Source organism: Urocitellus parryii, chromosome 14, assembly GCF_045843805.1.
Source record: "Urocitellus parryii isolate mUroPar1 chromosome 14, mUroPar1.hap1, whole genome shotgun sequence".
Classification (NCBI taxonomy): Eukaryota; Metazoa; Chordata; class Mammalia; order Rodentia; family Sciuridae; genus Urocitellus; species Urocitellus parryii.
In genome coordinates this window covers 17,854,552-18,142,909 of record NC_135544.1, presented here as the reverse complement: position 1 = coordinate 18,142,909, position 288,358 = coordinate 17,854,552, and the positions used below count along the sequence as shown (strand labels likewise).

Sequence of the window (288,358 nt, the reverse complement as noted above, 5' to 3'; positions counted from 1 at the left end):
AAGAGGGTGAAAAGGGTATAAGTTTGAGGAAATCAGGTTGGAGGAATGACACAGAGCTTCAAACCCATAAGGACTCAGGAAAGCTGAGCAAAAAGCAGAACGATAATCAAAATGAACACATGAGCCTGTGAATTGCAAACTTGATTTTAAAGAATTAAAGTCACCTTCTTATCTACCTCTTGGAGAAACTTAAATGAGTAAATCCATTAAAAGTGCCTAGAGTCATGCGTGGCACGCAGTAAAGCTTCACAAATGTTAGCTGTCACTTGTATTACATAACAAGCACCTTAAGAGTTCTTGAAAATCAAGTTCATGAGAAAAGAGGCAACAAAATACCCCCCAACAGCACACACAAAAACTAATGACGGGAGCAGGTAGTCTCCAGAGTTTGTGATCTTCATCATTGCAACATAAGCTATTCTTCTTCTGTTAAAATGCAGGTTCCCAGGCCTAACCTAATTTAATAAGTTTGGAGTGAGATTTGGGGATATGCATTTTTAACAACAACAACCTAAATGATTGTGATGCAGCATTCAGCAATATCTAAGGGATCAGAGGAAGTCTTTGTTCTGACAGGCATATGCAGGGGATCCTGGACATTAAGCTCATAGCAAGTTCTAATCCTGTACCCCACTGACTGATCTGCACACCCTGGCAAAGGACTCTTCTATTCCCAACAGTGACAATAAGTGGGGCAGGACTGAGGGTGAATGATCTTAAATAGGATTGGCAGAGGTATGGGCTAGCAACACCTCCTCCCTTTGGTAGACCCGTGAATTTGCTTAAGAAGAAAATGAAAGATGGGAGCACAGAGGTGCATGGCCAAACATGAATCCCTAAACTTCTGAAGTGACCCAGGACTGTGACTGGTAACCCCTGGAGATGAAGTAGTTCTCTGAACTGAAAAGCTGTGATAGCATGTGTGAGCGTCTGGAGCTCAGTAAGAAAAAGTTGGCACGTCTATCATTGATTTTCAGTTGAAGAGAAGCAGCCCCAAAGCCACCTGGTTAGGCCAGACGTGGTCTGAGCAGTCCAATATGGAGGGGAAAAAAATAAAAAGGAAAACATGTGTTTCTTTCTATCTTCCTGGGAAGATAGGAGGTTCAGAAAAACAGATTCTCTGCCTGTGTCTAACCAAGGCAGTCTCATTCCCTGGTTCTTTCCCAACTTTAGCAATTCAAGATGGCTGTGCTTTCAACAGCTGATGGTAGTCCCCAGGGAGTACGTGGTGATGAAGTGCATTTGTGTGTGAGAGAAAGAAAGAGAGAAGGAGGGAGGGAGGGAGGGAGGAAGACACAGGAAGAGAGGCACACAATAACTTGTTCAAGGCCTCCTCCACTCTGGGTGTTGATGTAAGTACAGTTCGGCCTGTTTTCTTTCCCAGAAGTAATTACAGTATGTGTTTCAGCGTCTCTTTAAAGTGCCTCCTTGTTCTGGAAGCTGAAAGACTCCAGCTAAAGTGAGCAGAGCCTATTATCTTTCCTCAATCTACTGGTGAGCTACCTCCTTGGAGAATTGATAGGCTTTTGTTTCTTTCTCCTGCCCTTGCTGGTGGAGATTTTTTAGATGATACCACCATACCAGACAAGCTGCTATTCCTGATCAAAAATCCCCAGATTCTGAGCAGGAGCATTCACTGTCTGTTTGCAGAGGGTAAGATAATAAAGTGAAATTAACATTCTGACCACCCTCTTTCTTCTCAGAACTGGCTCCGTACCTAACTCTCCCTACTGGGCTCCCCAACACCACCATCCTTTTTTCTTTGTGATTTGTGAAAGGGGGGGGGGAGGAAAAGAAGAACAATTAGAAACATCATTTTAAGGTGTGTACATCTGGTGAAAACCTTTTAAGTGATATTCAGAAGGGTTGGATCCACACAATTCCTTATGCCCCAGGCTGGTCTGGCCCAGATTTCTCCTTTCAAAGACATCCATTCTTCAGTTTGGCCATTGTGTTCTGGTCTCTTCTCAAATGGCAATACCTAGGGAATAAAACATTTCTTTTTTTTTTCTGTATTTTTTGAGAGCATTTCCCCTAGTCCTTTTATTAAACTGCAGAAAAGAAATTTGTTCTCATCAATGGCTCTACTTGACTAAAACTAACCACAGGCAATTGTATGAACAGATCTTACAGCTGATGGCCTGGGAATATTTCATCCATTATAGGGAAGCCTCTGTCACAAATCCTCACTGCACAGAAACCAAAACTTTCAAACAGATTACAATAAACTTATAGGAATCCCTTTTAGTAAAGAATTCAAGGAAATCAAGATTGATTCCTTCAGGTAGTTGCTTATAAATCATTCATTAAAACTGAAAAATAGGTGGCAAATCTATTGGAAAATAAAAATTAATTTGGATAGAAATCATAAAGTCAACCTGTGAGAAAAGACAAAAATTTATATCTCTCAGAAATGTGAATAAGCTTTTTGACTATAGTGAAAGCCGATACTTAAGTAGCATATCATGTACAGAAATTTAAACCATTCCTGTTGTTTTTAAAGGTGTAAGCTGATAAGTTTGATTGACTGTATGATGACATCAGAGGCACATCTGTAAGAATAAGAAAAAAATTAACATGACCATCTTATCATTATATTCTAATGAAGACACAAATGAGAATTAGCTCATCATTACATGGAAGGGGAAAGAATATTCTTTTTGTTTGGAAAAAAGGCAGCCATAGAAAGAACCAGGCAAATATTCCATAATTTTTTCTCTTTCTCTTCAGTTTTGGTAACACAATAGATAAAGAATAACATGTCATTGTTCTAGTTTGTATTTTTTAACTTTCAAGAAAAGCATATGATAATGTGTTTTCATCGTTCAGCTTTTCTCCCCTGTAAAGGGCACCAAGTTATCATTGTGGTTGCTTTGATTTGTTTGCTTATAGAAGCAAATCTATATAATAGATATCCATTTGATACGTTTATATGATAGATATAGCTATCTAATGCAGTACTACTGTAAGCCACATATGATTATTGAGAACTTGAACTGTGGTTAGTTAAAATTGATATGCTATAAATGTAGAATGGACACTGGGTTTCAGAAATAATTACAAAATGAGGAATGGTAAATATTAATAACTTTACATTAAATATATGTAGAAACGGTAATATTAAGGATATATTGAGTTAAATAAAATGTTATTAAAATTAACACCCCTTGATTCTTTTCTGCATGTATTTGATTGCTAGAAAATATTTTAAAGCTACCTTTTTTGTTCTTTTATAAAAATATTTTTAAAAATACATATATGGTGAGAAAAAAAGTTTCGAACCTTTCTTTCTCTCACAGAAACACCAGTTCAACAATATACAGATACAATACACAATATACCAATTTCCTTTGTGAGAAATCCAGAAAACTCTTAAGAAGTTCCTTTCCCCCAGACAATCACAAAGCCAGTAGCCAGTGTGGTATCCATTCAACATGGTCCCTTTCCCCAGCTCAGCACGGTGTGACAGAGAAAACTCACAACTGTGGTCTTCTCCCAAGGGAGGAAAAGAGACTGAAAAATATACCAAAGGTGCAGATTTGGGGGCGGTTACCCAAAGGACTTGTTTCTGCTTCTTAAACAGAAACATACAGGAGAGGGATCCAGGAAGTCACTGAGAATAAAGGTGAAGTTTTAACTAGCACACACTCAATTGACGTAGTGCTTCCCCCACATCAGCACAGAAAAAAACAGAAGAAAACCCAATTCCCAGTTTGTCTCTGGGAAGGAAAAAAAGTTGGAGTGTAAACCTGATGTACCTGCTTTTTGAAGGACTAACTTCTGTTTCCTCTGACTTGAAGCTCTAATAGGAGCTGGCATACTCTAAAAGGTTGGGGGCTGCTGAAAAAAAAAAAAGAGAGCTGGTCATCATGTGGAAGACCCAGAGAAATTGCAATACTACAACTACCTATGAGTAGGAACAAGAAACTCGGAACTCCTGATTTTAAAAAATCAGAAAATCCCCCTAATTGAGAATTGACGTGCACAGAGCCAGAGAACACAAATTCACTGAAAAAGTTTGAGAAATCCCTAGAATCTCTAGCTGGGCTGATTGATGAAGATCTTTCCCTGTAAGAAGTAGTCCATATAGACTAGGAGAGGTGGTTGCTTTACAAAGCACATAAAGAAACAAGAAAACATTGCCAATCAAAGGAACAAAAGAACTGTGCAGAAACTAACCCTTAACAAATGAAGGTATAAATTACCTGACAAATAATTCAAAATAACCTCATAAAAGTGATTATTGAGCACAACAAAATAATGTATAAACAAAATAAGAATATCAACAGAGATAAAAATATTTATTAAAAAAGAATCGGGGTTGTAGCTCAATGGGTAGAGCACTTACCTCGCACACATGAGACACTGGATTAGATCCTCAGCATCACATAAAAATATATAAATAAAGATATTGGGTCTATCTGCAACTAAAAATTTTTTAAAAAAATTAAAAAAAACAATGAAACAATTAAAGTTGAAAATTTTACTGGAAAGTTTCAATAGAAGACTTTATAAAGCAGAAGAAAGATTCAAGGAACAAGTCATTGGAAATTACAAAGTCAAAGAAGCAAAATAAATAAGAAATGGGGGAAAAAAAGGAAACAAAGACTAAGAAACTGATGGAAATTCATCAGAAGGGTCCATATGTACATAAGATGAAAAGAGGAAGAGGCAGAAAGCTTATATGATGCAATAATTAATGGAAATTCCCAAATTAGGGAAAGCAAATGGACATACAGATTCCAGAATCCCAAGGGACTCCAACCAGAATGACACCCAATAAAGTCCACATTAAAGACACATTATAGTCAAACATTAAAGATAAATAGAAAATTTTGTGAATAACAAGAGTGACTGACTCATCATGTAAAAGAACACCTATAGAAGACACTGACAAATTTTTTTAAACAGAAATTCTGTAGACAAGAAGAGAGTGGAATGATATATTCAAAATGATAATGGAAAATAACTGCCAATCAAGAATACTAGTCTTTAATGATTAAAAAAAAATACACTACTCTTGTATTACTAAGAAGCATGGCAAAGGCATCCTTCAGAATTAAAGTAGAGAGAAAGATTTCCCCAGAAAAACAAAAGCTGAAAGAATCCATTACCATTACATTTGTCTTATGAGAAATGCTAAAAGGAATCATTTAAGTTGAGATGAAGGAAACCTAGACAGCAATATGAAAGTATAAAGATCCCTGGCAGATCTTTATCCATATAGACAAATACAGAATACTCTAAATATCAGTAACAGTAATACAAAATGCTGTTATTGCCTTAAAATAGATTGTAAGGACTACAAACTAATTTTATGCAAGTCCTATGGTAACCAAAATGAAAATATCTATAGAAGATTCACAAAGAAAATGAGGAAAGATCAAATTGTATTACTACAAAAAAAATCAATAAAAAACAGTAAGAATGAAAAAAGAGAGAGAAAAGACCTACAAAGCAGACCAAAAATAATTGACAAAATGGCAATAGTAAGTTTTTCCCTAAAAGTAATCAAATTAAATATAAATGGATTAAACTGTCCAGTCAAAAGACATAGAATGGACGAATGAATTGAAAAATAAAAGACAAGATACAACTGTATGCCATTTACAAAATATTCACCCAAGAGTTAAGAAATCCTACAGGCTAAAAGTGAATGAATTGAAAAAGATATCCCATGCAAATGGCAAGCAAAGATAGCAGGGATGGCTGAACTTCTACTGGACAGAATAAATCAAAAGCTGTCACAAGAATAAAGAAAGATGATAAAAGGTTCAATTCACTAGGAAGATATAAATATATATGTACCCAATATCAGAGCACCCAAATATATGAAATAAACATTGACAACTGAAGGGAGAAATATATGGCAGCACAATAATGGTAGATTTCAATGGTCTACTTTCAATAACTTCCAGACAGAAGGCGAATAAGGAAACAGAGCAGGTAAACAATATTATAGACCAAGTGAACCTAACAGGCGTACACAGAACATTCTACCCAAAAGCAGCAAAATGCACACCCAGTAAATTATCTAGGATAGACCACATGCTGGGCCACACAACAAGTTTTAACAAGGTCAAGAAAATTGATATAATACCAAACTTATTTTCTGACCTGAGAGGATCAACACTAGACACTAATAATATAGGGAAAATCAGAAATTTTGTAAGTATGTTGAAATTCAGCCATACACCCTTGGGTAACCAATGTATTAAAGAAGAAATCAAAAGGAAAATTAGAAACTATCTTGAGACAAATGAAAACAAAAACACAACATACCAAAACTGGTGAGATGCAGAAAAATCTGTACTAAGAAGGAATTTTTATGGAGATAAATATCTTCATTAAAAATGAATAAATATCTCGAATAAGTATCTCAAATAAACAACTTCATTTTATGCCTCAAAGAACTAGAAAGCTAAGAATGAACTAAGACTAAGTTAGCAGAAGAAAGGAAATAATTAGATCCAAAGAGAAATAAATGAAATAGCAAGAAAAAAAATTCAAGGAAACAATAAGGTTTTTTTTTTTTTTGGAGGGGTGGGGAACTATAAAATTACTTTACCCTTTGGCTAAAGTAACCATGAAAGAAGAGAAATTACTCAAATAAATAAAATCAGAAATGAAAAAGGAAGCATTAAAATCATGCTACAAAAATGAGAAGAAATATTTTTTAAAAATACTGTTTGATTATACACCAACAAATTGGATAACCTGGAAGAAATAATAAATTCCTAGAAACTTACAATCTACCAAGACTGAATCATGAAGAAATAGAAAATTGAAACAGGCCTTCTAACTAATAAGAAGATTGAATCAGTAACCAAAAACCTTTCAATAAAGAAAATCCCAGCACCAGATGGCTTCACTGAAGAACCCCACCAAGCATTCAAAGAAGAATTAATGCCAATACTCCTTAAACTCTTCCAACAAAACTGAAGAGTAGGGAACACTTCCAAACTCATTTTTATGAAGCCAGCATTACCCTGACGCCAAAACCACACTGAAGGAAGAGAGAGAGAACAGGCCAATATCCCCTGATGAATATAGATGTAAAAATCTTCAACAAAATATCAGCAAACCAAATTCAACCAGACATTAAAAGGATAGCACATTATGTCTAGGTGGGATTTATCTCAAAGATGCAAGGATGACTCAACATATAAAAATCAATATACACCACATTAAAGGGTAAACAGATATCCTATGATCATTTCAGCACTGGCAGAAGAAGCATTTGCCCTTACTTGACACCCCTGCATGATGAGAACACTCAACAAGCTAAGACTATAGGAAATCACCTCAACATTATAAATACCACATATGAACACTCACATTAACATAATTCTCTACAGTGAAAAACTGAAAACTTTTCCTCTAAAACCAGGAACAAGGTAAGGATGCCTACTCTTGTCGTGTCTGTTCAATACAGTACTAGAAATCCCACCTATGGAAATTAGGCAAGAAAAAGAAATAAAAGGTATCCCTATCAGAAAGGAAGAAGTGAAATTAACTGAAGATATCACGATCTTACATATAAGATCTCACACACACACACACACACACACACACACACACACACACAGACACACCTATTAGAACTAATGAGTAAATTCAGCAAAGTTGGAGTGCACAAAAGCAACATCCCAAAATCTGCTGCATTGTTCTACACAAGCAATGAACAATCTGAAAATGAAATTAAGAAAACAATCCCATTTACCACCACAGCATCAAAAAGAACAAAATACTTAGAAATAAACTTAACCAAGGAAGCAAAAGCTTTGTATACTAAAAACTATAAAACATTGCTGAAAGAAATCCAAGAAAACACAAATAAATGAAAAGACGCTGTGTTCATGGATTGGAAGACTTTATATTGTAAAACGTCTATATTGAATCTACAAATTCAATAAAGTCTGGAGCATAATCCTAATGGTATTTATTTTTGCAGGAATAGGAAAAAAATCCTAAATTTCATATGGAATCTCAAAGGATTTGAATTACCAAAATATTCTTCAGAAAGAAGAACAAAGCTGAAGGAACACATATCAAATCATATCATGAAGCTATAGCAATCAAAACAGTGTAGTGCCACTGTAAAGACAGAAAACAGGACAGTGTAAGGAGCCCAGAAATAAATCTAAGAATTCATAGTTAAATGATCTTCCACAATGGTGCCAAGATAGTCTAGGAAAAAAACTGAACATACACATCCAAAAGAAGAAACTTGGATTCCTATCTTACCATATACAAATATTTACTCCAAACAGATTGAAGATTTAAATGTATAGCTTGAAATTATTAATCTCCTAGAAGAAAACATCGAGGAAAATCTTTGGGGGTAGGGGCACTTACTGGGGATTGAACCCAGAACCCAGAGGCATTTTACCACTGAGTCACATCAATAGTCCTTTTTATATTTTATTTTGACACAGGCTCTCATTAAGTTGCTTGGGGTCTGGCTAAATTGATGAGGCTGGCTTTGAACTTGGGATCATCATGCCTTAGCCTGTACATTTCTTGGCATCTTTTGATTTTAAGGTGAATTGTCTCCTGTAAGCAGCTAGGCTTCGCTACCTTTCCACGGTTTCCAGCTAGCTGCCTCCTCCTCCCTGTGGTCAGTTCAGATGTCATCTGATACAACTACCTGTTGACTACCTTCCTAAGGACATATAAATATAACCTACAAACTCATCCCACTGCCACACCACCCCACATACGCTGTGTAGATATGCTACAATGACCACCCCTCTGTCACAGCAAGGCCCCTCAGAACTTATGTCCTCTTTCTCTCACCCCACCTATTAAACACCTCATGAGAAAGCTGCTTGAACCCCAGCAAAGGCTCTGGCTCACAGAGCCTCTTTTTCCCCACCTGGTTGGGCACAGGTCCACATGGCACCCTTCCTGGCTCGTGGATCGGTACCATGTTGCTTCTGCCATCTCCTGTGATTTATTGCAGTGCTTTCCCTGGGTCTTCCTTGACCAACACATTCAAACCCATCTTCTTTCCCAGTCAAGTTCTCCTAGAGAATGAGCACCTCAAGAGGAATAAATGAGACTCAGGTGAGACAAGATCCACAAGGGCATCTGCCAGTATAAACAAGTTTCCTGTGAGAGGACACCTGGTCACAAGCCAAACACCAAGATAAGGGGCCAAACACCAAGATAGCAGGATAAAGAAGTATCCTGTGAGAGGCAGATTGTAAAAAACCACAACCAGATCCTTAGTGTTCCCATCAGGGTGGGGCTAAAGTTTATAGCCACTCTCCAAGGAGAGACCTCAAAACTGAACTAAGAGGGGAAAAAAATCATAATAATCTATATTTGGTCTCTGCCCCTGGTTCCTGACTTAGAGCTCCTTTTAAAAACACTTGTAGGGGTTGGGGTGGTAGCTCAGTGTCGGTGTGCTTGCCTGGTGTGTACAAGGCCCTGTGTTCAATCCCCAGCGAAGAAGAAGAAGGAGAAGGAGAGAAAGAAAGAAAGAAAAAGAAAAAAGAAAAGAAAAGAAAAGCACTTATACATAGGGGCACTAGAAGAATCTTTGTTCCAATATTTGGCCTCTGACCTTAGTTCCTAAAACGCAGCTCCTAAGACCTCTGTAATTTCCTGAGGGATAGGATTATCTAACACAGAGTTCCTAAACCCCTTGGAATTTCCTAGGTGGTAAGGCCACTCTTGGTGGTCTCCTCTATACCGGTAGGACATGAGCTGATTGCCAGGAGGATCAAAGGACTTTCAGCTCTACCTCCTCACCTCCTGGGAGGGGTTGAAGGTTAAATCGATCAACAGTAGCCAATGATGTAGTCAATCCTAACTGCATAATGAAGCCTCCACAAATATCTAAAAGGACAGAGTTTGAAGACTTTCCAGGAGCAGAGTTCACCCTGAGAGGGTATAAAAATTTCCACAGCCCTTTCCCACATCTCTCCTCTACTCCTGTCTTCCATCTGACTGTTCATTTTATCCTTCATTATATATATTTTTTTAATAACAAACTGTTAAACATAAGTAAAGTGAGCTCTGTGACACTCTAAACAATGAATTAAACCTGAGAAGGGGATTGTGGGAACTCATGACTTAAGGCTGATTGGTCGAACAGCAGTATGGGTTACAACTTAGTAGTTATAATGATTTACCTCTGAAGTGGGTGCTTTTGTGTGAGCCTGTGGCTTATTGGACACTCAGTTGGTATCTACTGGGTGAACCCCTCATAGTGTTGTGTTGAATGGTATGAGTAGAGAGAAAAGAAGTTAGCTTTTTTCTCCACAATGCTGCATATTTAAAAATGTATTAGAAGGGGCACTCACAATATATGTACTTTTATCACAATAAAAAAACTGGTGAGATTTGCATTAAGTTTCTACTGGACAGTGCCCCTCTATACAGTAATATTCTGACTATCTGCAAATATTTTCTCCCACTTTAAGTCTTGCCTTTTCCCTTTTTTAATAGTATCTCTGATGAAAAAACATAGTCCTTTCAACATCATCCTTGAAACTCTAGCCAGAGCAATTAGACAGACAAAAGATGAAAGAAATTAAAGGCATATGAATAGGAAAAGAAGAACTCAAACTATCACTATTTGCCAAGAACATGATTCTATACTTAGAGGATCTGAAAAATTCTACCAGAAAACTTCTAGAATTAATAAATGAATTCAGCAAAGTAGCAAGATATAAAATCAATACCCATAAATCAAGTGCATTTCTATGCATCAGTGATGAACCCTCTGAAAGAGAAATTAGGAAAACTACCTCATTCACAATAGCCTCAAAAAAAAAAAAAAACACTTGGGAATTAATCTAACAAAAGAGGTGAAAGAACTATATACAATGAAAACTACAGAACACTTAAGAAAGAAATTTTTTAAAAAACGGTTTTAAATATTGATATAGCCAAACTTAGAAATAGTTTTTCTTTAGGCCTTATGCTCTGAAGATAGTCTTTCCTATATTCATTACTGTACAAATATTTACATATTGTTTTTTTCGATTGTTAATTTTTTTCTCATGTTTAAAATTTCATTCCATTTGGAATTTTATGCATATAAGCTATGAGTTTGGATAGGTGCTTTTTTTCAATATCGAAAGTCAATTGTATCTGTACTATTTATTAAGCAATGCCTCCTTTCCCCCACTAATTTATAAAAGTGTAATTTATCATAAACCAAGTTTCGATGGTGGATAGGAATGTATATTTGAGTACTTTATTCTCTGTCATTGAGCTATTTGTTTTTCCTAGCCCGTTGCCACAATAAATAGCTATAGATTTGTAATCACATGTTGTCTCCGGGAAGCGGCTCTCCACTTGCCTTTTTTGTTCATTTTTGTTTTAAGAACTTTTCACTTTCAGGATTGGTTCTCCAGCAGCCCTACAGAGGAATGGTGTATGTCCAAGTTCTAGACCTAAAGTGCCATGGATATGGTCCCCAGCTTGAGAGAGAATCTACATCTTCTCCTGGCCCCTGGCAACTGGTCCATTTCAAGCTATAATCCCAGGCTATTTTCTACCTTTGTTCTCTAGCATGAAGCACATCCTCACTTTCCGACTTCTCAATATGTACTTAGGAATGGCTTCCCTTGACAAATGGTACAGGTTTGCAACTGACTCCTAGACCACAAAGTCTCAGCCTCCCCTTACCAAACTAAACAAATGATTGCTCCATTTAAAAAAAAAATAGATATGCACATATGCATGTGTAGGCTAGAGTCAGATTTTTTCAGGCTGATTGGAACAGAGGTAGGTTTAGATTACATCTGATGACATACAAGAAGTACAGAAGGAGGACAAAGAGGAAACAGTTTGAATGGGTGCCTTCAGTCCTTACGGAACCACAGCCATCTCATCACTGTTCAGAACACAGCTGTGGCTCTGTGCTCCAAGCTGGCAAACAGGGAACAGATGGTCATGTGATGACTTGTCTTGTCAGGGCCTCAGAGAGCTCTGCTTTACCCTTTCTTTTCGCAGGACCCAGTTCTTTTGGGTCTTTCCCTTACTTTTGCTGCTGCCAGCTACTCTCAGTATCTCCTCTCCGACTCAGTTTCAGCTTACTCACCACTGGTACAGCCTCCGGGCTTCTGTTCACTGCTTTCCATCTGCATTTCTCTATTCTTCACATCTATCTGCTTTTCTCCTATTCTGGCTCAAAAAAATAAAAAATTTAAAAAAAAGAATCTGAAACCCTTGGTTTTTATACTATTTGGTATATGGCACCCTCTCTGGTCAAAGTTCTCTCACCCAAACATCGGAGAGATCTTTGATTTCCTGGTGCCTGGTCTGTATATGTATCTTTGCCTTTTGGGGTAATCACAGATGCATGGTTCCTGGAGCTATGGCCAGGATTGCAGAAATGTCATCTAAAGCTTGACAATTCTTGTTGTCTGCAACTACATGACTCTGGGAGAACTAGCAGGCATTGTAAGTACTTGAAGGACAAGAACATACATTAATCCACTTTGTCCCAAGAATCCCAGACATGGAACACATACAAAAATTTTAATTGGTATATAGTATGATTATATAATATGTAATTACATGCTACTAATAATAAGAATATAATTATAGCATAATAGTAATATATAAGCAATAGATTATGATTTTCAACCTATTTTAATGCACCTATGTCTGTTTCATTCACATATTCAGAGTTAAAAATAGGAACTTAATGGGTTAAGGCAATAGAAGTGGTAAGTGTGGGTGGGTAGGATTTTAACTTTTTCCTTTTTATCTTCTTTTTCTTGCTTATCTTCTTTTTCTATAATAAGCATAAAGAGAATATTTTCTCACATAAAATTTTAATGCTTTGCCTAGATAAATATATGTTGTTTATATTTTTAAACCTTATCTTAAATTGTGCATTCTATTTATGTGGTGTTCTCTGACATAACAACTTGATTAATGGACTTAAAATTAGAGATATTAGGGACTGTTTTTATTTGATAGACTAGAGTGCAAAAATACACCAATGCTCGTCTCCATTAACTATTTGTATGGAAAGTCAGGGTATTTAAACCCCAAAACATCATGGTAGATTATCCACCTGGAAGGGACTACTTAAATGGAAATAAACTGGAGGTTTATCTTCAAATTCAAATTGATAAAAATGACAATAATGATCACATCTACCTTATAAAACTTGAAATAATGTGGTTATAATAATGTTGACACTATCTTATATTTGCATATAACAAAAAGTAGAATTTTATATACTTCCTCTAACTTGCTTTCTACAGCAATCTTGTAAAGCAGGCAAATAAATGGTTATTATACACATTTTAGAGTTGCAAAACTGAGATAGAGACTAAGGAAAATTGTGAGGAAGAAATAAGACACAGAAATGTTGGATCTTGATTCAATACTTTTTTCAGGAATTAAACCCAGGAATAAAATATAAACTATTTTGCATTTGGAAGCACCATTATAACCCTCTTCAGTTACTTCATTTATGTGACATACATGTCACTTGACATATAATTGCATGCCCACATATTAATTAAATTAAGTTAAATCCAGAAAACATTTATCTTCTTCCCTTATACCAGTTGTACCATAAAAAGGAAATGACACCTTGGAGGTCATCTGTCCTGACAATTTTACATTCTTATCATGACACTTGGTTTTGCTTCTTGATGCACATCTGGGACAATAGCAGCACCTACCTAAACCAAACATGCTTGACATACTCAAATTTCTACCAGCTACAGAGAGAAGCAACGTGTCACATGAAAGAACTTTAAAGTATTGAAGTTAAGATCACTATATGCCTCATGTCAAAATTTCCAAGATCCTCAAGATTATATCTTTAATGAGCATAAAACATGGTAATCAATACCGTTTGTATTTATAAATAACAGAAAAATTTACTACAATGACTTAGTCAAATAGAGTTTAATTTTTTCTTTTCTCACATTTCAGGAAGTCCTGAGTTAGGCAGGCAGGCTTAGAAAGTTTCCAGAAAATACCATTGAAGAAACAGGTGATTTTTTTTCCAGTGATTTGTATCATTCTGGTCTACCTACTGGTCACAAAATGGCTGCTGCATTTTCAGGCATCATGTCCACATTCAAGGAGAAAGGAAAACCCTCATCTGTCCCCTTCCTTGTTTCTTTTCAGATAAAGAGAAGCTTTCTTAGGAATTCTTTCAAAAGATTTCTCCTTAGGGCTCAAAATCTTGTTGGCTAGAAACGGTCACTATGGCAACTTTCCTCCATGTGAGGGGCTGGGAAGGGGGTGACCAAGTGAACAAGCATGTTATAACTAAAAGGTGGATAGGTCATAATCCATCCCCGAAGCTAGACATGTGGCTGCTACAAAGTCTCATTTTGGTTATGGTAATGAAGTGGGCTACACATGGGTCAAGCATTATGTGGTGATGCCAATGGATACTGAAATCCAAAGAAAATGAGGAAATGGGGCCAGGTATTTTTAAAAAGTGGGGAAGAAGAAACTTCCATCTGTGCTTCTAGCCCTACTCCCAATTATGGGATGAGCAGATTGCCTTGCCTATGTTTGAACTCAGTGGAATAGGAGAAAGATTTCTATTGGATCAATAACAACCAAATCTATTCGATCAATAACAACCAAATGTGTATGTTCATGTTTTAAAAATAAATTTCATGAGGCTGGGGATGTGGCTCAGGCGGTACCACACTCGCCTGGCATGCTCGGGGTGCTGGGTTCGATCCTCACCACCACATAAAAATAAAATAAAGATGTTGTGTCCACCGAAAACTAAAAATAAATAAATATTAAAAAAATTCTCTCTTTAAAAAATAAAAATAAAATAAAATAAATAAATAAATAAATAAATTTCATTGCCTGAGAAAAGCTTGAGAACCCTGTAGTCTCACAAGGCACAGAGGGTTGGAAATGGACCTGTTTCAGAGGGGTGCAAATGATACTTCCAGCCAACATCATGCTACCAAGAGCCTTGGGATGATTCAAATTACCACAATCTCTAGGAGCCAGTTTCTTTATCCTTATTGACAATTAGCTTTAATGGCAAAATAAAATAATTAGGCAATAGTAAGTCTGGAGCATAGAGCTCTTCTGTAATAAAAGAAATTCCATGGTACGCAGGCAAGTCTACCAAGTCTGGAGTCTTTTCGTATGCACTGAAGTGGTATGGAGATAAGTTTAGGTTGAGAAGCCAGGGAAATTGCAGTCTCTGGATTCATTAGCGGAATTAACGTTCCATGTGGCCTTCAAGCTATTGCTTTACAGATTATCTGAGATAATAGAAAATGTGCTACAATAATGAATGGTATTTTAGTAACTCCTTTGCCATCAGGCACTGCAAAGACCACTAGTATTTAATACACCCCCACTCTGCGTGTGTGCGTGCGCCATGTGTACACGGGTCAACTCCTTGAAAGGCATTTTGCCAGTGGCCTGCCTATATTTAACATCATCCCTGTTCATTTTTGTCAAAATTAACAGAACCATCATTTGCTTCTCAATCACTGTGTTGACTGCAGGGAACACTAAACTGAGGATTATTTCAGTGTTTCTTAATGGAGATGTTTTTACAATCTTGTTCAGAATACATTCTTGTGGTGAGGAACTGACCCCACATTGTCTGGCATATATCATCCCTGTTTCCTGCCTCTAATTACTCATAACAACCCTCAATCATTTGAATGACCCAATACTCTCTGATACATTCCCAAATTTCTCCTAAGACACAGTCAAGGCAAGACCCAATGAATATCTTAAATTTATAGATGTCCAGAGTAAGAAGCTCAGTGTCCTGGATCATGCAATCCTCAATGGTGGAGGCAGAGAACTACAACCCAACTAGTCCCTCCAGAGTCAAGGGAGCTTCACAGGACAACAGGTTTTTCTCTGCCATCTAACAGAGAGTTAATAATGTCCTCCCTTGTGCATAATAGCTACTTAATCAATATTTGCTGAACAACTGGGAATCCAATTCAATTAAAGTCAAAGTTATGTATTAGAAGGCAGTCATCTATGACAAATGTCACCTTTAATAAACAAATAAGGAAAAGTATTTTGCATGTAGGCTCCAGCCTAAGATAATTATCGGAAGGCCCTTTATTGAATTCAGATAAGACAAAGGGCAGGGGTGTAGTGGATAAGGATGTTTGGGGTCGGGACAAAGTCGGGGCCATTTAATAAACAAGGTATCCGAGGTCCCAAAAAGCATTTTGTACAACATTATGCTTATAGATCCCGAAGAACAGACTCACAAATATTTTTGGTAATACTTTCATATTTCCTTTTCCCACATAAGCCTTTATTTGGTAGCATTTCACTCTTATGGTATAATCTTCTATCTTTATCAACAGAACAAGGGTCCTGCACTAAATAGAAAGGAAAGCAAAAAAAGGAAAGCCTCTTCACCGAAAAGACTATTTCCTTGACAAGGTCAAAAGCAGGAGACTTAGAAGGTATCAAATATCCTTCTTTTTCCCCTCTTTACTAGTCTCCAATGTACACATTCTATTCATCACTTAGGCATTCCACAAAATTGCTGAGTGCCCACAGTGTGACAGACTTGGAATACAGACTTGTTCAGACATGAAATACACCGTGAAAGATATAGATACCATGCAGAAATGTGTAGAATGATATGTGGCTTTGGAAAAACAAGTTCAAATCATAAGCCAGCCACTTATAACTCTGTAACTTGATGACATTCTATCTCTGAGTCTAGTTTTCTTGCTTCTAAAATTGACAGAAATACCTACTAGGGTTAAGATGGGAATTGAGTACATATTATGAAAATTCCAAGCACAACGCATGACACATAAATGGAAGTGTCCTATTTACTTTTGCATCTTGAAAGCCTGAGCTATGACTCTGACAAGGCCATTGTCACCTCAGCCTTTTCTCATCTGTAAAGTGAGGGTTTTGTCTGCCTGATCAACAGGTATCATGGGTATTCACAGGGGTATTATGAAATCTGAGTGACTGGACAGAAAAACAATAAAGAGATTCACATGGATCTCAGTCCAGTGGTATATAATTAATTTAAATTTTAAGTACACATACACATTAAATATGCTTAACTTGTTTTTGTTTCATAGCATTGTGTTCAGAATAGAAGCAATAATCTCAGTTCTGATAATGACATATGCTTTGCATTATTTTCTAAAAAAGAATGCTGACCAGGTTTTTGCTAAAGTGATCATTAATGACATTTATATCTCTGTAATCTTTGATCATACATAGAAGGGTTCCTTCCTTGTTCTGTTACAATAAGCCCTGACCTGAAACAAACATACATATATGATATCTCAATCCATTTTTAAGATCCTGTGATGCCCCAGGCATGGAGGCAAATGCCTATAATCCCAGCAGCTTGGGAGGAGGCTGAGGCAGGAGGATCACAAGTTTAAAGCCAGCTTAAGCAATTTAGCAAGGCTGTAAGCAACCTAGTGAGACACTGTCTCACCATAAAAAATAAAAAGGGCTGGGGGTGTGGCTCAGTGGTTAAATGCCCCTGGGTTCAATCCCCAGAATCAATCAATCAATCAATCAATCAAATTAAAAGATCCTGTGATGCCACTGTAATAAGAATGACCGTCCTGCAGTGAATGTAAATATGACTGGGGACTATGTCAAATTAGGAAGCCTCAAAACTTCAGTCTGTCCTGCATTCCAATCCCAATATGTACATTGGTCAGCTGTGGAAACTTAGAATCATTTCTCAGATATCTGTCTTAAAAGGTTAGCATGAAGATTACATCAGATACTGTCTCAAGGGAGTATTAAGTGCTTAGAAAAGTCTGTTCCCATTTTCAATAGCAGGTTTGATTGTTAGAATAAAAAGATCTTTTCTTCCTTCTTATTCTGGCTCACTTCTACTCTTTTCCCTGAAATTAGCTCTGGAATCCCTTCTCTGGGAAGCCCTTGACCACCAGTCACCCACCCGCTGACTCCACTTGGGCTGCATGTATCTTCTTGTACTCTTCTGTAGCTGCCATGATTTTTCTCTATACCTCTGCCACTAGACTAGAAGAGGGTAGAAACCAGTCCAGGGAATGGCTCTCACCCTTACACTCCAGCTCCTAATGGGTGGTATGTGCTAAGCATATACTTAGTATCTGAAAGCCAAATGACATAAAGACACCTATAAAGTTCTAGAAAGCCATGCCTCAAAAGTGTCAAAACAAATTTTCTTCCCTACCCTCTCTCCAGCCACAGAGCACAGTCATCTAGTCACTGAAGCAGAAAACTTTGAAGTTCTTTGGTAATGATGTGAGTGGTGCCAAAAAGCAAATCAAAAGAACCTCTAAGAGGTTGTTTCCCTCTTTAAAAAAAAAAAAAAAAAACTGGGGATTGAACCCAGGGGCGCTTTACCACAGAGCCACATCCCCAGTCCTTTTTATTTTTTTCTTTCAAGACAGGGTCTTGCTAAGTTGCTTGGGGTCTCACTAAGTTGCGGAGACTGCCCTTGGACTCGTAGTCCTGCTGTCTCAGCCTCCAGAGTCACTAGGATTAGGATTACCGGCATGTGCCATGGTTCCCTCTCTTAATGTTGAAAACCAGTGTCTAAACTCAGATACTGTTGCCAGATATGATCATTCCTTCAGGACAAACAAGAGATAATTTTTTGTTACTTACCCCCACTTTTTAGCACTTTATGAAGCTATTCCTCCCCAAAATGAATATGGGGGTTAAAAGCAATGATACAGTATATTTAGGATCATTATTCATTTCAGATCCTCATGGAAGTGGCACTTGAACTAGGACCAACTCTGCCTAAATCTGTTGTCCTTTGTCTATCTATTTCTTCCACTGCTGCTTGGTTTCCTCCCTCATCAGGGCAGCCAGATAGGCCAGTTGGTTGTCCCATGAAATGGGTAATGAGGGCAAAGGGAAGAGAAGGGATCTGTTACTAACTTATCCTGCCAGCCTTTATGTATTTTATATAAATTATTTCATTTAATCCTCTCAAAAACCGGTGAGGAGATTAAGCAGCTCGTTATCCTAGTTTTTACAGATGTAGGCCCAGAGATTCAGAGGTAGTGGATAACTTGCCACAGACTATCAGAACTTCTCGATGCCATTTGGGCTTCTCAGAGAAGGAAGTTTCTTCAGTAGAAGTCACCCAGTCACAGGGAGCACATGGATGGGTTCTTTCACTCCTTCATAGCCTTTGAAGTCAACAAAGGGATTGAGTCCTAGCCACTGAAAATACTGAGCGAATATGTAATCTGTGTGCAAGTGAGTTACCCCATCTTTTTAAGGCTCAGTTTTCTTATTCGAAAATGAAGTCATCAAAATGACTTCCTCAAAGGATTAGACTGAAGATAAGTGAGATAATGCACATAAAACGTTCAACACAGAGTTACTATGCTGGATATGGTTAGAACTACAAAGAAACAGTCCCAATTCAGCAGCAGAGCTAGTATCCACCTCAATCCCCTAGGAAACAATGGGCTGTATCAATAGTGACATCAACTAAGTGCTATGGGAGTATTAATGAGGATCAGTGGATTCTGCCTGAGAGAGCAGAGGAGGCTTCCTAGAGGCGGTGACTTGTGATCTGTACCTTACAGGATCTACCACATATTCCTGGTTTGGGGTCAGAGAGGGGGGAAGAGGACAAAGGAATGCATAGGGTTGAATTGTAGGAATGGGGAATTCAGTAAACAAAGCTTGAGATATAACAGTAATAGTCAGACAGGAATAAACTAGAGGCACATAAATGGGGAGGGCAGGAGATCCAGCTGGGCTATAGGTGATCTATCTAGAATAACAGGCTCCAGGGTTTGGGCTTCATCTACAGGCAGTGGGGAGTCATGAGAACATCCTAAGCAGGGGAGCCAAATGTCCTCATTTGCATATTGGAAAGAGAATGGAGAAGGCCATCTGGACCATGGATTAGAAGGGAGAGAGCTGGAGGCAGGAAGATTATAATGACACTCCAGAACGTGAAGGATGAATGAATGTGGAAAGGCAGTGCAGAGTACAGCTACCATCCAACAAGATGGATTTCAAGTGTCAACGACGCAGACCTGTTCCTCATTTCTCCAGGACATTGCTGTTCAGCTTTCCATCCTGGTTCAGAATCAAACGTCAAATAAGTTTAAGGCTGTACTTAAGAACTTGAGAGGTGGAAGAACTCGAAATATAAGAGATGAACCAAAAATAAAAGTAGCTTTTGCTTTTGGCAGTAATGTAGTGTCACCTGCCTGGATGGCCTCCCTGCTTACTCCAAAAATACCTCTTACAAGATTTTGAAATATAAACAGGTATTAGAGTTGCCACTCTGTAAATGATGGGTGAATATCATAGTCCCGTTTCCCCATGGTTTTACATTCTACCATTCTCCTGTGGAAGGTAAGTTGATCAAAATCCAGGCATTAGAAAAGAAAATACTGGATGAAAGGTTTTCCTTCAAAAGTTAGCTGACCAACTTTGCCCACAAAAATGCCCCAGTACTAGGAACAGTCAAGATCTCCAAGACACGTCACGTTGAAGTATAAGTCTACATCTTCAAGGTAAACGACAATTTTATTTCAGATTTCTATTAGAAACTGAGAGGCAGAAGGCTAAATGCACAGAAACATTTTAAAAAGCTGTGAAATGAAATTTTTAGTGCAAGACTGGTTAAGAGCTGAGAGGAAAAGATATGAATACCTAGTAAATAAACATTCAAAGGGCATCTTGGGGTATTTTAAGACATAGTTATAAGACATTAAGCTGACCATGTAGAAAAAAAAAACCAAAAATCCAGATTCCTACATATTCATTAATCTGAAATAGACTGCAGATGGAAAATAAAAATAGCAAAACAGAACAAAATTTAATGTTCTTATTTTTTTGAAAAAAAATAGTTATGATTTTGAAATAGGGAAGGTATTCCTTAACATAAAATATACCCAAAGCCATAAAGAAAAAAGATTGGTAAATTTGATAATATAAAAACTTAAAATTCCTATAAACATATATTTATATATGTCACATAAATATGAATAAAGTTAAAACACAAACAGTAGTCTGGGAAAAAGCATTTGCAACACACATGACCTCCTCTCACCTGGCTTTCACTTCTACCAGCAGGAGTTAAAAATCTATCCTAAATCCTGTTCTTGCCAAAGCTCCCTCTTCTACCATGCACCTTCCCCCTGTGCCCTTTACCCGACGCCTTGCCCTCATTGTGTCTTGAGACCATCAGTACTGATTCCTATCTTGACTTTTATTCCTGTGCATATCAATCACCAAAAGAAGACCAGGATTCCCCCCTCATTACTGGACATGTACTCCCATTTGGTCCATACCTCTCGTTTTGGGCCCCACCTCTCACCCATCCCAAATTCCTAAAACCATCCCACTGTGTTGTCAATCAAAAACAGGTCTCCTATGCCCTTAACTTCTCTGAATGTTCCTGCCACTTGTTTTTGTGTGTATCTAAATTTTACTATGGCAGGTGGGGTAGCACATGCCCATAATCCCAGCTACTCAGGAGTCTGAGACAGGAGGATCACGAGTTGTGAGCCAATCTGAGCAACTTAATGAGACCCTGTCTCAAAATAAAACTAAAAAGGGCTGGGGATGTAGCTCAGAGGCAGAATGCTCCCAGTATCATAAATAAACACATAAATATATTAGTAAATAAACAGTTGTTTTTATTAAATTTATTTTAACGGGTACATAAAAACACTAAATTATACATATATAAGGGGTAACTTGTGGTATTTCAACATAAACATATTGTGAAATGTTTAAATCAAGTTAAACATATCTATTTCTTCAAACATTTATCATTTCTTTATAGTAAGGACTTTCAAACTTTTTTCTTATACCTTTTGAAATGTACACTTACTTCATTCCTATCTATAATCTCCCTGCTGAACTTTAACTTAGCACCCACCCATCCATTCTCCCCATCCCTCCCGCAACCCGACTCTCCCCACCCATTGGCAACCACCATTCTACTTTCACCTTCCTATGAGATCAATGCTTTTAATTTCCACACGTAAGTGAGATCCTGTGGGGCTCGTTTTACCTGTGCCCGGTTTATTTCACTTAATCAATATCCCCATTTCCATCCATGTTATCAAAAATGACGGGATTCTAAGACAGTAGAATAAATTGGACATTAACTTTTCTATGGCCATATATGAATACACAACCAGTGTAAGCCCACATCATGTACAATCACAAGTATAGGAAGTTATTAGACTCCATGTATGTATAACATGTCAAGATACATTGAACTGTCATGTATAACTAAAAAGAACAAATAAAATTCTCTTTTTAAAAAAGGACTGAATCCCATTCCTATTATGGCTAAATAGTATTCTATTGTGTCCATGTTACCATGTTTTCTTCAGCTGTTCATTGTGATGGACACTTCCATTTTTCCAATTTCTTGGCTACTGTGAAAAGCACGACTGTGGACGTGATTCCCCCTCACCATGCTGTTCCAACTGCACCCCACACTGCCAGAGGACACTGCTTTTCCACAACGCTGTTCAGGGACATCTGCTTTTTCTCCTTCCCTCCCTACTCTCTAGACCCATAAATCAGATGGTGTCCTCCTCTTTCTCATTATCTCCAGCATCCACAGTCATGTCCTAAGAATAGCATTCTGTTACAGTTTCCCATTGTCCCAGACCATTGCCCTTCGTTTCTTGAAGATTTGGAGACCATGGTTCACTTCCCTTCTCTTCAACACTCCTTCTGCCTTAATTCTTCATGATGTCAGTGTATGCAGAAGTGATCTTTATAACACTCTGGCATCTGTCTTCTTTGACTTCCTTTCCTCTGGTGTTCTTATCCCTCACCTCAGGTAAGGCCTGTCCCAAAGTCAAACATTTCATGACCAATAACTATAATCCCTCCACAATTCTACATCAGGCATCTGCTCTCTGGCTCCTACTCCAAATTTCCAGTTGCTTGTCTCTATTGTACCATCTTCAACAATTCTTTGACCCTTAACACTGAGATAAGGGAGACCATTAAGCCTACTTTCTCTCACTAATCTTGAGTCTTTAATCTCCTTTCTACTTACTTTAATTCCCTCCCATGGCCCATAATTATAATCACTCCTTTATATCTATCTTCAACTTATCTACCACTCCTACTCTCCTCAGACTCCTCCAGTGTTATGGATTCAATTGTATCCCCTCCTGTACTAGTCTGTGTTCTGTTGCTATGACAAGACACCTAAAGCTTGGTGCTTAATAAATAAAAGAAGTGTATTTAGCTTTTGGTTCTAGATGTTCAAGAGCATGGCACCAGCTTTTGCTTGGTTTTGGTGAGGGCATTGTGAAAGATAATGTAACAGTGGTGGGAAAGCAGGCAGAAAAGATCACACGGCAAGACACAAAGGCAGAGGAGATCACTGCTTTTATAAATTACTCTCAAAGGGGCTGCTAGGATCCCAATAGTGTTACATTAACCCATTTGAGTGTAGCATCCTCAATGACCCAACCACCTTCCACTAGGACTCAATTTTCAAAGGTTCCACCTCCTCCCAACAGGGCTACAATTGAGATGAAGCTTCTAGCACATAAACATCTGGAAGACAGACTTGAACCATATTCAAACAATAGTGCCTCCAAAATTATTTTGTTGAACTCCTAACTCCCAGCGTGATTGATTTTGTAGATGGCGCCTTCAATGAAGTCACTGAGATTATAATGAAGTCATAAGTGTGGGGTCCTCATCCAATATTCTTGGTGTCCTAATAAGAATAAAAAGAAATACCAGGAATGCATGTGCACAGAGAAGAGGCCATGTCAGAACACAGTAGCTAGGCAGCCATCTGCAAGCTTAGGAAAGAGGTTTCAGGGGAAATCAACCCTGCTCCCACTTATATCTTAAACTTCCAGCCTACAGAACTGTGAGAAATAACTTTCTATTATTTATAAATTACCTGGTCTAAGTTATTTGTGATAGCAGCATAAACTAGGACAGCTACTTTTATATATTACAAGTAGAAAGTATTTTCGTTTGATAGTATTGACCAAAATTTAAAACAAACATATTTTACATAAGCATGTTAAGGCATTTGTGTAACTGGCTAGTCATTTCTAACTTTGATTGTAGCAGTAAATATTACATTTAAACCAATATGAGACTTTAATTAAATTTGATATACCCAGGGATGGGGCTGGGGCTCAGCGGTAGCACACTTGCGGGGCATGTGTGAAGCACTGGGTTCAATTCTCAGCACCACAGATAAATAAATAAAATAAAGGTCTATCAACAACTTTGAAATATTAAAAAACATTGATACAACCATGTAAGCAAATACTTTGCAGCCATTAAAATTAAAGAGGAGGCTAAAGGTATAGCTCAGTGGCAAAGTGCTTGCCTAGCAGATACACAAAGCCCTGGATTCTATATATATATATATATATGAAAGAAATCTGTTTGCTGATATGAAACAATGACTATTATAGTCAACATTCAAGCAAAACACAAAGCCTTCTATAGAATGTGTATGTGTGCGCACATATGTGTATGTTTATTAAACATTCCAAGAAAGCTGTATAAGAAACTGATAATAATTACTGTTTCTGGGAGATAGACCCAGAGTTTTTGAGGACAGTGAGCTTTTTATTTGTCTGTTTTCTTTCTTCCTTTTTTTTTTTTTGGTATATTTTGGTTATGCTGTTCTGTATTCGAGGCACAGAGATTATGCATTCTAAGCAAATGTTCTTACACTGAGCTGCACCCCAGCTCTATTTTATTCTGTTCTATAATGTTCTCTTTTCATGAATATATATGGCTATTTTTTCAACACAGACAGAAATACCTTCAAGGGCAATGGTCAAGCTCTTTTTCCTTCTACAATTTAAATATTTTGTATGTAATTATATGAACACACACACCTGTACATCACATTTCTGTAATTCATAGAGTTAAAGCAATTTCATATGAGTTAATGGATCCAGTTTTTTTGTTGTTGTTGTTGTTTTTTTTCGTTTAAAAGCTCTGTTTTCAGAAGGCAAAAACAACCTGTCAGGAAAGTTGATGAAGTGCTCTCTACCTCCTACATACAAATACATAACTTCAATAATGGAAAAAAAAATCACCCAGCCATTTGTTTGGCATTTTGAAGACAAAGCAACCAATCAATAAACCACTTCTCACGCTTTGTGTATAAGTATGTATGTTGTTGTTCTTCTCCTTCTTCTTTAGACAAGAGCTATGTTTTATGGCTCAGATCGTGAATTCTACTTAAACTGCTATGTACCCCTTGTTATCTAGCACTGGGTGAGGTCTATAAGAAAACAAAACTAAGCCCCTTTCTCAAAAAGCCCAAGTAAAAGAAAATTAGCAGGAAAGATTTAATGCAAAAATTAAGCCTTGAGAAGCCACAGCAGAAATCAAGCCATAAAACCAATGACCAATTTTTTTTCAATTGTTTTTAGTTGTAGATGGACACAATACCTTTTTAAAATTTATTTTTATTTTTATGTGGGGCTGAGGGTCGAACCTAGTGCCTCTCACGTACTAGATAAGTACTCTACCACTGAGCTATGACCCGAGCCATGATCAATTTTTCCTAAGAGTTGGCTATTCTTCTCATAGTCCATGTATTTTAATAAATTATTACAAATCAGAAACACTCCTATTAAAATGGACCCTTGAGACAAGACTTCTTATCAAACCAATTTCAATTCAAATTGATAGCAAAATATACCAAGAGAGGGAAATAGCCAACACCGTTTCCAACACTGCTTTATAAACATAATTAACTTTTATGTATTCAGATATAGAAAGATACTGCATAATGGAAAACGGACTATTTTGGGATGTTGCTAAAGATGCAAGCATTTCAGGAGATTCCCTCGCTTCAACTCACCCTTCCTGAATTATTATGCCCATTACCAACCCCATGTCTAAATCAGAAAATTACTGAAATGCAAATTGAACAGAGCAATTTATCTGTGACTGAAAATATCTCAGAGTTAATAGACCTCCACTGATGAGATCTAAACAGGATCAGGGACTAGTGGTGTCTAATTTACAATGGTGTTATTTAGCAACATAAATTTAACCACAAGCAATGTATGTCCTGGAAGTCATAAATAAACCAGTGGAAAATGGAGAAACAATAAGGAGTTATATAGACAAAGCTTTGTTAAAACAGCAAATGACCACAAGAGCATCACATTAATGCTGAATACACACAGGCAAAACTCAAATGGGTGAAAGTACTTAAGCCAGGGAATTAAAATTCATGCTTCACTTTCTTTCCCCACTCCAAATTTACAAATGAGCAAATCAACTTACTTTGTGATTTAAGGTCTCTTGAAAGATGTCCACAGAAAATAATTTCTCTGTCAATCTGCTGTGGTATCCAAAATTCTCACCATGAAAAATCTACGGATTTAGAAGACTTTTGATACCAAGATCTCCGTATTAAAATGAGTAAATTCCAGAGAAGAATGACTCTCCAACAGGTAAAGTACCATGGAAAATTATGCATCTTAAACTATGGAAATTCATAGACAAAAGAGACTTTAGTAATGCAGCTACCCCTTATCATCCAAACTAACAGATGAGTAAACAGGACCAAAGATGTTTTCTAAGAACTAACAATCATCCAAACTGAAACTAAAACCCAATATTCTGATCTTGAAATCCTACTGCTTTTCCCTATGTAATGCTTAAATTATTTCCAATGCTTTACAATAATGAGATGTGAGATAAATATCCGGGGCAGAAAACAGGAATTGTACAAGTGTATCCCCAGAAGGAAAAAAAGAACCCATAATAAAGCAACTTCACAATATTCTCTAGTTAGGCTCTATTAAGAGTAATTGAACTGGGCAGGGTGGTGCACGCCTATAATCCCAGAGGCTCAGGAGGCTGAGACAGGAGGATCACAAGTTCAAAGCCAGACTCAGCAAAATCGGGGCACTAAGTAACTCAGTGAGACTCTGTCTCTAAATAAAATACAAAATAGGGTTGGGGATGTGGCTCAGTGGTTGAGTGCCCCTGAGTTCAATTACCGGTACCCCCCCCAAGAAAAAGTAATTTAGATTTTTGTTTTGTTTTGCTTTTTCATCAAAGAGCTGGCCAAAGTAGGCTAGAATTGAAGGTAGGCATTGAAAGTGTGATTTAAGACACTGGGTATGATTTTTAAAATATGTTATTTGTTGTAGGCGATTTTAGGCAAAAGTTCCTATGGGGTAAGATGCCAAGATTAGAGATATTTATTGTCCTTCTGGCCAAACTAGTCTTCTCACCACTAGTGAAATCAGGTTGTTGTACAAGGTGAGGTGGGTGCTTTGACCATTCCAGGAACAACCTTGAACCTCACTACATTAGGACATTGCAGAGGATCCTTTCCATTTTGCACTGCTGTGAAAGTCTACTCGGTTTGGAATGTCTGGTGAACTAAGAACTTTTCTTAAAAAGAACATAGAGATGGCAGTGAGATTTGGGAAACACAAGAGACAGGGGCTGGTTCTTCCTAGTGGACCTTCCTTAGCAACAAAGCCTGGAAAGAGGATTTCTACTAAGAACCACCAAACACTATCACTGCAGAGCAGGACAAAGGCCCTCATGCTTACATCGCTTTAGAAGAAACAGAAAGGAAAGGCATTTTTCCTTTCTGCTTCCTCATTCCCTCTTTACTTACCTGTTGGTAGTAGTTTAACTTTGGGTTACCTAGTGCACATATTGGAGAGACTAGTACAGCAGAGCCAGCAAAGAAAATGGGGAAAATCTTGAGAGCTGAAAAATATGGGTAATGTACATTTCAAAGGAGCTAGAAGAGAAGATCTTGAGTGCTTCAACACAAAGGAACAGCAGGTGGGTGGTGCATGCCTGTAATCCCAGTGAATGGGGAAGCTGAGGCAGGAGGAACGCAAGTTGGAGACCAGCCTCAGCAACTTAGTGAGATCCTGTCTCACACTAAAATAAAAATTTAAAGCTAGGGGAGGTAATCTGGGGATGCAGCTCACTGGTAAAGTGCCCTGAGTTCAATCCCCAGTACTAAAAAAAAAAATTAAATCAACTCAAAGAAACAATAAATGAATGTTGGAGGTGATATATTTGGTGATATATATATGCTAATTACTGATTTGGTCTTTATGCAAGCTATATATGTGTATCAAAACATCACATTGCACTCCATGGATTTGTGCCTTGATAACATGTCAATTAAAAATAAAATAAGAACTGGAGATATGGCTCAGTGGTAGAGCACTTGTCTAGCATGGGACAGGTTCTGGGTTCGATCTCCAACTCTGCAAAAAAAAAAATTAAAAATAATCAAAAATAAAATTAAAGATAAAAGTAATTTTATTTGAGAAAACCAGAATGCTGTTAGATAGCTTTACACTTATTTTTACAGCTTAGTAGTATTTTCATTTTAAATTCATATGACCCAGGAGCTCTATAATCTTTTTAGAGCTCAACGTTAATAAAGTTTTTTTTAGCTCAGAACTGTGCAGAATGACATAGTGTCTTTAGGCTTTGCTCCATTTTCTATCCCTCACCCTCAAATGCTGGTTAAAAAAAAAAAAAAAACAGCAATAATTGACAATCGCATGGGCATAGACAGTGTTTAAAAAATGAATCAATGCATGCATATGTATCTGTGAGCCAGAAACAGGAGATCTCAGAATAGTGAAAAAGAGAAGCAACAGAACAGCTGGGATCAGTCGGAGTCAGGAAGCTCGCAGTGGGACTCTTGAAAAGATGCTGTGTATGCTGCCTGGAGCCATGGCTTCCTGGCAACTCAGAGCCCTGGGAGAGGGAGAACAAACCAGTCCTCAACTGGAAACTGAATTAAGTTTTCCTTTGTTTGCTCAGTGAATGAATCTGCGATACCCCCACCATATGACAGTGGTCTCAAAATTACATGATAATAAGATCTAGTTTTTGAGACAGAGAATAGTGAAAACCTTGAGTCCAATCAACCAAAGTCACCTTGGACAAAACTACAGTCCAACAAAGTCAGGCTTATTAGCTCCCCTTGGCTGCTTGCTACAAGGGAGACAGCACCCCAGAGGAACTATGGGCATCTCAGAGAAAACAGGGGGGAAATGCAATTAGTATAAGATTGGGTAAGAGTGCATTTTGAGTGAAAAAAATTTAAATAAAGAGGTCTGGGGGTTTGGGCCATCTTCACCATGTTCAAGTCCAGTAGTGTAAGTACATTCACTTGGTTACACAACTATCCCTGTACCACCACCATCTATTCCCAAAATTCTTTTTTATCTTGCACAACTAAAACTCCACACACATTAAATATTGACTCCCAATTTCACCACCTCCACCTTCATCCTCTGGTCACCACCAGTTGACTTTCTGTCTCTATGAATTTGACTAATTTAAAGACCACATATAGGCAGGCTCATACAGTATCAGTCTTATGGCTGCTTTCTTTTGCTGAGCATAATGTCCTAAAGGTTCATATATGCTCTAGCAAATTTCTGAATTTGCATCCTTTTTTAAGGCTGAACAATATTTGCTTTATTCACTTGTCCATGGTAGATACTCAGTTTGTTCACCTTTTGGCTGAGAACAAATGCAGCTTCATGAATATTGGTGCGCGAAGATCTATTTGAGTTCCTGCATTCAATTATTTTTGCTACATGCTCAGAAGTGTCATTTCAGGATCATAATCCTATATTTAATATTTTCTTCTCCGGGGTGGCTACAACATTTTACATTCCCACCAACAATGTGTAAGTTTCCAATTTCCTCACATCCTTGCAAACACTTATTTTACATGTTTTTGATGATAGCCACCCTACTGGGTGTGAAGTGGGAACCCAATGTGGAACGAAGAGTGTTTTGATAGGCTCAACATGAAATAGGACTGTATAAAAGGGTCAACATTATGTGAGGACTGGAAAGAAGACTCTGTATCTTGTTTCCTAGGAATCTGCAAAGTGAGGTAACGTGAAATGTTGTGCTCAGGAATCCTTACCTGGTTTGGGAATTGAGGCTGCTTCTCTGTTGTTGCAAAATGACTCAGATGTTCCAGGCAAAAGTGGAACTGACATAATTTCAAACTGCAAAAAAATTACAGACAATCTATGATTTTAGAAAACAAATTTCTCAGTAAATAAGTAAAAGAAAAATCCTTTTTGGGATGGGGGTCGTTATGACACTTTACAATGACAGAAGGTCCTCGGGAAGAATATGGGTTGCTGATAACTTTGCAGCTGGCTTTATGCATATCTGTTATTCCAGCATGATGAGTAATGGGTAAATATTTTACTTTCCTTCTCCGAGCTAATTTTTATTTTCTCAGCTTCAAAGATGTAACAGAGAGAAAGTCATAAATAAAAACTTTCCTACTTCAAATGAGCTTGCAAAACAAATTCCAAATGACATAAACATAATGCAAAGATAGCTACCTGGCTGTGGCCACAGCAGCATAAGACTGACAACAAATGTGATATTGCTTTAGCTCTAACTAGCAGGCTGGTTTGGCAGAATCATTAGCCCTTCCTGGGTTTCTAATTTCATATTGGGTGAACAACAGGGCTCACTCCATAAGCTTGTTATTGGACAATTCACAGGCCTCAAACCTCAAGACACTCTTCTGTTATTTATTCATTCTGTGAACAAAGCATCTGGAGATAGAAAAATTGCTAGTCCTGCAAGTAAAGGCATCCATTCTTCTTCCCATGTTAAGTGAGACTCTCAGAACACCTTTCCCATCACCCTCTACCTTGAAATCTGAGCAGAGTCTGGGCAGGACCCACTTCTAGGGTCCTTATTCCTTCTTTCTGCTCTTCTGTTAGGTTATTTCACCCGGTTAGACTTTATTTTCATGGGTAAAGAGATGGCTGGGTTCCCTTAGTATTTCAGCCTTTCTCAGCCTTTCTCCTTTAAGGAGAGGGACTAGCTAGCGAGCCTGTGAGCCTGAAATGCCAACTGTGCAATTTACATCCATCACTACATAATTAGCAATTAGCTGAGCACAACAAAGGGAGATCCTGCTATGAATACCTCTCCATACAATCCAGACGGGAAGATCATGTTTATTTCTTCTCTGCAAAGTGCAAATTGGGAACCATCCAAGTATTTAGCAGGAATACAGTACAACATTTAAATGAACTGTTTAGAAATGTCGATAGGGAGGCTTTGTGCAATATAGTCAGGCCTTCTTTGGGGACCTCCTTTTCATTGAGATCCAGGCTCTTGATCTCCTGGTCTTCCCCCCCAAAGAAGCAGTTAAGATTTTTTTTTTTTTTTTTTTTTTAATGAAGATGAAGCATTATTTCAGGCAATGACTTCAAACCCCAGGCTATAGTTAGTCACTAATGAAGGGACACTCAGGCTAAAAGATAATATCTAAGAGGGGAACTAATTGGCCTTTTCAGTTTGCTGCTTCTATGCTGAAAGCCAAGCAGGGCAGTCCCTTGCTGGCATGAAAGGGAAAGTCGACCAGTATGACCCAGGCCTCCTTCAGGTTTGCCATTAGAGTAATAATCACTCTGCCCCCTAATTTTCTTGCCACTGTAGGAACTATAAATGGCATTCGGTGAGACCACAAATTGCTAGGGAACACTCTGCGCAGGAGGGAAATTCTCTCATTGTGTAAATGGATCAGTTCCCACCCTAAAATTACTGGCCTCTCCCTGACAAAATGATATGGGAGCCTTGTTTTTGCTTGCTGGGGTTGTATAAAATCAGACTCAGTTTACAGGAAAAAGTTTTTTATATCTTATGGTCCCTCAAAATGGGGTGGGGGTGCCAATTTGGGGTCAAACCAATGGGCTGAAGGAGTCATTTTCTTTTTTTTTTTCTTTTTTTTTAAATTTTTCATTTTTTCTTTAAGGTATGATTATCTTCAGAAGCATCATGGTCCAAGAAAATGAAGCAGCTTCCCCCTAGAGTAATCAGCTAAAAGTCCATTTCTGAACTCTTTTCCTCATCATGATTCTAAATCTAAACTCTAAAGTGTCCCCTATTTATTCCTATTACCCCCCATCCCCCAACTATTCACTGTTACTTGTTGCTAAATTCTCACACCCTCTTTAGGCAATCTTTCTTTTAATATCCAGGAGAGGCAAACACATCCTTCTCTGCTTCCACACGGCCTTGTTCCTGCTTCTAAAGAAGCTCAGCTCACACCCCTATAATATTTGTCTCCCAGTACAATTGTAGTGCCCAGAGGCCAGAAACTCTCTTCCATTCAGCTTGGCATCCAGAGAAGAGACCACAATGCCTGGCATATAGTCATTTCTTAATAAATATTTAGAGTTGAATGTATCTTCTAAGTCATAATTTACTTGTCCTATTATAAGAGATAATTAAATCACAGTTTTAAGATATGAGTATTAAGAAAGGAAGGGAGGAAAGACGGAAGGAAGGAAGGAAGGAAGGAAGGAAGGAAGGAAGGAAGGAAGGAAGGAAGGAAGGGAGGGAGGGAGGGAGGAAAGATTTGCCTCATAAGACTTCGTTGTGTGTCTCTGGTCTAGGCAATGGGTACACAGAGGACTGAGATACTGCCTACTTATGTTCAGTAAAGCTTACAGCCAATGGGGAGACAAATCTGAAGACAGATGCTAAAATAGAGAAATAAATCAAGTGTTCTAGGAGCAACCAATTCTGTCAGGGTATCCGGGAAGACTCTACAGGGGAGATAACCTTTAAAAGTGGTCTTGAAATATGAGCACTATTCACCAAGCCTAAGAGGGTGAAAGGCATTCTGGAGGCAAAGGAACAGCTTCTAAAAATAAAAGTGGCAAGACTATCAAGACAGGTTCAGGGTATGCTCCTGCCCTCAGCATTTGGGCCTACACTTCCTTTCTCAGCCCCAGCCATGGTGGGACTTCCAAGGAAATCTCCTCAGGACTACTTCAGGGTCTTAACTTTCCTGTTCTGCACGCAAGAACTGTGGACCCCAGCAGGCAGGCTTAGGAAATCTCCAGAGGGTCAGTGGCTTCAGGCATTCTCAAAAAGGGAAAAGTCTCCCCTCAGCTATCGGCGAAGTCCGAGTGATTGGTTTCTGGTGGCTTTTTTGTAGAACCAGGGATTCTTCTTGGCAGAGAAGGCTCCAGAGGCCACCACATCCGCACCCACAGGACTTTCCTAGTCCAGCCCCCTCATCCTCCCCACTTCCTTGGGAGGTAGCTGACCCTCTGGACTTCTCAAAGACCCCTGAGAAAAAAAGTTCTCATGCAGGAGAGAATCTCATGTGGCCCTGAAAATAGAACCTTAATTCCCACCAGTTGACACCAAGGCAGTATCTTTTGACCTATTTTCCTTACTTACTGCCATTTTATATTCTGTTCTTGTGCCTGAAGACCTCCTACAAGGCCCTGAGGATGGGACTAGGTACCAGAATGATTGTGTGGGAATAACATGTATTTTAAAATTCTAATTAGGTTATTCTTTTAAATCAAGGTCAGCATTAAATAAATGTCTGAATTCTTGCTTTTGACTGCAGTCATCCTGGTTTACGTGGCCTGAGGGATTATATTAAGCTGACTTGCGTCAGTGACTAAGACACGACAGTTAGCTATGCATCAACTTTAAGAGATGTTGGCCCAGGAAAGCCCTAATTCAACTCTGATATTTTGTGTCTGCTTTCCCTGCTAGGGTCCCTTTTGGCAGTCCTGAAGGTTTTCAGCACTTTGCCTGGTCCTGACCTCTTTCCTGTCTAGACCAGTAGTTTCATATGCTGGATATCAGTAAAATCATCTGGGAAGTTTGCTTTTGTTTTTCTTTTTTGTTTGGTTTGTTTTTATGACAATGCCCAAACTCCACCCCAAATGAATCAGAATCTTTAGCAGGGTGCTGGTATTTTTTAGAAGCTCGTTCATTGTCTACTTAAAGTTAAGAATCACAACTCTAGACATTATTATTTAAAAAAAAAAAAAAACTTGTAAAAGCTGTAGAACCCTTTGCTCAAGTGAAATCTTACACAGAAACCCAAAGTGTAAAAGAAGGTAGAGCCTTTTTACTTGGGTTGATGAAGCTTGAGTGTGGAAAGAAGCCATTCTTCTAAGTAATTGTTGTTACTCTTAAATAAATAAATTTATGTTTTGCTCCTGCCCAAGCTTTACCTGTGTAGTCTCACTGGAGTTCTCTGACAACTGCCAAAATTGGTTCTCCTGGGTCATTTTCACAGGACAGTAATTATGTGGGGGAAGTTGGAAAATCTATGCAATGGACTAACTTGGGTTAACACAATCCATCATCTCTTTCTATGAAATGGAGCTGAAAGAGTAGGGAACACTGAAGTCCCTCTAGCCCCCGAGAAGCTCCAGCAGGAGAGTACTGAATTGGAAGAGTGGTAGTCATCTCAACCCCTTTGTCAGATAATTATGATGTCATCCTGGAGTGAAATACGATTGCCAAGGTCTGTCAATGTTGGTTTGGAAGAACTCAGGCTGAGGCAGGAGGATCCCAAGTTCAAAGCTAGCCTCCACAACTTAGCAAAGCCCTCAACAACTTAGTAAGATCCTGTCTCAAAATAAAGAATAAAAAAGGGCTGTGGATGTGGCTCAGTGGTTAATCACCCCTAGGTTCAATCCCTGATACAAAAAAAAAAAAAGAGCTCAGGCTTCTCCTGGCTGAAGGATCATGTCCAGTTCAGCTCAGAGCATAAGCCAAGCAGCAATGATTCTGGAAGCCTGCCTGCAAGTGCTCCTGTTGTAGAAGCCATATAAACTGACTCGTTGGCCACCTGGCGCTGGAGGACTTGCTTTTCCTCTCTACAGTTCTGAGGTGCATTTACTTTGTGCTGCCTGGCTGGCTCAGGCCTGGGTTTCTCTTGGGCCACATTCAGCAGGACTGTCTTCCTCTGCTAGCAGAACAGCACTCTGTTCCTTGTCCTGCTGCTCCTCAAATGCTGGAGCCCATTTATTTAAAAGCATTTTTTGTTTTGCAACCACCTTCTTTGGATTGCTGTCAGTTTCCAATCCACTTGAAACTCAATTTTCTTTTTCACTCAAGAAACGCTTTGATTTTTCTTCACCTATAGACCCTTGCACATCAGAAATGCAAATAGATGTTGGATCTAGTTAAAGATACGAATGCTGAAGTATTTAGGGAGGAATGTATTAGATATTTGTAAATTTACTCTGAAATGCAACAAAAAAGATTGGTGGATTCAATGAAAGATGGGTGGACAGATGATAAAATAAATAGACTAAAATATTAATGATAGAATCTAAGTAATAGATCTAAGAATATTCATTGTAAAATTCTTTCCACTTTGCTGTATATTTAATGTCTTCATTATAAAATGTTGAAAAAAAATAAATATTGGAATATTCAGGAAAAAATTATTTGTACAAATTATGTCAGTGCTTAATTCCAGACTCTTGAACATGGGCCAGCAGGTGAGAACCACCCTGCTTGGAGTACTAATAATGAAGAACATTATTACCACAGAGTCTGATTACATTCAAATATTTTATTCTGTCATCATAGCTCTGAAATCCTGTTTAACTCCAAATACTAAATGAACTGTTCTGGGGCCAGCTTAATTTTTTTTTCTCTTTGAATCTTAGGTAACCCAGAATTATACTCATTATAATAATCCTTAGATACATTCTAATCAATGGCTGGGGCATATCCACGTCTGTTTATTTATTATTTGGTCATTCGTATTAAGTACCTGCAAATCCCCCACCTGAAATATACACCGGGACCTTGACAAACTATATACAGCTGCACCTTCAAGAAGCAGCACCTAGTGTAGACGATTAGACCATGGGTGCACTACCAACAGAGGGATTGGTATCATTCTTGGGTTAATTCTCACAGAATGGGTTGTTATAAAGCAAGCCTGCCCTATGTGATTAGCCCTCTTGCACATAGCTTGTTCTCTTTCCGCTTCTCTGTCATGTTGTGACACAGTAAAGGATCCTTATGAAGGGCACTGATGTTATGCTGTTTGGCTCTTCTCTCCACCAGAATTGTGAGCCAAATAAGCCTCTTTACTTTCTAAAGTAATCCTTCTCAGGTATTTTGTCATAGCAATACAAAATGGAATAAGACTATGTGTGTTGGTTTTTCCCTAACTAACACTATATAACACAGATTTGCCCGTTTTGTTGCAAAATTGCTGTGGTTAATTTAACTACTATTTACTTGCTATGTTCAATTTTTTTAAATGATCATTTATTTATTCTTTCCCATAATGGGTATTTGTTTTCAGGTTTTGGTATTGTGAATGCACTTACACAAACCCCATATTGTTTATATGCAAGAGTCTGTCTTGAGTATATACTAGAAATAAAATTGCTAAATATTGGAGTATATTAAGGTTTGATATTAGAAGACAGCGCTATCTTATTTTCCAAAGTGGTTATACCATTTCTATTCTCTCCAGTAAGTCTCTATTCTTAGGCAATATTCAATCCAGTAAAATGTAAGATAAACAAATGATTTACTATTACACATACAAAAATAAGGTAAATCAAGGAATGAAAACTTCAATACATACCTCTTAGGGAGGGTAGATATGATTACAGCACAATATATGCATGTATGGAAACATCACAGTGAAACCCATTAGTTTGTACAATTAATATGAGTTAATATTTACAATTAAAGTGATATGGCTCTTGGGGATGAGGATCAAGCAGCAGATGAATTGTCTCCTGCCCTCCACTGACTCACTGGAGTTCTATCTAGAGAGATGTTTATGTTTCTCTCCTTTCATTTCTATTTTCTTAGTTCTGACGTTGCTTATGCTATTTGACTCTCTTGGGTTCCTCTTCATCTTGGAGGCTATGAAAATGTTTTAACCCAGACAAAATTAAATTCCCCTCCCCACAACAAATCTTTTCTTCCAGACAAAAGGAGCATCAGTCTTTTGTATGCCTTTTGCAAAAAGTGGTCTTTCTCTATCTGTCATTTTTTTCTTCTGTCCAATGAGTAACCTGGTAGCCAGACATCAGAGGTGCTAAATTAATTCACTTTGTTATTCAGCATCCAAATATGTCCCATAGTCCTCTGGGTCTGCTAAAAATAGTCCCTTCAGGAAGCAAATGTATATGATTCATTTTATTGCTAATTCAAGTACAGTCAGGCTGTTGGCTTTCCATGCGTGTCCAGGCTGTCCAGACTGTCTGGATGGACAATCCAGAAAATGAATGGCTTCAGACAGAACTACCAATAGACCCCTGGCCCCTCCTCACCACCCCACCCCAGGAACTTTTTTGCACATTTATTCTGCATATCAATCCACCCAGACAGGGAAGCAACCTGCTACTTCTGCTTCGGATATGAGGGTCACCTTAGGTCTCTTGACAGCCCAGTATTCAGTATGCTGTGCCTGTCTGCCAGTGAGCCTCCTCAGCAAGGCGGCCTTATCAGATAGTGAGTTTCATTATGTACTCTCCACTGGGGACTCCACTAAAAGCAATAAATTCATTTCACCGTGCTAGTCTCTGGACTATTAAAGCATTTTAGTCCTGTTTCTCCTTTAACCTCCCATGAGCCAAATATTCACTCTGACAAAATGCTATTCATTACAAAGTTAAGATGACTTTGACTCTATTTCTCTCGCACATAATACAATGAAAAACGCTTTGTCCTGGATTCATCTGCAGCCCTGATGGTATTATGGATAAAAACATGCCAAGGCGGGCAGCCTTTTTCTCCAAAATGGATTGAAATTACCCCTAGCTATCTATGTCTTGCTTAGATAAAGAGTGGCTGAAAAAAAATTATATTCTGCTCATTTTTAATATCCTGACCAATATATATTGCTTAAGGGAGAATGATCAGGGAAAAAAAATAATAAGGTAGAAAAATGAAACCTCACTGGAATACAAAAAGGATCAAATCCCTTTTACTCCTCTTTTATTCACAGACATTCCTCCCTGCCCTTTTCCCCATGCTGAGAGTTAGAAAATAGACGGGGGAGCTTGGTGGAGTTATGGAACCTCTTCAAGGCTAGGCACGTGACAGACACTTTGAAAGATCTTCTTCATTGATTTATTTAAACAAAATCCCAGCTGTCTTTGATTTACTGTCTAAGTCAGTTGCAAATCCAAACCCTGTCTCTGACACATATCAACATCGGGTAAGTTTATTAACCTCTTGGGGCCTCTTTCATTTATGAAATGGGGGAAATAATAACTCTTGCATGAAGTAACATATGCAAATCTCCTAGCCCAGCACTTAACATAGGGTGAGAATAAAAAGAATATTTACTTCCTTTTCCTTTTCCTCCTTTGGTATAGAGAAAGCTTAAGAAAGGAACAGGAAATAAGAATGTACAACTAGATTGTTATGAAGCTCAGCTTGTCATTCCTACTTCACTCTAGAGCTCTGATCATTCTTCTGCCTACATTGGAGGAATTATACTGAATGACCACAAAAAAATCAAATCACTGGGTTTGATGTAGATATGTTGCTGCAGGTATTCCAGAAAGAAAAAAAAATGTTTAAGTCAGTTTTTTTTTAATCTCTGTGACCAAATACCTGACCAGAACAACTTAGAGGAGGAAAAGTTGATTGGGGGCTCATGGTTTCAGAGGTCTCAGTCCATAGGATGGCCAATATCATTGCACTGGACCCAAGATGAGTCAGTGACCAATGGGGAAAGGGCATGGCAGAGGAAAGCTGCAGGCAGGAAGCAGACAGACACAGGCCACAGGGAAGATGCATCCTTTTAAGGCATGTCCTCAGAGACCCATTGCCTCTAGCCACACCCTACGTCTCTACAGTTACCACTCCTGTCAGTCCAAACTAGGTCGGACTGATTAGGTTACAGCTCTCACAATCCAACTATTCACCTCTGAACATTTCTGCACTAACACTGGAGTTTTGTGGGGACACTTCATATGCAAACCATAACAAAAACTATGAAAGGAATGTCTTTCTGGTTGAAAAAAAAAATGGAGATTAGTTATGCAACACCTGAGTAGGGGCTTGTTCTGGTCTTCAGTGTGCTAAGTCCTGCTGCCTTCTTTGTGTGCCCTGGACTTTATAGCCGTGTTTTCAGTCCCAACTTTACTCCTAGTTTCATCTTCCTCCTTCCTTTGGTTTCCTTTCTCCTTCGCCCACCACCCTTCTTGATTTTCTTATTTGTTTTCTACATCATTGTATGCTGTGAATCTTTGCTGTCCACCTTGTACCCTAATCTAATTACTTTGCTGATTAATTAACACTCCGGTCTACTGATTTCTCCCCATGGCTCTGCAGGAGGATTGCCTTGGAATGCCTGATGGGTACCCTGGGGCTTGTCAGCTCTTGCCACTGCAGCCCTGCCTCAGAAACAAAGAGAGATCTGTTGCTTTCACAGCCACATCCCAGAATAAGGAGACATTTGGGCTGAACTTTCTAGAACCCTGGAAAATCCCCGTATCTGCTAAGAAAATAGGAGCCAATCATTCGCTTTCTTAATTATCTGTCCAATGAGAAAAAAAATGCTTTTTAAGCAGTTAATTATTTTTCCAGAAATATTATTTTTCTAAATGGTAGGCCCATGAGGACAAATAAATTTTCTTCTTAAAGTTGTGCCTCAATATGTTCAAGTGGCTCATCAATTATTAGCCAACTGGGAAAGTTTCCAAGAACTGCATCAAAATAATACAACACCAAGAGTCATTCATTCAAACAGGTTCTATTTATTGAATCTTATTTACTATCTCTTGGTAGTTTTGTCTTTTGGGGTGATGTTTAGAAATCTTCCTAATGGATACACTGTCAAATGGGGAGAACTCTATTTGGATTTCTTAAATTAAAAGCTGGTAGAAGCCCAAAGGGAAATCTGCAAGCTTCATATTCTTAGATAATTAAAAGATGTTAGCTGGCCATTCTACCTTTGTTGAGTCCCTTCAACTTGCTGAATCAATGCAGATGCTCTTTGGTGGTCTTAAAGATTATACTTGTAAAGCCAGATTACTATATGATGAAAGAGCCTAAAATGTGAATGTGAATGTGAATAGTAGTAGAAAATTAAATTCATAGTAGTTTAGATGTGAATTGGTAGCCCTGAAAATGTCTTTTTATTTTAAAATCCTTTAATTGTTTTGTTATTCTGAAAGGTAGGAGGAGTTGAGAAAGAATGAGAAATATAGATTTTATTCGGCATGTCTGGTAGTTTTTTGCCATATGCAAATAAAAAGATCGGGTTTTTAACAGCATACACGACTGAATAGCCTTTTGAGTGTTCAGCTGTGAATTTTTAAAGTCTATTTACTGATTTCTTCCTGCAGTAGGCATTTTGTTAAAGGTTTACTTTCAAAGGAATAAAGAATGGGACAAGAGAATAAAGAAAAGAGGTTCTTTGTGGGAAAACAGTCATCACCTGAGTTTGCCACAGTCTCTAAGGTAGTCATAACCCTTAGTGTGTGACGGATGACAGAGTAAAGTAGCCTTCCCAATGCATCCTGTGACCTCTGAATGGGATACAGGAGTTTGACAGACACTTGTATCTAAAGGGGGCAGCTACAGTGGCTGTTTCTACCAAGGTAGCTGAGAAGCCTGGATCACCACCCTGTTGCAGGCTACAGGCTTGTGAAGCAGACCAGGGTATGCAGCCAGAAGAGGGGAGGATGAAGGAGCCCTAAGCATCTTCAGCATTCCCGTACCACTAATCCACCTCACAACCGCATAGGAGACCCATGTGGCACTTTGGGGGCACTTTAGGGGCACGATAATAATACTAGATAAGCAGCTGAGTGGCTTTTTCTACATTAATCCCCACTTTCTAGAAGCACAGATGAAAGTCCAGGGAGGTAATATTATTTACTTAAACCTGCCTGAAATGAGGCAGTGACTGGAAATTTACTAAAACCCATCTGATATAGAATCCAGGCCCATGGTTAATCTTTCAACAGGGCTGTGCCTCTCTCAGGATTGCAGGAAGTGTGAACCTTAGAATGTACAATCCCATAATGTAGAAATCAATGAAGCCCAAACAGTTTTTATTCTATATGTAAAGGCATATATAGAAATATTTCCATTTTTAAAGGAGGGGAAATACATATAAACATCTTAAACTCTTTAAGAGAAAGATATTTAACGAATCTAGAATATGATTGTTTTATTACCCATGTTTCCAAGAAATGCCAAAGTCTTTAAACCTCAAGGGACTTTAAAGTAGCCTAGAATCTAGAAGAGTTTGAGGAATTGGAGCTCTCTTCCTTTGTTAAGAACTCAGAAGGAGCTCATCCTGTCTTTGCTATGTTATCTGAAGACTTACATCCCAGAAATAATCATTGTAACATAATTGCATCATACCCTATAATAACTTTCAGATGCACTTGCTTTGTGCTAGCTCTAATAACCAAATGACGAAATGTAGATAAATATTTGTGACATAACCATCCTCCTCTCCGGCCTTAGTGCTCATTCTGTGAAAGCAATGCCATTTTTCTCTGAACAGCAGACCTAACAAAGACTTATATCTTCCTTTTACACTTCCCTTGAGAAGCAAATTTCACCAGAAACAGAGTTACATCAACCAAAAGCAATTTGTGCGCCTAAAGTATTCAGAAATGCTCAGACTGCAGAACCATTATTAGCATTCTCGTGCACATTTTGCTCCTAACAAGCACTCCTTGGCCCTACAAAAGGTAATGATTGCAGTTCTTCTTCACCCACTTCAAATTAATTTGTCCTTGGGGGGTCGCAGGCATGCTGGGTGAGCAGCCCTAGAATCTAACCTTGTAATTGCACTAAACTAGGTTCTAACAAGCCTCCCTTAGCAGTCACATTTGAAAAACAAAACAAAACACCACCAAAAAAAAAAAAAAAAAAAAAAAAAAAAAAAAACACCATTAGGATTCTCTCCAAATCCTGAAGGTTAGAAAATAAGCAATGAGGAACAAAGCTAACCTGGACCTAGAGGTTGACTTCTGAATTGTACAAGCAAGGAGACAGAGCCTCCTGTTCTTTATGGGGGATTTACAGATTAACAGATATTTAGACTCAGATAGCTTTGTTCTGAGTCTTGCAGAATTAAAGAAAACAGATAAAATGCATTTTTCCCCGGAGTTTGCTAATCTTGGTTTCCTGTTCCCCCCCACACACCTAGTTCAGAAATATATTTAATGAATAAACAGCAAGTTTCAGCCTGAAGAAACAAAGCATAAACCTATAGAGATTTGAGAAATCAGCCTGATGCAACAGATTTAAACCAATAGTTCTAAACATTATCAAGGAACAAACATTTTTGCACACCTATCATATACCAGCTTTGAGCTAGGTGCCTTACACTTAAGATCTTTCTACATGTTCACCACAACCTACTGAAATGGAATTTATGTCCCTTAAATAAGAGAGTAGAATTTAATGTTCATCTAGTAAGAGACAGATTTGGATTCCATACCAGTGGCTTAGAGCACTTCCTTTCTAGGCTTCATGCAAATCTAAGTAGCAATCACTGTGTCCTTCCTTCCATGCTAAAATCAGGCTCTGGTGGGAGAGGAAGGATGGGTCCAGCTGAGAAAGCAGATCACAGTTCAGACTATAGGATCTAAATCTGTAGATGCTGCGATCTACATATTTGATTAAGGTCCTAAAACTTTAAACCAATGAGTCAAATCCAAGGTAAAACAGAATAAAGCATTTCCCTCTAAAGGCTCTGGAGAACTAATACAGAAGAAACATTCATGATTACAAGCAAAACCTATTACAGAGTCTAAGAACAATTACAGGTTGTGTTGAGCAGGAAAAATAGTCATTCATTGGGTCAGGCTGTGCTCATAGGATGAAGATAGGAGCTTAGTGAAGATGAGAGGAAACTAAATTAGTCAAAAAATCAGAACAGAGAGACCCAAGCTGGTCTGAGCCACTGGGTGGCTGCTCTGGTAAGTACCCAAAGGGGCAATCATTTTTGAAGTGATAGCTTCAAACCTGGCCTTACTTGACCTTATTTAGGTGCACTTTACCTTAGGAGGCAGAGAAGCTATGTGGATTCTTCCAGGGGTCTGGCCAGCACTTGGATGAATGAATGAAGAAATGAAGCGATATCAAGACTTTATCTCCCATTTCAACCACAGAGAAGAAAAAGAAAATGTTAAAATCAAGAGACATAAGAATCATGTTGTTTCTAAGCTTCTCCTTCTAAGGCTCTGGAGGGCTGCAATATAGAAACATAAAACCCCTCTCATCACTGAGCTTGGTGCTGTTAAGTTCAAAAATTACAAAAAGAATGGATTACAAGATGTATGTTATAACTTAACTGTAATATCTAGGTCAGTTGCAAATGATTACCATTAATAATTATAAGCTTTTATTGAACCCTTTCTATTTTCAGAGTGCTTTACAGTCATTAATTTGTTATACCTTGTAACATCCCTACAAGATAGATCATTATTATTATCACATTACAGATGCACTAAGGATGTCAAGTTGGATTTAATTGACCCAGGAATATAGCTATTCTTAGTAGTTCATTTGCCCCTCTGCTTTCTGGTCTTAAAAAGCTATTGATGCTGCCTAGAGGGTAATACTACTAAAGTGCAATTTAGAAAGAAACATTGCAGACAACTGAGAGAATCATGGGAACAGAGAGGATACTAAATTTCTGGAAGGTAAAAGGTTTCAGAGAGAAGCCTCAATGTATTCTAGAAGTGCATGCATTAGCTTCTGATCATTTTCTGAAAGATGGCTTTTCTCTTAATGTTACTGTCACCTTGGAAATATGGGTTTTGTTTAGTATGCCCACATTTTAAAGCAGTTTATACAATTTGGCCTCACAATACCGAGCCAGATTTCCCATGAGTGATATATCTGAATCTCAGGAGCAAATAATTTTGTACATATAGGAGCTACATGTGATTAGATGTTCACACCAAGAACTAAAAACCAGTATGATCATATGCTCAGAGTAGCATTGCCCAGGAAGACTGGTGAATCTAGGGGATGGTCCTGCAGTTATTGGAACAAAATGTCTCCATATTTAAGGAGGCTTTTTTTTTTTCCTTTACCTCTCCTTGTCTGATTTTCTATTTAGTGTCGTGTTGGAGTCTTCTTAATTGGCATAGATATTGTCCTTCTTGTGTGTTGAATTGTCTCTTTCCCAACGCCCCCCCCAAAAGATATGTTGGAGTCCTAACCCCCAGTAGCTCCGAATATGATATTCAGAAACAGGATCTTTGCAGAAGAAATGAAGTTAAAATGAAATCATAAGTCTGGGCCCTAATCCAATATGACTGGTGTCCTTATAAAGGGAGAAATTTGAACACAAAGGTACACATGCAAAGAACAAAGATGTTATGTGAGGATAGATGGTTAGAATAAGGCATCTACAGGTGAAGAGTAACAGTCAATCACCAGAAACTAAGAAAAGGAAGGAAAGGTCCTTCCCTACAGGTTTCAGAGGGATTGTGACTCTGCTTACACTTTGATTTTAGCCTCCAGAACTGCCAGACAATCAATTTTTGTTGTTCTAAGTTACCCAGATTGTGGTACTTATGGCATGCCTAGGAAATGAATACAGTCCTCTTAATAGATTAATCTCGAACACAGATGAAAATTACATTGCCCAAGGCCATGGCCACTGTGTTCAGTTACCCCTAGTTCTAAGTTCCTTCCTACTATATAATAACATGAAAGGGTGTGTAAAAGATGATCCCCACCAACCTGTTGGGCAACATTTTAAATTGTAACATTATGGATGATAATCATGGCCACAGCTCTACACTAGGAAAGTTGCCCCCCAAAAGTAAAATTGCCATTGTAGTAAGCTATATCCCTAGTTTGTGAGCCCTCCACTTATAGCACTACAAAGAAAGTTTTTTAAATATGTATATCCCAAGCAATTTTTTAAAACATAGCAAATTAAATCCAAATAACACAGAAGAAAATGAGTAATAAAGATGGAAGATTAATGAAATAGGTAATATTTAATAAAGAAAAACAACAAATTAAAAGCTGGTTCTCTGAAAAGACATTCCAAGTAATGGATAACCCATGGATAAAGAAAACCAAGAAAAGATGTAAATTTCAAATATTGGAAATGAAAAAGGGTCATTTTTCTACCACACATTTAAAAAATGTTTAAAGGCTGATACAAAGATATTATGAACATACCATCAACAAACTTGACAATTTAGACAAATTTGTTTTAGAAAAAGATGGTGTAATAAATTGATAGAACTATAAATTTAAAATATTAATTATCTATTATTAAATAAATTTAATATGTGACTTAAAACTCTCTCACAAAGAAGTTGCCAGAGCTGGATGGCTTCACCTATAAATTCATCCACCAGTCTTCACAAACTCTTTCATAGAATATAAAAGCAGAAACACTTTTCATATTGTTTCCTGAGTTCAACATAACCTTTCTACGAAAATCTGACAATAACATTGTAAGAAAAGAAAATTTCAGGACCCTGTCATGAGCGTAGAGGCAGAAATCCTGAACAATATGTTATTCAAGTCCAAGAGAATGATAAAGCATTTTTACAAGTACAAAAGAACTCCTAAATAAATGAAGAAATAAATCATATTTACCAACTGAAAAATTTGACATTATAAAAATGTAAATGTTACCACAAGTAGATACATAGGTTAAATGAACTACCAATCGAGTGGTTACCAATAGGCTTATTCTCATGAAAATTGACAAACTATTCTAAAGCTCATATGCAAAATATGGAATAACCAAGGCAATCCTGAAGAACAAAGCTGGAGGATCTATACTACTAAATACAAAAACTTACTATAAAGCTATAGTAACGAAGACAGTGTGGTGCTAGCACAAGCATAGATAGATGGATTGATGATAGGACATATCATCTCTGAAGAGAGAATCCACAAACAAGCCTGCAACAAATACAGTTATGTGATTTATGACAAAGTTAACACTGCAGTGAGATGGGAAAGGAATGAATTTTTCAATAAATTGGGTCAATTTGATATCCATATGGGAAAACTATATTCTGATTTCTATCTTGCACCATATAAAAAGTCATTTCTCAATGATTTCAGATCTAAATGTAAAAGACAAAACAATAATTCTTCTACACGAGAGAATATTTTCCCAATCCTGGAATGAGCATATTTTTCAAAAGGGCACAAAACGTCCTGACTATAAAAATAGATTTTGAACTTCATTAAAATTAAACAATTGTGCCTGTAGAAAGATAACATGGGGAAAGGAAAGGCAAGATACTGACTGGGAAAAAATATGTATGTGTGTGTAACATTTTCTATATCTAAAATAAATAAATAACTCCTAACATAAATAGAAAATGGACAAAAGAACTTAATAAGCACTTAACATAAGAAAAAAGTTCAAAATGGCAAATAAATATATGAAAAGGTGCTTAACATCAATAGTCAAAAAGGAACACAAATTAAAAGCACAATGAGGTATTACTATACCATCACCAAAATGGCTAATATGAAATAGACCTACATTACCATCTTGGTAAGAATGTGAAGAAAATAAAACGGTCATTGCAGCCGAGAAGAGATAGGGGCACAACCACTTGAAAACTGTTTGGCTAAAGATATACAAATATTATGACCAGCAATTTTATTCCTAATAGTAATGCATACATATGTCTACAAAAACAAATATACAAGCATATTTATAGCAGCATATTCCTAATAGCCAAAAATGGAAACAACCCAATGTCCAACAATATAAGACTCATGAATAAATTGTAATACTATACTGCAATAGGAATAAGCCTACTATTCCTGCACACACTAACATATATACACTTCATAAGTACAATATTGAGCAACAGAAACCAGATGCAAGAGCATACACTCTGATTGATTAAATTTAAATAAATTTCGAAATCAGAAAAATTCATCCCAGATGATAGAAGTGGGGGCAGGGAGAACAGGGATCGATAAGGGGTGAAAAGACCTACAGGGGTGCTAGTGATGGTGCATTTCTTGATTGGCACATGGGCACACAGGTATCCTCATTTAAAAAATTGAGCTATACAGGTATGGTTTGTTTGCTTTTCTGTTTGCATATTTCAGTAAAACCCACTTGAAATTCATATCCTACTAATAGTGGGTCTTACAAACTCACAGAATTTTAAAATTTGACAGATTTTAAAATTGGGGAATCAAAAAGAAATGACTGACTTACCCTGAAGGGGAGGTAGTTAGAAATGTGGCTGGGAGCTGGGCGCCACGGTGCCTGCCTGTAATCCTCAGCCTGAGGCAGGAGAATTTCGAGTTCAAAGCCAGCCTCAGCAACTTGGCAAGGTCCTAAGCAACTCAGCCAAGACCATGTCTCTAAATTAAAATATATAAAAAGGGGCAGGGGATGTGGCTCAGTGGCTAAGTTTTAATCCCTGGTTGCCCTCTGCCTCCCTCCCCTCCCTCCAAAAAAGAAGAAAGAAAAGGAAAGACCCGTGGCTGGGAGAATAAATTCAATGCACACTGTGGAGTTCTCTCAGTGCAATGCTAAGGACTTGAGAATTTATTCATCAGACCATGAAGAGCTGGTAGGGGTTGAGCAAGGCATTATCACTAGATCCACATTTATAGAAAACTTCCTATAGCAATAAGCCAGATATGGAGAAGAGAAGATATAGAGAGACCAGTAAAGATACTATAAAAATTATGAGCAAAAAAGAAAGTCTGATAGGGAGAAAAAAAACCCCTCATTTCCTCTTGTCTATCCACATTTGCCCCTCTTATCTAGGCCTGTTGAGTAAATGAGTATAGATTCTGAAAACACTGGTTATGCATGGAAAGTTCCCATCCTTCCATCCCAGGAGCATCTTCAGTGTTGATGGCTTGTACAAGACCAAGGCCCTGTAGGAACTGCTGTCAAATAATTTTTATTCTGACAAGTACTCGGGTGCCAGTTCTTGTCATGCTTCATATCTCAGGGCACATTCATGCATGGAATCTCCTGTAGAGTTAAAAGGAAAAGTTATGTTATCTGATGAAAAATCACAGGACAGAAATTGCACAAAATTTCACAAAAAAAATTGCACAAAAAAAGGGTGGATCGACATTTTTTGGCATTAACTTCTTTCCTTGGGTAATACAGTCTAATGTTAAGATAGATTGGAAATACTAAGTAGTAAGAAAGGAAAAAATCATTAGCAAGTTCGTAATTTAATGTGAAACAAGAATGCTCCTCCAACCCTCCAGACATTAGAAATCTCCCCTGGCTTATGAACAAGTCATATATGTACACAGATCCAGCAAAGTGAAAAAAATAACCCTCTTCTCCTCCTCCCTACACATATTTTTTTCCTTCTTCTCCTCTTTCCTTGGGTAAGTTTCAGTGGTTTATATAAAGAATATGATATGGGGTATATGGGAAAAAGAGTAAATGCTGCAGATCTGAACCACTGTCCTTAGAAAGGCCGACTTGAAAGGTTAGCTGTTGGGAGCCATTCTCACACGTGATCGGGTGCCTCCCGTTGAGGGTCTGAGGCACTTTGGCACATGTCGAAGTTTTTCCCGTCCCTCTCCTGATGAGAGAGCCCATCCGTGTGGGGGTGTGCCTGACCACTGACCCCGGGGACCCAATCGCTGACCCTGACCTTGGAGTGCAGCCCCCCCTCAACCTTCATTGGATGGAATTCTCCCCTGAATCTCTGGTTCCCTAATAAAAGGCTACTCCCCGGTGTGCTCGCTCTCTCTCTCCTGCTAGCCCTGAGTAATCCTTGCTGCCCTGCTGGGCGGCTAGAGGAGCGAACCAGAGAGGGGAGCCGTCTCGGACCTAGCAATAGAATTAAGGTAATTGAGTCTTGTGTTTTTATTTCGATCTCGTCTAACTAACTTTATGCCTAGAACCTCATTAATGAAACCACTGCGCAGGCCGCGTGGTAGAGTTAGCCTTTGACTGGATTTGATTAAGTAATCAAAGGGTTCACTATGCCTAAAGTGTTTGCACAAATAATATCGTTTGTGTTTGTGTGGGTCGGTGTTCTCCAAAGAAACAGAACCAATAGGATGCGTGTGTGTGTGTGTGTGTGTGTGTGTGCATGTGTGTGTCATGTGTATGTATTTAGAGAGAAAGAGATTTATTTTAAGAAATTGGACCATGTGATTATGCAGACTAAGTCCAAAATCTGCAGGATGGGCCAGCAGAAAGGAGTCCCAGCCACAGTTCATGTGGCAGTTTGAGTTTGAAGACCATCTGCTGACACAACTCCTTTTTACACAGGGGAGGTTTGTCTTTCTATTCTAGCCTTCAACTGACTGGATGTAGCCCACCCACGGTAGGAGGGCAATCTGCTACACTCAAAGTTCATCTAATTAAATGTAGATCTCACCCAGAAACACCCTAAACAGCATCCAAAATAATGTGTGACCAAATAATCCAGGCACAGTAGCCCAGCCAAGTACATAAAGTTAACCAGCATAATGCTGAATATCTGCTCTCCCTTCAGGATGTCTGAATATTTGGTATGTGCCAGGCAGAAGCTGCCTGTGTGATCAGCCCCCCACCCCGCCCCCTGTGAAAACCCTTCACACTGAACCTCTGATTAGAGCTTCCCTGGTGGATATTTTACAAGTGCTGTTGCAACTTTTTGCTGGGGAAATTAAGAACACTCTGTGTGAAAAAGGCCCTGGGCAACCTCGAACCTTTCTCCCATTTGACTTTTCCCTTTGCTGAGTTTTCTTTGTGTCCTTTTGCTGTAATGAATCATGGCTGTGAGTGTGACTAGCGATTGAGTCCTGTGAGTTCCCCTAGTGGATCCTCAAACCTGTAGGGTCTCAGGGACCCCCAATACAGGGTGTGACAAGAGCCCTTCTTATCCCTTTCTTCCACTGAAATACATCAAAAAAAAGCATGACAAAAGTAAGTCTCATGTGATATCAAAAGGACATTATAATAAATAACACAAGAATAGCTCAAAAGGGACAGTGATCATATACTACTTTGGAAATATGAAGTGCTACACAAATGCTAAGCTATAATAATTAGGCAAAATTATACTTCTCCATCAATTCCAAAGGACATCTCCACAGATTTTCACAGAAAACAAACCTAATTATGTATGTCTAGCAGGAACTGTTGTAAACCATCTCAATAGACATAGAATATTTTCAGTGGAAGGATAAGTACAGAGACCCATTAACTGAAGGGAAAAATGTTTGGGAACTATTGAATGAAATTTCAAGCCTAATAGGTTTTGAAATTAGTTGATTTGAAATATAAGGAAATAATTCATGTATAATGCTTTCTAGGTTTTGCTTAATAGGCATAATAATTAACTTCTCAAACTCGATAAAAACGTAGGAAATTTACCTACATTCAGTACTTGACAAATAAATCATAGTAATTACATATTCACATGGCCAATAATAATTCTCTTAACTCAAGCTAATAAGAAAGACTGCTTTAGGGTAATTATTCTTCTCTTATAAATCACATGTATAAAATGACTCCTGCTGGTCGGGCTCTGTGATGATATGGCAGAAGGAGTTTCCTAAATCTTCAACTCAGTATTAACTTCCTTCCATGTCCAGCTTTAGTAAGATGAATATTCCCAGAGCACTCTCATACATCCAGACACAGCCTCTAGGAGTCTGAAGGTGTTGGTGATATGGTACTTGGATTTTTGATTTCAGGGTGACTTGTGTATTGCTGTTGATGTACAGGCAAGATATCAAAATCCCAGAAAAGTCACAGAGGATGAATCATCAAAAGCCTATCACATAGGAAGTGATTAAAACCATACCAAGCAGAGTCCATCCAACTTTTGTGTCACAAACAAGGCTATTCAATCATTTGACGTGGACTCTAATGCAGAGAGTCTCAAAGTATACTCAGAGCCAGTAGATGAGTGTCACCTGGAAACTTGTTAAAAATCCAAATTCTTCAATGACAAACGATAACCCAATTCCAAAATGACCAAAAGACTCGAATAGATATCTTTTTCAAAGAACCTGTGCAAATGATCAATAAGCACATGACACGATATTTAACATGACTAGCCAAATTAGGGAAATGCAAATCAAACCACAGTGAATTATCACTTCAAACCCATTAGGATGGATATTATAAACACACACACACACAAACAGAAAGTAGCCACTGTAGGTGAGGATGTGGAGAATATTGGAACCCTTGTGTATTGCTGGTAGGAATGTGAAATGACCCAGCCATTGTGGGAAAGGAGACAATAGTTGCTCAGAAAGTTAAATGTAGAATTACTGTATGATCTAGCAATTCTACTTCTAGGTATATAGTCAAAAGAACAGAAAGAAGAACTGAAATAGAAACACCAGTGTTCATCAGCATTATTCATGAAGACCAAAAAGTAGTAATGACTCAAATATCCGTCAACAAAAGAACAGATAAACAAAATGTGGTACATATAGATATACTTTCAATCTTAGAATAGAATGACACTCTAATACACACCAGAATTTGGATGAACCTTAAATACAGTATTCTAAATGAAAGGAGTTAGACAAGAAGGAAACACTATTTTATTATTCCACTTATATAAGGTACCAACAATAGTCAAATTCAAAGACATAGATGGTAGGAATGGGAAAAGAATGGTGAGTTATTTTTTCATGGGTCTAGAGTTTCTATTCATGATGGCAAAAACAGGTCTGGGAATCAATAGTGGTGATGGTTGAGTAACATCACGAATGTATCTGTGACACTAAATTGTACACTTACGCCTGGTTATCTCCAATAAGCAAGAGAGCTATCTGGTGGGAAACAAGAGTCTTGGAGATCACTATCCAGAGATGCTATGGGGGTGCTGAGACAGATGGAGAATTACCCTGGCTCTTCTTTCCTCCTGACTGCCAATCATATGAATTTCCCATTAATTGAGTCTACCAGAAGGCAAGGAAACAAAGGAGCCCGAGAAATGTCCCAGGTATTACAATGTAGAAAACAGGTGTGGTAGGGATGGATCTGGGATGTGAAATCATCAGTTTGGGGGTGAATATAGCATGAACAAGGAAGATGCACTTCTTTTATGCACTTCTTATATTCAAAAAAACATTTACATATAAGACCAGCTCTATCATATATGATCTGCAGGAGTTTAAACAAGTAATAGTTCCTCCCTCAGCCTAAGTTTCTTTTTTCCCAATTAGGGGTAGCCATGTGATCAACTTATTCAGGATTTTTGCAATCATCAAATGGAAGAATGTCTGTACACATGTTTGTTAACAATAAACCATCACATGAATATAGTGGCATCGTTATTAAAAATGAAGCCAATGATATACTGAAGAAATTTTCACCCATTATTAGGAAGCTGAATTGAGGTACCAACAACAACTTTCCAAAGAAGAATTGGAATGCCTCCCCCCACCCCCATCCCACCCCACTCCCGGCTCTCTTCTCTTATTCAACATTCAAAATCTGAATTTTGGAAAACCAATCTTGTTTAACAATGGAGCAACTCATCACCTAAAGCTCTTTTTAATTCTATTTTCCCAAAAGAATTGGGTGGGAATGAAGAGTAGAAAGTTTCGTGGTAACAGGAATATGAGGGACCATAGGGTAGAGGAGAATAGGAGGCATTGGGGTTGTGGTGGGAGGAGTCAATGTTGAGCTGCTTCCTTTTGCCACAAGCTTCATTGCATAAATATGAGAGCTTGAGAGTTCAGAGCTAACAGGACAGCTTTGGGTTATCAAAATAACCTGAAGGAAATTCTTATCTCAATCATGCATAAATAAATAATACAGTGATATGCCGGAAGACACCAGAACAAACGCAGAAAGCTCGTTGGTGTGAATTGGATTACTTAATAATATTACTGTGAAAGAGGGATTTAAAAAAAAAAGCTTTGAGACAGTTTCTTAGCTTTTTAATTATTTCTTTCTAGTGCTCTTTATAAAAAATGCAGAAGCTTTCCTTCTTTGATAATGTTAATTGTGATTTTCAGGTGACATGCAAAAAATCTTGCTGAAGATTTTTCTCAAAAATTTGAAAAGCCATTAGACAGGATCATGGTGTAATAGGACATAATATTTTTCCTTTAAAAAAAATAAGTGTAGAGTTAAGATGGCATTGCACATTTATGATTTAATAAAACAGTTCCAAAGGAAAAAAAATAATTGGCAATGTTGAGATGTCTGGACTGGTATCCTAATTTCTAGCCTCAAGACGTGGACCACTACTACATAAAATGATGGATGCTTCCAGTTTTTCAGCTATTTAATAGCAGTTTGGGCAACATAATGTCTAAGATCACTTTCAGTTCTAGCATTTCATGTTCTTCCAGCAAACTTCTAATTTCATTTTATTTAGAAAAGCTCTACCACTACTAAAACAAAGGGACCAAGCATGCAAAATAAAGACCCTTGTGGCAATGTGTCCCTTTGAATATTAAGTATAGAAACATATCAAGGGAAAGGATGGCTGGCAGAGTTTCTGTAAATATCTTTATATATCTTCTCATTTTATTTTCCAAATTGGATAATTACCCTCAGATAGGCTCATCAGCAGATGGTGATGCTCAGGCAGGGACCATCCTGTAGGACTGCCAGAGCTTGGCTGCAGCCTGCTCAGGACTTCAGCAAGACCACACAGCTAGAAACATCCAAGACAAGCAGGGCCTTCACAACATCAAAAGACAGTGGAATCTGATCTTTCATCATATTTCCTGGCAGGCAGCAGCTGGCAAGGAAGAAGACAATCATTGACAGGCATAAACAGCCCCAAGAATCCTAGAACCTATTTGGAAAGCAGAAACCTAAGTCTGGACTTCTCATCATTTAACAAGTGAAAGACAGGAGTCAACGTTTGGGTATAAATACGTGACCATATTTCATTGTCAGAGATGTTTGAAACACCTTTCCGTTTCACAAGGAAATAATCATGAGATGTGTTGTCAGCGCACATTTCAACTATTCTCTTCAACACACTTGTTTCCGGTAGCACTGACTCATAATAAATCACTGTAGGAAAAGAATCTCTGCAGCTGATTCCATAATATCTGAACATCACTGGCAACCTGGAAGCAATACATCCTAAGGAAAATAAAATAAGAAAGAAAATACAAAGAGCACAGACTTTCAGGTCAGACAAACTGAGGCCCTAAAAGGCTATGGGGGTCCCAGGGGGGACCCTGAATCTCCATTTGTTAAGGGTGCTTTCAGAAGCAGTATAAGGTGAACTCAATAAATGGATGCTACTCGTATCATTCTTATTATTGTAATGTACTTCTGAAAGAAGTTTTTTTTTTAGTAAAATCTTACTTTTTGATTATTTATATCTGCTCTGAGTTCATCTGATCAATAAGTACCTGTGTATTCTCAATAGCTACCAAAAGCCATTAGCCTCCCTATCTTAATTCATATCTCTGTCACCATGGAGGTCCCCACGGAAGGTAGCTGCTCTTCTGATTTCCTCCATCTCTCCAAGCCTGAATAATGATGATTATAAAGTTCTCTGATGTTAATCGAGGCTTAAGATATTAAGCCATCCAAATCAATAAAAGCTTGGTATAATTAAAGTTAAGCACCTCTTTTTGTGCTTCAGAAAAGCCATAACGATGCTCTTGCTTTTTAGAAAGGGTTGGCTGAAGTCTATAGATTTTCAATAAGTTAAATTTCCAAAGGGATTTGTTTTTCAGAGGGCCAAAAGAAAAACGATAAAAAAGAATCTGAAAGTACTGTATTGGCAAGGATTTTAAAGATAATTACCCACATTAGTCACTTTTTATCCATTTTATTTCTCTGCACTTTTTTTTTCTTCTAAATAACTAGAAAGGGAATCCAATACAACATTCCATGATAATGAAACAGATCCCTTCATGAACTATAAGTCCACTTGAAATATAAATCCCAATGACACCACTGTAGTTGCCAGCAGATGTTCAAGTATTCAGTTCACGTTAGGTGATGAGGTGATAGTGAAGGTGCCCATCACTGGGACTCATAAGACCTTCTCCTTAGGTGCCCTTAGTTGGCATGGAGCTTCCCACAGGGGTTTGTGGTGGGATTCTGGGCATTCTGCTCATAGACCGCAACAAACTATTCTGCATTCTGTCTGCCTCCAGAAGCAACGACAGAGCAGGCCCTCCAGTGTTTGTAATGCCTATGCATATTGAGATGGGAGTCATCGATGATGGTACTTCAACAATCTACACTGCATTACATGGCTGATCAGCATTATTGGATGTCTCTGACATTTTGGGTGTTATACAAAATAAAAGAACATGTAATCCCATAAAGCCTCAACATAGCAGAGTTGTATATATTTTTCACCCTCTATATGTGAGAACCCATAGCTAGGGATGATATTCAAAATATTTATTATCCTGTATGGCCTGGCATACTAATCATTCAAGATGTCAGCCAACCACTGATATGATCGAATTTCTGCTTTTCAGCTGAACCTCAGTTCTCCTTTTCTTGGATTCTTTAGAACCCTCCCTGCATTAAAGAATTTCCAACATAGATTGATTATAAACCCTAGCAAATGAGAAGATAAAGTCATCTTGAGGCCTTTGAGCCTAAGCATGAAAGGATATCCAGAGGGAGCTGGAGAATAGTATTTGCAGGAAGAGAGAAGAAAAAAAATGTACCATTATGATCCCTTCTTCAACTCTGAATTTTTGAAAGGACAAAATCTCTTGTGGGGAAAAATAAGGAAGTTCCATGGTAACAACGTTCTACAATTCTAATGATAGGTACTTTAACTTAATGTATATTTTGGCAAGAACTTTGAAGGAAGAGATGCAATTCTATTGACAGAGAACCCAGTTCTTCATAACACAGAAGTTTAGGCCAGTGTGTAAAGTTCTGGAATACCAGAGGGCACAGCTGAGCTGGTGTCATATGGGACTGGGAGCACCCTTTTCCTTCTTGAGCACAGAGCCATACCTGGGAGCTCCAAGGAATGGAAGGCACAGCAGGAAGCTGGAAATGGAGCCAACTCCTCCTTCCTGTGCTGTTCTGCAGCCATAGCTTCCCACTCCTCTGTGATGCCCATAAGTATCATTCCTCAAAATCATCAGTTTATATACCGTGATTAGCATGAGCTTTAGCTTCCTCAGAGGAAAACAAGGCATGAGTGAAATCTAAGCCTCATGACAGAATGGATACTGACAGAGAGTGGAACACTCACGTACCATGGCTGACGAGGACAAATTGGAAGAGCCTAGAGTGACCAGTGTGGTGGGGGGTAGCAATACAGAAATCCATGGGCAGGATCTACCTTCTACCTTCTAAGGAATGAAAGAACAGATAAGATTAAGTAGCCCCTTCCGTTTCCCTTCCCAGTTGTAGGGACGCAAATGTCTATCAGGAATAATATTTAAGGTCTTTTTTATTAATTTATTCAAAGATAATAATGTCTTTTTAGATTATAATTAAAATAAAACTTTTCATCTTATAGTATATATGCACAGAATAGTAAAATCATAGAAAATGGAACTTGTTTGAAAGTTACAACTGCCCCCTCACCAGTTTGCCAGAAAGATGTGTTGGTTTTTATTCTCTGCCCTGGCTTCTCTTCTTCCCTGCTTTGTCTGGTGGCCTCGGGAGTTAATTTTATGTGTCAGTTTCCAAGATGACTGGTAAAGCATGATTTTCTGAGTGTGTCTGCAAGGGTATTACTGTCATCCAATCTGTTAAGGGTCTGAATAGAACAAAAAGGCAGAGGAAGAGTGGATTCACTCTTCTCTTTGCTTAATCTGGGACATCCATGTTCTTCTGCCCATAGACTCTGGTGTTACTAATTCTCAGATGTTTGAACTCAGACTAGGACTTTCACTATTGTATTTTCAGGCCTTTAGATTCAGTTTCAATAATATGCCAACTCCTTGGTTCTCCAACCTGCAGATGGCAAATTAAGAGACTTCTTGTAACCATGTAAGTCAATTGCTGTAATAAATCAATCTCTCTCTCTCTTTGTCTCTCTCTCTCTGTGTGTGTGTGTGTGTGTGTGTGTGAGAGAGAGAGAGAGAGAGAGAGAGAGAGAGAGAGAGAGAGAGAGAGAGAGATCTATTTCTCTGGAAAACTCTGACTATACTGGCCTTGGATTCTGATGTCTCTAGGATTAATGAAGGGAGGAAGGAGATATAAAGGACAGAAAACGTATTAGTTTCGGGTTCCCTATGAGCATGCCAAATGTTTAAAACTGACTCACTCTGGTAGGATAGATGACCAAACTGACTTCTTTTATAGGGTGCATTGCAGATTCTTCAGATGTGCTCTTGAGAATATTGGACTCCATTTCCTGTGATTTTTCCTCTGGCTGACTGCTAGCATTTTCTTCCTTAGTCTCTAGCCCCTCTGAGGCATTGCTTTTGAGCAGATTGCAAAACCAGGTCAGCTCCTTTCATCTCTAAAGCCAGCTTCTGCCTCATGAATAATATTTGCATGAACTCCACAGACCACATCCCCTACCCCCAGTGCAGCTCATTGCTTCTCTCTCTGCTCTGCCAGATGAGAGTCAAAGCCTCTCATCTTAAATTCCTCGGGTGCATGCTAGACATTGGTCTACTATTTGTAGCACATTCCATCGTCACTTATCAAGCCCTCTGGATGGTCTCTTTGAAGAGAGATAAGGGGGAAGTCTTCCACCCGTCTCTCATGAGGGCTAGTACTCACAGTCCAGTGATGATACTCCCCAAAGAAATGTCCTTCTCTATTCCACATCTTAAGTTATTTTCTTTAGAGTGGATGGCAGGCTTAGTTCATAGCCACTTCTTTTGCAAACTGTAGATGAGCAATCTAGAAATTCAATTTGTGTGACACACTTGCTATCTAGGGTCTTATGTACTCAGTCAAAATCGAAACTAAAGTCACATTATAACATCCTGTTTTATTTAGCATTTGTCTGGAAGGAAACAAAAGAGCAAAAATGGACTAGATACAGCAAGTTTTAACTCTTTAACTGCAAGTTGAGTGTTCATTTCTAGCACTCCCCATCTGTTATGGCCTGGATCTAGAATATCCCCCACAGGTTCATGTACTTAAAGACTTGGTTCCCAGTGCAGCAATATCCAGAGGTGAGGCTCTTTAGAAATAATTAATCAGGAGGGCTATAACCTGATCAGTGAATTAATACATTTGGTGGATTAATAATTTGAATGGATTATTGGGAAGTAGCCTTAGTTGGAGGTAATGAGTCACTGGTAGCATGCCTAAAATGGTATTACTTGTGCTGAGGCTCTCTCTCTCTCTCTCTCTCTCTCTCTCTCTCTCTCTCTCTCTCTCTCTCTCCTCCTTTCCTCTCTTCTTCTCCCTCTCCCTCCTTCCCAGCTGCCATGTGCTAAGCAGCTCTCCTCTGCCACACCCTTCTGCCATGATGTTCTGACTCATTTTAGACCCAAAGCAGTGGAAGTGGCCAACCATGGTCTGAAACCTATGAAATTATGAGGAAAAAAAAAAACACTTCTCTTAAACTGTTTGTGTCAGGTATTTTGGTTACAAGCTGACAAACAAGCTATCACAGTATCCTCACTTCCTTTCCCATTGGCTAAGTCAGTTTGGGTTACTATAACAAAGATACCATGGATTGGGTAGTTGAAACAACAAACATTGCTTTCTTACATTCTAGAGTCTGGGAAGTCCAAGATCAAAGTGCCAACAGGTCAGGTATCCGGTGAGAATCTTATTATATGCCTACATGGTAGGGACCAGTGGTAATGGAGAAAGAGAGAAAGAGAAAGATTGCATGTCTCATTTATTTATTTATCTATTTATGTATTTGCACTGGGGATTGAACTCTACCACTGAACCACATCCTTAACTCTTCTTATATTTTATTTTGAGACAGGGCCACTGAGTTGCTTAGAGCCTCATTAAGTTGCTAAGGTTGATCTCAAACTTGAAATCCTCCTGCCTCAACTTCCTAAGTCACTGGGATTACAGATGTGCACCACTGTGCCCAGTACACATGTATATCTTTTTAGAAGGACATTAATTCCTGTGTCCAGGCTCCATTCTCTTGACCCAATTTCCACCCAAACCCTATTTCCAAATACCATTACTTTGGAACATTCAGCATGTGAATTTTGGGGAGATATAAACATACAGTACTCTCTCCTTCTAGAAAAAATTAAGTTTAACTTTTTTATTAACATAAAAAACAATGTTTTGAGGTTCATCAAGGAGTAGGTAAAATAAACTACACTTAAGTCACAAAAATATACAGGAAAACAAGGAAATAGTTATGGTTTAAAAGTTGGTATAGTTGATACTGTAGAAAAAGAAGGGAAAGAGGTCGTAGAGAGAATTTGGGGGTGTTAGTAATGTTTTATCCTGTGATTTGAATGATATATAGGTATTTGCTTTATATTTTATGCAAATTCTCTGTGTATATTTCATAATTTAAATATTTTAATTTTTAAATTATTACCAAAAAAGTGGGCTTGGCTGGAGAGGGAAGTAGCAGAGTGGAAGCACAGAGATATAGCTGAAGATTATTATATTAGTCCAAGTAAAGTTATACTGCTGGCTTGAACCAGAGTGGTGGTGGGAAAAATCATATAAAATGCTAAGATTTATACTATATTTTCAGGATTGAGTTTCTAGGAATTGCTGATACCCTAGCTGTGAGTATGTTGGGATAGAGGTTGCCACAGTGCATAAAAGAGAGAAATTAAGGATGATTCTTCGGGTTCGGGACTGACCTAATGGGTGAATGGATGGTACCATTCAATAACATCAAAGAGACCTGAATTAAAACATTCTAAGGAAACAATCAGATGTATAAACATTTCAACAATTTAGTGTATGTATTATTTATTAACACAATTTCATAGTGCTCTTCTTTCAATAATCACTAAATTAGTTCAAATAACCTCTACATTTTACAAAAGAAAGTCAATACGCATTAAAAAGTCCTCATTTGGCTTCTTGTATCTTAGTTGTTATTATGTAATGTCAACTATTACTAGCACACCTTGTGTTAGATGATAAGGTAATAAGAAAAAGAAGAAAACAAATATATGTAAGCATATTTCTAACAAAAAAAGGAATACTCAAGACATTTGTAGACCTAATTTTTGCAACTGACCAAGTAGTTTTAGTTGGTATTTAAAGCTACCTTCTTCCATTACCCATTCTATATTTCCATTTCCTGCAGCAGCAACCTTACTGACCTTTGCCTGGTGGAGTGACCCAAACTTTTATTTTTCCAAGGTCTAGGACATTACTACCCCTGTCTGAATTGAACTATTATAGTTTCTTTCATTGCTTTTAATCACAGGGCATAGTGTTCCCTAAGGCATCTTCTGTATTCCAAACATACTCTTCCTTATCTCCAATCCAATTTCCCCTTGGTAATCAGGATCAATCCTCCTGCCAATACACTAACTCCTCTCTTTGCCTGTTAATTCAGAGGCAAGAGGAGTCCAAAATAGCCAGGCAGCAGTCTTGACTTACAGTTCAATGAATGGAATCATTACTGTGTTTCCTGGTGGAAGCATTTCTTGCTTGAGATTAAGACTTAGACTACCAGAGAATGAGATCACAGAAAGGAGAGAAAGTTTTTGCTAGCTGATCTCTAGGGATAACAGTAAGCATTGCTACTTTTACTTCCGCCCCTTGATTCTTTGACCTGTGAATGCTGACTAGAGGAGAAAGAACACTGTACATTGGATGCTGAATAAGAGCACATACATTCCTTGGAAAATGGTTTTAACCTTGTAAAATATTGCTACCTAACTGGTTCCATAACTAAGTCTCTTCAAAAGGCCACTGTACTGTTCTATCAAGACAACTGTTTCAGTATGACGAGGAATATGATGAGATCACTACATTTTGTGACAATGGGCCCATTGCTGCACTTAATTTACTGTGAAATGAATTAATTAATCAGAAGCAATGCTTATTGTAATCCTTATACTATGATAATGGACAATAAATTTTTCAAGTAAAATTGTGGAAGGTAATTTGAGGCAAAGAATTGCATATAGGCAAGGCAAATATACATCCAGAATAAGTTTCTAGTCTAGTGAGAATATAACATCAACCAGTTCATGATGGAAGCAGGTTCAATGTAACCAAAGTGCCTCCAGGTAGCTGGCTGATCATCTCATAGAATGGTACCATAGTGGGGACTCAGTTTTGGTATTAGTTGCTAACAGATGGGACTTTCAATAGTGATTGTATCCAGATCAGCATTGGTAAATGCAAGTCTATGTTGTTGAACCCATGCATAACTTCCATCTCAGCCATATCCATTCATGAACCCATTGGGTAATAATAGATATGGCTGGGGAAAAGTTGACAGTTATTCAGAGAACACATCATTTGATCATTAACATTATACTTTGCGGAGGTCAACTTTTGGTGAACCAGTCACAAGAAACACAACATGTCTTTTGCTCATTCAGAGAGGCCAATCTATATGTGCCTTCCCTAGACTTCCTTGTCACTAATTTTCCAATCATGTTCTTTCTGGGTCCCTAATTATTCAGCTAAACCATTGGCCACAGTCTATTAACATATATAATTGCACGTCTGGCTGATGCTCCTTCCAAATAAAATGAAAAACTAGGCACACTGGGAGAATTTGCCTTCTGTCCTTCAGGAGTGTCTGAGAAAAGGGCTCTAGTACAGCTGTCCATTTTCAGGTGGTGCCTGAAGAACCATCTTTGAATCAGGCCCAAATTTTCTATTCCTAAGTCAACTGGTCTTAGGTAACTCCCCCATGAGGCCATGAATTCAAACTGGGAGAAAAAGGTAGTGTAGGAGGAGTGGAAGCCCTGGGCAATCAGGCTACTTCTTCATGCCAATTCTTTAGGACCTGCTTGAATCTGATATTGAATATGCTATTTCCATTTGACGATGGAGTGTTTCTCTGTTTGCCCAAACTTATAGCTTAATGGATCAGACAACACCTACTTCATGATGGGTAGCACATGTCATGTGGTAACTTGGTAAACCATGAGTAAATGCTCAGCTTCTACTAAGTCCAGTAGCAAGCAAGTTTCTCAAAAGGAGAGAAGATATCTACAGAGGATGGCAGAACTTTGTTCTAAAATTAAGGGTCTACACCATGATTCACCTATATGAGCCTACTAAAGTCCCTAAACAGCATCCTTATCTGTTGCTGACACTTTCATTGTCATTGCATCTGCTGGGTCACGTGGTCCAGATAGTCAAGCACCTTGCATGGCAGCCTGAACCAGTTTCAGCACTTTCTCTTGTTCTGGACTTAACTCAAATCCTGTAGTTTTTTATGGGTCACTCAGTAAATAGGCTGAAGTCACAAGTCTAACGGGGACTTTTTTGCCTTCAAAATCCAAAGAGACTCACTCACTCAGCATTATGCATCTTAGGGGGGTTGTAGGATGGGCCATAAGCAGCAACTTATTCTTCATATTGGAAGAGACATCCTGACATGCCCCACACACCACTGGCCTCCTAGAAGTTTCACTGAGGTAGACATCGCCTGAATTTTTTTTGGATTTATTTCCCATTCTCTGGTATGCAAATGTCTTACCAATAAGTCTAAATTAGTTGCTACTTCCTGTTCACAATGCTATCAATTTAAGGGACCAGTATGATGTCTTTGGAAGAGAAAGGCAATCTAGATACCTGTGAACTAAGTTATCTCACAAAAAGCCAGGGTGTTTATAATCCTTTATGGTAGGACAGTGTTCATCCTATTACAATTCCCTGAGTAAATGTAGTACAAGATAGTCTGCTTCTTCCTCCATGTGCTCATCTAACCCCGTTTTGCTCCCTAGGATGGACCTCTTTCCTCTTCATATAAGACATGCTTGGGTATTCTCATTGCCCTTAATAAAGGTCACTGAAATGTGCTTGCATCCTAATCCCCAGAACCCATAAATGCTATTTTCTATAGTAATAAGAACTGTGTAGGCATAATTAAGAATTTTGAGGTGGTGAGGTTTCCTTGAATTATCTGGTTGAGTCCAATGAAACCATAATGGTCCCTTTTAAGGATAAAGCAGGAGAGTTAGACAGAACATGATGTGATAAAAGCAGAAGTTGGAGTAATGTGTTTTGAAGATGGAGGAAGGCATCAAAAGTTGAAGAATACAGCCAGTGAGGGCTGAAAAGAGTCAAGAAAACAGATTCTCCCACTCAAAGGACACTAGAATTTATCACAAACTTCTGACTCTAGGGCTTAAGAGAATAAATTTGTGTTGTAGTATTTTAAGCCACTGAGTGTGAGATAATTTGTTACGGCAGCAGTAGGAAACTAGTACACTCCTTGCTTAAGGTTTTGAGGTCTGCCCGTACTATTTGAAGTGTGATTATGGGAAAGTGTGGGAAGAATCCAGTTTTACCTTCTCCCATTAAAAATGAGCTATATTATTTGGAGAATTGATCCCAGAGGAGGGTTATGATTAATTTGAGCCCAACTCTTTCACTGCTTGTTGATAAAGGAATGTAACCCAAGTTCATCAGTGCATGGAATTCACCCAGCAACAGGGATTACTTTAGAAATAAAAATGTGACCCAATTTGGGCCAATGAGATCCAGAGAAAAACAAAGAAAGACAGTTTCTCTTATTCTAGTTTCTATTTCACTGAGAAGTAGAAGCAAGCAAGAATTGTTCTTTACCTCCCATCACCATATATGTAGCCATTTACTTTCTGCTGTGCCTGTACATTCTACCTTCTCCCTAGACAGTAAAGATGAACTTCCAGTGAAGGTCTTCTAGATCTCATCTTTCCTGCCTATCCAAGGATGTATTGCCCCAGAAATTATCCCTTTGTCCTGCACCATGAATTTCCTCTTCTGTATTATATTTTCAGTAGCACAAAAATAAACTTTCATTCTTTCTATCTTAAAATCCCTCTCTTGAATGACTCTTAATGGGCATGAGTTTTCTTTTGAGGATGCTGCAAATGTTCCAATATTGATTGTGCCAATGGTTGCACAACTTTGAGTACCTTAAAAACCATCAAAGTGTACACTTTAAATGGTAAATTGTACTTATGTGAATTATAGATGAACAGATTTATTATAAAATAAGAGGATGCTGGCAAATATAATATTCTAAATGTTTGAAATAAGTCACAATGATTTTGAACTCCTTTAATGGAGGATCTTAAAACATTTGCAACCTTATTCTAAAAAAAAAAAGATACAAATAGTATCTACTCATTAATAAAAGTATAAGCTATAAAAGAAGATTAGAAACTAAAAGTACATCCCCAAAAGTTCTATCTCGACACCACTCCTTTTTCTCTTTGTTACTTTATTCCTTTCCTTCCCTTTGCTCCATTTACTGAAGAATTGGCCCATTAGGGTCTGGACTCAAAATTGGCACTGGCAAGTGGGAAGTCCACCAACATTTTTATTGGCCAAAGAAAATCATGCCATTGAGTCTAAAATCAAGGAGCTGGTTACTGCACTTTATGTGTAGGTGGAGTAATTGTAAAGTCGTACAGTTAGGAGCACAGACCCAGAAAGTGGTGAAGAACTGGGGGTCAATAATTTTTATTCTGCCATATTTCTTGAATCACTTCTTCAGTGGTTTCTAGAACACTTACTCTCTACTAGTTTCAATCTTATTCCACTAGTTCTTCCTTTCTCAGCAGTGGGTCTGGAATGCTCTGAATCCCAATCTTGGGAACTCTTCTCCAGCTACAATCTTTCATTCAGTAATATCTCATCTGTTTTTATGGCTTAAAAAAACTCCTATATGTTGACGACTCCCCAGTTTATATCTTTACCTTCACATCTCTCCCAAACTCCATACTCAAACATGCAACTGCACTTGAATATCTAACAGTAATTTTAAACTTGGCAAGTTCAAACACAAACCCCATTTAATATATTCCCCATCTAATAAATAGGGAACTATTCTCCATCTAATAAGTGGCAACCCTTTCTATCTATTTGCTCAGGTAAACCTCGGATTCATTCCTGATTCTTCTTGTTTTCTTGCCACTGTTATTTATTACATTTTAATAGCCTCTTTCTCCCTAGAGCATTATTTAACACAGCAGCTAGAGTAAGCTTTTTAGAAATATGTCCAGCTGTGCCATTCTTCTGCTCAGAATCATTCAAGAACTCCCAGCTTACTCATGGCAAAGTCCTGCTCTGGCCTTGAGGTCCTTGTAATTTGATGTGTTAGTCTTTGATTCTATCTGACCCCCTTATTCACTCTGCTTCAAATGCATGAGCTTCTTTTGTGTTGTTTGAATATTCTAACTCTCTCTCTCCCCAGAGTATTACTTGTTCCCTTGGCTTGGAACTCTCTTTCCCCAGATGTATTTGTGCTTATTCTTTTACCTCTTCCAGATCTTTGCTCAGATATTCCATTTTCATTGAGACCTTTGCTAAGTACCACTTTTAAAATTATATCCCTATCTTCATTGCCCTGTTTTCCCCAAGTTCTTACCATAGCATTTATCATCATCTGACAGAACACAGATTTTACCTATTTGTTTATTGTCTATTTTCCTTAAGTGTATATATGTGAGTTTCATAAGAGCAGGATTTTCTGTTTTGTTTATTGCATTGCCCCAATTGTGCCTAGCACTTAGTTTGCCCTCAATGAATATTTGATGAATTACTAAATGGATGGATGGATAGATGACATTGAAGGTTTTGGTTACCCTGCATAGTGATGTATGATTGTTTCATTGGTTGTGGCTGAGTGTAGTGATTATAAAAACTGACCAAATGTACCTTAAGTATCTCTGTAAAAAGTGGCTACCCATTGAATGTTGCTAGAGGTATGGGTGTGGATCGAATCAACCAGGAAGTATGTGCACTGCCATTTCTAAGAAGTCATCTCCAATACAAACACTGAGGCTATGGGGAACTATTTCACCCATTGAGAATTAGTTTCTCTTTAACTCAGGGGAAGAGTGAAGCTCCAGAAGAGCACTGGGCCTCACTTTAAGCATAGACACTGATTCGACATCGATTCTACTTTTGACACTCCAGCACAGATATTTGAGTTATTACAGAATGTAGTATAGAAGGGGTATTGTTAGGGTTTGGCTCTGGAACGTACCCCAAAAGCTAATGTGTTAAAGACTTGGTCCCCAGTGCAACAATATCCAGAGGTGGGATTTGGGGAAAGTGATTGGATCATGAAAGTTCTGACCTAAAATGGATTTATCCATTTGATGAATTAATAATTTAAATGGATTAATGGGAGGAGGTAGAAACTGTAAGCAGGTAGGGCATGGTTGGAAGAAGTAGGTCACTGAGGAATGCTCTGGGGTGTCACATATTGTCCCTGCATTCACTCCCTCTGCTTTCTGAGAGCCATGAGTTGAGCAGCTTTCCTCCACCAAACCCTTCCTTTCTGCCTTACCTAGGGCCCAAAGCAATAGAGCCAGATGACTGGACTGAAACCTCAGAAAGTATGGACCAAAATAAATTTTTCTTTCTCTATGCTGTGTCAGATATGTTGGTTACAGTGACAAAAGCTGACTATAGTAGATGTCAAAAACTCAGACACCAGTGCCAACATACCTTAACTTCAACTCTACTCTTCCTAAACATGTGATCTTGGGCATTTAAGTTTTTCTTTCTTTTTTATTTTTTAAAAATCAGGATTGAACTCAGGGGCACTCGACCACTGAGTTACATCCCCAGCCGTATTTTGTATTTTATTTAGAGACAGGGTCTCACTGAATTGCTTAGCATCTCGCTTTTACTGAGGCTGGCTCTGAACTTGAGATCCTGCTGTCTCAGCCTCCTGAGCCACTGGGATTACAGGTGTGGACCGCCATGCCCAGCCCAGCAAGTTACTTAAATTTTCAGTCCCCAAGTTTTATCATCTGTGCAATGTGATAACAATACCTGCCTCACAGAGTTATTCTGAAGTAAAAGTAAATTAGCATAGATAAGGTGCCTGGGATGGTTTGTGATATATCATAAGTACTGTATAAATTATACTTGCTATTTGAAACTGGGGTCTTATGTTAGAGACATGGAGATATCACCTTTTCAAATGCATCACTTTTGAATCCCAGAGGCTGCTACACAGTGCTTTGTATTCTAAGAAAGTACCCTCTGTGTCCTGATCTCATATAGCCTCACTACACTGGTAACATCATCTGTTTTTTATTCTGTCTCCCTCTCTAGATCATAAGCACTCAACAATCTAGGAACACATCTGACTCATTCTGCTAATCTCCACGTCTTGTAAGCTACCTGGCACATAGAAAACACACAAGTGACTTTGGCCACAACCTTAGCTGAGGAAAGTCAGCAAAATGTAAATGCACAAAAGGAATGGTGGAGAATAATTGCCCTCTGGCAATACCCAGTGGTAGCAACTATGCAATTTTAGCTTATTGTCATGTGGAAAATTAGACTGGTTGCATCCTATTATCTGATTTCCCCAAAAAGCTCTATATTAGTTTTATATTGCTGTTGTAACAAATTAGTAGTTTAAAAATCATACAAATTTATTTTACAGTTCTATAGTCATAAATTTGGCATGGGTCTACTGGGCTAAAAATCAAGGTGTTAGTAGAGCTACATTGTTTTCTGTAGGTTTCAGGGAATAATCTATCTATTTCTACTTTCCAACCTCTAGAAACTTCCAGTCCCCTCCTTTCATCTTCACAATCAGCAATAGCTTAGTTAATTTTCTATTACTATAACAGAACACCCACGACTGATAGTGTATAAAGAAAAAGGCTTTATTTTGTCCCATAATTTGGAGGCTGAGAGTTCAAAATTGGGCAGTTTTTATCTGTTAAGGGCTTCGTTGCTGCTTCTAAACATATTGGAACAATCGGTGGGAAAGTGGGTGCCTGTGGAAGAAAGAAAAGGGAGCCAGTTCCTAAGATAGCTAATCCATTTGGCAAGAAAGCATTCATGAGGCTTTGCTCCTGTGACTCCAACACCTCTCACTAGGTTCCACTTCCCAACACTGCCTCATTGAGAAATTAAGTCTCAACATGAGTTTTGGTGGGGAAAAACAATTCCTCACATTGGGTCATTTCAATGTCCTTGGTCTTGTCTTTTTGCATCTGTAAGGACTCTTGTGTTTATATTAAGCCCATTCCCACATTCCAGGAAAATCTTTTTATTTTAAAGTTAGTTGATTAGCAATTCTAAATGCAAACTTAAATCTACTTTGTCGCATAAAGTAGGAAATTCTCAGATTCCAGGTATTAAAGCATGGACATCTTTGAGGTAACATGGTTCTGTTTACCATTAGCCTAATTATGTTCATAAAAGTAGTTTGGGGATGCTCTATTAACTGTAGTCTTTGAGGTGTTGGGTTTGCCGTTTTCCTGTTTTCGTGTCACGTGGTTGCTCCTTCTTACATATTTGGCGATTCATGGTTCTAAATGCACTTTCTATGGGAGTTTTTTTTTTTTTTCTTTCTTTCTTTTTTTCAAACATCCTGGACTAAGGAATTCAGGAACTACGTGTAGTTTCTCTCGAGGTGCTCTTGGTAGCTTTGGTTCTTTCCCACACCACAGCAACAGTGGCTTCTCAGCACTAAGGGGTAGAATTTTTTTTGAAAGAAATTTGCATATCTTCAGGCCCAGGGAGACTCTTGCAGTCTCCACCTCCCCACACCCTGACTATAGCTAGAAGGAGCTATTTGTACTTCCTCAAACACAAGCTTATTAGACTTCCAAGTTTACTAGACTTTCCTTAAAGACATTCTAAAGCAAAAGAAGAAGCAGGTGTGAGAGGGGAAAAACATTATTAGGTTGAAAGGAACCTGCATGTTGTTGGGTCTGCAAAATGAGCCATGCCTCTCTGTTAACCTTTCTATGTCCCATACCAGAGGTCTCCCCAGTTCTTAATAATGACAGCTGAGATTTTTAAAGTATTTACTATATGCTAGAAGCTGTTCTAGGCACTTGGCACATATTACTTTATAACAGCTATTAATATCCCCACCTTGCAGATGCAATTACAAAGAAGTTACATGACTTGCTCAGGATTGTACAGTGGTTTCTTCTGAGCAACTCAATATCAAAACAAAGACCTAGGTTCAGGATGTGACCGAGTAGGCAATCATGAGAGAATCTGCACACAAACACCCTTTGATTCCAAGAGCTTTCACTCACTATTTCCTTCAAGAAGCTAAGTAAAAACAGGAAGCAAAAGGAGATCGTGGGTGGAAGGTATGCTTCATCACCTGTTTGAGGATTGACAAATGCCTCTCGTGGCCTCAGCTGTCACTCATGTCTAGCCAGAAGTTTGGATGGTCTCTGCTGGCAGGTTTTGCCCTATCTTTACCAGGGTAGGAGTCACCTCATGATCAGTGTATGATACTTGCAACCCCTCGTTGGCTACACCTAAGTCATACATCATTATATATGCATTGTTGACTAATTATACCATTTCTTACAAATGCATTCAAGAACTTTTTGGAACTTTTCTAAACATGTTTATGAGTTTGGGGAATAGAGTGTATTTTTTTTTTTTTTTTGGAGTGAGGTGGGCAGATATTAGTCCTTAAAGGGGTATACATGTATGGATTTAATTAATTTTGGGAAAAAATGCTCATAAGGAAAAAAATTTAATGTGAAAACTTGTTTACCATTTTTAAAGCAAATAGGATTTTATTCATCCCGTTAAAATGCTTCATGTGGAGTCCTTAAATCATACACAGAACAACAAAGCTAAGAATTATATCCAAGCAATTGGCATGCAGAATCCACATTCTTTTTCTTTTATTAATATATTTTATTTGTTGATGGACTTTTATGTAGTGCTGAGAATTGAACCCAGTGCCTCACACATGAGGCAAGCAGTCCATCACTGAGCTATAACCCAAGCCCTAGAATCCACATTCTTCTTTTTTTACTTTTGTGGTGCTGGAGATTGAACCCATGGCCTTGTGCATGCAAGGCAAACACTCTACCAACTGAGCGTTATCCCCAGCCCTAGAATCCGCCTTCTTCACCACTATTTTATACTGCCTCTCTGCTGGGAACTAATACTTCACATTGAACTGACTACTCCCAAGTGTAAAGACCATACCTAGCAAGAAAAAAATTAAGTTATAAGAGGGAAGTTTACAGATATCTTAGGAGCTTTGTGTAGAGGTCCCTGGTATGTAGAGATATCTCATAAAGTGATTAAAATCTTCAATGAGAGTTGCTAAGAAACTTACATAGGGGATCTTTGAATTACAATACTTTCCTCTCTGGTGATAAGTTGCTTTTTTCTTTTACCAAAATGTCCTCTGATACAATGTAGTTAGTGTGATTAGTTGTTGACCTTGTTGCCTACCTGTGGCTTTACAAGGAAAGATTCATGTGGGTTTTTTGGATGGAACGTCAGCAAAAAGCAGTTAACACTTTCATATAGAAATCTGGGTCCTTGGCACCACAGGAATTTGTGACATAAGAATAATTTATTATCTTCCTCTGAGACCAAGATGAAGACATGTCATGGTCTTGATGAAAATGTAGTTCTGGCTTGTGCTTGTGGATTTGCAGAGAAGGCATTGCATAAGGCATCAAAGAACAACTGGACCTTACATGTGAAATACTACCAGTGAACTTGGATCTGAGGCAGATCTATGGGATACATACAAATGGAATAACCACACTAAGTCTAACTGCAATATGGAAAATGTGCAAGTTTATGATTGTGTAACTTTCAAGGAGTGTCCTCATGACTCCTTGGAGAAAAACAGCAAACGTCAGAACATAGTCCAGAACGTAAGTGCCCTTTGAGTTGGTGTTTTTTTCTACATCAAAAATATGACCTAGAAGAGTGCTATACGCTCACATTTTAAAATATCTGATAAGATGCTACTTTATTGGATTCTTCAACAATTCTTAGAGATGTCAGAGATTATAAAGAATCCTGAATTATCAAAATGAGGAAACAAGTTAAATCTTTGTTTGCTCAAGATTCATGTGACAAGAGAAATGGTGGATATTTACTCCCAATCCCGATCTTCGGAAATCCCTATCTTTGGAAGAAAAAAATTATCAATAGTCATTGATAATGTATATTAACAGTTTATGTACAGCACTTAAGAGAACAGAAATAACATTCGAGGAGTGCTTACAAAATACCTAGGTCTTTTAATCCTCATGACATCAGTGCTCCAATGAAATCAGGAGTTTAGACTGACAGAGCTGAAGTTTATCTACCAAGATTAGCCAACTAGTAAATGTCAGAGATGTGATTCACGCTCCAATTGTTTGACTCCAGGCTTTGTTCTTTTCACTGTGATACAATGCATCCCTCTTGGAATTGTGTTTGACCACAGATAAGGTAATGATATTTACCCTTTTATGTGTAGAGCTCACCATTAGTCCATATAAACCTAAAAACCTTATAAATAATTAATGTTAAGTACTTTTACTACTCTCCACTGAGGATGAAAAAAGCAATTTCCAATTGATCGAATGCATTTTCAGACATGGTTTACTGGTAGAATAGTTTCAGGCAATTCTGTGTTTTTATTCTACTCAGCAGAGATTTTCTTATTTATTTTGTACTAATGAACAGACACAATAGATGTGTTCTGAATTAGCTTGTACATTACTTCTCTTTCTGATACATGAGCAACTAGCCATCAGGGGACCAGATGAGATATCCCTATGCTTTCCATTCAGGAAGGTCATAAATGAGGGGGCAAAAGATGTGCTATGGATAACTCACATATCATGTTGATTCACCTCCCACTCCTCAATGCAATCTAGTGCTCTGCATTAAGAAGTTAAGATTCAAGAGAATGACACCGATTTGGCATTTTACTCTGAAGTTATCAGGAGCAGTTTCTAGATTCTGATGAAAAAGAAGGAATTATTCCTTTGGTTCTGATCATGATTGTTGCAGTTAGTAGACCCTCATCTTTTGCTGTATACACCTTTTGAAAAACCATTGTAATATTCATTGAAAAAAGAAATCCAGAATCTTGGGAAAATGTGGATCCTATTATATCTCAGGGTTTATAATAATAAACCAACAATGGGAGCCCTGTTGTAGGTCTGAAGGGGGATGAAATGACCGATTTTTGCCTCCTTCTTTCAAGAATGAATCTATGAATCTAAGGGAAACAACTATGAATGAATCTATGAATCTAAGCACAACCTAGATTATGGATACCACTGTGTGGTCATGCTTCTATATGTCTGGGGTTTGTCTGCATTCTGAGGAATTAAAATTAGTGCAGTAATAACCACATATCCTAAAATAAGTTGTGTTTATTTTTATAAATTTGATTTTTACACATTGATTTGTTTATGACACCTAAATGTTTTCCTGGAAAAGTATAAAGACTTATAAATTTGGTTGTCTTATGTATTGAAATATCATTTATGAAGTAAAAAATAAAAAAAAGGATTCAAAACTGGGAGAATTGTGTTGTGGCCTGATTTCAGTTGCACTGTAGAGTTTTCTTATCCAGCCACACTTTTTGTCAAGTATCTAATGTAAACAAATGGCACGAATTTATAAGAAAAAAGGATAATGTTGGAATTATACTGTAACTCCATATTTGATGAAAATTAAATGCCACTTATGTTTCTGATCCTATTGCATTTAGTTGATAGCACTAAATAAACTCAACTTTCTACTGAAATGAGAATATTAACATCACACTAATTACAGTGAATAAATGCCTACTTCACTATTGGACAGAGGTGTGAAATGAGATCTCACTGAGATTATCCCATTCATGGATATATCTTTTTCCTTCCTTCCTTTTTTTTTTTTTTTTTTTTTTTTTTAGATGGAATCATGCTAGTTTGCCCAGGATGGCCTGGAACTTGCTTCTCCTTCCTAAGCCTACTGAGTAAACTGAGACTCCAGGCTTGTGTGTGTGTGTGTGTGTGTGTGTTTGTACTGAGGATTAAATATGAGGTGCTATCTGTGCTACATTCCAGCCTTTTTAAAGTTTTTTTTACTTCAAATTACAGAGGCTGACCTTGAACCTGCCATCTTCCTACTGCAGCCAATCTAGTAGCTGTGACCACAGGCGTGTGCCACTGTGCCTGTATGACACATTTCTTTTGCTGACAAAACAAGTATTTCTAAAGGGAGAGAAAAAAATTAGTTGAAAATAGCATCTGAAAGGTGCGTGATAGCAGTCAGAATTTTATCTGAATTTGGGAGGGGAGAGGGAAGTGGAATGAGAGGAATGATTTACAATCCTGGTAATCGAGACACTTTTGAACTGGAGGATTAAAAAAATATATACATAGAATGAGAAAATTCGTATGAAAGGAACAAGAGATCAAAGGAGATAGCTGGAAAAAAATAGTTTAAATTTTAAAAAATTTCCAATGAGTTAATTATAACTGAGTATTTGGGAACTAATCAGAGCAAGAAAGGAAGGTAGGCTGAAAGTGAGAAACGCAGGAAGTTTCTTTCGCACTTTGGCAGATGTTGATTCCAGCATTCAAATCTGTCCAGCCGGCCCGCCAGGGCGTCACAAAGCCCGCCCCTCAGCCACAGAGCCACGCCCCCTTCGTAGGTTGTTCCCTGAGCTTCCAATACTTCCCTCCTTCTCTTTGACTCCGCCCACAGCGTCTAGTATCATTTCCTGTGTGCCGGATGCTGATTGGCCCAGAAGTCGGAAGTGAGGGCGGGTGGTGGGGCCGTTGCCGCAGTGACAGTGCTGGGGGAGTCCGAAGATGGCGGCGTCGCGTCGCTCTCAGCATCATCACCACCATCATCAACAACAGCTCCAGCCCGCCCCAGGGGCTTCGGCGCCGCCGCCGCCACCTCCCCCACCTCTCAGTCCCGGCCTGGCTCCGGGGACCACCCCAGCCTCCCCCACAGCCGGTGGTCTGGCCCCCTTCGCCTCCCCGCGGCACGGCCTAGCACTGCCGGAGGGGGATGGCAGTCGGGATCCGCCCGACAGGCCCAGATCCCCGGACCCGGTTGAGAGTACCAGCTGTTGCAATACCACCAGCACAATTTGTACCGTCGCCGCAACTACCGCGGTCCCGGCGGCTTCTGCATCATCTGCCGTCGGGGTCGCTCCCAACCCGGCCGGCGGTGGCAGTAACAATTCTCCGTCGTCCTCTTCTTCCCCGACGTCTTCCTCATCTTCCTCTCCATCCTCCCCTGGATCAAGCTTGGCTGAGAGCCCCGACGCGTCCGGAGTTAGTTCCACTGCAGCTTTGGGGCCTGGGGCAGCGGCAGCTGGGACAGGGGTCCCAGCAGTGAGCGGGGCCCTACGGGAACTACTGGAGGCCTGTCGCAATGGGGACGTGTCCCGGGTAAAGAGGCTGGTGGACGCCGCAAACGTAAATGCAAAGGACATGGCCGGCCGGAAGTCTTCTCCCCTGCACTTCGCTGCAGGTCAGACACTTTTGAATTGTTTATTACAGGTTTGGACTTGAGGGGTCGGTGGTCCGATTAGAGAAAGAAAACAGGTTATTAAGTTGAAACAAGATGTGGGCGTGGTTATGGTTCTTTAATACCTTACCGGAAGACTAGAGTTTCCTTTCTTTAGGTTGAGTCTGGGGGACGGGGGCGTGGGAATGGGATGTGTGAATCCATTCTTTAGTGTTTGCATAGTGATGATACTTGTACTTATTCTAAAACTTCCTGTAGCGTAATCTCTGGATATGTATATTCTTAAAACTTTTTCAGTTCTGAGAATGTAGGAATAAAGTTAGATTTGGCTTTAGAGCGTGTGCTAATTTATTGTGTTTTTACAACAGGGTTATGTTCCTCGAGGAGAGTCTATACCAGAAGTTTGATGTAACTCAACAAGTGTTTAAGGATGTATCATAGTCTTAGTAACCTTCAGTGGAGTTTCTGGAACCTTTCAACTCTTAAACCTTTTAAGAAGTTTACAGTTCAGTTAGGAAGACCAAAATATGTCAGTTTGAAACAACTGGGAGAATAATATTTGACTGCATTATGTGAATTTAGAAGAAATACAGGCTTTGAACTTGTGGATACCGCTGTTAGTCGTGTAAAAGACTCAGTTGCCTCAGTTTACTCATGGGCAGAAATGCTATAGTAAGATTGGATAAGTAAAATATGAAAAATCTGCAAACTCCTAACTCTGGACCTCACACTTTTTTTTTTTTTAACCATTGCTTATTTATTCATTTTTAGCAAGTAGTTGAATATTTTCTTTTGGAAACACTTTATTATTTTTGTTAAACAGAGAAATGTAAGACAAAAACAGGATAACAGATAACAGTCTCACTGCTCAGACACTTTCTATTGATATTTTTAAAAATAAAGTTAATAAAGTTATATGCATTAAAAACATTATATTAGAAGTACTTTATATATGTTATAAAATTCAAGTAGGACAGAAAGATACAAAGTAGGCACTCCTACCCACCCACACACTTCAAAGTAACACCAAAGGTACCCTCTAATAAGTTTCTATTTGTAATGTATGTCACATCACTCCTTCATTTGGATGTTAATAGTAAAACTATGTTTGGAATTTGTATTTATTTTAATTGCAGCTCAGTAGATATTATCCTAATTTTACAGATGATACAAGAGAGGCACAGACTGTTTAAATAAAGTCCTGATTCATTCAAGAAGTAGTGAAATTTTCATTCCAGCACTTGATATCACAATTTTAGAGCTTGTGATATCAAGCTTACACTATCATAACCTATTCTTGGGTTAAGGTAACATTTCATTTTGGTGAGTAATTGCAGTGCAGGATTTCTGATTCTTGCAGTGTTTTGAGGGAAAAGTAATTGGGGGTTTATAGACAAGGATAGCTTTCATATATATATTTTTTTATTGTAGCCATACTTAGAAATACATTTTACATACTCCAACAAAATGGAATGAAAATCTTCAGGACACTATACTTTTCCATACACAAGTGTGGTACTTGGATATTTTTGTCATAACTCATCTCATTTTAAGCCAAAGATCCATTTAGGATCTTGACCAGTGAGTGGTATGAGAAACACAGAAAATCATTTTTAGGTCAGTGTATCCATTCTTAATATACAGACATTACTGTTAGGAATACAGTGAATTGAGTCATAAATAGGCTTTCATCTAACTAGATGTTCACTCAAGGGTCTTACATATTTTAGATGAAATAGCATTTCTTTTCTTTAAGCTGATTGAAAGATCTAAGTCTGATTTTATAAATCAGCCAAGATTGTTTACTTTTGCAACTTATTCTAAATCTTTTAAAATAGTGTTTCACAAGTCTTGTCATTTTTTACAATAACTCTTTATAAGTAATCACTAACAAATTATAATTAGTTATATTTATTTATGTATTAATTTACTCATCAAGTGTCTTCCAAATCACACCTCATCTATTTGCCACAAGTTATTTTTAATTCTGCTCTTGAGGTTTATATATTCCTAGGTAATCTAGAATACAAACAATAAAACAGCTTTGTAATTAAGTAATAGTTTAACCTAGAATTGACTTTTTAGAAAAAAAAAGGTTATAGTTCAGTTGTGGATAACAGAAAATAATAACAGTAAAATTCATGATATATTCATGATATAAAAATATAACATCCTTGAGTCAATTTCCTTTACTTTCCTGTTTCTAGGATAACATTAAAGCTTTTTTCAATGTAGTTTCCCTTAGGTATAGGTCAAGTAGTTAAAAGTAATTTTTTGTTAACTATTAGTTGGTTATTATGGTAGTCAATGAAATAAATATTTTAAAGATAGGAAGTTGGTAAAGTCCCTTGGGTAGAAAAGTTGTAGTTCATTTGTTTCATAAATATTTTATTACTTATAGGTCAGGTATTAAATACTGACAATTTTGGAGTAGCAGATAGTCCTTACTCTTACGGAGCTTCCAGTGTACTGGGAAAGTCTAAAGAAAAACAATTAACAAAACTCCACAAAGTGTGCTACCTAGAGTGATAGGAAAAGAACAGAATGCTCTCTTTTGGAGTGTGTGATAGGGCTGTTATTCTGGGTTTGGAACAGTTAAGAAGTCTTTCTAGATAAGGAGTTTTTTTTTTTTCTTTTTTAAAGGAATTCAAAGGTTAAGCCCAAGCTAGCCAAGCAAATGATGGAAGGAATAATAAATAATGCCTTTATTTCTATTTAAAAATGAGTTTACATTTAGGTAGCATGAAATGAAACCATTTAACAACCTCAGGCACAGTATTAAGCCATATATAAATAGTACTTATGATTTCACTTATATTGCTATAAGAATACTAATCATATTCTTATATTCTTTCCAGCAATAGAATTAATATTAGAATTGTCCTGGCCACAATTAGAATGTAATCTTCGTTTTTCCTTGTTGATATCAGTTCTCAAAATACTGTTTCAAATGACTTTCAGAATACTATTTCTAATCTTCCTAATGATTTTTTTTTTTTTAACTGTTGACTAAAGTTAACTTTTCTATAGATAAGGTCTTCGTCGCTGACATTCTGTTGTCAGCAGTACAACACTCAAAGATCTTCATAAATAGGACCAATTTATAACAATACCATCTTAATTCAGTTCCTAATAGTAACATTTTTGTGAAGGGACCAGTATAATTCTGACAAGATCTATTTTTGTAGAAAAGTTGAGGTTTTGTTTTGTTTCTTCTTTAAGGTTTTAACAAAGCATTGGATTCTGAAGACATTTTGAAGTAAGGTTTCTGCTTCAGTCCTGGAGTGGGAATCTTTTTGTACTTTAATTGTACCAGTTGTCCTTGGTTGTACTTCCAAGTAAATGTCTTGCCTCATGGTTTAAGAAGGGTCTACTTTGGTACTGAAAGGAATTAGTTTCATAATCTAAGAAATATCTTCTTAGACTTCAAATTATTGTTTACAAACTAGATTATCTTTTACTTAGTGTTATCTTAAAACCTTAATATTTCCTTAAGATACCTCTTTTTATAGGAGACTAAGGCAGGAGGATCACAAGCTCAAATCCAGCCATGCTCGGTAAATTTCTGAGGCCCTGAGCAATTTAAAGAGATCCTGTCTCAAAATTAAAAATTAAAAAATGGCTTGGGGATGTGACTCTATGCGTTTAGGGCCCCTGGGTTCAATCCCTGGTACAAACAAAAAAAATAAGACAAACAAACAAAAACCACCACAAAACCCCCACCTTTTAAAAAAAAGTTTCCATAGAACTTCTAGTTAGAAAGAAAGAGCAAATGTTTCTTTTGTCTTAATATCACTTTTTAGAAGCAAATTGTTCAAAGAATAATGAACAGACTTTTAAATAATAGAGGAATGCTTTCATAAATTGTAATACTGCATAATTTCTGTTAATATTATCTGCTTCAAAGTTCCTCTAGCATATTTTTTAATGCATGTCAATTATATAGATTATATTATATAATTATATAACTAGATTATATAGCCCATATACACCTAGGCCATATTGTATAGTGTATTGCTCCTCTGCTACAAACCTGTAGAGCATGTTAATGAACTGAATATTGTAAACAGTTATGATACAATGGTAGGTATTTGTGTATTTAAACAGAAGAAGAGTAGTAAAAATACCATATAAAAGATTTTAAACAATTGGTATACCTGGTTAGGCATGTATACGTGAATGGAGGTTGTAGGACTGGAAGTTACTCTGAGTGAGTTGTGAGTGAACAGTGAGTGAATGTGAAGGCCTAGAAATTATTGTATGCTACTGTAGATTGTATAAACATGTACACTTAGGGCTACATTAAATTTACCAAAATATTTTCTAATGGTGGGTTGACCTCAATTTACTGTAACTTTTTTATTTCATAAATTTTAAATTTAAAACTTCTGATTCTTTTGTAATAACACTTAGCTTAAAACATAAACACTTTGTACAAGTGTTCAAAAATATTTTCATTCTTTACATTCTCACTCTATAAGCTTTTTTCTATTTTAAAACTTATGTTTCTGTTATTTTTTTATTTTATTTTATTTTTTTACTTTTGAAACTTTTTTTGTTTAAAAATCAAGACACAAACATACACATTAATTAGCCTAGCCTACACTGGGTCAGAATCATCACTGTCACCCACCTCCATATCTTGACCCACTGGAAGGTCCTCAGGAGTGTAACACACATGGAGCTGTCATCCTCTATGATAACAATGTTTTCTTCTGGAATGCCTCCCGAAGGACCTGCCTGAGGCAGTTTTATGGTTGATTTCTTTTTAATAAGTAGGAGTACACTCTAAAATAATAATAAAAAGCATAATATTGTAAATACATAAACCAATAATAGTCTTTTATTACCATTATCAAGTATTATGTCCTGTACATAATTGTATGTGCTCCAGTTTTATATGATTTTGCCGTAGGTTTGTACCATCACCACACACATTGGAGTAATGTGTTACACTAAACATTACAATGGCTATGAGGTCACTAGATGATAGGAATTTGTTGACTTCATTGTAATTTTATAGGACCGCAGTTATGGTTGTGATCATTGTTGAGCAAAACATCATGTGCAACTTTTGACTTTATACCAAGAGTTGGAGATCACTGGGAGTCATCTTAGAAGCTGCCTTCCACATTGACCTTGTTTCTCATTTCCTAGCTTACTCTAAAAAAACTAACTGAAGATTATTAGTTTTTATACTTTTCTAAGAAAGTAAAGTATAATTTTCTTTTAAATCACTATTTTAAATGAATTCCACAGATTATTTATTTATATATTTTTGGGTACCAGGGATTGAGCCCAGAGGCACTAGATCACTGAGCCACATCCCCAGCCCTATTTTGTATTTTATTTAGAGACAGGGTCTCACTGAGTTGTTTAGTGTCTCACCTTTGCTAAGGCTGGCTTTGAACTCTTGATCCTCCTGTCTCAGCCTCCTGAGCCACTGGGATTACAGGTGTGTGCCACTGTGCGGCAAATTACACAGATTTTAATATGTAGTATTTTCATTATCATTCAGCTTGAAATGTTTTCTTATTCTATTTGTGTTTTCTCCCTGATCCATGAGTTATTTAGCAATAAGCGTCAGTTTTTTGTTTGTTTTGGGTACTAGGGATTGAACCTAGGGGAACTTTTACGGCTGAGATACATCCGCATCCCTTTTTTATTTTTTGTCTTGACAGGGTCTAAGTTGTTGAGGGTCTTCTAAATTACTGAGGCAGGCTTGGAACTTGCAGTCCTTCTGCCTCAAGCCTCTCTAGGATTCTAGGTATGTGCCTAGGTCCTGGCTAGCAATGTGTTGTTTAATTTCTAAATTGTTGGTATTTCCTAGATGTCTTATTATTGATTTCTAATTTAATTTTACTGAAATAAGAAGGGCATATCCTATATGATTTTAGACCATTCAGATTTATTGAGGCTTTTGTTCTTTGGGTCAGCATTTGATCTGTCTTGGTGAATGCTTTTGAAAAGATTATGCATTATGCAGTTGTTGGTTCTAGTGTTATGTAAATATCAATTAAAATGAGGTAGTTGATAGTGTTGTTTTGATCTCATATCTTTACTGATGTTTTTGTCCATTGGTATCATTAGCTAAGTTCTCCAACTCTAATACTTATATTGTCTATTTTTGTCTTTGATTGTATCTATATATATCTATATATATCTATCTGTATCTATATCTATATATTTCTCCCAGTGCTAGGGATTAAATCCATGGCCTTGCACAGGCTAGACCTTCCTCTATCATTAAGCTACACCCCAGGCCCAACTTTGTATTTTTAAGCTCTGTTAGTAGATACATAAACATTTATGACTATATGTTGTTTTAGTCAAATCAGGCTGCTATAAAAGTATAATAGTCTGAATGGCTTATAAACAACAAAAAATTATTTATCATAATTCTGGAGGCAGGAAGTCTGAGATAAGTATGCCAGCAGGGGTGGAATCTAGTGAGGGCTGTCTTCTGTGTTGCAGATTTTGGGCTTCTTATTGTACCCTCATGTGGTTGAGGCAAAGAAAGAGAACATTCTCATGTGTCTTCTTAAAAAGGCACTAGTTCCATTTACGAAGGCTCCATTCTAATGATCTAATTACCTCCCAAAGATCCACCTCCTAATACTTTCACACTGGTGGTTAAAATTTCAACATATGGATTTTGAGAGAACACACACACACATTCAGTCCATTTAATATATAACTTACTGAAGATTTGAACTTCATGTTTTGAATCATCATGAAATGTTACATTTTACCTCCAGTAATATTCTTTTTTTCTTAAGACTACTTTATCATATATGAATATACTTCAGCTTTCTTAGCTTACTATAATAAGCTAAGCATGGTACATTTTTTTCCAGTCATTTACTTTCAATCTGTCTTGGTCTTCATAAAGTGTATCTGTTGTAGATAGTATATATTTGGGTGTTGTGTTTTTAAACATTCTGACAGTTTGTCTTTCTTAATCTACCCTATTAGCTAATATTCACATATTCAATTCAAATTCAGAACTACTGGGTTTTACTTAACGACTTCTCTTTTCCATATGCACCTATGGTTTCCAAGAGCCTAGTTATTATAGAATACTACATAATTATTTATTTGCTTAATTCTATACTATGCACAGTCTCAAAATAATAATAGTCACCAAAATGCTTACTGCAAATAGTTAAAAAGTTGCATATGCTCCTTTACTTTTGCTAAATTTTAAGAGGATGTAACCATTACATACTTTCTCTAACAAATTTAGTCATACTTTTAGTTCAGCAAATATATATGTGTAATAGTCCTCAAATGTGGCTGTTATATATTCTTCCCCTTGGTGTACATATTGACTGTTCCTTATCTGAAATATTTGGGAGCAGAGGGTTTCAGATTTTGGATTTTCTAAGATTTGAAATATTTGCATATATGTAATGAAATCTCTTAGGGATAGGACCCAAACCCCAACATGAAAATTCATTTGTGTTTTATATATACTTTGTATACATAGCCCGAGGGTAATTTTATATGGTATTTTTAATAATTTTGTGCATGAAACAAAGAGTCATGGTGTGGAATTTTTGTAGTATCATGTTTTGGAATTTGAATTTTCCAATTAGGATTCTCAGTTTTGTGTGTATGCTGCACCATTCATCAGGAGGAAGAGCTATTTCCTCTGTATTTGAGTTGGTCTTGTGATTTGCTGGGATGAGCGTAATGTGGCTGAAGTTATGATATGTAACATTTGAACTTTCAGAGATTTGAAATTTTTACTTTTATGTATCGGGAAGACTCAATTTTGAAGCCCGGTCTCCATGTTTTAAGAAAGATGGGGTGGAGAAGGAAGACTGGCCCATCGTCCCCATTGAAGCTCTCAGCCAGTATTCACTTCTAGCTGAGGGAGTGAGCCACCTTGGATACTCCAGCCTCACCTAGCCTTCAGTGACTGAGCTTGGTTATCATTCAGGATGTCATCAGACATATGTGGTTATTGTTATGTTCAGCCACTAAATTTTGCAGTGATTTATTATATAGTCTAAATACCTGAAATCATTATTTTATAGCTACTACTCTATTTCTGTTTTAAATCACTGCTAGTTATTTGATGTAACTAGTTATTTGATGTCGCTAATCATTTTGGTGGTTTGTCACTTATCTTTATCATAGTTTACTCAGGAAAGTGTCCTGGAAGCAGATTCTCTGAAAATAATTTTAAGTCACTAATAGTTAGCTTTTACCTTAATCTTTGGTTTTTGTTTTCTTTCCTGATTATTTTAAATGTTATTTCATTTTCTTTTGGTCAAAGCTATTAATGTTGATGGTATGATAATAAGTTGATTTTCTTTCTCTTGGTTGTTTTTCCCTGGATGTCCAAAGACATTTTTTATTGAAGTCCAGTGATTCTATTGGAGTATGTCTTGGTGTTAGCCCCTTTAGATGAGATTGCTGTTTGCTCAGATTCATGGTGTATCTTTTCTTTCCATAGTTTCAGACCTTTTCTTTCAGAAAAGTTTCTCAAATACTTTTTAATTTTTGTTTTTTTCCCCCTTTTAGGCATATTGAACCTTTGTTTTCTAAATTTGTTACTTGCTTTTTTGTGTGTGTGTGAAAATATACAGAACATAAAACTTATTTTAACCATTTCTAAGTGTATAACCATTTTAAGTGTATAAATTGAGAACATTAAGTACATTCACCATGTTATACAGTCACCACTGTATCCATTTCCAGAATTTTTTTGTCATTCTAAATATGAACTCTGTGCCTATTAAAGAAAATAGCTCATTCTGCCCCATCTCCAGCCCCTGATTGTGATCATTTGCTTTGAATCTTTTTTTAATACTTTTTTTAAGTTAAAAACATGTTTTTTTTTCTCCCTTTTATTTCTCTTTAAGGCAGGAGTTAAGAAACTTCATGCAAATAGTCAGGCGGTAAATATTAGGCTTTGTGGGCAATTTGGCCTTTGTCACTGCAACTCAGCTTTGCCTTTGTACCATAAAAATATCCATAGACAATATATAAATGAATAAATGTGATTGTATTCCAGTAAAACTTTATTTACAGAAACAAATGATGGGCTGGATTTGATGTATGTATTATAGTTAACTGACCCCAGTTATAAGGCATTGTCTACGATATTTTTTTCCCTTTTGTTTTAGCAAAATATGAGAATAAAGCAGGGCAAAGTAACTTCTTTAGTTTTCTCTTCTTGAAATAGCTTTATTTACTTATTTATTTTGCTTTGAAGTATTTCCTGAATTGGTCATCTTTCTGATTCACACATGCTATTTTTTCATATGCTGTAGCATTTTTATATTATCTTTTACTAGTATTGAAATAACTGATAATAATTTTTGTCTGTCCTGTGGACATTTTCTTTTGGTAGATATTAATGGTGTGTAGGGATATTATTTTGCTCACATTCTTCTAAGAGCTTTGCCTTTAATTTTTTCCACTGCTTGTTTTTACAGATATTAACTTCATAATAATTATAAGGATAAAAATAAGGGTTTGAGATGCTGGGAGTAACTCCCCTTATCTTTTTTCTCATGTTGGATACGCACTCTGGCCTAAAATAGATGAGGTCTCACAGTAAGGTTTATAGTAAGATCATCTCTTAAGAGTAATAGCACTTAAAATAAGAAACATCACCTTCCTGTTACATAGAAGTCCTTTTGGTAAATCTAGTCCAAACATGTGCCTGCTTTTCTCTACTATGGCATCCCCTTCTCCCAACAAATTGAACAGGTCACAGACATTATGTTCTTTCCAGATGGGAAAGTAATTTTTTAAGTTAAGAGGCCAAAGAAATACATTTGAAGGATAGAAAGCATATCATGAAGGGCCATGTTGCAAGAATCAATATGTTAAAAAATAGAATCTTAAACTGAGAACCCAGAAAAGCAATCAAGGAATGTAAATTATTCTGAGAAAATATATTTTATTTTAGGATTTGCTTTTGCAATAAAATCATTAGTTTTGTGATAAAGTGAGGGAGAAAATGAATCATGAGTACTTGGTGCATCCTGATCATATACCGAAGACAGTTTTGTAATAAATGATTTTTAAGTAATACTAGCACAAGTTTTTTTTTTTTTTTTTTTTGAACCTCCACACAATGGTCACATCCCACTTATTTTTGCCACAATTTTGGCTTAAAATCTGCCAAAATTTTGTGGTGAATACACATTTATGTATTTAATAGTCTCCTTTTGTTTTGTAGACAAAGCAGTCTTTTGGATAGTTGGTTATAAAATATGCAGTAATTTCAGAGATGGGTGCCGCTTTATTTTCTCCTTATGTCAGGGTACTTGTATTCTTCTGACAGATGAGCTCAGGAAGTTAGGATATAGCCAGAGAAGGGAGGAAAGGGGAGGGAGCCCAAGTTTGAGCCTGGGAGCCAGGAACTAGTTTGAATGTCCTCTCCAAAACTTAAGTTTAATTGCCATTATAACAGTATTAGGAGTACTTTCACACTCCTGTTGTGGGAGTGTGTTCCTAATAAAAATGATGAGTTCCTCCAGTTTCTGCTCTGCCTTGTGTGCATGCCTATTTGCTTGCCCTACCCTGTCCTTGACTAGATGCAGACCCCTTGACTTGATCTCAGACTTTCCAGCTCCCAGAACTGTGAGCCAAACAAATTTCTGTTGTTTATAATTTTTCTATTGTTTATAATTGTATTCTATTATAGCAGCAGAAAATGGGCTAAGATACCCATCATTTATGTGGATTCATAATAAGAAATTGAGTAGGGTTAGTTTAGATGTATAGGGTGTGTGTAAGAACTAGCTGAAACCTTCCCTTATGGAACTTTGCTTACTAAAAAATAAAATGTGTACAAGAAAGAAACATCTAGAAATGGACTTTTAGTCCAATGTTTTTAATATAAAACACTGCATTCTTTAAAAAGAATTGGGTAGGGTGAGTTTCTTAGGGCTTTCTGCTAAAGCCTGGGTGCTCAGAATAACTAAATATGGGCCTAATTTTTTTTGTTTTGATTTCAAGTAATTGAGGACACTTCTGAGAGTTTTGTATTTGAGTGTTCCTCAGGTTTCATCAGATTTCCAAGATTGCTCTTCCCCATGGTTAGTTGTTGGGTTCTTTTGTGGAACTTGTTTTGCCTGTTTGTTCAGGTATGTGTTTTATAGAATTAAATCAGGATGAGCTTAAACTGTTTTTTATCCATTTACTTTTTGGAGGCTGTTTTTTGGAGTGTGTCAGCTCCTTATTCAGTTTTAACAAATGAACTTCTTTCTTTTAAATTATTGGAAAAGCAGAAATAAAGTGCCTTTTTCCATGTAACAAACTTAAACTGCTCTTTGGTGGCAGCTATTTCATTCCTTGGACCTGCAACTTTTTTCCTCTGTAGTAGATTTGGAAAAAAGTGAAGAAACCTTTGGTAGTTAGCAGATGATTTCTGTTAACTACAAGTCCTAACTGGTAAAAAGCTGACTTGAATTTACTGATTGACAAAAACACTTTAACACTATAGTTTCTGTGTTAGTTACAGTTTAAAAATTAATGAAACCTCCTGATGCCTAGTTATCTATAATGCTTTTGAAAAGCTATGATATGTATAAGAAAATACTTAAAAGCCCAGAGGCCCTCATTTTGATATATTCTGCAACCATGGGAACTGTTTTGACATTCTCATCCATCCTGTTAATAAGTTATACTGTCCTTTTCCAAATGCTTGGGTTGTTATTATCTTTTTTTTTTTTTTTTTTAATGAAATGACCTGGTATTGCAGTTCATGAAAACATGTTAACTATTTTTTTTTTTTAATGTTTTGGGATGCCAGGTTATGCTTTTCCTCTTTGCAGGGAAATATTTTTGTTTGTGAAAGAATTTCTTTTGAGCTAATTTTTAGGGCAAGATATTAGAAATTTGCTTCCCCCCCCCAATAATGGTGCTCACAAAAAATTAACAATAGAAAGTTCTGTTATTGTATTGGAATTTTATGAAAGCAGATAAATTTGGGATATATGAGAATTTTAATATCTGTGAATTGCTTATAGTAGGTGCTCTATAAATATTTGAACAAATGAACTATGAAACTATGGCTGTTATGGCCAAGGGTATGTGGCAGCTGTTTCATTCCTTGGACCTGCAACTTTTTCCCTCTGTAGTAGATTTGGAAAAAAGTGAAGAAACCTTTGGTAGTTAGCACTTCTGATTTCTGATCTTTTTGAGTTTTAAGTGTGTGAATTTTTACATATTCCCTATAACCGTGGTTCTCAAACTGCATTGGAATCGCCTGGCGGGCTTGTTAAAACACAGGTTGCTGGGCAGCACCCTCCCTCAGAATTTTTCTTCCAGTGGGTCTGGAGTGAGCCTGAAAATTTGTATTTTTAACAGGTTCCAGGTGATGCTGATACTCTAAGAGCAATTATTCTTAACCCAGAACCAATTAAATCACTACAGTAGAAGGGTAGGGCTTTGTTCTTTTAAAATCTCCTGCTAATTTTTATGTGCAGGCAAGGTTGAGAGTTATTGCTTGAGGACACATGGAACTCAGTTAAGATTTCTAAGTTGGGGCTGGGGATGTGCCTCAAGTGGTAGCGGGCTCGCCTGGCATGCGTGCGGCCCGGGTTCGATCCTCAGCATCACATACAAACAAATGTTGTGTCTGCCAAAAAACTAAAAAAAAAAATAAATAAATATTAAAATTCTCTCTCTCTCTCTTTTTAAAAAATTTCTAAGTTATACAGATGTTTATGAATTAGAAAGTAATTTGACAGTTGTTACTCACTTCTTATAAGCCTGTGAAGTGGTTTTTATATCAAGAAAAACTTGCTTGGTGTTCCTGAAATTGTTATAGGTGTTTTGAGATTATGAAATGAACTGAAATGTAACTGCTAAAGTTTTAAGACCATGCTCTACATATAGACCTAGAGAGATTTTGCATGTAGATAGGTGTTCCTAAACTTGCTTCCTAAAAGGTTCTATTAGGTTATATTCCTGACATACCCTTGGCCATATCAGCCATAGTTTCATGGTTTCTTTTTTGAAATACAGCATATACACAGAAGTGTGCACAATTCAAAATGTACAGTAAGGTGAATTTTTAAAAGTGAATATGACTAGGTAACTAGTACCCAGGTCAAGAATCAGAACATTATTAGCCAACCACAACCTCCTACTTTTGGGTCTTCTGGATCACTAGCCCTTTACCATCTTTCAGTGAATGTTAGTCTGTTTTTGAATGTGATAAATAAGTGGTATTATATAATTGATTCTGTTTTGTGTGAAATTCAGCTATCATGTAGTTTATTTTCCTTGTATAGAATTCCTTTGTGTGAATATACTACTTACCCATTTTACTTGAACATTTGCATAGTTTCTGTGTGTTGGCTATTATGAATAGTGGTCCTACAAATACTTTTGTAGGTCTCTGAACATCAACATTTAAAGCACATTTCTTAGCTTTTTTCTAAATACATATTTTTTAATTGTAGATGGACACAATGCCTTTATTTTATTTATTTTTATGTGGTGCTAAGGATCGAATCCATGCCTTTCATGTGCTAGGCCAGCGCTCTACCATTAAGCTACAACTCCAGTTTCATTTCTTAACTTCTTAGTTTAAAAAATAGTATTCGTGTTTTAATTTGCATTTCTTTATTTCTCAGCTTATTGATTTTTGTTTTTTAAAAATAAGTGGTATTTCCTTTTTTTGTGAATTAACTATTTTTTTTTCTTTTGCTTTTTGGTGTTTTATTATTTGTGTTTTATTACAATCACTGCAAATATTTTTCTTGCTTGTTTTAATTTTATCTATAAACTTCCAAATGTATTGCCTTTAATTTTTTTTAAAGGTACTTGAATATATAGTGTTTCTAACCTTGACCTTTGCATGTACTGTATATCTTAGCCTCTTTGGAATATTTGTTTTTATCCTTTTACCTTTAGTTTTTCTCTGTTGCTTCTATTCTTGAGATCATGCAAATGTCTACCTATTTTTTTCTGGTTTCATGTTAACATTTACATCTTAATATATTTTGAACTTTTTTTGCTACCTACTGTAAAAAAATAATTTTTTTTCTAAGCAGGAAGCCAGTTTCCTTGAACCATCTATTGAAAAATATAACCATTAAAATGAAAGTAAAGGTGGGGTTTCTTTTTTATTAGGAGACATCTTTTTTCTTTTGACTTCTATTTACGATTCTTTCTTTGTGCTGTGTTTTAACTTTTCTCTCCCTACATTGCAATGATTAAGTACTTCTACAATCAGGTCTATGTTGAAAATAAGGGAAGGTATACTGAAAACTGTCAGCAGAATTTCAGGTCTTTTTGGACTTTCTCCTTGGTTTCTAAGATGATACAAATAGATATTTACTTTTGCAGTTTTCTTATGTCTAAGTTCACATAGCAGAAATTTATATTTGATATTTTGGTGGGGAATGGTCACAGTCTTCTCAGTAACCAAAAAAAAAAAAAAAAAGGAATTTTAGTTCTGAAATTTCAGTTTTGAAAGGTGATACTGTTTTTTTCATGATTCTTGTGGCAGAAAGTTTGATTTCTTTATTGTTGCCTCTTTCAGTCTCTATTCCTGTCTCTAAACTATTCTGAAATTCTTTTAAAAGGTACTTTAGGGCTGGGACTGGGGCTCAGTGGTAGAGCGCTTGCATGAGGCACTGAGTTCAATCCTCAGCATCACATAAAAATAAAGTTATTGTGTCCACCTACAAGTAAATATATATATTATATATATATATATATATATATAATATATATATGTGTGTGTGTATATATATATATATATATGTATGTAATTTTTAAAAGGTACTTGAATATAGAATGTTTCTAACCTTTACTCTTGTATCTACTATATATCTTGGCCTCTTTGGAATATTTGTCTTTATCCTTTTATCTGATTAACTGCATTAGATCTTAGCTCACAGTATCACTTCATTAGGGAAGCTTTCCTGACCCAGACCTGGTTAAGTTTGAATTGCTATGTACTCTTTGTAACCCACTTGTTGTAATGATTTATTAGTTTTTATTGGTTAATGTTTCTTGAAACAGCAATAGATTCTTATTGAGTTAATTCACGACACATAGATAAATACGCACATGTATGCACTATGGAATTTTTTGGTCATGATTAAGTATTTTTGAGTGTTTTCAACTAAGATCTTTTTCTGTTCAGCTTCAAGATTTTACATCTGATGTTTTCATTTCACTCTTACATGTAAGAGATGAAGATATGAAGTTACGCATTGAAAAGCTTTTTCTCAACATTGAGAAGTTTGACTTCAGTCAATGATTCCTTTTATTTTTTAAAAAAAGTTGATCTGTTTCCTTTCTGAAGGATTTAGATATTTCTTGATATTGTGTAATGTGTCTTTCAGTTATGTTTGGTACTGCATGAACTCTTATTAACCCGAAGGCTTGTTTTGTTCTATAGTGCTGGGGATCAAACCCATGCATGGCCTTGTGAAATTTTACATCTTTCTTTAATTATGAGAAGTCCTGTCTTTATTTCTACAGTATTTCCTATCCTCCCATCCTCCCTCTTGCCTATCTCTTCTCTCATTCTCTCCTATTTATCCCTTTCAGGCACCTTTTGGAAAAGTTCTACACAGGTTTGGATTTAGAGCAATGAAAGCCTGTGCTCTAGGTTTATTCCTTCAGGTGGTTTGTTGTAAATAGGGACATGCTTCCAGGTAGAGAGTTCCTATATGATAATTTCTTCTCAACTCTAGCCTGGTTGCTCAGGATTTACCTGGCCCTTCTTTTCTAATTGATGTCACACTCATTGTTATTACCTAATTGGGAGCTCACCTGGGCTTTGCTCACTGGGAAGCTTCCAATGTTTTACCTTGATGTTACCTCTCTACTGTCTGGAACAGGGCTGGAGGTACTGTTTTCATATTCCTCAATAGTGTTTGGGAAAATGTCACAATGTTGAGGAATGAAAGCTTTCTTCTGGTTTATCACTCGTCCACCCGCCCACCTGTCCAGGTATTTTAAACTAGAATCTGGGGTCTTATCCTATCTTTTTTGCTTCTCCATTGGGTGATTTCTCCACTGAGTTTGGGAAAGGCATGTCTTTTTTAATGCACTTGATTAACTCTTTCCTGTAAGCATAAATTTCCTTTCTAAATCGTGTTTTATAAGATGGAAAAACTTAATTGGTCAGATTCTACCTTTAACAAATGATAAATCTATTCACCCTCAATAAAACTCATTTTGTAGTTTATTTTCTAAATAGTTAATGTAAAAACAACAGTGATATATATTTCCCTTTGTTTAACGGTGACTTCTGATCAAATGATCAGAGAAGCTAATATATGTTGTAACGAATTAGAAAATGAAGCAATTGTGATTTTGAATATTAAGTGGAATGTTCTGTGTGTCAAAGAACATTTATTATAAAATAAGCAGAAGCCTGTTACTGGTTATCTATGATTTTGTGCATGTTGGACTGTTTAAATTGAATCCAGGATATAGAAAAGCCTTAATATTGTTAGTGTATATTTCCTAAATCTTTCCCCAACTCCCAGATTAGAGAATATCTTTATTTCATAAAATGAAATAAAACTGAAAATCTTAAAGAACTTTAGAAGGTAAAGAAAAGAAGGTACTGTTGCTCTGTATACCACTGTGAAATTCTGCAGATGCCTTTTGTACATCAGCCAAGTACAGATGTTATTCACATTTTTAATTTGGCAAAATTATAAATTACTATGTTTAGCAGACCTCTAGAGATGCTCACAAATATTTGGCACTTCTAGTGTTAGTGAATGATGAATCATTTGGCTAGAAAGAAACGTTATTTAATAACTTAACTCTAGTGTAAATGTCTCAGTTGAATTTTGTTTCATTGAAAATAATTTTGACACTGTTTAGAGGTTTTTTCTTTTGGCATGGAAGTGGATTGGTAATGTTTAATGCAGAGGTAACTATATGTAGCGAATGGGCTATTCTAATTCTTTGTATTCTAGTTTTTTCCTAATGTTTTTAAAGGCAATAATGAACAAATTACATCTATCACCAAGTGTCTTTTTATCTTTCCCATCTATGTTAGGAAAATGACGTGTGTGTGTGTGTGCGTGTGTGTGTATGTATGTGTGATTTTCCTAAACAATTCCAAACATTTTTTTATTATTTTGAGGTTTTTTGGGGGAGTAATGAGATCTTTTTATATGTAAGGAAAATTATTTTGAAAAATATGAGATGATATAAATTTTCTCATTGGGCAGATCAGTGGATTAACAGTTCAAATGATATATATTGTTTGCAGCTTTGCTGACAGTCCAATTAGGGGGAAAATGTCTTTAAGCTGTAACTTTGCAGCCATTAAAAAAAAAAAAAAAACAGCAGTTTTAAATACTCAAAGTATCTTAGGTTTTCCTCTTTTTATTAAATTTTAGTAGTTGTAGTTGTGAGTTACAAGATTTAACATTGGCTAAGGTTGTTTCTTTGAAGTTTTAATTTTGGGCAAGTTTAAAAGCTGAAGATAAGTGAAACAACTTTGTATTTTCAAACTCAGAACTGGAGAATAGATAACAGTGAACATTGAAATATTTTTAAATGGCCTTAATTGTCACCTTTTATTTAATATTAGAATAAGGAAAATTGTGAAGTATTTTCAGTTAAGCCATCTTATAAACTTAGATTTTTCTGAGTGTCAGCATGATTCTTTCAACATAATATATTTAAGTTTGAATTTGTGGAATACTGTCATTGTTTCTTATACTTTTTTGGGGGTGGGTGGGTACCAAGGATTGAACTCAGGGGCACTCTGCCGCAGTCTGGCTGGGCACAATTCAGGAGCCACTTGTCAAAAGAAACAAACTTTATTTTTAAAACTACAAACGCCAAACAAAACAGCTCCTCAGGAAAAACCCTCAGAGCCCAACTGCCACCACCGGCTTCCACAAGCCTCTCCACACACCAACCACCACCTCCCACAATCCTCCTCCTCTTGAGGCCGATTGGCTAGGTCACGTGGGCGGAGCCAAAGAAGTCCCCCAATGAGCAGTTCCGTAGTCTGAAGGGCAGGGAAACAGCCCAATGAACATGACCGCAGAGGAGCCAATCAGCTAGATGTTGCTGGGGCCACTGTGAGCCAATCATCAGCCGGCAGCTTGAAGGGCAGGGAAACAGCCCAATGAACATGACCGCAGAGGAGCCAATCAGCTAGATGTTGCTGGGGCCACTGTGAGCCAATCATCAGCCGGCAGCTGGAAGTTTGCTGGCAGCTGGAAGTTTGCTGGGGCCCCTTTGGCTGTGGCTCTCAACAGCACTCCACTTCTGAGCCACATCCCCAGCCCCATTTTGTATTTTATTAGAGACAGGGGTCTTACTGAGTTGCTTAGTGCCTCACTGTTGCTGAGGCTGGCTTTGAACTCGAAGTCCTCCTGCCTCAGCCTCTGGAGCCACTGGTATTACAGTAGTGAGCCACTCTGCTTGGCTTCTTATATATTCTTTAGGGGCAAGAATGTGCTGAAATTTACAAATCATGTTACTTAATTTAATATTTGGTGAAGAGTAGTTTTTTAGGGTGAGCTTTTTATTGGCCTGCTTATCTTGACTTTCCCCAAACATACCTTCATAAACTGATTTGCCAAAGTTATAATCCTGGGATTCTGTTGTTCTTGTTTTTTTACAAAAACCTACTGCAGTTCTGTGGTCTTTGACTTATCTATGCTGCCACTACTATTCCAAGCCATCATTAACTCTTGCTAGACTAAGGCAAGTAAGCAGAATTTTTCTTAACTGGTGCCTCTGATTTTGCTCCTGATCTTTTCCAGTATGTTTTTTACATAGCTAATTAAGACTTAAACAGAATCAGGTAATTTCCCTTATAAATGGCCCTGTATAATGAAAACCAAACTTCTACCCATGGCTTAACCATGTTGCAGCAGATACTGTTGATTATTCACCCAAATTCATCTTCTTTAACATTCTAGATTTTGTTCAAGGCAGCCCTGTTTCCCAAGGAACTTTAAAAGACTTGGCTTTCCAGCCTGTTTTTGAAGGTGGACAGATGACAAACATTTTTGGCTAATGTGATATAGGTAGAAGTATTTGGAGAGGTTTTTGCTTCCTTAATAATAAAAAAGACTTAAGAGAAAGGCTTTTCTTCCTTTACCCTTTCTCAGCTTCTTGCCTGGGAACTTGGATATCAAGATTGGAGATAACAGCATGTGGTGATAAGCAAGTAGAAGAAAGCTTGCATATGATAAGGATGCCAGAGTGGAAAGATTATTAAATGATTCCTAATATCATTTATTAGTAAACTGCTTGTTGTGAGCCTGGTGTGTCAATGTCTAGACAAGTTGTGTGAGATAAGTGAATCCCTAGTTGGGCATTGTCATTGGAACTAAATGTGTTCCTGCCTGATACAGGGGCCCTACATAGTCAAGCCCTTAGTTATCTTTCTGACCTCACTTGCCATTTCCTCTTTTAAAGGTACCACATTAGTTAGCGGACAGATATGGCTACCTGACAAACCCCTACTTAAATTGAAACTCTTTGCTGTATACTCTAAGGCTTGGAGTGATCTAGCTCCACTGACCCCTCTCCTAACATATTATTGCCCTCTTCATCCCAATAGGAGCAAATACCTTAAAATACCCAATGATTTTTGACAAATGTACAAGATATTAACAGAGAAAAAACAAAATAGAAGGATAGAGACCTGGGTTTGTGGAAGTCCAGTGTTATAATTTTGTCAACTTTCCAGAATTCTAATCTTTGAACTTTAAAAAAACAAAGCAAAACAACAAATAAAAACATAAGTTTCTTTGCGGAACTTGAAAATATTCATATGGAACATAAAGTAGCAATATTAATCAAGATAATTATTTAAGAGCAACAAAGTAGATTGAAATTTGCCCTGCTAATATCTAGACTTACCTTAAAGTTATTTTAATGAACAAACTGACCCACCAAAGAGAAAAGAAAGGAAAATAAAATTAGATTTCTAATTCACATCTAGTATAGGTAGATGAAAGATCTAAATGTGAAAGCAGAATTATATAGGTCTAGATGATTCCCAGCTTTTAGTGATTTGTTTTAGCAGTTTTTTGACTTAGCATGGTGCTAAAGTTATAAGTAATCAGTAGAAACTGATCTTTGAACTCTGAGATTTTATTTTTTATTGGGCTTGAAGTACAATACTCTCTCCTGGTGGCTGGTCAGTGGCTGAGGCTCCAATCAGCCACATAGTCACAAGGACAAAAAACCATTACTCAGTAGTTTCTAATGTGTTGCTAAGCTAGAATGTTTTGTAGTTTAGATATATTAAATGGATTTTTGCCTTAATATTTTCAGCTTAAAATGGGTTTATTGGGTTGTAACTCCATTGTAGGTATAGGAGCATATGTAATCTAGTAGAAAATGTAGGAATGGGATAGAAATAGGAAAGGATTTCTTAAAGGTTGTAGAGAAGATACAAATCATGTTAGAAAAGATTGATATATTAAAACTTGTATGAGATCAAATTGTAAACAGTTTAAAAATGAACCATAAGCAGAAAGTATTTATAGGGCAATAACAACTAGGATTAGCTTTCAGAATATGCCAAAAAAACAAAAAAACAAGAAAAAAAAAGTAAAGAAAAATATCACAATCACTCTAGTGATTTTGTCTTTTTTTCTATTCATTTATAGTTTTTATAAATACATGTATGATTTTTTTCTCCAGTATTTTGTTTCATATATTTTTACTCTTGAAGACTTTAACCTAAAAAATACTTTTGTATGTTTTAAAATTTTCTATAACATCCTTTTTTCTTACATATAGTTTGTACTTTTTGGTGATTTTGAAAAAAAAATTGTGGAGGAATGTGTATAACAAAATTTATCATCTTATTGTTTTTAAGTGTAAAATTCAGTGGCATTGAGTACATTCATAGTGTTCTGTAATGTCCCACTTAAGATAGGATGACACATTATTATTTGATGATACTAAATAGTAAGTCCAATCTAACAGTCATTTACTTAACAAAGCATCTGTTGGACATTTAAATTGTTTTCATGATTTCCTGTAGGTAATTATGATATTCTTGATGCAGAATCTTTGTTTATATGTGAATTTTTTTTTATGATAAAGATTGAAAAGTGATAAATCAGAGGGTGTATTTGCTTCAGCCTGATGATAACTGCTGCTTTTTCAAATGTGTCCCTACTGGTTTACAATCACATCAGTGTTGGAGCACAGTTCTACTTCACCCCCTTCTTCCGAATACTAACCACTTTCATTTTATGTTGTAGATCTAAAAGTTTTAGAAAAAATAAACACATACCTTCCTATTTTGCTTTATGGATATTATAATGAGTATTTTTAAAAGTGCCAACTGATAAGCTATGTTTAAAATTTATTTGATTATCATTGAAGAAAGGAATTTAGTTCTCAAACATTGGTGCACTAGTTGGGAAAAGTAAGTTTTCACTCAAGGTTTATTTAAATCTGTATGGGGAAGGAGAGTTATTGTCTTCCTGGGTAAGTAAAGTGTCTTTGGTGCAGTGGAAGAGCAGGGATGTGATGGAAGAGGGAGGAAGGATATGGAAGTTGGGGAATCAAAGGGAACTAACATCTGTAAAGCTCTGCCAGCAAACCCCAGTAGGATTGTGACAATAACGTTAGCTTGCATCCTATATTTATGCACTTCCATTTACTAATAAAAAATTGACATCTTTCACCCAAAATTTGCAGCTTAATTTGAATGATATTTTCCATGAAAACCTAATTCTGACTTTGTGATTCATGTCTGTGGAAACATATCTTAGGGACTTTTTCTTCTTGCTTTCCTAGAATGAATGAATTTCTATAGATAGCATGGAGCGTATATCTTGAAATAAATCTTTATCCTTACTATTGTTCATATGGTTCTCATTTATTTAATGTATGCATTAAAGTGGAGGAGAATATGACTTTCATTATGTAAGGTGCCATTTTCTCACAACATTACCTAGTATGTAGTAGCATGAAGGTAGTGATATGTAGCCAGTAAAACCTAATAAAATATAAGGTGGAAAAAAAATCATGTATAAGATGATAATAAGTGCAATTTTCTTTTATATCTCATTACAGTGTAGCTTGTGATTTTATCATTGTACTAAAATTACTCTAAAATTATAAATGGCCATTTTTTTTACTTCTTTGTTGATCTCACTAAATCCTTATGCTGAACTTTACTTAACATTTTTGCTCCTTGATTTCATTCTTGTCCTGCTTGGTGTTTTCTACCTTTCTAAGCATTTGCTTCAGACTCTGCCTGGCCCTTCCCCCTTTTCTGTCTGAAAATTGATGCTTCTTTCTGTTACCAGGCGACAGTAGTACTGGCAGTGGTTTTGAGGAGAGGCTAGGGTACTTCACTCAGCTTGGTAGGAAAATAGGTTTTATTCAAAGCCAGTTTTGAAGGAAAATAAAAGACACTTATTATTTCAAAAACTTTCATCTTTGAAATCTCTGAAGGCCCATGAAGCTTTTAAAGGAGATCAAGTAGGGAAGTGAGACAAAAGGGAAATATACATACATAGATTTAGTTACCTTGTGTTACAGGCCTCCACTCTCAGCTTGCTTGGTGCCTGTCAGGCCTTAGGAGTGTAGTTTCTCAGCATGAGGACGTTGCTCTAAATTTCAGATGTGGGGGTTTCTTCAAATTCAGTCTGTTTCATTATTGATGTTCTGATTCTATATTCTCAAATGCCTGTATTCCCACTTATCTGCCTGGTGATATTTTTAGTCAGTAAATCCAAGCTTGAATAGTTTCATTTAACCATCTACTTCACATATTTTAACCCTCCTATCTCAATAATAGATATTCTGACATCATCTTTAATCTTTCTTTTTAGAGTCCCGTTACCAGACTATTTCTGTTATACTTACATTCCTCTCCAATTTCTCTAAAAATGTAATGGTGAATATTATGATATATCTTAGCCTTGGTTGTCGGCAGTATTTAAGTAATCTTTACCTTTTGAAATATAGAAATGTGTTTTCTACATGTAATTTTGCCTTGTGAAACTTGAGAGGAAAGTGAGTGCTTTGGATAGGAGTCTTGTCTCATTCTTTGGTATTTCTGGCACAATTGCCCAGCCACATACCAAGTGATTAAGGAATATTTTTTGAATCAACTGCATGAGTGGGTGATTAAAAGAGCTTCCATAGTTCTGGTTCTGTGAAATGAAGATCCTTTTGAGCGGAGCTAATATTTTTTTTTTTTTGTATTTTGTTTGGCTCTTTTTAGTATAGACTATTTAAGTGCATATTTGTTGGCTCTTTTTACAAAATTGATTTAATGTATAAAAACATTTCCACATTCTTTTTAGGTTTTGGAAGGAAGGATGTTGTGGAACACTTACTACAGATGGGTGCTAATGTACATGCTCGTGATGATGGAGGTCTCATTCCACTTCATAATGCCTGTTCTTTTGGCCATGCTGAGGTTGTGAGTCTGTTGCTGTGCCAAGGAGCTGATCCAAATGCCAGGGATAACTGGAACTATACACCTCTGCATGAAGCTGCTATTAAAGGGAAAATTGATGTCTGTATTGGTAAGTATTATTTGATGATACCTAAATTGTAAGTCCAATTTAAAGTACAGTTTTAAATGAAGGCTTACTTTGTGTGTGTGTTTGTTTGTGGGGTGTGTATGTGTGTGTGTATGTGTGTTAAACTGTGGTATGAATAATGTTCCCCCAGAAAAGGTGAAGATTTATTGCTTGGGAATTCCTTTCCATCAAAAGGGAAGTAGATGGGAATCTAAAGTTGTTGGTTAGGAACAAAATTCACAACATTAGCTCTCCGAATGCAAATCAAACATCAACTGGTGTAGAACTTAATTTTGATGGATTACCATTGTCAAGTTTAATTAATTTATAGGCTATTAAAAGACTGCAAATTTCCCATCCTTACATCAATGAGAGCTGTTATAAAGTATAAATTCTTACTAAATTAGATGGCATATTTGGATATGATAGCTTGGTTCAGAGAAAGTCATCTAGTACTGAACCAAAGAACTTCTGTAAGTTACTAAAATTGAACACCAGCCAGTTTCACTAGAACTGGAAAGCTCTGATTATGTGTTTTAGTTGTTGATGGTCTTTATTTTATTTATTTTTATGTGGTGCTGAGGATCGAACCCAGTGCCTCATGCATGCTAGGAGAGCATGTTACCACTGAGACACAGCCCCAGCCCCCAGCCCCCCTCCCTTTTTTTTTTTTTTTTTGCAAATTACTTACCTGGCTGCAGAGTCTTCCCATTCCTGATTATGTGTTTTATATCTAGTAGTTAAAAGCTTAGAATTTTTAAGCTACAAAAAGTGATTTCAAACCTTATTGAATTTTTCAACCATTTTAAATATCTAAATTATCTTAATTTATAGCCATTCAGTATTTCTTTTTCACACATGAGAAATTCATTATTATTTCTTAAAAGAAATGTTTATTTTTTTGTTGTAGATGGACACAATGCCTTCATTTTATTTTTATGTGGTGCTGAGGATGAAACCCAGTGCCTCACACATGCTAGGCGAGTGCTCTACCCCTGAGCCACAACTGTCTTTATGTTAACATTTTAAAAAAATGTACTGGTGGTACCACTATTAAGACTTCCTCTTAATAGTGGTTTCCCCCTTATAGACATCTATTCCAGCCTCCATATATTTTTCAGTTTTCCTCAAATTATTGCTTTATCTGGCTCAACTTCTTTATCACATTCCCTGTCATTATCCTTGGTTACTTCAGCATTTGTTGACATAAACCTTTGGACATCCTGTCCATCTAGCTCTCTGGCATCTTCTACTTTGGGTTGATCCTCTCATTTCCTCCCAAGCCTCTCACTAACTCTGCCATATCCTGTGCCAAGTTCTTACATAAGACTACCTTGAAAAGCTTGAACTTATCCTTTTTCTGACCACAAAACTTCTTAAATTACTTGCTTTTGTGTGTAATCACTATTGTTGAACTTGATAGTTATTCTTACTTAAACTAGATTTTTAGCATCCCTGTCATCACTATTTCTGTGTCATCTTATTGTCATATCCATTGGATTTTTATCTGTCATTAGTCATAATTTTACACTATTTTCACCTTTTTAAACTTCAGTATTAAGTTTTTATACCTATATTTATGAATTTTTTTTACCAGTGCTTTGAATTTATTATTGAAACTAATATTCTTCTCCTCTACATCCTCCTCCCAAAAAATACCATTTTTTATCTAAGTTCTGTTGATAGGACTAAGTATAGTGCTTGAATATTTAAAGAATGGATCCCTGCAGCCCCCAATTCCCACAGTCCTCAGTAGGCAGTGGCACATATTGCCCTTCTTTTGTTATAAGTTTTGTGGCCTTATAAGAATTGAGGGAAAGGGAAGAGTACCTGTGAAACTGTGATCAAAATAGATTTGAGATACACTTGCTATTGAAGTGTGTAATAGGGAACTCAAGATTGGTTGTACACCTTTCTGATACTTACCTTTCAGGAACTTTCTCAATCCTTTGTAATCTCTGATAGCATCTATGTAATACTTACTGAATTTGAGCATAGTAAAAGAAATCTTAAGTGTTTCTATGAAGAAAATTTCTGTTTTTAGCTACTGAACAAAAGTATTGAAAGCCTGTTTTCCTTTTTGTTTGAGTCTGATAATTTTCAAAGACTGGTCTACAAAATTGATTTTTAAAGGTTTTTGCCTAGATGATGAAATACCTTATTATCTTAAGATTAATCACACCTCTGTATGTGAAATATAATAGAAAATATTATTATTGGCTTAAGGGGAGCTTTAAGGCAGATTGCCATAAAGACATGCTTGGTCTTACATCCGCACCTCATCAGTTTTCTGCTGTGGGTGAGATAAGGGGCTATTTACTTAACCTCTCACGTTTTATTATATGTAAAATAGGAGTACTATATATACATCTTTCTCTGGGATTCTTGAGAGGATTAGCAGATACATGTACTTAGAAGAATATCTTGTACATACTCAGAAAATATTAAGTGGTATTAATTGCTGCTGTTATCATTATTGCTAAGATCTCAACTTGAATTTTAACTACTCTGTTTTATAGATTTCCTGGTTCTCTCTGTTCATCCTTTAATGACACTTAAAAATACCAATTTAGAAGTCTTTAACCCTTTAAAGCTACTATTTAGCCACCATGAAAAATAAGAAAGTATAGACTGAGGTTATTTAAAAACCAACTTAAGTGCTTGTATAATTAAAGCAGCTACTTAAGGCTGAGGTCATGAAATTGATTAAAGTGATGTTTATGATACTTTTGTATTGTTTATGACAAACCCAATTTATGTCAGAAATCACACTTTCTGCCTTTAAAACTTAATAAATTCTCCCTATGTTCATAATATAGTCTCAAGAAAATTAAAATAAATGCTGTTTTCTTTTCTGCATATATAATGTGATTTTTTTTTTTTGAGACTTTCTAAATGCTGATGCTTGGAAACTGTTTTAAAAGCAAATTGTAGGTGTAAACTTTTCATGCAGTCAGTTGATATAAATTCTGGAAGTAATAATGATGGATATCTGCCATTTGTTTCTTTCTTTTTTTTCCCTTTTTCACTAACTAGTATCCAATTTCTTTCCTAGTTTTGGAGATTTGAAACTATGGATGTTCACAATAGGGAGAAATACAGAAACTGGTGGAGTCAGATATTCCTTCTTTCTACCCTTTGGGCAGTCAGTAATGACCTCTGGTCAATCAGCACTCCATTCTATAATGTAGAATTTTGAGTACAAAGTTATAGAGATATTAAAGAATCATTCTAAGCATCAGATTTTTTTGTTGCAGAGTTGGCAGTGGTCAGGCTATAAAGTTCTTACTAAAAGACAGTTATGCTTTCTTCTACTTACCGTATAGACTTGTTTTCTAAGATTGGTTTTATACCTTCCTGTCTGTACAATTTCCATGTGTTAACATTTTTGCCTATTTCCATTGCCTTCCTGCTATTCCCATGTATATCACCTGCCCACTTCTTATTCTCTGGAATTTTCAAGGGTGAAGGGAACAGAATATATTGCCTTTGGAGGCCTCCTCTTGTGCCTCCAGGAAGGACAGCTTGCTGGCTACCATGGAAAGTAATTCTAAAGATAATATGGGGCATGGTTTTCTAACACATCTGGGATTCTCACTTTGGAATACCCTAACATCTGGACCTGAAACCTGGTAAGCTAAATGAAAAATAACCACTCATGTCAAATGGAGAGGAAGATTGAGAGAATAGTTAGCATATATATCTAGGATGATTGAAGGGATCAGATGAGTACCTAATTTTAAAATATCCCTCAGGAAAATTAATTAAAAATTAATATGGAAAAGACTTTCTGGAGTCCCCCCAAAATAATTTTTTTGAAAGCAAAAGTTCAATAGATGAATAAAGACAATATTAGTAGCCTTAAAGATCAGATTTGGGAAGTATCCCCCAATATAGGCAAAAATGTTAACACATGAAAATCATGAGGAAAACGATAAATCCTGTAAAAGGTAACACTGTTTTAAAACTCTACATGTTATAGGAGTTCCAGAAGGAAAAGAAAAAAGAACTAATGGAAGAGCTCAATAATAATTAAATGATAAGGAAGAAAACCCCATTTAGATGTTGAAAAGGCTTAAGGAGTTTAATACTGCATTGATAGGCTACATTGAAGAGGGGCCATACTGAAGTTGTTTGGGGAGAATCGCTGCCTACAGAAAAGGGAAAGAAAATCATTTACAACATTGAAGGCTTGAACACAATGGAATACCTTCCAAAGACTGTTAGAAGAAAAGGATTGAACTTCAGCTCCCTTAATAGAGAGCAGTTCCTCACCTTTTTGAGAGTAAGAAAGGCTGAATGTATTAAGTGATGTTATATTAGGAAACAAAGCTGCTGTTAACTTGCTTTCTTTCTGTACACTTTTAACCACTTTTTGTTTTCCTTTATCTTGTATATGGACTTGTGGGATCTTAACTCTTTATCTTACGTGGAAGTCCAAAATTCATACTGCTTTGTAAAATCTAATAGGACTTAAAAAATAGATATGTTTTCTAGGATCAGTGGGATTATATCTTAGTGGTTAAAGTCAGAGATCAGGGTCTTTGAGTGAGTTAACATCTTTTGTTATTAAAATAGGGGTAAAAATTGTATGTCTTCTAGTTAGGGTGATTAAGATAATACAAGTAAAGCATCTTCATGTAATATCCCTATGAGATATATAGTGTAATATCAGTATGGTATATGCCCAATAGCTTATTGTTGAAATAACATGATTAGAAATAATTTTCCTGTTATTACATGATATTAAGTTGCTTTTATATTTACTGAAAATGCAAGAGAAAATGAGATTTGATGGTATTTTTCTTAAAAGTCTGTAAGCATATTGGCTTATTTGAAAAGATTAGGCAAACTATGTAAAGATAGTATCATTTAATAACATAATTAAAATTAAGTTGGTTATCTAAATGAACTAGTGAAAGCTATTAGCTGTAATTCTCATTTTCCCATCTCTGTTCAGAACTTCAGTTAATTATTTAACATGTAATAGGATTTCTGCCAGTTTTTTTCTCTCACTTACAATTTAGGAATTCCTTCTTATTAAACAGTTTTCCCTGTTCTTCCCCTTTTAAATTGATTCTCTCTCCTTCCCCCACTTTTTTTTCCCTTAGAAAATAAAGGGCATACCTTCAGCTTTCAATCACTTACACAGGTAAAATTTGCATTCATTCAATTAGATGTAATATGTCCACTGAGGTGAAATCTTGATTAAAAATAAAAGTTAAAACACTATGATAATATATTGCATACATAGTTTTATATATATATAAATTCATGTATTTTCATGTGTGTATATACATCTATGAAATTAAGTGGCAAATAATCTAATTGATTTGTTGATTTGTGGGCTGATATAATATGGAATTATCAGCCTTGATGAACTTTGCTTTTAGGGTAGTTGAGAACCATTGCCATCAGTTATGAAAAGCAATCAACTAGAAGCCAGAGCATCTGGAGACTACCTTTGGATCTCCCATTAGCAAGCACATTGGTTGGGGACATATTATAGGGCAGATTATTCTCTGTACCTTAATTGCTTTGATTATCAAATAAAAATATCTTGCTGGGGCTGAGGCTGTGGCTCAGTGGTAGAGTGCTTGCCTAGCATGTGTGAGGCACTGGGTTTGATTCTGAGCACCATGTATAAGTAAATGAATAAAATAAAGGTCTACACAACTAAAAAAATATTTAAAAAAATATCTTGCTGGAATTTTATAGACATTATGAGATGTTGGAATGCTATATAAATTTAATGTGGTTGTGCTTTTAAAACCTTTTCTGATTATAAGAAGGGATATATTCAGTTGACTTTTCCACATCAAAGATTCTTCATCTGTAGATCCAAACAATTGTAGATTGAGCATGTTCAGGGGTAGGAGGAGGATTGCCTTTATTGAACATGTAGATTTTTTTTGGTCATAATTTCCTAAATCACATTGTGTAATACCTATTTTCATAACATTTACATTGTATTATTATAAGAAATCAAGACATGATTTAAATAATAAGGGTGGTAGTTTATATGCAAATACTATGCCATTTTTATATGAGTGACTTTATTATTCAGGGATTTTGATATTTTTTGGTGCAGGGGTTGTCCTGAGGCCAATACCCTGTGAATAAAGAGGATTACTATATGTGGCAGACAGAATAATGGCCCAGAAATGTCCACATCTTATCCTGGGAACCTGGGAATATGTTACTTTACATGCAAATAGGAGTTAGGTTATAGATGGAATTATGTTGGTAATCATTAAAGTGTCTACTTTTTTTCTTTTGTTGCTTGTGCTTTTGTGTCACATTTGTGACTACATTGCAAACTCTAGATTATGAAGACTTTTAAAAATTTTTTTATTTATATATGATAGCAGAATGCATTACAGTTCTTATTACACATATAGAGTACAATTTTTCATATCTCTGGTTGTATACAAAGTATATTCACACCAATTCGTGTCTTCATACACATACTTTGGATAATAATGTTTATCACATTCCACCATCATTTCTAACCCATGCCACTTCCCTTCCCATCTCACCCCTCTGCCCTATCTAGAGTTAGTCTGTTCCTCCCATGCTCCCCCTCCCTACCCCACTATGAATCAGCCTCCTTATATTAGAGAAAACAATCGGCATTTGGTTTTTTGGGATTGGCTAACTTCACTTAGCATTATCTTCTCTAACTCCATCCATTTACCTGCAAATGCCATGATTTTATTCTCTTTTATTGCCGAGTAATATTCCATTGTGTATATATGCCACATTTTCTTTGTCCATTCATCTACTGAAGGGCATCTAGTTTGGTTCCACAGTTTAGCTATTGTGAATTGTGCTGCTATAAACATTGATGTGGCTATGTCCCTGTAGTATGCTGTTTTTAAGTCCTTTGGTTATAGACCAAGGAGAGGGATAGCTGAGTCAAATGGTGGTTCCATTCCAAATTTTCCAAGAAATCTCCATACTGCTTTCCATATTGGCTGTACCAATTTGCAGTCCCACCAGTAATGTATGAGTGAACCTTTTTCCCCACATCCCCGCCAACACTTATTGTTGTTTGCCTTCATAATAGCTGCCATTCTGACTGGAGAAAGATGAAATCTTAGAGTGGTTTTGATTTGCATTTCTCTGATTGCTAGTGATGATGAACATTTTTTCATGTATTTGTTGATTGATTGTACATCATCATCTGAGAAGTGTCTCTTCAGGTCCTTGGTCCATTTATTGATTGGGTTATTTGTTTTTTGGGAGTTTAGTTTTTTGAGTTCTTTATATATCCTAGAGATTAGTGTTCTAATTGATGTATGAGGGATAAAGATTTGCTTCCAAGATGTAGGCTCTCTGTTCCCCTCACATATTGTTTCTTTTGCTGAGAAGAAACTTTTTAATTTGAGTCCATCCCATTTATTGATTATTGATTTTAATTCTTGTGCCACAGGAGTCTTATTAAGGAAGTTGGGGCCTAATCCCACATGATGGAGATTAGGGCCTACTTTTTCTCCTATCAGATGCAGGGTCTCTGGTTTTATTCCTAGGTCTTTGATCCATTTTGAATTGAGTTTTGTGTGTGGTGAGAGGGGTTTAATTTCATTTTGTTGCATATGGATTTCTAATTTTCCCAGCACCATTTGTTGAAGAGGCTATCTTTTTTCCACTGTGTGTTTTTGTCTAACATAAGATAATTGTAATTTTGTGGATTAGTCTCTGTGTCCTCTGTTCTGTACCATTGGTCTACCAGTCTGTTTTGGTGCCAGTACCATGCTGTTTTTGTTATTATTGCTCTGTAGTATAGTTTAGGATCTGGTATAGCGATGCCACCTGCTTCCCTCTTCCTGCTGAGGATTGATTTAGTTATTCTGGGTCTCTTTATTTTTCCAGATGAATTTCATGACTGGTTTTTCCTAATTCTATGAGGAATGTCATTGGGATTTTGATTGGAATTGTATTAAGTCTGTATAGTGCTTTTGGTAGTCTGGTCATTTTGATAATATTAATTCTGCCTATCCAAGAGCAAGGTAGATCTTTCCACTTCTAAGGTCTTCTTTGATTTCTTTCTTTAGGATTCTGTAATTTTCATTATAGATCTTTCTCCTCTTTTTTTAAGTTGATTCCCAAGTATTTTATTTTTTTGAGGCTATTGTAAATGGGGTAGTTTTCCTCGTTTCCCTTTCTGAGGATTTGTCACTGATATACAGAAATGCGTTTGATTTATGGGTGTTGATTTTATATCCTACTTTGCTGAATTCACTTATTAGTTCTAGAAGTTTTCTCGTGAAACTTTTAGGGTCTTCTAGGTATAGAATCATATCATCAGCAAATAGTGCCAATTTGAGTTCTTTTCCTATGTGTATCCTGTTAATTTCTTTTTTTTCTGTCTAATTGCCCTGGCCAGTGTTTCAATTTCAGTGTGTTAAATAGAAGTGGTGAAAGAGGGCATGCCTGTTTTGTTCCAGTTTTTCAAGTGAATGCCTTCAGTTTTTCTCCATTTAGAATGATGTTGGTCTGGGGCTTAGCATAGATAGCCTTTATGATGAGGTACATTCCTGTTATCCCTATTTTTCTAGTGTTTTGAACATGAAGGGGTGGTGTATTTTTTCAAATGCTTTTTCTGCGGCTATTGAGATGATCATATGATTCTTTAAGTTTATTGATGTGATGAATTACATTTATTGATTTCCATATGTTGAACCAACCTTGTATCCCTGGGGTGAATCCCACTTGATTGTGGTGCACGATTTTTTTTGATGTTTTTGTATTCGATTTGCCAGAATTTTATTGAGAATTTTTGCATCTATGTTCATTAGAGATATTGGTCTCTGGTTTTATTCCTAGGTCTTTGATCCATTTTGTGTTTGCCTGGTTTTGGAATCAGGTTGATATTGGCCTCATAGAATGAGTTTGGAAGTGCTCCCTCTTTTTCTATTTCCTGAAATAAATTGAAGAGTATTGGTATTAGCTCTTCTTTAAAGGTCTTTTAGAACTTGGCTGTGTATTCATCCGGTCCTGGGCTTTTCTTGGTTAGTAGACTTTTGATAGCGTCTACTATTTTGTTGCTTAAATTGATCTGTTTAAATTGTGTATATCATCCTGACTCAATTTGGGCAAATTATACGATTCTAGAAATTTGTCGATGCCTTCAATATTTTCTATTTTATTGGAGTAAAAGGTTTCAAAATAATTTCTAATTATCTTCTGTATTTCTGTAGTGTCTGTCATGATATTTCCTTTTTCATCACTATGTTAGTAATTTGAGTTTTCTCTCTCCTCTTCATTAGCATGGCTAAGGGTCTGTCAATTTTATTTATTTTATTCAAAGAACCAATTTTTGTTCTGTCAATTTTTCAGTTGTTTCTTGTGTTTCACTGTCATTGATTTTTAGCTCTGATTTTAATTATTTCCTGTCTTCTACTGCTTTTTGTGTAGATTTGTTCTTTTTCTAGGGCTTTGAGATGTAATGTTAAGTCATTTATTTGATGACTTTTTCTTCTTTTAAGGAATGAACTCCATGTAATGAATTTTCCTCTTAGTACTGCTTTCATAGTGTCCCAGAGATTTTGATATGTTATATCTTGTGTTCTCATTCATTTCTAATTTTTTTTTAAATCTCCTCCTCGATGTCTTCTATAACCCATTGTTCATTCAGTAGGATATTATTTAGTCTTCATGTGTTGGAGTAGCTTTTATTTTTTATCATTGATTTAGAATTTCATTCCATTATGATCTGATAGATTGCATGGTAGTATCTCTACTTTTTTATATTTACAGAATTGCTTTGTGGCATAGTATATGGTCTATTTTAGAGAAGGATCCATGTGCTGCTGAGAAGAAAGTGTATTCTCTCATTGAAGGATGACATATTCTATATACTTCAGTTAAGTCTTAAGTTTTTGATTGTATTATTGTTCTATAATTTCTTTGTTCAGCTTTTGTTTGAAAGATCTATCTAGTGATGAAAGAGGTGTGTTAAAGTCACCCAAAATTATTGTGTTGTATTCTATTTGACTCTTGAACTTGAGTGTTAGGAGCCACAGCAAAAATATTGATACAGGCACCTTTGGATTTTATTGACTGCCAGCCAGCAATTCACATTCATATGGTAATTGGACTCATGCTGTTCAGCTGGGCCCATTTCAAGACTCAGGTTACTCATGTCACTCTTGTAATGGGAGAGTTCCCATTGGTTGGGAAAGGATGGTAGGAGGGTGTTCCGGGGGAAGGGGAAACCCCCCCGGCTCAGGTAGAACACACACGTGGCGGACCCACCTGTTAGGGGACGCACACGGCCTCTCTCTAAATAAAACTTTGTCTCAGTTTGACTGGCTTGTGTTTTTGTGCCCAACCGGGTTGCAAGATTGCAAGCCCGTGTGCACTGACAGCTCAGCAGGGGATCGCTCAGCAGGGGTGCCGCAGGCAGTGCTCGGCAGCAGGAGCGGGACTCAACCGGCCCGGGGCCGGGCAGTTTGCGGCACTTGAGAAGAGTTTGTTTGATAAACGTAGATGCTCCATTGTTTGGGGCATATATATTTAAAATTGTTACGTCTTGTTGGTGTATGATTCCTTTGAGCAGTAGGTAGTGTCCTTCTTTATCCTTGTTGATTGACTTTATCTCGAAGTGTACTTTATTTGATATGAGGATGGAAACCCCTGCTTGCTTCTGCAGTCCATGTGAGTGGTATGATTTTTCCCAACCCTTCACCTTTAGTCTGTGGATGTCTTTTTGTATGAGCTGAGTCTATTGGAGGCACCATATAGTTAGGTCTTTTTTTTTTTTTTTTAATCCAGTCTGCTAGTCTATGTCTTTTGATTGGTGAGTTTAGGCCATTAACATTTAGAGTTATTATTGAGAAGAAAGTGTATTCTGTCATTGAAGGATGAGAGAATGGTATGTAACGTGACTTAGTTTCTCCCCTGATTAGATTTTCCTTTAGTGTAATCCCTTCCTCTGCCGATTTTCATCGTTGTTTTTCATTTTCTCTTCGTGGAATATTTTGCTGAGGATGTTCTGTAGTGCAGGATTTCTAGTTGTAAATTCTTATAACTTTGTTTATCATGGAAGGTTTTTATTTCATTATCAAATCTAAAGCTTAATTTTGCTGGATATAAGATTCTTGGTTGGCATCCATTTTCTTTCAGAGCTTGGTATATGTTGTTCTTTGATTTCCTGGCTTTGAGGGTCTGGTTTGAAAAATCTGCTGAGATCCAAATTGGTCTCCCCCTATATGTGATCTGAATCTTCTCTGTTGCGGCTTTTAAGATTCTATCCTTATTCTGCATGCTAGGCATTTTCATTATAATATGCCTTGATGTAGATTTGTTGTAATTTTGTACATTTGGTGTTCTGCAAGCCTCTTGTATTTGGTTTTCCAATTTGTTCTTCATGCTTGGGAAATTTTCTCATTGAAGAGATTGTGCATTCCTTTGGTTTGAAACTCTGTGCCTTCCTCTATCCCAGTAACTGTTAGATTTGGTCTTTTGATGCTGTCCTATAATTATTGGATGTTCTGTTTATGGATTCTTACTATCTTCATTGGGTGATCAACTTTATTTTCCAGATTGTATACTTTATCTTCATTATCTCATGTTTTTCTTCCAAGTGATCTAGTCTGTTGGTTATGCTCTCTATTGAGTTTTTTATCTGGTTTATTGTATCCTTCATTTCAAGGGTTTTTGATTGTTTTTTTTTTTTTTTCAGAGTCTCTTTAAGTAATCTTTTGTTACTGTATTTGCTCTCTTATCTCGTTGTTGGAGTGATCAATTTTTGCCTGTATTTGCTCATTTAGGTCATTCTTTAATTCACAGATCATTTTAATTATGAACCTTCTGAATTCCTTCTCATCAACTTCTCATCAACTTCGCTGTCCATGGGTTCTGTTATTATAGTATCCTGGTTTGTTTGGGGCACTTTCCTCCCTTGGTTTTTCATGTTGTCTATGTGTCTTTCTTTTTTGCAGTGTTGATCTGAAATATTATAGTTTCTACCCTATATTCTTGAAGTACCCATGCAGAATGTCTGCAGCTCACCTTGATGTTGGGCTTCTAGACCCTGTTGGGTGTCTCTCAATGTATGCTACTGCAACTAAAGGTGTGGCGGCAATAGCCAAGGTAACTCAAGAAAATAGTTGATGTTATGGATGTCTTACAGAGATAGGACTGAAAGGGTGGGCCTCACACTTTCTTTGGGATGCCTGCTCTGAGATTCAACTGCTTCTAGGCCCTGTCTATTGTCAAAAAGTTAGGAGCTACTGCCTGGGGAAGGCTATAGTGATAACTACAGACGAAAGTGAGTTAGGCTTTAGTCTCCCAGGTATGTCAGGGGCTGAACTTGGACCTACCCTGGTCTTGGGTCCTTAGGAAGTTGGTGTGGGCAGATCTGGGCTGGGCCCAGGCTCCCTCATAGGCTCCCTCATAGTCGGCTGGTAGAAAGGGGTGGTCCTGTGATGGAGGAGGCTGGGCTCCAGCGGGTGTGCCTGCTGGTGGAGGGATAGACCCTGGCCTACTGTGAGCCAGGGTCCTGTGCAGGCCACTGTGCATGAAGATTTAACCCTATGTTTTTTCTTATAATTATGAGTTTGAGCTCTTGGTGTTTGATCTATTGATATATCACATGAGAGGATAGGTTAGCTTCATTTGTTTTCTTGTGGCTATTCAGTTTTCCATTCATTCCAAGATAATTATCAAGGAATGAATGGAAAATTGAATACTTACTTTTTTTAATCATTCATTGATTGCCGAATGCCAATGTCTCGGCTTGGCACAGAATCACGAGCCACCACACAGCTTTGTAGGTTCAACCAGCAATTCTTTATTCCAAACTCACACCAGCTTCCACACGCGTTCAGGGGCAATTCCCAATATGTCCGTTCCCAAATCCTACTCCACGAGGCTTTTTTCAAATCCCGTTTTAATCTCAGGAGAACTCAACGGGAACAAGCAGCAGGAACACCCTAATCCCAGCAGCCATAATCTTCAACCTCAACATCCCTATAACCCATATTCTTAAACCGGGAAACGCCTTAAACCGGGAACACCCTAAACCCAAGGACCGGGATACTTCCTCAAACCTGCAGGATACTTCCTCAAACCTGGATCCACCCTCGATCACCTTGAGCAGGGTCATCTTACTAAAGCATACATGCAATGTCCCATCGAATGTCCTAAGCAGTATGGGGTACGCTGGCAAGGAGATTTTGATGTGTCATACCTACTTGGTAATGGCCCTCAGCAATTGATAATCTTTTTTAATAATGATGATAATGATATCCTAATAATGAAACTGCCATTTTATTATTTCTACAAATGTGGTAGTAATGTACCCCTTTTATGTGATTCTTTGACCTGTTTAGCTAAAATGTAGTTATTTGAGTCATTTCCTTTTTGTAGGGGCTCATTTAGGTAACAGTATGTATGTGTATTATGTATGTATGTGTATTAGTGGTTCCTATTTTCTTGTATAGTGTTCCATTGTATGGATGTGGCACAGTTGGTGGCTCTTTGGATTGTTTCCAGTTGGTGGCTCTTATGAAGAGTCCTGCTGGGCTGGGAACCATTGGTATGTGTGTCTTGGTATAAACCAATTTTTTTTTTTTTTTTTGGATTGATCCCTAGGAGTGGGATGGCTGGGTGGAATGATAAGTGTAGTTTGGATTATAAAAGAAAATGCATTTTCCTGATGGCTGAACTTGTTCAGCATGTACCTACTGGGATTTGTATACATTCTTTTATAAAGTGTCTGTTTAGATCTTTTGACTGTTTTGTTGTTTGTTCTGATTTTTCTTAATGAATTATGAGAATTCTTCTTTGGTTTGTGTATGGTGTTTATTGGATGAGTAAATCATGAAATAATTTCTCCTAATCTGAATTTTGTCTTCCATTTTCTTAATGGTATCTTTAGATAAGCAAATATTTTTAATTTTGGTGAAATCTGAATTTATCAATTAAAATACGAAAAGTTTACCAGCATGGAATAAGGTCATATTTATATTTGGCCATCATACTTACGTTAAAAGCAGTTACAGTGATATAAGATTATAGTTATAATTATATTGCAAAAATGCAGGAAAGCAGTTTTTGGTTTGAAAGTAATATTTCATTGCCTGAAACCATTTCATAAATGAAGGATCACTAATACTTAAATTTTTTTTTTGGTTCATACTTTCCTTTAATGTCTTCTGATAGCATTGTGAACATTATCTACTTTTCCAGAGTCGGAAGACACATAGATATCCTTTGAGCTATTTCTTCATGTTATTGGCTTTGGTGGAATTCTTACAACATTTCATATGCCTACAATATTAAAAGATGAAAAATGTTGTATCAAAGACTCCTATTCATATGGTTATAGTCTAAGCCTCTAGTTCTCATTGGCATCTAAAAGTGAATGTCAACCCTCTGTTCACTGAATATATTTGCTCTTTAATGCAGCTATAGGACCAGTCTTTAAGCTGAATCAGAAAAAGTGTGAATTTAAGTAGATTTCAAATTGGTTTAAGTTCCTTGTTATATGTTCCCATAATACTGTTTTTAAATCTTGCTTGATAGGTTGCTTGATGGATAGTAGATTGTTAGATTGTTGTTAGATTCACAGATTGATTGTTAGTTCTTTGTGATAGAATGAAACCTCTTTCTTTGTAGTCTCATTGCTTAACATTATTATCTAATCATGTACTTGAGAAATTAGTATGGAGCGACAGCAGTTCATAAGATGATTTTTTTTCATTAGTGTGCATTATAGATAAAGAAACTAAGTGATTTTCTATTAGGTAATATTTTGAATTTAACTTGAAGTGGTGTGAATTGCCATATATCAGATATTCCTGTTCATATACAGGTACAAAACACATTTTACAGTTGGATATGAATTATTTAGATATCAGGCATTTGTCAAGTAACTACTTATCTTTCATCAGGTTTCCTTGAAATGTTGATTCCAGGGGCTGGGGTGGTGGCTCAGTGGTAGAGTGCTCGCCTAGCATGCAGGAGGCACTGGGTTCAATCCTCGGCGCCACATAAAAAAAACAAACTAATGTATCCGCCTAAAACTAACGATAAATAAATAAATATATATAAAGAAAGAAATGTTGATTCTAATTGTGCCTTGACTTTTGGCTATAATGGATTTTCTGGAAAGAAACTTTCTGTAAAAAAAAAAAAACTTTTTTGTTATTACTTACAGATCAAATCTTTTGGGTTGCCTCTCATGGGAGATGAGTGGAGATAGGAAGGTAGAAAGGAAAAGGTAATGGTGGTAAATTTAACCAAAATTGTTGTGGATAGATGATATTAGTAAAGGATTTTCCCTTGAGCTATCTCAAAGCACTTAGCCTAGTTAATTTCATTAATATTTATGTCCTTTGTGTGAGATTGATGATTCAGATTAATTTTGCTAGTGAGTAAAGAAGAAAGTTGCTCTTCTGCCTACAGTCTGTTGAGCTGATAAAACGTTATAAAAGAAATGTCTGGATTGAGAACTGAAGTTTCTGTCTGCTAAATTTAGAGAGGATTTATTGAATACATTTTAAGCATAAGAAGTTAATTTCATTTTGCAAGTCTGCCAGATTAATTCTTTTTTTCATTCTTTTAAGTTTAGCTTTTAAACCACCTAATATTTAGCACATTTTAAAGTTAGAAAATAATCTTTATATAGGCTTTGTAAAAAATATCAAAAAATTCAATGTCCACTAAAATTTAAACCTACTTTGTACATAAATCCTAAGGTAATATCCTTCTCATAATTTTCTTATTTAACTTTGCTTTATATATGTTTTCTAGAAAAATAATTTTTATTTTTCCACTATGAACTCTAGTTTAAATTATCTTGACACTTCTATGGCTACTTACCCATATATCACTTTACAATTGTTGCAAATTTTGTGCCAAACTTTTTGCCAAAGTGGGATGTGATCATTTTTTTTTTTTAAATTCTGCTGGTATTACTTGAAACTCATTTGTTACTAAGCTGGCTTTGGTTCAAGATTAAGACTCATACAATACTCGAGAATATACATTAGTGTAGTAGTGAGAACTCTGAGGTAAAATACATTATCCATCAGTGAATTCATGCCCTGGAACTGGGAGTGATTGGGGATTGGGATGGGCAGAAAGGAAGGCTATTGTTTATATCATATTGGAGAGTGCAGATGTAGAAATTTCCATTAATATAGAAAGTTTGATTAGTGCTGTTAGACAGTGTTCAATCCATTTTACATAAAATGGGACCATTCTATGCATTGTTTTGTTCTCCCCTTTTCACTTTGTTTTAAACATATTTTGTTATCACTGAATGTTTTAATATAATCTAATTTTAAAGGCTTCAAGAATTTTATAAAAATAATGTTTATTTTTTTAAAATCAGTTTTCTGTTCTAGAGCAGTTAGGCTAGTTCTGGTTTTTGTTATTTTATAAACAGTACTCTAGAAAATATAATTTTCTTTGAATGACTGTATAGTTACTTAGTTGCTCTAGGAAACTCCTGGAAATCCACAGCTTCTTAGTAAGGAATGAAGAGGTTTTAGCTACTGGAGAACTACGTTAGGGCTCTTGATTTAGTCATTCACATTCTCTGTGCATATATCATCCATAAATGAGCTACGTTAAGAATAGATAGTTCTTTTCCCCCAACTTCCATATACCTTGCAAAGATTAGTTTAAAATTTTAGCAAAGCCTTGAATATGATTTCCTTGGTCTTATTTCATTATTGTCTTCTTTCTCCTTTCCTGCCAGAATACTTGCATTTTGCTTTTTTAACATTAATTTTGTATATAAAAACTGAATTGGAATCTTATAAACAAATCTCAGTGTAGCATTTTCATAAAAATTAAAAGTTGGCAAAGTTCCATACTTGCATTCTTAAAAAGAGAAGCCAGGGTGTCAGTGATTTTTCTCTTCTGAGATAATCCCCACTGGCACTGAGCATCCTTATCTTGATGATTTGTCTGCTTTTCAAGAAGGTTAGAGTAGTTATACATTTACCTAATAAATTTGATACTATTATTGTAGGCATATTGAATAATGGTGGTAAATATACATATAATACACAAACTCAAATACACATATGTGTATAGTTTTATATTTGTTTATCATATTTTAGAATTCTTGGAAATGCATTAGTATGAATGTCTTCACTCTCTTAAAGCCTTAAGAAATATGGCAAAGCTACTTAAATTAGTAGGAAAGAGTAACTACCCCCTCCAAACAATAAGAATAAAAACCCCTCATACATACATTTTTTTACTTTAGATTGACCAGGGTAGTTCAAAACAATCTGTGGGTTTCAGTGATGCATGACTTAACGTTTGGGCTTTTATTTAATGGTATTTGAGAAAAATGGCTCATGTAACCAGTCAATTCTTACTTTACGTGGTAACCATTTTATCTGAGCTGTTTTCACACTTTTTACAGTTCCACAATTATTGAGATTTCAGAGGCAGGTCAGTTTGGAGACAAAAGATTTTAGGGAGTCCTCACTAAATTAGAAAGCTGTGAAGTATAGTATAATTGTATTTATAAGCTTAAAAAGTATATACTTTAAAACAAATCTTGGCTTTTTAAAATCTGATAATCTTTTTCAAATTGGGTGGGTGCTAGACTTTTCATGTGTAAACAGAATCCAGGATTAAAAATGTGCACTGTTGTTTGATATTTTGTCCCCATATATGACAGTATAAATAAGATTTACAAAACAACAACAAAACCTTCCAAACACTGTGTATCCAAATATTTGTTTATTTGGGGACCTGAAAGTTTCTAAATTTGCTGTTGTGCAGATTTGGTTTTGCCTGTTTAGGGCACAGCTTTGAGTGTGATCTTTTGAAAGAATATGCTCAAGTATGAGGATTGAGGGAACAAGAGCAGGATAGTTCCAGTGGGTCTCCTTAAGAGAACACAGGCTGTCATGGATGTTAGTCAGAATTATGGTTTCAAGTGTTCCCACAGGGGTATTGTTTGATAGGGTTGTTAGGACGAGGACATTAAATATAGGAATAGTGGATATTTATAAATGTGTAGATATGCCTCTTAGAATTCATAAAAGGGGAGGAAAGGTGAAGTTATAGTTCTGGGATAATTTTAGTTTGCACTTGTATAGAATGATCAAATAATTTAAATGGTTGGTTTTAGAATTAGATAAGAAATCTAGTTTATCACTTAACAATTGTGAATTTATACAAGTAATTTAATTACTTTTTTGTCTCAACTAAAATGGGTATCATGTTTACTGTGTAAGGTTATGTAATGTTAAAGGAAATAACACATCTAAAACAATCAGAGCCTCAGTAAATGTTTGCTTGCTTGCTCTTGCTCTTTCTCTCCTTAGATGAAACAGATATTTGCATAGATGACTTTGGTATTCTGACACAAAGTGAACACCCAGAAAAAGCTTAATGACTCATTGGCATTTACCCATATACTGTTCTTTGTTACTATCAATGTGAATTAGTATTATGCCCTTTCTTTTATAACCTTTGTAATTTTATAAACTTGAATTGTGATTTGGTAAGACATGGGATAAAGTCCCCTTTTATTTTTTAGATTTTGACTTAATAGACATATTACATGTAAGATTATGGAAAATTATTGATACAATAATTTCCCCACAAGTATTTCAATATTAGGAGAATAAAGTTCTGGTTTGCTGTGACCAAGTATAAAGGGAAAGCTTACTAATATTAAAGAAGTGTGAACAATGGTTATTATTTTTTAAAGTAAATGATTTACGGGTAAGTAGTTCTCTTTCAAGCTGACAGAGGGCATTATAGTAGCTGCTTCTGAAAATTGTAACCCATTAGGAATGAGAGGAAGGGAAAGGACAAAGGAGAAACTTCATTAAAAGAAAAAAGGCTCTTTTTTTGCTTCCTGGTACTATGTCCCTAGCTTGGTCCTCTTTGCCCACATTTCCATCATGATGTTCTGCCTAACTTCAGGCTCCAAGGAATGAAGTTGACCATCTGTAAATTGAGACTTCTAAAATTGTGAACCCCCAAATAAACTTTTCCCCCTTTAAAATAAAATTTTAAAAAAGAAAAAAAAAGAGCATTCTTTTCCTTCTTGAAGTTGGGGGATGGATCTGAGGTAAGATCTGAAATACATAAGTGAATACTACTATTAAGAACAATCCAAATAGGTAATTTACGAAATACAATAGAAAAACAAAACTGATTTTTAAAAATTACTTAATTTTATATCAACAATTTCCCAGAGAATGGAAACTCCTAAAATTATATTTTATGTCTCCCTCAGATTCAAATTACAGTGTTGTTTTGAGGTTTCAGTCTGTTAAGTGAGTTCTCAGAGGCATGGGAAAATAATAGTAATGGTATAATTTCTTAAGAAATCAAAGTTCAAACCGGGTGTGGCGGGACACACCTGTAATTCCAGCTATTTGGGGAGACTGAAGCAGGAGGATCACAAATTTGAAGTAAGACTAGGCAACTTAGCAAGACCCTGTCTCAAAATCAAATAAAAGGGTCTGGTGATGTAGCTCAGTGCTTGCCTAGGATGCACAAGGCCCTGAGTTCAATCCCTAGTACCATAAAACAAAAACAAAACTAAAGTTCAAAGCAGAATCAGAATTTAGGGTACAGGTTTAATCTTGTTTCTTTGGGGAATGTTTTAAAATATGTAACATTAAACCTTGTAAACTAGTAATATTAAAAGTGTTTTCTTTGATCTCAAGAGTAACACATAGAAAGTTTAGAACAGTAGGAATTCCTTGAGGGCTTGAGAGAAAGGGTGGTTATGAACATTTTAGTCAAGAATTCAGAAAGTCAAGTTAGGAAGCATCTTTATGTGCAGTCAGTCCTCCCCTTAGAGCTGGAAAAATTCTGTGATCCTATTTTAAACTCACATGGTCAGATTGTAAAGATACTCACTTTAATTCTTAGGTTTATTTCTTTTAGTTGAATCTAGTCAAGTTGTAGAGAAAGCAATCTCCCTCAAGCTTGGTTCACATTAATTTATTGTTCCTCTGGCTGTTACTGATTTGTCTTTATTTTAATCCAACAGTTTTTGTTTGTTTGTTTGTTTGTTTTGTTTTGTTTTAGCTGTTTGTGATTCTGTTTTTGAGGCAGGTGAAAAGATCCCGATTTGGATAACATAGGGTGTTTATTGAGTTCATTTAATTATAATAGCAGTTCTCTGAATTAGGTAACATTATATGAAAGAAGAGATTAACTAACTTGCCCAAGGTCAGTTACCAAGTACAGAGCAGTATCCCAAACTCGGGTTTATCTAGTTCCTGGGATAGTACTTTCTTTCCAGATTTACTCTCTTAAAATTTTTAGATAGAAAGAAGGATGTTATGTTACTGTGATTGCTTTATTTATTTCAGTACCTGCCTTAATCTTATAATAAACTGATTTGTGAAAACAGATAATGCAGATTTCATAAATACATTACGGCTTAACTTTGTTCATTTCAAAAGGAATATAATTGACCTTGGATATAAAAATCCTCACTATATACACACAGAGTAATCTGTAGCTAAGTTACTGTAATGTAATGTACCTTTGAGTCAGTAATTAAATATTTGTAATGTCCTTTTAAGAAAATTGTTGCCAGCTGAGGGGGTTCATGCCTGTAATCCCATCCCAGCACCTTGGTTGGCTTGGCTAAAACGGCTGAGGAAGGAAGTGGGAGGATCACGAATTCAAAGCCAGCCTTAGCAATTTAGCAAGGCGCTAAGCAATTTGATGAGACCCTGTCTCTAAATAAAACACAAAGTAGGGCTGGGGATGTGACTCAGTCATAGAGTGCCCCTGAGTTCAATCCCCACGCCCCCCCCCCCAACCAAAAAGAAAACCAAAATTGTTACATGATTATGCTTTGAATATTCTGGGCATTTAAAAAAATGCTTGTTTTATCTTCCTAACAACTCTGTGATGTATGTATTATTATAATTGTCTCTTGATTTATAGATGAGAAAATAGAATCACAGAGAGGTAAAGTGGCTTGCTAGTGTCCCAGAACTTGATGGCAGCAGAATTGGGATTTTAAGCACAGCGGTTTAGCTTCTGAGTTTGGGCTATCTTCTTAACTTTAGCTATGATACATTGCTATTAGTAAGATAAGCCAATTTAGTCCAAGAGAACTGGATTTTTTGAAACTTAATAGGACTGCATTTGTTTCTTCCTCCCCCCCCCCCACAGTGAGATACACGGAAAAATGTTAAATGGATCTCTCTCTAACGAGGCACATAAGGACAAATGGATTACTTAGGTGAAATTAAGTTTATTACAAGTCTCAGATGTTGACAGGATTCTGAATTTTGATCACTTTTATATGAAAGACAATGACCCAGAAAAGTATGACAAAAACCTTATAATTTTGCAAAATAGTCATTTCTTCACTATTTTAAGACGACTTGTTTCTAAATTCTCAGCATTATCATGGAATCTGAATTAATAGATTTACTTTAAATTAACTTTATTAACTTCATATACTGGCATCATATATGATGTTATTTAGTTGACAGAACCATTCAACTATTATCTCTCTGCTGGTTACAAATTTAATAATTAAAACAACAGCCCTTGAAAAACATTGTTTTGGCCAACATACTTAAAGCATGCATAAAGATCATTTTTGTCCAGGGAGCAATTACTTCATTAAAATAATATATATATTTGTACTAAACATTAAAATAATGTATAAATGTGTAAAATAGACCACAGAAGTCCTGATTATTTTACTCTCTGAGATATCACTATTTTTGCTTAACCCATGACTAAATCTATCTTCATATTTTAAAAACAAGTTTGGATTTATAGGAGGTGTCCATTGAGGTTATCTGCTGTGTTATCCTCTCAGAACTGATGCCTCCTTCCCTGGTACCGTTATCTGTATTGGCTCTTCCTGTTTCCCTTGCCAAACTTTTAAACTCTAGAACCGAATATTGAGCCAAGCTGGACCAAATTCTCTTAGTGAGAATTTGAAGTAAAGATTCATATAATATAGGTGAATGTGTTTGTATCTGAGAGGAATGGCTAGGAGACAAGGACAGATAGCAGCAAGATAAATATTTGGACATGTTTCTGCCTTAGTTTTTGATGGAATATCTCCATTCTTTAAGAAATATTCAGTATTGATAGCTAAGATAGTTTTTATTCCTTGTTTAAAAAAAACACTCTATTTGTCAAAGTCTATACTCAAAGATAAATTCATAGATCTTATCATCTTAAATTTAGAAGGATTTTTAGAGCTCATTTTTAATTCTTTTTTTTTTAAAGAGAGAGTGAGAGAGGAGAGAGAGAGAGAGAGAGAGAATTTTTAATATTTATTTTTTAGTTCTCGGCAGACACAACATCTTTGTTGGTATGTGGTGCTGAGGATCGAACCCGGGCCGCACGCATGCCAGGCGAGCGCGCTACCGCTTGAGCCACATCCCCAGCCCCTAATTCTTTAATATTATTATCTTTTTTAGCTTATTCACTATTTTATTTTACTGATTTACTATTTATTTTTTTATGGTTTTTTTTTGTGTGTGTGTGTGTTGGGGGTGGTGCCGGGGATTGAACTCAGGAGCACTTGATCATGATTTTGTATTTTATTTAGAGACAGCAACTCGCTTTTGCTGAGGTTGGCTTTGAACTAGCAATCCTCCTGCCTCAGCCTCCTGAGCTGCTGGGATTGCAGGCATGTGCCACTGAGCTTGGACTTTTTTAATGTTTTTAAACTGCAGAAATCTTTCTTTACATGAAATATAACTTGCAGTAACCTGATAAATAAGTGTATAGAAATGGAAGAAACTTTTTCAACTTCATGTGAGGGGCTGGGGCTGGGTCTTCAAGAACCTAAAGAGGAGGAGTTCTCAATGAGGGAAGTGAGGAGATATTGTCTCATGGCAACTTTCCACCATTGCAGAGGGTCACCAGGTATTCACTCAACACTCAGATTCACTGCAGTTCATGTATTTATGTACAAACACTGAGAGGATACTTGCCGAATTTCCAAAGCACCATGGAGGAGTCATCATAGTATACCTGCAACAAAGAATTATGTGGCTCAAAATTTTCATCAGTTTCAAAGCAGGGAATATATCAGTTTAATAATATATTTAAACAGTGTATCCAAAATGTTATTTCAATATGTAATGTTCATAATTTTTTAGCTAAGTTTCTGAAATCTGGTGTTTCTTTTATATTTCAAAGCACATCTCAGTTAAACATAAAATGTTTCTGAGTAATACTTGATTTGTATTTGGATTTCACAAGTTTTGCTATTTTGAAATAGTAGATTCATATACCTAAGGTATTCCAAACATTTCCCTGTAGCTGAATGAAATACCAATTTTTAAATTTAATTTAGCCGTAATTAAATGTAACCAAAAATTCAGATCATCACAGTCTCTGTACTCATTTCAAGGTCATAATCAGTGGTCATATGTGGGCTGTTGCATTGGATAGCATTGGTCTGGAAAACTGGGAAATTATTAATCATCTTATTTTATGGCTACAGAGACTAAGCTAAGACCACACAGCAGTTATTTGAAAACGTCTCCTGACCTAGCTTTATTCTGTGTTAATTATACTGGAATTCTTTTTCTCTTTTTTTTAAAAAAATATGTATTTTTTTTTTTTAGTTACAGATGGTCACAATATCTTTATTTTATGTTTATGTGGTGCTGAGGATCGAACCCAGTGCCTCACGAATGGTAGGCAAGCACTCTACCTCTGAGCCACAACCCCAGCTCTGTGGAAATTTTGTTCTTTAATCTCCATTTTAGAAGAGCTTTATAAATGGGTCGCATTAGTCTATGCATTATGTAATGAGGTTCTCAGGTTCCTCCCAAGAATATTAATTAAGATGAAAGAAGCTTACTTCACTCAGTGAATGTCACTAATCATTCACTGCAAAAGACACCATTGAACATCAAAGAAATGTTTATCTCATATTCTCAAGAGAAATTTGCTTATTATCATGAGTATCTTGAGAGAAAACAGAACTGATCACTCTTTTTTGTGTCTTACATTTAATCTGGTGTATACAGTCAGTGTTTATTTCCTATGAATGATAGAATTCAAAGAATTTAAATGAATAGTTTATTCAGGTGTTGAAATAGTGCTGTAAAGAAAATCAGTAATTGTAAAGGATTCTTAAAAAAAAGACAAAGAGAAAGTAAACTATTTTTTAAATGTAAAATTTTACAAGGGGAAAATATTAAACTTATATTCAGTAGTTGTTTTGTTTTGATTTGGCTAATCAGACCTAGACTTTGTATGTCTTGGTTGCAGCATAGTATTATAGAAAAGTTTTGAATATATCTCCTTTATTACTAGCAGTAATATAAAATACTTTAAAAAGTATTACATAATTGATAATCACCTAAATTAAACCTGTCCTGAAAAATAGAAATATGGTGACTTTGTAGTTATAAAATATATTGGATTATTTTGTAAGTGGACATGATAGCAATTGTAATTAAATCTCTGCTTAGCATATCACTATATATAACATAATATATATATTAAAACAGGCTTACAAAAATTATTTTCCATGTAGTTCATATACCACTTTTTAACTTCGTGCTGTATATTGAGTTGTATTATGGTTATTGTTGCTGATATCTGTGTGAACATTTTTTTTTTCTGCTTAGGCTTCTTTTAAAAAAATTTTTTTTTCAAATATTTATTTTTTTGGTTGTAGATGAACACAGTACCTTTATTTATTTTTATGTGGTGCTGAGGATCGAACCCAGGGCCTCGGACATGCTAGGCGAGCGCCCTACCACTGAGCCACAACCCTAGCCCCTGGACTTCTTGAATGTATAGATTGATGTCTTCCTTTAGTTCTAGGAAAATATCAGGTAGTTCTAGGAAAATATCAGGCATTATCTCTTTAATTTTTTAAAAAAAATTTTTAGAGTGTTGAGCATGTTAGATCTTCAAATTCCATCTGCTACGTTTCTTTTTTATGCTGCATTCTTGGAAATACCTATATCAATATGTATTTTTCAGTTCAGCAATTGTCCCATTAGCTATGTCTAATCTGCAGTGAAACCCTCTTGATTTCTGAAAGATAATAATTTGATTGAGCTTTATCATATAAACAACTTTACTGAGTTTGAGGTAATGAAATAAATGGATCCATTCTAAATATATAGCTTAATGAATTTTGACGAATATGTACACCCATGTAACCACTACCCAAATCAAGATAATATAATATTTTTATCACTCTAAAAATTTTTCTGGTGCTCATTTGGTTCATTTACTTCCTTTCTGCCATCTCTAGTCAATATTGAGCTTTTTGAAAACATAAGGTCAATTTTATATTATAGAAATTTGTTCTTTGGAGTCTGACTTATTTTGCTCAGCATGTTCTGGAGGTTTTACCTCTGTTGTATGCCTCAGTAGTTTGGTTTTTTTATTTATGAGTAGTATTGTATTGTATGAATATGCTACAATTTGTTTGTCTTTTAATCTCTTGATAGAAATTAAGAGTGTTTCTAATTTCGACTAATACAAATAAACATGAATGTGTAAATTTTTTGTATGGACATATGAGGGTTTTTTTTTTAGTTTGTTTGTTTTTTGGTTTTTAAGTTTCCTTTTGGTTGAATGCCTAAGGCTGGGTATGTATGCTGGGACATATAGTATAGTATATTTAAATTTATAACGAAATGTCAAATTGAGCTCCAAAGTAGTCAAACATTTCTTATACTCTTCAGCAATGTATGAGAGTTCCAGTTTAGTACCTCCTCAATTAACAATTGGTAACACTGTCTTTAGTTTGTATTTCTCTGTTGACTCATAATGTTGAACTTCTTTTCTTATGCTCATTACTAATATATCTTCTTTTGTGAGTACTCTAGTTTTTTTCAAACTGTATTGTTTTTTCATGATTGACTTGTAGGGAATTCTTTATATAATCTGGTAGTTATTTACCATATTTGTATGTTGTAGATGTTTTCTTCTAGTTTTTCTTCCCTTTTCATGTTCTTGATGATGACTTTCAAAGAGCAGTTCTTAATTCTGATAATGTTCAAATTACCAGTAGTTGATTTTAAGGCGTAGGCTCTTTTTCTCCTGTCTAAAAAAATCTTTGCATTTCTCAAAAATCCCAAAGTTTTTTTTTCATATTTTCTTCTACAGGTTTTATTTTCAATTTTTAGCTACATTTAAGACCTTGGTCTCTTCAGAGTTAATTTGTTTATATGATGTAAAAGTTTTTTACTTTTTTTTCATTGTTTTCTAGATAGCAATGCCAATATGATTTATTGAATAGACCATTTTCCCACCATTAAATTACTATGACTCTTTTGCTAAAAAATCAGTTGACTTTAGATATGTTATATTTCAGAGCTATCTTCTATTTCACAGATTTGCGTTTTGTTTTGATTCTAGTACTACATAGCATGTTGACTACTGTAGCTTTCAATAAATCTTGAAATTAGGTTGTGTTGAACTGAAGTTCTATAGTTTCTCCACTTGCTTGCCAGAGTATGTCAGTTTACTTCTTAAGGCCTTTTTTAAAAAAAATTTTATTTTTAAAGTATATTTCCTTTAATTCTTTGGTTTTACTCATGTAATTACTGCTTCAAAATCTTTGTTAACCAAAGGGTCAGTCTTTAATCCGCTTTGGGTATGGTTTCTAGTGACTTTTTCCTTACTAAATCACATTGTTCTTTTTCTTTATATGTCTAAAAGTTTAATTCAGTAGTTGAGATTGTTATAATTCTGCAGTACTTATTTTCATTTTTGGTGTTCTGAAGAATTTTTATTCTTGTTTTAGCATATAGTTCAGTTGCAGATTCAAAATTACCCTGAACTTGTGAAGGTTTGATTTTTAAGTTTTGTTAATACAGATCTGTGGAAAGCCTAAGGTGTTTCCCATGCTTTTTATAGTATAGTAAGGCTCAGTCTCCTGTCTGTTCCACGGATATGTTTGTTTGGGGTTATAGACTTTATTAGTACATGTCTAGACTTAAGCAGAATTTCTCAAATGTTTAGTCTTCACATTCTAAAAATCATTGAGCATGCGAAAGAAATTTTGTTTATGCGGGTCTTACATACCACATTAGAAATCAAAACTAAGAACTTTAAGATATTATTAATATAATTAGCAAATAAACTCATTACCTGTTAGTATTTTATGAAAAATACTGTATTTTCCAAAATGAAAAATGACAAGAGTACAATTGTTTTACATTCATGCAAATCTCTTTAATCAAAAGATAGCTGGATTTTCTCATCTGCTTCTGTGTACAGTCTGTGGTGATATAGTTTTTGGATTGAAATACATATATGAAGAACATGCCAATTTATAGTTAGAAAAGCCAGGAATATATTAATGGACTTTTTGAAATAATTGAATATTCTTTGATACTTTACTTAAACATAACAGTGATAATTAAAGAGATGAAATCTTTTTAAAAAATATTTTTAATTGTAGGTGAATACAATGCCTTTATTTTATTTATTTATTTTTATGTGGTTCTGAATACCAAACCCAGTGACTCACATGTGAAGGCAAACGTTCTACCACTGAGCTACAAACCCAGCCCTGAACAGTGATAATTTCTTTGTTTTCTTTTTTTTGGTGGTACTGGGGATCGAACTTAGTGCCTTATGCATGCGAGGCAAGCACTCTACCAACTGAGCTATATCCCCAGCCCAACACTGATAATTTCTTAGTGGTTAATTGCTACATGGAATTTGAAACCATATCTGAAAACCTTATTGCACTGTAACATTATAATTCATTGGTTATCTTGTACTTTGAAAGGATTTTGTACCTCTGTATTATTTTGTAATTTTCTATTCATTCCATTTTAACTGTGTGTTTGTGTGTGTGTGTGGATGGGGATCAAATTGAGGACCTCAGGCATAGCAGGCAAGCACTCTGCCCCTATTCATCGATCCAAAAACACTGGTTTACTTAGTTTTTATTTTACTATATCAAAAAACCTACATTTGTTATTTTTATAACCAGTGTCAGCTGAATGAACATAAATTTGAAAATTCACACAGGTAGACAAGTGAAAATATTAATAAAATTCTAATTTTTGTTTGAAGACTCACATTTTATAATAGGCATTTGAACATATGTCTGCCAAGTAGCCAAGTCTGAATAACAGTTTTCATGTCAGTTGTCTTTTTAATTAAAAATAATGCTTCATGACAAAAAGTGGCTTGTTCAGCTTGCAACTCATAATCCTTTAAGTACTTTTTCTTCGGAACCACCATTGTACTTTGATACGCAACCGAAGTTCCTATGGGTACTTTCCAATTCTTCACAAAGAATATTTAAAAAACCCATGTTTCTAAGGGTTCAGATTTAACAAAATTAATAATTTTTCCTACTTCACTAGGAACATTCCAATGTGAAACTCCTGTCCTCCCTTTTTACTGCAAACGTAAGGTAACGAATAAAGTGATCACTAGTAAATTCTGTTGGTACTTACCTTGATACATGCCAAGTTAGCAGTATTTCTATCCTCTGTTACTTTTGCATCATCAGTGCAAATGTTAATTCTGTAAAACAGCAGACTATTTTAATGTTACTGTGAAAATATATTTGACATTGTAGACCTGCACCTCTTCATTAGGGCATGACACACATTCATAACTAAGGTGGCCTTTGTTTTTCTAATTGTACCAGGTGTGTTAATGAGTTCTGTAGATTCTGTTTACTTTCTCAAAACCAGAATTTCTGATTCTGTCTACACTACTCTTCCTCAGCACCTTCTACTATATTATGTTCTCAACCCATAGCACCTACTCAATAGTAAGCCTTAGGTGGGCTGGACTAGGGCCAGCTCACATCTACATCATCTTTGTCCTGAGGAACAGACCTTATTATGCGGGGAGTCTTTGTTAGTCTCTGCTCTTTTAGGGCCCTGGATTTTTTTGCTGTTATCTTGCCCCATGAGACATTGGAAAGACAGTTTGTATTATTCTAAATCAATAATTGACTTCGGAACAGTTACAGCTTCCACATTTTTTCTTCTTTGTTTTGTTTTTTGTTTTTTTTGGTACTGGGGATTGAACCTAGGGGTGCTTTACTACTGAGTTACATTCCCAGTCCTTTCTATTTTTCATTTTGAGAGAGGGTCTTGCTAAGTTGCTGAGGCTGGCCTGGACCTTGTGATCCTCCTGCCTCAGCCTCATGAGTTGCTGGGATTAGAGGCATGTGTCACTGTACCCAGCTGGATTCATTTTGATCTTTAGTTTTTCTGCTAGTAAAACTTTAACTGTTTCATTAGCTCATAAATGATTTTAGGAAGTTGTATATTTGTTTTTGTTTTAAATCTTGTTCTGCTTATTGTTTACAGCCTAAGGGAGGTCCAAATAATCTAGCCTGTCATTATTGAAAATAGAAAATTAGAGTCATACAAATTCTAAAGTTTCATTAGCTGTACTACTGTTAAGATAGCAGAGATTGCTTTTGAATTTTCATGTTTACTATTAGTGATAAATCAACTCTTTTTTTGGGGGGAGGGGTGTACCAGGGATTGAACCCAGGAGCATTTAACCACTGAGTCACATCCTTATCCCATTTTGTTTTTCTATTTTGAGACAGGGTCTTGCTAAGTTGTTGAGGCTGGCTTTTGAACTTGGCATCCTCCATCCTCAGCTTCCCAAGCTGCTGGGATTACAGGCATGTGCCACCACACCTGGCAATAAATCAATTCTTGATGATTTAAAGAAATATATACTAACTGGACTATTTTCATGCCATAATAAATACATATCGAATGAAAAGATAAGTGAATTTTTAAAAGTATGTACAATATGCAAATATGTTCAGCACTATATGTGTAAAAATATATGGTAATAGTATTATACCATTATAATATTGTACATGTTTTTATAGAAGAGATGTCTGAATATGTATTAACTCAAGGATATAGCATAGATTTTAGTTAAAAATTAGTTTGTCTTTTACAGTCCATGTTTATTGGTGAGAATCCTATACACTGAGGGTTGTTAGTTAAAATTGGTCCTTTGATGTTTTGCTAAAAAATTAAAAATTTTATTTGCTTAAAAAAATCTAAGGGGATTCCACCTCTGGGGTCCCCTTCTTCCTCCAGGGAGAAGTCTTTTCTACTCTCCTTTAATAAAGCTTATACTTTCCACTCTAAAAAAAAAAAAATCTAAGGAATTTTGTCCTTTGTGAGATTCAGTTTTCTACATTCAGTCTAATAAGTGAATATCTGTTTATTCTTAAAGAGTAAGATACTTATAAATACTTGAAAAGCTTTTTAATATTTGAGTGTCATCATGAACAACTTTAAACTCTTAACATAGCTCTAAGTTCACATAAATAGAAACTTTAATATTTTTTAACAGTGTAATTTTTGCCATTTAAAGTAAAATCTTACTAAAGTAGTTTTTGATGTGTACTCTAAAAGCCTTTCTACATTTTTAGCCTGGAAAATTCACATTTGTTTCTCCTATTCTGTCTTCTTAATTGAGTTAATAATGCCTATAGTTAAATGCAGTTTATCATAGTAGCAGTTTGACAGATTGAGGCTTTGTATAAATGCAGAAATGTTTCTCTTTGTAAGAATTGAAGTGATGCACATGCCTAAATTTAAGTTTTGAGGAAGTATATAGAACATTGTGACTGAAGTCCTTTTTTCTGAATCTGGCTCACTGTAAATAGAACACCTATACCATAAATGGGAAAAAAATCACGTTTGTAGCTTATTTGAAAATGACCTTTAAAAATAATATTATGGTCCTACCTTAGTTTTAAATATCTGTGATTTCTGTTGCTATCTTTTTTCTATTCCTCTTATTTCACAAGAAAATAAAAGTTGATATATATTAGTAAAACAACTGGAAGCAAAGTCTTATGGATTTGAAGTTTGGTAATGTACCAGTTGGTTAAAAATAACATAAGAGAATTTTTATTGGCCATTGTATCTTTAAATTTATGGATTGGATGTTATTCAGATTTTAGTTTTTTTGTTTTTCCATCAAACTTTACTTTGTATATTTTGGAAACTTTGCTTGTGACATTGTGCTATTTAAGCATAATCTGTTTTATGTATGTTGTCAATGCATATTGATTATAGAAGATGAGTTTCTTGTAATGTATTAATAGTCACATTTCATTGTTCAGAACTTTGCAAGCAAATTTTGAAGCCTCAGAACAGAGTCTTAGATGACATCATTTCAAGTATAGTCTGGCATTCTTGAAAGCTGTCATTGTTACCTTTACCTGTGTACATGGCATTCTTTTGGTATTAGAAAATAGCCCCCCAGAAATCCCCAGAACAGTGTGAAACACCAGTGATTTATAGGTACTTTAGAATGATTTTTGATTGGAAGACTTGCTTAGGGAGTAGTTTGGGACACATTGGTCAGTACCTGACAATTTTCAGTGGTTATAAACTCAACTTTAGTTTTGTTGTCTTTTGGTAAAAGTGTTAGGAAAAAGGAAAAAAAAAATTTTTTGTTTTTTAAAGATTTTAGATCTTGATTTTTTTCAGGTCTTTGGCTGTAATTCTAAAAAACATTATCAGGCCTCACCTTAGACATCTAGAATTCACCTATCTAGTCTGACTCCTTTACTTGAGAGGTCTGGGAAGTAAAGTTCCAGAGAATTTTATGTGTCCCCTGACTCAGTTCTCAAATCGTTTGTGATAGAAGACGAGGGTTTTTTCCCCCCAATGCATGATAGACCGATTTTGTAAAATGTAAATATGATACAGGTAAAAATGTAAAAACTAGTTTAAAAATGCTTATTCTAAATTTCTAAATGATGACCCTCAAATTCTGTGCTTATTATGTTGATGTAGATGGGTTACAAAGAGTTCTGGGAATACACACAGTCCATAGACCACACCATGTAGCACTGCCCAAGGTCAGGGGTCAATACATTCTGGCTCATAGGCCAGACCCATCCTACCCTGTGCTTTACTATGGCTAAGAATTGTTTTTATATTTGTAAATGTTTTTTTAAATAAAAAATAATATTTGGGGACACATGAAAATTATATAAAATTTAAATTTCATTATCATTAAGTAAGATTGTACAGCTAATTCTAAGTATTATCTGTGGCTGCTTTTGCACTATAATGGTAAGTAGAGTTGAAGTAAGGATAAGTAGTTGTGATAAACTATATAGTCTACAAAGCCTAAAATATTTACTGTCTGTCTCTGTAACAGAAAAATTTGCTGACTGCTACCTTTAGAACAAAGCATGTAATTAGTAGATATTTCTAGAGTTGAGAGTACAAATAGTGTCTGCATTTTTAAATGTGCTTCAAATGTAAAATATTAGTAGCTAATAGGTATTGCTAGACTTTAAGCTCAAACTCTTTGCATACCACTTTATGGTTCTGATTTAACCTTCCCAGCTATCTTGTGGCTTTTATGAAAGTTTAAGATAAGTTTAGATCCCTGCTGGTGTAATTGCAGATACCTGTATTTCTCTTAAAACTCTTTTTTAAGTTTTGTTTTTTTATTAAGTTTTATATATATATATATATATATATATATATATATATATACACACACATATTTATGTATATATCTGTGATTTCTGTTGCTATCTTTTTTCTATTCCTCTTATTTCACAAGAAATAAAAAGTTGATATATATTAGTAAAACAACTGGAAGCAAAGTCTTATGGATTCCATTTCCATACAGTTTCTCTTCTCTTTCCCTTTTTCTCCCCGCACTCGTCTCTGTTTAATGTTAATCTTTTCCTCATGCTCTTCCTCCCTGTTCTGTTCTTAGTTGCTCTCTTTATATCAAAGAAGACATTTGGCATTTGTTTTTTAAGGATTGGCTAGCTTCACTTAGCATAATCTGCTCTAATGCCATCCATTTCCCTGCAAATTCCATGATTTTCTCGTTTTTTAGTGCTGCATAATACTCCATTGTGTATAAATGCCACATTTTTAAATCCATTCATCTATTGAAGGGCATGTAGGTTGATTCCAGAGTCTAGCTATTGTGAATTGTGCTGCTATGATCATTGATGTGGCAGTATCCCTATAGTATGCTCTTTTTTTTTTTTTTAAGAGAGAGTGAGAGAGGAGAGAGAGAGAGAATTTTTAATATTTATTTTTTAGTTCTGGACGGACACAACATCTTTGTTGGTATGTGGTGCTGAGGATCGAACCCGGGCCGCACGCATGCCAGGCGAGCTCGCTACCGCTTGAGCCACATCCCCAGCCCTATAGTATGCTCTTTTGAGGTCCTCAGGGAATAGACCGAGAAGGGCAATAGCTGGGTCAAATGGTGGTTCCATTCCCAGCTTTCCCAGGAATCTCCATACTGCTTTCTATATTGGCCGCACCAATTGGCAGTCCCACCAGCAATGTACAAGTGTACCCCTTTCCCCACATCTTCGCCAGCACTTATTGTTGTTTGACTTCACAATGGCTGCCAATCTTACTGGAGTGAGATGGTATCTTAGGGTGGTTTTGATTTGCATTTCTCTGACTGCTAGAGATGGTGAGCATTTTTTCATGTACTTGTTGATTGATTGTATGTCCTCCTCTGAGAAGTGTCTGTTCAGGTCCTTGGCCCATTTGTTGATAGGGGTTATTTGTTATCTTATTGTTTAATTTTTTGAGTTCTTTGTATATTCTGGATATTAGGGTTCTATCTGAAGTGTGAGGAGTAAAGATTTGTTCCCAGGATGTAGGTTCCCTATTTACCTCTCTTATTGTCTCTCTTGCTGAGAAAAAACTTTTTAGTTTAAGTAAGTCCCATTTGTTTATTCTTGTATTTAACTCTTGGGCTATGGTTGTCCTATTAAGGAATTTGGAGCCCGACCCCACAATATGTAGATCGGAGCCAAATTTTTCTTCTATCAGGCGCAGAGTCTCTAATTTGATATCAAGCTCTTTGATCCATTTTGAATTAAATTTTGTGCATGGTGAGAGAAAGGGGTTCAACTTCATTTTGTTGCATATGGATTTCCAGTTTTCCCAGCACCATTTGTTGAAGATGCTATCCTTTCTCCATTGCATGCTTTTAGCCCCTTTATCAAATATAAGAAAGTTGTAATTTTGTGGATTGGTCTCTGTGTCCTCTATTCTGTACCATTGGTCCACCTGCCTGTTTTGGTACCAGTACCATGCTGTTTTTGTTACTATTGCTCTGTAGTACAGTTTGAAATCTGGAATCGCTATACCTCCAGATTCACACTTCCTGCTTAGAATTGCTTTTGCTATTCTGGGTCTTTTGTTTTTCCATATGAATTTCATGATAGCCTTATCTATTTCTACAAGAAATGCCGTTGGGATTTTGATTGGCATTGCACTGAACTTGTAGAGAACTTTGGGTAATATCGCCATTTTGATGATGTTGGTTCTGCCTATCCATGAACAGGGTACATTTTTCCATCTTCTAAGATCTTCTTCTATCTCTCTCTTTAGGGTTCTATAGTTTTCATTATATAAATCTTTCACCTCTTTTGTTAGGTTGATTCCCAAGTATTTTATTTTTTTTGAGGATATTGTGAATGGGGTGGTTTTCCTCATTTCCATTTCAGAAGTTTTGTTGCTGATATACAGGAATGCCTTTGATTTATGCGTGTTGATTTTATATCCTGCCACTTTGCTGAATTCATTTATTAGTTCTAGTAGTTTCTTTGTAGACCCTTTTGGGTCTTCTAGGTATAGGATCATGTCGTCCGCAAATAGTGATATTTTAAGTTCTTCTGTTCCTATTTTTATGCCTTTAATTTCTTTTGTCTGTCTAATTGCTCTGGCTAGTATTTCAAGGACTAAATTAAATAGAAGTGGTGATAGAGGGCATCCCTGTCTTGTTCCAGATTTTAGAGGGAATGCCTTCAATTTTTCTCCCTTTAGAATGATGCTAGCCTGAGGCTTAGCATATATAGCTTTTACAATGTTGAGGTAAGTTCCTGTTATCCCTAGTTTTTCTAGTGTTTTGAACATAAAGGGATGCTGTACTTTGTCGAATGCTTTTTCTGCATCTATCGAGATGATCATATGGTTCTTATCTTTAAGTCTATTGATGTGGTGAATAACATTTATTGATTTCCGTATATTGAACCAACCTTGCATCCCAGGGATGAATCCTACTTGATCATGGTACACAATTTTTTTGATATGCTTTTGTATTCGTTCACCAGGATTTTATTGAGAATTTTTGCATCTATGTTCATTAGAGATATTGGTCTGTAGTTTTCTTTCTTTGAAGTGTCTTTGTCTGGTTTCGGGATCAGGGTGATGTTGGCCTCATAGAATGAATTTGGAAGAGCTCCTTCTTTTTCTGTTTCTTGAAATATCTTGAAAAGTATTGGTATTAATTCTTCTTTGAAGGTTTTGTAAAACTCCACTGTATACCCATCTGGTCCAGGGCTTTTCTTGGTTGGTAGTCTTTTGATGGCTTCTTCTATTTCTTCCTTTGTATTGGTCTGTTTAAATTGTGTGTGTCTTCCTGACTCAATCTGGGCAAATCATATGACTTAAGAAATTTATCGATATCCTCACTGTCTTCTATTTTATTAGAATATAGGGTTTCAAAATACTTTCTAATTATCTTTTGTATTCCTGTAGTGTCTGTTGTGATATTGCCTTTTTCATCCCGTATGTTAGTAATTTGAGTTTTCTCTCTTCTTCTCTTTGTTAGCATGGCTAAGGGTCTGTCGATCTTATTTATTTTTCCAAAGAACCAACTTTTAGTTTTATCAATTTTTTCAATGTTTTTTTTGTTTCAATTTCGTTGATTTCTGCTCTGATTTTAATTATTTCTTGTCTTCTGCTGTATTTGCTGTTGTTTTGCTCTTCCTTTTCTAGGGTTTTGAGATATAGTGTGAGTTCATTTATTTGTTGTTTTTTTCTTTTTTTGAGGAATGAACTCCAGGAAATGAATTTCCCTCTTAAAACTGCTTTCATTGTGTCCCATAGATTCCGGTATGTTGTGTCTGAATTGTCGTTTATCTCTAAGAATTTTTTGATTTCCTCCTTTATGTCTTCTGTAACCCACTGATCATTCAGTAACATATTGTTTATTTTCTGTGTGATGCAGGATTTTTCCTTCCTTCTTTTATCATTGATTTTCAGTTTCATTCCATTATGATCAGATATGGTGCATGGTATTATCTCCACACCTTTATATTTACTAAGAGTTGCCCTATGGCATAATATATGATCTATCTTTGAGTAAGATCCATGTACTGCTGAGAGGAACGTGTATCCACTTGATGATGGTGATATATTCTATATATGTTGGTTAAGTCTAGGTTATTGATTGTATTATTGAGTTCTATAGTTTCTTTATTCAGCTTATGTCTGGAGAATCTGTCTAATGGCAAGAGCGGTGTGTTGAAGTCACCCATAATTATTGTGTTGTGGTCTATTTGACTCTTGAACTTGAGGAGAGTTTGTTTTATGAACATTTCCGCACCATTGTTTGGTACATACAAATTGATATTTGTTATGTCTTGTTGGTGGATGGTTCCTTTTAACAGGATATAGTGTCCTTCTTTATCCCTTTTGATTAACTTAGGTTTGAAGTTGATTTTATTCGATATGAGTATGGTCACTCCTGCTTGCTTCCGAGGGCCATGTGAGTGGTAGGATTTTTCCCAACCTTTCGACTTCAGCCTGTGTATGTCTTTTCCTATCATATGAGTCTCCTGAAGGCAGCATATTGTTGGATTTGTTTTTTTGATCCAGGTTGTGTCTCTTGATTGGTGAGTTTAGTCCATTAACATTTAAGGTTACAATTGAAATATGATTTGTACTTCCAGTCATGTTTATTTATTTACTTATTTTAGTTTGGCTAGTTTTTACTTTTTGATTATTTTCCTCCCCCGTTACTGAGATACCTCCCGCTGTTAGTTTTGGACACTATGTTTCCATTCCTCTTCCTGTAGAATTTTGCCCAAAATGCTTTGCAGTGCTGGTTTTCTGGGTGCGAATTCTTTTAGCTTTTGTTTATCATGAAAGATTTTAATTTCATTGTCAAATCTGAAGCTTAATTTTGCTGGATACAGTATTCTTGGTTGGAATCCATTATTTTTCAGTGTTTGAAATACGTTGTTCCAGGATCTTCTCACTTTCAAAGTCTGTGATGAAAAATCAGTCGTTAACCTCATTGGTTTACCCCTGAATGTAATCTGCCTCCTTTCTCTCGTAGCTTTTAAAATTCTCTCCTTGTTCTTTATGTTGGCTGTCTTCATAATTATGTGTCTTGGAGTTGGTCTATTACGGTTTGGGATGTTTGGGGTCCTGTAGGCTTCCAGGATTTGGCAATCCATTCCATCTTTCATTTCTGGGAAGTTTTCTAAGATTATTTCATTTAATAAGTTGTCCATTCCTTTGGTTTGAACCTCTGTGCCTTCTCTATCCCAATGACTCTCAAATTTGGTTTTTTGATGAGATCCCATATCTCTTGGATAGATTGCTCGTGAGATTTAAGCATCTTTTCTGTGTTGACTATATTCTTTTCACGTTGATAAACTTTGTCTTCATTATCTGATGTTCTGACTTCTACTTGATCTAGTCTATTTGTAATATTCTCGTTAGAGTTTTTAATCTGGTTTATGGTTTCTTGCATTTCTAGGATTACTGTTTGTTTTTTTTTAAGATCTCTATCTCCTGGTAAAGCTCGTTCTTCGCAGTTTGAATTTGTTTGTTTAGTTCGTTTTCAAAATATACTTTCAATGCTTGGACTTGCTGTCTCATGTCTTCTCTAATATTCTGTTCCATCTGAGTTAGGTATGCCTTGATTTCTTTCCCTGTCCATGTTTCTGATGCTTCTAGGTCCTCCTGTAGATTTAAGTTGTCCTGCATTATCTGTAATCCTTTTTTCCCTTGTTTTTTCATGTTGTTCACGTTACTTTCCAGCTCTGTTTGACTGCTTTGTAACTGCTTTCTCCTATACATTTGTTTTGGCTTTGTATATCTCTGTTGTCTCTCCTTTGTGGTGGGAGATTATGCCTAGAGAAGGGTAAATATTTTTAACATGGATTTTTTTATTAGCATGTGGTTCAGAAATTTCAGCTGCTGCTTTACTGTGTCTACATTATTCTGCAGTAGATGTAGCTATGTGTTCAGGTTCAGTGATGGAGATGTGACCTCAAAATGTTCAGAAAACACATTATTTCAAAAAGATTACTCCTTTTAAAGTCACATAAAATAAAACTGCAATTAAATTGTAATGGCATATCTCTTGCAAAATAGGGATAGGTAAAATACTGATTATAGCTGGAAGAATTGAGTTTTAGTTGACTTTTGGAGGAGTAGTCTTTTAGGCTTTCAATATTTTGCTTCTCTACCCATTAAAAGCTGCATTATGAAAGTTCCCATCTTATAATTGTTAAACACTTAAATAAAAATGTTCTTATGTTGTTTGTTTAAAAGCAGGGTTTGAAAGTTTCTGAAGATGCAACAAAAAACTCTACTTTTCATGATAGCTATCATTCTTTTATTTTCTATTACATTTGCTCACTCAGTAGCTATGTAAGGTTATCAAGTTGATATCAGCTCCCTTTTGATTCTTCATGATAAAACCTGTTACAAACCAAATCTTCACATTAGTTTCTTCCTAGAATAAAAGAAGTATTATTCCTGCAAAAGTTCTAATCATTATCATTATGTTGAAAAAGTAACTACAGTTTGATATTTTGGTACTTGCTATTTTATTCCACTTAAGTCTTATCTCTAGAAAATACTTAACATTAAACATCTGTAAACTAATAATGTTTATTGCTTATGTTCAAGAGTGAAATAATAGGAGCTGGGGTTGTAGCTCAGTGGTAGAATTGTGTTTAGTGAAGCTCTGGGTTCAATCCTCAGCACGCCCCCCCCCCCGAAAAAGCGGATAATATACAGGAATCCCCCTTATCTGTGGGGAATACATTCCAAGACCCATAGTAGATGCTTGAAACCACAGATAGTGCTGGATCATATATATACTGTGGTCTTTCCTATACATGCAGTGTTTACTTTATAAACTAGCCACAGTAAGTGATAAACAGTAATAACTAATAATAGAAATAGAACAGTTATTATAATATATTGTAACAAAAATTATCATGAATGTGGTTTTCTAACTTGTGTTTAGTGATGGGACAGACTAACTTCTTTTTTCATTTTCACAGTTTAAAAGATTTGTTCTTACAGATTTTAGTAGCCCCAGCATTCAAATTTTCTCTATATTGAAAATTTCCCCCTTTTTACTTGAAGCATTTTGTAGCTTCTCTTTAGCATGTCCCACTTACCAGCATCTCTACTCTTGGGACCATTATTAAGTAAAATGAGGGTTATTTGAACGTAAGCATTTGTAATACCATGAAAATTGATCTGATAATCAAGATGACTGCCAAGTGACTAATGAGTAAGTAGTGTATACAGCATGGATATGCAGGACAGAGGCATGATTCATCCCACATAGATGAAAAAGGACAGTGTAAAATTTTATCATACTATTCCTGGCACACAGTTTAACACCCGTGAATTGTTTATTTTTGAAATTGTCTATTTAATATTTCTGACTGTAGTTGACTGCCAGTAACTCAAACCACAGAAATCAAAGCTGCAGATAAGTTGGGACTACTGTAGAATATCTTCATAAGATTTCTCTGTATCTTCTCAAGCCATGGCTAATTTTAATATCTAAAACAACCCAAGATCTAGATGAAAATTCAGGTCTTGTCAATGGAGGTGACCCAAAAGCTGTACTTGAATTGCACTTATCCTGGGGATCAGAAATGTTTCAGATTTCAGATTTTTTTGAATTTAGAAGATTTGTATATATATGCAGTATTTGTGTGTGTGTGTTTGTATTGCGCACGCACACACACACAAATATCTTAGGGTTGGGATCCAGGTCTAGACATGAAAGTGATTTTATATAACATTTTTAGTACACTTGTGTTTTGACTGTGACCTGTCACATAAAGTCGGATGTGGAATTTTCCACTTGGAACATCATAGAGATGCTCACTTTTTCTTTTTTCTTTCTTTTTTTTTTTTTTTTTTTTTTTGTATTTTAGACCATTTTTGATTTTGGATTTTAGACTAGGGATGCTGAGCCTATTTATTAGTTTAATCATTGCTTGAGTGGTATTAATAGCAGTAATCCCTACTGCCATATACATACTCATATACTAGATGGGGCTTAGAAATATTGGATTAACAGATTTACATGTTGATTTTACAGTTATTCTCTCTTATTTTAACCCAGTATAGCATGTGTTACATACATTTCTTAGTATATGTTTTATTATAGAGATTAAGTTTTTTTTAAATTTTTTTTGATGGAAAGATTATTTTAAAAGACCATTCTTTGTGTAGCTTGACTGCAGAGTACCTGAGTTGCATGCATTACTGTGTCTGTTAAACTTCTTGGAAGCAAGCCAGTATGTTATGGTGAGTTTCATATGTAAGCGGTGAGCCACTAAAAGCCTTGCACAGTATTATAACTATTCTGAGAAGAGAAAGCATTTGGAAATCCAGCAGTAAAGCAGCAGCAGCAACAAGCAGCCACAGTGGTAGTAAAGATAGGGCAGGTTCACAGTTAGCATATTTCATAGTGTGAGTCAGTGAGCACACAGCTTCCCTTACTGCTGCCCGAAGGAAGCAAACTAAAACTGTATATTGCAAGATTTTTCTAGTTTCATGTTTATGATGTCAAGTCATGTGATAATACTGTATCATAAGTTGCCAACTTCCTTTACTCTAGAGAAGCTCTTTTGCTGCAGTGCTTTTTTTCTCTTTTTCTTTCTTTTCTTTTTCCTCAAAAGAAAAAAATTTGTGCAATGTATGTTTATGCCTACACCATGCCGAGGCGACACTTACCAGTAAATAATCTCTGTATCCCTGAGGTAAGATATTGTTTCTGCTTTCCCTGCACAGTGCTGCTGCAGCACGGAGCTGATCCAAACATTCGGAACACTGATGGGAAATCAGCTCTGGACCTGGCAGATCCTTCAGCAAAAGCTGTCCTTACAGGTAAGAAAACACCTACCAGGTTATTTTATCTGTAGAACTACTACTAGCTTGATTTCATAAAATCTTCATGCATTGAATTTTTTTATTGATGAAGCTAAACAAATATTTACATCATTATCCATTACTTTATTATTGATTAGATATCTGTCTTGTTAATAATTGTGTTGTCATGCATATAAGCAATAAACTTGTTCTACTTAGAATCATAGCATTAAATCACAATATTATTCACTTGTATTTTAGTCATTCATGGTTTATATCATAATTTTCCTATACCTCTTCTTCTCAGTTATTTCTTTTTAAGACCTTTGCTATTGAGCAGGCAAGGACATTTGTATAACTATAAAAGTAGTTTTGATTGGAAAGACAACCTGCTGCCTTATTACTTGGATCAATAGTAAATAAAATATGCTGCTGCTTCTCGCTTGCCATCCCTTTATATTTTTATCATATATTTTCACTTTTACCATGATAGCCAAGTTATTTTTTAACTGGGGCAATATATTTTACTTTGGATAATGTAAGTAAAATATAGAAATTTATTAAAACAAATGCCAAGAACCAGCAAAGAGGAATGTTAAAATAGAAAGGATCTTTGATATCAACGTAGGAAATAACATTATAACTGATATAATTTTGAGCAACTATTGTTTCATTGATCTTCATTCTCAAAATGCTGCATTGAATCTATTTTTGTTTTTATTTTTAGTATCTGAGTCCTGCTGCCTTTGCCCTCTTTTACTTAACTGACCTTTGTAATTTGGAGCCTCTTTGTCACTGCAGTGCCAATGTTATTGTTTTAGGTTGAGTGAAAGTAAATGACTTTTAACTACCCTTTAAATTTGCCCTGTTTGAAGAAAATAAATCTTTTGTTTTCGTTTAAGTTTTAGAGTACATGCTGTGCATTTTAAACAAGATTCTGAGGTAAATGAAAACATTATATTGAGTAAGCTATGAAAATATATTGAGTTTTGCTTAATTACTGTGCACAGAAGGATAACTTCCCACTATACCAAAATTAATACACTCACTGCTAAATAATAATAATATGATTTTTCTCAGTAAAAGGTTATATGCCTTGGTTGCCAAATCAAGATAACTCATTCTAGAGGAATAAAACTGTTTAAGTCAGTGTAGGTAAGAAAAATAATTAAATATATAGTCTTAAATAATGAAATTAAAATATATAATCTGAGGCCTACATAGATTATCTCTGTAGCCTTTCATTTTCTTCTAACAAAGCCATGAGCAACTATAGTAGCTGTAGAGTGGTCTCCAACCAAAGCAGAAATACAGTTCATAGAAACACAGATACAGTATATTATAAATGCCGAGCAAAACTGTCTCTATATCTCAGTGTCCTCTTTCTGACCTTTTCCTCCTCTCCAGCTCTCAAGGCCTGCCTGTCCATTTGTTAGATTCAGATAATACATCATTGTTTGTAGATCCATTTGTACTTTTTTTAAAGACAAAGTTTAAATATGTTAGTAATAATAAGAAGCTAACTACTGATTTGTAATGGATTTTAAGATTATATCGGGAAAGAGCTCTGACATAATCATTCATGGAAACTGAGTGTTTCTGGAGGACAGATACCATGTTTATTAAAATTGATTTGAAAGCCATCTTTTCTTAAATAGGAAGATATTAAATTCTTGATCATATGATTTTATGAATTATTTTCAAGAATTGCTACTTTTTTTTAAAAAAAGATATACAGCTTTTCAGATATGATTTAATAGAAACAAAGTCTAATAAGAGTATTGTTGGAAATTGTTACCTAGTTCTACTTATATGTTCATGTTATATAATTCAGTGAAGTAATAGTTAGGTGAACCATATTCTAAAATGTTTTCTGTCCACACAGATTCTGTACTAAACAATTCTTTCCAGGGGCATTATGGTGGAGGTACTATTTTCAAACTGAATTTAAAAGATTAAGCATAAGTTTTAAAAAGAAGGGTGGGCTGAGGATGCAGCTCAGTGGTAGAGTACTTGCCTGACATGTGCAGCAAGATGCTGGGTCCCATCCCCAGTACTGCACACAAAAAGAAAGTATGAAAGAACTTTCTTTTCAAAGTAATGTCTTTGAGTTATTAGATATTATTCGAAGTAATTTTTTATTCCAGTTGCAATTGTGGTTTATTGCTGAACTTTTGAGAGGGAAGTTTTAAAGTGTTTTTCTCATTGGGAATTTACTTATTGAAAATTTCTTTCCAACATCCTATCATTTACTACTTGGGTACATTAGCCAAAACTGTGTACAAGGATATATATATTTTTCTTAAAGGAAATTAGCAAGGTGAAAATCTCCTTATAAAACATTTAAAAATACATGATTAATTAATGCTGTCTTATAAAATAAAAAATGCATAGAGTTGTATAAAACTTTATAAAGCACCAGTATGTGCTTCATTTTACAGAGAATAATTGTGTATCACTCAGTTTGTGTTGATGTGTTCAAAACACCTGACAAGAACAAGTTACAGGAGGAAAAGTATATTTTGACTTAGTTTCAGAGATTTAGTCCGTGGTGGGCAGGGTTCAGTTCATTGTACCTTTATTCTGAGGCAGAGCATCATGATGGAAGGGCATGGTAGGGGAGTTTACTGTGCTCATGGGCGCCAGGAAGCAGAAGAAAAGAGTGGTGAAGGGACTACAGAGAAGATGAACCAGTCCAAGGCATGCCCTCAGTGACCCACCTCTTTCAGTCATGCCCCACCTACCTACAGCAACTTTATTCAAACTCAGATGGACTGATTAGGTTGCTTGCAGCTCTCATAATTCAGTTATTTTACCTCTGAATATTCTTGCAATAATACGGGAGCTTTTGGGGAACGTCTCACATCTAAACCATAATAACTGAGACTGATTACATTCTTTGCTGAATTACTGTTTAAGTGGATGATATGTTTAGAAAAAATATTGAGATTTTTTTGAGTTATGTTTTTGTTTCTGATGACTTTGATGTTCTAGGCAATCATTTAAAGGACTTGGAAATAAGCTTTTCAATTAAAGCAAGGATATGAAAAGTCTAAAATGGCCTACGTAAATTTTGTTGAAGAGGTTGTTTGCTGTATTATCATTATTAAAATATTATTAAAATGATTATTATAGATTTTTAAAAGCATATTTGGCCTTTTTCTGGTTATAAAAATACATTGAGAAATTGAGGGAAATAGAAAAAGTGTAAAAAGAAAAAGTTATTTATGATTTATACCACTTAGAGATAACATTTTGGTATACTTTATTTTAAAATTTTTGTGTGTATATGCTTCACACTTTTTTTTCTTTAATCAAATCAGCCTTTTATGTTACATAGTATTACATTAAGTGTACATACATGGATAGTCCCAGGAGACATTAAGTATTCTGCAACATCAGTTTATAATCACTTCATTACTTCTGTGGAGATATTTTAGTTTTTTGAGTGAGTCCCCTTAAAACATTTGATATTGTTTGTGAATTTAGAGTTATTTTATGAATTTCTCCGAAATTGTGCTGCTATATCATGTTCAGTCTGATGGATATCTGTATTCTTGAATGTGAAGTACATGAAGGTTTGGAGAATGAGGCACTTCCCTTTTAAAGAGTGGTACTGCATATGCTATAATGAGAGCCATATTTAAGTTCAAGGTAATTGACAAAAGAGAATGTTCCTTGAACAGGACTGGGAGGGAGGTTTGTTAACCATGAAAAATAATCTTCTGGGGCACAGTAAATAGGATAGAGTGTAATAGTGGGAAGTTGAGTCAGCCAAGGAGGTGAGTGCAGATTAAGACTGAGTTTAGAGGAGGATAGCTGCCCAAAGGAATGTTTATCATTGGCAGGACTAATGATGATTGGGATAAACTGGGTTAGTTTAGATGGTCAAAAAGTTGGCAAGGTAATTGGTCCTAGTAGTTTCTTAGGGGATTGAGAGGAAAAGGAGTTGGGAAGAAAGATATATTTACACTCAGATTGTCTCAACAATAAATAACTTTAACATGGATTCTTTGCACTTCATAGGAAATCCTAATCTATGATTGCTAGGCAGACTCCCAGTCTCTGCAGAAGTAATCAGTGGTGACTCAAGTTTTCAAACAGAGTTGAGGAGTCTGCTGTGTGCCTGCAGAAGCTGGCTTGGTAAATCAACAAAATGTCTGGAGTCTCTTCTTTCTTCTCCCTACTCTACTGCTTTTCAGATAAAGCCAAAATCTTTTGATGATTTGTATCTTGCCTTTCTAGGTTTGACTATTAGGGTTTGCTCAAGTCACAATTAGCAGTCTTTTCCTCAGACTGCATCCAGTGGATTGGTAATTAGGTCTTCTGTTCTTTCAGATTCCTGATGGAACCATTTCTCCCATACTCACTGTGTTAGCTTCATTATTTTTCTTTCATGACAGCAGTAGCTTCATGGGTCTCTGAACCTTGTTCAGTTTTCTTCACCATAGCTGGAATGGTCTTTCTAAAGCTTAAATCAGCTCTATGTTCAGTAAAATCCAAATTCTTTAACCATGACCTAGATGATCTGGTTCCTGTCTTGCATATCTCTGATCTTATATTCTCTTTTGATCTCTACTTCAGCTACAGATGAATGCTTGCTGTCCCTCAAACAGAGGAAGCACATTTCTGTGGCTGGGCTAACATGATGTTTACTGAAGTGAACACTGCTCCAGAACTTCACATGGTTCATCAATTAAATCTCTGCTCTGATACTTTGTGACTCAAGAGATTAGTGTTTGTTCACACTCCTATTAGCTTTTGTTTTCTTGATAGATATATTGATAACAGAAATTGCATTTTTTTTTGTTATTTGTCCCAGTAGAATCATATTTACAAGGGTTTGGCCTTTTGTGTGTCTTTCTCCCTTCTTTGCCCCCAGGATTTGGTAAAATATATAAAATGAAGTAAACAAATGTGTCTCAGGTCTGACTGGTAACTGAGAGTAGCATATCTTCCAAGTTTTACAAATACTGATTATTAATTATTTGACATCTTATGTCATATTACATTATTTATTACATTGTCTATTTTCTACTTTATAAAAATTTGGGTTGTTTTAAATACTGATTAACTGTTAATTTTTTGACATCTCATATCTTATTATATTCTTTATACATAATTTTCTGTTGTCGAAAATTTGTTTTGGATTACTTGTAGTCATATATCGTCTCTTAAACTATGGTGCATTTTTTGAAAGTTTTAATCAGTATAGTGGATGAGGTATGTACTTAGTTTTCTGTCAACAGATTTTGTAGATGGCTCTGTGATTGAGAACATTCCAATTCTGGAAAGATCAAACTGCCTGCATCTGTCAAATCAAATTTCCAGATGTCCAACCAGGGCCTAATTTTTACACCTCTCTTTTGGTTATTGTTAATATGTTCTTAATATACAGTTTTGTAAGCTAGCTGTGCTAAATTGTGGCATATTGCATGTCACATGCATATTTTTCCTGTCAGTATACATGATTAAAAACAGATTTCTCATATTGTTAATCTGAACTTTATGAATTATTCCTGAATTATTATGAAGTCTCATAAGATGTCTTCTAGAAAATAAAGAATAATAATAAATAATAATAATACAGAATAAAAGAGAATACCTTACCTTTTAAGATAAGCTGTGTTTATCCATCTGAGTTTAAGAGAAAGTTATTGTTATATTAAGGTGAATTCCTGACTTTTTAAAAAAAGAATCATCTTTAGTACTGTAATAGTGACAGTTAAAACTAGTTATTGTTGAAAAAAACTGAATACTGCTTTAAAGGTATGCTGAAAATGTTAACCCTTAAGTTTTTAAGAAAATTTTATTATTTATTCTGCTTGTAATTTTGGATATGAATAGGACAATAAATATATATCAATAAGTAAATAAATATAATAAATTTAATTATAAATAAATAAATTTGATAAATAAATAAGTTCATTTATCATAAATAAAATATAAATAAATATATATTAATCAATAAATAAAATATAAATATATATCATAAATGTGGTTGAAACACTTTTGTTGAAACCTTAAATATATAAAAACAATTTAGGAGTGGAATATGAACTAGTCACCTTTTCTTTTTCTTTTTCCTTTTTTTATAGACCAAAATTGATGTAGGGCATATTGATTTAAATTTTAAAAGTATTTATTTGCACAAGGGACAAACAGGTCAAGGGTATCTAAAGATAATCCCTCCCTCCTTCCCTCCCTTCCTTTGCAGGGATTGAACCCAGGGGCATTTAGCTACTGAGTCATATCCCTGTCCCTTTTAAATTTTTTTCTTTGAAGACAGGACCTTGCTAAGTTGCTGAGGCTAGCTTTGAACTTGAGAATCTCCTGCCTCAGCCTCCTGAATTGTTGGGATTACAGGAGTGTGCCACCATGCCCTGCTCAGTTTTTTCTTTCTAGTACCCATTTGTTGAGTAATTTGTGTCAAATTATTTTTTATATTGCTTACGGCAATCTAAATTTTAATAGCTTAAGAAAGCTATATGTCAAATACAATAATAGTAATAAACCTTCTTGAATGCCTCTGTGAGCCAGACACTGTTGTTCTAAGGACATTGATTCTGAAGCTATGAGGTAGGTGTTATCATTGTCCTCACATTTATAGATGAAGATACCAAGTTATACTAGTTTACAGATTCATAGGGGAAATTATTAAATTATAAACTTAAGCATTTTGGCTCCATAGTCAGTGATCTTAGGTATACAGAATTAGGGAAAAAAAAAAATACATATATATATATATATATATATATATATATATATACAGAATTAGTTTTTTTTCTTTCTTTCTAACCTATTTATTCATTTGGAAGGATGTGGTCTGGCATAAAATGAAAATGAAATCAAACTGGTTTATAAACTCACAACTGGAATTCTTTAATATATAATGTTAAAATCTGTTAATATGGTTTTTTTGGTAAAGATTCTTTCAATAAAAGAAAAATTACCTAATAGTACATCATTGCATAATTTTAATAAAATTAATAAATTTGTTAACATTGTAAAGCTTTATAAGTGCTCTTTTGTCTTTGTTCTCATGTCACTTGGCTTCATTTTGACATGTGAAAAAAATCTTTTTAAGATCTACAAGGAAAAGTATAGTATGTAAAATATTTGAGCTAGTCATAGTTAAGAGGCAGCACAAGTAATGTAAATACGCCTTATATGAGTTAGTAATGTATATGTGTATATATATATATCTATATATATAATTATATATAATTTTCTGAATGTCTAATTTTTCTGTTTCAATAACCCTAGCCCTCTAATACTTTAGGCTTTTATAAATCTTTTTGTGTAATTAAAGCCATCAAACTTAATCATTAAGCATAATCTTTCAGCTCATCAAAAATGGCATATTTGTGAAGCATAGTAACTTGTTAGTGTATACCCTGAGAGCAGCTGTCATTTTCCCTAGTAAACTGTAGCAACTGTATAGCATTTTCATTGCAATTTTGATTAAAATTTTAAATATAACCAAACTGCTCTTATTTTAAATGATTTTTTAACATCTATTATAATTTATGGTTTTAAATATGAGGTGTCTCCTAGAAGCTCATGAAACAGTGTTGCAGTGTGCAAGGTGACTAGATTATAAAAATGAATGAATTGGTAGATTGATCCATGTGATGAATTAGTGATTTGAAAGGACTACTATATTGGGTGACAACCTTAAGCAGATAGGGTGTGGCTAGAGAAACTATCACTGGGGGCATGCCTTTGGGAATTATGATTTTTGCCCCTACTTCCTTGTTCTGTTTGTCTGCTTTCTGATTGTCCTGAGCTGAGCAACTTTTCTCTGCCACATCTTACTACCTTGATGTAGTCCCTCACCTGGGGCGCAGACAGTGGAGTAGTTTGACCATGAACTTTGACCTCTAAAACCAGGAGTCCAGAATAAACTTTTCTTCTTTCAGGTTGTTCTTGTCAGGTGTGTTAGTCACAGGATTGAAAAGCTGACTAACATAGTAGTTTTTACTGTTAATATTTGCTTTCTTAAAATAGCACATATAATATTAGAATTCATTAACACTTTGGGATTTAGTGGCTCTAGCTCTCTTTAAAATTTTTAGGAAACTTTTACTTTGACATAATTATAGATTCACATGCATTTTTGGAAGACATAATATAGAGGCTCCAGGTACCTTTTACCTCGTTTTTACAGTAGTAATATCTTGAAAAACTGTAGTATAATATCCCATCCAGGATATCGATATTGCCATAGTCAAGATATAGAACATTTCTGACATAGGAGATATTATTGCTTTTGAGTTTTCCTTTCTTATGATATTTTTATCAAGTTTTGTTATTAGGGTAATATAGGCCCCATAAGAGTTAGGAACTGTCTTCTTAGCTTTTAAAATTTTCCTTAAAGAGATTGTGAAATGTATTATTTCATTCTTAATGTTTGGTAGAATTCACTAGTCAAACCATTTGGGCCTGGTAATGGTGGTATTATTATTACTATTATTGTTGTTGTTATTTGAGCCTGATAACTTTCATCATCATCATTGTTGTTTTAATTTTTTAAGAGTTATGGGACTAATCAGGTCATGATTTCTCCTTGTGTAAGTTTCAGTAGTTTGTTTTTCAAAGAATTGGTAACTTTAATCTAAGTGCTCATATTTTGTGTAGAGTTGTTTGTAGTTTTCCTTTCTTAGGCATTTTGATGTTTGTAGGGTCTATAGTGACAGTTCTTGTTTCTTCTACCCTTTTACTTTCAGACTGTAACTACTGATATTGGTAATTTGTGTTATTTTAGTTTCACCCATCTTTTTTGAAGAAACTTTATTTTAAAAAATATTTTCTGTTTTCAGTGTTATTGATTGCATTTTTAAAATTATTTATTCTGCTTACATTGCTTGTATTATGGCAGCAGGGGTGGGTGGGTTATGTGGTGTGAGCTTAAAAGATTAACCAATTTCCTTCCTGCTTTTCTAATATGCATTTAATGTTATAAATTTTCCTGTAAGCATGCTTTGTACTGTGTCCCACAAATTTGTTATGTTCTAGTTTCATGTTCATTCAGTTCAATATATTTTTCTTTTTAGACTTACTCTTTAATCCATGGACTATTTAGAAATATATTGTTTACATTATAAGTGTTTAGAGATTTTTCTGTTATCTTTCTTTGGTTGTTTTCTAGTTTGATTCTGTTGTGCTTGGAGAACACTGATTTCAGTTCTTTTGCTTTTTGTTGTTATTTTTTGTTTTATGTCTCAAGATGTATCTTTTTGTATGTGTTCTGTGGGTATATGAAAAAAATGTGTTTTTTGATGTCAGAGGATGGATTGTTATAGAAATGAGCATTAGGTCCTATTTGTTAATGATGTTAAGTTCTTATTAACCTTGCTGATTTTCTGTCTAGTTATTCAATCAGTTAAGAAAAAGCATAGTAAAAAATTTTCTCTTCTTTTTATTGATGTATTATAATTATATATAATAGTGGGATTTGTTGTTACAGATTTATACATGTACACTATATAACAGTATAATTTGGTCAGTATCATTAGGGGCAGTGAAATTTCTGATTATAAAATTGCCTCTTTCCTTTAAGTTCCATCAGTTTTTGTTTCAGATATTTTGTAGCTTTGTTGCTTGGTACATACACATTTAGAATTACTATACTTTCTTCTTGAATTATCCCTTATATAAAGACTATCTCTCGGTAATTTTCTTTGCTCTAAATTGAACTTTATTTGATAATGGCATAGCCTCTCCTGCTTTTTAAATTGATGTTTGCATGACATATATTTTTATATATTTCTACCCTTTTACTTTCAGGATGTAAATATCATTATATTGGAACTGAGTTTCTTTTATATAGAATGGAATGTTTTTTCATCTGTGTTGCCAATTTTGGTTTTTAGACCCTGTGAGATCTGTGGCATTTTTCTGACCTCCAGCACTGAAAAATAATTAATTTGTGTTTGTTTTGTTTTAAATTATTATGTTTTGATAGTTTGTTACAGTAGTGGTTTCCTATTGGTTGTCTTTTTCATTCAGTTTGAGGTCTTTCTGCTTCTTGGTATGACGATTGACTTTTCTATTAACACTGGACATTTTGCTTACGAGACTAGGTTTTATTTAAACCTGTCTGGCTTAATTTTAGCTGGTTTAATTTTACACTACTGGGCCTGGGATTGTAGGTCACCCGTAGAGCCTCGCCTCGCACATGCAAGGCCCTAGGTTTAATCCTCAGCACCACGTAAAAATAAATGAATGAATGAATGAATGAATGAATGAATGAATAAATAGTATTGTGTCCAACTACAACTAAAAAATAAATATTAAAAAAATAATCTGATACTACTGTGGCAAGAGAGCTATATGGTTTGGGAATACTGCCTCCTTACAGTCAGTTTTGAGTAGAAGTCTAGGTTCCCTACTTGGTCACTTTTGACATCCAAGAGGGAGGTTCTCATTACTCTTGGTACAGGTGGGATTTCTGTCTCCTACTAGGCCTCCTGTGCTTCCTTCCTTTTATCCATTTGTCCTCTACTGATACCATGCTGTTAGTTTTTTGTTGTTATTGTTGCTCTGACAAAACATCTGGGAAAAATAACATAAAGGAGGAGAGAGAGAAAAAAAAAAGTAGAGAGAGGGGAAGAAAAAGAAGGCATGGTCCTGTGACCTGCTTCCTTCAGCTAGGCCCCACCTTCTGTAGTTTCCACCACTTCCCAATAATGCCATCAGTTATGAACACATCATGATTAGGGATCAAGCCTTCAATACAGTAGCTTTCGGGGGACTTACAGATCCAAATCATTGAGGTGAGGGCCTCATTTCTATTAAACTAGTGAAAGTCTTGATTCTCAACTAAGTCCCCTCTGACACCACCCTAGTGAGAGTATGTAGGGGCATGTTGCTGTTGCCAGGTTGGAGTGCAAGTCCATGGTCCCCATTTGATCTCCATTGACACTGTGGGGAGGGGGACTAATTATTACCTGTCCCCTGATTTCTCATTAAAACCTGGTGAGATTGCCTATCTAGGCTCATCATTAGGTCTTTTAGACATGGGTGAGGATGGGCTACATATTTGGGGAGGGTTGGTATGTATATTACTTAGCTGGAGTAGAGGGGATATTATGTAATGACTTTGTGGTTTGGCAGACTTTATTTTTCGTCCTTCTTTAATTAGAGAGTTGGATTTTTGGAGTTCTTTTTTCTCTATGGTGGTTGACATTTCTGAATTGCCAGTTTCTTTCTCTCTTAGGTTTGAGATATATGGGGCAGAAAGAACTTGAGAACTGAGCACCATATGGTTTCCTGGGTACTGAGATCCCTAGTTGATCTGGCTTCTTATCTCTGCCTTTGAGAATCCTTTTATATTTATCTTGCATATAATGTCCAGATTTTTTAGATGTTATCTAGTTGAAGGAATGGGAAAAGTATGTCTACTGTGTTTTCCCAGAATTTTTGAAATTATTTTTAATCAGTCATTAGTCTTTAGGACACTGTGAGAGGTTTTAAGTATTCTGGAAAACTGCATGAACAATAGGTATTTTTTGGTGTAGCTATTTTCCATATCTACCTGACAATTAGAATATTAGATTTAAGGAACTCTGTAACACGAAGGGATAATATTGGAATCTGGGTAGTGGTTATATATTAGTAAAAGAACACAACTCTTGAATGCTTTTTTAAAAAAATAAACATATTTTTAGTTGTAGATGGACACAATATCTTTATTTATTTTTATGTGGTGCTGAGGTTTGAACCCAGTGCTTTAGCTTTTAAAAGCTAAAATTATGATTTTAGCATTTTACAGTTAAATGATTAAGAGTGACTAAAAATGGAAGTTGTCAACAGCCAGCTGCTTTATCATTGGTAACTGAGGGAGAAGCCCATAGTCTTCCTTTTTATTATCTTCTTTCTCTGCCATTTATTAATTCCATTTTCTCTTTGGCTCAATTCTAAGACTGAAATAGCCCAGCAGCGAGTATTTTCCTAGTTTATCTAATTTAGCAGAATTATTTTTCAAAAACTTTAAAAAAGTCAACATATGGTATAAGGTTATTATCATCTTTAAAAAAATGAGCTGTTACTGTGTGGTGGAATTAAGAGAATAATAATTTAGGATTAAGGAGGCACCATAATTAAAGTAACTAGATTACTGTTGGCAAATTTACTAATGGAATTTTTACAGAATACCATATTTTCCTGCTGTACTTCAGCTTTGGTGTACACGATATTGGTGGCCCTGTATTATCTTCTTTTTTTTTTCCTTAAAGAGAATTTTTAATATTTATTTTTCAGTTTTCGGCGGACACAACATCTTTGTTTGTATGTGGTGCTGAGGATCGAACCCGGGTCGCACGCATGCCAGGCGAGCGCGCTACCGCTTGAGCCACATCCCCAGCCCTGTATTATGTTCTTAATTCATGTGGCTGAGAAACTGGAACAGGATATGATGCAAAAGATATGTTGACCTAAAAATCAAGAAGCTCCTTCAAACACACAACTACTTTTATGCTTGATATTTCTAGGCAGAAGTGTCCTTAAACTTGCATTTAATATCTTCCAGCGTGCAGTTTAAGCAGATGCCAATGAGAAATGCGCTAGCTGGTTGTAAAAGGCTAACCAAATTATCTCTTTTTGCTTAGGGAGCCATTTAGAGATGCTTTGAAATAGGAAGGAGGGTTATTGGGGACCTTAAGACACCTTTATTCTGCTATGCAGAGAAGACATCACTAGTAGCAAGTTTATAGCTAAAAAGGGTAGTAATTAAATTGTTAGGAGAAAAGGCAAAAAGTGAGTTAAAAGGGAAATGTTTGTGTCTCTCTCACTATACTAGTAACTGTTAGGTTCCATATGAAAACTAATTTAGACTTAGGCTAGCATTTCTTGAGCATTGACTTTATTCTAGGCATTGTGCTACGTGTGTTACCAGACTGCAAGAAAAAATCTTTTTTGTGAAGGTTTCTGAGTTTTGGATGTTAGTTTGGAAAGGGCTTATCACGGTTTTCATAAAATTACCTTATCAAGTGTTTTTATGGTTTCATGTTTTACATTTGATTATCTTGTCCATCAGAAATGTATTTTGGCAGAAAATTGCATCCCTATACTTTATTTTAAAATTTTTTTCAGTGGTTATCCATTTATTGAATATTTGTCAACCTTTTTTTAAAATTTCACTTTGATTACTTTTTACTTAAGAAACTTCTATACTTGTTCTAGAATAGGTTATGTTATATTCTGTTCTATTCCATTGACCTATTAATACTGTTACCAGATCCATATTTTAATAATTTCATTATAAGTTTCTATATTCAAAGGACAGTTTTTCCCCCTTCCCCCCCCTTATGTCATGGATTCATAGTAGCCAGAAAAATCTTTAAAATCATAAACTGGTTTTTTAAATTTACCTTCTTAAAAATTGCTTTCCTTATACCACAGTTCAAATTTTTTATCTGGCCCCTGTCTACTTGTCTGACTGTATTGTTTAACAGTTTTCTGTTGCTTTAACCTCCTTTCTGTTATTCAAATTGGTTTGTCTTGGGTTCTTTGCCTACCTCTTCTGTTCTTCCCTTAAAGTGCTGTTTCCTTTGTTTGAAATGCTTTTCCCTCAGATTTTCACTTAACTACTTTCTCTTGTCAGAACTATCTCTACCTCAACCTTTTACTGATTTCTCATATATCCTAGTATCAAATATTGTTGCCTTTACATAACTTACCTATCAATGTCTGCAGTGATTTCATTTACTTTCTCTCTCTCTCTTATTCGTAGCCTGATTCACGCTTCTGTCTTCCAGTAGTAGCTTCTTGAGAAGTGGGATTTTCTTTCTTTTTCATTGTTAGGTTCTAAGCACTCAATAAATATTTGTAAAATGGATAGATACACTGAAACTGGGTTATTATAATAACATTAGCATGACAAATTTAAAATACAATAGCAATATGAAAAGAAGAAATGATATATCAGGCAGGCAAAGTGGAGTTGACAGTAAGATTTGGAAAGGGACCTTTGATAAGTCATCTGCTCTGTTGTTTGGTTGGTTCATTTGTTTGTTTGTTAAAATCTGGATGGTTCCGTTGTCCCCAAATCTGAAAGTTTCACTTTCAGCTGCTGTTTTTATAAACTAGCCATTAATTAGATTATTATATATATAAAAAAATACCTTCGCATTAAGGGGGGTGGCACCCTTTGTGTATAAATTCACCTGTGTAAAGTTTCCTGTCATAGTATGTGATGTTTGGCCTGAACTAGGATGTAAACAGTGGCCTTTGTTACTGAAGAAAAATTGCAGTTAATAAATCTGTTCTGTACAGACTATATTCAGAATTGTTTTCATTGGGCTTCTACAGTCTAGAAAGAATTATAATTCTCCATGAAGAAATAACAATGAAGTAAGAGATTTTAAAATCTGTCAATTGTTTTTTGATTGCTTTAGATACACTCTCAGAAAAACTATTTTATCCAGAAAAACTTTACAGTAAGTATCTAATGTGTAAAATCTCCTTTTTACTTTATTACTTTTCTCCTTGATGAAACAGTATAGACAATTCTGGAGACAGAGGCAGAAGGATTACAAGTTTAAAACCATCAATTTAGCCGGACCCAGTCTCAAAAAAAAAAAAAAAAAAAAAAAGGCAAAAAGGCCCATGTGGCCCAGTGATTAAGCACCTCTGGTTCAATCCCAGTACTAGAAAAGAAACAGTATGGACATCCTCATGAGCTTTTCTAAAATTATTCTTTATTTATATAAGACCATTACTAATTTGATCTTACAATGATGTAAAACAAAATCTGACATGGTTGGTTGATTTGAAAAAAGTGACATTTTGAAGAACTTTCAACATGAATCTAGTTGTAGAATCATTTATAGTTATCATGAAATGGCATCTGAAATGGGCAGTGATGCATGCATCAATGGTTTTCTTGTTTACAAACCTTATAAAGAAAGAAGAAAATATTATCTTGTATCTTTGAAAGGAATCAAAATTACTAAAGTCTTCAACAAATCTTTAGGTAGCTCATTTGTGGTTATTTTTACTATCCCCAGAAAACTTAATGATATTAAAGGCTGAAACTTGTCATTTGATAAGTAGAAAGATGCCAGACTTATTGTATTCAATTGTAGTCAATTATAGATTATACTCTGTAAATCAAATTTGACTGCTGTTTTTGTTTCAAATTTGTATTTTAACTCTCTGAATAATATAGTTGATCTATTTGAATTGCAGTTGATCTATTAGAATTGTATGAGTGAAATGTCATTGCTGATATCAGCGGGCTATTCCCTACTGCTGTTTTCCCCCATTTCCACTCCTAATATTGGTGATTCAACCCAAGGGCACTATATCACAGAACTCACTGTTAACCACCCCCCCCTTTTCTTAGAGATATGGTTTCAATAGTTATTAGGTCCTCACTAACTTGCTAAGACTGGCTTCAACTTGCAGTCCTCCCTCAGCCTCCTGAATCACTGGGATTACAGGCATGTACCACCACAACTGGCAGTTTACCCCAAAAATTTTTATTGACTTTATTTTGAAAATTCTAACTTATAGAAAGTTTAAAAAAAATGAAATGAGTACCTGTGAACACTTGTAAAGATTCACCATTTTCTGGATTGTTTTATATCTATTTTCTCTTCTTTCCTTTACTGAACAGTTTATAATTTACAGACATTGTGATGCTTCATGTACTTTAGCATGTAGTATCTCCTAAGAACAGGAGTATTAGCCTATATAACTGAAATAAAATTATCACACTTGGGAAATTAATCATTAATACAATACTACCTAATATATAATTGATCTTTCCACTGTCTTATAAAAGTATTTCTTGGCCTTTGACTTTTTCCATCAATATGAGGTAGCTCACTTTTTTTTTTAACAGATTTCAAGCTCCTTAAATCCTTTCATGTACACTTAAAAATAGTCATATCGTTTCATTTCTATCTAAGCTGTCATCTCTTTTCTACACTTGCTCTTACTAACTACTGGAACATTCCTTCCCCACAAAAAAGTCTTTTATTTTGGTTTAATGATATTACTGTGGTCTCTCTTGTTCCTTACAGAGATAGTTGGCTGCAGGTAATAATTATGGGATGCTTCATTATTACTTATATTAGGTGCTTAAGAAATATATTATGAAGTTGTTTTAAAAGTTATTTAAAGCTTTTTGATTTCCCTCCCAAAAATGTGCTACTAACAATGTTTGATTTTCAACTATAGTATTTATAAGTAGTAGTTTACCCATTATTTGTAATTACAAAATATTGGAGCCATATATAAAATAATTAGTTGGGTTAGAGCAATAACTCAGTGATAGAACGCTTGCCTAGTATGATCGAGGTTCGGGATCCCCAGAACCATGATAAATTAAGTGAGTGAATGAATGAATTTCTGTTTGAACTGCTGAGGGACTATTTTCTAATATATTTTTTTTGTGAAACAACATATGAAGAATTGTTTATATATATGTGTATATATATGTTCATGTGCTTTATAACCTATCATGCAAGAAACTATGTTGTTAATTAGCCTCTAAGGAAGTCCCCAGTCACCCTGTATCCTAGTATTCACAAACCTTTATGTACTCTCCTCCACACTGTACATGGGTTATTTTGTATGACCAGATAGCATACAGCAGAGTTCATAATGTGCCATGTCTGATGTGGACACTTGATCCCGAGGAAGCAAACTGCCATGTTGTGAGCTGCCCTGTAGAGAAGCCCATGTGGAGAGGTTTTGAAGCTTCTGGCCAACGTAGAAACTTTTGGCCAATGAGAAACAGGACTGCCAAAAACCATCCTCAGCTGCCAGGGGGTTGCAGGGTGGGGGATAGTTCTACTACAGAAAAGACTCTAGGAGCAATGAAATCCCATAGAAATGAAGCACAACTACTTCTTGGATCTTAGTTTCTGTATGCTATTAAAAGGTACCAGAACTCTGGGGGAAGAGGGGAGATAATTTCAGGGGTAGGACAGGAAAGGTATCAGATGAACCTGGAACATCATGTTCTAAAAAGTAGGCAAATACTCACAAAACAATGGAGTCATGCCATAAGAACACAGGAGCCATCTTGAAACGGCTGGGACAGTTTGACTATCAAAGAATGGGATTTAAATCCCTTGGGGTAAAATAGATGTTTTAATATAATGATAATAAATAAATGTATGAATGAAAGAAAAATGAAAGGGGAGAGGCTCTTTCTTATTGTAGAACACCCACCAGTCAATATGGAGAAATAACCATTTGTAGCCATTATAGTAAAGACTGGTTACAATAAGAAATATTGGTGGGTACTAAATCTCAGAGGCCACATTTGATTCGCAGCAGTATATTTGCATGGTGCTCAGCATGGTTTGTCCGTAAATTTATTATCGCATAGGAAAACCAGTAAATTCTACAGTGGAGCAATCTGACAGTATTTTATTGAATATTAAAGATTAATATCACCAATGACAGTCAAAATATCCTGGGTGGTGACAGATATAATACCTAAGAAGATACTATAAGGAAATGTGTTTTTAGGATACAGGCAAGAGAAATGAAGTATTTATTGCAGCATATTCCAACCTTGTTAATAAAATGTATGTGTATATATATGGGATGGAGAAAATGATAGGTTATAAAGCACATGAACAAAATAATGAAAATGGGTGAATCTGGGCAAAAGATATACAGGAATCCTCTGTACTAATTTTGTGAATTTTTTTGAATTTTTTTTCTTTTTTTGAAATTATTTCCAATAAAAAGTTTGTACAAGTTATCATTAGGGAAAAAAAAGAAAGGCAAGGGACCCAGTTTGGTTAATAAATTATGTGCTGTACTAGTTTTCTACTTTTAACAATGATTCTTTTTGAACTATTTATATTTAGGAAAAGCTCAATCTTGTTTTCTTTTTCTTTATATTTTACTTCTAAATTCATTGATGGTCTTTTCTATTATTGTTTTGAAATTAAAATATTGTTTATTTTATATGAATGATAAAGTTCCCTTATCTTATTTTAGAGCTCAACAATTTATGGTCCTTATGAAAATTGTTAACTCTGCTTGCCTTTTATCTACTGTTCTGAAGAAACCTATTACGTGTTAAATTTGTCTTTTTTTTTTTTTTTTTGTGTGTGTGTGTGTGTGTGTGTGCGCGCTACTGGGATTGAACCCATAGCCTTGTGCAAGCACTCTACCAACTGAGCGAGATTTTCAGCCCTACTCCATTTTGTTTTGAAGCGAATGCTACCTGTACATTTTAGTCTGGTCTTTTTCACAAGATCACAATGGATTCAGTATTTCTTGTTGGATGAGAATACACTCACCTCATTCTTTGAGGATACCTTATCTTAGTTAGACACAAAATAGGTGCTCAGTAGTTTCCAGAAAGCTTTTTAACCAATTAGCTGTCTTAGCATTGTGCATATGACTGTGGTATGTGGGTGAACAATGTTTTCTAGGTGAAAATGATCCTACTTAAAATATCAATAATTTAGAGTGTCTTAATCTTATACATTTTATTGTTAGTCTCTGACAGTTCTGGAATTGCTAGATTTTTTTTGATGTTTTTTTTGATGTGGGCAATGGAAGTAGTCTGAATTGGTAGCCTGACTGGACGTGGAGGAATACAGTGAATCATGTGCTTAATTATTTTTCAGTGTTAAATTCATAATTATCTAACATGACTTATTTTATATATGAGGATTACTTTCAGCAGAAGAATAATTTAGGAAAATAATTAGAAAATCAGTTCTAGATAAGAAAGCTTTGCAATATAAACTATTGATATGTAGATTACCAGAACTTTGTCTTCTTCCATTTGATGATATTGCTCTTCTTTCTGAAGAATAGTAATGTTCTGCATACCAATTTTTTTGTTTATGTTCTTTCTCTCTGGTTTTATCTTTGTGGAGGAAAATTTATTGTTCTTTATTATTCTGGTTATATGTATTTGGCTTCAATATTTGGAAATGGGCCCCAGGTGAGTAAAAAAGAACCTTTTTTCCTACTGATGTCCTAATCTTTCCATATGTTGTTTTCTATTATTCTATTACCCTCCACTGCACTGAGAATGAATGATGTATTGCTTATGACAGGACATAAAAATGACTCTTGTTTTTAAGAAGTTATGAGAATGACAGGGGCAGTTACAGACAGACATGGGTGAGTTATCCCTTCTCCAGAAAAGCAACAAATTTTGTGAACTAGTTTGCAAAGCAAGTTTTCTTTTCATTTGAAAACACTAATAAGCGAAAAGAAAATAACCTCTTGCCTGTACTCTGTAAAAGAATAACAAATATACCAAGTAGAAATATTAATGATAATTTATACAAGAGAAGGCTAGAAAGGAATAGAGAAAGGAAAGAAACTCAGTAATGGAAGCAGTATTTAAACCACTTTATACTTAGTACCATCATAACAAAAGTTTGTGAATTTATTTGTTCTTTTAAGGGTATATTTTTATATTATCACCTCTCTCAGTATTTGAATTCTTAGAGAACATTTAACAGCTTAAAGGAATAAGATTTTATGGAAAGTTTTTGGATCCTTTTATATTATGTTTATTTTGATCATGGCTCCTATGTCAGTATTATTCTCTCAATTTTTTTTAAGTATACTTAGGTGAAATGTTATATTGAAGTGTTATGGATAGTGCTTTGAATTAACAGGTTTTGGACCTAAAAATCTTCTAGCCTCCTGGAGAAAAAAACAGTCACGACTATGCAGCCATATCCATATATACATACATAAACTTTATGTGTGTGTGTGTTTTTTTTAGGAATAGGAGATGTTATTGAGTGATAGTTTATATATTTTGTTTATGAAAGAAAGAAGAATCAAAAAGGTTAGTCTAAGCATTTTTTCTTTAGATTCTTATGTGGTACTTTTTCAGAAGAAAAGTTTAAGACAAAAGTTGAGATATTTTTAAAGATGTTTTAACCAAAGAATGAAAAGTAGTTTCTAAAGTTATACTTGAAAATATAAAGCAGAAAATTCTTTTAAAATATATTTAAAATCAGGGCTGGGGATATAGCTCAGTTGGTAGAGTGCTTTCCCAGCATGTATACAAGGCCATGGGTTCAATCCCCAGTACCACCACCACCAAAAAAATAAATAAACACACACTCTCACACACACACAAACACACTTAAAATCATAAGAACCAAAGGATATACTATTTCTAGAGGAAAAATAGGATAAAAATATGCAAAAACAGTATAAGAGAAATGTTCATGCCTTATATGCATCAGTGCCCAGAGCATAGGGCAAAAGAACACTTTAGAAAAAGAACTTTCTATAAACTTAGTTAAAAACAGATGGAAATGAGGGTGGGAAGGTTATGAAAATTTTACTCACAGAAAACAAGGTGAATGAGTTCCTACGTAGACTGCAGGGAGACTTCTTTACAAAATGCTGCGTTCCAATGAGTTGTCCCTTAAAAACATGTTGTCCTACCTACTTCTTACTGATATTCTTTCTATGAACCTTAATTGAAAACCACTGCTAGATTTTTATTACCACGTTTTGCCAATAAGGTTGTCATTCGGCAGGGTGTATATTTAAGTATGAATGTTCTCTATGTTGTTGTTTAGAGCCAGTTTGAGTACTATGCTACAGATTCCTTAAAGTTAAAAACTCAGGAAAACTAATTTATTTTTAAAAATAGACCTGTTTTTAGTTATATTGTTTTGTTGTGTTTTGTTTGCAGTACTGGGGATTGAATGTAGGGGAACTCTACCACTGAGCTGTATCCCTTTTATTTTATCTATTTTTTATTGATGAATAATAGTTGTACATAATAATGGGATTTGTTATTTCATATTTATACATGCACACAATATAAACAATATAATTTGACCAATATCACATTCCCCTTTTTATTTTGAGACAGGGTTTTCCTAAGTTGCTCAGGCCTTGAACTTGTGATCCTCCCAAGTATCTGGTATTATAGGTGTGGGCTACTATTTCCAGTTTAGATCTGTTTTTCATTTGTATAAAAATCAAACTTTCAAGGTACTCACGTTTATAAACTGCACGTTGTTTAAATGTAACTTATAAACAATTTTTATTACTGACATATGATAGCACCTTTCTTCTGATTTTGACCAATGATTTCTCTTTGGGCTAAAAGATGAAACTTTTTTTATGCTTCCTTAGACTCCTTCCTCAAGCATCCCAACCAAAGCCAGAGAGGGGGGGCAGGGGAGAGAAATTTTCCTCCCAATTCAGCATATTTGTTTGCACTTGAACGATATCAGGCATTTTGATAGTTGTTAAGTATATAAAGTTAAAAAGATACTGTCCCTGCCCTCTAGGAAATTCCAAAGTGGATAATTGATAGTTTCATTTAATAATAAAAGTAAGACTGATTTATTTATAGACCTTTATAAGCCACAGTCATTTTTTACCATATTATAATAAGAGGCTTGAATTATTTTTTTATTTCATTTTATTTTATTTTTTTGCTCTTGGTACCAGGGATTGAACCCAGGGGCACGTAACCACTGAATCACATCCCCACCCCCTTTTAAAAAATTTGAGACAGGGTTTCACTAAGTTGCTTAGGGCTTTAGCTTCCTGAACTGCTGGGATTATAGGCTCATGCCACTGTACCTGGCTTACTATTCTGTATAGAGTACAGAATTCTAATCACCTAGATCTAATACCTTGACAAAACCTAAAATATTGGAATTTATTCACACAACCTCTAGTGCCATAGAGCATTTCTAACTTTTTTTTTTAAAAGCAAACTCTTTTTGAAAGTGCTCCCCGCCCCCATGAGTTCTTGACAGAGAGAAACAAATAAAGAGACATTTACTTTGCAACTCATTCATAGTGACTTACAGAGAGCCACTTGATGGCCAGTTGTGATGATATATCATGTGCCATTCCTGAAGGAACTTCTGGGATTACTGTTAGTTTCATCATTAACCCTAGGATATATCTGTTTCCAAAGTTGTTTTCTGTAAGATGGGAAAGTTTCCCAGTTCAGTCTTTGTTAAAAATATAGATTTCACACCTTAAGTGTTTCTTAGTTTTGTTTTCAGCAAATAGTCTCACCAGGTGTACCAAGGCAAATCATTGGACTTCTGCCCTTGTAAAGAGCTATAGATGATTCTTTACAAGCTTGGTTTGCAAGCTTGACGTAGAAATATTTGACTTAAATCTTATAAGGTGAAGATGAGAAAATATTAGGCTGTCAAGAATCCTAATATAGCCTCCTGAAATTTTATACCACTTGAAAACCTAATAGGTCATCTTTTTTTAAAAACCATTTCTAGATTATTATATATAAAAGCCATTATACAAATGACTGATTCTATCAATTAAACTGCATTTACTCAAATGAATGTATAGTATACTATCTTTTGCTACCACAGAATGAGGGATTATGTGAAGAGAATAGTTTTAGTCTTTGAATAATGCTAGTTCCTCTTTGTTATAACATTCTCTGAATGTGTGACCATTATTTCATATGATGAATTAAAATGTAAGTTTTTGTCACTGGTTTCTGCTGACATAACAAGGTTGATTTGTACTGAAATGCTATTTGGGCTGGAGTCAAATAAATTACAAGATGAGCTAGTATTATTATTTCTAAACACAACTAGCCATGAACTATCTGGATGTGCAATTTATTACTTTTTTTAAGGTTTAAAATACGTTTTTAAATGTTCTTAAATTGGGTTTAATCTAATATACTTTTAGAATATTGTTCCTTTTTTCCCCCTTTAAATATATGAAGCCCTAATGTCTCATCATATCCTTTCTGGACATATTTTAATTCTATATTTATAATGAATTATCAGGGCTGAGGATGTAGAGTACTTGCCTCACATGATTGAGACCCACCACCACAAAATAAATAAATAAACAAACAAATAAAATTGAATTATAGAGTACCTTCTGTAAAATTGCACCATCCTCCTTATGGCATATAGACCTTGGTTTAAACTGTAAATAAAATTTTAATAAATATGAATACTTCAGTATCATAAAAGGTCAGGCAAATTCAAATATAGGAAATGAATTATTTTACCTCCTCTTGGAAGGGTAATATTATAATAGTGGCCTGACCAAAAATATGTAAGTACTATGTGACCAATAAGCAGGTAGTGTACACAGTGTGGGTACAATAGAAAAAGAGATAGGGCTGGGGATGTGGCTCAAGCGGTGGCGCGCTCACCTGGCATGTGTGCGGCCTGGGTTCGGTCCTCAGTGCCACATACAAACAGGGATGTTGTGTCTGCCGAGAACTAAAATAAATAAATAAATAAATATTAAAAGATTCTCTCTCACTCTCTCTCATTCTTTCTTTAAAAAAAAAAGAAAAAGAGATGATATATATTCTAGGTGATGGAGCAGGATGGCTGGATATTTCTTTCTGCTACTAAGAATGGACTGCAATTTAAAACTTATGAATAGATTATTTCTAGAATTTTCCATGTAAATATTTTGTACCACACTTGACCATAGGAATAACAGAAACCACAGAAAGTTAAACATTAGACTATTATAATTCTCTAGCTCATTATGCATAAATAAGTTTTTTATTTTCCAAGTCAGTTTATTCTATCATTCTAGGTTTTGATACTTTGTCTCCTTCCTTCCTCCCTCCCTCCCTCCCTCCCTCCCTCCCTTTTTCCTTCCCTTTCTCCCTCCCTTTCTCCCTCCCTCCCTCCCTCCCTTTCTCCCTCCCTCCCTCCCTCCCTTTCTCCCTCCCTCCCTCCCTCTCCCAGAGGCATTTTATTACTGAGCTACATACCCAGTCCTTTAAAAAATATTTTTAAGACAAGGTCTCTCTAAGTTGCTGAGGCTGGCCTGGAACTTACTGTCTTCCTGTCTCTAATGTCTTCTTTTACTTTGACCTGAAATACAATATCTTGTAACTTTCTTCATTAGTCCTAGTTTTATCCTCTGGTCCTATGAAAAAAAGCTCCTTTTGGAAGTTCTTCAAATATTTTAAGAGTGTTATCATGCAATTTTAAAACCTCCTTCCAGCTCTCTCTACAACAAAAAAAAGAAAAGTGTGTTTTTAGTGTTTATACTGTACAGCACAAATTATGTTGTTTTTTTTTTGTCTTAATAAAGATCAACAGATTTGGGTTTTGTGGAGATATTTGTGTAATGTAATTTAGGCATAGGCTTCTTTTTACCTCTCAGTGTTTTTAATTTAGGTGAGAAGGATTGGTGATGTGTGATATTTTATATCCTTTAATAGGATGGCAGAGAGGTAGCAGAGCCAAAATAAACTGGAGCATACATCAGATTAGGAAATTTGATTTCCTAAACAATCAAGTTGTAAGATATTCTCTGGAAATTAAAGAAAGTGACTCTTTTGGAACTCGACTTAAATGAATTACCACCAGATACTGTCTTCTAGAGACAGTTCCAGCATTACATGGTTATCCCTTGGTATCAGTGGAGAATTAGTTACAGGAACCCACCAGGGATCCAAAATCTGTGGATGCTCAAGTCCCTTATATAAAATAGCATAGTATTTGCATTTGATATGCATATCCTCCAGTGCACTTTAAATCATCTCTAGATTACTTTCAATACACAATACAGTATAAATACTATGTAAAAAGTTATTACTCTGTATTGTTTAGGAAATAATGACAAAAAATAACCTGTATTGTTCAGTACAAATAGAGTTTTTCCTCCCCTTAGTAATTTTGATCATTGGTTGATTTAATCCACAAATGTAGAACCCATAGACACAGAGGACTGACTATAAGGAATAATTGTAAAAGTCAACTGCTAGCAAATCAGCATACATGGAGACACACAAAGACACTCACATTTCTATCCTCCTTCTAGATAGTAATTTACTTTGTCTATACAATTTTGCATGGTTCTGATCACTTGATGCCATTGGTGGACATAAAAGACAGTGCTATTTAGTAATATTACTGGAAAAAAGCTAAAGAACAGTTGTGTGTTTTTTCTTTTGTTTAGTTTGTTTCTTGTATTTATTTCACATCAAGCTCTTAAATGACCCCAAAATAACTGTAGGGTGAAATTGAATTTGTTCATTTGGCTTTAGTTCAGGCCGTATTTTTTGAGACTGTTCAACAAACATTTATAATGATAAAATATTCTAAATGGAAAAACATACAAAAACTTGAGAAAATACTGAGCCTTGTGAGGGTGTAGAAAACAACCCTAGTATAGAAAACAGCCCAGGTGAAATAATGCTTAGTTTTAGGAACTTGTGCAGAAAATCAGTTGCTCCTCCTCCTGTGCTCCCTAACACTTCTAGCCATTGTATAAGAAATCATTTGTGGCTCTGTCCTCTTGCCTGTTTTGAGCTCAGTAAGGAATCATAGCATATATTGCATTTTATTGGGAGGGGGGGAGGAATGTCCCTCTCTTATTTTCCCATTCCTGGAGTCACACATCTTTATTCACAAGAGTGTCTTATCTAAAGGGAAATTCTATTGCAAAACCAGAGGGGTCTCTTTTATTTAGGCTAGACCTGAGAATTGAAGGAATTATAAAAATTACATAGCAAATCCGGGGGTGGGGAATAAAGATAGGATTAAGGTGTTCTTATGATTTGAATGTGAGGTGTCCCTCCAACAGTTCCATGTTAATTCAGGAATGTTCAGAGGTAAAGTGATTGGATTGTGAGAGCTGTAACCTAATCACTCCATCCTCCTTGGAATGACTGGGTGGTAACTGAAGACAGGTGGGGCATGACTAGGGGAGGTCAGTTATTGGAGGTATGCCCTGGAAGGGTGCACCTTTCCTGTGGCCCCTTTACTCTGTTCCCCTTGCTTTCTGACCCTGCCATGAGCAGAGCAGCTTTTGTCCTCTGGGCCCTTTCTCCATGACATACTGCCCTACTTTGGTCCCAGAACAATGGAGTCAGTGGTCCTCTGAAACTGGAAGACTCCAATAAATTTTTCCCTTTCTAAGTTGTTCTTGTTGAATATTTTGGTTCCATTGGTGGGGCGGGGTGGGGGGGTTTAGATTTAGAAAGTAATGTCATAGATAAATCAGAATAAGTAAATATAAAATTTGATGTGACAGTTGGAGATTGCTAAAAGTTCTATGCTTTTAATTTAGTGAAAAAAATTATAACATGTACTTTCCAGAAGAAAGTTTGGTCAGAGACCACCAGGAAAACACCTGTATATCAACTGTATTTGTTTTCTGTGGAGTGTGGGTAATTTGTATAGTTTATTTAGCTCATAGTTCTGAAGGTTTAAGAGCATGGCACCAGCTCCTGTCCAGCTCTGTTGAGGGTCTTACAATGTTTGATATCACAGAGATAGTGCATGTGAGAATGATCACATGGTGACAGAAGGCCAGAGAGATTCAGAGGTCAGGCCTGCTCTTTTAAAATAACCCATTCTCAAGGGCACTTATTCTTGGAGACCAGCATTAATCTTTTTCAAGAGTCACGTTCCCTTACTTTTATTAAATCCCACTTCTTAAAGAACCCACCACCTCTGAACATTGCTGCTCTAGGGACGAAGCTTCCAACACAGAAACCCTTGAGAGACAACCATAGCACTATCGAAGTTAAATTAATTACACTTGTTTTCTCAAAGGGACACAACCCAGTAGAGTTTTGAGAGTAATTTGGGGGAGTTAGGTTAGGCTTTTTATAGATCAGATCTAGGCATGTGTACTAGATGTTTCTACAGAAATGGGGCAGTAAGTAGTTAAGAAATATTTGTTCAGGAGGCAGAAGGAATGAAGCCAGGCTGGTGAAGTCATTATTTAGAAAGCAAGTCACTTGAAGAAACAATTGTTGATTACTTTTATGGAAACATTGTGTTCCCTTATCCATGTCCTATTGGACACAGTCATTTTATCAAGGTGCAGATTTGTACTTCTGCAGTATTTAACATAGTACTAGCCCTAGATGAATTTTATTTTTTGTCCCAAACTTCATGCTTTAAAATACTGAGTAATGTGCATATGAGCTTTAGTCAGGTTTCATAAAGGTTGTTTTGTTGCAGGGTTGGTACATTTGTTTAGTAGGCAAAACACATGCCACAATTGACATGCATTTCATGAAATCAGTATATGTAAACATAAAATTTAAAATTAACAAAAAGTACATCTGAAACATAGAAGCAAATCTGTTTGCATTGTAGCTCATCATTACTGACACATGGTTATACTAGCAGCTGTTAGAAGTCAGTAGGTCATCAGCTAGGATATTGAGAACTATCAAGTATCTGTAGAACAGGAACTTAACTACCAATATAGCACTTATTTCCTTTGAAAAGAGTTTTTTCTTTGTAATGAGGAAGTAGATATTTACTCCTGATAAGGTTCTATTGTTGTCAATAAGGATTTATTTTTTTGGTATATAGGAAAAGAGAAAGTTCATCTGCATGGTTTTTGTAATTATCTTCCTATAGAATAACTTTCACTTTTCCTTGGAAATTATTGAAAACCCTCTTTTGTTTTTGTTCTTTACTAATGTGGGATATCTGTTTCTGTAACTTTCTTCTCCTACTGTGATTACAGATTTCTGGGAATTCAAAAAACTTTTTAGGAATGTAAGTAATATACCACCCCTCCTTTTTATTTAAATTAAAGCCCTTGTATTATAGAAAAGAGTTAGTGGGGAATGGGAAAATCTGTTTTCTTTGATTCTTTAAATACTAGTTCTCTTAATAAATTCTTTCACCTATCTCCCTGGTGATTCACCGGGATAAATAATAAATAATTGTTGGTCAGTCTAATTGCTTTAAAATTTGAATTCATTTTTATTGTCATCATTATGTTTTTGAGGTTTTTCTAAAGTCAGGCACTATTGAGTGCTTTATTTATATTATCCCTGACCCTCGATAAGTATTATCTTTCTCTTTTAAAAAATGAGAAACATGAAACTCAGATCAAGGTTAAAAGATTTATTCAAACTTACATAGCTAGATAATAAGAGAGCCAGTATTCATTCAAAATGTCTTACCCTAAAGGTAATGCTCTTAGTTAGAACTCACCAGTGGTTCCTAGGTCAGGTGCAGGTCATACCGCCCTAAGGGACATGGGGTAGGGGATTTCATGCAATTTCTATGGCTATGTACACATACCCCCATCTTTTGATGAATGCTAAAGTTAGAAGAAGACAAAAAATAGACTGCTGTAATGAGTAGTGAGATAGAAGTTAAGAGAAGTAAATTCAGCACATTTTTATTCAATCAAATTACACTTATTTATGCTGACTGCATTTGTTGGTTAAAGAACTACCACATAATGGCCTAAAATAGGCTTGATTTCAGGGTCTGACGGATCCAAGAACTCATGTCATTGTTTCTCGAACCGGCCCATCTTCTTTGTTCCCCCTTCTCTCTTCTGGTTTCTCCTCACTTGTTTCTTCCTCTTCCTGCTCAACCCTGTCCAATACCCCCCCACACCCCAGCTTCTTCGGTTCCTTGCTCAGAACTTCAGAGTCACTAGAAGTAGGCCAATATTTTGTTGAGTTGTTCATCTCTACCAGATTTGGTAGAAGTGGTCAGGGATTTATTTGACATTTTAAGCATACTATCAGTCACATCTGGGCATAGGCATTTGAGTGAAGTAGTCTTCTACAAAACTTGTACTGCATCTTTGTCTTCACAGAGCACTACCAGTCTCTTTCTCTGAATATTGACGCATGTTGTACACTCTTTATTTCTGAATACATTCTCAGTATTGCATGCATCTTTAAAAGCCTCATTTTTGCATTATTTGGTCAAACATCTGAATCCCTAACTTTCTCAGAGTCATCCTATCTCCCCTAATCTCCTCCCCATCCCTAATCTCATCCCCATCTCTTTTTAATGCTCTTCTTTCTCTCATTTCACTGCTCTTCTTTCTCTCATTTCTTCTTCCCCCTTCCTTTCCCTTTTCTTCTCTTTTCTACCCATCACTCTATTTCAGTAAGTAAGTGTCCAGAAGTCATTCTCTTAATCTCTGAAGTTCGACATATCTAGGAGAGTCCTTATTCTCTCAGAGGAAATCTGCCCCTGGTGTAATAATAGTTTATACTGTTTACTGATTAGTTTTACTGTTGTGATCTTTCAGCTTCTGATAATTCAAATGTGTACAATTAAAACATTGTAACCACTAGTCATAGCTATCTATTGAACCTGAGAAATAGGCCTAGTGCCCCATGCTGAAATGATAACATTTTGTATATAGTGGATTAAATAAAATGTATTACTGAAATTAATTTCTTCTGTTTCTTTATTATTAGCTAATCAAGTTTTAAAATTACATGTGGCTTGTGTTTTCCTACTGCATAGCATTTTTAGATGTTAAAATTATAAAAGGAAATATGTAAAAATTCATTAATACAAAGGAAAAGAGAAATTATATATTAAAAATAAAATGCATAGCATTCTGGAGCAATTTTAGATAGGTACAGATATCCCTATAAATTTCAAGCCCAGAGACCTTTGTTATTACTGTACCGGATGGTGGAAGTTTGTAATAATTGGCTTGCAGTATCAAGAAAAGTTGCATTATGCCAGGCATGGTGGTACATGCCTGTAATTCCAAAAGCTCACGAGGCTGAGGCAGAAGGATCACAAGTTCAAAGCCAGCCTTAGCAAAAGCAAGGTGCTAAGCAACTCAGTGAGACCCTGTCTCTAAATAAAATGTATGTTTTCCCTGATAAGTGGGTGCTGAGCCATAGTGGGGAGATGGGGCATGGGAGGAATGGAGGAACTTTGGATAGGGCAAAGGGAGGGAGGAAAAAGGACGGGGGATGGGGATTGGAAAGATGGTGGAATGAGATGGACATGTATGATGGCATGAATGGTGTGACTCTACTTTGTGTACAAAGAAATGAAAAATTGTGTTCCATTTGTGTACTATGAACTGAAATGCATTCTGCTGTGATATATAACAAATTAGAACAGATACACTTAAAAAAAAAATAAGGTTAGGGATGTGGCTCAGGGTCAGTTGCCCCTGAGTTCAGTCCCTGCCTGGTACCACGGGGAAAGAAAAGAAAAGTTGCATTATGTTTATAATAAATTCAGTATTGGATGCATGGTAATATGAAGTATATTTAAAAATGAAATTGTATCAAGAACAAAGATTAAAATGCTAAAATTAGCAGTTGTGTTGAAAACTTGGCTTTCTGGAGTGATTTAATTCTTAAGTATTCCAAGAGAGTTAATTTTTTTGGTATAAACTTTTTATTAAGGCAAACTGATTATTTTTATAGTAGGGTTGTTGGAAAATTCATGGGAGAAAAACAAGTTTATCATAGAATAGAAATACCAAAATATTAAAATACTTTCTTAACTTTATATAATTTTTCTATGAAGTGTAATATTAAAATGATTATTTTAGAAAATTCATTTTAAACCAATTTGCAAATGTTGTCACTTCATTTTTGAAACTTGTAGATAGTACTTGTAATCTCAGAGCTGTGAGGATATATGGATAGAGCATATTGTGATTTATAGGAACCATACTGTTGGGGGCTGGGGGATATAGCTCAGTTGGTAGAGTGCTTGACTCATGCACAAGGCCCTGGATTCGATCCCCAGCACCATACACACACACACACACACACACAAAAAAAAATAATAATAATAATAATAAAATAAAATAAATAAAAAAGAACCATTCTGTTATCTTTGAAAAGAAAATTACTTTCCTACAGTCCTTGCTCTTATCAGGATGTTTTGCCCTTTCAATGCATCAAACTACTGAGGGTGTGAAGTTTCCTATTTGGGGCTCGTGGACCTCTCTTTATGACAATTCCTAAGGAATTGCAGGCTTATGTGGAAGTACATGAAACTCCTTTTTGAATGATGCAAGAACTGTCTTATCTTTATTGTGATTGTGTGCAATTTCATTTTATTTGGATATTTTTTCTTGATTTATAGAGAATGTCTGAAAGGTATAGTTATATAGGTATAGTTATATAGTTAAATTAGGGTTTTCTCAAGATGAATCAATTATGGCTGGACATGGTGGCACATGCCTGTATCCTCCAGCTACTCAGGAGGCTGAGGCAGGAGCATAACAAGTTTGAGGCCAGCTAAAAAAAGAAAAAAGCAGCAACAGTGCAATTAGTGGTGATCAGTTATGATGTAGTGCTCCAGCTCGCTGTGTTTCCTTCCCCCAGCTCCCCGCCACCTATTTTTTCCCAAAAGTACAGTAAATATTTTATTCAGGGTTACAGGTAATTGTCTTTAGTGAAGTTTGATTAAAGACATTATCATAATCTTTTATTTAACCCTCATTTTTGTACTATTATCAGTTCTCCTTTAAATTATATAATTTATTCATTTAATGATATGTATTCACTGCCTACAGTACGCAAGCACAGTATAACAGCACTACTTTGAATCTTGAATCAATAGGAGAAAAAGTGGTGGAATTAGATCTAGCACACCAGGAATAGCTCCAGACCCACAGAATTATTCACGTAGACTGCAGAGCACAGCTGTTGCTGATCAAAGTTTATCACCTATGTGAACATTATCAGATTTATTGAGGAAAAATGATTGAGAGCCATTTTAGGAGGTAACATAACTAAGGACTATATGTTCTCAAAGCGTTTAGGGTGTTACCATTGGCTGCATGTGTCTGTATGACATGTCTGTATAAATAAAGGAATTAGATCAGAGAAGTGATAGTTCTTAACCTTGTTTGGATCATGGACCACTTTTAAGTAGCTAACAAAAGCATCTTTAGACCCACTCCCTGGGGAGGAAATACTTTGCACTTTTAAACATAAACTTGCCTATAGTTATACAGTTTTTACAGACTTGTTAAATTCCATGAAGTTGCCAAAGTTTAAAAGCCTTTGACTTAACACTTTGGTTATACATATGGTCTTAGAACAGGCTCAGCAAGATAAACTAGTTGATATCTTTATTTTCTACAGGATTAAGACCCAGAGTAGCCAAATCATTTGCCTAAAATTTTCACTATGTAGTGGCAAAACTAGGACTGGAATCTGTGCCCTTGACAGTATTTTAGATTGGAATGCTATGGAGTGACTTCATGAAGTCATAGATAAGTGTGGCCATACATTTTGGTAAGTGTAAGTGAATTGTAGATTGGATAACTATCAACATGAGCAAAGCAATTCAGGAAAATACAAGTAGTGTTTGGGGAACAGTGAGTGATGTAGAATTTATGAGAAAGTGAAGGAGAATGGGGAACTGTATAATAAATTTTAAAAATTAAGTTGGTCTTTATTTCTAAAGGATTTTGGATGTCATGCAGTAGAGTTGAACATTATTTTGTAAGGCATAGAAACAGTCATATATTCGTTCAAGGGAGGAGGGAAAGAAAAGGAGAAATACTGGGAAATGATTTTAGACAAATTATATTATATTGTGTGCATGTATGAATATGTAACAATGAATTCCACTATTGTATATAAATATAATGCACCAAAAATATGGAAAAAGATACATGTACTCTGTTTTTTGAGCAAGTAAGTAAATAAAGCAGGAATGAATGAGGTTGCTCTGAATTAAGAACTGGAGACATTAGGTATTAGTTAAAAAACTATTGTAGGTGAATAGAGCCAGAGAAGAGTACATAAATAAATGGTGGCAATAAGAATGGAAGTAAGTTCAAGTAGAAGGCATTAGATAGATCCAGAGTATATTTTGATATGTCAGTTTAAAGTGTGACTCAGTTACAGAGCTGCAAATTAATGAAAATTGACGATATAATTGAAAATATTTACATTAATATTTAGATTACAACTTTGTCCAGTAGTCTTTCTGAACATAATCATAGGTGCCATCACTATTGAGTCAGCTTGTACTTTGTGTGATATTTTACCATAGATTTGGACTTAACATATTGAGAAATGCTCAATAAACTTAGAATAACTCATTTAAATAGTTTAGTTTTGTTAAGTAGTTTTATTTAACTATTAATTATTAAATCTTACACAGCCATTTTTAAGACTGACATTGAGGATTCAGTTTAGGAAGAGTTTGAGACATAATAAAGAAAATGTTCTTTAAGAGAAGGTAGTTTTGAAAAAATGTATCCAAAAAAATTATAAAATAAAAAAGATGAAATGCAGCTGAACATTTACTTAATAATAAATTTATGTAACCATTCTCTTACAGAGTTAACACTATGGCCCATTGTACTGTCTTGATTACTTTTGATTTTAATTTACTTCTTTTTACTTTGATCTACTTTGCGTATTTATTCATTTGAAAAGGAGATAGTCGAAGATGTTTATTCTGATTTCAGAAAAATATGGAGAAAGGATTTATTTATAAGTTGAAGTGAAAAAGGCATATTTGTGTTTTTTTGAAAAATTCTTTTATGATATTTTGTGTTGGGAAATTGTTTCAATTCTAAGTTCAAAGATCTGGAGAATTTTTTATGTGAAGTAGCAAAAAGAAGAAATAGAAGGAAGAGATGTTCAATTTCAGATAATTTAAAGTTATCTTATTGTATTATATTTGCCTATGCATAGAGGGCACACAAAGTCATTTATCAAAATTTTAAAATTTTTTAAAATATATTTAACTCCACTCTATAGCATCAATTTATCTTATTTCCTTTTTATTTTCAATATCTAGCAAGTTAGGTACCAACATTTCTATCCAAAACACATATAAGACAATCTTATATTAACAATAATGAAATTTCATTTATCCCTTGTCTTTTGTATTTGCTTATATGTTTGTCTGCATAATTACTACTATTTAGAGGGTAGAAATTAGATTTATGTAATTTTCAAGGCTTGGTATTTTTGGACATGATAATTTAGAACTTCCTTGTTCCTCTTACTTTTTTAGGAAAGTGCTTAGATTACCCTGTGAAATACCTCACTTCATAGTACAGCCTAGCTATCATACTGAGACACTGATGATACCAATTGGTTTTTCCAGAAATAGGTTTTATTTTTTATTATAGAATTTACCTGTAAGAAATATTTGTTACTATTTCTAAACATATCTGGAATATTCTTTGAATCAGAGAGAGGAAATACCATTTTCTCTGTTCTACACACACACACACACACACACACACACACACACCACAGAACAAATGAGAAATGAAAAACTGAAAAATGTGCACAGTAGTTCAGGTTAGGGGAATGGCCCTCATGAAAGTTAGTCATGGTTGGGATTTCCAGCTATGAAACTGTGGCAGTACTATCGTATTTCTTAGTAGTCAACTTCTCTTTTGTTCTTTTTTTTTTTCCATAGGTAACCAGGTCCGTTTTTCAGAATTGAGACTTTTTCAGATTTTAAAAAAGATGATTTGGCAGTCTTTTATTAAAAGTTAATCATATACTTATGATACAGCCCAGCAGTCATCACTGCTAGATACCCAAGAGAAATGAAGTCATATGTTCAAAATTCTGTCTGTGGATGTTTCTGGTGGTGTCTTTATTTATAATTATCAGAAGCTGGAAACAACCCAAATGCCTGTCAACTGAATGGATATGCAGGTTGAGGTGCATCCACATTATGTCTAACAAAAGCATTTATACTAGCCTGATGCAAATGTTTATATGTTCAGTAATTCTATTTAGATGTCATTCTATGAGTTAAAACTATAGAAACAGAAATCAGACCAGTGGTTGCCATGAAATGGGAATTCTGAAGAGCCTGCAGAAACTTTTTGGAGTAATAAAAATGTCCTGTATCTCGAGGATAATGGCCATACAACTGTATAAGTTTGTCAGAATTCACAAAATCCTATCTAAAAAGGGTAAATATTGCTATGTAAATTATACCTCAATAAATTTAAAAAATAAGTGAAAAAGAAAGGATACATGTACCATCTATTATAAAACAATCCTAGTGGGGTCTGATGTTGTACCCTAAAACATTAATATTTTTGTAGTGAAAAGTATGATAGTGGTGTACACTAAATGCGTGAATTTTTGCTGCCAAATTAATTTTTAGAGCTTTTTGGACTTCAGATTTGCCAATAAGGAAGCATGAATTGGCAGATGTAGAAAAAAGACCACTTGTGTAAAGGAAATACAAAACAATTGCCAAATTATTTTGGATCAAATATGCAATTTACCTTTCTAAACCCTTTTGGAGCAGGGGTCACAAGCATCATGATGGTTAAAACAAATTAATATCTCACTTCCCCAAGCCACTATGTCCTATTGACATAGGTATTAGCCAGCATTCTGAACTCCCAGACTTTGTAATTGTAATATGCCATGTTTAGAAATGAAACTCCTTCCCTTTTTTCTTCCATTTTTTTCATCTTTTTTTAAATGTATTGAAAGATAATTTTCTCTGCAATGTGGACTAACAGGCCAGTTTCTTTAAAAGTACAGGCATACTTTGCAGAATGTCTGACTGGCTACCAGCTTCCTAAAGGAATAATTCCCTTGGCTTTTAATATCCAGTTTAACAAATGTATATGTCTCACAGTAAAATCTTTAAAATTTTTTTTGGCCAGTGTGTATTTATGTTTATGTTTGTATCCTCATTTTTAATATAGTTGTTCTTCAGGAGTTGAGGGATTGGCTTCATTGGTGATGATGTAGTTGTTTGGTAGTCGGTAGGAAAACAACAACAACAAATAAACTTTCAGTTTAAGCAGTGACAATTTTAAGAATCTAAGTGACAGTTTTAAAAACAGAAGATATGGAATGTATTGGGGTAAAGGTGGTATCTTAAAATAGTCATTAAAATATTCTAAAGTTGGGCTGGACATATAGCTCAGTGCATGCCTAATAGAAGTGAAGCCCTGGGTTTGATCCTCAGCATCACCAAAAAAAAAAAAAAAAAAAAAAAAAAAAAGAGAGAGAGAGAGAGAGAAGAAGAAAAAGAAGGGAAAAAAATCAAAAGTTGAGTGGTCCAATAAAAGTTTTCAACTGTTTTGTCTAATGCCCTCTCTGTACTGTTCAGTATTATGGGCACTGGCTATCTGTGCCTATTGAATATCTGAAATGTTATCAGTGTGACTGAAGAACAAAGTTTTAATTTTTTATAATTTTAATTTATTTAAATTAAGTAGCATGTGGAGGTATGTATACTATATTGGTCAACATAACTTAGAGATTATGTTGATATTAAGCACAGTTGATGTTTAATGCTAACTAATGTTAAAATTTGTCAAAACTATAGGAGACAATAGAAGAAAAGGTCCTCCAACCAATGTTTCAAGGCCCCAGATTTTATAAGGGGTGTGAAATGTTTAGTTTGATCTTGATTCTAGACTTAACTGGGGATTGGCTTTGACACTAATTTGAGATACCTAATAAGTTCAGGGAAAAAAAGATCAGAATTCTTTTTTAGTGCCTTATTGCTTTGAAGCCAATATCAGAATAAGTGGGAAAATTTGATAGAATTCAAAAGTAGGAGAAAGATATTGAGAGCTCTAGTAGCTTTGTAGTTTTTTACCCTGTTGTTCGGAAAATATTTATGAAAGATTCCATAGTGAAAATAATAATTCATAAATTCATTCATGGTAGAATATCTGTCTGGAAATTGCTTTTGGTGGAAAACTTAACTTTAACATGTTAATATTAGATTATTTCCTAGTTCTTTAGCTAAATTCTTTCCACAACCACATAGGTGGCTCTGAATTTTCAAATCTGTTAGTGAAAATGCAATGTAGTATGTCACCTAAATTAATATTTTTTTCCCCAAATGGGCTATTGGTTTAGCTCCATGAATCAATTACTTTATTTGTTCGTACCTTGAAAAAAGATATCTGTATCAGAATTATCAATTTATAATACTGCTTAGCACTTAGCAACACAAGAGTCCCAACATTAACTTGGTAATTGAGATTCTTGACTGAAGTCTTTACATAGCTCTTCCCTCGAGATACCTAATAAGTGCAGGAATTAAAACATGCTATGGGAAATGCAAAATACATTGACCATTTGACTAGAGCCAGAATGAATTTTCTTCATTCTTTTCCCTTGGCCCAGTGGCCCATGTTTGCAAGCTCATCTGAAAGTTCAAATGCTTTCAGTTTTGATGGAAATTTTTGACTTGTTATTTTAATATATTTAAGCTTTTTAAAGTTGGTGATTGTCTTTGTTTCATAAAATTATCTTCTAGCCATTATTATTTTGTATATCACATCTTCCAAAGCCCACATTTAGTGAGTCTGTGCTAATATATAAGCCAAGTTCATGGTCTGACAGATTATTGGATAACATTCACTTATTAATTTTATTCACTTATTCTCTTATTAACCCCCAGATTAGTAGATAATCTAATCTTAGTCCATTTAACTGCCATAGCACTGTTTCATTAAATGTAAATGAATGTTGTAGGTGATCCCTTAGAGCTTTCCTGAATTGGGGGTGAGGTGATATGGATAAAGGTGACTTTTCAAGTTGCATCCCTGTGTTTTATGCAAAGCAAGATGTATTGTGTGGGATTTGAAAGTAGAGAAAAGCAAAAAAAATCAGAATTTGTTTTTAGTCCCTTATTGCTTTAAGAGTTTGAGTCCATGTTTATAATCTTTCCATGCTTTTCCATCCCAACAAAATCAGATGACTCATTTTTACAAAACTAAGCTTACTTTGATCCTGTCTGTTGCTAAAGAAACAGATAAAAATTCCTTATGATATTAAAAAACTAAATAAAAAATCATTTTTATTCACAAGGCAATTTTGCCTTTATACTAAGTAAAAGATTGTTTCCAACTATCTCAGAGAAATGTGAAAGGGTTTTTATTTTTAAACTTCATTCTGATAACAGAGTATTTTTAAAAATATTAATTTTTCTATCTGTATAGGGGTGTTTAACTTTTCATGTTTTATTAGGTTTGACTAATAATGACAATTCAGACTTCAGAAAGTAAACTTTTCCGCTTATTTTTCTTAATCCCACTTTATTCTAATAAAAATGTTAAGCCATCTATTATCTCCATTCTGGCTGCTATTATCTTAAGTATAATTGCCTAGTTTCCTTTCTAGCTGATCTATTGCTAGTCTTTATCTGGATGTTATTAAAGAATATAAATGCTCCATAGAGCATCATAGTCTCAGCCAGAATATTTTCAGTTTCTCAGCTAAAATGAAATAGATCTGGAGGTTTGACTGTTAAGTAAGTAGCTCAAATTTGTTGTCAGAGTGTATGAGGGGCTCTGAATTCATTATGTCAGTTGTTCCTAAGAGGTAGCATTTGAAAAATAGCTTCAGTTGTTTGTGGATTGTGGTCCTTGGGCACCAGATAGTGGATGCTGGGATGTACTGCAGAAAAGCTGATTAAAGTACTAGGCTCTCCAACAGTAAGAATAGAAAGTCATTTGTAATATTCTGTTAGATGCCTTGATATATTTCTTTTCCAAAACTGGTCTTATCAGCTTCTCCAGGAAGGAATAACATTTTTGTAGAAATGTACCTTTTAGTGAAAACATCAATAAGCTATGTATGATGAGACACTTACATAGGTAGACTGATTTGAACCTTGAGGACCCCAAGTACTCTGCAGTTTTATTACCTGGCTTATTGGAGTCATGTTTCACTATGACTTAATTTTCACTAGTAACTACTTCCAGTTCACAATGTTAATGTGTTTTACTCTATTTGAAGATGTTTATATTTCCTCCAAAATAAAAATTGTATCAGAATTTAGTTCTCTTTTTCTGGCTACTTTCCTCCCCTACAAAAGTTTACTGACATTTAAAAATATTTATGTAATCATGAAACTTGCAGCCCTTTAAATAGGTTTTGTACTTTCCTTGTTAAAATATCTCAGTATTTATTCATTGCTTTCAAAATAAAGTTAAGACTTCTTAATTTATGTAGCCATACTTGATCTTTTCATTTATTCTCTGCCTCATTCTCAGCCATTCCCCAGCAAGTGTCCTTTGTTCAGGTTTATAGAGCTACCATTTCCTTTCTCATTTCATTTACTGTGGTTGCTTCCGTCTCCTCCACCCTTGTTCACTTGAGAATCACCTGTTCTTCCTTCACACTGCTCAACAATCCCGTATTCCAGAAAGGTTTTCTTAAACTACGGTTACCCTGTCTCTTACTAATTTCATTTAAACTAGCCAGTAAATGCTTAGCATTTTATAAGATCTTCTCATATTCTTTTGTAATCATTTGTTTACTTGTCCATCTTTAATAATTAGAGTATTCCTTGAGGTCAGAGATACTATTGTCTTTTGTTTTCTTGAACCTGTCATATAGGCCTTCCAAATGAATGAATGACTTTTACAGATATATACCATATTTGGTTTACTTATATATTTATTCTTCAGCCATTTGAGGGTATGGGTTATGCCATTTTCCTCCAAGAGGCTTTTAAAATTTACTTCTAACGTCTATATTCTTACCTAAAATGTTCAACTTCCACATTGCTACCTTAAATATTTAATAAAAATAGGTTTTTAGCTTTGAGTCTTACTGGCTAGAAGATATAATAATATAACTTTTACAGTATAATTGAAAATTAAAAGAACCAAATCTATGATTATGAAATTGTGCATTCTAGTTTATGGATGTATACTGTTGAATCTATGATTTTATTGATATACAAAATCTCTATAAGGAAAAAAGAGGTATTTTATAGCTTCTCCTTATTTGAAACTCCTGATTATAGTTTACAGATTTTAACCTAATTATGAGGCAAAAGAAGTTAAAGCTAAAGCATTTTTGCTATTAGTGGGTTATAATGTCCCCCGCCCCTCGTGTGTATTTTACCGGAAATGGAACCCAGGGCCTTGTATATCTTAGGCAAGCACTCTACCTCCGAGCTGCATTTCCAGCCTGGGCTATAGAATTTAAGCATGTACTTTGTGGTCCTGAGGTATCTTTATAGCATTTGCATCAATATAATGCATTCTATAGCAAAACATAAACAAAATGTGAAAAAGTTCATGTTTACATGTTAAGATTTTTTAAAAGAATTTAAGCTTATTTCATATTAGAATTATAACTTTTCATTTAATCTAAATTTTTTTTCATATGTGTACTTAATATCTTCACATAATGATTTGTTAAGACACTTTGTATAATTATTTTTTTAATGATACAGCAAACTGAGTCAGTGTATTATAGCTGAATCATAGTCCTGGCTGTTCTTTTTATTTATTGACTGAACAAACACTGTGTTATTAAAACTCCTTGTCCTTCAAATGAGCTTTCAAAAAAAAAACAAAAACATATATATATATATATATATATATATATATATTGTTAGGTCTTGAATACCCTAAGAAATTTATTATAGAAGGTTTTTAATAATATTTCTACTTTCAGTTTTTGATATATTTTTAAATCTATTGTGAAAATATAGAAGGAGGGGAAGTTGTCCACATCAAATAACTGGATATCTGCTTATCCGCAGAGATGCCAACCTCCTTTTAAAAAATACATTCAATTATTTGTTAAAATTTGGTATTGAAGTTGTATAAAGGTTAAAGCGTGTTAGAATGTTATTGCCATTTAAGAATGTATTCCCTGTTTTGGTTTTGGAGCGCTGCCTCCAAGAGGTTCATAGCATTTGGTACGTAGTTCACGTATTTCTAGACTACAGACCTTCCCTATCGAGGCAGAGCCTTCGTGGTTCTGGTATTTGCATTCTACAGCTATAAAGCTCAGTAATGGTAATTAATTAAAAAGAAACTTTCCGTGTCATTACAAATAAAACTGAGTTTTTTTTGAAGATTGGTAATTTGTACCTTTAAAAAGCCACACTATTTTGCTTTTGTCTCAGAATGTATTATGCTTCACAAGTATCCTGTGACAGCCTGAATAGAAAAGGGGAGAGGGGACATTGTCTTCAGCTGGCATGCTGTTATCAGAGGGAATGTGTTTCTGGACACGAGATTTAGCATTCATTGGTTGTCTGAAGAAAGCTATTTCATCTGAGGATTGGACAAGGAGCTGCGTCAATTTGCTGCCCGTCTCCAAGGCACTGGTGATGCTGCCTTCACAAGCTGGCTAGCGTCACGGCTCCATCACCCAGCGGGGTGTGGACTCTCTTTTTCTGTTCTTCTCTATTTAATTCTCTATTTGCTGCCTACTGCATTTCTTAATCTGTCTTCTGCCAAATGCTAACAGCATGATATTTTGCAATCATCTAGGTGAATACAAGAAAGACGAACTCCTAGAAGCTGCTAGGTAAGTGATTCCATTCATTTTAAGTGAGTATAATGCATCTAAGAGAGAAAAAGGGGGAGGGCAGGTGGAGGTCTATAAAAATTGTAGCATGTTATTGTCTTGCTTGGATTTTATGCAATAATGCAATTTAGATCTTATAATAAATCTTTGAATACTTTATTTTACATGATTAATGTATATAATGATGAAAATTTTCACTTTGGTGATGATTATCAGGTTAATTTTATTTGAAATGTTTCTTAAGCTACCTGCAAACCTTAGTTGCCTGGCCTTTCAAATGATATTCTTGGAGTGTATAAATACCTATATCTTCATTTTCATTTGAAGATTTTTTTCTATCAAACCTCAAATGAGGGACATAAATGTCAAAATTTTTATTGTTGTATCTTGGTTGGTTGTAGTTTAGTTGATTTGCTCTTTACAACATTTTCTATGTATTTTTTTTAAACTCTAGTGTTTTAGATTATTTATTAGAATAAAGTTTGCTTGTAATTAAGATGATGACTTTGTATAGATATATAACATAAAAATGTTGACAGCTGCATTTTCCAAGATGTATCACTAAATGATGAACAGCAATTAATTGGGAAAATACTAATTTGAATATCGAAAAGAGATTCATTGGAATCCATATAAAAGGAATTAAAGCAAACCATTATTTTCCACTCTCTTATGAAAAAAATATCCGTAAATATTCGTAAGAAACTCCTAAATTTTATAGAAATTGACTTGCTACCTTTTTATAGGAGTGGTAATGAAGAAAAACTAATGGCTTTACTGACTCCTCTAAATGTGAATTGCCATGCAAGTGATGGGCGTAAGGTAAGTTATTTCAAATATAATCCCCTTTAGTAATTTCTTCTTGCTTGACAAATTACTTTGAAGTAGGGATGTGTATATATGTATCTCTACCTACATAAATATACATGCATATATATGGCTGTATTTTTCTGACATCTTTTCACTGTAAAATGAAATACTCTTCTGTTATTGGTACTTGTGACATATTTATAAAGCTGGTAAAGCATGGATCTTAAGTAAACCTTTTCTCTTAAATATAAGACACTGAAAGTTGTCTGTCGCATGGAACTGTAGCTTTGTCAGTGATTAAAATGAACTATATATTGTTTTCTGTATATGATGATGAAAATAGGAAATATTTATGCCCTATTTACCCATCTTTATTAGGACATTTGCATTTTTTTATTTCTTGGGAGATTTGTTTGCTAGATATCAACACTTTTTCCATTAAAGTTGAGAAAATGTTAATTTTTTTAGATTTGTATAATAGCTCTCCTTTTTAATTATTATTTTTGATTGACCAAGTCTTAATTATGGCATACTGAAAGAAAATAGATTAAAAGAGAGGGCAGTGTTCTGCATTAATATGCAGTTGTCAAAAGTGTAAGGTAATATATAAAATGTACAGGTGGCAGCAGTTTCATCTATTTCGTATTCTTGCAGAATATAGTCTGAAATGCAAACCTTTATAGCCTATGATAACTGACTACAGAGTTTTGCAATGATTTACCTAATAGGCTGAAAAATAAAGCACTGTGTAGTGCTATAAACTAGCAAAGATTTACTTAGTATAGTAACTTTGAGGAGGAGTTTTAAAATGGTAACTCTTCATTTTTCCTTCAGTTTTGAAGTTGCTTTGGGAATTTTAACACTCCCGTGTGTGCTTTGAACTCCAAATTTTATTTGGATCCTCTCAGTTGATAAAGTGACTTCTGTCACTGTGCAGAAAAGAGGCTTCTTATCTGTGGTAAGTGCCACTATGGCGCTTATGCACAGATATTTAGAGCCCAGCCTACCTCAGTTTTCCATAGCCATTTTAATACTACAGAGTTTATGTGACATTACTCTAACAGGAGTCTATTCCTATCCCTGCGTCATTCTTACCTTATGTACCATGACAGCCCATATCTAATACAAGAAATCATAATTATTAAGGAGCATGATCACAGATTTTCTCTTTACTCCCTCACAAGTGTATAGAATTCCATTATTTTTCCTTATCTTCTACCCAAAGGAGGATACATTGGCTTCCTTTTAGCTAGAATCAGTGTATTTCTCATCCACATTCTTTCACACAGACTTCCTTAAATTATTGTTGTTTATACATGTCTTCTTTTTATACCAATCAGTTAGTTGTCTTTGTATTTTGCGCAGGACTGAGCCTGGCACTTTGCAGGTAGCAGCAGCTTAGGCTATGACTCTGATATTCCCCGATGAACATAATTTTGTCATCTGAGTGAGAAAATCATCTGCATTCTGTCACTTAGAAAATGAAATCAGAAGTATGTGAATGGGAGATTTTAGATTGATCAGTTTTTTCAAATAGAATTAGAACAAGAATTAGACTTAAGCATTTGTTATGGTTCAGTGATATGCATATAGAGAGAATCATTCACAATTGCCATTGATATGCAAACTGCAATTGAAAATTCATAATTTAAATGGAATATTATTCATATTTAGATTTTATCCTCATTTATGGCACAAAGTAATTCTTACTAAATGTACCCACAGTTGCAGTAAAGCCACAAAGCAGTAAATATTTTCAGTGCTGGTGGAGACTGGGACAAGATCCCTTAGCTGTGACAGTGTTTTGTGTTTTTTGTTTTTTTCTTTTTACCAATAGTGTTAAGAAAATGTGTAAGCAAATATAGCTGCTAAATCATAAGTCTCTTTCTCAGATATTTATATTTTTCAGGTCATTTGCATATGTTTATCATTAGAAAGTCAGATTACATATTAATGAGAGGATAAAGCTACTCTTTTGTACATAATAAGTTAGTCAAATACATAAAGTTTTATTTCTTGACTTTCATTTTAGGAATTATTTCTTGAAGAATCAATTACATGTTGCAGAGTCACATCCTTTTTTAGAGGTTTTTTCACAGGACTATGTTAATGTAAGACTAAGTCCTATTCCTCCAAAATTTTACTATAGTTCTTGGTTTGTAGATTTTAAAAGTCCAGGAAAGCCGAACATGTGTCACTCAGCTGTAATCCTTGCTTTGGGGAGGCTGAGGCAGGAAAATCATAAGTTTGAGGCTAGCCCAGGCAACTTAGCAAGACCCTGTCTCAAAATAAAAAGGTCTGGGGATGTAGCTTAGTGGTAGAGTAACAGTGGGTTCAGTTCTCAGTAGAGCAAAAAGTACTAATAAAAATAAATATACAGAAAATGTTAATTATGTAATGTTTTGGGATGAGAAATGTTTCTTATACAGTCCTTGTAGATGAGAATTTGTCTCAAGATATATAAGGGTTTGAGACTAATGTATTTTTTTTAAACGTGATAGATGGGATTATACAACATTTATACAAGTGTAAATTTTAAATATTGTCTTAATTTTGCACTGTGATTTGGTAGTTAGGTAATTTGTGATTATCTAATTAGGTAATATGAGTGGTTACTATTTTTATTTCCCACAGATATTTATTTTTCTACCTACAGAATTCTGAAAATAGTGAAGTAGCCATAATATTTTACATACTTTATGTTGTTACATTGTTTTTGTATTTTTCTCCAAAGACAATTGCAACGAATTTAGTTTTAAATATCTTAATTGATTTATTTATGATTGTAGAATTGGGCAACACCTCATTTTATGAAAAAATATACTGGTGAGCTGAGCGAAGAGGTTGGCTTTATAAGACAAAAGAGCCAAGGAAAGCAGAAACAGAACAAAAAGTGGATGGGTATTTCAAAGTTATTTTTCTGTAAAGGTTGAATTAGAAGGGACTTCCTTTTCATGTTAGCCAGAACTGACCTGTTTGGGGATCTGGCTATTATCTAACTCCCCCTAACCCCAGAGTCTTAGAAGGTCAAATAAACAACTTATTTTTAGCTTGTCAGTATTGAACTCCAGCATGAGTAACTCCATTTTGGTTTGGTCTGTTGGGCCTAGTGCAGGGAGCTGAATCTAAACCAATCTCTCATTCCCCCCCCCCCCCCCCGTGCTGGGGATTAGAACCCAGGGCCTTGGCATGCAAGGCAAGCACTGTACCAATTGAGCTGTATCCACAGTTCATAAATTTTATTTAACATTTTACATGTGAATCAAAATTGGAGGTTGACTGTTCTAGAAATTTTATTGATTTTTTTCACCCTAAAATCCAGAGGCAGAAAAATTGTAATATTTTATTCTAAGATCCTACTTTCATGCAGCTACTCACTTTTAATGATGGCTACATTAGAAATGTAGTGGATATAATTTACTCTCTTCTGACTTCTGCCCATTATGAGTATCCATTGCATTTCGTAATTCTTGATTGCAGTGAAGCACAACGAGAGCCTTAAAAACAGATTGTTTCCTTTCTAGAATACCTTATTCCTGTATTTCTAAACTTATGTTTCTAGACCTTTAATCTCCCTTTGTGGGATTTTGCATCAATACGAGATGTTTTATTAGCAATTATCCAAGTGTTCTGGCCTTGTGTGATATCTGAGCTTAAGGTGGCAGTATTCTCTTTGTTTTTCAGCATTAATTTTCACAAGTATACTTTTCTTTCTATAATAAATAAAAATAAATATTTAAATTCATCTCAGATTTATTCTAATAATCAACCCTCTTGAGAGTTATTTTTGTTCCTTCTTTGCATTATTCCCCTTTCTTGGCTTTCTTTATCAAAAACTGTCCCCAAAAAAAGTCCTAAATTTATTCTTTCCTTATCATAACAAGGAAATAGCAAATTAGGGCTTAGTCTACATATTCTTAAATGGGAATATTATATATCTGTGCATAATCTATTATGCCTGCTATTGCTTTATGTGTCACCAAATATTAAAAATAACTAATTGGTGCTTTTAAAAATAAACTATTCAATACAATTTCTGGTTTCTTTTTGGTTTTTTAATTTATTCATTCAACCAAAACTCAATGCCTACCTTGCATAGGTCATTGTAAATGTCCTGGGAGATAAATATGTGGTTAATGGAACTGTTTACAAGGAGCTAAAAAACTGAATGATTATGACATTATCCAACACATTGAAACAGGTGTGCTAAAAAGAGGTAATTTTTTTTTTTTTTTTGCTTTGGTACAGTCATATAAAATATAGACCTAAGGTAAGATCTTTTCTGGCATTTTTATTTTTAAAGCATTAATATATAGACATGTATGTCTTTGTGTAAGAAACCACAAATTTAGATGAACAGGCAATTGGAGGAACATGCTTTAATTCAGAAAAATTAACTGAAAGCTTGCTTTAAATGTCAGATTTCTATGGTGTAAATTTTTGCTCCATAAAATTGCTAATATTGAATAAGACTCTGGAAACAGATTAGTGTTTAAAAACTATTTTCAAATGGAGATCAACCAGAAATAAAGTAAAATTTATTATCATACCTTGAAGACATCATGAAAAAAAATGATGATATGCTTCAAAGACCAAATATGATTGAGTTCTGTTCTTGGCTCTTTTGTTTTGTAAATATGTGGCTATGGCTCTAGAAATTTCAGTTTACTCATTTATAAATGGTTATATTCATACCCATTCCACAAGGCATTTGAGAGGACTAGTGAAATGGGATTAAGGTGCTGGGATTGGGCTGGGGATGTGGCTCAAGCGGTAGCACGCTCGCCTGGCATTCGTGCGGCCCGGGTTCGATCCTCAGCACCACATACAAAGATGTTGTGTCCGCCGAAAACTAAAAAATAAATATTAAAAAATTCTCTTTCTCTCTCTCTCTCTCACTCTCTCTCTTTAAAAAAAAAAAGGTGCTGGGATAGTTTGTAGCACATACTAGAACTTCAATAAATTAGATTGTACTCATTTGATAAAGTTTTAGAAGCTTCTGAACATATTCAGAATGGACACATATGAGTCTAACATTCTCTACATCCCCACTTAAATTGTCCGTATTATCTAAGCTCAGTCACAGATGGCAGTTGAATAAAAATCAGTTGTTGATTATCAGGTAATCTACAAAGTGTGTAACTGAATTAAATTTTTATTGGAGTTTGGCCTTCCCTTTATCCCCACCCATAAATAAATTTGTTTAAATTAGCAAGTTAACAAATTCAAAAATGTGTTTTTGAGATATGCACCCATTTTTAAATACTTATTACAGTATTTATTTGAATTCTATAAAGCACATCTATTGGAACATGAGGAAGATACAGGATTAGTGTAAGAATTTTGCATTTATATTTAAGTTTTCGAATTGCTTACATTCATCATATTGTAATATAAACAGAATTTTTCATTATTTTTGGTGAGTAGACCCCCTCCCTCAATATAACTCTTCTCTAAATATCATGTTTGCAGGATTTTAGCAATCCCTATGCAGTATATTATTACTTTGAAGACTCCTCAAAGAACCAGGCCTCTTATTACTTTTGCTTCTACCTAGTTCCCTCCCATACTGACCCTGATATTAGCTGGGACTGCTTTGGTGAATAACATAAGACAAAAGTGATGATTGTTCATTCGAAGGCAAGCCCCTGAATTGGTCTGGCAGCCTCTAATGTTCAGAATGTTCATTCTCCAAACTTGGCTGCTATTCCATGAGGCACCTCTGGTGGCATGTGGAGAGGTACATGTAAAGAAGAATTGAGGCTCCTAATGAGCAGATCCACCTGTGCTTGTAAATAAATGATTCTAATTGTCCAAGCATCACAGGCATTCAAGCCCCATGTGAGTTTCTTGTTGAACCTTCAGGTGGCGTCAGTCATCCTAACACCCCAGCTCTTGCCACATAAGCAGAAGAACTGCCCAGGTAACTCACCATTGCTGAAGTTGCTTTTTATGTAGTAATAGAGAACTAAAATACCTGACTATAAGAACAGAAAATGCAATGCTTATTATCTAATAGGCAAGAAAGAGTGTATCTTCTTTTTCCCAAGTGGATTACTTTGAAAATGATTTTCATAGCTACATAGCAGAATAAATGAGGATTTATCTTCCAAATATATTCACTTTATATCCAGTTATTTTAAATTTGTATCTTACAGTTTGAGAGGTTTTCCCCCATAGCAAAATAATTTCATGTTTATATTTTGGGGTCATGATATTATGAGCAAAGGCATAAACTGAAAGCTAGAAGATGAAATATTAAGTTATAAGTAACTATTATTAGCTATATGGTTGGGCAAGTTTTATATCTGAGCCCTCAATTTTTTAAAATCTTGAAATGTGAAGGATTTGAGCCTTGTGACTTCTAAACTACCTTTTGATTCTAACATTCTAAGACTGTAATATGTTTTATTTGTTTTTTAGCAGTTAGTAGTAACTAGTAGTAACACAATTGGATTGCTTAAGAGTCTGTAGTGTCACCTTGGAGACAATACTCTGGTATCTAGATTAAAGTTTATATAGAGCCCTCTTCCCCTATAAGAAACCACTAACATTACCAGGGGGCACATATCTGGCCTCCCCTGGTTCTTAGTGCCCTTTATCATTTTCCTTATTCTTGTCAAATCTTGGTCGATAAAAGGTCATACCATTTTTTAACTTTCCAACTTTTATGGATCATAGTTCAGGCATTTCTTGGGATTACAAGAAGGTCAAAATTCATTAAGTCTGCATCAGGGAACTCTTCAAGTACTTTAGGTTTAATTATATATCTAATCAAATCACTTCTTTAGAGTACTACTTGCTGAGCAATGCGTGTCTTCTGTAATACAGAAATTCCTTAGAGCATTTTTTCTTGCCTACTTAAGTTGGGAAATATTGTATAAAATCCTTATGCTTGTGTATTCATCTTGTAACAATAGGGCCTTGAAAATGTCTTGTCTTAGAATTTTTCATTGGGGAATCACTTACACTAAAACAATCTCCATTTTGTCAAGCACGACACTCCTACTGAGGGTAATTAATATCCATGCCAACTATGCTGTTTTATTCTTCAAGAAATGATTCTTTAATGGAAGAGGACACAGTGTTTAACATCAGGAGGTGAGACTCAGTTGTCCGTTTTACCTGGATTTAGCCACCCTCTCTCCTCCTAGCTTTGGATTCTCCTGCATTCATATCCTAAAGTACAATTTTCCTGTGGTATCTCCTTTACTTTAATTGGGGGATAAGACAGGAATAAGTATTGAATCATTTGGCTATGAGTAAAATTCATACGAAAATTTTATTTAGAAGCCAAGTTGCAAAAGTGACACTTCAGCATCTATTTTTTAAAATTATTAAAATTTACGTGTGAAGCCCTTCCCCCATCCTTCATCCACCACCCCAGTTTTTCCCCCTGCCTCTACAGGTAAACCAAGTTGTCTCAGTATGCAGTAGCTGGAAAAACATCTACCCAAAAGACTGGCAAGAGAGGAAGAAATGTGTGGGTAGCTTCAGTGGTATTGCTGGTGTCATAGTTCAGCTGAATGGAATAGTGGGTGATGGTATTTTTAAATTGTGCTTTGTAACTTAAATTTTCTTTGTTTTTATTTTAATAATTTTTTTGTTTTAGTTATACATGACAGTAGATTACACTTTGATACATCATATATAATGGAGTATAATTTCTCATTCTTCTGGTTGTACATGATGTAGAATCCCACCAGTTGTATAGTTACATATGTACATAGGGTAATAATGTCTGATTCATTCTACTATCTTTCCTACCTCCATGCTTCCTCCCCTCCCTTCACTCCCTTTTACCTAATCTAAAGTAACTCTGTTCTTCCCTAGCCCCCCATTGTGAATTAGCATCTGCATATCAGAGAAAACATTCAGCTTTTGATTTTTATGTATCAAATGTTACATGATGAAGATAGTTAAAAACACCCCTATAATCATTATGGCTTGTGTACTCTTTGTTGCTTGAACACACTGTTCAGTTAATATCATTTGACAGTAGATATTGTACAAAAAGTTCTTAAAACCTTCAAATAAAGAGAGAACTGTTCTGTGTAAAAGCCTTGCTTAGGTGAAAAGAGGATCTGATTCCAGGAAATCTTTCTAGCCTGATGAGAGTCAGCAAAAAGAAAATAAAGAGTTAATTATAGATTTAAGAATTCTGAAATTACCTCTAGCTTTGAATTAGCATTATTAATATAGTTGGTTGCAAACATAAACATGGTATCTTTAATCAGTTTGAACTACCATGCCATTGACAGGGTGCCTTGAACAACAAAATTTTATTTCTCATAGTTCTGAAGGCTGGGAAACCCAAGATCAAGGTGCCAGCATGTTTGGTGGCTGGTGAGGACTCTCTGGCTATAATCTTGCTCTTTGCTTATATAATAGAGTAAAAGCAAGCTCTCTGTGTAAGATAAGAGGGCACTAATCCCATCACGAGGGCTCCACCCTCATCTTAATTTAATTACCTCCCAAAGAATTTGTCTTCGAGATACTATCACATTAGAGATTAGGATTTAAAAATATATGAATCTGGGAGGGGGGATACAAGCATTTAATCATTAATAACTTGGTTATTTTTTTATATTATGGCCTTTTAAAGAATATTTATATTTATAGATGGACACAATACCTTTTTTTAAAAATTTATTTTTATTTGGTACCAAGGATCAAACCCAGTTCCTCACATGTGCAAGGCAAGCACTTTATCACTGAGCTATAACTCCAGCCCTTGTAGTATAATCTTTTTAATTTAACTAAAAGGAAAATCATTCAAGAAAGCCTACTTCTCTTTTTCCCTGTCCCCCTCCCATTTATTTGTTCACTTGTTCAATTAAATCTGAATTATAAAGAGAATTTCTACAAATATCAAGAATCTTCATGCTATACCTTCATAAGATAAAAAGAATGCTTTCAGTAATGAGTAAGAAGCATCATTCTCTTCTAAGAATGGCATCAGAAGTAAAACTTTAAAAATGTAGATAACATGCATAATTATTTGAAGTCCATATTTGGGTAGGTTGACTAATATATCTGGAAACAGATTAATTCTAAAGGGGAATTGTTTCATAATTTGGTTTTCCTGTTGTAAAGTTGTTTTATTTTTTAATAGTAAGATCATAATAATCTTAAATACCATAAAAATATTCACGAAAATAATCTTCTACCTTTAGAGAGGTTTCAGTACCTGTTACAATTGGGGGAGAAGGCTGTGGACAGGAAACAAAACTAGAGATCTCTGCTTTTACCATCACTTGTCTTTTGGATTCATGTACGTAAATCCAGAAACCGCAAGGATGTTATCACTGCAGGGAATTTGAGGTGGCAATGTATGGCCAAAGTCCTGGAGGCCTTAACCACATTAAAGTCAGCTACAGGAATTTGCTAGTCTCTGATTTACAGTTAAAATAACTACCTAATGAAGTAAGGTTGAAGGATTCTCTCCTGTGTAATCTTTAGATTCCATTTAGTGCAACAGTTATCTGTTATAAACGTTACTTAGGATTTCATATCTAAGCATCAACGATTCTAAGATTGCAAATATCAGGAACTCATGAAGTTTGAACAGTACAAATATTTCTCATAAAATATAAAAATGAGGCTATTATCCCATCAGGAAATCTGACTTCCATAAAGTCTACCAGCTATTTCTCATTAAACAATGAAAAACTAATGTTGTACTTTGAGAGTACTAAGCATTTTGTTTTCGTCCCATACAAACTGTATGAAAGCATGCTATAAACTTATTTTGGGAGGCTGAGGCTGGAGAAAAGAGACAAATTGCTGACTGTTGAAGAATTCCCTTGGAGTTTACACAATGATAATGTTAAATTGAAATTGACTGAAGCTGACGTTCAGAACTTTATTATCACAAAGATCACTTTATGTTATCCTGTTCATTCTTTTTTTTTTTCACTTCCTTTCTCTCTTTTTCTTCTTAATACGTGCCCTTAAAGGCAGCCCTTGGTATTCTCACTTTAATTTTTTACTATTTAAAGCAATTAAAATAAAAAGCACTTATTTTATAAAATAGTTCATAAAAGTTCCATAACTTTTCAGATGCCTAATATGCTTTGCTGAGTATATATTTTGTCTCTGAGGCTATATCATCCATCATTATTCTAACTCTATTCATGTAATTTATCTGCAATTCATAGAATATTATTTGGAAGATGCCTTAAATGGCAACTAGTCCAGCAATGCATTGTTGAAACTTTCACTGTGAATTATTCTGATAGGTTCTGCTTAACTACATTGAGAGAGAGAGAGAGAGAGAGAGAGAGAGAGAGAGAGAGAGAGAGAGATGGCTCACTGATGTAGATGAGTTTGATCTGGATTAGTGCCCAGTATAGGGTGTCATACTTTAAAAAGGGATATTCACCATCCAGAGGGGGACCAGAAAGCTAGTCAGGAAAATTACTGTATAAGAAGTAGTTGAAGCAGCTGGAGGGGCATAATTCAGGAACAAACCACTGGGAAGGAAGCCAAACAGAATAATACTTTTCAATTTCAATTTCAATTTTGTTCTTCCTTGATATGAGATACACACACACACACACACACACACACATTTAAAGCAGTACTGGGGTTTGGGGATTAAACCCAGGGGTACTTTACCACTGAGCTACATTCCCAGCTCTTTTTTATTTTTTACTTTATATTTACTGTTTTTTTAGATAGCTATTATTATTAAGGAGTTTCACAATTCTGGGGTGCCCATTCTAATGGAATGGTCATACTGTCAATATTGATAGTTTGTGTGGTGACCTGTGGATCAGAGTACTAAAGTAGTCAGAAACAAGAAGATCCCTGCCCACACATTAGTAAATCTTTTTGCCACTTACCCATGCTGATTTGTTTCTTAACATCCTGTCGAGAACCTGAGCTTCCAACCAAAAGCATGAAAGTTCTAAGTTCATACTACCTAGATATGATCCCTGTCTCCTCTATTGTTTCCCTGTTCCTCGGTTTCTTCACTTGTTCTAGTAAGGTAGTTGTAGTTCCTATCTCAGGTAGTTGCCGTGTAAAGCAAACAATACATACAGTGCACTTTGTCATGCTCTTTTTTGTAGTTCAGGAATTAAGAAACTTCAGGGAAACTATCTGATCTTCATTGAGATTTTTTTAAAATTTAAAACCCTTGAAAAGACGAGCATTAACAATGAGATATATTTCCATGGATACTTGTCCATATTGATTCTCTAGTTTTTAATTTGTTTAGATTCTGATCTAAGTATCACTGTCTCAAAGAGCTTCTTAGCTCTTTGCTTTTTGGCAGATTAATCATGCCTCTGTGCCTGATAGAAATTTAATAAAGCTCTGATTATGTGTTTATTGTATTTTCCTAGGAATTTTATCATAATGGCTGATGTGAAAGGGAAACAATGATCTATCTTAACTAAATAATAGATTAAAATGAGATATATTTTGAAAAGATAGAGCAAAAATTGAACTACTTAAATATCCATTTGTAGGCAATGGGTAGATAATTATGGTACAAGCACACAATGGAAATACTGTACAGTCATTATAAAACAGTAAGACAGACTTCTATGTAGTAACATTAAGAGGAAAAAAGTAAATTGCTAAATAATATAATGCAATCCTATTTGTGTGACAAAAACAGCAGCAACAACAACAACAACAAAAAAAAAAAACTCAAGTGCTGAAAGATCATGAAGTTTTTATCGAATCATTTTATAATCATAACTATAGAGCAAGTCTGGAGGAAAATTTTGAATAGTACACTATATTATAGAGCTTATATGGAACTGAGAAAGGCTGTGCTTGTCTGTTTTAGAAATGCATTGCTGGATGGAAAAAATCAATCTTTTATTATCTCTTGAGCCAACTTGTTTTAAATAAGAGTCTTCTAATTTGGTAAATTAATGGGTGTTTGTCAGAATGCACATAAGTGTTTGCACATACAACTTTCTGGCTCACAGCAGCTCCGGAAACCAGAAACTCATTTGGCTTTAAGTCTATCTAGAGTCAGGTGACCAACCATCCCAGCTTTCCTGGAATCAGTGGGTTTCCTAAAATCAGTAAAGTCCTGGGCAAACCAGGACAAGCTGATCACCACATTTTGGAAAATCCCAAAGGAGTGGATCCAGATCAAACCGAATCCTCATCTTAAAGAAAACAAAATACACTAATCATGGGCTAGACAGCTCTCTGATGACTTATATCATAGCTTCACAGTTGTAGTTTTATATTTTCCTAAGGAATGTTTCAAACATCACACATGCCTATGTTGAAATGTCAGTGTAAATTTTTTGCACAAATTTAAAGTCAAATTTACCATGTTGGATTATCCATATTGCCTCTTAAGTACCTTCCTAGATTAGGTCTTGAAAACATAAGGTGTATTTTTTCTACTATCACTGAACTCATGGTGAACTAGAGAATACAAATAAATAACTGTACTGTCTTTGTAACAAACATTTACAGTAAAAGATTGTGGCAAATAATTTGAAGTCCAGTTTTGACAGTTTTTTTTTAAATTTTTGCATAGTATTATCAAAAAAGAGGGAAGGAGATAATTATTTGGAGTATTGATGTTTTGCAGTCTTATTTTATGCTTGTTCAGGGAATGCAGCCAGCTTTTTACTTCATAAAAACAGATTAATAACAATTGTCTTAAGAATATAAGAATTTTTATATTTTATGATTTTTAGATGAAAAATATCATTGAGGTCTGGCTGTTGTCTTTTATGGTTGTTGTTGATTTGAAAAGCATCCCCAGCACTATTAGACCAAGAAACCCTTTCCTCTGCACCTAGCAGTCATTTATGAGATAGCAATATGTGTTTTGTATTAAAATGTAAATGCTGAAGTTCTACTAGGGTTGAATATGTAATAATACATCTAGCCATATTCATAGTAGTCATTATTTTTTTGCTCATTGGGAAGAAAGGATGAGGGTGTGGAAATATTTTATATTCTTGACACATACCACCATATAGTTCTTCCAAAGCTGATAGCTAAATTCTGCCTTTATAAAAATTTTGTTATTTTAATATAAATCCTCAGAAATATTTTTTCTTCCATTGTTGTTTGGATTTATTAAGAAGTAATGTGAATTTTAAGTTAGAAAGTATTTTGTTACTAGCTTTTAATTTTTTTCCAGAGGCACTTACTTCACTTAGTACAATGTAATTCTAAGTGGGCTCAGCTAAGTAATAATTATGGTATTTGAGTTATGTAGACCAGAGTGAAGTGAATGAAGGATAACAGAGTAAAATATGATATCGGAAAGTTGAAAGTGGATAGTAGGGGAGATTGTTTTCAGCCTTCTAGGTCATTCTAACAATGTTAACTTTAACTTGGAGTGTGATGAAGAATGTCTGGAAGATTTTGTGTTTGTGTAGATTACCAGTCTATCTAACTTAAGTTACAGGATTTCTTTGTTGCTATGTTGTGTAGACTCTAAGGCGATTATTGTGAAATCAGGGAGATAAAATAGAAGGCTGTTGCAATCAACCAACTGAAAGACCAGGTTGGTGATAAATAGATATGATGAGGAGTTACTGGATTCTGGATATATTTCGTGGGTATAACCAATAGAAATAGTCTGATAGGGTGAATATAGTATGTAAAGATAGATGGGAATCAAGAAAGACATTCAAAATTTCTGGCCTGAGTAAATGAAATGATGAAGTAACCATTAGCAGAGATAAAAGCATTTTTTTTTTCCAGCATAAGTTTTAGGGAAAATACTAGGAGCTTGGTTGTGAACTGTAAACATGAGTATCTCCTATTCATGTGGTGATGTCAAGCAGGCAGTTGGTTTATGAGTGTGTGGGTGTCATCAGCGAGGACTAGGTTGGAGATATAATTGAACTGTCAGTTTATGGATGTTATTTAAAGTGACAATACTGCAAGAGATCACTGAAGGAGTGAGTATAGACAATGAAGAAAAGATGTCTAAATCAGAGCTCTACAGTACCCCAGCGTCAAGAAAATGAGGACCAAATAGTAAAGACTAATAAAGAATGACTGGTGAGTTAGGAGGAAAATGAAGAGTGTAGTGTTCTAGACATTTCACATAATTAGTGATCCATAAAAATCAAATAATGCTGATAGGTCAAGTAAGGTAAGGACTGTATAAATGACCATTAAAAACATCTAAATGTGTAAGCTACTTAATAAGTAGTAACTACCATTTATTGACCCTTTTCTATGTGATAAATGCTTTATTAGGTTTTGTATAGTTATCTTTAATCCATAAGACAGCCCTCCATGATAAGGATATATTGGAAGTCAAGTAAGTTTTTTGTTACTGTACTAAAATATGAATTACTTCTTAGAAAAGAGGCTTAATTTGCTCATAGTTTTGGAGGTTCAGGGTTGTGTCACTGGCATCAATTTAACTCTGGTGAGGTCCCTCTGAGCTCTGTCTCACCAAGGGAAACAATGGGAAAAGACAGTGAATTTTGTTTACCCACAAGTCTCAACTCAAGAGAGCTGGAGAATCTTCTGCATCCTACTCGCTCTCTTCTGTTTGCCTCTAGGGAGGATTCCTTTTGCGCTTCTGGCCTTTGATGGCACCCTGAACTTCCCTTAGCAGTATTTTTCGCACTATACCGCATCCCCTGCTTTCTCTCTTTACTTGACCCCTTAGAAACTAGAGTTTTGTTTCCTCTCTTTGACCTTCTGAATAAAGAATTAGTTGATTTGACTTTTTATTAGGTATTCTGTGTTTTATTGGACTTTTCTAGGTTACCACACCATCCCTAAAACTATATACTCTCAGATACATGATGGATACTAAGATATTTTATGTGAATGCATGTGATGACCAGGTTCTTTTTTAGCCTTTTCCTTCTGAATTGTGGTTTTGTATTTATAATGCACTCTCTCTGACATTACCACTGAGGTATCACAAAGGTACTTTAAATCCAATAAACCTAAATCCCAGATTCTTTCCCTCAGGGTCTCCCCACTCCTCTTCTCTCCCTCCTTCTTCTGTCATTGACATTTCCAAACTGGGAACATCCACATCAGTTAGTTATTAGAGTCCATCAATTCTGCTTTCTAATAGTTTTTGAAATTCATTACCTTAGTTCCATATTTTTGCATAGCTTTATTTTATGATTCCTATCACTTTTCTACCTTTCCAATAACAAAGCCTTCTAATTTATCTAAGTTATATAAATTTCAGTAGTTTAAAAAGAAATATATTACCATTTTAAAGCATTGTAAATGAAACATCTAGAAACAATGATTATTACATTTTGCCCTTCAAAATAAACTACTGTGTTTATTTAGTGTGTACATTTTCATTCATTAAGGACTTTGTTCATTTCCAGAAATAAAGTATTGAATCAATTGTGTGCAAATTGTGTAAAAGACATTTAATATATAATAGAGGAAGTTTTTCTATTCATAAGCAATAAAGATGCCACCTTGTCCATAAAATATTAAATTTTAGCTATTCCCTATAAGAGCTTACTGACTTACTGACCATATATCCAAAGCAGTCCTTATCTATGGAGGAAGCTTCCCAACCATATTTAAATTACAGTTTTTTCCCAAAATGGGCCAAGATGGAGTAAAAGGGACCAGATTACCTTGCTTCCTGAAACAATAAGAAAAATGGGCAAAACATATAAATCAATGGTTTTGGACTTGCTTATTAGGCAGAATGTGACAGTAGTCACTCAGAAGAGGAAACTAGTAAGGTGAAATGTACAATTGTTCTAACTCTGTCTAGGAAGAATTTTCATGCTTTAATGTAGGAAAGGGGACCTGGTGATCTCCCTGAGTTGAGGTGGACTTGCAGGGACAACACTGGTGAAAAATTACTAAGACATAGGTCCTACATCAGGTCCCCTTACAGTCTTCAGCTGGGACTGATTAACACGGAATGAAGAAAGTGCTGAGACTAATAAAGGAGCCACCCAAAAGGTTTAGAGATCATAGGAGGTCAGACAGAATCTGTAAGACTTTCTGTTACCACCAGCCAGAGTGGAAGATCCTCTTAATTCTTTGGATATCATGAAGTACTCAGGAGGGCAATACCTCAAGGCAAAAGTAGTGCCATGCTAAGGGCTGTTCTGGTCCTGCCTAACAAAGCTTAAAAATAAAGCTTTGAAAGTAGTCTAATACATGTCTGATTGAAGTCCCTGCAGAGAGGATTGTGAAAGAGGAAGCAGAAAAAATATTTAATGAACTATAGCTAAAAGTTATCCCAATTTAGTGAAAACTAGAGCCAAGAAACTCAACAAGACCTAAGCACGAACAAAAACCCAAAAAATAATAAATAAAATAAAAAACCATGAAGAAAACTACGCCAAGGTACTTCACAATCTAATTGCTTAAATCCAGTGATAAAGAAAAAATGTTTATGTATCTAAATGGAAAAAGCATGTGTACAAGGAAACAGAGATAATGCTGGTGGCAGATTTCTTAAAACCATGCCACCCAAAGACAGTGGAGCAACATCTGTAATATAGGAAGAAAAAAGAATAGTCAGGTGTCCTTTCTATTTAGGACTCTCTTCTAATCTACCTCAATTCTTCATTAGTAGCTGTGTATTGCTTAAAATATTTTGTAAGAGACTATCAGAATTTATAAAAAGTATGGAGTATTTCGAAAGCAGTAATATATGATATAATATATAATAATTCCATTGTGTTTTGACATTTGGAATAGGTGAAGAAAATAAATTGAAAATCTTAGTAAATCCCAAGCCCCCAAATAGAAATTATAAAAATGAAAGAGAATTAAAGCATATTAGAGCCTGTGTAAGAAACTATTATAGTATTTAAATATCAAATGAGCAAAGGTGGAAAACTGCCATGGTTGCAGGGAAGTTTTTAATTAAAGTGAAGTTCTTTCTGATTGCTTAAAGGTGAGAAGTTTGATTATTTTAATTACTATATTTAATTTTAGCAGAGAATCTTTTAATAACCTGGTTCAAATTAAAAATTTGTCAGAAATTAGTTGAGAAAAAATGTATTTTCCTCTTGTTTATACTGCAAATGTGGTACATAAAATAGAAAATTAAATACTATCTTGGTATATTTCATTGCACTACTGTGTAGTATATTAGTTTTGACTTATTACTGGAGCCATATGGAATGAATAATGTCTTTTTGGTTTCCATTAAAATTTCTTCAAATAGTTCTTAAGGTATACTTTTCAATCTTTTCTATTGACAAACATTTTGCAATCAAAATCTTTAGATAAAGTTTTGTGGTAGAATTGGGATTTAAAAGTTAAAACTTGAAAGGACAGGACTTAAATAGGATAAGGAAGAATGTTTCCATTTAAAGGAAATATAATACATGATATGACTTCTCAGAATAGTAAGAATGGTTCATGTTTGAAAGATAAAGAAGTAATTAGTGTTGGTAGGGTAGGTCTTGATTATTTGAAGGCTTTTGAAAAACAAATGAGTGAAATAGATGTAGTCCTAGTCCATTTTGTGTTGCTCTAACAAAATAGCTAATGCTGGGTTATATATGAAGAAAAGGGGTATGGTTTGGCTTACAATTCTTGCGGCCACATAGTCCTTGAAAACATCACATCAGCATCTGGCAAGGACCCCTTGACTGCTTGACCACAGGATGGATAGCATCAAGTGCCAGGATTTGGGAGGAGGTATAAAAGAGGGGTCACCTGGAAAGAAAAGAAGAGGTTGAGCTGAGAAGGACAAACGTGCTTTATAACAGACCACTCTTGTGTTAACCAGTCCAGTCCCTCCAGAACAGTAAATTACTTTTGAGAAAAAGCATTACTCCCTCTTAAAGGCCCCAAATTTCTGGACACTGTTAAAGTGGGGACCAAACCTCAAAATGAATTATGGTAGAGTCAGTTCAACATTCAAACCATAGCAAATGGCATCTAAGTTAGAATTTTCTTCTAAGGAGAATGAATTATCTTTCATTCAGGTCTGAAATAAGAATTTTTGAATTTCAACCCAGTATTTTTTATATTAACTTTCGTTGTGTTTAATTGTGAATAAATACAGATTAAAAAGCAAAGCAAGAACTTTTTAACCTGAAAAGGGGGATGTGTTTTTCTCTTCTAGTCCACTCCTTTACATCTAGCAGCAGGCTACAACAGAGTTCGTATAGTTCAACTTCTTCTTCAGCATGGTGCTGATGTTCACGCAAAAGACAAAGGGTAGGTGTATTAGTTTATTTCCTTTTAGTAGTTTTGTTTATGGAATATTATGCTTTATTTTTATCATCTGATTCTTCAAGGTTTTAAGCTCTGGACAAAGAAAATCATATATCCCATTCATTAAGAATGTTCATAATTTTGATTTCAGACTTTACTTTCAAGTACCCACTTATTATTCAGACTTCTCATAATAATTTCCTAAATCATTCCTAATTTTATTGCAATTCTGTTATTTGAAGTTTTAAATTTGCTTTTGTGTTCCAATCATCTTTTTTTAACTATTGAATTGCACTAAAGAAATATAAAAGAAATTGGAAATTGTAATAATCTGGTAGCATAGCTATCATATTCATCAGGTATTAAAAGACCATCTCTTATTAATAAACCAAAATCATAAATATATAATATTCTAATTTAGTTAGTGAAATCTTGTACATCTAAACTGAGAAAACCTAGAAGATCCTTAATGAAGGTTAATATGGGAGAGGAATGAATGGGAACCAAGAAAGCATTTATGTCATTTATTTTATGAATGGAAGATTTTTTTAAAACTTTGTACCAGCCTCCTATTTACTATCCAGGGATTATGAACAGTAGGTTTGTATTATTACTTTGAGATCTAAAAGATAATTCACCCTATCCCAGGTAAGGTAGATTATATTATACTCTTGTAATTGACATCAGAAAGAAGAGATGCCCTAGAGGAGAGTTTTTTGCATTCTGCCTCTTTCATTCAAGGAAACAGAGACATGAACTCAGTATTTGAGATATTTATGAGAAGGGGAATCTGTCCATTTCAAATATACAATTTTCCATGCTGTTTCTCTCTTGCCTGTGCCAAGTTTTGTGCCATATGCATATGGCATCCCAATAGTATAGGGGCATAAATGCCTGATCTTTGGAATATCTCTATTTCCTTGTGCATGTCTGAAAACAGATGGGTGTACAGTAAGCAAGTAATCAAGAAAAGTACACCACAAAAAGAGTTTTTGACCTGTTTAAACTATTTTGATATGCAAGTTGGATATTTAAGTTTTATGCTGCAAATTACCGTGAAAGTGAGTTAAAATGGTAGAAACATTTTAATTCACTACCAGGTAACATTTCTTATAAATAATTAATACATAAAGCGTGCAATGCTGTATTTTTAATATGTTAATATTTGCTAGATTCTTGTTTCTTAGTACTTCGTAGATGAATAACTATAAGATGTTTGAAATTTTAATTTGCTTCTTCATTAGTGGACTTGTGCCTCTTCATAATGCATGTTCATATGGACACTATGAAGTCACAGAACTACTACTAAAGGTAAGAAGCTCAAAATTCAAAACTTATGCTGCTTAAAAGTTATTGTTACTTTGTTTTGTTATTGTTGTTTGGCTAATAAGATTTTTAAGAGAATATGATAATTTTAAAAAATATTACTGTGCGTACAATTTTTTGAACATTCAACTAATAATCCAGCTGTTTTTTAAAACTGAAATTATTGCAATCACATTTCAAAAAGTTACAACTGAAATTTACAGTGCAAAAAAAAATTCTGAGTTTAATTTGATTCTGTGAAGTTATTACTAACCTAAAACATTTTTTCTCCATTCAGCATGGAGCTTGTGTTAATGCAATGGATCTCTGGCAGTTTACTCCACTACATGAGGCTGCTTCTAAGAATCGTGTAGAAGTCTGTTCTTTGTTACTGAGCCATGGTGCTGATCCTACTTTAGTCAACTGTCATGGGAAAAGTGCTGTGGATATGGCTCCAACTCCTGAACTTCGGGAGAGACTGACTTGTATGTATTTATACCCTAAAATCAGTATTACTGGCTATTAATCAGAATATCTGATTTCTTTTTAGTTATCAGAGCTAGTATTTTATCTAATTTACACAATACCCTTCCATTCTTAACAAGCATACCAGTTTAAAATCCTCTTTTCTTTCCTTCATGAATTACACAAGAATCTTATATACATACACTATATATATTTTACAGTTATTCAAGACTAATACTAACTCATATGTGTTAAGGCTAATGAGGATGAAGCAAGGCAGCCATTGGCAGCCATATAGTGAATACTTAGTGACAAACACTAGAAAAAGAGCACTGTACAAACCAGAACAAAAATCTCAACATTCAGAGTGCTTATATTCTTATGCTATTGGTAATAATCAATGATATTTAACATTAAGTACTTTTTTAGTCACATTTTTATCACTATGACAACAACTTAAAGGAGGAGAGTTTAATTGGGCTCATGATTTCAAAGTCTCAATCTTTGTTGGACTAATTCTATTGTTCTGGGCCTACGGTAAAGCAGAACATCATGGTGGAAGGACATAGTGGAGGAATCTGCCCAGCTCTTGGTAGCCGGAAAGCAGAGAGAGAAGGGGAGGGAGAGAGAGAATTTTTAAATAAACTTTGTGTTTTAGAATACTTTTTGAAATACAGAAAATTTATGAAGATGGTATAGAGTTCTCACATACCCCATACCAAGTTTCCTGTATTACCAGCATTTTACATTATTAGTAAGATACATTTATCCCAATTAAAAACCAACATTGATTTAGATTTCTTAGGATTTTACCTAAAATCCTTTTTCTATTCTAGGGTCTTATTCAGGATGACATATAACATGTAGTTACTATATCTAATACTGATTTAATTCTAAATATGGACATTTCAGGTTTAAATTAAACTAGGTGTCACCTAATTTTTAAGTTTCCTACATCTAGGATTCTAAGAATCAAAAACAACCTAGTAAAGTTTTTGTTAAATTATAATTCAAGGACAAGGTATAATCAAAATTATGATAATATAATTTGTATTTAAATAGATTTTAAACATGTCAAAATTAAAATAGAAAAACTTCCCTGTAATTTTCATCTTGTTTAGTGGAAATTTAAATTTATTTTGGCATTCAAATAAATGACATCTATTAGACTATAGGACAGTATAAACCAGATTGTAATTGTGCAAATGTCTTTTTAATGAACCTTGTAGAAGTTGATCCCACCCAGGTGACTCTTGCCATACGTTTTCTTGCTTTATATAATTCATTTTTCTAAGTATTTGGTCTAAATAGGAAAATTTACATTCTTTAAGAGAAAGATCTTTGATTTTGGTTTTCTTAACACCTGTACAAGTTCTTTGTTAACTAAGAAAAATGTGGGATGATATTTATGTTTGCACCTGTATGTCCACCTAACTTAAGCCGAGGACAGTGTATTGTAGATACTATATACTCAGTAAAATTCTCAAAATGAATTTGGGTGAGTACCACTGTGCACACCCATAATCCCAGCTCCTCAGGAAACCTAGGGAAGACAATCTTAAGTTCAAGGCCAGTCAGGACTACATTAACAAGACCTTGTCCTAAAAAAAAACAAAGAACCAGGTCGGGTGACATATGCCTTTAATCCCAGCAGCTCAGGAGGGTGAGACAGAAGGATAGCAAGTTCAAAGCCAGCCTCAGCAAGTTATGAGGTCCTAAGAAATTTAGTGAGATTCAGTCTCAAAATTTAAAAAAGGGACTGGCAGGGGTGGGTGTGGGGGGTACCAAAAAGAAAAAAACAAAGAGAAGAAAATTTGACACTATTCAAAACCTATTTTACCATTTTCATATTTCCTTATTTTAATTTATATATTGACTCAGCTTTGTCTCTGTTGTTATTTAAATTTTTCCTCCTTTTAATCGTTTTAGAAATTATGAATACTATAAGAAGTTTTTTTAAACTTTTTATTTATATATGACAGCAGAATGCATTACAACTCTTATTACACATATAGAGCACAATTTTTCATATCTCTGGTTGTATACAAAATATATTCACACCAATTCGTGTCTTCATACCTGTATTTTGGATAATAATGATCATCACATTCCACCATCATTTATACTCCCATGCCCCCTCCCTTCCCCTCCCACACCTCTGCCCTATGTAGAGTTCGTCTATTCCTCCCATGCTCCCTCTCCCTATCCCACTATGAATCAGCCTCCTTATATCAGCATTTGTTTTTTTTTGGAATTGGCTAACTTCAGTTACATTATGTTCTCTAACTCCCCATTTACTTGCAGATGCCATGATTTTGTTCTCTTTTATTGCTGATGTTCCATTGTGTATATATGTCACTTTTTTTAATCCATTCATCTATTGAAGGGCATCTAGGTTGATTCCATAGTTTAGCTATTGTGAATTGTGCTGCTATAAAAATTGATGTGGCTGTGTCCCTGTAGTATGCTATTTTTAAGTCATTTGAATATAGACTGAGGAGAGGGATACCTGGGTCAAATGGTGGTTCCATTCCCAATTTTCCATGAAATCTCCATACTGCTTTCCATATTGGCTATACCAATTTACAGTTCGACCAGCAGTGTTTGAGCGTACCTTTTCCCCCACATCCTCGCCAACACTTGTTGTTTGTATGCATAAAAACTGCCATTCTGACTGGAGTGAGCTGAAATCTTAGAGTGGTTTTGATTTGCATTTCTCTGATTGATAGAGATGATGAACATTTTTTCATATATTTGTTGATTGTATATCATCTTCTGAGAAGTGTCTCTTCAGGTCCTTGGCCCATTTATTGATTGGGTTATTTGTTTTTTTTCGTCTATAAGAAGTTTTTATAATGTGTTTTACTAGTCTGTCTTATTGTAGTGTAAAGATTAAAATTTATCTTAAATTTGTATAGTTTTTCAAAGGGAGCATTTTCCTGGTTGGACTATTTTTTAGTCTTCTTAGTAAGCAACTTTATTAAATACATAAAACCTTTGTTTTGTTACATAGGATTCTAGCAAGAAATTATCTGAATGAAAGAATTTAATGAAATTAGGTTTTCTGTAACTGCAGTTTTTATTATTATGTGTACTGCTTTATACTAGGCATTCACAGTTATAGAATTAACTTAAAGAAAATTATACAAGAAACAAACACATTTTGATAAGGCTTGTTACTCTATTTTTCCCCCCTAACCTTTCAAGTTCTATTTTGAGGAATTTAGCAATAATAAAGAATCACTAAAGAAGAGGTTATATAATAAAGGGTTTTTTCCCTAAATTTGTCATAAATATGTTCAGCATTCACACACAACACATAGTTATTGAGTGGGTGTATCAAAATCAAACAAAATTTGTAAAATAAAAAATAGGACTGTTTTTAATAAGAATATCGTGTTCTTAATTTGCACAGTTAATTTAGATATGAATTTTTAAAAATATTTGTTAATGAAAACAATACAATATTCATTGTTCTTTGAAAATGTTTCAAACTCTAGAAGTTCTTCCACATATCTGTTCTTTCCTACTCTTTTTCAAACATAGTTGCTATTAATATTTTGCTGAGTATTTCTCTACATCATTTTTTAGAAAATTATTTGTATTTAGTTGTGATGGAGAGAGTTGTAACAATACAGGGATCAGCCTATTCTTTCTCTTTGGGTACTTGAATAACAATTTGTTAGTATTTATAGATCTCTTTTGTTAAAGAGTTTCAGTGTATGTGCTTACAAATTATTTGTCTGGTTTCCTTTGGTGGACTCCTAGTTGCCTGTTTTAAAGACTTTGATGCCATTGATGTCTTTGTGAATCTTCATGAATTCTGAGAGTATGAAATAGTCTTATTTCAGAGCATACATATTTCAGAATTTTTCATTGTATCTTCAGCCTTTGTATTATCAATATTGTCACATTACCACTTTTGCAGAAATAGAGAAATATGTGAAGTTTATGATTTTCCTATTTACATATAATCATACTAGATTTTTTTATAATTTAAACTGTTATTTATCAACCATTATTTCATTGTAGATGAATTTAAAGGTCATTCTTTACTACAAGCAGCCAGAGAAGCAGACCTAGCCAAAGTAAAAAAAACACTTGCTTTGGAAATCATTAATTTCAAACAGCCACAGTCTCATGAAACAGCGCTGGTAAGATTTTATTATTAATAGCATTCTTTTTTGTCTGTAATACTGGAGCAAGCCCGATATAATACCTGAAAGTAACTTTACTATTTGCAGTGTCTGTAATTTATATTTTAATGTTAGATGAATTGATTTTTAAATTTGGTTTAGGGGAAGATTATTTTAATGGGCAAGAGAATAGACATTTGCTCGATCTTGATTTGGAGATTATTTTACCTTTGTGTTTACCCAACCTTATTATAACAGATCTACCTTTGTGGTTGTTCTTTCATAAAATACAAGATGTGATTTTTCATGATTAAATTTTCTTTTTTGTTATGTGTTTGCTAGATAAATACCATATTTGTTTCTGTAGGGAATTGGTGTGTTTTCAAAGATACTTACATCATCCTTTTATGCAATTATATTCAAATAACTGATTATATTCATGCAGAAAAATGGTAAGATTATAAATTTTTCTGTTCCAGACTGCACAAATTACCCTTATAACTATTTCTTTTTCTTCCAATACATTTTTGGAAAGATTTTTTTATTTTCTTTGACACTGACAAAAAGGGACAGATATAGGGCTTGACTAATGATTGCTCCCAAATACAGAATTTATGCATATATGATGCTTGTATCACAGACTTTTACATATGCTTCAGTTAATATTCTTATACGTATGTGGTACAAAACGGTCAAACTTTAGTCAATATCTGGTGAAAATAACAAGATTCATCAAACTGAAGTGTGTCAACTATATATGCACTTAAGTATATGTCCATCAAAACTGGGATTCAGATACACTCAAACTACATAGCATTATACCAGCTTATACTCAAAGCCACAGAATAGACCTTACCCACCGGGGGGTGGGGGGGTAATTTTAGTATCAGTTTTAAGTATATACCAGTTTTAAGTGTTAATTTTAAAAAGTTAATATATAACTAATGAAGCAGAATATAAAAGTCATATGCATAGTAGGATAAGACATAAAATTTATAAGAATGTTTATTTTCTAAACTGCTTCAAGTTCATCACTTTCTTGCCAATTTCTAGGTATATAATCGTACTCTTTCGAAGTGCTTCAAGTATATCAGTGAAGGAATTTGAAAAATACTGGCTTGTATGGCTGATAGCCTAATGAAGTCTTGAATAGTTTAGTTACAGATTTCTGTAGCTTCTAAGAGGCAGTGTTCTAATGACTTTCAGTGGAATATATGCTGGATCATTATTGACTAAAGGAAAAGAAATGAGGTCTTTCCTAACACTTAACTAAAAGCATAATTTTGTGTAGGTTTAAAGACTTTATTTATGTTTTGTATTTAGTGTATTTAAGAGAAATATTCATCATCTCTATAATGTAAAATATATAATTATGTTCTTGGTACTCTTTGAGATAACAGTGTCCTAAATAGTCAGGAGATGCTATTTAATTCAGAAATCTATTTTTAAATAGAAGTTTAGCTTATTAAATTATTTCTCTTTATAGCACTGTGCTGTGGCCTCCTTGCATCCCAAACGAAAACAAGTGACAGAATTATTACTTAGAAAAGGAGCAAATGTCAATGAAAAAAATAAAGAGTAAGTATAATTGCAGAAGAGTTATTCAGTTCTTAAAAGAGGAAATGCAGTAAGAGAAAGAAAATTACCTTTTCCTTTTCTCCTTTCCATAGTTTCATGACTCCCCTGCATGTTGCAGCTGAAAGAGCCCATAATGATGTCATGGAAGTTCTGCATAAGCATGGAGCAAAGGTAAGGCACACACCAGACACAGAGTGCCAGACTCAGCACTGAGCAGCTAGCTGTTCTTAAGAGTGCTACTTTTCTCTGATTTTTCAGAAGAAATTAATTTTTTCCAGAAAGAACTGTTGATTTGTATTTAAATTCATAAATTCTCCTATAAATCTTATTTTAATTTTGTTTTTAATCAGAGTAATTCCCTGTTTCTTTCTCCTTTACCCTCAATCTTCTAAAAAATAACAAAGTTTAGCTAATATCATTTAAAATAGATTTCAATTTTATAGACATTGTTAATTATATGGCATATTTTGATAGTGAATATTTTGGTGATAATTGTAAACTATCAGAAAATAGTTTACAGTAGCTCTACTTACTTTAACAAACATTTGTATTCCCTCAAATTGCTAAGATAAACTTTCTCAATTTCTACACTAAAGAAATATGAAATTTTAGTAACTATTTTTATTAGCATTATTTGGATGACATATTCTGAAATTCTGAATATGTCACTTGAGAGAAGAAGAAAGCAAACTGGTTGTTTTTCAGGGGGGACTTGAACTTGCAAATATTTAAATCTTCAAGAATATATATTTTAAAGCACTGGTCTTCAAAATAGGGTACGGATTGGAGCCACCTATAAAAACTGAACTTACAACCAAATCCTCAAATCCCTACATCATAGTTTTTTTAATATTTGTTTTTTAGTTATAGGTGGACACAATATCTTTATTTTTATGTGGTGCTGAGGATCAAATCCAGTGCCTCACACATGATACACGAGCACTCTACCTCTCTGATCCACAACTCCAGCCCCATACATCACAGTTTTTTTAAAAATATTTTGAAGTAGAGCCAAAGGATATTTTGTACCATTGTAATTAAAATTTTTTTTCAATTTGAATTGTTTTATCTCTTTCCATTTCTTTGTAATTTCTCTTCCAGTAGTACTTATATATTTACTTGTAATGTAGTAGTATAGCACTGCTTGGTTATAATATTTCAAATGAATAAGGAAGACCAAAGGGTGTAGGAAGAGAGAGGGATGGGAGAGAAAGGGAAGGCATGTACTGGGGACTGAACTGGAGCAGACTGTTATATACACAGGTATATATCAAAATTAACCCCACTAGTATGCATAAATATAATGCCTTAATATAGTTTTTAAAAATAAAACAATTTTACAAAAGTATACATGTATTCAGAGGGTTATTTTTATTCATAGGGTATAGGATTCAAAAATTTATTATATATGACTTCTTTAAGTCATATAAAAGTCTTTAAAAGGCCATTTGAGGCTTTTAATTTAAAAACCAACATGAGCTAGAATAAAAGAAAGAATTCCAGAAATTTATTACCTAATTTGTAGGTACAGCTACAGCTTTATTATATAAATAGCATCTTATTCTGTCAAGCTGAAAATAAGGTAAGTAGGGGGCTCAGTTGTTAGAGTGCTTGCCTTGCATGCACATGGCTCTGGGATCAATCCCCAGCACCACCAAATAAATAAATAAGCTAAGTGGGCTTTCTTTTTTACTTATAAGCATCATGTTTATCATCGGCCTGTTTTTGTAAACATTTATGGCATTTTTAATGCTCTTGAAAAATTATGAATAATGCCCTTTATTTGGGGAAAGTAATATCTATTTTCTCTTGTGAATCATTTTAGAAAGATTCAGTGAAAAAATAACATTATCTCAAAGCCTGTCCTAATCATCATTACTCTAGATCTGTAGTTCTCAATCTTTATCTGCCCTTCATGTGCACAATCAGTTCATCAGTGGAGCATGTATAATTTTAAACATCCTGTCAGTGATGTAGAATGACTTGCAGAGTAGAATATCCTCCCTAGTCTTTCCATTACAGCAAGTAAATGGAGAAGTCTTGCAATTATGTGTTTTAAAATCATACTAAGACAAAGTTATAAACAATAAAGTTGCTATCAATAGATCACAAAATCCATATCAACTTCCATTTGCACCTTCCTTGATTCTAAGGCATTATGCTATCCCTCAGGGTTGGTGCATACAGTGATTAATGTGTTAGTTTTTAAAATATGTGTTAATGTGTTAGTTTAAAAAACAAAACAAAACAAAAATTCCTGTGACAAAACCCATGTAGCTACTCTTGGGCCCAGTTGTTGCTGGCTTGACATTTTCTTTCTAGGAAATCTAGAAATTCTATTTGATTTTTAAGCAATGCATGGTTTTCATTTGACTCTAGAACCACATTCTAAATGAGCCGCACTATACTATAATTTGGATTCAGCCCTCCTAACACTGCATACACCATCCTGCTTCTGCCCCTTCCTCCTAAAGAGTCAAGTATCCCAGGATGAGGAAGAAGAATTTTGGGAGGAAAAAATTACCATTAATTAATTTGTCTTACCTAGCAGATACTAGTAATATTTTTTTGTAAGTCAAAATATTATTTTCCCCAAGTGTTGGTGATAAAAACAAATTTCAGGTTCATCGTGCATGTTAATTAAAAATATTGCATATGTAATTTAGGCATGCTTTTGAATTTAGAATTCCTCCACTTTCTAGTTTTGTGATCTTATATTAAATGTCTCTGAGCCTCAATTGACTCATCAATGTTGTGAAATAAGCCTGAGAAGACATTTATCAAATCCATTTATAATTAGTTTTGATCCACCTTAACAAATATTTACAAAATGATCAAAACTGTGCTGGATACAGTGGGAAAATACCAGATTGAAAGTAAATGCAATTACTGAACTTGAGTGTAGTCCTGAATTAATTTAGAAACATTGGTAATAAGGAAGGAAGAGAAAAATGAAAGCCACTTAGAAGGAATTATTATATTAATTGGAAATGAATTGGGCATTAGAAGCACTCAGAAAATGGTGATACAATTAGAAGAAAACTAGAGAGAAATACTGGTTTCCTGTGCCTTAACAATGAGTTTAATTGATATGATAGAGGGACATTTAGGTAAAATCAGCAGTTAGAAATGTAGCACTAGAGTATGAAAGAGAATTTTGGATTGAAAAGATCTGTTGGAGAGCCATCAGTGTAGTGATTATGTTGTGGGAGGAATTAAGGGTCTCTGGTAGAGAGCATGAAAAGACAAGTTGAGGGTTAGGGAAAGAATCTTTGAAGATTTCTGAGGTTTATTGAGCAATAATGGAAAATGTTAAGTGAAAGATCTATCACCATGTCTAACTATACAACAGTAGTATGAGATGCAACAGGTGATGAGTGCCACAGAGAGAAATTAAGGCAGATAAAAAGACATTTAATTTGGCAATTTTTATATGCCAGATTTAGCAGCTTTTGAAGGAGATGTTTTAGAGAAATAAAAGTTTGTATCCAAGTATTGATGATAAATGCCCTCAAAATGTGTTTTGCTGAACATTTTAATAAAGAAATTATAGCTGGCTATGGTGGCACATACCTGTAATCTCAGCGGCTCAAGAGGCTGAGACAAGGGTGTTAGGAGTTCAAAGCCAACCCCAGCAACATCGAAGCTCTAGGCAACTCAGTGAGACTCTGTCTCTAAATAAAAACACAAATTATGGTTGTGGATGTGGCTCAGTGATTGAGTGCCTCTGAGTTCAATCCTTGATACAAAAAAAAAAAATTATATAAAAAAAATGTGGGCAAGTTTTCAAGGATCAGCACAGGAGTGAAGCAGAACTAGCAGAAAGAAGATAGTATCATCATCTTTGACCTGGAGAGGGTAGTTATTTGGAGATGGCCCCTGCTCTCTTCCCAATGTCTCCTATTAGCCAGATTTAAAAGGCTACAAGAGACTGTTGATTTGGTCCTATGAATGATTTTCCCAGGATGCAGAATAGGATAGAAAATGAATCTGAAGAAACAATTAAGCGATATTCAGTTAAATGTTAGAAAACAGATTGCTAATAAGAAAAGGAAGATTAGAAAAATTTAAAATTAGAAGATTAGAAAAATTAAGAAAATCGCCTCATTTGGCTGGGGATATAACTTAGTGGTGGAGCACCTACTTCACATATCCAGGGCCCTAGGTTCAACCCATAATACTGTCAAACAAACAAACAAAAATGTAGCTCCTCAGTGGTAGAGTCTTTGCCTAAAGTATGAACCCCTAAGTTCATTCCACAATACTACAAAAAGAGAAAGAAAGAAAATGAGGAATATTAGCCAACTCATTTGAAAAAAAAATCTTGTGCTACAAGTTAACTTCTGTACCTTAAAAAGTTAATAACTGTATTTACCATTCTCTAATTTGTGAGATTGTAAGGTTACATAAAGCCCAAACAAGTAAGACATAGAAGATTTTATTCTTCATGCAATAGTTTTTCATCATTATTGTTAGTCTACCATAGCATTCTGCACTCTGTACTAGTGAATTACCTGGCATTCTGCAGTTTATCACTAATGAATTGTCTACTGTCATTGAGAACTTGTTCTCCAATTGCATATGACATTATTAATATTTAAGAACAAAAAATTTAATTTAGAAGTGTTTTTTTTATACATAAGCACTACTACATTGTCATTTGCATCCATCTGTTAAATGCATGAAACATGAATGGATTTCTTTCAATTTGTTCATTTCTTAATTGGCTCATTATATCATCTGTAGGCAGATATGGTGACAACAGTAACTGGCATTTAATGGGCTTCTTTCTCCGATTGAGAAGTGATCACAAGTCTTTGCTCATTTGGGGGAAGTGTGCTTATTTTAAGGTTTCCATTAATGCTATTTTAGAGGAAGATAGATAAGCTTATTAGCTAAAAAGTGTTAAAATGCTTTTAAAGATATTTTGGAACTAAAAGTTTAGTTTAGATAATAATATCTAAGATTTGTCCACATCAAAATAATGTCCATTGGGCTAATATCACAAACATGTTTTAGTTACCAGTTGAATCTGGATTAACCACAAATAGAAATCGGTTATTACTTTTGTGAGATAACCATGTTTATCCCCAGAAGTAATCTGAAATTATTTCTGAAATTCACATAAAAAGACAAAAAAAAAAGGAATTTGGAAATGGTATCTTAGAATGGCTAAATACCTTAGCCATTCTGTATGTCTCTTTCTCCTCTCTTTCTCAGGCTGCATTATTTCTTTTCTCTGCCAGTCTTTGTTCACCTGGTTCATTCTTCTTCCCACAGACTGGAGTTTTCTGGTTTATTTCTCTGTAGCCTATGTGGTTTTTGTAGACTCTACTTTATAATATCTCCTTGACCTCTAGCTGATGCACTCTCTCCCAAGTTTCAGACAAGAGAAAAGGAAAATATGAGTGAGTTTTGAACTTGTTCAGCTCAGCCTTTGGATTAGCTTGTTCCGTTTGTTATTTCTCAGGGTATAAACTAGGTTAGTGACCTTTTACTAAAGCACAGTATATACCATTATATTATTCATATATACTACCTTTTAGGGAACTTAAAATTGTTTCTTTTGAAATTCCTCATAAATTTTGAAGGTTTACAAATAATAATTCAAGTTCAGTTAGCTAACAGAAAATAGTATCTTAATAGTGAGTTCACAATATATTAAAGGATTAAAATCCTTCTAAAATAAAATATTAATAACTATCAGAGTTCTAGCTCAGAATTAAATTTGTGGTCATTTGTGTCTTTCATTCCTTATAAAAGATGATTTAACCATATATATACATACCACCAAGGATAATTATGACCTACCACTTACTTTTTGGCCCAGAAAGAAAAGGGAGGAAGAAAAAGATCTCATAATCCACTTGAAAGGCACATCCCCAATGACCTGAAGACCTTACACTAGACCGTACCTTTTGAAGATTCCACTCCCTTCCAATAGCACTACCCTGAGGACCAATCCTTTAATACATGGTCCTTTGGAGGACATTTAACATCCAAACTATAACAGTGATATTCAACAAAATCAGCTATTTGTTTTTATAAGGAAAGAAGATAAGAAAATATTTTTTCTTATCTTCAAGAAAAGAAGATTTTAATATGCCTACTGTCTGTTCCCTAGGTTCTAATCTCTGTCTACCAGAATTTGTCCTGTTTCAGATTCCTATCTTGTGTTGTTCTGTAGATGTATTAATTCCTATTACTTTTATTACTATTAAAAATATTTTTTTAATATTTTTTTTAGTTGTAGATGATCACAGTACCTTTATTGTGATCTTTTATTTTTATGTAGTGCTGAGAATTGAATCCAGTGCCTTAACATGTGCTAGACAGGTGCTCTACCACTGAGCTACAGTCCCAGTCTATTAACTTTTTAATGCTCACATTCACTTTAAATTGTTCTGGTTTGAGGGAAGAAAAATACAATGTTACTCTAGTTAAAGGAATAAAGATAGTTTTCAATCCTCCAATTATTTGAAATCTTTTTAGATTGAGGCATTTAAAGTAAAGCTATAATGTTAACAATAAATGCCTAAATACAGAAGAAGTTAAAGAATAGTTCATGGTTAATTATCAAATGACTGATAGCTATAAGTTTAGAAGACAGAAATGAATATAGCCTCAAAGTTAGGTGTTTGAAACTTGGCTATTCACACTGGTTAGAAGAAAGAGGAATTCCCCTTGGTCATTTCCTTGTAAAATGCACAACTGTTTTGACATTTTTTTAATTATGATTTTTGTGACCTATATTTTTCATGCCAGATGTTGTGATTTTGGATCACTTCACTCAATTATCCATCTTCATGAAAATCATTTTTGCTGTCTAGATGGAAATAGATAAAATCTCCAGATATAAGAAAAGGGGGGAATGTGTTTTGTCAGCCAGACATCTGTTATTCTTCTAACACCTTCTGAATATATAGTACAAGACAATCCTAAATGTTTAATTACCACAGTTGAGCTGTAACTTTAATTGTAGAGTTTTCCTTATTTGAGGCAGTTTTATATCTTCAAGAAAATAATCTCTTTAGTGCTGAATGTTTGTCATATCTTGTAAAGATCATGATAGGGAAAGTTAGAATTGGGCCTAAAAAAGACTTGAACAAAAAAAATGGTTCTAAATTTCCTGGGTAAATATGTTTGTGGTTCCAACTAATAGTTATAAGGAATTAAAATTATGTCTCTTTAAGAAGAATAAATCAATGCTCATATGTATCAAATACACGTGAAATATGTTTTAAGTTGAAAACACAAACAATGGACAAGAGAGCAATATAATGTGCATATTCAGTTTGAAAGTTCTTCAAAGAATCTTTACAAATGGCCATCTCATTTATTTGGTTACTTCAGCTTGAATGATCATGTAGGCACCTAATTATATGTGTACTTCTAGACCATATTCTAGTTTGTTTTGGTTTTTAATTAAAATTTCATTCTTAAACATAGACAATATTTTAAAACATATTGTCATGTCTAATATTTTTGCCTGAATGAAAGGTATCAGTGTATGAGATCAGAATTGTCAATGCCAAGAAAACAAAAAATATTATTTCAGTGGCATAATTCAGCTCATTGTCCATATTCTATATTTCATTTGGACCTTTCTTTTCAGTGCTACTGGTATTTATTTTGGATGACACACACAGATCATTTAATCTCCTCCTATATTTTCCCTATCAACAGAATGAATCAATATTATTTACCATTTGTGTAACCTAGTGGATAATGGAAATTCAGACTTAACCTCCTTGAAACTATTAGAATTCCTTATAATGCTCTAGAATTGGAACAAAATAAATATATTGGCCTCAAATGTGAAACTCACAGCAGCAGCATAAATCTTACTGGCTGAAGTGTTAGAGTTGGAGGCGGGAGGAAACTATCATTGCAGATAGTTTCTACTGCCATCTAAAAAACAAATGTATTACTTATTCTGGAAGGCAAGCACATTTTTATATTTCTATGCCTTGAAACATTTCAGAATATATGGAAAAGAATAGTATGGCCATTCTTTATAGCTTTTCTATATCCCATGACTGTCTAAAAAAATAATAATAAAGAAGGAGCATTAGGGTGATAATAAAGCCAAATATAAGACAGAATTCAGGACACAAATTATTATTGTTTCTTTTATTTTGAATTAATTAAAGGTCAAGTAGGTAATTGGCTTACCGTCCAGTAATCAATTTCCCTCTTCTTTTTTATAGAACGAGAATTAGCAAGCATTTTCTATGAATTCCATATAACAAATATCTCAAGTTTTGTGAGCTAAAAGACAAATTTAAGGATTTTATTTGTATACTCATATAGCTGTTTGAAAATATCAAATCATTCTTAACTTGCAGGCAGTAACAAATACACAGCTGTTTGGAATTGACCCAGGAGTCATAACTTCCCAACTCCTGTGGAATTGTATGTTCAAGTATGGATGACCATTTGCTTCAGAGGAGGCTGGGCATGGTAGTCTCATTTTCCTTGCTAATGACTTTGTAGGCCTACATGTAGGAAATATTTCTGTCCTGGACATAAAGAAAAGTTTTGTGGAGGAGTAGTTTTCTTTTCTTTTAAAATAGGTATGTGAAACTTTCTTTTTGACATTGAATATTCCTCCATGAAGGTGAAGCCACCACCCCAGTTATCTTTTTCCCATAGAGGAAAAAGCTTGGAGTCCAAAGATTGTAGGACCTAAAAAATGTATAACATTTATTTCTAGTGAAGAATAATTCTTCCTCGACAAAAACAAAACAAAAAAATCTTTGTAGATCTGTTTTCCAGTATTATTCATTCTTATCATACACATCATAGACAATTTTTTCTAGTATTGGTATTCTGTATGTCTCTATAGAATGAGTACTTTGATTACATTACTCATTGATAGTTTTCTATGACTTCTTGTATTGCTTCAGCTTTACTGTCTGATAAAACACTCCCATATACTTTTATTGCTGATACTTCCTAGAGTTTGAGAGAATATCCTTTCTTAATTAAAAAAATACACATTTATTGAAACAAAGAATTTCATACTGATCTGTTACCTCTCGCCCACATCCCTGCCAGCATATGTTATTATTTCTATTGTTGATGGTTGCCATTTTAACTGGAGTTATACAGAATTTCATTGTAATTTTGATTTGCATTTCCCTGATTGCCTGGGATGTTGAACATTTTGTACATATTTGTTGTCCACTTATATTTCTTCTTTTGAGAAATGAGAAATATCTGTTTGGTTCTTTGTTCATTTATTGATTGGGTTGATTATTAGGTTTTGTTTTGTTTTGACATTGTTTTAGTGTTCTTTGAGTTCTTTATGTATTGCGAATGTTAATGCCCTGTTGAAGAAGTGGCAGGCAAAGATTTTTTCTTGTTCTGTATGCCCTTTCTTCATACTCTTAATTATTACCTTTTAATTATTACCTTTGCTGTGCAGAAATTTTAATTTAATGCTGTTCCACTTATTGATTCTTTATTTTATTTCTTGAGCATTGAGGATCTTATTGAAGAAGTTGGTGTCTACACCTATATGATATAATGTCGACTCTGTTTTCTTCTAGCGTTTGCACAGTTTCTGGCCTAATTCCTAAGTCTTTGATCCATTTTGATTTGACCTTTGTGCAGGCTGTAAGATAGGGATCTGATTTTATTCTTCTACATATAGCTGCCCAGTTTTCCTAGCACCATTTGTTATAAAAGGCTGTCTTTTCTCCAACCTATTTTTGGCAATTTTGTCAAGTGTCAGATGGTTGTAGTTTTGTGAATTTGTCTCTGTGTCTTCTATTCCATTCTGTTGGTCTTCATGCCTATTATGATGCTAATACAGTGTTGGTTTTGCTACGATAGCTTTTTAGTATAATTTGAAATCAGGTTTTTTAATATCTCCAGTGTCTATCTTCTTGCTCATTTTTCTATTCTGGCTGGGTCTTTTATTCTTCCAAATGTATTTCAGGACTGTTTTTTTTCTATTCTGTGAAGAATATTTTTGGTATTTTAAAGAGAATTGCATTTGAGTAATATTAATTTTGCCTATCCAAAAATATCAGAGTTCTTTCATCTTCCAAGGTCTTCAGTTTCTTCAGTGTTCTATAGTTTTCATTATAGAGATCATTCACCTCCATGGTTAGATTTATTTCCAAGTATTTGTTTTGTTGAGATTATTGTGAATGGGGTAGTTTTCCTGATTTCTGTCTCAGAAGATTGATTATTGTAGTATAGAAAAGCAATTGATTTTTTATTGTTAATCTTATATCCTGCTACTTTGCTGAATTTATTAGTTCTAGAAGTCTTTTTTCATTATAGAGATCATTCACCTCCATGGTTAGATTTATTTCCAAGTATTTGTTTTGTTGAGATTATTGGAAATGGGGTAGTTTTCCTGATTTCTGTCTCAGAAGATTGATTATTGTAGTATAGAAAAGCAATTGATTTTTTTATTGTTAATCTTATATCCTGCTACTTTGCTGAATTTATTAGTTCTAGAAGTCTTCTGGTGAAGTTTTTCGGGGTCTTCTGGATATAGAATGATGTCATCAGTGAACAGAGGTAATTTGATGACTTATTTTCCTATTTGCAAGCCTTTAATTTCTTTCTCTTACCTGATTACTCTGGCTGAAGTTTTAAGAACTATATTGATTAGGAGTAGTGAGAGCAGATATCATTGTTTCGTTCCTGATTTTAAAGGAATGATTTTAGTTTTTCTCCATTCAATATGTTGTTGGCTTTGGGTTTGTCATATATAGCCTTTATAATGTTAAAGTAAGCTTCTTTTATCCCTAGTTTCTCTAGCATATTTAACATGAATGGGTGCTGAATTTCATCAAAAGCCTTCTCTGCATCTATTGAGATGGTCATTTGATTCTTGTCTTTAATTTTATTTATGTGGCGAATTATATTTATTGATTTCTGTATGTTCAACCAACCTTGAATCCTTGAGATGAAACCTACTCAATTATGGTGTACTGTCTTCTTGATGTGTTTTTAAATACAGTTTGCTAATATTTTTTTAAAGAATTTTTGTGTTGGTATTCATCAGGAATATTGCTCTTCAGTTTCCTTATACTAGCTTCATAGAATGAATTTGGGAGTGTTTCCTCCCCTTCTGTTTCATGGAATAATTTGAGGAAGAAGAATAACTTTAAAGAAGAACTGAGAATCCATCCTGTCCTGGTCTTTTCTTTGTAGGAAGATTTAATTTCTGCTTCAATCTCATTGCTTGATATTGGTTTGTTTAGGTTTTCTGTATCTTTGTGGTTCAATTGGGTCATATCATATGGGTCAAGAAATTTGTCAGTGTCTTCTTGATTTTTCAGTTTATTGACATACACATTTTCAAAATAGTTCTAGTAATCATCTGGATTTCAGAAATGTCTGTAGTGATATATCTTTTTCATTTATAATTGATTTTGGTCTCCTCTTTCTTTTGGTTAATTTGGCAAAGAGTTTAAAATCTTGGTGGGGTTTTGTTGTTGTTGCTTTTTCCTGAAGAACTAACTTGGTTGCACTGATCCATTGTATTTTTTTAATTCCAAATTTCACTAATTTTTAGCTCTGATCTTGTTTCCTGTCTTTTTCTTATTTTGGAATTAGAACAGCCTTCATATTATCCCAGAGAATTTGATAAGTTGTACCTCTGTTCTCATTTGTTTTTAAGAATCAAATTCTTGATTTCTGCTTTCATTTCTTCTATGATCCTTTCCTCATTTAAGTATATTGTTCAATTCCATGTGTTTATGTGGTTTCTGTATTTTTTCTTCTGTTGATTTCTAATTTCATTCTTTTATGTTCTGATAAGATTTTATTATTCTTTGTTTTTGCTAAGATTTACATTGTGACCTACAATATGACCTGTTTGGGAAAAGATACCATGAGCTGCTGAAAAGAAAGTGATTTAAGGTGTTTGGGGGTGAAATATTCTGTAGATGTATGCTAGGTCCCTTTAATTTATAGTATTATTTATGTCAGAAGTATCTTTGATTTTATTTATTTATGTCAGGTATTTGGATGACCTGTCTTTTGGTGAAAGAAATATGTTAAAATTGCTCAGTATTATCTATTGTGTTTGGGCCTATTGGGGATTAAATGTCTAGAAATTTTCTGTTTTGTCCCCGCCCCCCCAGGGGAACCCAGGGTCACTTTACCACTGAGCTACATCACCAACACATTTTATTTTTTATTTTGAGACAGGATCTCCCTAAGTAGCATAGGGCCTTGCTATGTTTCTGAGGCTAGACTCAAACTTGTGATACTGAGCCTTCCATGTTGCTTGGGATTATAGGTGTGTGTACCACTGCACTCACTAGAAGTATTTTTGAAATGCAATTAATTGCATCTACCTTTGGGACATAAGTATTATTATTATATTTTCTTGTCACATTATTTCCTTTACCCATATGTAGTGACTTTCTTTATCCTGATTAATTTTTTTGATATTTTATGTCAGATATGAGAATAGCTACTACTGTTTGTTTTCAGACTTCATTTGCATGGAATGCTTTTTCTGTCCTTTTACTTTTAGCCTGTATATGTGTCTTTACCTAGGAGATGAGTCTCTTGCAAACCACATATAGTAGGTTCTTGTTTTAAAATCCATTCTGCCGATTTCTTTTATTTGGAGAGGTTAGGGCTTTTACATCCATTGTTGTTATAGACAACTGTTATTATTTCCTGCCATTTTGGTTTGTTTGCTATTTTCAGGTCCTTCTTAATTTTCATTTAGGTGATTCTTCTTCTGGAGATCTTCATCCATTTGGAGCCATGGCAGGGTTTTTTTTTTTTTTTTTTTGAGTATTCTGTGTATATCTGAAGTATTTTTTTGTAGTGCTGGCTTAATGGTCATGAATTCTTTTAATTTCTCCTTAAGATTTTATTTCTTCCTGAATTCTGAAAAATAGCTTTGCTGGATATAGCAGTCTTGATTGGCAATTGTTTTCTTTTAGAACTCAGAATATCTCATTCCAAGCCCTCTTTGATTTTAGCATGTGAGTTGAGAAGTCAGGAGTGAGCCTTACTGGTTTATTTGTAAATGTGACATGACATTTTTCTCTTGCAGCTTTTGTTATTCTTTCCTTATTTTCTGTTAGTCACTTTGATTACAGTGTGTCTTGAAGAGGTTTCTTTTTGATCTGGTCTATTTAGGATTCTGTATGTAGATGTCCATCTCATTTCTGAGGTTTGGAACTTTTTCTACTATTTACTGAAAAGGTTCATAATGCCATTAGCTTGTATCTCCTTCCTCTCTTCTATCCTGTTGGCTCTTAAATTTGATCTCTTGATATTGTCCCAGAGTTCTTGTATATTCTAATTATTGTCTGTTATTACTATTTTTATTGTTTTTTTCTTTATTGAATGCTTAGTATGCACATTCATATACCCTCTCTTGAGGGCCTGAAGTTCTGTCTCCGAGGCCTAAAGTTCTATTTTTTATGTAGTGATATTTTCAAGTGAATTTTTTATTTGATTTATTGTGTTATTTCATTTCCAGGAGTTCTAATTAGTTTCTTTTCAGTGTGTATTTCTTTATTAATAGTCATTCACTTCCTATATTTGCTCTTTTTGTTCCTTAGACCTTGTTTTAGCCTATTGACTATTTTAACAATCAGGTTTTTTTTTAAATAGTTTTTCTCTGGAATTTTATTCACTTCCATATCTGGATTCCTTTGGTGGTGGATTTTAAATTCAGGGGGAAGACTTGTTTGCCTGTTTCCTCATGTTTTCAGAACCACTTGTGTGGCTATTAATATCATTTCTCTTTTATGCAGTATCTTTTTGGTGTGTATCTACATGTATCCTTTGGTATGGTTTGTAGTAATCCTGTATTGTTAGTATCTTTTAGCTTTACCACATAGGCTCAGTGTTAATTTCAACCTCCAGTGCCACTTAGTCTACTGCTATAGAACTGCTGATTTAATTCAGTCTTGGAAAGTTGCTACCATACTATGAGTTCCCCAAGTCCTCTTGGGACTTCTGTTTTTGCTGTGTGAGTAGATATACAGGAGTGAGATCTGGGGTCACCCAGTAGCTGATCCTTCTTGGGGGCCGGTCATTTGTTTGGGGCTTTGTCTCTTTTTTAATTTTTTTACTGGTCAATCATAATTATGCATAGTAGTGGGATTCATACATGCACAGAACATAAGTTGCTCAGTCTCCTTTCATGTACCATCCTTTTGCCTTCCCTTTTCTCTCCTCTCAGCCAGGTTTTATTTAGATCTATGTTTTTGTGTATTTTTTATTCTTGTTCTTTTTAGTTATAAATAACATTAGTATTCATTTGACATAAAAGCATGGAATATAATTTTTTCTAATTCAGTCTTCAGTACTTCCTTTCTCCCCTCCTCTTTCTCCCATTTCTTTCCATCTACTCTACTGATCTTTCTCCTATTATAGTTTTTTAAATTATTGTCTTATGGATATGCATGATGGTGAGATATCTCTCCTATGTATTGAAATATTGTTGAGCTCAAGTGTGACTAGTTCATGCATGGAGTTAGGTTCACCGTCACTTGGCTGAGTTGTGGGTGTAGCTTAGCAGCAGGATCTGAACCCAGTGATCTTGTAGTATTCCAGTGGCTCCCAGCACCTCATAAAGGAAGGGGGAACATGTAATAGCAATACAAGCAACCAGTAATGCAGCTTTAAATGTCTGGTGTCTACTCTAATGTCTACAAATCTAATTGTCACATAAAGAGAGATGATGGGGTCAGCATTTAACATCAGCACCAACAATAGACAATTGTACTAGATCTAACATCAAACAACAAGTGTCAAATGTGTCATACACCTTATTAATAACCACAACAACATTAATGGTGGGGGATAGAAATTATAGAAACTAAATAGTTTTAACAGATAATAAAATTATAGTTCTTTAAGTGAAGAAATAATATGGTAGAAAGGCAAGAGAAAGCTTGATGTATTTAAAAAGTGAACAAAGGGAAAACAGAAGAAGTGTAGTAGGTGATGTTATAAAGAAGGAGGAATAAAAAATACTGAAAGTAATAAAATAAGAGAGGAAGAGGGAATAAGAGGTTTTGCCTATTAATGGGAAGGAAAGTGAAGAAGGAATAATAAGAACAAAAAACAAAGATAAAAACAAACAAATCAAACCAAAATAAACCCACATAAAATTTTACCCCTCCAGAATTAAAACAAGTCTAAATAGCAAACAGGTGAATTTTTTTAAAATAATTAAAATTAAAGAAAAATTACATGTATATATCTTAAATTCTCAGCATAATGAAAACATTTATATACATAAATACAGAATAGAAGAAATAAAAGTAAAAATTGGAGGAAAATATTTTTAATGATAAATGGAAGGGCTTGTTTCTTCTGGAGTGGTCAAAACTGTTGGAAAGGATGGATGCTCTTAAGCCATTCTTTGTATTTTATATTTTTGTGCTCTGAACCCCTCAGATCAAGGACTGGGGGTTGTTAAATTCGACCTCTTTATGTTTTTCCCCAAGCTGCTAGGTGGTGTGGCCTGGACCCAAAGCTGGTTGTAGTAGTTCTCAGCTTTCTGTCTTACAGAATGTGCTCTCCAAATGGAGCTGATGCAGAATTCTAAACCAGGGGCTTGGATTTACTCCTGACTGTCCTTTTGACCTTTCAGGGAGATATTTGAGGTTAATTACACACCCCCTCTTGCCGGACAGATGCTGATCTCTGTTGGACCTATGGGTCTCAGGGCCCTTTGGAAAATTACACTTTTATAGTGGATCTAACTTTCCACAGTTCTCACTTATTCCACTGCTGTTTGTATAGATTTCCCAGGATCAGAGCACCTGTCTGACTGGTGTCTGGCCTCTTCCTAGCCGCTTGCCCATGCTGCCAGCAACAAAGGAAATTGGAGCCTCTCCATCCTCAGTATCTCTGGCCTGGATTGCCCTGGGCATAATCCTCTGTGCTGGTCCAGGCTCACTCTGGACCTTATGGCAGAATGGGTGGCAAATGGCAAACTGCTGTGTAACCACTTGCAAATGTTTCTCACAACCACTCCACTCATCAGCAAAAGATTCTGATCACTTTTGCTTCTCAGCTTGCTCCACTAGTCTGTTAAGATCAGTCTCCCTCTCTGTCCCACAAGTTCTCCCATGCCAAATTTAGTCACAGTTCTTTTCTCTTTCTGCCTGTGTTACCTGTCCACTCTGCAGTGTGCTGGTGGTGCTCATGTTGGTGTGTCTCTAATGTATTCTTTCTTGTTCTATATGACAAGGTTCTGAGTTTCTGATTATTTTATTGTCTAGTGCTGAATTTAAGTGAATTCCCTCAGTCACCTACCTTGCTGAGAAACAGTACTCTTGGTGCTTGAATCTCAAGCTGTGGAACAGCTGGAGAGTGAACCCTTCCTCTAATCTAACATTTTCTTTCTCTTGTTCTCAAATGGAATTTTCTAGCTAAATCTAAAGGGTTTCTTCTGTAAATTAATTTTAATAACCATTTGTACACTGTTATGGTAGGTTTATTATTATAATTCATTGAGAAGACATGAAACTCTCCATACTGTGTGAAAGATGGGACATGAATGCTGATTTCCATATTGCACTTACTCATCTCTGTAATACATATATATAAAGAGAGATTCTCCTTACATAAAGTGTGTTTTTAGTCTTTAAAGATACTATATGTAGTTCATCTCCTCTGCAGTTAATCTTCTCAGACACTGGAGGTAAAACTGGCTGGTATTGGATTTATAGAGAATCTACATTGCCAAGGTATTTTTTTGAGGATCATTCTGATCAAAGGCAAACTTTAGCAATGATTACAGGAAATGAGCACCATCATAAAATGGGGATCCAGTGTAGTCTAATAAAGTTGGTCTATCAGATTTTGATGAAACAGTGATAGAAAAGAAGTGGCATAGGACTAAATCGGGAATGTTTTCAAATGGTGTACTGAAGGATTCAGCTTTATCTGAGTCATTTGAGATCTCTGCTTTCTTAAAAGCTTTATTTTAGAGGAATAACTCTCAAGCGATATTCCTATGACTTAACAAGCTGGATTTCAAGTTTTTGTAACTGGAATTGAATAATTTAGTGTGTTTCTTACCTAATTTTGAGGAAAGTATTAGACTAGAACTTTTGCAGTTTTATGGCTTTTCTCCTATGATGAAGAAGTAACAAAAGAAATATTCATATCATAGAAAAATTTTAGTTTGGCAGTTGTGGTTTTTTTTATATACTTCAAATTTTCTTTATGTATTCATCTCTCAACAAACAATTAGGTTGTTTCCACAGCTTGGCTATTGTGAATAATTCTGAAATGAACATGGAGATACAGATATTTCTTTGAGATTCTGATTTCATTTTCTTTCGATGTATACCTAGGAGTAGGATTGATGGATCAGACAGTAGTTATGTTTCTAATTTTTTAAGGAACTTCAATACTATTTTCCACAATGACTGTACTGATTTACAGTCCCACAGCAATGTATATGTAAGGGTTCTCTTTTCTCCACATCCTTGCCAACACTTATCTTTTTGGTGACAGCCACCCTAACAGTGTCAGGGACAGTTGTGTTTTTATGTTGTTTTTGTATACATAGTCATTTTTCTGTCAGCAAATGTGATAGAATTAGACATGTTCATATTTAAAAAATTTTTTTTTTGTTTTAATTAAACATGTTCGTATTTCATGGTGAGTTTCTTGAAATAACGTTAAGAATTTAAATGAACCCTTTTCTGAATAAGTGTGAGTTTTACTGGTAATAATGAAAGACTGGAAATAGGAAAACCAATTGTCTTAATATTTTATTTTTCTAACCTTCTATATGGGGGTACAAATGTCTTTGAACAACCAGCATATTTTTGAGAATTCACTATTTTCTCTCATCAAGAACTTTCTAACGGACTTAGAAATCTTACATAATACAGTCCATCTTCTCAATAACCTTAATTTGATAAGTAAAATGTACCCCGATGTTATAATTTAAAAGTTAAGTGCTAAATTGTCATAAGTATTCATAATAGGAGTAATCATTGAGGCTTCAAGTAATCAAGAAGACTTCTTAGAGCAGGGGAGACTGGCAATGATTCTCATTCAGAAAGGCAGAAAGAAGAAATCCTCTAAGAACAGTAGTACATGTACAATGAATGTGGACTTTGGTCTTATTTGGGTAGAGGATGTTTATTGGGACATCATGGAATACAGGTTAGAATCAAGATAGGTTTGACCAAATTATGAAAATGACCCAGAAAATTGACATTTTCTTAGTCTTAAAACTAGCTGAGTTTCCCTATATAAATTCTTTAAGGGTTTCAAAGGGAACATTTGAATCCTCATATCATTTAAATATATTTGTAATTTAATTACACAACATATCTAACCTAATAATGACCTTCAGACTTTATATGTAAGGTACATATAAAATATAAATTAATTTTGTGTTTAGAATTGACTCTCATCTCCAGTGTAACTCATTATATATATATGCAACGATTTCAGAACATGAAAGAATTTTAAATCCAAGACACTTCTGGTCTCAAGATTTCAAATTAGAGATACTCAACCTGTAAAATAGGCATTTTCTAAAATTAGAAAAGAAATATATAATCAAATATTTTGATAATCTTTGCTTACATGTTTTATTGTCTTTATATTCTGGGAATAGGTGTAGTAAAACCCATTAATTCAAAAGTATTTGAGTGTCTTTCATGTGACAAGAGTGAACACAAACAAGAGGCCCTCTCTTACACTCTGAATGTCAAGGAGATTGGTAGAAAGAGAAAGTTGAAAGTAGACAGGAAAATGGTCATTCAGGGAAAGAAGGGAAGTCTGTGTTGTCAGAAGATGATATTTCTTTAGAACCAGTGAGCAGATGTTAATATCCATGACTTTTTTTAAAAAAAACTTTTTTTCATAGTTGATAGAATTTACTTGCTAAGGTATAAAAAGATGTTCAATTTCATGTGCTCACCCAATGATTTTTCAGATGAATGCACTGGATACCCTGGGTCAGACTGCTTTGCATAGAGCTGCCCTAGCTGGTCACCTGCAAACCTGCCGCCTCCTGCTGAGTTATGGTTCTGATCCCTCCATCATCTCCTTACAAGGCTTTACAGCGGCACAAATGGGAAATGAAGCAGTGCAGCAGATTCTGAGTGGTGAGTTAAAATAAACAGTGTCCTGCTCAAACTTTATACCAAATGTTTTAAAAAGTATCTCCTTAGAACATTTTCTTGGCCTGAATTTTTTCCCCCATGCCTTTCCCAACTTGTAGTTTACTCTGTGACATTTCCTGTCTCTCAGTCTTCGTAGGATGAGGTAGATATCATGAGAAGGATCCAAACATACTTTTAAATTTTTTTTCAATTTAAAATTAAAACCTTGACTCATGGGTGATAAGATTGAAGATGACTTAAAATTTATATAAACAGTATGGAATTATGGTAGTTCTAAATCTATCAAATAGAGAAAATTAAAATTCATTCTTGTGATAATGACCTTTAATTAATTATTCTCATGTGTAATATTCTGATCTACTTTCTATCACTTTTAGCTTCAATTACACTATTATGAAATTATCCTTTCCCTCAATTTAAATATAATTATAAAATCTCGCTAAAAATCACAGTAAATGCTTACTACAGTGAGATAGTTTAATTATTTAGTTTATTGAGGGAGATCAAACATAAAATGGATACAGAAGCAGGCACTAGCTTCTTAAGTCCCCACATTAAAGGAAATAGCACAGAAAAAATTTTAGCCTACTGAAAAATTGTGAACTAAATACAAAAGAAAGTTAGTATAATTGACCCCTCCTTCGAATCCTTAACTTTGTGGTTTATATATCTTATAGAATCACATAAGCTAGAAGAGTAAAATGGAAAACACTACAGACTAGCAGGCAGAAGTCCTGGTTACTCTTTTTTACGTGTAGTCCAATAGCTCTTAAACTCTGTGAGGCACAATGTCCCCTTTTTAGTGAATATTTTATGACATCCTCTTTACTTTCCAGAAATGAAATTCAAAGATAATATACACACATATCTCTACAAATATCTTCCCTAAAATCTATATAAAATACCATTACTATAAGGAGGAAAATTACAATTACAATTAAATAATGTAAAATTATTGTGTAATAATTTGGTCACGACTATAGTAGAAAACAAAAATTGCCCCTATAAATTTTTAATGGGCCTCCAAGAAGTACAACCCAGTAGAGAATCACTGCTACATCCTGAGATACACAACCTTCCAAGGCAGAGAGATGGAGATCATGGTGGATGTGTTCTAACTCAGAGCTAAATAGCCTCATGAAATAATTGTTTAACACTTTGAAAACTATTGATTTGGATTTTCTTTCCTCATGACAACCATTCTATTTCAGTCTTAGATGATTATCTTTAGATAATGAAAAAATACCAATCTAAGACATCTTCACCATCAAAATGATCTCACTGAAGGAATAAAATTCTCCATTATTGGATTTCAAGCTTGAACTATTTGACCAAGACTTATTTCCTGTTTCCACAGATCACTGAATTATTTGCTTAAGAAAGATGTCACTCTTAACTAGGACTTATTTCTGCCTTCTGTACAAGTTCCAGTAATTGTATAAAAATCGTGATTTTTATTAAAATATTCTAAATTTTTCTCCTATACTTTTTATGAGAATCATTTAGCACTGAATTTTCAGTTAATTCCTATAAGTTTTAACCTTATGTCAGGCAAGCTGACAACTATTGCATCAAAATTTCTAATACTGTAAATAGTTTGTAGAGACAGTCAACAAAATGGGGAAGAAAGAATTGAATAAATCAAGCAGATTTGATTATATAATGTTTTTAAATGTAGCTCTGTAGTAGAGTGTTTGCCTAGCATGTGCAAGGCCCTAGGTTCCGTCCCCTGTATCACAAAAGCAAAGCAAAAATATTAAATGTCTCCTCAATAAATGCAGTTAGAATAAATGCCTTCTTGTGAATGATAACATTAAACACTAAATCATAGATGAGATGTTTTACAATTTTGATAATTGTGCTTTAAAATTGATTTGTAAGATTAGACATATAAGTCACTAGATGGTTAATTTTGGACATGGCAGAACTTTTTCACTGAATTTTTGTAATCTTTATTGCTCTAAAAAGATAATACCAATATTAGAGTATGCAGTGAAATAGTGCCGTTTAAGAGGGGTTTTTTTAAAAAAATGGGTATTGTTTTATGTTTGGAAGAAGATAATTTTTTAAACTAATTTATTTTTAAAAGAGAGAGAGAGAATTTTATTTTATTTTATTAGTTTTCGACGGACACAACATCTTTGTTTTTGTTTGTGGTGCTGAGGATCGAACCCGGGCCGCACGCATGCCAGGCGAGCACGCTACCGATTGAGCTACATCCCCAGCACCTTAAACTAATATTTATACCAGTTATTTATTTATATGTTAATAGACTGAACCATGCACCAACTGAAATTTTTAATTTTGCTTACATTTATTAATCCAATTCCAGGTTATATTTACAATGACTCCTGAAAGAATGTATTAGTCATATAAGATATATATTAAGTTGTTGAGGTTATGTTGTGGATAATGTTTTAAAGGTTCATTTTAATATGCTTGCTAATACCAGAGTTGAGATCTATTTTAAAAACCAATACCTTTAGATTTTAACTTTGTAGTTGCCAGTTTACATGAATAAAGCTTTCACTGTAAATTTGGACAGTGTCCAAATTAATGTCAGAGTAAAGAAAACAAAATAGGCAGTTTTCTATGAATTAGCACTTTAAAAGTTCATTTCAGAAGATTTGGCTGTTTTCTCCAGACCAGCTCTGTCCCTATAGTTTGCCTATAGCTACCTATAACTTCATTTAAATTAGGGCTGGGCTTTAGCTCAGTGGGAGAGCCCTACCCTTGCATGCAGAAGACCTTGGGTTCAGTCCTTAGTACCACCAAAATTAATTTAAAAAAAAATAAGTAAAATTGAAAATTCATGAGTCACCACTGGCCACATTTCAGGTAAAAGTTACACATGTCTAGTGACAACCATGTTAGATAGGGCAGATAAAAAATATTATATTGGGGCTGAGTTTGTAGCTCAGTGATCAGTAGTAGAGCGCTTGTGAGGCAATGAGTTCAGTCCTCAGCACCAAATAAAAATAAATAAATAAAATGTATTAGTGTCCATCTGCAGCTAAAAACATTAAAAAAAAACACATTACTTACAAAGACAGTCTTCTGGACAGTGCATGTAAGCTATATTTTATTCTGAGTTATTCTGACTTTTCTTTATCCCAGTGTGGAATAACCATTACTGTCCTCTAATTATTTCCACAGGTAAGGATTTAGGGACTTATGGTAACTAAATTTAAACCTTGAAGTTCACATTTTCAGTGGTATATTGAAATAAGCCACTAAAACTTGTTGCTAGTTCAGTGATCTAATACTAAATAAAGAACCAGGCAATAAGAGATTATATTAAAATAGCAAAATGGCTTCTAGCCTCTGGAAGATTTAAAAATTCTGGTGAGAATGACTAGGAGAAAAGTAGAAGCCCATCTCCAGTCTCTGACTATAGGTAATATATTTAATACAGAAGCCAGTGTACTTATAAAGGACTTAACTAATACAGTACTTACTATGTAAGCTACTCCTCTTTTGCCTGATTTCCATTTTTATTTTTATATCACTTCTTTTAATTGTACATAACTTTATACAAAGTTCCTTCCAGTTAATACTTTGTTCACACTGTTTCTAAAAATGAGGCTGTTCTAAGCCAATAGAAGATTTTTAACAGATGCAGAGATCTACAGTTAGTATAGTAATTAATCAGTATCTTTATCTTCTTTACTTTCTGTTCTTTGACCAAGACTAAGTTACCTTTCTCACAGTTCTCAGAAGCCTTTATATATGTGTATAAAACATTTTGTTTGATGGGAAAATTACAACCTTTACTAGTCAGTCTCCATCGTGGTACATGTGTGAATATCAAATTGTTCTTAGAATTCAGCCATATTAATAGTATCTCTCAAATTATAAAACCTAAAAAATCCCAAGTTGTAATTCTGTGTACATAAACAAATCATCCCTCTTTTGTTTGTTCAAATAATAAGCTAAAAATATTACCTTCAGATATCTAAAGGATGTTTTAGTGAGTTTTATCATCTGTCAATCACTGTCATAAAGACATTCTATACATACATTGACATTCTTACCTATAAATGTAGTAATACCCACACAGAGAATGAAAGAAGATGAGTCAGACAAGAACAGAATAAGACCAGCCAAAGGAGAGTTGAAGTTTGACATACACATTGACTGCAGCATTAAAATAGCAAGGAAATCAACTCAGCAATTGCTTTCTGAATTGTTCTCTATGTGAAAAGAAGATTGTTTGTCAGTTCCACACACTGACAAATGTTAGTTAAAAAGAAGAACAATTCAAAATGTATTTCATTATATGAAGCACACTTTTCTTTCCACTCTTTAATCTTAGTACTTTATCTACTAAGCATTATAAATATGATCAAATAGTTTATCTTCCATTGAAGAATTTTCATAACTTATTCTATAAAAGTCTGTCTCCTGAACCAAAGCACTTTAGAAGAACTAAAGTATTTTTTCTGAAATCAGAAATCTTTTCATGGCATCACTTGATCTTCCCACTTGGAAAGTGGACTCAAAAAGGTGTCTCTGATCATAAGACGATACAATCTTAAATCTGAAAGCGACTCTGAGGGAAACCACCTCTCACTTTTTAAGTGCAAAAATTAAACTACTCTGTGATTTGTTCAAAGTTATACACTAGAGCCCTCTCTAAAATCCTAGTCTCCTGGAGCTTAGTGCTTTTGTGTTAATGTGTACGTGTGCATTATGAAAGCCATATTTAATGCCCATAAACATATTTTGGATGATAAATTATAAATTGTTTGCTTTAAAAGCCTATTTTGTTTGGGTCAATGTGAAATGGATTTGTAGTTTGTTTATATTGAATTAATCAAAATACATCATTTGTCAGTCTTTAGACTTAGCAGTCAAGCTTAATGATATTCTATTTGGCATTGGTATCATACCTTCCAAGTATACAGACATTTTTAATTGCATATCCTTGAAACCATTCAATAAATGTGAATTAAACAAATGTATATAGTAGGACTTTTTTATTCACTGATGATACTTTATAAGATTGTTGAGGACCACAAATCAAGTCAAGATGGCGCCTGGCAGTTTGCCAGGAGGAGTGGTTTGTGAGGCAACGCCACTGAGCCATTAAGATGGTAGGGATTCCTTATTGGTTGATTGCTGTAACTGGATGATGCTAATTGAGTCAAGCTGTGTGTAATCAGTTAGGTATATATACCGCTATTGTTCCGTAATAAAGCAGTTACTGCTTCAACCTTCAAGTTGCTTGTCACCTCCCGGTTATTTTGCCCAGCCGGACTGCGGCATAAGATCATTCCAGTTTCCTATGTAATGCTTCTGTTTTATACTGAAGACATTAAAACTAAAAAGAAAAATTAAACCAAGTAGTAAAAGTCAAATGGCTTCCCTAGGTTTACATAACAAATCCAGGACAAAGTTTTGCTGCAACACTTTGTAAAACCAATGTATCATAAAGATGTATTTTTGATCTCTTGTCCTAGGCTTTCTCACTTCACTCCCTTTTGTTAAATCTTTGGCCAGAAAATTGGAGGGATAGGATAGGATAGTAGGGATAGAAAATTATTTGTGTGCATTAGAAGTTATTTAAATTTGGCTTGGGGTGATACCTAGATTGAAGTAAGAAACCATTTATTTCTTATCTGAAAAATTGGGAAAAAAAACTTTTATTACATCTTAGAAATTTCCAACCCCCCAATCTCTTTCTGTTTATCAAATTGTTTCCCCTCATTAACTGGTCTTTAATTCCCCAAGATCAATAGTAACCTTTCTTTTATTTAGAGAGTACACCTATACGCACTTCTGATGTTGATTATCGGCTCTTAGAGGCATCAAAGGCTGGTGACTTGGAAACTGTGAAGGTAAGTAAGTGCCTTTAATGTCTGGGGCAGCACTGTTGAACTTTGCTATCCAGTTCATTTTTAAGCTTCTTAGTAAAATTACTCAAATCTGAGCAATTAAAAACATTGATAGTTAGAATATATTCATAGATAGGAGAAGTCTTTAACTTTTTGTTTGATGGGAAACAAAACAAACCTACCAAGGATTTCCCAGCAAGTACCATGCAGCAGCAGAAGAAAAGATAAGCATACTTTCTAATCATTTTTCTTCAGGTTGCATGAAAGCTGTTCATTTTCACTTATATTAATTAAAGTGCTGTTATTTTAGATCATATTCACAAATAGGTAAACCAGTTTGAATGAAGGCATTAGTAGGATAATGTTTAAAATTATGTTTCTCAATATTTTTCCAGAGACTCTCATATTTGTTTTAAGAAGGCATTCTTATGGCATTGTTTATATGCACAAGAAGAGTTTTCAAAATTTATCACTCTTTATTTGTATTATAGAAAAAAGATTATAGACTAAACTTTGTCAAATATGAAATTCTAATATTGAATATGTTTTTTCTTTAATAAAGAAGACCTGATTGCCATCTGTGATTATTCGTTTAGGGAGAAAGTTAGCAAAACAAGAATTATGGCTTTGTTTTTGTTTCCATGTTGATTTCATGTGTTTTGTATGTAACAAGCAAATATATACTATAACTTTCAAGTTGTCTCAACAACACATTCACAGTGAAGGCCAAAGTTAATTTTGTCAGTGGAGTGCGAATGTCAAAAGGAAACAAAACACAAATTAAATGAGTATTAGGTCTGATAAATTGCTTTCCCAAGAGGCTTTAGGAAGTATTAGAAGTATTAGGAGAAAAGGCTGTTTGCTGAGTAAAGTAGTTGAATTTTTGAATTGCTTTGGCATTCAAAAATAAATGAAATGGAATGGAGAAAAAGAACTTAAATATTCAAAAAGCAAGTATTTAATAAGCAGGATGGGCATTTATATGTTTCTGTGTTTCATTACCTGCCTCATTCCTACTTTTCAGTATTTTCTGTAAAAGTAATAATAAGCATTTAGAATGTTAAAATGGTGGTGGGGGTTGGGGAGCAACAATATCAGAAAGCAGTTTCAGTTGTATAAGACTCCATAGAGAGCTGGGATTGCGGCTCAGCAGTAGAGCACTCGCCTAGCACATGCGAGGCCCTGGATTCAATCCTCAGCACCACATAAAAAAATAAATAAATAGAATATAGCTATTGTGTCCAACTACAACTAAAAAATAAATATTTTTTTAAAAAGACTCCGTAGAACGTGCTTACTACCCATCTTTATAGCTTTTCTTTTTAGTTTATATATTAATTTATTCATTTTTACTTGGTTTTGTTTATTGGTTCTGTTATTCATCTATTAATGTGGCTAAAGACAAGATATATGACCTGACCAGATCACATTTTTTTTTAAACAGGACTTTAGATTTTAATTCCCATTTAGAGTTGATGAGCTTTTGAGCTCTCTTTCACTAGCTAGACTTCTTCCTAAAAATCGTACCATCTAAAAGCCCTTGTTTTTGTCCTACCTTTGTGAATGTTTCTTTGTTTAGTCCATTTGTGCTTCTATAATGAAATATCATAGACTAGGTAATTTATAAACAATGGTAATTTATTTCTCTTAGATCTAGAGGCAGGGAAGTCTAAGATCCAGGCATGATCAGGTTTAGTGTCTGGATGGGGCCAGTGTTTTGGTTTCAACGTGTCACCTTGTTGCCATATTCTTTGGAGGGAACAAAATGCTGTATCCTCACATGGCAGAAAGGGAAAAAGGAGAAAGCACTGTGTGTAACCTCTTTTATAAAAAAGACTTAATCCCAGTCATGAGAGAGGAGTACCCATGGCCTAATCCCTCGCCTCTCGATACTGTTGTGTTGAAGATTAAGTTTCAACACAAATTTTGGAGGGACACATTCAAACCATAGCATCCCTACTCAATATCACTAAAAAGAGATCTTTCAGGTTCTTAGTTTGTACTAATAGCTTGTTGCAGTGGCAGGAGTGGAAGCAAGCTTTACAGACAGTTCTCTCACTGAAAGAATCTGTTGTTCTTTTAAGCTGTAAATTATTGAAATATTATTATAGGAGAATAGGAAAGACAGTAGAATGAATCAGACACAACTTTCTTACATTCATATATGAATACACAACCAGTGAAACTCCACATCATGTACAACCACAAGAATGAGATCCAAATTATGACTGTATAATATGTCAAAATACATTCCACTGTCATGTATAACTAAGAAGAACAAATAATTTTTTAAAATAGATTTCTATCACCACTGGTGATATAGCCTTTTGTTCTTTCTTTGCATCTTACTCTTTGAAACCAATATAATGGAGCCTATAATTTATATTGTGCTGAAATGACATTCAAAGGAGATAGGAGATTTGGAGGTTCAGGCCAAGCTACAGTTTGACTTGTAGAGTTAAACATTCTCCCCTAACTCAAGAAACCATTGTTGACCTCATGTCTTTGCTATAGTGGATCAGGGCCAAGTGAGTGACCCAAACAGAAAAATATTATTTCCAGTAAGCTTTTGCTTACTTGATCAATGTTAGAGGGGACAGGAACTTTGAATCTGCAGTCACCCAGAGTTCTTAGTTGAACAGAGAATGGCTAAGAGCATTCTACTAGAAGCAGATATGTTAAGACAAGCAGTTGTGGGGAAGAAAGACATACAAAAATGAAAAGGGAAGACTTCTTATACTTAGAGATGCCTACTTTATTTTGGGTTTTATTGATTAGGATTTGGACTAGGAATGTTAACAGTGATTGATTTACTCTGTACATAGTTAGAAGTATTCATAGTCACTATAAAGCAAAACATAATGCCAGTTTTAATGTCATTTGTATTATCTAATCTTTGGAAATAAATATTCATTATAAAATCACAGCATATCCAAGATGTTACAATCGATTACAGCAAAATCTATGAATAAATGTTAATGACCTTTTTGTGTTTATCTCTATGTACGCACTATTAAAGCAACTTTGCAGCCCTCAAAATGTGAATTGCAGAGATCTAGAAGGCCGCCATTCTACACCCTTACACTTTGCAGCAGGCTATAATCGTGTGTCTGTTGTGGAATACCTTCTACACCATGGTGCCGATGTCCATGCCAAAGACAAAGGGTATGTTAAAATTTAGCTATTTGGGATTTATTCTCTTCATACTTCATGAAAAAAAATATGAAGTCTTAGCTTTATCTCCATTGAAAAACACTCATATGAAGCCAGATGCGGTGGTGCACACCTGTAATCCCAGCTGCTCAGGAGACTGAAGCAGGAGGATCCCAAGTTCAAAGCCAATCTCTGCAATTTAGTGAGATGCTGTCTCAAAATTTTAAAAATTAATTAATTAATTAATTAAAGGGCTAATCATTTTTCATATGATCTCTAAGTGGTAAAGGACCCCTGGGTTTGAACCCAGTACTACCAAAGGAAAAAAAAAAAAAAAAAAAAAGGCTGGTTCTGGTAGTACACAGTTGTAATCCCAGCTACTTAGGAGATTGTGGCAAGAGAATTACATGCAGGAGGCTAGCCTCTGCATTTTAGCTAGTCCCTGTCTCAAAATAATATAAATTTTTTTTTGCTTAAATTGTAAGTTAAAACAGAAATGTACAGTATAGAAAGTAAAAATTCCATTAGCTTATCCTCTAGAAATACGAGCATTAATATTTTTAATATGTAATTTTTCAGCTATGTGAAAAACAGTGGTTTTTAACACAGATGATGATGTCATTCTATAGTCTACTTTGAAGTGTAATTGTTTTTCACCCAGTGGTGTATCTTGAATATCTTTCCTTATCAGTATTTAATAGTTTCTTTCTTCTTCTTAATGCCTATATTTAGTATTTTATTACATTTTATGAATGTTTTCATATAGTTTGTGATATGCTATTTATCTGTTATTTTTTGGTATTAAAAATGTATAATCTCTTTCTTTAACCATCCATCCCAGAGTCATTAGTATTTAAAGAAACAATTTTATTTTTATTAATTTTAAAATATTATTTATTCTTATTATTAGTTTGATAAATTATTTAACTTTCCCTAGAAAAAGCTTAAAGTAGCCATAGAAGTAAATTAGAAACGTGAGAGGAGAATATGACTGAAATGAATTTTCATATTGTGTGTTAGTTTCATAATCTCAAAATAAGCCAGCACCTCCTGTGCAGTTACACGGCAGAGTGCTGTAGAATTAAACTACATGATTTAGGCTTCAGTTAATCATTATAATGTGTATATCTTTTTAAAGGGACACATCAGACATAAATATTCAACAGCAATGTCACTGACTCTTTCAAAATATTATGCTGCATTGGAGAGGAACAAATTTTTGGTACTATTGCTTATTTTAGCACCCAGCATATTTCATCACAAAACACTTTTTTAAAAGGCAGTGATCTCTAAATAAAAAGACACTTGATATCTTGTTTTTGTTCTGTCTGAAGTGCAAGATAAAACTTACCCTTTTGATGCACTCTTTTTTATGGGGCATCTTTTTGTGCTTTTAGAATGCCATTTGCTTTCTAATCAGAACTTAGTCATCCCAGAATAGTTTGCTTATAAGTTGAGGCTACTAGAGTCTCTCTTCTGACTAAAATATATAATTAGCATCATTATTTTCCTTAGTGAATACTTTTCTGAATCACTTGGAATGTGAGTTTTCATTCTTTGGCACCTTAATATTTAAATTTATCTGTCGAAATCATTATAGAATCGGTGCAAATTTAAAAATAAGAAACAAAAACAAAAGATAGAATTTCTAAGTAGAATTGAACTGTGTATCTTTTAAGTAAATAATGGTTACATTGTATATTTTACAGGTAAGCATGCAATTTTCATAAACCCAAAAAGAAGAAAATCGAGATGATAAAACCTGATTGTTAATTATTCTGGAAATCACTTTGTAATATATAATTTTACATTGCCAGTGAGAAAATCTAAATTAAAAGTTTTGATGGAGTTTTATTCTCTATTTCTATATGTATTTTAGTGGTAATGATTGCTGTGATGTGTATATCCATGCCCAAGAAACAGAAAAGTCCTTCTGTGAAAAGAAACATTTTAAAAATGATTGATTCTTATTTAGAAATAAATAAGTGCTTCATCTTAAAAACCAAAAAAAAAGGATTTATTTCTTTTTGATCCAATATTCAGAATAGTCAGTGCCATAAGAGCAGTATTTATATTATAAAAATCATTTTAACTCAAAAATTTGTTTTAGAACTTTAAAGTAATGTGTATGTGTCTTTGTTTTAGCGGCTTGGTGCCCCTTCATAATGCCTGTTCCTATGGACACTATGAGGTAGCTGAGCTTTTAGTGAGGCATGGAGCTTCTGTCAATGTGGCGGACTTATGGAAATTTACCCCTCTACATGAAGCAGCAGCTAAAGGAAAATATGAAATCTGCAAGCTCCTTTTAAAAGTATGTGGTTTTAAAAGTTCTAAAAACACAAACATTTGGTTTTTGATGATTAAACTTGAATCAGAATTTTGTTCTATTAAGAATAAGTGCTGTAGGGGCTGAGGTTGTGGCTCAGCAGTAAGCGCTTGCCTAGCATGTGTGAGGCACTGGGTTTGATTCTCAGCACTGCATATAAATAAATAAAATAAAGGTCCATTGACAACTAAAAAAAAAATTTAAAATAAGTGCTATAGAAACTGCTTCCATTTTCACTTTCACAGAGAAATGTTTTAGTATCATGATATGTCTATAGTTCTGAGTAGTCCTTGAAGTGTCTAAGTGAATTTGATTAAAGTCATTTCATCAAAGTGGGTTTTGAAAAGAGTTGATTTAGTTTGTGTTGTTTATCTAATATTTATAATATTAATATCAAAAAATGGTACAGGGAAAAATTGTTCTGGTTAGAAATTATTAAAATTTTCCCACCATTTTTCTGATATCAGAATTGTTCTTATGATTCTTCAGAAAAACGTTGTATTTAATAATCATTTTTATTACAACTGGCTGGTAAGAAATAACTTCCATGTCATTGTTAATCTAGTTTCTAAGTTGATTTATCCCAAATTTCCATAGTGGGTCAAGAGCAGTCTGTGTTGTTTCTAAAATTAAAATTCTTGACTTTTATTTTATAGGTATGGGTGGTTAAACTTTTTATATCTAGGTTATTTTTAACACATTTTTGCTTAGCTTCAAAATAGGTGGTAAAATTTAAAAAGTTACCAAACTTTTTCTTTACTGATGGCATTTAGAATAAAGTACTTTTTCCACTGATGTAATCTTCTTTTTCTCTATTCTTTTTCATGATACCCACTGAATATCTTTATGTAATTGAAATCTTGTGAGAGTTAACATCCAGGACGTTCTTAAATGGACAAGAGCTTTTCCAAAAAGATAACTAGGAATCTGAGAAAAAAGTATATTTTGTGATGAGTAAAAGATACTCAACACCCTCCCCTATTTCATCATCACCATTGATTCGAAGCCTTGGGTTAAGTAGTGCTTAGAAGCTGATCCAATACATTGCTAAGTAGGGAATGAACAAAAGCAGGATGTGGCTTCTCTTTTTTTAAAACACATACAGAACAGATATTTTCTCCCATGATGAATGAAAGTGGAATATGTTAAATAAGTATGTACATGCTACCCACCCAACTTCCAACTGACAGAAAGCTACTACAGGAAACACAAACCCCATTTGGTTTTTCTTCTTTGTAGCATGGAGCAGATCCAACTAAAAAGAACAGAGATGGAAACACACCTCTCGATTTAGTAAAAGAAGGAGACACAGATATTCAGGACTTACTGAGAGGGGATGCTGCCTTGTTGGATGCTGCCAAGAAGGGCTGCCTGGCAAGAGTGCAGAAGCTGTGTACCCCAGAGAATATCAACTGTAGAGACACTCAGGGCAGAAATTCAACTCCTCTGCACCTGGCAGGTAAGCATCACAAGTGCATCCAAATCTCTTTTCCTTACTTGGATACCTAATACACTTTTGATTATCAAAAGACGAAATGATTGACATAATTTTGTATAATTTCTTACTTTGAAATTTTCAATTATGTAATAATAGTATTAGCTTCTAAAGCAGAAAGAATTAAAATCTTAATTACCTGGTCTTTCACAAGATAATTAATAACATATGAATAGATGTACACATATGTATTTTTTTTTCTTTAGCTGACATGTTTGCCTTTTTTACTCTTAATAGCAGGCTACAATAACCTTGAAGTAGCTGAATATCTTTTAGAGCATGGAGCAGATGTTAATGCCCAAGACAAAGGTGGTTTAATTCCTCTTCACAATGCAGCATCTTATGGGGTGAGCATTCTAAAGTTAATATCTACAAGACTTCCCTGGCATTTATTGCTTTTTTAAATATATACTACACATTAAATAAGTAGATATCCAGTCAGTAGCATAATTTAGCACAGTTTTAATCTTTTGTTCAGGTTTTGTCTCAGACCTTTCTTGTTAAGCTTAACTATTTTTTGATCAACAACCACACTTTTTAACACTTTCTGATCTCTCCATCTTATCTAGCACAAGAACAGGTATGTAATGAGTACTAAGTTAATATTTATGGATATAGATAATATTTATTAACTCTACCAGCAGATTTTAGAAGCTATAAAATCAGGAGGCTCCTATATAGGCATGGAAATTATGGTGGTTTATGCTATTATCAACATCTTAAAAATGTTCAAGTGAGTGGTTGAGCAATTTATATACATAATTCCAGAGGATAAATAACTAAAACCTCAAAGTGAAATTCCAGTGCCATCCTTCCAACTACTAAAACTACTATTAGTTGGAAGAGGAATGTATCGTAATGCCTTTTCTGAACTAACTGTAATTTAGTAACCAAGGCCCACTCAGGTCTGATCCCTGCAGCAGTAGAATAACAGTTGCTTATGTTCTTGTCTATTCTTCCAAGTGATCACTAACTGGACTTTAGAAATCCACTAATGCCAGATTGTACATACCTGGACTTCTCACAGTTGGATTCACTATTGTTGAGGATGGTGTATAAATTTGCAAAAATCTGATGAATTGTAAATAACAACCAAACTAATTACCATGATTTCCATATTCTCCCTTCCTATTCTCTTCTCCCTTGCGATAATACCTTCTGTGTTCTTAAGCCTTTCTGTAAAGATCAATATTTTAGGGAGATGATAAATCTGAGTGGAAATGCTTTTAAAAAAAGTAAACAATCCAGTTTTGAACAAACAAGAAAGAAAACTACTTCCAAATATAATGTAAATTAATTGAAATACATTTAATTTAATGCATTAATTAAATACATTGTTAGTACTAAAGTCTTTTAAATTGCATTTAAAATTGTCTTTTAAGGATGATTACATCTTTTATTAAAAATTTCAGAATTTTTTTTGACCTTACTTGACATAAAATTTACAGTTTCATTGCACTGAAAACCAGGTATGCTAAATATTTGTTGCTAACATACTGCACATACATTTATGTATAATTACTTTACTGTTAAATTATAACTACACATGTGTATCATTTAAAAACTAATTTGCAGTACTTCTTAACATGATCCTCCTCAATATTGAATTTTACTGAATTTTATATTGAGTTTTATTGAATTTTACTTTGCTAAGCTTCACTTAAGAGTTGATAAAGCTGGGCTGGGGATGTGGCTCAAGAGGTAGCGCGCTCGCCTGGCATGCGTGCGGCCCGGGTCGATCCTCAGCACCACATACCAACAAAGATGTTGTGTCCGCCGAGAACTAAAAAATAAATATTAAAAAAAAAATTCTCTCTCACTCTCTCCTCTCTCACTCTCTCTTAAAAAAAAAAAAAAGAGTTGATAAAGCTGATAAGATCAGTAGAACTTGAATGGGAATCTTCTCTTCTTTGAAAACCTGCTAATGAGTAAAGATAGGTAGTGGCAGTAGAATTACAGTAATGATCTGACATAATAAAGCTTCTATTGTGGTTTTAGTTGTATAGATGACATTAATCCTCATATATTATAGATATAAGGAAGTTCTATCCATCATTCATCTTCTTTCACAATCTTCATGGCTGTCCCAGAGGATAAAGAAAATAAAACTTAATTTTTTCCTCATTTTCATGGAAAAATGTTGAGATATTATACTGCATGTGTGTGTATGTGTTGTTATGTGTTTTGTTTTGTTTTGTTTAGTACTCTGTGGCATTTTACCTCTGAACCATGTCTCCAACCCTTTTCATTTTTATTTTGAGACAGGGTCTTGCAAAGTTGCCTTAGGGCCTCATAAAGTTGCTGAGGCTGGCCTTGAACTTACAGTTCTCCTGCCTCAGCCTCCTGAATCCCTAGGAATACAAGCTTGTGCCCCCGTACCCATCTCTACATGCATGTCATTTGATAACCATTCTGAGGGAATAGAATTTGTAGTGGTTCTCTTTTGTGGCTAAAGAGCAATGTAGTATGAATTCTTTCATGCTGTGTTGAAAACATCTTGTCATTAGCTGAAGAGGGGTGTAGTAATATATTCAGTGTGACAACCAGCCCAAGGTTCTATATTCATAAACTCATTTCCTCATGATCCACAATTTTTGCTCTCCTTTTCTAATACCAGGTGAGAAAAAATAATTAACATTTTTTTCACTATCTCTTTTTAAGTTTTACTTTTTGTTATCAAATCCCTTCTGCTTGGCTCTTTGTAAATGAAGTCAGCTTACTAAAGTGAAAATGAACAGAAAATTCTCCAAGCTATATAGAGGTTTTGATCAACCTGATTCATCTCATCTTTGTACTGAAGAATGCAAATGAGCTACATGATATGTTTATAGCAAGTGTTTTTACCTCACTTGGATTATTTGAGTCACTCTAAAAATCCTTCATGAATGTAACTAGTAAATTCAAATATCTCTGAGTTAATGACTACATACTATGAATTTAACACCTTATACTATGAATTTAACACCTTTGATGGATTCTTGACCTTTTGGGGTTTTTTCCCTTTGCCATTTTTTTTTTTTTAACACATGCAACCCATCGCTCTCATGACACATAGTGATTGTCACTTGGCAGTAAATAAGGTCATCTTCTCCATTGAGAATCTCTGCTCTACAAAGTAATTAATATTATTTGCAAACCTGTAATCAATTATCAGTAACTATATGAAATCAATATTTCTGTCACTCTCAATTAAACTGGGGACTGATGTTAACACCGTACATAGTCCTTGACTCCACTAGTTCAGTTTAAGATCATTCAACTTTATAGTGGAGCCAAAGTGCTGCACATCAGTAGAAACCGTACTTCAAACTTCAATTTTTTTCTAGGCTAGAGACATATGGTATATGATATGGCAGCAAGTCCCATCTCCCAGGCAGCCTCTTATCCTAAGGGAAATAACCAGTGCTCTACAGGGTACTATGTTGCTTAGCTGCGATTTCAGTAGATCAGGTATATTAAAGGCATTTTTAACAATGACATTTTACCTTACAGTGACTATCAGGTACTTTGTCATCTTTTAACAAATGGGAATATAAAGGGAGATTTTTATTATCTGTAGGTATATAAATCTATATATGTTTCCAGAGTTCCTTTTTATTCATGCCATATACCTAGGCCTTGGCTAAATATTTTAATGAAAATTGTACCACACTATGCATTACTCTATTAGGATGGGAAAACTCTTGTTTCTATTATATTTGTCTCAGTGATGTTTGGAACTGACCTGGCCTCATGGTATTTATGGATACACTTGCCCTGAAATCATCACTTGTGGAATAGACTTTTGTGCTACTTCATCTTGAATAAAGGGTTCTATACTAAAAACAAAACAATTTGTAGGGTAGTTTAGTGTAGTGTTACCCAACGATCTTGACTTAGATGGTTTTGCTCTAATACCATACTTTCCCATTCTCAGCTTGTCAGGAAAATGGCTCTTGTATTTCAGTCTAGCAAGATCCTGCAGGCATCTGTAGTCATGGAAAAACCTGAAATTGGGATTTGAACATCCAAGATCTAATCTTTCCTCTTATTGCTCAATAACCCAGCAGCCTTTAGCAAGTGTTTTATTTTTTCCAAATCTTCACTTCTTTCTCCAGTAAATGTTGAATTCTAATACCTTCTTTACAGGGTTATTATAATGATTAAATAAGTGCACAAGGAGCCTCCCTCCTGCCCCCCTCTCAAGCCACTATAGAAGTGTAAGTAATACTATTGGCAGAGCAGCTGGTCAGAATAAGGGCTTCATGTCACTTCTACAAACAGCCTAGGAATAATCCATGTATTTTTCTAACTCAACATCAATATTAAATAGACACAGATTAATTTACTAGCCTGTAGGTAAAGTAATAATATAAAATATCTGAAAATACATGAAGTTATTTACTTGTGCAGTTATTTATTGGTGATTATTCCTTGACAACATTTTTTTCCTCTAGAAAGCTTAGTCTGATCTCTGTGTGTCTTTGTTATATAAAAAGGACTTGCCACCTCAGTTTTTCCAAATGTATAAAATATACACATACTTTAAGAAGTTTAAGAGTTTATATTAACGACAACGTACCTTATTCTGTTTAGTGTTATAAAGAACATTATAAAGAATATTATAATATGTTGTGTTATTTTTGAATGTACATAACACAGGACATTAATTTCTCTGCTAGTCAGTAAATGTAAATGTTTCATTGACATTTATTACCACAAAGCATGCAGTTTGTTGTCTGGTTCATTTTCTCCCTCAACTCCTTTGTTTTCTTGTATTTTTCCTAAAATGTGTAATATTTGAGGAATTTTATAAGATCATTGTGATAGAGCTTTAGCAGGAGCCCAAGCATGTTTCTCTTCACCCTACTTCCCACATTTCTAAATATAAATTAAAGCCTTTCCAGTCTCTTTATGTTGTTTGTCATTTAAAGTATTGTGTGTTGCAGCTGAATTCTGAAACACTGTTAAATTTACTCTCCTGGAAACATTCCAAAAGGGTTCCATTTCTTTTCTAGACCTTCTAGTTCAGTACTTTGCTCTTGCACGATGAGTAGAACTGAGCTGCAGCTTATTGCATTTGTCACCCTTAATTTTCAGTTACTATTTTTGCCCCAGTAGTGTAGCTACTTAAAAGAATTAAAGAGGTTAAGAGTTGTGTTTTTCAGTCTACTTGGGTAGTAATGTACTTCTTCCTGTTCATTGTTCTTTCAGACATTTGTCAACAAATTTAGCAAACATGTAATTGGTTTCTCTAAGCATAAACCATAAATTCAGTAAGGAAAGTTTAATAATACACACCGATACCAGCTGTACAATTCATTTTATACACATGCACACACAAACATGTAATTTTCTTTGCACTCTCTAATTTTAGAAGTCTATGTAGTCTACCAAATTTTATTATTCTGCCAGCAAACATGGGAAAAAAATAAAATTAATCATCAGAAACAGAAACAGTTTAGCTATAACCTTACTCAGGAGAACTTTGAAATGTATTCTATGGTTTTGGATTAACTGAACAAAAGTTGCTTTTTGCAACATATATCCTCTTAGTAAGGGAGGTTTTTATATTAAATGATTTTGACAGTGCCAAAGATGGTACCTCTATTTTCATCTTCTGTTACAAAGTCTAAAAATAATTAAACTATAAAATTAATTTTAAAATTATATCATAGTCTGAGAAGGACCGCAAAACATAGCATGTTCAATTGAATTCCTAGTCTGCTTATGCTGCCTTTTTATTTTTTTCTTCTTTATATTTTCAGCAATGGGAAGCTTTTCTTAAGGAGTTGGCACATCTGTCCCTTTAAGATAAATTTATTTTTCTTACTGAAATTATGATTCCTAAGATCAGTAAATATCTGTATTATATTTTTTTAAAGAGAGAGAGAGAGAGAATTTTTAAAATATTTTTATTTTTTTTAGTTTTCGGCAGACACAACATCTTTGTTTGTATGTGGTGCTGAGGATGGATCGAACCCGGGCCACACACGTTTGCGCTACTGCTTGAGCTACATCCCCAGCCCTATATTTTTAAAAAATATTAGTTCAGAAAAAATGCCTGTTCTTTTTCAAAGTACGTGTTTTCAAGGTAGCAGAAAAAACTATTTAAAGAAGATATGAAATAATATTCCATAAATCCTATCTTTGGATGTCTGTCTTCCCCATCTGCATTTTCAGAGATCTCAGCCTCAAAAAGTCCAATATATTGTAGTTGAACAACAGCATGAGTTAAATATGTATTATCAACAGTTACTGTGCATCTGAATTTATTGTCAAAAGTGGTACCCCCAAAAAAGTTTCCCTTATCAATAAGGAATGTAAATGTGCCAGTCACACAAAATTATAGAGTATTGGAATTGAAATGGATTTCAGAAACACTTGAGTGGTAACCAGCTTAGCATTCCTAAATGTATTTATAAAAATATACAAGTTATTTTTAATGTTTTTTAAAAATATATATTTATTTATTTTTATTTTTACATGGTGCTGAAGGACCTCACATGTGCTAGGCAAGCGTTCTACCGCTAAGCCACAACTCCAGCCCCTATTTTTAATGTTTTCTAAAGTCTGGTATTGAATTGATAATTCATGGGCTTAATTGATTTTTTAAAAATATGTTTTAAGTTGTTGGTAGACTTTCATTTTATTTATTTATATGCAATGCTGAGAATCAAACCCAGTGCCTCACACATGCCAGGCAAGTGCACTACTAGTGAGCCCCAGACCCTTAATTGATTACTTTAAAGCTTAAGAAGAAGCTGAAAACTTGTTATATAGAGCTCTTACTATTTGAGAGAATCTGCTCTGTTCAGAACTTTCTCCTTCATTACAATTCTTCCATAGTTATTTCCCCTTTTGTCCCCTCTGAGTACTGTTTTTTGACTCTCCTTTTCCAAAATATCATTGTTTTCAAGGCTTTATCCTCCTTATTGTTTTTTTTCTGTATTTTTATTAGTGAGCTCATTTATCAAGTAGATATGGCTATAAATTCAGTATCAATTTTGTAATACCTCCAGAGTTCCTACCTCCAGTGTCAGTCTCCTACTAAGTGTTCAGTAAATATTTGGTTGCTGGTTGAATTGGTTAGGAGACAATAAGTAAATAAATGATGGCCTCTTATCTTGCTCCAACTGTTTCTATTAAACTATTTTAAAAACATTATTACTTTAGTGTTTTTCCTCAAGAGCCACCTTCTCCAAGCGAACTTATCTTTCTTATAGTTCCATTCCTACTTAAACTTTTTCTAGCCAGTATCTGTTAGTAGTTCTGTCTTTATTTTTCAATCTGCTGACTTCCTGCTAAAATATAATCATCTTTTGAGTGTTTGATCACTCTTCTTTGTAGTCCAAATTCTTTTGTAGTGAACTTTTCCAAACAGAATTGTTTTTCCTCCAAAAGTTCTCATATTTATGCCTTCGTTTTCATTCTTCTATACACATTCTCATGCCCATATTGTTAGTGTGACTGCTACCCACTTTTTCTTCATCCCTAAATCATTTTGGACATAACCAATTTTTATAAAATGTTGTTTTCCTATGTTATTTTCCCAAAGTCTGTAAGAAAAAAGGTTGAGAATCCTTTAATAATCAGATCATAAAGTAGGTTAGAGGAAAAATGGGAATATCAGAAGAGAAGCACTGGGTATAAAATATTTGTTTGAAAAGTTTAGCAGATGAGTAAACTGTTAACCGAAGACCTGAGAACCTAGGATCCAAGTATAAGTTTATTTTTTAAATTTGTTTTTAAGATAGACCGGAATGTGTTAGAAGAATGAATCTTTATAATAAAGCCCATGCAAAATTATAGAATAAAAGAATAATTGTGGAATTGAGATTTTTTTTTTGAGAAAGCAAGAAAAGACAATATCTTTTTTTTTTTTTGTAGAAGAAACTTCTTTTAAGGATGAGAATACAGACATAAATAGAATGAATTGCTAAATAGAAACAAGTAGACATGATGGAGCTTTACCAGGTGATCTCATTCTTAACTCTTTGCATCCTTTTTGTTTGTCCTCAGCATGTTGACATAGCAGCATTACTGATAAAATATAACACGTGTGTAAATGCAACAGATAAATGGGCATTTACTCCTCTCCATGAAGCAGCCCAGAAAGGAAGGACACAGTTATGTGCCCTACTCCTAGCACATGGCGCAGATCCAACTATGAAGAACCAAGAAGGTCAAACACCTTTAGATCTGGCAACAGTAAGTCCTTATTTCAGATATTCAGTATTGTGATTACAGTTTGAGAGTTAATGTTACTTTCTAGGGCTCAGCTATTTTATCTTTAGTAATGCTTGTTCTGCTTAGGACAAGAACAGATTTCCTTCTGAAATTTTTATATTATAATTTAAAACTGTTAAGACAAACTAAGCAGTAAGCTTAATTACCTTACCCTGTGAGTAATCATAGGAATCCATATTTGTAACATGTGTCCTCAAGGAATTACTATGATATAGCACAGCTGATATTTGTGGTAACATATCTATGAAATCATCAAAGAAAAATTCAGTCTAGATAGTATATTATTCTTATGAAAAGGGAAAAGTAAATTTTATACAAGTATTTTCAAAACCATGAATTAAATTTTTGTGATTAATATTATTTAATTGCTAAGTTAAACATTGTATCACCTTCCCTAAACTTTTTGAAAATCGGGGAAGTTAATTAACAGTCACAATAATTTATAATCTTTAAGCCAGAGATATTTTTCCATATTCTGTTTCATTTATGTATTGCTGAGCAATAGACTATTTCACAGCACTTAATGGCTCTAAAATAATGATTTATTACCTCTCATGATTCTGAACAATAACTAGGAGGTTCTTATGAACTCACCTGGGGTCACTTGTGCAGCTGCACATGCTGGGTGACTAAAGTAGGAACATAAAAGATGGCTTCGCTCATATGCCTGGAGCCTTGGCATAAATGACTAGAATTCTCTACGTCTCATCACTAAATATTCTTGATAGAATTTTTTTATAGGATGAGTATGCAATCATCAAAAGGGAAAGGGCAAAAGCTGCCATTTCTCTTAAAGGCTAAGCCTAAAGACTCCTGTCATTCCTACCACATTCTGTTGTGCAGAGCAAGTTGTGAGGACAGCCCACGTCGAAAGATTTGGGGAAATAGATGCCATTTTCTCTGGAGGGAGAAAAGAAGATTGTGTGGCCCCATTTGATCTACCACTGCCCTCCCTATGGCCACAAATCGTTTACATTTTCTCTCACATTCTAACTTTATTCACACTCATCCCAATGAGGGGACAGGTAGCTAGCTGTCACTGGTACATAGCAATTCCAGAATCCAGTCAGGCAAATATTATCAGAGCCATCTACTCTGCAGTCAGGGAGTGGCCATTGATTACGACACACTTCTGTACCCAGGAAGTGGTTTTCTGGAACTCTTGATTATGTCCTCTTTCCATAGATATGGCCCATATTTATACTTAAAAGGCTTTCTCAGCCTTCTGAGTGCTCCTAGAAATTTGGGGACCTTGAGTCATTCTTCATTTTGATTTGTCTATTCCCATTAGTCCCTCCTGGTATAATTCAGTTATAAATGTTTGAATTTCCTATCAAGTTATACGCCACTTCATCAGACAAAAGCCCCACCCACAAATTTCTTCTCAGCAAGTCCTCTCTAATTTGGATTCAAAGACAAGATCCTATGAGTCAATGTCCTTATGATTCTTAAAAGCACTTTCAGTACTAGCTGAGAACTCACAATCTCCCACCTTAAAGGCCTTGGTAAGACTTTTACCTGTAAATCCATGTCTCAGAATTGTATTTTTTTGTTTGTTTTTCACTCTGAGACCATGTTATTGTCAGCCCTCTGGATATGATCTTTGGTCTGAGGCTATTTTTTATTTTGAGAAATTTTTTGCTAGTAGAAGAAAGGCTATGGAGGAAAGAGTAATTTTGTTTTCTAACCTAGCAATCTGGGTAAATGTATTTCCTTAGAACTGAACAATTACTTTTTAGTTCATTTTTATCTTCCTGTGCTTTCTACATTCTCGAACACATTGTATGCCACTGTGGTCAGACACTCTACTACACATTGGTCCCCCTTTCTTAAGTCTTCAATAGCAATTGCTTATTTTTCAACTTTTACTATTAGTGACCATGCCAACTTTCATGCCTCCAGCCAAAGCCATGTCTTAGTTTTTTGTTACTGCAACACCTACTTCCATGCTTGTCAGTCATTAAAGAAAAAATTCATAAAACATTTGGTGGTACTTGGTGAAAAACTTAACATTTATAATACAATATTTTTGTGTTTTCTTCATTTTTAGGCTGATGATATCAGAGCTTTGCTGATAGATGCCATGCCCCCTGAGGCCTTACCTACCTGTTTTAAGCCTCAAGCAACTGTAGTGAGTGCCTCTCTGATCTCACCAGCATCCACCCCTTCCTGCCTCTCTGCTGCTAGTAGCATAGATAACCTCACTGGCCCTTTAGCAGAGTTGGCTGTAGGAGGAGCCTCCAATGCAGGGGATGGTGCAGCTGGTACAGAAAGGAAGGAGGGAGAAGGTTAGTATAACCTGTGAACACTTACTTGTTTATACTTTAATGGAACAGATTCATTTTTTTCCCATTGGTAATGATTGAAAACTTCATTTAGAAATATCTTGTCTTTAAATTTGTATACACATATCACCTTAGAAGGAATGCTTCTTCATAGAAGGCTGCTAGGTTCCTCAGCATCTATTTTGTTTTTATTTATGTAAACTGTATGTCCATTGTGGTTGTAGTATGCATATGTGTGTACAGTATGTCTATTTCCAACTGTACTATCTTATTAAACTATTATGTGAATCTTATTCCTGAAATTACATCAGAAAAACAACTGAGAGGTCATTTAAAGAATGAAAAGTGAAACAGTAGCTTGTACATCTGGATTTTTAATTTTTTAGAAGCATTAAATTATTCTATATAATTCTGTATTCTAGTTCTATTTATACTAACTATATTATTAGAATTAATATAAATACTTCTGCTGTGATAAAGTACTCTGCTTTTACTTCTCAACTAAATGCGAAATAGCTTAATCTGAATTAAATTTATGTATTCTGAATTTTTTCATGCTGTGTAAAAATCATCTGCATAGCCAAGCATGTCCAAGAGCCATGACTTTAAACAGAAACATCTTTTAGATTCATAAAATTCTTTCCAATAAATTTTATTTCTATTTTAGTTGCAGGTCTTGACATGAATATCAGCCAGTTCCTAAAAAGCCTTGGCCTTGAACACCTTCGGGATATCTTTGAAACAGAACAGGTAATTCTTTTATTTATATTTGAATGTTTTAAATATTAAGTTATTAATTGTCAGCCATTGTTTCTTTTTTGTTTCTTAACAACTATTTTAATACTTGTAGCATTTCCCTAAAAGCCAGGGGAGCCCAAAATTTTATACTTCTCTCCAAAATTGTCTGTAAGTGTCTTTGTTGTTTTATTTTATCTTTATAAACAGACCTGTTCAATACATTTTTATCAGTCACGAAAACTTAGATCAGGAGAGTGGGGATATAGTTCAGAAGTAGAGCACTTATCTAGTACCACACACACACAAAAATCTTACACCATGAAACCACTTCAAAAGATTATTCTCAAAGTTGTCTTTTTTGTTGTTGTTTCTATTGTTTGTTTAAAAAAATTGCATTAATTTCATTGCAGTTCCATGTATTAATTAGGATTCTGTTTATTCTGTTTTATTTTGAGAAATTTTTTGCTGTTGAATTAGGATTCTGTTTTATTTTGAGAAATTTTTTGCTGCTGTTTTTCTACAGAATTATGATTTCTTAATACTGCATGCTTTTATACCATGGTTAACATTAAGGACTGATGATAAGAACCTGACCTTAACAATTATTGATGTACATGGAATTGTAGAATGGGTGTTTAGAGGTCATTAAGTCATTCTCCTAGGTTCAAGAATCACCTTTTTAACATCCATGTCAGTCCTCCAAGCTGGAAAGATGATTTGTTAGAACTTGGGGCAAGTGTAATAGAATGGTTGTAATTTAAAGTATGTCAAGATCAGCCCCCATGTTTAATCCATTTGATTTAGGTTTATGTTTACTCATTCTAATAGAAATATATTCCCTCAGAAGTCTAAAATCAATGTGGCTCAGGACTGCACACCCTACACAAACTTTAGGGGAGAAATTATTCCATGCCTCTTCTCAGCTGCCTTGACTTTTCTCAAATTACTCTTCTCAAAGTCTCCTCTCCTGTCTTCATATTGCCACCTTCTCTGTGCTGTCTTCTATGTGCTTATGAGGACATTTGGCATTGAGATTAGGGCCTACTTCTATAATACTGGTAGATCTCCACATCTCAAGACCTTAATTACATCTGGAAATACTTTTTTTCAAATAAAGTAACATTCACATTAATATAAATTAACATTAATATAAATACTACTGCTGTGATAAAGTACTCTGCTGCTGGAGATGAGAGCACAGACATCTCTTTTTAGGGTCACCAAACTACTACAACATAATGTAGCCCTTCTTCTTAAACCCTAGTCAAGTTATCATGGACTTTGTCTTTCTAACTTGCCCTCTAGAAATCTTCCCTTATTTTAGGATAAATATAACCTACTCTTTCAATAATTATTCATGTGACAGTTTCCAGATTGTTCATACCTTTGCTTCATTCTGTTTTCTTTATAGGCAAATAATCAGTTTTAATTGATTAAAATTAATATACTGTTAAGATTTTCTTCTGCTTTTTCTTACTTCTTTACACATACTTTTTTTTTTTTTTAGTTGTACATAACACAATACCACATACCTTTATTTATTTATTTATTTTTAATGTGGTGCTGAGGATTGAACCCAGTGCCTCACACATTCAAGGCAGGCGCTCTACTGCTGAGCCACAACCCCAGCCCCCCCACATAAATTTATTTATTATTATTCATCTTTAGTGATTTCAGTAATCAAAATAGTTAAGTAGAAATAGTGTTGGACTAAAGGAAAACTTGATTCTAATTATTTTCTCCCTTTTACTAGCTGAGTTAAAAGACATTTAACCTGGCGCTTCCCCTACCTGTAAAATCTAATACTTGCAGATGTCCAGATAGTTAAAACTCCCAGTTATATTGTGCTTTTGTGCCAATTTTTAAAACATGCTTTAGTGAAGCATTATAATGGGTCTTTTTTGTGGTGGTGAGGACTTGATAGATTGGTATAAGAGTTTCTTTTTCTTACCATTTATTCATCCTCTGGTTCAGAGATTTCTTATGGGAATATTGTGTGAACACTAAGAATTCTTTTCCCACATGCCTTCTTCAAAGATTTTTAGATTGTTATAAAAACATTATCCTTGCTGGGCACAGTGATGCACACCTGTGATCCCAGCAGCTTGGGAGAGGCAGGAGGATCTCAAGTTTAAAGCTCAAAATAAAAAGGGCTGGGGATTTAGCTCAGTATTAAAGCTCCCTGGCTTCAATCCCCAGTACCAAAGAAAACAAAAAACAATAACAAAAAAAAATTATCCTCTGATATAGCCCCCCGTTATACCCCTTTAACCCAAATCATACCCATATAATGATGAAATTTCAAATACATCTTCTCTTAATGAACAAGAGATCCTCATTTAAACACAATTCCAGTTGGCTATTAAAAGTTTTTCAGTCAGCTTGCATTATAATTTTATTCCTTTTTTTTTTACTTTATTTTACTTTATATTGTATTTTCTTTGTCAGTACCTGACTTGCTATGGCATGCTTATCTAATGGATTTTAATATTAAGTTCAGTCTTTCATTCAGTTCTTCTAATAGCTTATCCCATTTTCATCAGTTTGATTCTTTTTTTCACTGCAGTTTTGTTTTGAGTAAATATTTGCTTGATTTTCTTTTTGCCCAAATAATTTCTTTATCTTTTTCTTAATATGTTGACTGTTGTATTTCATTTCCCCAGACCAGCCTTGCTTTGTTTGTATAAAACTGTTTGACTGTTTTCTGACCCCGTTGTCAAGCAGTCAGTTTTATTTCAGTTGCAGATATTATCTAAACTTCAGTTATAAAGTGGTAAATTCAGAAGCTTTTTCCATAACTTACCCTTAGATTTTTTCTGAAATATTCTTAACTGGTCAGTAATATGTGACAGTGATTAAGATGTTTGCAAAATGAGGGTGGTGAGGCTACATTCATTGTGTCTGTTTCCTGAGACTCTTCAGAGTATCAGCTTCACCTCTCTCACAGTTTTTCTTTCAGAAGTCTCTAAATATTGTCTTGTTTCACAGATATTTTACCAGGTTCTATATTAAATAATATGTACCTGTATCCCTTATAGTTGTTTGAACATAGTACCAGGATGACTTTGGTTCTAAGTAGCTTCCTACTTAGAGTACTTTCTATGGGAAAAACAAATTTAATGTGCACTGTAATTCCTGGAACTTAAATGCTGTGACTTAGAAGATTGTGGGTGTATTTGTGGTCATCCTGTATATTTTCTTAGAAAATGACCATATAAATTTTTATTTAAGATTCTTGAAGACAAAGGCTTAGACTCACTAAATTTATTGTGAACATAATTCAAGATTAGTTCTTATTACTGCTGCTCTAGCCTGCTGTCTTTTTTAAGCCAAAATAAAAGAAAGGTCTTTTCATTTAAAACTCCCATCTTCTTTCCTTACCCTAGGTAAAATGAACAGATCTTAGAAGCAGGAGGCAATCCTACTAGAAGTGACATTTGCTTTATATGCAGTTTGATTTTAGCTCATAAAGGAATATTCCTTATTCTGAAGATTATAATTTGGGGGCTGGGGTTGTGGCTCAAGTGGTAGAGTGCTCGCCTAGCATGCATGAGGCACTGGGTTCAATCCTCAGCACCACATAAAAATTAATTGTAGATATTGTATCCACCTAAAACTAAAAAATAAACATAAAAAAAGATTATAATTTTACTTTAATGAGTGCTACATATAAATAACTAGCCCAGCAAACTTATTTCCTGAATATAACTAAGTGAAGGCTTAAAAAAAGAATAAAGATGTTCAGAAAGGTATTCTTAGCAGTTTATAAGATTGTAAAAACCCTACATCTTTGAACAGTGTGTCTAAAATCAACTAACCTGCTTTCCTTACAGTTTATTTCATTGATACAGTAATGTCATAGTTACCCAACTTAAGAATTTTGAAAGATCTTTAATTACTTTTTTATTTTTTAAAACTATTTCTTTTTATTGAGGCCATTAGTTCTGCCTTTGAAATTGCTCTCAGGTTCATGTCTTTCATATCTTGTTCCAAGTCACCCTTCCTTCCAAGCCTGCCCTACATAATGCCACCAGTGTCATCCTGAAATACAACTTAATTATGTTAGTCTGCTAAAAACACTTCCCAGTGCCTTTTTGTTACCATCTAAACTCCTTAACTCAGTATTCTAAGAGTTGTTTTAGAATTAATTGAAATGCTTATTTCCCTTTTTAAAAGAAATATTTAGCATATAAAAGGTACTCATTAAACATTTTATGGATAAATGAATAAACAAATCTAAATTCCCTTGTTTGTTATTTAAGGTTTCTACTGGCCAACTGCCTGGTAAATATGGGTATAAATTGGGCACCATGTAACTCAAAACAACTAAATTTCGTGTGTGTATTTGTGTAGTTAAGTTTAGCTTTCTAGCCATCTCTTTTCAGAAATAAGAACAGGAAAAAGAAAGAAATGGCTATATATCTCAAATCTTCTAATATTTGTCAAGCAGATATGATATGTCAAACATCTTGTTACTTTTTTTTTTATTTTTTGAAGTGCTGGGAATTGAACCCAGGCCTCATATATGCTTTAGGCATATGCTTTACCGCTTTCTAAATCCCCACCTTCTCAGCTCTTTTGTGTACTATCTTTACAGGAGTTTTGAGCTTGCATTTCCTCATGAGGTCATTAATAGTACTTTCATGGTTCCTTGTGAGGTTAAATGAAGTAAAAATTAAATGAAGTGCTTTGAACTGCACTTAATAGATTGCAAGCACAAATATTGGGTGGATGAACGGTAGAACTGCAAGAATAATATATATTCAATTACAGGTATATGAAGTTGGCCCTTTTTTTTCAGATTCCAAATGATAACTATTTCTTGATTTTTCCTGTCTTTCTATGCAACTTAATATATATTTTCTTGGATTACATCAAATTGGACTAATGCCAATATAGCATAGGTATATTAGTAGTCCACTGCTGTGTAACAGAAATTATTCCAAAATACTGTGGCTTAAAATAACAGGCATTTATTGTCTCACAATATTTGTGGGTTAAGAATCCAATCATAGCTTAGTTGGGTGCCTCAAGGTCTCTCAAAAATTAAGCTGTCAGGGGCTGTGGCTCAGTGGCAGAGTACTTGCCTTGCACATGTGAGGCACTCAATCGTCAGTACCACATAAAATAAATAAATAAATAAAACAAAGGTATTGTGTCTATGTTTATCTAAAAAAAATTTTTTTTTAAATTAAGCTGTCAGCCATGACTGCATTCTAATCTGGAAACTCAACTGGCAAGCATCAGAATCTACTTCTAAGTTCACTAACATTTTTAACTGGCTTTGATTCCTCACCTATGGGCCTTGCACAGGGTGACTTTATGACATGCATATTACCTATTGCTGCTTGACAATACCACAAATTTAGCACCTTAAAATAACACACATTTATATAATAAGAATGTGCCCTTTGTTGTGTCTTCTTGCTTCAGAGTCTCTCAGAGGCTGCCATCAAGGTTTTAGCCAGCAATGATAACTGAAGACTCAGTTGGGTCAGGCGTGTAATCCCAGCAGTTCAGGAGGCTGAGGCAGGAGGGTTTCAAGTTAACAGCCAACCTCAGCAATTTAGCAAGGCTTTAAGCAACTCAGTGAGACCCTGTCTCTAAATAAAAATATTTAAAAAGGGCTGGGGATGTGGTTCAGTAGTTAAGAGCTTCTGAGTTCAATCCCCAGTACAGAAAAAAAAAAAAAAAAAGAAAGAAAGAAAGAAAGAAAGAAGAAAAAAAAAAAGACTCAATTGGGAAGGGATCTCCTTCCAGGTTCACATGTTATTGGTAGAATTCAACCTGTTGAACTGAAGGCCTTACCATGTGGCCTCTCTAATATGACATTTTTTTTTTAGTCAGCAAAGGAGAGAGAGGGTCTGGTAGTTACCATCCCATCATCTTTGCTTTATTTTCTTGGTAAAAGTAAGTCATAAGGTAAACCTACACTCTAGGAGAAGGAACACACAAAGGTGCGAACATAAGAAGTTAGGGGTACTGGGGATATAGCTCACTTGGTAGAGTGCTTACCTCACATGCACAAGGCCCTGGGTTCAATCCCCAGCACCACAAAAAAAAAAAAAAAAAAAAAAAAAGTTGGTAATCATGGCATCCATCTGCCCCACATGGCAGCTAGTTTCCCCCAGATGAGCAGTCCATGAAATGAACACCTAGGGAGAGAAGCCACACAGTATTTTTGTAAACCAGTGTAAAAAGCAATATCTATCACTTCTGCCATATTATATTTGTTAGAAATTAGTAAGTTTAGCCCACACTCATGAGGAAGGAATTTCAATCAGGACACAAATACTAGGAGGCATGTTAGAGTTTGTTTTGCTTTCTACGGTAGAGACTTCCTCTAAACCCTTCTTTCTAAACTAAATGCCTTGCAAGTATCAATCTGTCAGGGCGTTTTGTTGGTTAGGGTGGTTTGTCTGGGTTTTTTTTTATTCATTATATGGCTAGAACTCTAAGAAGGACAAATATTGAACATTGTGCATTACTAATTTAGAATATTGTTGAAAATAGTGTGGGTTTTCCCCCCCAACATGGTTTCTGCTTCCTTCATATATACATTACATGTATCAATTGAGAAAAAAGGAGGAGTCTTTGAGTTGAAATTACCACATAACTATGAGATCCTACTTTTATGTCAACCTTACATAAACTGATGTTTAGAACATTTAGAAGAAAAAATAGCATATCAATAACACAGTTTGCAAATTATATTAAATTATATCTAGCTAAATGCAAATCATATCTAGCTAAAAATGAAAAGACCCCTTTTATTTTGTGAACTATTCTTTTTTTCAAAAATGAGTTTTTCAGAATTGCCACTGTTTTAAAAGCTCTGCTGAAAACTTCCTTTGGGTGATTGGAAGTGAATTGCCCATTTTGTGCAGTGGGGTAATTATTTCTTAAATGGCCACTTAGAAGCAATATAGTAAATTACTTCAAAGAATGAGTGATATAATGTATGATCACCGCACAGAGATGATCAGACTCATTATATAATCTTTCACTCTGATGATAAAAATCAGCAGAGCTCTAGGCCTAATTTGTCAGGTTTTTGAATGCTCTATGCAAGTCTAAAGGAAGAAAAAAACTATGGGTAAATTTTTTAAAAATCTCATTTGAGTTAGAGAAAGAGTATCTATAAAAGGATTTCTATTTTCCAAGGAAAGAGACATCAAAGGCTAATCTTGTAAACTAGTACATGAATTATCATAGGGCCTACCTCTGGATGGAAAAATAACAGGTTCAGCTTTCAGGAAATGTGGCTGAGATTTCATCCTGTGCATTCAGAACACTGCCACTGGGTGGTAGTAGAGTCACAGTTACTTTAGTCCACAAAAGTTTTAGGTAATTTTGAGCCAACTAATCATCTCCATCTACAGGGATAAATACCAAAAAATTTTTAAAGACCACTCTTCTATGCAAAAATAGACTGTGAGGCCCAGGGATTGTTAAGTCTGAAAATTTATGAGAGTTTAAAAACCACCTACTCTCCTTTTGGTAAGCCAAATTAGAGTTTTTAATACAGCTTCTCTATGTTCTATAATCTAACTTAATACTTCATTAAATCTCTAAATCTAAATCTCTCTTCTTTCCAAGGCAACCTATTCCTGAATTTACTATTTCTTAGCACTGGGAAGTTCTTTTGCCTAACATCTGCTTATCTAAGACTGCTAATTCCTTTTTCTGCATTCTGTTTAATTTTACCATGCACTTCTCCCTTTCCTCACTATTCATTTCCTTTAACTGCTAGATACTAGGATCTAGAATGTCCCCACTTTCAATCTACTGATCCTACCTATATCTGGAGGCGAGCAGAAGATAGAATTTAGCAATCAAAAAGAAATAACAGCAGTGTTCATTTTGTATTTCTGAGATGCTTTATTCTCCATTAACTAAAAGCCAATTAAGGAGTATTTCAAGTAAGAAAAAGAGCTGTTAAAATTATCAAGGCGACATTTAAGAAAATTATCAGGTCATGTTTATATAGGAAACAAAATTTTAATTTCCATGGTAGTTATAGCAATGTAGACAAATGGAAGAGCTTTTGTCCTCTAAAGAGCTGTTAAGATTTAGCTACTATTTTTTTTTTCATTTTTCAGATTACATTAGATGTTTTGGCTGATATGGGTCATGAAGAATTGAAAGAAATAGGCATCAATGCATATGGACACCGCCATAAATTAATCAAAGGAGTAGAAAGACTTTTAGGTGGACAGCAAGGTAAGCTATTCAGAAAATAATTTCAGATTAGTGATATAAGGTAAACGTCAGGGCTGGCACCAGCCCAGATAGTCTGTCCACAGAGCCCATGCAATGTAATATTGGTACAGTACCTCCTGCCTTCTCATCTCAGTCATTTGCATTATATTCTCACTGTCTTCAAAAATCTGAAAGTCATTCTCCTTTCTCTCTGTATACTTTATATCCTAAATTTCTCTGCAATCTCTATACTTCTGTCTTTCCCCACTACTTTCACTTAACCAAGCTCCCATCACTCTTCTGAACTGTCCCAACCACTTTCCAGCTTGTTACCAACCTTCACCTTTGCCTCCCTCCAGTACCTTCTCTACACTGTAACCAGAGGACTCTTCAAAATGAAGGTATGATCACTTCATTCCATTCCTTTAAAACCCTTGAATAGGGTTTGTTGCTTTTAGCATAAATCTGACACTTATAACCTAGCTGTTCATAATGTGACCTCTCCTCCTTATCTCTTCGTGAACTTTTCTCCCTCCCTCATGACTGTCAGCTCAGTCTTTTCCCATTGTCTTTGCTATTACAGGCCTCTTATCTTTCTCTTTCTCTTTTTATATTTATTTGTTAAATATACTTTCACAGTAGGAAAGCAGAGGAAGAGAAATGAAACAACTTGAATTAGTTAATTTATAGAATTAATAAAATTTTAACAGTGGCATGAAACTAAGGAAGTTTTAAATTTGAGTCTTATTTATCTATATTTTAGATTATCCATGAAATTAACAAGGAAAATGTATTATAAGTGACCATTTCAAGCTCTCCCAAAAAAAATTTTAGAGGACAATTTTATATTTTAAATCTGCTACATTGCTATATTCAGAGCCTAAATAGTATGGACTTAAGTTTTATATGTTAATTTTTCTCTCCTACAGGAACCAATCCTTATTTGACTTTTCACTGTGTAAATCAGGGAACTATTTTGCTAGATCTTGCTCCAGAAGATAAAGAATATCAGTCAGTAGAAGAAGAGGTAATGAACATTAAAAGTTTATAATTCTTTTTTCCTGAAACCTGTGATTAAACCTATTTTTCTAGGAGACATAAGATCATCTTGTATTGCTTTATGGTCTTTTGATTTTTATTTAGTATCCCTTAGCCAATATAATAGATTATTGCAAAATTGAAATATGACTTCAGGTTAGGACCATGTCACATTGCTTTCATATCATAAACCTAGGTTGTTCAGTGTGGGGAGCAGGTCTGTTATTTTATATTCCAGAGTTTTCCTTGAAACTCATGCAAGTAAGGCTCTTATTAGAACTATTTTCTTATATTAGAATACTACCTAAGATGTGGAGTAACACTCTTGCCTCATAGATGCGAATAATTTCTAATCTGTATTTTCATGCAGTTATAATATACAGAATTTTCATATATGCTTCAGAAGTGTGCCACATAATTTTGAAGTACATTTCATCCCTCCAGTCACAATTATTTTAAGCACCATAGTAAGGCTATTTCTGTGAACCTCCTGGTAGATAGAAGGCATAGATGATTCCCTCTCTACAGAAAGTTTATGCCTCTCTTATTACTGATAATAAATGAAGTGCCTAATTCCGTTATTGTGAATCAGCTGCCTAATTCCATTATTATACAAATACATAAGCATAAAGCATATGTTTACATTTATTTGTGTTTGTTGTTTTTTGTTTTTTTTAATCAACGCTCATACAATTTCCCTTCCCACGCTAGGAAATTACATTAGAGAACTCAAGAACATTACTCAAGAGAAGTCTTTCAGCTCATACTTAGTCACCATATCAAGAAAACATCACATCTTCTAGTGTTTTATTGCCTAATTATCCTTCCAGTAGTCAATTCAGATGATGTAAAATTTGTTGACTATCTTCCCAAAAGGAGCAGTGAATAGAGAATTCACTCTATGAATCAGTTCTGTCAGAAACTTTTTTTTTTTTTTTGTATTTTTGTTGCTGCTGTTTTTGTTGTTTTTAATGCAATGATGGGGATTGAGCCTGGCAAGTATCCATACAAAATAGCTGTTTTACCTTTGAGCTATGTCCCCAGCCCAAGACACTTGGTTTTTTAAAACGTTTTCTTTTTGATAATTACTTTTTTTTTGTAAAGTGGAAGAACAGAGAAACAAAAAATGCATAAATTTAATGTTTATGACTTCTCTCACCAGAAATACTTATCCATTAAGTTTGTTGACCAATTTATAGTGAACTCCTATTTATTAGTACCAGGTATTAGACTTACCAGTAGAAACCATATAGAAAATTGACATGTTGAAGACAACAGAAGGAATATCTTTAGAATTATACACTAGCATATTTTTACTGTTAATTATTTTTTTCTATAGATGCAGAGTACCATTCGAGAACACAGAGATGGTGGCAATGCTGGTGGCATTTTCAACAGATATAATGTCATTCGAGTAAGTTCAAAAACTTTTATGGTGTAAATTAGATTTTAAGGCTTGCCTGAAAATTCTTGACGATTAAAATTTTTTTAAAAAGACTCATATTTTCAAACTGTCAAAGATAATTACTTATACCCAGAGATAAAGTGTCATTGTCCTCAATACAATATAATCTCTAATCCCTTTGAGACACTCTGAAAGCGTTAAAGCTGCAAGCAGAAAGCTGTATCAGCCTGAACTGATGACTCTTGTATGAATGTGCATCTCCTAACTTATATGTAAATTCAGACCATAGCTGATGGTAATTTTTTTTAAACATTTGAAAGTAGCATTTAAGGCTTAGATTGTCAATCTCCTTGAGTCAATGATACCAGAATACATATATCTCTTAATCTTAGTATCATAATTTAAAATATGGAATTAAGTAACTATTATTTACTTTTTTCAGAGGGGTATTATGAAGATGAATAAAATCTGTTGAGAACGAATTTAACTCCTTAAGTTAATGGATCTGTGGAAATTATACTGGTACATGTCATAATTACCCAGCAAACTTTTTTAGAAACATGGCCCCCATCTTATAAAATTTATTAAGTCTAGGGAGGAACCTAGAAATAACCTTTTGAAGCAAGAACCTGGTCTGGTATGGAATAAGTAAAAACTTTTAACTAAAAATTGTCAAAGCTAGCACATTAACAGAATTCCACTGACATGGCAACTTTTTCCTTTGTTTGTTTACAGTACCACAGATGGAACCCAGGCGTGCTCTATTACTGAGCTACGTTACAGTCCCCGCCATTTTTATTTTTTAATTTGTGTCAGGGTCTAAGTAAGTTGCAGAGGCTGGCCTCAAACTCTGTCCTCCTGCCTCAGCCTCCCAAGTCGCTGGGCTTTACAGGTGTGCACCACCATGCCTGGCAACCTTATCTTTTTAAATAATGTCTTAAACAAATAGATCTAAAAAATTTTGACACCCCCATCCCTGGCTAAAGGAAAACATAGTTTTCATTTTAAATCATAGATTTTTATTTTGCTAATAATTAACTGCTTTGTTCTTCATCCATAAAGATTCAGAAGGTTGTGAACAAGAAATTGAGGGAACGATTCTGTCACAGACAAAAAGAAGTATCTGAAGAGAATCACAACCATCACAATGAGCGCATGTTATTTCATGGTGAGTAGCATGCAATTATTATAGACATCCCTCTGGGCTTTTGCAAAATTAATAAAGTGAGAAAGTTACATGATTGACTATATTACAATTGTGTTAAAATTGCTTGTTTTGGTTTTCTTTTTTCAGCCCAAATGATTGTTTGTACTGGCTTTCTAATGCATTACATGTTAGTACAGGATTTCCAAGGCTTGTTTTGGTTTTCTTTTTTCAGCCCAAATGATTGTTTGTACTGGCTTTCTAATGCATTACATGTTAGTACAGGATTTCCAAGGCATATGAAATGAAAATAATTTCTCAGATTATTTCAGAACTTCATTTGAGCAAGTTGAGCCATCTAGTTATTTTTTGTTGTAATTTGTTACATGCAAATAGCATGTAAAATAGTCTGTTTTCATAGCCACATTGCACTTTGCTGTCTAAAAATCCCATGCCATCTGCAAAATCCATGTTACTTATACAATTCTAATACATTAAAATAACTTACGAATAATAGGCCAAAATAAACTTTTTCATGTATGCATTATTTCTTAATATTAACCTCTCAGTTCAGATAGAATGCAGTTAATTGGAATTCCAGAAAAGTGCTCAAAAACTAATCTTTGTTTTTCTATTTTTAGGTTCTCCATTCATTAATGCCATTATTCATAAAGGCTTTGATGAGCGTCATGCATATATAGGAGGAATGTTTGGAGCTGGGATTTATTTTGCGGAAAACTCCTCAAAAAGCAACCAGTATGTTTATGGGATTGGAGGAGGAACAGGCTGCCCCACACACAAAGACAGGTCATGTTATATATGTCATAGGTGAGCATCCAACATATAGTGTAACGGTGGCTACCATCAACAAACCTGATTAGTTTTGGGGGCTCTGCAGAAGTCACGGGTTATCCTTGAGTCTCACTTCTAATAAGTAAGGCTTATCGGTGAGGTAAAAACAGCTGACCACCTTTCCTCTAATAGGAGCAATTATGGCAAAGCTAATACCACGTAAAAACCAGATACATGTATACCAACTATGAATTGTAATGAACCTCCCTGCATCTGGGCTTTTCTCCCTGATGTTCACATGCCTTTCTTCTTAATCAAGACAAGACTGAAAATGACTTCTACAGAACAAAGACACTCCAGTTCTCATCACATTTGAAGTAAGACAACTTCTGTAAACAAGGAGGCTCTTAAATTTGCTTCTGAGTTTGCTAGTGAATTGTTCACATTAGGACAGGACATATAATTAACCTTGAAAAGTTCAACTTTAAAATATCAACTTTGCAATTAGTGACAGTCAAATGAACATCAGAATTTTAAATAGGATTTTAAAATTCAGAAGGTGGAGAGAATAATGGCTACTTTAACTAGGAATAAAGCACGGTGCCCTCACTGAGAACAAATTCAGTGTGTGAAGTTTCAAGGAAGTAGCACAAACCATGTTTGATTTCCAGGCCCAACTCCATTCATCCCTGACTTCTCTGAAGTCAGTGGGGAGAAAAATATTTCCCCTGATAATCAAAATACAAAAGAATCATACTTTACAAAGATCAGAATTTATTACATTTTTTAAACTAATCAAATTTATTTTTGCAGTCAGCTTCATGAGAAATCTTTTTATTCAGCCAAGACCTTAAAAAAAATTCATATATCCTTGAAATTCCTTATAGCAATTGATCTTAAAACTTATCTCTTTCAGCTATATTGTGAAAAAATTTCTAGTCATCAGTAGTTCTAAGACGAATGCCATATGGTCAGAAGGAAACTTCTTTCCTATAAGACCTCTCTGGTTAAGAACACACAAATTGATAAGGATATATAGCATACAAAAGCTACATTGCTTCAAACATAACTGCTGTGGAGACAAAAGAAAAAACCTAAATAAGCAATCAAAGTGAACCTAGCCAAGTAGCACACCCCTATATTCCCAGTGACTCAAGAGGATGAGGGAGACTGAGGCAGGAGGATCACAGGTTTGAGGTCAACCTCAACAACTTTCTCAGAAATTCAAAAGGACTGGGGATATAGCTCTGCAGTAAAGCTCCCCTAGGTTCAGTCTCCAATACCAAAAAAAAAAGTGAACCTAGATGGGAACTAGCAATCACTCATTTAAGTGAGACACGTAAGTTTATGTCTTCGCCAGCATTTCTTCAAAAACAGCTTGAAACCAAAGCACGTGACTAGTACTTTTTTGGCAAGTACAGTCACAAGTAACTGGGAACGAGGGCACAAAAGACAGGTAGAAAAAGAGGCAGAGAAAACAATGATGTATTATCTAGAAGCTAGGTCGACATCATTTCCTAACAAGTGCTATTGTTTGCTCAGCCCATGAGACATCTTCAGAGAAGCTGTAGGAACTATATTTTGTATTTCAGAATAGTAGTATATCAGTAGGGATGAATTTTTCTAATGGCTCCTGTCTTGCATTGACCAACATTTGCCCCAGTGAATTAGTACCCCTACATTGTATCTACTGCATAATGTATCACAGTCTGCAAGTCATGCCAGGCAAGCAGACATGAGCCAGTACTCTCCATCTGCTCATCTTTAACCTGCAGTCTCATGGGCTGGCTAGGCAGGTCATGCATCTTCTATCCTCACCAGCCAACAGTAAAGCTTTGGGGCAGGAAGCAGAAAGCTAGAAGCCAGGACCTGTTTGGTCAAAAAGTGTGTTTCCCTGATCAATAGACAAGGATTCTCAGAACCTAATGACAATACATTACTGCCACTACTGTAGAGATAGAACTCAAAAAAAAGAAAACAAACTACCAATATAGAGCAAGACCTATTTCTCTGGGACCTAAAAGAGAATAGGTGGCACCCAACTAAAAAAGCAAGTTCAGGCAGGACTCAGTCATGCTAATAGATTCAATGCAAATTTTTAATTGGCTCAAAATATCTCTGATTGGTCATAACACAAAGATCATACTTTATTACTAAAAGCAAATTATTTGAATAATAACTATTTACATTTAACTGTGTGATTAATTGTATTAATTAGCTAAATTGTTTATCTCTCAGATTAGGGGTTGAATTTTTCTTTAAAGGGCTAGACAGTTATTATTTTTGCAGGTCATTTTTTTCATGTCATAATGACTCAGCTCTCACTTGTAATGCAATAGCAGCCATAGACTCTGTGGAAACAAATGCATGGGTTTGTTCTATAAAATTATATTTACAAAACAGGTGGCAGTCAGGAGGATTGGGTCCATGGGCTATAGTTATATAATTTTCTTTCTCATCAACCTTTCATACTTTTTTGTGACATCTGCCCAAATTCATATTCACCCAATAGTGTGACTTCCAGCTGTACATTTAAGCCTGATAATTATTTATAATAAATTATATGTCATATCCCATACCATTCCTAGACCTAAAATTTGAAAGTGACATGCAAGTTAGCTTTGCTTGTGTTAAGATTTTTGTAAAAAATTCAAAACCAGGGCTGGGGTTATGGCTCAGCAGTAGAATGCTTGCCTAGCACATGGGAGGCCCTGGGTTCAATCCTCATAAAAATAAATAAAATAAAGGTATTATGTCCAACTACAACTAAAGTATAAATATTTAAAAAAATTCAAAACCAACATTTACAGCTTCCTTCAAAGCATTGCTTTCTTTTTTTATTTAGACAAATGCTCTTCTGTAGAGTGACCCTTGGAAAATCCTTTCTGCAATTCAGCACCATGAAGATGGCCCATGCCCCTCCAGGTCATCACTCAGTTATTGGGAGACCAAGTGTCAATGGGCTGGCATATGCTGAGTATGTCATATACAGAGGAGAACAGGTATGTTACTCATCAAATATGCATAATCAAAGTTACTAAACATGTCATTACAGAATATGAGACTTATTTATAAGACTTAGGACACCTCATTGGTACCATTTATCACTTCTCACTTCAGGCATAAAATAAAGATGTGATTCTTTGACATTAACTTTGCATCAGTTACCTGTCAGCCAGGTAATGGCTTTTTTAATATGAAAGACTGAAAAAAAGGACAGCTGAGAAGTAAAGTCTTAGGTCTCATGCTGCTCTTGATGGTAGCTGTTCTGAATTAATGTTCTATAGTGTTTGATGACCCAAGAAAGTAGTGAAGAGCTAAGAGCAGTTGCCATTTGATGGATCTTCTTCATGGGTGTACTTACCATGGCTGGTTATATGATTTGAACCTATAATTCTGATCATGGTACTGTAGCTTTCTCAGTCATAAAGCTGCAGTATATTTTATTTTGTCAACTGCTTGGGGCTCTGAAGTAAAATTGGAAAAAATACTTATGGAAATATATACTTAATTCAAACCTATCTTTAACTCTCACAGTACTGCTTCCAATGTGTCTGAAAACAAAAATTTTATAGTCTTTGTTGAATTTCAAATGAATACCATGATGAAAAAAATAACCTTTAGTAATGCTTATTGCTATTGCTTTCAGCAGGCAGAGATAAGAAATTTATACACATATATGTCCACACAAACATATGTGCTTAAATGTAAATGAAACTGAGCCCAGGTCTTAATCTCTTATAACATTCCCAGCTAGAAGGAACAAAGCCTTCTTGAAGAAACAGGTAATTTAAGGGCTGAATTAGGTACAAGGTGGACCTTAGATATCTTGTTATGCCACAGCTCAAAAATAAATAAGGCAAAACCATGGGGGCACATCACAAAGATACAGAAGCCAGCTTGAAGGAGCTCCCACTCAACAGTTAAACACTAAAATAAGTACAGTAATGAATTTTAAACTTTGGGGGGAAAAAAGGAATTTATTATTCTGTTCTGATAATAAAGGATAAATAAATGAGAGAGGAAGGGAGGCTCTTGATCACAGTAGGATGTCAAGGACAAATGGATAGTTCTGGAGAGAATATTGGAGTTGGAAAAATTACCATTTTGAACCATTATATGACTGCTAAATTTAGGTGCTAATTTCAAAAGGAGAATATTTGTATCATCTTTTTATTACAGAGTTACAAAAGAGGGAGGAAATACTAAATGCACATTGAAGAAAGAGGACAGTGCCTTGACCAGATAATTAAAATTAACATGAGGGACAGATGGGCATATAGCATGTCTCCAGAGAGCTATCCTAAGAAGGGCACCAACATCATCTATGCCATATTCGGGCCCAAAATATATAAATCTAATCAAAATGAACGTTTTTTTTTTTAATGTGGAAAGATTGATTTTTCAAAACTGTCAGCATTACAAAAGAGTAAAACGAGAAATTTTCCAGATAAATGTGGCCCCTAAAATTTGTTGATACTAGAAGTGAAAGGACACTATTAGATCAACTGATAAAACTGGAACAGTAGGTAGAAAAAAGTATTTTATCAATGTAAAATTATAATGTTGATACAATACAAATTATCTATTTTTAGGAAATACAAACTGGCATCGTATTTATGAGTAAAAGGCCCTAATGATGTATATAACTTAAATGTTTCAGAAAAAAAATAGGTGTGTGTGTGATTTTGTAGAAGGATGTACATGTATATATATCTAGATGGAGATGGGGGAGGTGAAAATGATAAAGCAAATGAGATGGATCTGGGTAAAAGTTATATAGGTGTGTGGGTACCATATTAACTTGCAATTTAAATTTGTAGTTGTTTCCAGATAAGTTTAGAAAAACAAACAAAAAATTTTCCATTTTTCTGTTTAAATTGCAAATTCCAGACTTGCAGAGAAAATGTTTTTTGAATCAGTGTTTATACTTGTGGAAATTTGTATTAGATATAATCAGTGATTTGTCACACATAAGATTGTTGTTTATCATAATGAAAAAATTAACCTAAATATTCAGCAGAATAGGCACTGGGGTGTGGCTCAGTTGTAGAACATTCACCTAGCATGTGTGAGGCACTGGGTTCGATCCTCAGCACTACACTAAAAAAATAAATAAGTAAAAATAAAGGTATTGTGTCCATCTACAACCAAAAAAATTTTTTTTAATTCAACAACATAGGTTAAATTTTTGTGTAATAATATGCCTGTTAATGCCTTGTATTGATATTATAAGTTATTTGTTTTCTTCATCTTTCATTTCTAAATATATTATGTTATCTATAGTAAACATTTTCTCTTCATTTGGATTGAAAGAAATAATAAGAAATGCTTAGAAAATAAAAGTAAGTTTACATTTCTGAAACGAATCATTCAACTATTTCCCAAGTAAAAGTTGACTTGGTAACTTACTTAAAAGTCTGGCAATTTAGCTCAGTGGGATACACCTCTGGGTTCAATCCCCAATAACCAACCTCCCCTCAACAAAAAAAAAAAAAAAGAAAGCAATCCTTAGTGTTCATTTTATTTCAGGGAAGGATACTCATTCTTCCACATCCAAGTAGACTTGCCTACATGGATAGTGTTAATAAATGTAGTGTCTACTAATTGAACAGTTTCTGGTGAATAATTTTTTCTGACTTTATGAAATTTTCCTTTCCCAACTTTTATATCATTCTCCTTAGTTACAAAGTCATCTTTATTCTTAGTGTTTGACACTTTCAAGAACACATAGATGTTATTTTCAGAAGATTGATGTAAGGAATATTATTTATTAGTGGGATTATTTCCTTAGGATTTAAAAAAAATTGATAGGTAAGCTACACTTGAAAAGAATGGCTCTCATTATAACATACATTGAACTTAAAATATCAGGAGTATGTTTATGTGTTTTACACTTCACATTAGACATAAAGGAGAGAGATTCTCTCATCTTGGTTGCTACAGAGAATTTGCCTGTTTTACTGAAATGGTCTGAAAAATGCAGAACATTTAACCTGGAGAAGAACAGACTATAGAATGGTTTTTAGAATGGTTTTCCATTATACAGAATTACTCAAGAGTGTATGACAGTCCCTTCTTCATCACTATGAGAAATAAACAGAGCATTTGAGTTTAAATTTTAGCATTAGGAATTTGGATTAAGGAAAATGTCCTGAATGTGAATTAACCAGAGTGGATGTTGAGTTTTAGGAACATAAAACAAGAAAAATATCTGTTTTTTATAACCAGCGTGGACTTAAAGTGACTTAACAGGGTGTAATGTTTTTGAGTCCATCCTAGTCCCTTTTAGTCTTGTAGTTTAATGATTTCTTTCCTTTAAATCCCTTTGAACTTTGATATGACTAATTGGTGTCTTAACTGTACACAGAAACAATTCAATAACCTAATTAGTAGGAACAGTAGCACTCATTAATAAGGGCCTTGAAGTAATCAATGCCATTAGAATCTTAGAATCTGACAAAAGTTTACATATGTCAGAGATCATCTTAAACAGTGAGCTACCAAAATGTGTATGTCAGCGTTCCTGACTTCTCTGCTTAAGCAGCTTATCTACAAGCATAAAAGAAGGCATCATACCAAGTATCAGAGGGAGTAAACTTCATTGGGACATAAGAAAGTAGGAACAAGCTTCATGCTCACTTTTAACATATAGTAAGTATGTGCTCCTCACCAACCTCAAGATTCTTTTCTTAACCATTAAACCATCTGATTAACTACTCTGTGTTTCCATTTTCTATAAGTATATGAGATTTGTTACATTCTTTACACTAAACTCTAGAATTAACAGTAAGCGTCTGACCCGGCTTGTTTTAGTACCTAAAAACTAAAATGCATTAAAAGCATTTTAAGAATTAAGCAGTATGCAAATTATAATAAAGTAACATTACAGACTCTTCAGTTATCGAAGCTTCAACTTAGAAAGTCAAGAGATTGTTGATCTTGATTATTCCAACAAACATACTAATTGATGGATCATTGCGATTTTTAACTCAAACCAGAGCAGACTGAAATTTTGGAAAAGAACCCGATGAATGGTAATGGCTCTACACATGCATATCAACTTTTAAAAATACATTTATGTTTATTTTCTTTTTAAAATACTAGCTGAGACATCTTAGGAGGCACTACTCTATGTTGAATGATAATGATGGTACTAACATTAATAGTAATAACCAACTCATTGAATTCTTACTATGACAGATCTATTGTAAGACCTTAGTATTTAGTCCTCATAAAAATCCAGGTATTATTACTGTTCACATTAATAGATGAGGAAAGCTAAGACATAGATGTGTAGTAATTTCTGTCACCTAGGATCAAAGTATACTAGTTTTAAAGGATTCAAGCCAGGTACAGTGGCACACACTTATAATCCCAGCTCCTCAGGAAGAAAGATCTTGAGTTCAGCGCCAACTGGAACAATTTAAATATCCTCCCCAGCTTTTATAAAAAGAAAGAGAGACAAAGCAAAAATTCAGTAACTCTATCAAGGTTTTGTTTGGTTTTTGTATTTTGCTTTTTAAATGTTAAAATGATTCAGTTTTTTTTTTTATCCCATGTCTGTATGCAAGTAATTTATAGGTCAGGATTCAACAAATTATTTTAGGATCCGAAAACATTTTGAGTACCAAGAAGTATTATTTTTCAGCCACAGGACACTCTGAAATACTAAGCCTAGTTTTATCCTCATGTTTATATTTAGGGTTGAAGAATTTTGCATAGTAAACAAACTAAGGGGGGTTTTTGTTCCTCCTCTCTTTCCAATAGCTGTCTTCATAGTGATTTCTGGTTAAGATTTGTAATGTTTTCTCTGGTCAGCCTTCGTTTTTCTGCTCCTATGGAGAAGTGCTCATCCCATTCCATTTATTGAACTTTGTTTTATTAATTGCAAGAATTTTAAAAAAGAAAAAAGAAGTGGTGGGGGTAGGGAGCAAGTCTAAATCTGAGCCATTATCTTTTCCAAATATGATGCCTGTAATTTGTTTCTTAAAATGGTCCCCCAAACTGTTTCCTCTAGGTTATGGGAGACTCAACACATTCACCCTTTCTCCTCCTAGCTCAGAGGGTTGCATCATTTTCTATGATTAATCTGAACTCAGTTGGACAGAATTCTTCTTTCATTTAACAGACTTTTATTGACCACATACTATGTGACAGTACTGTGCTGTATAAAAGATATTAGTGCTGCCTTGTGCAGTTGTTTTCCTATTTATGGCATGTGACTCTGTAAGAAGGGATGAACAGAATGTAACTATAGTTTTTAAAGTAGAATTAGGGGATTGGAGGTATGGCTCAGTGGTGAGCACTTGCCTAGCATGTGCAAGACCCTGGGTTTCATCCCCAGCACCACACACACACACAAAAGCAGAAACAACATCCAGTTTTCTGTATTGTGAGATTTATACGTTTATATACAAACAAGCAGGTGGACCTCCTTGTTGTTCAGACACCTGTTATTAATTGGATTTTGTAAGGTTCTAGGTCTATGTAGAATACTGTTTACCATCAGTAACCTCTGAAGCTTCCACATTAAATAAGGCTTTACAATTGTACCTATCAGAAGAATGAGTTGCTTTTCTTTTTTTCCGTAACAGGCATACCCAGAGTATCTTATCACCTACCAGATCATGAAGCCAGAAGCTCCTTCACAGACCTCAACAGCCGCAGAGCAGAAGACCTAGTGAATGCCCACTGGTAAAGACCAAGTCGATTCAAACCTGGGACTGGATTACAGTGGATTGTTTCCAACAAAAAAAAATCAATATTCTGTAAATCCCTGACAGCCTAGAAATAAGCTGTTTGTCTTTTATAAAGCATTGCTATAGTGATGAATATAGTATGAGTAACTGATACATACTCAACTGCTACTGTTCCCTTTGAGGAAATGTTTACAGGGGCGGCCTTTTAACATATCTCAGGCTCATTTCCATTGCAGTTATCCATTTCTAAAGCAAGGTCGCTTTGATCTACACTTGGAAATGGAAAAAAGAGAAGACGTACCAATATTGTTTCAAATGTTCACAACTTACACACTACATTTGCTTTGTTAGATATGGCATGTGGATATAGCAAATATGCACAGGCTCATTTTTAATTTTGTCCAAACACACATCATTGATGCTGGGGGTTTTGTTTATTTTGTTTGTTTTTTGGTTATTTTGAAAATGAGCCAGAGCCTTCCTGAGGATATTTTGCACAAAGTTATACTGACTAAAATCATTAACAGTGCAGTCCAAGCTTCTGGCTGAGCAAAATTCTATTTCCACATTTTGTGTTTGATTTTGTATCTGTACTTCTTGATAACAAAAATCGAGATGAAAAGGAAAAGCATCAAATTTTAGTTTTCTTTAATGAATTGGCCCATCTGACAAGAGAGCTCCCAATTTGAGACAACGTCAAAGCTGGGGACGACTACTTGCTCTTTCCAAAACAAGCCCCACTGCAGGGTTGTTCAGGATAGTGCTGGAAATCCCAGGAGAGCACAGCCAGGGAAATGTTAGAGTGAGGGGATTATGACTTCAGTTCCCAGGTGAAATGACTGGGGAGGCTGGGGAGGAGGAGCAGCATTAAGAAGAGAGAGGACCAAGTGATTCTCTATCTATTGTAACCCAGAAGGAGCAACAGGACTCCTCAGAGAATAAATAAATATTCCCTTCACTTAATCTGTACCACCAGAATTGTCGCCCCCAAAATTAGCTGCCTTATTTCCAAAGTCAATGGAATTATACTTCATTAGAGTCCCAAAAATTATTTCTTTATTATCTCTTTAGTTTAGAAAGATCCTATGTAGTAAATAGATGTACACAAATGCAAGAACTTTTTTTTACTCCAGATTTATTTTGAGTGGCATGCCTCAAATAGTTTATAAAGATCCCTGCACTAAATTTCTGAATCATTGCTTCAAACTTCTTAATATATTTAGACAAGGAAAACAAAAATTGAAACCAAAGCTTTTCAGTTATTTTTTTAAATGAAGATGGTAAAGAAGTACCATACTGTTTTCTTTGTGAAAGTACTGCTTGTTTTAATCAACAGTTGCCAAGTGCACATTGACACTTACAAAAAATTATCTCCTACAGTTCTTACACTTGCCCTGTTCACCTTAATTTTCAAAAAGAAATTGTGTGCATTGTTTTATTTACTTGACATGCTGTACATCTATTCAGCTCTGAAGCAAAAGAAGCATAAACATGGTGGGAAAATAGGAAAAACGGTATGACACAAACTTGCCATTTCAATTTAACATCCTAAAAACTAATTTGGGTTTGTTGTTGTTATTTTAATGCAGGCTGATGAAGCTGTGACCTCCTTTAATCTCCAGAAGTGAAATAAAATGGTTACATGCAAAAATTCTAGAAATAGGTCTTGATATACACATTTTGCTCTCTCTTTCCCTTTTTTTTTTTCTTTTTTTTTTTTTTCCTGCTTGAGTACAATGCTAGAACTAAGCATCCACAGAGTAGTTTAAATTTTATCGCTGAATCTTGCATGGGTCCTCAAAATTAAATCAAGAATATTAACCTCAGTTGTTGCTTCTACTGAAGTTTCAGACCCAGGCTGGGTGTTTGTGTCTTGGCTACATGTTTAGTAGCACTAGAAGTCCATATAAAGCTTCAAAAATTGATACTAAGAGGGTTTTTTTTTTTCTTCCTTCCCTTCTCTTTTGCTGTGTGTAACAAAGGGTTGAAGAAATTGCCATCTGTGTGGTTTTCAGTAGTCGTGAAGTGTGCATTACTTGCCCCATCCCTTGGCATAGTTTTAAATGGTAAACACAACTGTGATTTTTAGTTACGTAAAAGAGTTAATATGATATAGATATGGAGAACTTAATAGCTTCATTAAAAAGATAAACCACTACCCAACTGTGGTTATATGTTGTGTTGTTTCCATCACACTGACCAGATTAATGGATGTTCCAGTTTTAAACTTGAGCCTTACACTTGGAAAAGTGAACTGTGGTTCATTATTTAAACTGCCGGTATTACATGTCTGATGTTTTGTGTACTGAGAAAAGATGCTGTGTAGTGGGGGGTGTTTGCAGTGCCTCTGGTCTTGTAATCATTCAAGTATGCAGTAGTTTTTGAAAGAATATTCTTATATTATCTGCTGAAGAATGTGGGTTAAGGGAGATATCACAAGAACCAAGACATTTTTTCAGAACTTGAAAACCAAGCGTCATCATGAGTATGCTCAAAAGTTGGCAAAAATGTTTTACATTTGGAAATTACTTTTTCAGAGTAGTAAGAAGAACCTCTGGCATTAAATTAAGCTGAAATGTATTTAATTTCTTGTGTCTGAAATATATAGAAATACTAGCAAGATCGGGACTTCCCTAAAATGATGTGTTTCTCAAACCAAATGGAAGAGAGAATCTGAACATCTCCACCAGTTTTACCACAGCTGTAAATCAAAGGGGTTCTGTCTAAACCTGATGGTTCCAGTTTACCAGGTTTTGGCCAACTGGATACATAGCTATAAATTAAGTGTCCTAGACACTTTTCTCCTTGTACTTGACCTTCAGTTTTCCCCAGATTGCTAGTCAAGAATTTAAAATAGCTCCAAACATTACCTTTGATCTCACTCAGTGTCCTTCTTTCTTCATCTTAGAAAAGAAATCTAGGTACTTCTCCATTTTCATATCAAACCAGAACTTGGAGGCCTCATGCACTCTCCTCAGAAGATTCTAACCGAATGACAGCATGGAACCCAGAGTTTAATTCTATGCAAAATTACAACAGTACAACCAAGATTCTTATTTTCCTTTTCATTCTTGGAACTTAGAATTCCAAGCTTTTCAAGCAGCATAAGTAGAATTAAACAATACCAATGTCTTCATGAAACGGCATCCTTATGCATCATTGAGCTTGATGTTAGCCATCTCCCCTTGCTCTCAAAATAGCAAAGTACATTAGAATACACAGAGAAATGCCTGAATGTGACAAGCAAAAAAAGTAATATAGATTAACATTCTATCACTGATATTATACAAAAAATAAAATTTTGGTTAACACTAGAAAACAACATAAGAATGCAAGAAGTTGTCTAGGTTTTTCTCTATTGCAGTATATTTCCCTATTGCACGAAGGATTATTGGATATTGCTCCTCCCACCCTTTTCAAACATGTGCACTGTCTGGATTCCTGTAAATGGCCTTGCAAACAGAAATGGTGTATTTTTAATCACTTTTCCCCAGTGTGTTCACATCCCATTAGTGTGATAGCTATGATAACAGCCTTCTTACTGTGTTTTCTGTCAGCCTAGTTATCTTGTATAGAGTTATAGACTTTAGTCATTCAGCTTATATTCAAAACCAACATTAAAATAGGGTTTTACATGTCAGAAATTTATTTAAAGGCTGAAATTAATTTTGTTTGATGTCAAATCAATGACAAAAAAATGAAAATAATATTTGAGCTATCATTTGACACATCTAGCATATAACAAGGTAATGCATTCAAAAAATACCATCCAAAAAAGAGATTTCTTCAAGCAACTCATGCATTCTGCATTTAATAGACAAGTAAATATTTCTAAATAAGAAAGCCTTAACTGTGGCAGAAACTTTTTAACCTTTTATATTCTAATAAATGTTGAAAAGTGTCCATGAGTCAGGCATGTCTCCATGTATTTCATATCTGTTAAGCTTATTTCACAAGGGTCTATTTCATAAATAATACTCCCTCTCCTACAGTGGGGCTGATGTAATAGTCCATTCCAATCTGTTTGAATCTGAAATTCTTCAGTTACCAGACCTTCTGGTTTGGAGAAATGCTAGAAAGACTTCATTTGAAGCCTGTTAGGTTGATGTATAATAACTTGATATCTTGAAGAATTTGAATGATATGAAGTTGTTTTTTAATCATTTTAAAATATAAACTATGTTGTATTACACTGAAAACCTTTCAGAAGCTGAAAATTTTATATATTCTGTAAGACCCAATATTGTTATGCTGTGACCAGCTTTAGTCTTCTGCCTAGAGTTTGGCCTCCTATGAAATGACACACTGGAGAAGATGCATTTTGACTCTTCATTCTTTCTCTTTTCATATTGCCACATCTACCTACTACCATCCTTTCAAAGAGTTTTCTTTATCTGTATACTTATTTCCATATACAGCAAGAATGCCCTTGGTTGATTCAGAGCTTTGCAGAGAACTGCAGTTAAACATTGTAGTGGGATGTAACTCACATACCCTCTCACCTCTCCACCTCACACCCTCTCACCTCTCTCAAAGTTCTGGATGAAAAACTAGAAAACACCTCAGTGAAATTAAGTAATAGCCTAGATCCAGAAAATGACCTTGACTATATAACCATTGTGTTCATTACATAGAACACTTAATGTGCATATGATACCTGCTTCTGCTCCCATTGGTTTAAGCTTATCTTTGTGGTAGTAATATTTGTCTTTGTCATCTACAAAACTGAAAAGGTACTTTGATAAACAAGGTTTCTCAAAAACATTTACAAAACCAGCTTGGAGGAAATTAGAGTGTTTCCTGGCAGCAGCATTTGGAGTAGTAATTGTATTTCTCATTGTGATGTTTGTCTGTGTAAGTAACCAATGTAGTGACCCTTTGGTTTGTTATTGGTGTTGTTTTTATTTTTTGTCTGTGACCCACCAGTGGCAGGTGGTTCCAACCCCTGCTTCTTTCTTTTTACATTTGTCTATTTGTAGGATTGCCAGATAAAACTCAAGATGCCCAGTTAAATTTGAATTTCAGACAATTTTTTAGCTTAAGTACATTTCATGCAAAATTTGGCATACCCTTATCATAAAAAAAAAGAACTATTCAATGTTTATGTGAAATTCAAATTTAATTGAACACCTGGATTTTGTCTTTTTCTAAATCTGGCAATTCTACTGATTTAGTCATGGAAAACCACTTACAGCATGTAAATTCTTCTAGTCTTCATTATCGTTTGCCTGGAATAGAAGACCTTTTTTCTCTCACCCTCTATTTATTTCCAAAAGAGGGCATCAAGGAACTTTACCTGCCTCCATGGTAGGTTTCTATTTAAAACATATTTGTGATCATATTTAACCTGTAATTGTGCTTTGGCTTAACGTCTAACTTACAGTACTTGTAATTGATTAATATTCAATAAAAACATTTGTAAAGTATACTGTGTGTAGATAACAGCTCTTAAGTATTTTCCTTTCATTTCATTCTGACCAACTCCACACAAATGACCTGAAACCATAGAATTCACATAGCCACACTCCTTCTGTTTTCCTAGTAAGATCTGGGTTTGAGGTGCCTTATCCTCACTGTAGCCAGTATGGGAGTTTACGAAAGTATAGCAATGGCAAGAGAAACATGGGTTCCTTCAAGAAACATCTCTTAAAGGCAGTGGACCAGAGTCAGAGCTCACACCAGTTCGAAGGGCAGCTCATAGGACCTCTTGGTTGGACTTCTCAGAGGCTCCCTCTGTCCACCTCTCACATTGGAGAAGGGAAGGGGAAGAAAACCAACTTAAGTCATGGTAAATATTAAAGACCTAACACAATGCCTGGCATAGAGAATGGGGGAATTTTACCATTTCTTCCCCCATCTTTTCTCCATACTTAGTGATCCATTAGGTAGCAACTTAAAGCTAGAATTCTTTACCAGAGGGATTATCAGAGTCACAAGTAGTCTTGGAAATTAAGTACTTGGAAGCCTTTTGTTAACCCTGCAAATAATAGTAGCTGTCTTAAGGCCATAAGAGTTCCTTCTTCCCACCCGCCCCCCAACCACATCCCCAGCCTTCTTTGGTTTTTATTTTGAGACGGGCTTATCTCAAAATACTTTCCCCTATCAGACCCAGCATTGTTACTATGTACCAACCTCTGGCTATGTGTAGAGTCTCAGTATGAGTAGAAATGTAAACAAAAAGAGTTGATGCCATTATGTGATTTTATGTCACCAGTGTCTCACGAGATCAAATTCTAAATGCTTTTAGACTCAGGTGCTCTGCTTTGATTATCCTTTTAGAAAAACTAGAATATCTGAATTGTGCACAGAAAGCAAGTGGACTTTAAAATAACAGAATTTCAACAGCTTGGTTTTGCTTGATGATACAGAAGTATCTGATTTTATAACTCAAAACCACAGTGGGTGGTGACTTATCCAAAGGGCAGAGGCAGAAGGCTACAAATCGCTTGCTAGACTGGATTGATTTTTTAAATAAAATTATTTGCAAGAAAAATAAATCCTATCGATATAAAGGGATGGGTGTTTCTTAGGCAGCAAATTTTAAAGAACTGTTTTTTAATTCCATTGCCTATAGTGCTTGGGTTCTTGGGACACTTCTCAGAGTAGAGGCAGTATACCCTATTTATAGCACTGTAAACCTTTATCTTTTGGTTTGGCTCACTCTTCCTCATTTTATAATCCTAAAACAGCTCAAAAGACCTCCATGCTAAAGGAGCACCTGATTCTACATTGGAAATAATAAAAGAGATAATCTGCTCCCATCCAGTTAGGACCTCACTGCCAGGGTTTCTGATTGGCATCTGCTCTGAAGGTCTGGACATAGGAAAAGGAAGTAGAAAGGGTGTATGTCTTCATTTTGGCCAATTTCCACCATAAAACTGCTTCAAATATGGTAGTAGGTCACATGTTGATTTTGTTAATTGGATTTTTTACATACTTTTCCTGGCTGAGGACTTTTTAAACTTGTTTACCTTCATAATTTTGCTTACAAGTCAAAAGTAATAAAAGTAAGGTAACAGTGGATGGAATCATTGAGGGCATGGAGAGGCCAAAGTTGTCAGGAAACCAGTGTCTACCGCATACCCCTAGGTTCCTTCATAACTCCAAGAGTGCTCTATGCCTCTACTTTCGTATTCAGTAAACAGGAATACTATCTGCCAAATAGTTTGGAGGATATCAAAGTTAGACAAATCAAATGCTTTTGAGGTGCTAGGAGAAAATGAAAGCACAATGAATGTAGATGACTAGATAAGTCTGTTAGTGCAGCTAATTTGTTGAAACACTATTTGGATTAAATAAGACCCCAGTCTCCACTTGCTAGCCATAGAACCAGTGGGCAGTTTCCTCCCAGTGCCTGTTTCCTCCTCTTTAAAAATGAGTACACTTATTACTATGTTTCATAGTCTCTGAGAAATTGACTAATTTTATAGCAAGTGGTTTTTGGTTTTGTTTTTGTAATCCAAAAACTGACTCCATTGTCCTTCCCACTCCCGAAGAGAAAGCACATGGTTGGCCAGAAAGGGGATTAGAAGAAATAAATTGCATAATTGGCTTAGACCCCTTGAAGAATTTTCTGCTGAATTGAAGCCCAGGGTGCTGCAGAGTAGAACCGGAAGTCCAAAATCAGATCTAAAGTTTTGGTTGCTCCCTATGGATGCGGTAATGAGAATGGAGAGTTTTATAGGAATTTACATTTGGAATATCATCTATTATCAATGATTACGGTGCAGTGCATTTACCCAAATACTCGGAAAGGAAAACCTAAAACAAGATCTGGATTAGACTTTGGAAGACTACCACAGACCCAAGGCAAATGTAGGGGAAGGAGTTGGGAGAAGGAGTTGTTGAGTTGAATCTGATTCCATCATTACCATCTAATAGTGTTATCTCATGGTGATAGCCAGGAGTGAGAGAAAGGCAAAAGATTTATTCAACAATTGTTTTAATTGAACTCTTCTAAACTAGTTAATCGTGATGAATATTATTTTTATTGTCAACTATTATTGTTTAGCTGTCTTTGTGTGTCTGACTTCTCTCTCTAATCAGATGGTTCTTTTTTTGTTTTTTTTTTAAATGGCCCGGGCCATTGGATCCCCAATATAGCCTTACGCAGTGCCCTGAACATTGGTTCTATTTCCAGAATGCACTTGAGTAAACTAGCATATTGGCAGATCAATCTTTAATAAAGGGTGTGTAGATGAGTCCTGGTAAATCACCCTAAGCTGGTCACATATTATAGGATGAAGATGAAAATGGAGAATAACATTGCATAGACTGAAAATTAGAATGAGTCTTCAGAGATCATCTGGTCTAGCTGCATTATTTTATTGATGAACATACAAGAATGTGAACGAGAGTAATGAGAGGAGTATGTATGAAGATGCTATGGGCTGGGAAAGGGCAAGAGGAACCCTGCTAGGTCCTGGAAATATTCCATATCTTGTTCTGGATAGTGGCTACATAAGTGTATACATACATAAAATTCATTTAGCTCTACATTTAAAATTTGCACATATAATTGAGGTTATACCTCAGTTTTTTAAAAAGAGGGATATAAAAAGTTGATTGGAATCTGTGCTTGTGTGAGACTTGATAACTTTGACTTACGTGGGCTATTCATGGGAAAGTACCTTCTGTTGATGTATTTTGGTAGTATATTTTGTGCATATCAGCAACCTGATAAAGGGAAAAGACCCAAAATATCCTATACAATGTTAAAGAACAAAGTTGGAAGACAGATACTACCTAACTCTAATATTTATTATAAAGCCATGGTAATCAAGATGGTATGGTACTGGTGAAGGAATAGTCAGTCAGATGAGTGGAACAGAGTCGAAGGCCCAGCAATAAACCCACATAATCAACTGTTCTTTGACCAAACAGCAAAGGCAACACAGGGGATGGAACGACTAGCCAACCGCAGGCCAAAAAAAAAAAAAAAAAATGAATCTAGCAATAGACTTTATGTCCTTTACCAAAACTAAAATGGTAGCAGATCTAAATGTAAAACATAAAACAAACTCCTGGAAGATAACCAAGAAAATAAAAAGACTGTGGCTTATGGCCATTTTTTAGCTAAACACCAAAGGTATGTGTGAAAGAAAGGATTGATAAGCTTCATTAAAATTTAAAACTTTTGCTGTGTGAACAACATTGTCAAGTGAAAGAGAAGACAAGCCACAGGTTGGAAGAAAGTATTTGCAAAAGTTACATCTGTTAAACAGCTAACCCAAAATAGAAAACTCATAAAAACTCAACAGGAAAATGAAAAAAAAAATGATCAAAAAATAGACAAAAGATCATACTAGACACCACTCTAAAGATATATAGTTGTCCAATAATCATGAAAATTTGTTCATCATCATGTATCATCAGAAAAATGCAGAAGTTCAGAGGTGTGAATAAGCATAGCACAGAAGATTTTTAGGGCAGCGAAACTGCTGTTTGTTACAGTGGATACATATTGTTATACAAATGTCAAAACCCATAGAATGTACACCAAAAGTGATCCCTGATATAAACTATGGACAGTGGGCAATGTGGATGTCTTCTTATAGATTCACCAACTGTAACCAAAGGTTCTGCTATAGTGGGGAATGTTGACTGGTGGGAAAGAGAGGCATATGGGAATTCTGTGTACTTCCTGCTCAATTTTGCAATATTTCTAAGAGTGTCCTTTTAAAAAGTGTTTTTTTTTTTTTAAAGAGAGACGTGAAGGATAGAAAAGGCCATGCTTTGTGTAGCTGTGGAGAACCTTCCCTGACCACCTACTAAAAGCCCAGGCTGCATTCTGATGCACAGTGTAGCTCAGGTGCTCATCTCTGAACCTTGCCCTGTGGCTGCTGTTTTTTAATGTTTCTGGAGAGATGAAGCAGGTACACAATAAGCAGCAGCATGCATGATTGATGGGAGCTCTTGATTCAAACGTGGCTCCACCAAGCATCTGTGATCTTGACCGATTTCCGTGCCTCTCTGCCCCCATCTATAAAACAGATTGTACTAGGACCCACATCTTATTAGGGATGTGGATTAGGAGTATCTGTGGTCTAACCAAGGAAGTTGCCACAGTCTGACTGGGCACAAAATCACGAGCCACCCACAGCCTTGTAGATTCAAACAGCAATTCTTTATTCCCGAACTCACACGGGCACTCTACACACGTTCTGGGGAAATCCACGTTCTGGCCAAAATCCACGTACTCCACCAGGCTCTGAATCCCAAATACTTTCTGAATCCCGTGAGAACTCAACGGGAACTCAAGCAGGCGGGCGCTTGAGGCATCAGGATAAGCAGGGTACACCTTAAACCTGGAACCGCCCTAAACCCAAGGAGCGGGATACTCCCTAATCCCAGCAGGATACACCCTAAACCTGGATCCGCCCTGGTCCTTGAGCAAGGTCACGTTACTCAAGCATACATGCAATGTCACTGCAAATGACCTGGGTCCAAAGGCAAGCCCATTTCCACAATGGAGAGTCCTTCCTCTAAGCAACATGGAGTAGGCTGACAAAGAAATTGCCATGCGTCATTCCTACTTGGCAATGGCTCTCAGCAGGAAGTGATCATGTTGAGATTCAGTGCCTCCATAGGAGATAAGAGTAGCTGATTAGTAGTGTCTGTCATGGGAGCAGGAAGATGAAGCAGCAGCGAGGCCACCATACATGACCCACTCTAATAGGGAGTTGGGCCTCAATCCTGCTGCTGCTCTCAATTTGATGTACTTCTGTTGGATTACAGGAAAATTTGAAGCAAGATCCTTGGTGTCAACATATAGGGTGCACCCCAATCCATCTGGGAACTTTGAAAGATCTAATCTTCCACACCCCAGGATGCTAAAACCCCATTAGAAGTTTTGATTCTTGGATGCTATCTCAGATGACAGTTATATCTGTATGAAGGGTAACACTCGCGTGTTTAGGTTTTTCTAGATCACTGTTCCCTGGTGTTGTACAAATGGCTACAAACGTGTTTTGGCTCTCCTTCCAAGGGATTTGAATCAGAGCAGGCTCGCAACTCTTTGACCAATATGGTAGAACCTAAGTAACATGCTGTGACTTCTGAAATGAAATCTTAAGTGCAACTAACCCCAGTCACTCTGCTCAGGCTGGCTGAAACTGACCTGAAGAGTCATCCTTACCATCATGTCCTATGATTGGCACACAGTGGATTCTTGGATGAAGCACACTCCTGTCTCTTACCGTTCAATTTTCCCTCTCTTCCCCCCACTACCAGAGAAACCAGATTGTTAGCCATTATTATCAGCTTTCTCCTCTCACCTGCCTTGAATGGTGTTCAGGAGGGGAAAATGTGCTCCCTGCTCTCACCAGCCGGTCTCCAGTGCAAATGCTACTAAGTATTTAGAACCTGGGCCTATCTGCGATGCTGGGTGAGAAAGAGCATTTCAAATCCTTAGAGGTCCCAGGATTCTTCCCCTTCTGATAGCAACACAGTTTTCAAGGAAACACTAAACCAAAGCAGAGGTGGTTGAAAATGTATTTATTTTTCTTCAAATGATCTTTTCCAAGCAATAAATAAAAACAGACATGTTTACTTTTCTAAAAAAACAAAACCAAACAAAAAAAAATCCCCTAAACTATATACATCCTACAGAAATACAGGCATATCAAATGTAGAAATGACATCACTCTGAGAGATGGGGCTATTTACACATGTTACAAGTATTGCATTGCTGTCCTTTAAGAAGTCTCTTATTGTGTGACTCAAACTCTAAGGAAGGGCAGAGTACTGGAGGAAAAGGTACTGCTTCAAAAAGATAACCCTCCATTTTTCTTGACAAGAAAGTTCCACGGAGAAACAACACCCAGACACTGTACCGTGTCCCATAACTGCACTCCTCAGATGGCTTTGGAGGAACCTGAAAGGGTGTCTCATTCAGGAACACCCAGGAGAAACCATCTCATCCTTCAGCAGGACTGGAATTGGCAATGAGACCCTACCAAGCCGTGGTCCACTGCCCAGAAACAACCCTCTGGCTGTGGTTCTGTGAGACAAGCCAGCGAGATTGGCAAGACCCACCTGCAGTGGCGCTCTGCCCTCTAGGAAGCAAGGCGGTCTCTCTAACTTGGCAGTAGATGAGAAGCACCTGGGGAACTTTGATGCCTCCTGATGCCTGGTCCCACCTCAGAAATTCTAGTTGACTCGGTCTCCAGGAACTCAAGCTTCAGGATTTTGAGGACTCCCCAGGTGTTTCTAATGGGCAGCCAAGATGAACCACTGCTTCATTACTACAGCTTCATGGCCACCTCCCAGCCTCCAGCCTCTTCCCCTTCTATTTAGAGTCAACTATCCTCCCTGCCACCCTCTATCTTCCCAAGGACTTTTAGATTTTTTTTTTCTCATGGCTTCCCAACTTTGTTGAAAACAGCACCTGATCACAATGGCCTCAGGAAGGAATTCCTAAACCAGGGAGCTACCACCGGGCTGCTCACCGTGTTTTCTGCCTAATACTGCTCTCCGGAAAGACCAGTCCATTTCCTTCAGGGCTTCTCCAAATACCCAAGGGGTCAGACAAGATCCCGGGAAGGAATCAGCAGCTTTCCTTACGAGCCTTTGTATGGCCAACAGCAAAGCTGGGAGTCTATGCATGTGACCATGCTTTTTAAAAACTTCCTGTCACCAAAAGTCACTTCATGGGAGAAAGCTGCCTATGAAAACTCACTGGCCATTGGGATTGACCCTGCAGTCACATCTTCATTAGAGCTCTTCCAAGTCATCAAAGAGGCTTCTGGCGGGAGAACAACAATTAAAAAATGTCCCCCTTTTCAATCACGCCAATGTTCTATTTTATTTCTAAGAGTTCGGGACTCATGCCATTATCAAGAACAAAGAAATGACTTTATAAATAGTGGTTTATCTTTGTGATAGAAGACTCGAATTGGGAAGTAGGAGAAAGACATCAGGAGCTAGTCCTCAGTTCCCACTCTCTGTGTGACTGGGATCCAGTCTGGGGACGCAGGACAGATTTGGCAAATGTACACTCACTGTATGAAAAGTGAATCTGTTCTTTGGGCGACCCGCCCTCCCTAATCCCCCATGGCCTTTTTAGCTGAGACTGCATTCTCCACCAACCATGAAGTGACTTCCAGGAATCAAGGAGAAAGTGGGAATGTCCAACCATGCCGTCTCTACATGGGTCCACTGCCCAGAAACCCCAGCCCCTTCATGCCTTTCTATCAACTAACTGTTCAGCCAAGCAGCTCCCAGGGAAGCAGGGCACCTCTGGCTTTTCTGAAAACAGGAAGCCTCACCCAAAGGTAGGGCTTTGAGACAGACAGACAGGATGAATAATGCCAAACCAGGTTCACAGTTCACAGTTCACGAAAGGAAATGTAGTGAACCTGGGCCTGTCTGCGATGCTGGGTGCATTCCAACATGATTGTGACATTGAGGCTTGAAGTTATTTATGGATGAGCAACAATGTTCATTGAGATCTAGACGCTCAAAGGGCTTTAAAAAATGCTCTCCTTTCTAGACAAGTTTGCAATGACCTCTAGTCTGGCACTCCATAACACTGTTCCACAACACTACAAATGAAATAACATGTAACTTGCTCCCTCCTCCCTCCCCCCTCCCATCCCTCCCCACAGAAATATTCCTTCTCCCTCCAAAGCCATTCCTCCATTTGGAAAGACCCCTTAAAATGGCATTAGTCCAAGTCAAGATTCAACAAGACTCCCATGATGTACTTCACAGGAGCCCACAGCAGGCAAGCAGTCTGCCCCACACCCCACCTCGCCCGTGTGCTCCTGGCCCTTCTAGACTTCAAGGAGACCTGAAATGTGGCATCCCTTTTAGATTCAAAAGAGGGCCTTTGAAAATATTCTTCTAACAGGAATTTAATTATAGAAGAATGTATTGGTATATTTCAAGTAAACTCCTTAAGATTAAAAACTATAATTTACGCAAAATAGAGAGGATGGTGCTTCAACTAATGAAAGGATTCATTTCAGGTGTATCTTTAGTAATCTTTTTTTTCCCCCCCATGATCTTGCCAAATGATTCACTGAAGAAAAATCTGAACTGTACCCAATTTCCCAGGAGCACCTTGGGGCCTGTATCACAGACAATAGGCATGTCCTAGATGGGCCTATGAGAAAAATGCTCCAAACACCAAACTGATCATCAGAGAAAAGGTTATATGGTTGTGGTCTCTGTGCCCAGGAACCAGCAGCAAAAGAAAGTAAAAAACAGACCTTTCCCTTCCTTTCCCCTCCCACCCCATCCTGCCTGCTTCTCAGTGGCAACAAATTCAAGATCATTAGCTGACTTGCACACACCTACAAGACACCATCTATCTACCTACTTCCTGGCCGCTTGGACATTTGCATGCTACCGTGTTCTGCTGTTTGAGATCAACACAAAGATATTCTAAATCCACTGTCATTGGACTCCTTGTACATACATACTCTGAGGAAATTCTTAATAAATACCTTTATTTATTATTAAGCACAATTATTCACCTGTCGATGAATAATTAGAAAGGAAAACCACATCCTAGATGTCTTATTTTAAAAAGCAAAATTCCTGTGACGACAACAACGAAAGACAAGCACACAGAACCAGGCACTTCTGGCAAACTTGTTTTCTTCTTTTCCCTCCCCCCTCCCTCCCCCACTTAATAAAACTGGATGGGCACATTTGCCAGGATCTGTGGGTTTCATAACTTCAAGCCTTATTGATTAAAAAAATGAGGTAAGAAATTTCTACCTGAAAAGGAAAACTGACACATAAACCAAACCAAGGTCTTCCCTGGCTGCAGAGGCAGCCGTTATTGCTCTAAGTTGGAGTGTTTTGTTTGTTTGCTTTTAATGTGAATTCAAAGTCCTTATTGCCATTCTAGCTGGCCCCATGGTCGGCCAAGGAGAAATGGATGGGGACGGAGTTTGGTCACCTGCCCCCAGCTGGTCAGTCCCTACTTGCTGCCCACACAGGTGGTGGCTCTCCCAAAGCTTGCTGGGAGCCAAGCCTGGTTCCAGGGGTTGGGAGACTGGCTCTAACAGCTGGGGGAGGTAGTGATGGGGCTGTGCAGGTATGGCAGGCTGCTGGGGGCCGAGTGCACACCCACAGAGACGGGGAAGCTGAAGACAAACTGGGAGGTGGGGGTGGGGGTGGCCTTGCCCCGCTCCCGCAGGGGGCCAGAGGGACTGGCGGCCTCCGCGGCGCAGGTGGTGGCCAGCACCTGGGACTCGAACTGCAGCAGCTGCCCCATGAAGCTGAAGTTGGGCGAGATGATGCTCCGGCGCTGCTTGACGAACTCAAAGGCCTCCTCCAGCCTGACCCGCTTCTTCATCATCAGATAAGCCAGGCAGATGGTGGCCGAGCGTGAGATGCCCGCCTGGCAGTGCACCAGCACCCGACCGCGGCAGTCCTTCACTGCATCTGGGGGGCAGAGACCAGGACGGGATTAGGGCGGTCAGAGGGCCTCATACTTCCAAGTGGCTGGTATATGTGGCACAAGCCAGGCTGTGGGGGTAGAAGTGCTAGACTGGGGAGGGGGTAGGAAGACTCCAGAATTCTACCTGTTCTAGGGTATTTTTTGAGACTGAATCATAAAGGCACTACACTTGGAAAAATTGCATGATAAAGCCAGTTAGATCCCTCCATTCATTCAAGGGATTTTCATTTGCAGAAACAAAATAGTGATCCAATTCTCCTGGTCCTCCTTGGCATGGAAAAAGCCTTAACTACCTCTACACCTGGAGCCATGCAAAAAGGTTCCAAACATAGGTAAAGGGATTGATTTTTTCATCCCTGCCCCACACAGCACCCATTGGACAGGCCTTCCTGTTGGGAGCAGGGGAAATGAGCATACTCTGATACACAGCCTGCTGAGTCCCACCCACAACACCAAGTTCGCAGTGGTTTCCTCTCAGGTTTTCCCATCGGGTTCTGGGAACCCAGTACCCCAGGGCTGTGCCCACCTACCGATGTACTCGATGGCTTCCATGAACCAGGAGCCAATGTCGGCCTTGTGGTTATCTTCCACTGGGATGCACTTGTACTGGTAGTGTCCTTCAAAGTGGTTTGGGCAGTCGGAGGAGACATTCAACAGGGCTGTGATCCCCAGGGCATCCAGCATGTCTCTCCGGGCAGCATGGTAGGCACTGCCGAGGTAGAGGAACGGAAGGATCTCCACAGGACCCCCCTACACCAGAAAGGGCACAAAGGCACCCAAACAAGGTGAGTGTAAGGCAACCAGAGAAGGGACTGCAGTGCCCAAACCAGCCCCAGGTGGGCTTTCTAGGCCTGGGGAAAACACCTGCTGGACACAGCCTTTCTGCTTTGCCCTTCCTGTCTTGGGGCTCTGAGAGGGTTGCAGGGCTCAGCAGGACTCTGCCAGCCTTTCACTCTGCTGGTGGGCAGAGGAGCCAGGACAGGCCCAGCCGTAGGGGACGTCCCCTTGCTTAGGCGGCCCACCTCCCCATGCTAAGTGAGGTAGCAGGCACCACACTGGCTTTGCTGGGCCTCCTGCAACATTAGGAGTTCCCATCTATCTGCCAGTCATCAGGCTATCTGTTGTGTGGTTGGTTCTATCCAATTTGGTTGGATATATCTTCACTTAGCACATCAGAGACAGATGCCATCTTGGTCTCACAGACAAAGGGAGGGGTCATGGCAGAATTAGGCAGTGCAGGATTAAACTCGTAATGAGACTTGTGGGGCAGAGCTGCAGGGACCCTATAACTTCACTCGTTTTCCATCTAACTGAAAGGGCTGGAAGGGGTGGTATGCTTGGAACACATGCAGCAGCTCAAGCTGATTGTCTTAGAGAAGGGTGGCTACCCCTTTATGTCCACTGGCATTTACAATTGGCTGGTATGGGCGGGGAGAACAGCCTGATTGTTGCAGGGGACCACGGATTCATGGCTGCTCTCATTTCACCCTATAGCAGATTCTAGTGGACTCCTCCTTTGTCCACTCATAACTCTGCAGGCTAAGAAGGGGTGATGTCTTTATAATTTTTCTTAAGTGAGGGTAATAAGAGAGGGAAGGGGAAGACCCTACCTAACATCCCACCCTAATACTCAGGGTTCCCCACATTCTCCTGAAATTGAGTCACTACACTTGAAGCCAAAAAAAAAAAAAAAAAATTCTGAAAAGAAGTCTCCTGCAGTGTTCTTGCATTATTCATCCCCTCACTCCCCAGTTCTATGCCTGAGGTCTACCTGGTCATGCAGAGGGGTCCCACAGGAACTGCAGCCCAGGTCCAAAGACTCCGTGGCACTGGGGGGCACAGGAGGAGGGATGGCTGCCAGGGCCTTGGTTTTGGAACAGAATTCTGGGTATTCCGAGGAAAACCTCTCATAGCCACCTGTAAAGGAGAAAGAAGTTCAGGTTAATAGGGGCACCAACCAGAACACCAGAAGAAAAAAAAAAAAAATGAATCCTACCAGGCTAAGTAAGGAGCGCTATTAGGATGGGGTGCTAATGAGCTCTTTGTAGGTGCCACTGGGTGGCGCTGTTGGCCTAGATAAGAGCTGCAGAGAATTTTCCAGAGAAGCAGAGTCTAGTCAGACCAGGATTGCAACAAAGCTGCAAGGATGCTGCAAATCTCTGAGAACAAGACTTCTGTTTGAGATAAAGACACTCCAAGGAAGATGTGCAGGGGATATGCAGAGTACCTCCTCAGGGTGAAAAAGTACGGGAGACAAACAGTTGGACATATAAAGATGCCTGTGTTCCCTGGCTCCAGCCCTTCCTTTGAGGAGAAAAGGACAAAAAATTCACCCGTGACACCGGTCCTTCTGGGCCTCAGAAATGGAGCAGGTGAAATTGCAGGGCCTCATGAACGGTTGTTCCATCCACAAGGAGCCACAAAGGGGGGAGGAAACCCCTCCTGTCACAGTACAGCTTAGGGGCAGGGGAGGCTTTCCTGAGAGTTGGTAAGCCCAGGAAGGGCTGTCCATGGATCATCTTCAGGGAAGGAGGACTTGGAGATAAAAAGGTAAAAGGCCAACTTAACTGGAATAGTGGTGAACAGTGGAATACTCGGTGCTACCCAACCTCTACCCCAGGGACAGAGGTGGGTGGGGAAGACCCTGAGAAGACCCTCAAACCAATGCTTCTGACTTTCTCTCGTCTCTGGGACTTTGCTTGTGGGGAACTTCCTATCTGCTGCCAATGTTTGACTCTGAATTTATTTTTATTTTGCAGTTTCTGTAGGA

At 35.3% G+C, this 288,358-nt stretch overlaps 2 protein-coding genes across 5 annotated transcripts in view; one reads left to right on the top strand and one right to left on the bottom strand.

Moving 5' to 3' along the window:
* The first annotated feature begins 73,136 nt into the window (after positions 1 to 73,136).
* Tnks (tankyrase) lies at positions 73,137 to 275,556 on the top strand. 3 transcript variants are annotated; one of them, XM_026402901.2, is made up of 28 exons: positions 73,137 to 73,960; positions 97,225 to 97,449; positions 138,237 to 138,332; positions 179,253 to 179,289; positions 180,036 to 180,111; positions 198,140 to 198,234; positions 199,476 to 199,542; positions 199,835 to 200,021; positions 204,034 to 204,155; positions 205,624 to 205,715; positions 205,808 to 205,886; positions 224,638 to 224,809; positions 230,588 to 230,667; positions 233,684 to 233,829; positions 235,963 to 236,128; positions 237,383 to 237,602; positions 237,876 to 237,985; positions 245,640 to 245,828; positions 247,918 to 248,155; positions 248,820 to 248,902; positions 256,993 to 257,113; positions 257,452 to 257,493; positions 258,022 to 258,119; positions 259,470 to 259,544; positions 260,598 to 260,703; positions 261,321 to 261,435; positions 264,317 to 264,473; positions 270,069 to 275,556. In XM_026402901.2, the coding sequence occupies exons 1-28, from the start codon at positions 73,288 to 73,290 to the stop codon at positions 270,153 to 270,155; spliced, it is 3,954 nt and encodes a 1,317-aa protein (XP_026258686.2). In that variant the 5' UTR covers positions 73,137 to 73,287; the 3' UTR covers positions 270,156 to 275,556. The 3 variants fall into 3 exon arrangements, with proteins under 3 accessions (XP_026258686.2, XP_026258683.2, XP_026258685.2); XM_026402898.2 differs by having other exon boundaries at positions 73,138 to 73,960; positions 261,321 to 261,507; XM_026402900.2 differs by lacking the exon at positions 257,452 to 257,493 and having other exon boundaries at positions 73,138 to 73,960; positions 261,321 to 261,507.
* An 8,227-nt stretch (positions 275,557 to 283,783) lies between these two features.
* The window catches only part of Dusp4 (dual specificity phosphatase 4), a 13,393-nt gene continuing 8,818 nt past the window's right edge, over positions 283,784 to 288,358 (bottom strand). For both annotated transcript variants that reach the window (XM_026402914.2, XM_077792551.1), the window contains exons 2-4: positions 287,360 to 287,505; positions 286,119 to 286,338; positions 283,784 to 285,572 (exon numbers count right to left, since the gene is read on the bottom strand). In XM_026402914.2, the coding sequence (XP_026258699.1) occupies positions 285,187 to 285,572; positions 286,119 to 286,338; positions 287,360 to 287,505 (752 nt within the window). In that variant the 3' untranslated portion in view covers positions 283,784 to 285,186. The remainder of the gene's footprint in view (positions 285,573 to 286,118; positions 286,339 to 287,359; positions 287,506 to 288,358) is intronic.

Excerpts from the sequence above, each read along its gene's own strand:
- Tnks (XM_026402898.2), top strand. The coding sequence starts at position 73,288 with ATGGCGGCGTCGCGTCGCTCTCAGCATCATCACCACCATCATCAACAA. Across the intron at positions 138,333-179,252 it reads AGCAAAAGCTGTCCTTACAG|GTGAATACAAGAAAGACGAA; the intron begins GTAAGAAAACAC and ends GCAATCATCTAG. Across the intron at positions 261,508-264,316 it reads TCATGTTATATATGTCATAG|ACAAATGCTCTTCTGTAGAG; the intron begins GTGAGCATCCAA and ends TTTTTTATTTAG.